The following is a 235,772-nucleotide window of genomic DNA, read 5'->3' on the forward strand; positions in this document are numbered from 1 at the left end:
GGATTTCCTCTTCCTGGCCGGCGCTAGTGCGGTGCGATGTCCTATAAGTCGCAGAGTCTGGCTCGGCGAGCTGATTGGCGGTTTGGCTCGACTCGGCTCTCAATTGAGTAGCAGCAATCCTCCACGCACTGCTGGGATTTCACACTGTGACTCCACGCCTATACTCTGGATTATTTGCTGCCAGGGGAATTTCACACACACACACACACACACACACACACACACACACACACACACACACACACCGGGGGACCCTGCGCACTGTGTGAGTGTGTATGCGCCTGTACTGGGAGAGCAATTAGATGATTGATGTGGCCGGTTGTGGGTAAAGGAACTCCCCTGACTTTCCCTTTCTTCTCGCCCCCCAGACTGGTCACCATCAATCGGCTAATTGCTCACCGGGTTTTGAACACTAGACCGTAATTCAATTATAAAATAGACTTGCTCTGTGGTTTCCCGTGAGTCCGGAGCCTCGGACACACACCGTGAAGCAAATACACAAATCCGGTCTCCTCGGATCGTCTCATTATTGCTTCTGCTTGAAACATTGAATTTTGATGGAGGTGTGAGACTCATTACAACCAACGCAGGTGCGATCAGGTTATTCCCATTCCCTGTCTTTCTTTCATCGCTGGAGAAAACAGTCTAATAGAATGACAGCAGCATATCTGAAGAATATCAGCGAAAACAGAGACCTCAGACGAGCAAGATGAGAAAAACCGATGTGCTGGATCCAGAAGGGAACAGGCAACTCAAGCACAACCAGGGACAACAAGGAAGACGGCAGGAATGTTCCTGGACCAACAGAGAACCGACTGACAGGAACAGAACAGGACTAGATAAAGACCAGGGTCCTTCAGTCACCTAACCTCAACTGGAACAGCAGAAAATCTCAATCTAAGAGTCTGGTTCTGCAGAAAGTCTCCTCTCTGAGTCTGGTTCTACTTGATGGATTAGGGATGGACGACCCAGACTGGGATGATGGCAGGACACTGAACTTGTCAGGAACAGGTGACTGAGAACTGGACTGACTTTAACCTGTTGGACTGTCGATGGATGACCCGGACCGGGAATATGTCTGAACAAAAGAAACAGAGGGATGACTCGGTGTTGGAATATGTTGGGAATTTTAATCCGTCAGAATATAAATGAAGGACTTGAATTTGTCTGAGGAACCAAATATCAGTGAGCGATTCTGGGAAGGTGTTATCAGTTTTCTGTTGTCTTATCTTCAAACCCATATTCTCCCAAACAAACATAAAGACAAACTGTCGAGTCCCCGGTGGCTTTTTGTGCAGCAGTTATCGCTGCAGTATCAACGAGGTGCATGTCAGGAGTCTTCATGTGTGATCCGACAGGCAGCAGAGAGGCAGGACGGAGACGGGTGACTGGCAGGTGTAGGTCTCCGTGTCCTCTCTGATAAGGTCTTCAAACGGCGAGCCAATCTTTCTGTCGACTGAGAAGTCTGCAGAGTGAATCAGCCCCGGAGTGGAGGACACAGCGGGAATGTCAAAATAACCCTCCGCACAGCCCCTCCTCCTCCTCCCTCCAGGCTCCGGCTGAAACGGCTCCAACGCCGCCACGCCTGGAAGTCAGAGAAACTTCCCCGTCCAATCGCAGCGACGAGTGTTTTTCCCGGTGGGGAGCCTGATTGATGATCCGCGGTCATGATGAACGGCTTCAAATGGTGTGAACAGTTTGCTGTAACGGTTCCGTCTCATCAACATAACTCACCTTGATTTAAGAGACGTGTCAGCTGAAGTTCGACTCCAGTCAACAGTGTCTATTTTTTTTATTCAGTCACCTCAGATTTTGGGGAAAAAATATTGAGCAAAGGAAAAGGAAATGTGAAGTACAAAACTGTTTTTAAGTGAAAAAGGAAATCCTGAATCGCTCTCTGGGGCTCTGTTTAGCGATGGATGCTACTTCAGGCCCCATTTTCACAAAGTTTTCTAGTTTCCACACCGACGGTGCTCGAAACAAATGAAAATGTAACTGTTTGAAAATGGATCCAGAGGTAGGAGTTTAAAAAAAAAAAAAAAAAAAAAAAAAACCTCACTCGAGGGGAATGCACAACGTTTTGAAAATGCAGGAATATGCAACTTTTTGAAAATGGCTGCTGAGGTGGAGCTTTTTGAAAATGGCCAAACTCCCCCTACATGGAAACGGTGGAAAACGCAGCTTTTAGAAAACTCTCATACCCCTTTCCTGGCCGCTAACAATTGGCAGTGACTCATTTCCCACTGCCTGCAGACCCGGGTCTAAACGCCTGCAGGCGAGCGGCGTGGCTGCATTTTCCCGCGCTAATGATGTCCCACGTTGATGACATCATCAGTGCGACGGAGCACATCGAGGTAAACAATGGAGCAGACCCTCTCCCCCATTTATCAAGAGAAGCCCTTTGATCTCGCTATCTTGCCAATGCTGGGTCATCTTGATGAAGGATATCTCACGATGTGTCCAAAAGCAGCTAGCGCGCTAACGTAGCCACGCTACGCCGACGTCATCACGCAAATTACCGCGTTGACTCGGGTCTGCCTTTCACACTGGAGCCGGTCGGAGGCGAGCCGTTTAAAACCCGGGTCGCTTGCAGGGTCGATCGACCCGGGTCGAAATGCTACTTAAACCGGTTGTCACTGCCATGAGGAGCCGGGTGTTAGCGGTTTGAACAGGTTTTTTGGCCGGTGGAGAAGGGGTGTCAGACTCCCTGTAAATGGAGGAAAATACATTTTCTGAAATGGTGGTGTAGCTCACCACAGCCGTAGTAAAGAGATGTTCTGCAGATGCCAGCTGATATAACCTTGCCGGCAAGCTGAATTCTCGCAGTATTTGTTCTCACAAACCACGAGAATCCATCTTGTACCGCACCAGCCTTATGTGTTCGGATCAGACTTTTTTTGGCCGGACCAATCACGCTCAGATTTTTTTCGGTCGGACCAATCACGCGTCGTTTAGGGCGGGACATCAAGCTTTGACGGAAGCAGGAAGTGACGGACTGCTAATAATATTAGCATGGCTAGCAAAAACAATGGATGTCCCGACAGCGATTAAATCTGTTTTGGATGAATCCTCTATTGCGTCTTTGAAAAACAATCAGTAAGAGTTTTTTTCTTTGCAGTGATTGACTGAAACTAAACATGGTTAGGCGGGTGCACTGTGTCCTTCCATCCAATGAACGCAAAGAGTTCTGCAGCAAGTCCCTCCTTCCCCGAACTGATTTGCCGAGTGAAATCCCAGATTGACATGTGAAGCAATTCGTTGCTGCACACGTCAGTATGGCTTTTGCCAGGTTAAGCAGATAGACAATGAGAACAATGGTTTCCTGAAGAGTGTCATGACTCTCAGTTCATATTCTCCTGGTCCTGGTTCCAGTCCAGATTCTCCTCGACTTGGTGGTTTTAGAGTTAAAAGTCACCGTGATAACAATCCTAGTTGGTGTTCTGTCCGTATGAACGTCTGACTCCTCCATTGTTAATGTTTAGAGTGTTTTGTTCTCTGGTTTCATTACAAAACAACCAACAGCATCAACTAGTGGACCAAGATGAAGACGACATCGCTTTCACTGTAGATGTCGAGTAAATGGGGCTTTGAGTTCACCAACCAACACCCACACTGCTTTTAGCTCGACAGACTGAACAGGAGTACTTGGAGAAAATCCATGAAACACATAAATTCTGCACAGCAAACCCAGATCTGTGGAAACTCTGGACAGAAAATGCAGAAACGGTCTCGTCGTTCCAGGGATTTCCATTCAGAGGATTCGTCACTTTAACATTTTGCAGCTTTTCTAATCACATCATCGGAGGGAAAGAGGTGTGACTCCAGGAAACTGGCTCATGTGTGCATTAGAGATGGAGCAAGTTTCACGGAGGCTAAAAAAAAAAGCTGGTCTGTGCTGCAAAGTGTGAAACGCAGCAGCATATAGAGCTCTGCTGGTCTGCAGCAGGAAAACGCGAGCTGATCAGAATGCAGAGAGGCGTCGGGCCGCCGCTGGGCGCCGTGTTCCTGCTGTCTGCTTCCACTGCCAAACACTCGGGGCGTGCGCATTGTTTTCCAACAGTCTGGGCGCCGGACGCCGCCGCTGACGGCCACACAGCGGCTCCTCCAGCCAAGCACCATTCAAAGCACCTCTCAGAGAGCCACGCTAAAGCCGTGAGTAATGACGATGAAGAATAACGAGGTTAATGCGAGTGGATTAATCCTAAATTACTCAGAGATGCTGAAGCCACACAGAAGGATTTCGCTCGACTTGCCCTCCAGTAATCAGCCAGGCGTGTTATTAATTACCTTTGGTTATAGGGAAGGGAATCCATGTGAATGTAAACAAATCCAGAAGAGATCAAAAGGTTTCAGTTTGTGTGTGTGTTTGTGTGTGTGTAGCATGTGTTGCAGGAGTCAGATAATCCTTTTAGCGCTACATAAAACACTAATGTGACGCAGTAACTCCCGGCGTCGCTCCCACTGACAGTTGAAGCGTCTTCCTCTGCTGGACTCTCCGGCTGGTCGTCCCCGTCGGGGATCCAGAACTCAGAAACCGCCGGCTGAGAAATCCTCCCGCTTCCTGATCTTCTGCAGGTTGGCGTGAACGGGAGCAGCCGAGCCGCCGCTGACGGACGGCTTGACCTTTTCTCCCCGACAGGACCGAACGCCTCTCATTAGTTCTTTCATTCCTTCGTTTCCAATTCGAGGTCCATCCTGAGGAAGACGTCAGCTCCACGTTTCTGCAGCTGAAGCTTCGCAGACGGACGGTAGCAAGAACTTTAAGTTCGGATTAGCTGCAGTAAAGGCTTTCAGGCAAACAGAACTGTGACTTTATGGCGGACATGAACATTTGGACTGGACGACCGGTTCTCCTCAGGGGGCGATGGAGGATAAGAGAGATGCAGTTTCTACTGCAGTCCAGTGGTTACATTGATTTCAACTAATTAAATGCATTTCTGACCACAATCAATCGTGACAATCTCATGATTTTAAAACTTGAAATCAACACATGAAATTACAAAAATCACTTCATCTGAATCTTTTAACTTAACCGGAGCAGTTTCTCATCAGACAACACTAATGTGGGATTTGAACCATCCAACATCTTAAAGTTGAGTTGCTAAAGGGAAGCCCAGTCCCAATTTCTCTCTCGGTGTTGAACAGTCCAGAACATCGACGCCACAGGAGGATGTTTGCAACATTTTCAAGCTTCAGATGAAGAATCTGATCTTATAACTCAGCTGGACTGAACAGGGAGGAAAACAGTGACAGGAAAATGAGTTCTCTCTCCTGTTTCTTTTCCTGGAACCAAATTGTAACCCTAACACTAATTCTGCAATTAATCACACTTTAAAGAAATTAACCGTTGACAGCTCTCCTTTGGTAACTCGAGGTTTAAACTGACAGCACTCTTATTTTTCTATTTGTGTTGTTCTGTAGTTAAAAGAAAAGACAAATAAATCACTCATTAAGCAAAAACACAAGTCTGCGAAGACTGATTCATCACTCTAGTGGTTTTGTCAGACTTTAGTAAAAACAGAACATTTATGACTGTCTAAGGAATCATTTAGTGTTTCCAATGGTAAAAGAAGAAAAAAAAAACATTGTTTCTGCATTTTGGCTTCAGAAAAGTTTCACGTCGCAACATCAGGAACATTGAAAGCGGTGTGAGGACCAATCTCACCGGAGGAGACGTTATTCAGGAGGCTCGCTCTCCCACCGAGGCATCAAGACGGTCAGTCAGCATCATGGAGACGTCGTCTCCTTGTCCTTGTTCTAGAGGCGCTCTCCCCGTCAGCCCGGTCGCAGAGCAGAGTTTGTCTCGATGTTGTTGAGACATTGAGGAGACGTGTATGTTGTAGCACTTGTCAAAAGTCGGCTTTTCAGTGGCTCCGCTGAACGATCCAGATCAAAGCGCGTCGGCGCATTGCTCAGCGTTGACTCTCACAAACAAGTGTCTGTCTGCTGCGGTCAGCAGTTCCAGTCCGGAGCGCCCGGCGCTAATGAGCTGCGAGGCTGCACAGCCGCACGTTCCTTCCTCAAAGTCTCGAAATGCGTTCCCCAGCGCCGGCCGGCCGGCTCGCTCGGGGTGCACGGGCGCGTGTTTTCAGTAATTAATCACCGATGTGGGAGTGTTCTCGCCCCGCAGAATGTAAAACACTGAATTTAAATGGGGGTGAGCTGATATTAGCCGGCTCCCGTCGGCCCCCCGTCTCACGCCTCGTCTGATCAGCTGTGTTTTCTACCAATTAGCAGGCAGCTCTCTGCGGTATGATCGGCTGTTTGATAGAAATGGTGGCATTAGTCCCGGGAGTGGGTTGTTTTGGTCATGTGTCAATTCCTCCTGAGCACAAGGATGAGAGAGAAGAAAAACTCCCTTATAACAGGAAGTAACCTGCAGAACCAGGTTTTGATGTGGCAGATTTCTGTTTTTCTGGGTGAAACCTCTCTTTAGCATCTCGATTGACTCCAGATCCTGGAGACTGACGGCTTCTACGTTTCCTCCTCCTTCATTTCCGCACATCGACTGTGTTCAGACTGAGGTGTACTTTTGATTTGAGGACATCTGAAGACCTGCATGTTGTCCTTTTCTGTATTTTCACTCCCTTTCCTCTTGTTCTCTCCTCAACTTGAAAAAGCTTTGATGTCCCGACACGTGCAGAGAGGCCCCGAACGCCTCTCCGAGCTCTTCACCGACACAATGCGGCAGAAAAAGGCGGCTCATCGTTAAAACCGGCCACGCTGTAGGGGTCAGCGACACTGTTGCCAGGCAACAGTGGAGCGAGGAATGGCGAGTTCACGGTGGTCACCCATCGCCATTGTGACACCGAAGATAAATGGTGAATTTCTCTTTTGCTGTGGTCTGCTGGATTATCACAGGCTCTTATAAATCCATGTTTTGACCAGTCGTGAAGAGAACTTTTAAAATGCGAAGCTCCTCGGTGAATTTAAACTTTGATCCTAAATCTCTGCTGTCAGGTGGAGGAGTTGTGGAGAACTTTGGTAAAATGTCTGAACTCGCCACAGCGAAACCAAAACAGGGACTGATTACGCAACTGAGCAGCTTATTTCTGTTTTCAGAAACACTGTTTGTCACCGAGCCGCCATGTTGGTCCGGTTTGACCTCTGTGAGCAGCAGACAGTGCGCGAATGATGCTCGTCCAATCAGGAGCAGGAAGAGCAAATGCGTCGGACACACCCACCGACCATGTGGTTTTCAACACATCTACGAAAGAACAAACCGCTCCTGGGAACAGGACGGGAACATACGGGAACATTTGACATTTCCCATCATTCTTTCAGTCTTTGCCAGCAGCCTTGAGGATGAGGATGGGAACCTGAGTCTCGCCGGGTTCCTGTTGAAAACAAAACCTCACAAGCAAAAAGATGGACCGTGTTTAATTAAAAGTGGCGTCGGCCCACTGGGCTACGGAGATTTAGCACTGAGAGAGCAAACTTGAGAGGAATTCCACTTTCTGTGTCCTGTGAAGAGCAGACGAGAGTCGGCTGTGCTTGTTTTCTAATTACTGCAGAAAGTTCCCTCCTCTAGACGTTGATGCTCTGCATTAGCAGAGGGGGGATTTCATGAAGGGCGTAAAAAAAAGACTGCAATGCAGATATGTCTTTCCAGTTTGTAGCTGGTGTGGGGATTACTATTAGAAAAGGTGTTATGTTGCCTACAAGTTACTGTTAATATTTGGGCTCTGATCCGATCAGAAGGCTAAATTCGGCTCTAGGAGTGGAGAATAAGAGACTGAACACAGTCTGGTTGTAGTGGTACCCTATTTTTTTTTTAGAATTGTGCAAAGAGACAAACAATGACAATAATAACAAACAAAGAATACAACAAAATAAATTGATGATTGAAGAAACAAATGAACCCTGGTTTATCATTGACGTATCCGGAACACAGGCATGACTGAACGAATGGAGGCTTCGCTAATGCCCTGTAACTGCAAGGGAGGCTAAGCTAACGTTAGCGTGACTCACCATTTCCACCGTTGAATCCCTGCTCGGCTCAGTTTCAGACGGTCGACGGCTCCGGTAGTCGGCTCCTGCAGCTTCCTCGTCCCGAATGTGCCCCCTACTGGCAGCCGCCATCTGCAGCCTGTGTTTCTGGACTGCGGTTGGGCGCGCTCCGTCACGTGACCGCATGACGCAATGATGCACGGTACTGAGGAGAAACTTTACTTTATTTGATATAATAAGGAAAACCAAGGGAGAAAGAGTTTTTCCCACATTCACACCACAGAGCTTCTCCTGAACGCAGACTGTTTTTTGTCTTAGTTTCAGAAAAGTTTCTCTTTTACATGGTAACGGTGTCCATGAATACAGCAAGAGCAGAAACACTGAAAACAATGGAGTTACATGTACGGCCACAAGCGGCCGCTGTTATCTGTTTGTGTAAAGAAACCACTAACACATGCTTACAAAGAATAACACACCATAAATATTACCAATGGTAGTCTATACTCTTTCTCCTGTAGTCTATACTCTCTCGTAGTCTCGAGTATACTCTCTTTCTTATAGTCCATGCTCTCTCTTAGAGTCTATACTCTCTCTCCTGTCGTCTATGCTATCTTTTACGCTGTGTTTCCTACAGACGCCAAGCAAATTTGTCTCGCGATGAGATTACATACAAATTTAATGGAATTACATGATTGTTGCTCAATTTTGAGTGGCGAGCGCCGAATGGCGAGCGTTTCCAGCAAAAATCCGCTCGCCACTTTCCGCTCGCCGCTCAAGCTGAACTTTTCAAGCAAATTCGCTTGTTGACGCGCCAGGACAGCCTATCAGCGTCCTCCTGATAGACCTCCTCCAGGGCTTGAAGTGACGTGATACCGTGGAGAGCGGCCAGGGTTTTTTTGCTATTTGTACCAGAGATAAAACTCGAGCTTCTAGCGTGGTGCGATTTCATTTGTCGCGCGAATGAATTCATGTTCACCGCTTCTGGTGGAAACAGCGTTACAGTCTATACTCCATCTTATAGTCTATAGTATACTCTCTCTCATAGTCTATACATTCTCTCTTAGTCTATACTCTCTCTCTTGTAGTCTATACTCTCACTTATATACTCTCTATCTGATAGTGTATACACTCTCTGTTATAGTCTATACTCTCTCTCTCTCTCTCTCTCTCTCTCTCTCTCTCTCTCTCTCTCCTCAGTCCTGCTCCCTGCAGATTCCTGACCTTCTGACCTGGGCCTTGCTCGCTGCTTCGTCTCTCCAGCGTCTGGACCGAGCTGCTGTCGGGTGTCGTTCGTTTGTTTCTGTCTCCGTCATCTCCTCCTCTCGTTCGCTGCTCTCTGACCTCCGACCAGTCCCAGCAGAGCGCCTCCACCTGCTGCACGTTTCCTCCTGTCAGGGTGGGTTTCTCTCCTTCCATCATCTCACGCTTGTCGGGCTTTTCTCTGTAAAAACGCCGTCAGATGGTAATATTGTTTTTGGTTCTGTATAAATAAACTCCATTAAACTGAGCTGATGCCACTTTTCTGAACTCGTCTGCTCTTCTGCAATTCGATTTCCACTCGTTTTCATTCATGAAAACAGAATTTCCTCTTGATTACGACTCCGTATTGATGCAGAAGTGTTTGAGGACAGACTTGCAGACGTGCATATAGACGGTAATCAGTTCAGCCGCCAGCCAAAGTCAATCTGTGGGGCTGTTGAGTCGATTTGTGATTCCAGTGTAATTCTACAAATTGAGCAAATAGCTTCAGAGATAATTTAATCATCTCCAGGAGGCAGACACAAGGTGTTTTCTCTTTAATAAATATTGAAATAATCATACTTTATTAATCTTATTGAGAAAATTCCTTTTTTTTTTTTTTTTTTTTTAGGAGCCTCTTGTAAGTTTGATTTCCTGTCGGTTCGTGCATGATTTGTGTGTGTGTGTGTGTGTGTGTGTGTGTGTGTGAAATCACTGAGACCTGTAGCTACATGCTTTATTGGTGTGTACAGACCAAGGACAATACAGATGCAGCAAGAAAAGACTCTGCAAGGCTACAAAATGACTTATCGCACAATAAACAGCACGGCGGCGCCGGGAGGGGAGGAGGGAGCGATCGGGCTTTATTTCTGCTCGCCCGGCCTTTTATCCCGGTCCGCAGGAAGTGAAGAGTGGCTCTAAACAAGCGCCTCGTTCCGTCCGCGCTGCGAGTTCAATGGCAGATAATCATATCTTTGACTCTGCCTTTAACCGCCGCTGACACCCATTGTCAGTGGAGACGGCGAGAGGCCGTGGCGTGTGTGTGTGTGGAAATGGTTGTTTTCCAAAGTAAGGTCATTTAACACGCTGTGGATTCTTCTTTCCTCCCCTCCGAACAGTAAATGTGGGGAATTTATCGGCTTTTTATTTCCTCCTGTACCGGCTTCGTGGGCATCAGTGTGTTTATCTGTCTCTTTGGTTTTTTTCCCAGTGTGCACTGCAGGCGTAAATCAACAGCTGCCGCTGCCCTCATGTCCCATAAAGCTCGCAGCGTCCCCCAGAGCGTCCCCCCTGTGGGTACTTCAGGGCCCCCCGTCCCCTGCCTTCCCCTCCCCCTCCTCGGCCCGGAAGCCAGCGTTCGTCCAACTGTTGAATCGGTCTTGAATAATAATCCGGCCTCGGAACGCGGACCGCCGCTGCATACAGATGCCGTGTTTTTCTCTGCACCTCTCGCTTTGTTTTGTTTACCTGGGAGTCTTTGAATGCACCACGGTCCAGACACGAGGCCGGACGTGGGGAACGTGAATCCTCTGCAGCTTCTCGCTGCGTCAAACAGCAGATCCGGCGTCCGAATAATGAGGAAAATCCCACTCATGGTTTCTGATTTTCATGTTGAACCAGAGTTTTATATCCAGCCGGCGAGCTTCAGCTAAAGAACCATCCAGCCCAGAAACATCCAGTTATTTAGCAGTTTAACGTCTATAAATGCAGCATGTTGAAGCAAATTGTGTAAATCATCAGTTGAGATCATGCAATTCCACCCCATGTTAGTATTATTTGGTCAGTTGTTTTGTGTTTTCTAATCAGATACAAGAATCAGATCAGGGTGAAATGATAAAACTGTCGGAGCTGTCGGTCAGAAAAACTGGATTCAGGCAGAAAATCCAGTCTTGCAATGTCTTGTGTTTCTTGTTAAAGTCTTCCTCTCTTATCACCGGAGAGAAAGTGACTGAAGCTGAATATGTGTTGGATGTTGGATTCACAGAGCTCCTCTGCTCATGTAGGAATTTCTGACTTCTGTGTTGGATGAGCTGAAGCAGTCTGTTGTTCCTGGAACAGCGGAACGTGTTCGGTTCCCTGATGAGAGTCGACAGGAATTCTGGGTGATTTGGGATGAGAAACAGTAAGGTTGGAAAAGAGCAAAATGAAGCTGATTCGGTGAAAATGAATGTGACAGAATTTGAAGAATTACAAACTCTTAATTGAGATTCTTTAATTTTCCTGATTTAATGCATTTCTTTGTAAAACTTTTACTGCATTAATTTTCTTTGTAAATCTTTTACTGTATTTTATTTTAATACACTTAAATGTATTTCCTTTAATTTCCTTGCAAAGCTTGACTGTATTTTATTGATCTCGAAAGCTTCACTGTCTTTCATTTCTTTGCAGAGCAGAGAGTTTGTAAAGTTTTATGTTGTTTCTTTGTAAAACTTTAATGCATTTCATTTATTTGTAAAGCTGATGTTAATGTTTTTTTCCTTTGCGAAGCTCTACTGTAGCTGTTTGTAATTCTTTCTAAAGCTGTCATGTATTTCCATGTATTTCATTTATTGGTAAAGTTTCAACATAATTTAATTCCCTGTGTAGTTTCTCTGTATTTTATTGTTTTTGTGAAGTTTTAAGGTAATTGTTTTATTCCTTTGTAAAGTTTTACTGTATTTTATTTCTTTGTAAATCTTTCCTGTATTTCTTGTGCTTCCCTGTGAAGCACCATGTGCCTCTGAATGTTTGAGTAAATGAGTCTTGGATTAAGTGGAGGATGTTCTGCAGATGAAGAATCCTGATAATCTCCTCTACCGTCAGTAATCAGAGGTGTGACTGTAGAATCTGACACGTCCAAACACAATCCCCCTCGTTCCTCCTCGTTCCTCCTCATCTCGTCTCGTCTCCGACTCTCCTCTCGCCTCCTCTTCTGATGTGTCCGTCGCTCGCCTTTCTTCCTCTCCCTGACACCTCCCCTCTCTTTCTCTCTCTCTCACATTGATTAATTCCACAGGGCTGCCGTTTGATGCCTCGTCCTCCCACCATCGCCCGCGGCTACCCAGACGACCGGAGGGACGCCGGCTGGATGGATTGAAGTGAGAGAAAAAGAGAACTTTCTTCGCCGAGAGATCAAGACTCTGCTTCCTCCCGGAGAGCTGTTGATGGGGAGCGTTGAGAGAAGCGCTCCGAGCCCTTGGTTTTCCAGAAGAGGGGAGATTACTTCACCTGCTCTCAAGTCCAAATGAAAGCCCGGTCCAGCTGCTGGGCGAGACGAAGAGTTTTCACTGCTCGGCTGTGGAGAAACAGGATGGCGTTCGAGTCCACAGCGGACCCACTTTAATAGGTTTTGGTACATGAGACAAAACATTCGAGCGTCTGTCGCTCTGGCTCAGTTTTAAAGAGTCTGCTGCCGCGATGGCGACTTATTGTGGTAAACAGAATATTTCTGACTGCCGAGTTCTTAACAAGCCCATTCCTGGTTCCACTGTAAGCGATTTAAAACAATCTAAACACAACGCCTTCGAGGGAAAATGGAAATGATTTGTGGCGTTTTCTGGATGTGTCTGAGCTACTGTCAACGTGACTTTTTGAGAAGTGCTCCCTCAGGTGGAACTTTCTGAAGAAATTCAGACTCCGTCTCCCTGATGGCAAAAATGCTGCTGCTGCAAACAAACAATCCTGACTGGAGTCGTTAATAGTTCTGCACGAGCTCAGTAGAGGGACGGTCGGAACAATAGTTTGCTCCAGAGCATCAGGACTCCCAGTCCAGATTCTCCTGGACCTGGTCCTGGTCCCAGTCTATACGCTCTCGGTCCTATTCTGCAGGATACTCTCCTGGACTTGGTACATTCATGGTGCTTTTCCATGACACAGTTCCAGCAGTGCTGGACTCGACTCAGCCTCAGTGGTTTTCCAGTCCAACAGAGTCCCCCCACGGTGTGGGTGGAGTCATCAGCTCCGACTGAATCCGCTCGTCAGCCACCAGAGGAAATGCCTTCACCTGGTCGCTGCTCCATGGAGTTGATTTCTGTGAATCCATCTCTGATCCTGGTCGACCTTTTTGTCATTTCCTTTTAAAGATGGCGGAGTTGACTCTAAAGAACGAGTCGCTCTCGCTTGGTAGCATCGCTCCCGGCCGATCAGTGGCCGGCCGTCTGCAGACGTCGTATTTCCAGCTCTACTTTTCTCGCTTTGAACCGCAGCTGAGTTGGTTCCAGAGAAGTGTCTGGTATCAGGTAACAACACGTAATGGAAACGCCTCACCTGTCGAGTCGAACAGGCGCCGGTTTACAGCCACCAGATCAACGCTCCAACTTGGTGTTCTGTCTGTGTTCTCCTACTGTTACTGTTTAGAGCGTATTGTTCTCCATGGTTCCTTTACAGGAACAACAAAACAGCACCACCTACTGGTCCAAAATGTGAAACTACATCACTGTTGCTGCTGTTTCTGTATAAACGTAAAGCTTTCCAGCCCGGATCAGCAGGGTCTCAGTGAAACAGGCTGAGTGTCCCACAGCTGTGAGTGTGTTTAGTTTCCTGCGTCTCTGTTTGTCTGGCTGATCTGTCAGGATGTAACCTGCTCTAACTGGGGATCAGCTGAGATCAGCCTCATCCCCTCAGAGACCCTCAGTCAGTCCAGCCGGAACAGAAGGACGCCTGTGTGAATGAACGGGACTTTCCAAAACAGCCACCTTCCCCTCTCCCATGATCCATCGGCACATCGATTCCTACAACCAGCAGCAGGACAACATTTTAAAAATTAAAAATCAGCTGCTACAAACAGCAGCGTTGACGTCAGACTGGCTCCTCACCTGAGCCGGCAGCCTTCGCTGGTCGTCGCTGCTGAAAGCAGAAAGGACACCGTGCTCCGTTCCTCGTTCCGTCGCGGCGCTCGGAGACGTTTCAGCCTGGAGAACCCGCCACTGCGACCAAGCAGAAGGGGAGCGAGTGGGCGGCAGCGTGGATGAATGGTCTGCTGCGGCGCGGCCTTTACCGAGCCGTGACGGCAAATCTGTTGGAAACCACGGTCAGAACAATGCTTCGTCTCGATAAGGAGTTCATCACATGCTTTCTTTCTCCCTGCAGGGCCCGGGCTCTCTTTGATGGCGGGGCGAGCTTTGAACAGCTTCATAATCTGAACGTTAATGGTTTCTGATGGCAGGTGCTTCCATGAACACAGTAATCATGTGAGTCAGTCCTGCATGGATTTCTATTTTCCTTCGTTACATAAGATCCTCGAACAAGTGGGAGCAGTTGATGCTGCAGGAAGAAATAACAATCACCATAAATGCAGTTCAGGCTTGGAGAATTCAGATCTGCTTGTTTTCTCTTGTGTTTTGCTTTTCTCTGGATCCTCCAGTTTCCTCCCGGAGTCCAAAAACATGAATTTGAGACTATTAGATGAGTCCTACGGTCCGTTTTCAAGAGAGAACTGAAAGTTTTCATTGTGTTTTGGGTGCATGTTTGCACGACAACAATGCTCAGAGATACTGAAAACACGTTTTGAAAATAACCCCAAAAGTAGAAGTTAGATATATATAAACAATGTGGAAATGTTGGAAAACAGAACTTTCTGGAGACGCCGTCTCTGTGTAGAAGGTGGAAACTTCTACTGATCATGAGGGCCGCCACCACAGTAACCATTTCTGCACTTCCCATATTTGGGCCGCCGTTGTTGTTATTGTCTATCTATTTGCACATGTGCAGAAGAACTATTGAGTACAGCGGTGGTGTGCATAGAAAAGTTGCATTTTCACCCTTTTTCCATGCAGACAAAGTTGGAGAGTTTTTAAAAAGTTCCACACTACAAAAACTCAAAATCTTAGCAGGTTTTTTTTTTCTTAACTTGTTTTAAGTGATAATGACTTCTTCCACTTTATTGATGATAAATCTACTTAAAAGTATATTTCAGAAAGATCAAGGGACTTGTTTAAGACAACTTATCTGAAATCCAAACAATTCTTACTTATTTCAAGGTAAAAGTGCCTTAATTTAAGTGAACAGAATCTGACAATCGAACAAGTGAGAATTGTCTTGATTTAATAGGTTTTGTCTTGAAACAATCCCTTAATCTTGTTGGATTAAGTTTCAAGTGAATTTTTACTAAAAACATTGGAAGCTGGAAGCAGTGAAGTCTCCCACTCTGACGTGTTAATGTATAGACTGCTGCTGTTCAGTGAAGATCCAGAAGTGAACCATGAAAATACAGCTGGAAAAGAGTTCACAGTCACTTCAAAACTCTCAATATAACATGATCCATCATATTCAAAGCCACAGTGAGGTGTTTAAATGAAGTAAAAAAGAAAGTCTTTTGTCTGAGAAGTCATCGGGAGCAGATTCTTTCAGATATTATGCTGAATCATGAAAGACGTTTCCTGAACTGTGACACCTGGAGAACCTTTAGAGTAGGCAGGAGTTCTGGTAGCGCTTCAGGAGGAGGGGGGTCAGGACTGCAGGGAATTAAAATGAAAGTGTAGCAAGTGCTAATGAAACAGGCGAGACCAGAAACCTCATTCAAAGAGTAAAACATGAAGCTTCAGGATGAGAAAGATGGAGTCAGAGACAGGAGATCATGAAGGAAAAGGGACGAGAGCGTCTCTCTGAACCTCTTTCTGTTCGGTTCCAAACAAAAACCCCAATTTCACAATTACTCTGCATCTGCAGTCACTGTGATTAGCCTTAGCATGCTGAAGTAGCAGTTAGCTCATTTTCCTAAGAGCCTTTAATGTTTCAGTGAATCCGAAATCAGAGATTAGGTCTTTCTTCGTAAATGTGATTGACCTTCACGGACACTGGATCATAGGCCGACCCCGATCTGTTGGAGATGTTTGCAGATGTTTGTGCTCCTGTTGAACTTCAAACTGCTCCAGTCCAGAAACAGGGCAGCTGATTTCTTATGAAATGAGAGTATTAAGATGTCGTTTACAACCTCTCTTCCATCTCAACATTTTTCTGTTGTCCCACTTTCATGGTCCTGCTGAATGTCTCTCTGAATAATCCTGCGAAGAAGGCATTGTGGTGTCTGAGTGTAAACTGAATAAATAAGACTGAAGTGCTTCTGGGAGTTTTAGTGCCTGTTGGAGATCAGATTGCAGAACCTTCCGTCATCACCCGGCGCTCTGATATCACCACATTGTGTTCATTTATTCTGTTGTTGGACACTTGCTCTTCTTCATTTGGCATGTTGAGGTTCTAGTGATCACAGCTGGAGAAACTGAAAGAGCCACACATCAGAGAGAAGACTCAGGCGCCAGCGTTTCGAGTGACGAGTCGTCATTTTTGTTTTGGAAAAATTTCCCGTTTACATGGAAGCCCCGCCTGAACTTCTCTGCATCACAGCCAGGTGGAAACGAGAGATAAAACAGGTACAGTTACTGAGATGGGGGGGGGGTCAACTTACCCGTTAGCTCATCTTACCACACTTTATCTGCAAGCGAGCCGCATGAAAATATGCAGAAAATGATATCGTCACTCATGTAAGATAACATGTAGAGAAATTTAACCGAGGTTATTCAAAATGAATTCAGATTCTGCATTTTTTACTTTCATCAATTAGGATATTTTCCTGTTTATGGAAGCTATGCTAGCATAGCCAAGCTGTAAAGGCTTTGTTTTGGCGTTTTCTTTCCACAAATGTTAGTTTTGCAAACGATGTAAGTTTCCACAGAATCAGCAGATATGCTGAAAACAATCTAGTCAGCTTGTTTAGCCGCTGGTAGATGCTGTTGTTTTTGTAATGAAACTACACGTATTCCAATTGTACAAGTTGGTTTAACCAAATGCTCAAATAAACCTAAACAAACAAACAAACAAAAAACATACATGCTGCAGAGAACAAACGTTAACAGAGGAGTCTGTCAAACTACCAAGTCCAGGAGAATCTGGACCAGGACCAGGACCAGGACCTGGAGAATGTGGACTCAATCTGGAAGAAAATGGAGTGTTTACAGAAGGTGCCATTTTCTCCCGTCTACACAGCGACAGAACCGAAGCGTTGTTACAAAGTTCCACCTGTTTTCAATCCAATCAGTCCAATCTGTTTTCAAAACATGGTATTCCAAAATGCTTCAACAGTTTTTAGTTTTCAAATTAACTCGTTCCTGGCGGTCTCCAACTCTGAAATGAGTTCTCAGCTTCAGTTGAGTTCAGTTGCATTGCAGTTCAAACCGTGCACGGTGCTCGGTGCACGGCGCAGACTGCCACCAGGCAGCCGAGCAGCGCTTTTTCCGGGTCAAGAGAAGTGTCGAGCAAGTCGAAATCTGAATTCCAAGGGAGAAACTAAAGCTGTGGGCCATCGGGGTCAAGCAGAATTTACATAACTTGCTTTAAAAAATGGAAGAATTTACACCGAAACTCTCATCAGCCAGTGGCTGCAACTGAAAGTTGATAAATATTGCACCAGCCTTCCACAACATTGTGACCGCTGATTGATTCTCTTTCTCAAAGCATATTTTAGGTGGAAAACTGGATAAGTGTGGCTCTGACTGGGTCAGTCCTTCTCTAATTCTGCAGTTCTTTTGGGGTCTTCCTGTTCTGGAATGGGCGGAACTGATCAGAAAGGTCTTGCAGTAGGTGACTCAGGCTCACTGGTACAGGTGGGAAGAGACGGCCGGCCCAGGTCTCCTGATCCAAACCAGACTTACTGGAGCTCAGACAGCTGCTGAAGTTCCTGCTGGTTCTGACAGAAAGCTGTGAGACTCCACAATGCACCACAGTTTGTTCTGTTTGAGGCAGAACAACAAAATGAAAAGTTTTCGCTTTGTGTCTGATACACTGGTATCATCAGCGTACAAAGGTGTATTTTACACTGAATTCAAAGCCCTGATCTGTGAGTATTTTCTTCAGCAACGCCTCAGGCTTCACAGTTCAAATTTACACGGAACAAACGGAACACAAAGGGTTAAAACCAAGAATACTGTTGTGTTCCCTTGTTATGAATCGGCTGCGCTTGAGAGCGGACAGTTTGTCTGTGTAGTTTTATCCAGCCTGTCTGCTGCTTGTTACAAACTAACAACAAGCCTCTGAGACAGGCTGCACCGTGCACGCACACACACACACACACACACACACACACACAGAGCAGTGGTGCTCTGGCTGTTACTGCCAGCCCTCCGCTCTCTGACGTTTACTTTAAGCTTTTGCATTCGAGGCTGTCAGATTTTTGTCTTCATGGACCAGCAAAAGAGAAGGAAGCATACAGAAGTGTGGCTGCTGGAAGGGGTGCACAGTACACACACACACACACACACACACACACACACACACACACACACACACACACACACACAGCACATAAAAGTATCGCTCCGTCTTGTTCAGTCTCTCAGAATAAAGTGTTTCATGCCATTAAGTCATAAGACGCCCGTCTTCACCCCTCCAGAGTGCCGAGTGTTCTCAAGCTCTCAGCCAGGGTGTGTGTGTGTGTGTGTGTGTGTGTGTGTGTGTGTGTGCATATGTTAGTTTAACAGAAAGTAATGGCCCTTACAAGAGCACACACAGTCCACTGTGATAGATGAAGCCGTAATGGTGCTGCTGTTGGAAACACATTCATCAAACAGCAGCTCTTTTCATTTAGTGCTTCACACATGACCAATGACTCAGCTGCCGCACCAAGATGGCGACCGTCAGGGAAAATAAACAGAGTCCTGGGGTTTTGAAATGATTATGAAGGAAGCCTCTCATTCATGTTCTCTTCGTTGTTTCTCACATCATTCACATGCAAAGCGATGCCAGATGCAGATGACACTCAACTCTCTGAACGGTCACAATTATGTCCTTTTTCTATGGAATCCACTCAGCAGGTTATTAGGCAGGTAGGCAGGCCAGGAAATAATAGGTGGATTAGTTGGTGAGTAAGTAAATCAGTAGGTAGACAAGTGAGTAGGTAGGGAGACTAGTTGTAGATAAGTAGGTCAGTAGGTAAGTAATGAAGTACATTAAACGGGTGAAACTAACATTTTAATATGTTTGGGATTTAAGTTACACATAAACAAAGCTACAAGTCACAGAATATAATGTTATTAGCTGCTGAAGCTCGCTGTCAACCAGCTAAAGAGCTCCTCTAATGTCTTCTGTAGGCCGTTGTGAAGTTTCATCGGTTTAATCTGAAATCAATACAGAACACTCTCCTGATCTGCATCCCAGTATTGCTACAGTTCTAGCTTATTAGAGTTAGCATGTTGGCGTCAGCACCATGTGTGCGACCTGAGTTTTTTCCGGGACTCTGATTGGCTGGCATCACACTGCTCCCTGCAGGTCTGACGGCTCTCAGCCAGGTTTTCATGTGAGTTTGTGTAAATAAAATGTTTTTTGAAAACGTAAAGAGGGAAACATCAATTTCTCTGAATACCTGTTGATGTTAATATGACTTTTATAAGACCCAAAAAGCTATGCATGTTTTATTCATTTGACATGTTACCCCAAAAAATGTCATGAAGACATAAAAAAAACAAACGTTTTCTTCTTTTAACGTAAATTCTTTGGTTATTAAAGAACAATATTAACTCTGTGTTGTTGGTCTGCATCAAAGCACAAAGACAGCAGGAAGTCTGAGCCCATTAAGGCTTCAAAAACCTGAGTTTTCGTCCAAAAACTTTTTGTTTTTGTTTCCTTTATCTCGGAGACGGTAATCCTGCTCTGCCTCTCCAGCCATGCCTGAGAGAGTTAATCCCTGCAGCGGCGGCGATCCCGGGTGTGCTCGGTCCGGCTTAATGAGCCGCCGGCGGCGGGAACGAGCCCGCTGAGGGGCGGCGCGTGACGAACACCCGCTCTCTGTGTGGCGCAGCGCGAGCTCTTTCCCGCCGCTGACATTTAGGACTGACATTAAGAACCAATCCACTCAACGAAAAACAAAGATTGCTAATGGATGCATTGCTTTGAAAACCTCGTCGGGAAATCGTGTTCTCTAAATGTCACGCTCTGCCAAAATACAAAATATTACCAAGCGTATTTGTTGTTTAAATATCTACGCAGCCTTCGTTCTTGTCATGCTAAACAGAAGAACAGCAGACAGGTGACTTTGATTCTGTCACACAGATTTCAGTGGAGGAGTCTCGCTCTGATTGATTTCAGATTTACAGAAGTGAGCCGGATAAGAAAAGTGGTGACTTTGAAAGTTTAAAAAACTAAAGTTTAAAGTTTTTTCTTTATTATGTTACAAAACGTGCGTAATGAAAACGTCAAAGTTTTTACAAAAACTAAACAATTAAAACAGGAAATGACAACAATCTAAATATAAAATCAGTTTCACTCAAACTCATGGTTACTCTTACCAAGTCCCCGACAGATTACAGAGCATCTTCCTCCCTCTAACGTTCAGATTATAGAGCATCTTCCTCCCTCTAACATCCAGGTTAAAGAGCATCTTCCTCCTGTTAAAGAAGTAATTATTAACAAGCACCTATTTCCAGTCGCTCCCCTCATGTGACGGAGGTCTGTCTACGCGGTGCAGTGATCAGTCTGAACCCGTCTGTTGTTTCTCTCCAGCAGTCGAGTTCTCTTTAGTGAAGGATCGCTGCCTCGAAGCCTCGAAGCCTCGAAGCCTCTCAGCGCTGCAGCCCTCCGTCTCCTTCAAATCCCACCACCAGTAATTACTCATATTGTGCCGCTTGCCAATCAGTGAGAGCCGCAAAAGAGTGTGTAATCTGAGTTCTCAGACAGCAGGAGTGTGTGTGTGTGTGTGTGTGTGTGTGTGTGTGTGTGTGCGCAGTGCTTCACATGCTGAGTGATTCATTTGCAACCCGTCTTCCCTCCTTCCAGAAGCAGAGAAATGAGTCTTCGTCTCCCCGATGTGGGCGGAGAATAGAAAAGTCTCTGAAAGTCTGAGTTCAGTTCCACGGAGAGCAGAAGGGAGAGGAAAACACACCCAGACCTGAGGAGACCAGCATCACTCAAGCTGCAATCTGTGTAGATTATTCCGTCCAGCCTTCAATATGTCCGTAAATCTCACCTGGATTTCGATTTTAACCAACCTGAAACAAACTTCTTACATTTCAGGAAGAGAGTGGGGCTCAGGGAAGAAGTTAGTTTTTTCATTTAAGTCAACCAGGAATCTTATTAGACATTTTCACTTAAATAAAACTGAATAAAATGTTTAAATAGGAACAAATTAAATTTCAGGCCATGTTTTCATGACAAAATTTTAAACTGAAAGTGGAAAAGTGTCGTAGTGTTTTGGGTGTCCGTTTACAGCAGGGGTTCCAACCAGGCGCCACCGATCAAACCAGGCTGCAATGACAGAATAAAAACTTTGAATTTGAATATTTACATTTAAATTTTCTTCAGTCCAAACCAAGTTTTATTTTGAAAAGCTCATCACTTCCTTCCCGGTTTGCCGGTTGTTGTTTTCATCCGTCGTTAAGCCTTCGCCATGGTTTAAATCGCCTGGTCCGCGGTGCAGAAGAAGACTGTGTTGCTCGACGATGGCGCTCGAAGCCACTCAAATCGCAACTTTTTCAGCACGACTCGAAAGGTGGGACTTTCCGATAAATTTGCAGAAATGCAACTTTTTGAAAATGCCTCAACTTGTAACTGAACTGGTCCCCACAAAGGGCCTTCAATCCGGCCAAAATACCAAGCAGATTTTGAAAACTTCAATGAAAATATTGATTTTTAATTTTTTTTCAGCCAAATTTCTTCAGATTATCAACACAACGGAACAATCCAGCACGAGGTGAGACATCAGTGAAATGGAGGCTAGCTAACTAGCATTAGCCTCAAAGTTTTGCGACAGTTCCCGGAACAGCGTGACGCTGCTGCTGCTCATCCTGTCCGCCGTTTCTGTGCAAATGGACGTCGTTTTAGTCCAACTGCAAAAACACAGCGATACGATACATAAAATGTATTTCCTCGTAATAAAATCATGCAATCTCCAAACATAACATTAGCACGGCTTGGCTATGCTAGCTTAGCTTCCAAAACAGGAAGATGTCATTATTCCTAACAACAAGGTAGAAACTGCGCTATTTTCTGCTCAAAAAATGAGTGTTGGACTTTATCAGGTGGAAAGTTTCAGTTCCAGGTTAGAGAGAGAAAGGAGGAGAAGCTCTGGGTGATTTTCAGGTGAGCGATATCGACAGTTCCATTTTTTGTCCAGCCGGGGATTATTATGGTGCAGATTCAGTCGATACTATTATCATTCCTGATGGTAATCAATAGCGGTATTGATGCACTTCCAGGATTCCACCATTACAGAAATAGAGAAAGCAGAAAGCAATTATCTGTTCTCAAAGAAATCTTGAATAAGTTTTGTTTTTAGGGACGCAGGAAAGTAGTTTTTTATTTGTGTTTGACTGTTTTTCAGCAAGTTCTTCATGTTTTCTTCATAATGTCTGAATTTCAGGGCATCAATTATCTGGACTCATACTGTTAAAAAAAGCGAAAAACGACTTCCACTAGTGGAAGAGTTGTCATCTCTCAATTGGAAGGTTGCAGGTTTACCTCCCAATGTGTCCTTGAGCAAGGCATTCAATTCCAAACCTCTCCTGATGGACGGATGCTTTTGCCAATACTGATCTGATTTTTCAGTTCTGATTGTAGGCGATACGTTCCCGATCGACACTTACATTGTTATTACTGGATTGTAAATGTAGGAAAATAATAAGGAAGAAATACAAAGATTTATTTTGAAAATCTACATTTAAGTTCCACTGCCTCCATATTCTACTCGATGCGTGCAGCTTCGACTCGGTGTGTATCTCCTGCGTCGTGTTGCGGCTTTAGACCATTCAGATTTCGCCTTTGGTCTGTGTTTAGTTTTATTTTGAAAAACGCTGTTTTTCCATCTTTATCCGATCTTTCCATCACACTTCATTTTCATTTTTTGTTTTCCGTCCATCGTTAAGCCCTCGTTAAGGTCTTTTCATGAGCTGTCCATACATGAGGAACCGAGTTTGAATCCCGAGTGGCGAAAGAAGGACCTTCAGCATGAAAAGCAGAGGAGCAACCAGATAAACTCACGACTGCAAACAATGTATTCAAACACCAGAAAGAGCTGCAGAATGTAAAGCAAATAAAACAGTAAAACTAGTTTAAAGGAAATAACAGCAGCAGAGTGACATTTCTCACTTTTCAATAAAACAGAGCGGCAATATGTGTTGGATGAAAAAGCTTTCTGGGGGGAAAATCTGTCTCCTTTCTCACATAAATAACAGTGTTTTTGTTGTGTTTGACAGGATTTCTTCTCCATAAATGAAAAATATGCTTCCCTCCACCCCCACTGCCGCCGCCACCGGCGCCGCCGTGCAGACCTTGTATTCTCCTGGTGCTCAGACCGCCATCACTGATTCAGACGTTTCCAAGGCTGTGCTCCGCCCTCCGACCTCCGGCCGCATCAGGCGGCGTGCGTGCTCCGGGGTTTTCATTTCCAGGTTCATTTCCTCAGGGTTGCTCGGGTGGATGGGGGGAGGAGGACGGAGGGGCGAGGGGGCGGAGCCACAGCCAGATGTGTTTCTGACTGAAGCCGCCGAGAGGAAGAACCAATCAGGCGAGAGCAACATCTGCCTCAGAAGGTCACCGGGGGTCGAAGGGCCATCGGCTGCTGACGGCAGTTCACCTCCTCAGCGCAGCTTTTCGATCATGTGCAGTCAGTTTTCCGTTCACTAAGTCTGACAGCGGCTTTAACACTGAGCGGTTTATGAGCTCCAACATTACCTGACAGATTTACTCGATGCTCAGAGACACTATAAGTGCAACTTTACATGAACGGCTTTCAAAGTGGAACTTTTCAAACATCCTCCAGTGACTGTCTTTGTGGAAATGACAGAAAATAAAACTTTCTGAAAACAGTCTGATTCCGTCTTCATGGAAACGACAGAAAACGCAACTTTTTGAAAACTATTCAAGAAGCGTCTCAGTTGAAACTGGGGGAAAGGAGAAGTTTCTGAAAACACTGTGATCCCATCTCTTTGGAAACGGCAGAAAACGCAACTATGCAACGTGAAAATGCCCTGACTCCATCTCAATGTAAACAGCAGAAAACACAACTTTTTGAAAACTGTCCATCTTCCTGTAGGGGCCAGAAAATGCAACTGCACCATAATAACGACCCAACTTGGTGTTCTGTCCAAACGGATGTCTGTGTTCTCCGTAGTTAATGTTCGTAGCGTACTGTTTTGCAGCGTGTGTGTGTGTGTGTGTGTGTGTGTGTGTGTGTGTGTGTGTGTGTGTGTGTGGGGGGGGGGGAGGTTCATTACTAAAACAACCAGTGACTCGTTGCCCGGCATGCTAACTGCACCGTTGCCAGAGTTTCTGCCGTTTCCATGGAAACAGACATTGTTTTCGAAGCCTGCAGACGTGAATCTTTTCTCAACTAAAACTCAAAAGAGGCGTGTTTCCAGCTGAAAACGGAGCTTTAACTCATTTGAAGGCAGATTGAATCGTCTCTCCTGGATTCCATCGTTTGTCTCAGACGACGCTTCACTCTTTCATCCGAGCGGATTCATCATTTCCCGCCGTCGCTTCGTCTCGTCCTGATTCCGCTTCCTGACGCCTCCTACATCCATATTCCTCCGACCATTTATGGACCAACGCCCTCAAAATGCTGCATGACGGCTCGGAAAATTGCACATTTCAGAAAGCAGTTCCAAGATGATTGGATCTGGAGACGCCTCCTACCTGGACGGAGGAGAGAACTCACTGAGGAACAGTGTCGGTCAGAGTGACTGTGTGACGTGACGACCGGCTGTATGCAACAGCTAAACCATCCTCTGCAGCAGCAGTGGCTTCAGGAAGTAAAAGAAGTGAGTTCAGACTCAAAGAGCTCTTCTTCTTTTGCTGTTCCGTCCGGCAACATCGAAAACGTTGGACTTGAGCGTTCAGACGGCGCCACATTGAAAGAAACTGATCTGATTTGGTTCCACATGGGATCAAAGCTTCGGTTTGGTTTGGATAAAATCAGAACTGAGTGGAATTTCCTCTCAGTGTGAAGGGAGCCTGAAGCTGAGGAAGGATTTCCTAAAACTGTCTCTCAATTCAAAACTGTTCAACGGTGCCGCCATCAACAGCAGGACCGGAAAATTAATTGAATAAAACTCTAAAGACAAGGAGGAGGTGCTCTCCTTGTGTTTTTGGAGATCCATTTACACGGCAACTATGTTGAGTCACTGAAAATACAACTTTTTGTCAGACGACACCCAAGATGGAGCTTTGTGAATGTGCTCTATCTCCATGGAGACACCAGAAAAGGCATCCCGTCTGAAACGCTGAACAGGTCTTCTGCTCATGCTCGGTCGATGGACAGGAGGAGCAGAGTGTCACGACTAACAGGCCAGCAGTTTTCAAACATCGCTGTGGAAATGCAAATTTTTCTGAAATGAAAACAAAAAACAAAACAAAACAGTTTTCGCTCAAAACGTTGTGTAAATGAAGTTAAGCTTCTGAAATTTTGTTTTTTTATTTTTTATTGAGGAAGGTTAGTTTTTAATTCCTTCATAATAAACTTCTCAGTTGATACTTTTCAGTGACTCACTGATCTCATTCATGTTGTGATGATTCAAAGAGAACCTTAACCACCTAGCCTGCGTCATGTGCCTCCGTATTTATTTATATCATGAATCTATTTCTCTCCTGCAGGCCGAAGGACTGCATCTCTCAGCCCGCCGTCTGCGGCCAGTTATATGAAATATTCAGAGACTCGGGAGGAATCTGGAGCTCAGAGGACCTGGTGAACAACTCCGCAGACCACACGGCTTTAAAAACACTTTATAGGGCTGATATGTCTAAATAGAATGACTTTTCCTCAAGTCCAGATCTCAGGAGTTTGCTCCTCTGTGTTCAGACGACCTTTTGTTCAGTGAAGGGTTAAAGGCCATTGCATTGTGGGAATCCACGTCCACTCAGACCCCGTTTGCACTACAGCGTTTTGCGTCAAAAGTCTCTATAGTGTCACATAAATACTATTTTAAGGTTATTCATACATTTTTGTTGTTTATCTGGAAGTGTGAGAGCAGCTGATCTTTTATTGTGCTAGCTGTAAAGCTTGTGGAGATCAAACATGATTATATGTGGAGTTCCTCAAGGCTCCATTCTGGGCCCACTTGTGTAGTAATCTATGTGGTGAGAAAGACTCTGCTCATGGGATCTGTCCGTCTGTGTCGGTTAGGGATGCACATTTAAAAAATTTTTTATGACCGTTAACCGACGCCCTTTAACCGGTTAATAACCGTTAACCGATAACATTTAAGGCCTGTGCATACTTCACATGTCCGCGTGGGTGCGCGTTGCGCGTTTGTCCGCGTGACGACCGATCTACGGACGTCCGCGCAGCAGTGGATTTTGTGACCGCGTTGCGCGCAGGTCGCACCGGAGCGCCACAGCAAACAAAACACGCAGCGTTATGGCTCCACACACACACCCAGAGAGTGAAAAACTCGTGGACGGACAGAGCAGACTCTGTCTGGAGGGAGGAGAAGGTCTGCTGACAGAAGTGAAAATAACTAATTGCTCGGGCGCCGCCTCCGCGATTGAGAAACAGAAAAACAAAACGCTAAATAAACTTTGATATTAAATGATCACGTACTGACAATGTATGTGCTTAATTTTCTCTAAATGATCTGTAATAAAGGAGCAGATAAACAGGCTGTAGTGCCGGAAAAGCTGCTGGAGGATCAGTGCGCCTGCATGGAATGGAGCGCCGCTCATCGGTGGAGCGGAGTCTCCAAAGCGGGCGCAGACATTGGAAGCATGGACGAGGATTTAAACGCCCTGCTGAGTGGCTACATGCTGCCGCTCCGACATTCCGACGCACCACCATTTAGACATATCAGCTTTCCGAAATACCGCCATTCCGACACGCAGACGTCCCACCATTCCGACACGGAAATGTGCGCTCCGAGTGAGTGGCTGACTCGGCGCTGTCCGGTGCTGAACTGCAGATTTACAATGACAGCAGATACTCATCTAAACTGTAAAAAAAAAGCTACAAAATGTAGATATAATTAGCAGTACTGAAGGCTTCAATCATCTCCTGTTGCTTTTTGAATTATGTGGAGAGCGAGCACGCTGGTGATTTCTTTGTGTGTTCTGATTAATTTCCTAAATAAAGTTTTAGCTTCTGAAATCCGATTTTTAAACAGTTCTGATGGAGCTTAATGTTTATCTGGATGATACGGCATCATACCGAAACACTTCACTGTAAATCTGGACGACCCGCGGCGTCTGGAGATAAAAAATAATATTCAATGTAACGCCGGTTTTGTGCCACATGCGTAAATGCACACAAAGATACACACCCTCCCCTACTGTGCAACATGAAGGCAACTGGAATTAATCAGTGACTGAAGGAGTCATCTGCAGCGCCGTCATTGATATCTGTAACATAATGCCAGCGTGCATGAAGACGCACGGCTCTGTGGAGAGCTCCCAGCTGGAGCTTAAAAAAAATAAATAAATAAATAAATAAATAACCGTTAGTATTAATCGGTCAAAGTTCCTGTAATCGGTTAACGGTTAAACGGTTAACCATGTGCATCCCTCGTGTCAGTTTGTGTTTGTTTTATCTGTTGATTTGGACAGCTGGAGAGAGAGGGCAAAGGTTTCCTGAAGAGGTCGCAGGTCAATCAGTCAGACTAGTGTCAGAGCAGCTTCCACGCTTTAGGTCCCGTTTCCACAGAGACGGGGTCTAAATTGAATTGAATTAAAGGTAGATTCACCGATATTTAAGACATTAAAAAAACCCTCATTCGGTGTGTTGTATTCTGGAATCGCTTTTATCTCCAACTCGACGGTCCCAATTGGACATCCCTGGAATTAAATTCATGCCGCGATCTGTCCCTACCCACGCTCTTAGGCGCACCACTTGACTGTACAATACCGAAGTCACTAAATAATCCAGTGGTACGCCACTCCCTTCGAGTGTGGATCCAGTTTAGGAGAGCCTTTGGGTATCAAGCCTTTTCCTTTCTGAGTCCAGTTGCCTCCAATCATCATTTTACTCCTTCTCGCTCTGATTCAACTGTTCGCAGTTGGCATGAGAAAGGTATCAAATCGTTTGCGAACATGTTTCAGGATGGACACTTTGTTTCCTTTAGTCAACTGACTGAAATATATAATCTTCCCAAAACACACTTCTTTCGGTATTTACAGCTGAGACAGTATGTTCGCGTAAACCTGCCTACTTTTCCCTCAACACCTATTGCTAACCCTATCGGTACCTTTCTATCTTTTGACCCACTTCCTAGGGGCGCTCTCTCCAAGCTCTATAGTATTATTGCAACGCAGAAACACCCACAGCTCGAAAGGATTAGGGTGGCCTGGGAACAGGATCTAGGACGCATTTCTGATAATCAATGGGACTCTATTCTTTCATCAATACCTAAATCCTCCATCTGTGCCAGACTCTGCTGACTCCAATTCAAGGTGGTTCACAGTTCCCTCATCTGACTCCATCAGAACTCCGTGTGGCCGCTTTTGCCTTGCTTTTGGCCAGACATGCAATTCTACTGAGGTGGAAAGGTGCTGCCCTGCCCACGCTTAACCAGTGGCGTCAGGATGGAATGTCCTGTCTCACACTCGAGATGCTGCGTTTCTCTGTGAATGGCTCAAGGAAGGGAGACATGGGAACCTTTTCTCACCTACTTTCATAATATGCAATCTAATTCATGATTGGTTTAACCCTTGACGTGAAGTGCGGTTTGACTCCGTATGGTATTTCGTAATAGACACTTCTAGGTGGTGTGCCTCATCTCTCTGTTGTTAGCTCTTTCTACACCGTTGAGTGGGAGGATTGGAAAGGGCTGACGTACATATGTTTTTTTTTTCTTTCTCTACATGACTACATTATTTGTGAAAACATTGAAGGTTACTGTGCAACCCAGTCCTCCACTTATTTTTTTTCCCTTTTTTTTTCTTTTCTCTCATTTTGAGTTCTGTCATTGTGTCTATGTGTGTGTTCTCTGTTTTTTTCTTTTTTCTTCTTTTTCTCTTTTTTCTTAGTGATAAAAGATCAATAAAATATTTGAACACTAAAAACCTTCTGACCGTTAGAATGAGGAGGGATTTTCCATCTCCAGTGACTCTGGTGGAAATGGCTGCAGGACAGAACAGCGGAGTGATGAAGGTCGATCCATCTTTCTTCAGCTTGGTGTTTGTCAGGTCTTCTTCTGGTCCTGTTTTCTACGACTTCCTGTTCCTTCTTGGTTCAGGCGTCCTGACTTCCTGCCCTCATGTCCTCCTTTCTGTCCCGTCCTTCCTGTTCTGTTCAGCCTCTGCCAGTTCACCTGGTTTCCTTTTGTACTTAACCTGCCTGAGTTGTTTCTTTCTTTGGGATTTGCCGACTCTTTTCATGACTTTTGGTTGAGTGTTCTCTTTTCTCTTGCCCTTCTTGTGCCTTTTGGTTTTCCTGTGTTTGGACCTTTTGCCTGTCGGATTAGATTTTTGAACTCAGGTGTGTGGCTGTCCGGTTCTTCACACAAGATGAAGTAAGGAAGGAGGGTTGGTTTAAACCACTCCAGTGCTCAGACCGCTTGAAAGTGCTTTAGTTTTCTCCTGAAACGGCGTCGAGGAAACAGGCCGAACGCCTGTTGCAGACATGAGACCTGTTTGGGGTTTTTGCTGGCAGGACTCTGATTCGCTGCAGAGAGACTGATGGAGACGCGTCGTCCTGAAGACAATATCGCAGCACCGCTGAGTGTTTAATGTTCACACTGCTTCACTGCAGAGCTGCGCTCCTAATGAATGGCCTCTGCACACACAACTGCACCTGCAGCACAGCGACCGCTGCTTCTGTTCTAACACACTGCTCTCACACACACACACTGCCAGTGTGGAGCTGTGTTAATATGCAGGTTGAAATGAAACGACTGGAACTTCACAGGATGTTCATTGTGCAGGAACAAGAACAAAAACTGAATTTTAGCTTTAGTTTTTATTAACTTTTAGTTTAACTGATTCAGTATTCAGGAGTTTCTCCTCTTGGTTTGGTTTACGTCTCTGCAACATCGCGTGGCAGTAGGGGACGGTGCCTCTGGATTGGCAGACCGGGGTGGTGGTCCCCCTGTTTAAAAAGGGGGACCGGAGGGTGTGCTCCAACTATAGGGGGATCACACTCCTCAGCCTCCCCGGGAAAGTCTATTCCAGGGTACTGGAGAGGAGGATTCGACCGATAGTCGAACCTCGGATCCAGGAGGAAATATGCAGTTTTCGTCCTGGTCGTGGAACAGTGGACCAGCTCTATACCCTCCATAGGGTGCTCGAGGGTTTGTGGGAGTTCGCCCAACCAGTCCACATGTGTTTTGTGGATTTGGAGAAGGCATTCGATCACGTCCCTCGTGGTGTCTTGTGGGGGGTGCTCCAGGAATACGGAGTCCGGGGCCCCTTGTTAAGGGCCTTCTGGTCTTTGTATGACCGGAGCAGGAGTCTGGTCCGCACTGCCGGCAGTAAGTCGGACCTGTTCCCGGTGCATGTTGGACTCCAGCAGGGCTGCCCTTTGTCACCGGTTCTGTTCATAATCTTTATGGACAGAATTTCTAGGTGCAGCCAGGGGCCGGAGGGGGTCCGGTTCGGGAACCACAGGATTTCATCTCTGCTTTTTGCAGATGATGTTGTCCTGTTGGCTTCATCGAACCCGGACCTACAGCATGCACTGGGGCGGTTCGCAGCCGAGTGTGAAGCGGCAGGGATGAGGATCAGCACCTCCAAATCTGAGGCCATGGTCCTCGACCGGAGGAAGGTGGCCTGCCCTCTCCAGGTTGGTGGAGAGGCCCTAGCCAAAGTGGAGGAGTTTAAGTATCTTGGGGTCTTGTTCACGAGTGAGGGACAGATGGAGCGTGAGATTGACAGGCGGATCGGTGCAGCGGCTGCAGTGATGCGGTCGTTGTATCGGTCCGTTGTGGTGAAGAGGGAGCTGAGCCGAAAGGCGAAGCTCTCGATTTACCGGTCAATCTACGTTCCCACCCTCACCTATGGTCATGAGCTTTGAGTCATGACCGAAAGGACAAGATCCTGGATACAAGCGGCTGAAATGAGTTTCCTCCGTAGGGTGGCTGGGCGCTCCCTTAGAGACAGGGTGAGGAGCTCAGTCACCAGGGAGGAGCTCGGAGTAGAGCCGCTACTCCTCCACATCGAGAGGAACCAGCTGAGGTGGCTCGGGCATCTGGTCAGGATGCCTCCTGGACGCCTCCCTGGGGAGGTGTTCCGGGCATGTCCCACTGGGAGGAGACCCCGGGGAAGACCCAGGACACGCTGAAGAGACTCTGTCTCTCGGCTGGCCTGGGAACGCCTTGGGATCCTCCCAGAGGAGCTGGAGGAAGTGTCTGAGGACAGGGAAGTCTGGGCCTCTCTGCTGAGACTGCTGCTCCCGCGACCCGGCCCCGGATAAGCGGTAGAAGATGGATGGATGGGTTTGGTTTGCGGGTCTCAAAAAGTGAGGCTCTTCCTGAGAGAGATTATAGAGCATCTTTCTCCTTTAACATCAGATTATAGAGCATCTTCCTCGAACATCCAGATTGTAGAGGATTTTCCTCTTCTAGAGCATCTTCCTCCTCTAACATCCAGATTATACAGCATTTCCTTTCTCTGACATCCAGATTATAGAGCATCTTCCTCCTCTAACTGATGAGGCTTCACCCACCAGATGCCAGGAAGTGTTTCTGCGTTCAGAGTATTTATTCAGGTGCTTCCTAGAACTTTTCGAGCCTTGAAACTTCACTCTTACTTTTTGCCTTCGCTGTAGGAGAAGCTATATTTTTCTCTTTTTGCACGTCCGATCCGTTCGTGTGCTTCAGTCGATTTTTAGCACAAGGCCAAAACTGTTTTCTGTTTTCTTTTTTTTCTTTTTTTTCTTTTTTTTTTTTTTCTTAGCGCTGTGTGCATAAACAAAACGCATTGGACAGATCCTGGGTTCTGTTTCAGTCGATGTTTGTGTTCGGCTCTGGGTTATTTAGTCATTTAGTTGACTTTTTCTGTGTTTGGTTTTTATTTATTCTCGAACTTTGCTTCAGGAGACAAACATGACGAGAGAGGTCGTTTTTTCATTAAAAAAAAAAGATAAAAAGAAACAATATAAGCAGAGTGCTGCATTAATTTACAAACTTTCCTCACACACACACACACACACGCAGCCCGCCTCCTCTGTCTAATTAACTGACTGTTGGATCAATAGCTCTGAGAGGAGGGTGAACTTTGCAGGGCGAGTTAATTGGAGGGGAGACTGTTTTAAATGGAAATCAAGAAGAGATGGAGAAGGAAGCAGAAAGGAGTAAGTCTCTGCAATGATCTCATGAGCATCACAAAATGTGGATAGCGCTCCAGTTTTATTTCTCTGCTAACATTTTCATGATCAGATATTCACACGTACATCAGCCCTTGAGGGTGAAATTACAAGCATTCTCAGCCACACGTCAGCGGATCCGCGCGCAGACAGACAATTTGTTTTGTGAGTAGAAAATAACCTCCTTTGCTAATAAGACAAGACATTTGCAGCAGATTCTTGTGTTTGTCATGAAAATTAAATGCTGAAGCTGACATGATGCCTCAAACTATCGTTTTATGGTATTAAAGGTGCACATTACATCTGATTGTGAAGTCACAGACGACCGGATATCGGTCCACCAAAATAAAAGTTGCACTCCGGAACCCATATTTTTCTGGTGTTTCACAGCAGATCTTCTTCTTCCAGGATCTAAAATGATAATAAAAACATCCTGACTAATCAGCCTGAAACGATCAAGCAGCTTTTTACAGAATTTTTGCTTTGTAATTTTCATCAACAACTTGACATGAAAGAAATACAATGTTTTGTATTTTGACCGAATATTTTTAACTTCATTTTTCTTAAGATACTTAATTTAATTTTCATAGTTGATTTCACAGATTCCATTAATTTAAATCTTCCCCTCAGATTTACTTTTCACTGTCTCTGTCGTTCTCCTTCTTCCATGAACATCTTCACCAGCCTTCTTCTCCGACATGCCGATCACCTCCTGCACTCGTGAGGTCGAAGGTCACGTCGTCGGTCTCACTCGGGATCATCTGGGAAGTGAAGTCAGTGGCGGCGTGATGACAGACTGCTGTAATTTACTGGGTGAATACCGGCTCGTCTCGGTGCCCCGAGGTTCCTCCGATAATGATGATGACATTAAATGCAAGGACTGCGTGGCGGCGCGGAGGTGGCGGCGCCGAGTCGCTTGTTTACCAACAAATAAAACACACACCGCCATGATCACGATGCGCGCCGCATCAATTTGTGAGCAGAAGCCGGGGCATTTTCTTACACACACACCGACTGACCTCAATTACAGCTCTGCATGAGGACGCCATCTGCATGGCTGAAAGCCCGCTGCCGCCGCCGCCGCCGCCGCCGCCTGCTCATCAATCTGATGAGAATCCTGGGATTTCTTGTCGTACGAGCAACTTCAGCCAAGTGCGGCCCCCTCAGAGCGGGTTTTGAAAGGCGAGAGCGACGGAGCGACTCGCTGAGGGAACCGCAGCGGGTTGACGCTGCCAAAACAAGAATCTCCCCGGGTTCGCTCTCATTAGCCGTGAACGCAGCGGCCGCGTTTTAGATCTGCTGTTTAGCTGGAGGCTGTTGACTTTTGGAATCCAATGAGCTGTTTCAGACCCCATTTTAGCCAATATTGGGTTTTTATCTGTGTTTTCTTTCAGAAAATGTTTCCATTTAGACGACACCATTCTGAATCAATCTTTATTTACTAAAAACCTACAGAATTGCTGAAAATGATGTTATCAGAAAGCCAGACCACGAGTTGGCACATTGGTAGATTTTGTAACAAAACCATTTGAAATGTTGCCCATTGCTGCAGATAATTAGCGCTATGAATCATGGGATATGCCCAGCTGTGAAGGAAAAGCCTGTCGGAATGCCTGTTGTCGTGGAAACAAAGCCAGCAAACTCCAAGAACCTTTTCCTGGTTTTCATGATGAAACGTTCCTCTGCAGGGCGAACCTGACTTCCTGTTTACTCAACGTTTCAAGTGAAAATGCAGTGTTTCAGAAAAGTTTCACGTTTACATGAAAACGTTTTAGAAATTATGTCCGTTTACTCAGAAACTGCAGAAACAATGAGGACATTGTAGTTTTCCTGTGGAGACACAACTTAGGGCTGCTGTTTGTTTCTGTAATGAAACTACACACACACACACACACACACACACACACACACACACACACACACACACACACACACACACACACTTACACACTGCAGAGAACAATACACTCTAAACATTAACAGTGGAGAACACGGGCATCGTATGGACTTCTGCTTGTAAATGTTTATACAAGTCCACAAGTGATGAAGGAAAACAAAGTAATCACTAACTAAACTAATTATAATTTATTCTTCCCTTTTTTCTGCATTGATCAAGTCTAGTTCTCAAGTCCAAACGTTTTTGGAAATTTCCAACTTGGGCGCCTTTTCCAAAAAGCGGAATTTTCAGTTGCTTCATCGATGGACGCCCAAAAAAGCAACAGAATCTGAAAAGATGGACGACTGCAGAAGAACTAGAGATTCTGCCTTTCCGAGTCCGCCGGCGCTCGGAGTGGAGCCGCTCGTCTGCCTGACGCCCCGGAAGAGTTCGTAAAGTTAAATGGAGCTCATCGCAATGTGTCGAAACATCACTTTAAATGTATGTTTTCAGATGTAACGACCCTCGAAATCTCCATTCCGGTCAGGTTCGAGTGAGTTTTAAGAAACCCAGGAGTGGCTAATCGCCCCACTTCTATTAATGCCCAAACTCATCACCGCCGCATTAATGCAGAAATGAGCTGTGGGCTTTAATGCCTCCATTTGTGTTTTTGGGATCATCGCCTCATCTCCTCACTCTCCATGTAAGCCTGGCATCAGTCGCCGCTTCAGCTCGGCCTTTGTGTGTCTGACAATGTAGAAATTTTCTTACGTGCGTGTGCTTTTCCTGTTCAAGGGTAGATCTTTACGTGCGCTTGGATTTTTATCAGGATTCCAGTTACAGTTAGTGTGATTGTTGAATGAATGAGTGGACGAGTCGTACCTCTGCGGCGTGCATATAAATAGAGCTGCATGGCCTTGGAAGACAACATGAATTAAACAAAGGAGAGCCAGAGGGAGGCACATATAGCTTCAAACAATGGAAAAGTTCAGAACTGTGAGAGCAATCCTCATTATCTCCATTTCACATTTTCAGTTAGAAATAGTCAAAGAGCTTTAATGAAAGATTGTACAAAACCATCCACAGCACAGAACAAAAGTGTTGCTTCCAGGTAGCTGTGTATCATGAACAGACACGTATCTGTAAGGGAAGCTGCTTTATGAGCCCAAAAACAAGAACATGCTACAATTCAAGCTTCTAAGAATGTTAGTCAGTTGATTGGTCAGCTGGATGAATGGAGGGAGCGTGGCTGGCTGTTTGGGTGGTTGGTTGGCTGGTCGCCTGCTTGGTTAGTGGGTTTGGTGGTTGGATGGATGGTTGGTTGTTAGTTGATGTAGTGAATGGATGGATGCTTGGTAGTTTGGTTGGCGTTTGAATGGACAGTCGGACAGTTCGTTGGCCAGTCGGTTGATGGATGGACAGCTGGACTGGACTGGCTGGTTGGTTGATATAGGAGATAGATGACTGTTTGCTTTTTTGCTTTTATTTGGTGGATAATTGGTTGGTTGGTTGATGTCTTGGAAGGACGGGTGGGTCGTTGGTTGGGAGTATGAATGGACGGTTGGTTGGTTGACCAATGGTTGGTTGCTTACTCGGTGGAGGGATAGACGGATGGTTAGTTGGTTGGTTGGTTGACAGATGGAAGTTATGTTTGTTGGTTGGCTTGTAGAAGGGATGGATGGTTGGTTCGTTGGTTTGATGAACATACAGATCAACAAACGGTTGGTACATCTGCATATGATAAAAGATGAACATTGTTACAATACATAACATTGAAAATAATATTTAAATGTACAAATGCTGATATATGCCCCAGATAATAGAGGCATCACAAGTGTATGAGAGCATGATCCTAAGAGAGAAACAGATTATTACCATTCTTTCTTGTTCCCTGCTCTCGGAGGATTTGTGTTATTGCTTCAATATGTGTGCGTGTTTCAGAGTTATTGTGTCCTCGCTCTCTGGGGGCGTGATTGTGATCAATGAAGATCCGCTCTCTTAGTTTTGCCCCTCTGAACGGCTTTTAACCCGCAGCAGCACCGAGAGCCAAACGGCAGTTTATCCTCCTCCTTCATCTCTCTCAGCGTCTCGCCGCCGCTCGGCCCCCTGGGGGCCGGCCTGGAGGTGTGTGCACGGGACGGCGCCAGTTTTTACTTTGCTCTTAGAAAAATAAGTCATAAGTCACTGTGACTTTTTGTTTTGTTTCCATGAATGATTGAAGCGGCCGGCAGTAATAAACCAGCAGAGTCTCTCGCTCTGGCGAGTGAAGCCGACCACCTGGGCGCCTCCCCCACGCCGCTCCTCCTCTGGATGGGGGCATGCTGGAGGTTTGTTGCCCGTCCCATCCCAATATTTCTCAGGACTGTGTGAATCATGTTGACAGCTGCTTTCATGGTTCGATCTGTGTACACCTAAAAAAAGGTTGGATTTTATTATAGAAATTCAGTGATATGCGAGGTTTTGCGCAGAGAGAGAGAGAGAGAGAGAGAGAGAGAGAGAGAGAGAGAGAGAGAGAGAGTTGAGGTATTTGAATCGGAATAAGTCATACAAACCTCGGTATTCTATCTTAATGAGATGCATCACTTGTTGGGCTGCTTCCATGCTGGCTGATGGATTATAGCAGCAGCTCCAAGCTGTTTTCTGTCTGATAAAAACACCGAAAACAGACTGAGCTGATATTTTCCATTATAGATGAACTCCTGTCTGTCGCTGGTGGCAACAAAAACACACTTTCAGGTAGTTTTGTCCCCATCAGAGAGAATTTCAGCTATCAGTGTCATGCAAAGAACTGAATATTAGTTACTGATTACAGCTGCTAATGTTGCATCAGTTAGAGGGAGGAAGACGCTCCATAATCGGAATATCTGAAGTAACATCATTTAGTGGGAGGATGATACTCCTGATCTGGGTTCTTTAAACACTGACAGAAAGATAAACATCACATGTCTGCAGACGCAGACGATATTTTTAATAATCAGTCGGTGACATTCAGATGTGACCTTATAAAGAGCCGCAGAGCTGTTTCATCCACATGACCACCGCCTGAGGGGGGCAGCACTGAACCCCCGCCCACCCCAACACCCCCGTGTGTGTGTGTGTGTGTGTGTGTGTGTGTGTGTGTGTGTGTGTGTGTGTGTGTGTGTGTGTGTGTGTGTGTGTGTGTGTGTGTGTGTGTTCTGGTCTCCAGAGTGGTGACATTCACAAACATTCAGCCTCTAACACCCTGACATTGTCCTGACATTTCCCTCCTGCTGCCTGCCTCTGCTTGTGTCTCAAGAGTGTGTGTGTGTGTGTGTGTGTGTGTGTGTGTGTGTGTGTGTGTGTGTGTGTGCACTCAAACATGCATTTGTGTGATTTATGAATTACTCTCAGTTGCATGCATTCAGAAAAGTGATATTGGTTTGTGTCATACGCAGAGCACCCGTCCACCAAACAACCAGCCAACCAGGCACTTAACCAACTAACCAACCATACTGACAACCAACTAACCAACCAACCAACCAACCATCCAATCCCCCCAAAAAGCCAACCAACCATCCAACCAGCCAACCAACCAACCAGCCAACCAAGCAACCAGCCAAACAACCAATCAGCCAACTAACCAGGTTCTTAGCCAAATAACCAACCATATGAACTACCAACCAACCAACCAACCACACAACAAATCAGCCAATCAAAAAACCAAACCAACCAACCAACCAGCCAACCAACCAGCCAACCAGCTAACCAGCTAATCAACCAACCAATCGACCAAACAACCAACAATACGAACAACCAAACAACCAACCACAGTAAATCTGCCACACAACAAATCAGCCAATCAAACAAGCAAACCCACCAGACATCCAACCAGCCAATAAACCAAATAACCAAACACTCAACCAGCCAACCATACAACAAATCAATCAATCAAAAGACCAACCATATGAGCAACCAAACAGCCAGCCATATTACAAATCAACCAATCAAACAACCAAACCAACCAGACATCCAACCAGCCAAACAACAAAGCAACAAACTAATCAACGAACCACACAGCCAAATATATCACAAATCAGCCAAACCATCAAACCAACCAGACATCCAGCCAACAAACAAACCAGCCAACCAACCACTACACCAACCAACCATCCAGCCAACCATTCATCCATCCATCCACTTCACCAACAGGCAGTCCATCCGACCGACCATCCATTTGTCCATCCAAACAAATTAATATATTAATAAGAAACAAAATTCTCCCATCATGTTGGATAATCCCTCACTGTAAATCCACCACCTGTTTTCATCATGAACTCGATTTAACTTTTTCAAGGATCTCACCGACTTTTGATGCTTTGAACCAAGAAAAACCCTCAATCACGCTCACTTGTGTCAGATCTCATCAAAGCTTCTTGTCTGAATCGGTGAAAGTTAATTTATTCAGAGAAACAATCAGCGGTGCCGTTTTGAAGGTAAAACACATCATCAGCTGGGCTTCGACGGAGATCTGTCACTTTGTAATCAGCCTCGTTTGTTCAGGCTGGATGATGTTTCACCTCCGTCAATCCTCTGGAAACACACTTTAGACTTATTCTTACAGGTTTATTGATAATTGCTAGATCTGATTATTTCTTACATCTTTTCGATTGTTTAATGGTGTCAGATGAGGAAAAACAAAAAATAAAAAAGTCACATTCAACCTTTGTTTTCACTCGTCGTGCAGTTTTTTTAAATCCAGACTGAAGTGAAAAGGAAACACAAGAAATGATAGAAAGCATCTAAATTAAAACATTTCATCAATAGTTTTCATTTTTATCAGATGAACGTTGGTTGTGGACTTCCTGTGCCGGGCCTTATCGTCACTAATGGTTCGACTCCGTCTTTATGGAATTGACTGAAAACGCGACATTTTGAAATCACTGTGGCTCCTTCTCCACGTAGACGAAGGAAAAGCCAACTTTTCTGAAACACTGCTAGTTGTACTGTAAGTGCTATAATGAGATGCTCTGTTTGGGAGTAAAACACAGTTTGTACAATTGTCACAGTTAGTTTGGGAGAAACAGGAGGAAATGTGGTCTCTGTGTTGCCTGATACAGCGTTAAGACAAGGCAAGTTAAATGTCTCCATAGGGCAGGTCAAAGTGCTTCAGAAAGGCAGACTGATACATAAAATTCCATCAAAATCATAGAAGCCAAAGACTAAGAAAATCACAGCATGCAAAAGAAAAGAAAAAAGAAAAAATGCAATTATTAAAACAAGAGAGCAAACAGTTAAGAATTTAAAATGAAGCAAATAAAACTCCATTTAGAATCATGAAAAAATACAGTGATTAAAAAGAGTAATGTGTTAAAATCATGAGAATGCTGCAGGGAACAGTAAAGTTTTCGGTCCTCATTTAAATAAGTCGACAGTTTGAGCAGATCTGAGGTGTTCAGGAAGTTTGTGGAACTCCTAAATCTCGGACCTGTTTTAGTCCAAGACGTTTCGGTGCAGCAGTGGGATTTTAAAGCCTGTTCTTTGACTCCCAGGAAGCCAGTGTCGTGCTCTGAGGATCGGCCTGATGTGGTCCAGGTTCCCGGAGTGTGTTGTGGACGCGGTCTGGATCAGGTACCAGGCGGATTTCTGAAAATCTTTGGAGTGAATTCCGGCCTGATTCAATAATCACAGAAAGATTTCTGGCTGGAGTTGATCTTTCAGTGACGTGGAGTCGAGGTGAGCCGAGCAGAGATCGTGGAGATCTCCATCATCTGCATGTGAGATGGAAGACGCCGCGGAAACAGGGACTCTCTCCCGGCTGGATGCTTCACGTCTCGCTCATTTAGCTGATTTTGTAGCGTGAAATCGGTCCCTCCCCTCTGTAATGTGAGCGATTTTACACATGCAGCCTTTAACCTTTAAGTTAAATGTGTCCTTTTCAGGACGTGAACCAGTGAAAATCAGCTGGACTCCTTTTTTTTCAGTCTTGATGTGGACATTTGATTCTTCCTCACAGTTTCCAGTCCGACTGATTTCATCTCCCGCTGTAAAAATCCTTGAAGTGAAATCCCAGGAAGCTACGTCCGGACCGACCTTCAAATCCACTCCACTCACTCGGAGGATGGAGGATGGAGGTGGGGGGTGACGGAGGGGCTTACTGTGACTCTGTAACCTCGGCTGCCTGCTCAGTGTGTCTAAGCTCCTTCCTCCGTCCAGCACATCATCTGCCGGCGGCCGCCACAGCTCGGCAAAGTGTAGCGAAGCCCCCCGACCTTAAAGCAGGTCCTGAGCCGGTATCTCCGTCGGCCTTGACTGCCCCGCCACCGGGAGGAGGAACTAACTGGAGCCGAGTGTCACATTAGAACAATGTTCCCCGCGGAGCAGCAGGACTGTGTAAGAAAAGTATCGCATTCCTGCTTAAAGATACATTAAAACAGAACAAATCGCTGGCAGAAGGGAGGCGTTCATCAAGATAAAGGAAATGAAAAAGCACACTTTAAAAATAAAAGTCATCGTTCTGGCTTTGCAGCCCGGTATCAAGTGATCCACTTACAGGTTAGTCTCACAAATAGTTGTTACAGTTGTTCAGTGTCGTCATCAACAGACTAGTGTTAATAAAAGATTGCTTGATTGATCTTTTTTAAAATAAAAAAGTTTCAAAAAACAAAGAAATACTGATAAGAATACTGTTAAAGTACTGGATCAACAAGTGGCATCAGTATTAGTAGTAGCACTGATACATTTTTAATAATTCTCATCCCTAATTTTTATTTCTTCATTCATTTAAAAAAATCTACGGTTGTGGTTCTCAGTGAAGCTGCATCAGTTACAGGAAGATGCTCTATAATCTGGATGTTAGTGAAGCTATTAATTTAATCATGTAATCATCCCCTTAATGCTGATAAAATGCTCCAGGTCTTCTCCATTCTCCTCCTTCTCGCTTTCCTCTCCATATCAGTTTTTTTATTCAGCGTCTGAGTCGTCAATGAGGTGATCAGAAACAGCGAAACGATTCATTTCCTGCCCCGTGGTTAATCATGACCTCCTCTTCATCACTTCAGAGTCCGATGTCGGTTTGTGACAGAAGAATTTATTGTCCTCAAACACTCTGGATAAATCACAGGAGGTAATGAGTGCAGCGGCACTTCCAGATGAAGTCAATAAGGATTTTTTTAAATTTGTTTTTAAAATGATAGTTTTTCAAAAGCTGGTTCGCCTGTCCTCATAAAGACCGCTGTTTTAATGACCATGACACAGCTGCATGTGGAAATGATGGAGCTTCCATGAAACCTGAGTGCTGATTGGAATGACCTCTGCTCTGCTCACACCGCTACTTCAAAACCCCGCTAATGGAAGGATTTTCACTCAATTAATACCACCATTCACATGAGGGACCTGCAGGACCTGCAGGAGCTGCAGGAGCTGCAGGAGCGGCCATGGGGGACCCTGTTATGATGGAGTCTGCTCGAGTCAGGCATGACGGACAGTCCACGACGGGACACGTCACGGACTGGACCTCCCCGTCGACCACGACCTGAGATCAGACGAGGAATCCCCGTCGTACGGGCGCACAATGTGGAAAATGTGGAGCACAGATGACCGCCAGCCAGTCAGGGGCCTTCAGAGAGGCTCAGCCTGTGGACAACGTGACGCCAGTGATGGACCCCATCACTCCAGACCCCCATCACTCCAGGCCCCCATCACTCCAGGCCCTCATCACTCCAGGCCCCCATCACTCCAGACCTCCATCACTCCAGACCTCCATCACTCCAGACCTCCATCACTCCAGACCTCCATCACTCCAGGCCCTCATCACTCCAGACCCCCATCACTCCAGCTGCACTATCAAACACTGATAAACACTATTATTGATACAGACATGGCGAAATCAGTTTCCAGCAGACGATCACATTACAACACAACACAAGCATGAGTCCTACTCATTAAGCCCCGCCCCTTTTTGATCTCAGGGCCCACCGCCTTGCTCTGGGTCCAAAATCCAAGATGGCAGCCTCCAATCTGGCTTCATCTTCTGGGAGCAGAAGCTAAAGGGTCATATCGCGATACGTTGCCCCCCCATCCCCCCACCCCCCTCATCCCCGTGAGCCCAGCTGGTACTGTCAGCGTAAAGGTCCTGGTTAAACCAGAAGACGTGTCGGTGTGTGAGCAGCCGCCGTCCTCCACGTCTCAGCCCAGTGGAGGGTGGAAATGAAAATGTGGAGAGGAAAAACTGCACTGAGAGAGCAGCTGCAACACACACACACACACACACACACACACACACACACACACATACACGCAGAGTTTCAGATGGTTTTCTATCATATGATTGGATTTAAGAGTCAAACACAGACACACAAAATATGGAGTGTTTACAGTCCTGTCCTGTGTGTGTGTGTGTGTGTGTGTGTGTGTGTGTGTGTGTGTGTGTGTGTGTGTGTGTGTGTGTGTGTGTGTGTGTGTGTGAGAAACTGAGCAGCTCTGAACATGAGACTAACACCACGGCTCACAGGGAGACTTTCTGTTCAGATTCTCTTGAAAATAAAATGATTTTTTCATAATGAACTGATTTTATTTTTTTAATGATTATTCTAATGGCTCTTTTCTGCTACTGACTGGATGAATATATATATTATAAAAATGAGCAGAGTAGCACTTTTCACTCGTCATTTTGAATTCAACATTAATCTTTGGAGGAGCAGTGATCCAGTCAGAGACGAGGCAGAAGCTCGGTGATGTGAAGAAAAGTTTCCCAGGAGATAATTCAGAGCAGACGTTCACTTCAGCTCCTTAAACACAACCTCCGCTAAACCAACTGAACAGCAAAAACAATTTCATGATCTTTTGTGGGACATGATTGGTTCAGCTGCTGGAAACTCAGTGTGAGATGTTCGGTGTTCATATTTCAATATTAACTTTTCTAATGTGTCTAACAAAATATAAAACGAAAAAGCCTTGAAAAAAAACCCAACTCCAGATGTTTTACAGTTGCATTTTTTTCATGGGAAAATTAGTTTCTTTGTTTGATTCTCTTTCAGAATTTGACATCTGTGGACTTTCTTGAAGAAAACTGGAATTAAAAACTGGATGAAGCTTGTATGAAACCATTTGACATATATATATATATGTATATATATACATGTATGGATCCACCATGCAGGAAACTAACGTCAGCTTTTCTACAACATGAGTGTTTCCTGATGTCTACAATATTAGTTTATTTTATGACAGAATCTTTGCTTTCATAACCTTCCAGATTGATCACGATGATGGAAAATGTTTTCTCTCCTTGTTAAAGCCCCCCCCCCCCCCCCCTCCCCCCCGGATGTCTCACAGCGGCTTGACTTTAATTCTACTCCGTGTCTTTCTCGATGTTCATTTGTAAATCTATTTTTGGATAAAAACCACTTCATCTTGGCTTTATTCAATATATCTTAATGGGATTTGGATTTTTTTCCCCCCGTCTCTCTTATGTGCTGCAGTTCACTGCAAAATGTCACTAATGGCTGGCATTTGAATTTCTCCCGCTGTCATTCGGAAACTGCTGGAGAGACGAGAGCGGCTGCTTCGCACCATTTAGCTTATCATGAAATTAGCAGGAAATGTTGTCTTTAGTTAAGGGCTCCTCTCTTCTGTGTGGAAGTCATGGGCTTGTGAAGACCACCGGCGCTTCCTCTTAAAAGCTTTAAGTCGTCAACAAGCTTTTTTATATTAATAATGTTAAAAGAAAATACATAATCCTGATGAAAAGAGGACACTGCTGGAAGGTTTCAAGTTGGATTAACTTTACTGCAGATGATGGAAGCAGAGACTTTATTCTGCTCTGGTCATTGAATACGGATTGTTTTTAGGAAGTTTCATGATGACACGGCATTGTTTTGAATGTCCGTTAACATGGAAACCATGTGGTTAGCATTCTATGGTCAGTCGGTTTAGGTTTGGATTTGGGAAATGAAAGATGGGAAACAAGACGAGCTTTCTGATGTAATGGCGGGAAGCAAAAATCTGGAGACGGCTCGTGTCGTTCTTCTTGTTTGGAAATTAGAAACAGAAAAATGGAAAATGAGCCTTTGTCTGATTTCCTATTATCAGTTATATAATGTGTGTGTGTGTGTGTGTGTGTGCGTGTGTGTGTCTCGATACAACAGGACTGCTCCTCCATTCATTAATTCTCTGAATGAAGTCATGAAAAGAAACTCCTCCCTCCATGGCCCCGCCCCCTGCTTTCTCTCAGCCAATCACCTGCAAACTCACTCTTATGGTGCAAAACCAGTCATATCCTGGTTTTTGTCTACCGACATTAAATATGAAATATCAGCTCCTTTCCCATTTTTGGATTTCCCAAATTAAAACTGAAATGGAGTAGCCAGAAGGTCCTGGGACCAGGCCGGGCCACCAGGTGGCGCTGGTGCTTTTCAGTCACAGACCCTCAAACTGCAGCGAAAGTTCAGCGTTTGTTTCTTGAAATCGTGGCGGCGTCTCCCTCCTGTGGTGTGAACGACTGTTCAACCTCCTCTGGTGTCTTAGTGACTGTTTGTGAAGGGAAGTCTTGTCTAAGTGTGTAATCGAGCAGAGAAAACACTGAACTCTCCGGAGCCCCGACCAGGTGTGTGTGTGTGTGTGTGTGTGTGTGTGTGTGGTCCCTCTAAATGGCGGCTTAGCTGTAAAGAGGATTAACGCAGATTAGTTTTAATACCTGTGACAGGCGCCTGATGAGGCCCTAAAAGGTGAGAGACACTGGATCTTCATGTCTGCTGCTGAAGCTGTTCACCTCCCGAAGCGACGGGAGGAGCTTCACCTTCTGCGCTCGTTCTGGAGAATCGATACCTGATGAGAGTGGTGGCGCGGTGGAACAGTGGCTGGGACTGTTGGTCCATTCTTGCTTCTGGGTTTTTAATTCAAACTCGCCGCTGTTCTGATTCAGACCCAGTTATTTGATGATTTCAAAACGGGAATCTTTCGCTGCATTTCGGAAAGCCGTTGAAACACTCCAAGTCCATCTCCATGGAAACGGGAGGAAAAAAACTGCAACGTTGTACCAACGGAACTTTTTTTTGTTGAAAACATTGCCATGGAAATGGGGCCTTATTGTAACTGTTCCATGAAGTAACTGTGTGATTCCCTGGTTTCACCATTAGGTGGAGCCTTAGTAGCGTGAGAATGAGAACAGAAAAAAGAATTCCAGATGTTCCTGGCAGTGCCATCGCCAGAGGTTTGAAACTGCTGGATGGAAACTTTTACTCAGTTCTGTCAATGACAGCGATCAATAAAAACACTCGCAAGGAGAGTTGCAATTAGCCTTGCAATTAAAAGGTTGATGGTTCAATTCCCCATCCCCACATGATGAAGTGTCCTTGAGCAAGAAACTGCTCCCACGACGGACCGAGTGCTCTGCGTGGCAGATGCCTCCAGTGGTGTGTGTGTGTGTGTGTGTGTGTGTGTGTGTGTGTGTGTGTGTGTGTGTGTGTGTGTGTGTGTGTGGTTTTCTGTGTTTGAGGTTCTATTGCAGTGTGAAAAATGTGTTGGATGAGCGGCTTTCCCTTTAGAGTGAAGTGAGTCATGCTGTCACCAAAATAAAAGCGCTCTCATTAACAGGAAGTGGTAAAGTCAAAGGCCAGTGCATGCGCCGCACCTGTGGGCTGAAACATATCATGCTGGATTTTAGTATAGAAAAGAAAAAGAAGAATAAATGCATGGCTTATTGATGTATTTATCAATCAATCAGGTAACAAATTCTAACATTCACACATAAAAAATTGCGAATAAACTACTTTAAAAAAATAATCTTATTTCTTGGAGGAGCTAGGACTAACCCCCCACAAAGGTAACCCAATGCTTTGTTTTTTCCAGCTGTACATGTAACGTAAAGCACTTTGAATCCGGTTGATGTTGAAATGTGCTTTGCGATCTCCATTGCTTGGTCTCGTCAGAACCGCCTCCCCGGTTCTCCTTCTTTTTGAGTCTGAATCAGCGGGAGGCTGTTTGATCTCTGGATTCTCCTTCTTTATCTCTGTTTGCCGAAGTCCTCGACCTGCTGCAGGGTTAATGTCGGAGCAGCAGCAGCAGCAGCATAATTCAATACTGGACTCCATAAAAAAGGCCAGTTAATTGAATGAGTGGGTCTCCGTGCGGCTGCCAGGACCTGGTTTGTGAGGAGGGGATACTGTCCAGCCTAATGAGGCGTCGCTCCCGGTTGTGTTGGAGACTTAATGAATGGATCCGTGTTGGTATGAAATTAAACTGCCCGCTCGCTTCCACACTGCACTGATTGCTTTCCAGCCTTTGGACGAGTCCATCTCCGGGCCAATTTTGCGAGCAGAGAAAGAGGACCGGTCCCGTCATTAGCCCGTCTCTTGCTCGGTGCCAGGAGGCGAACCTGGTGCTCCGGCAGATATCGCCGGACCCGCCAGGATGAGCAGGCCGGCGCTCCGTTTCCAAGGCTGTGTGAGGACGGAGGAGGGGGGATTGGAATTCCGAGCGTCTCTCCACTGTTTCCTGAGGACCGTCTGACAGGCTGATAGGGGGGGGGGGGGGGGGGGGGGGGGGGGGGTAGAGAGGCCTGTAGCATGAATCCTAAACAAAGCAGCCTCCAGACTACAGGAGCAAGACGGAGGTGCAGGACGCCCATCATCATCTCACTGCAGCTCTGGGATCAATAACCGGCTCCCGCTTTGTGTTCTCATTAAAACCTGGAATGGAAACTTCTTTATTAGCGACGCTCACGACCTTTTTCCGCATGCAAAACTTATCGACGCCCCTCGCCGGACAGTCTGCGTCGATGAATCTTCTACAAACAATGAAACGATCGACTCCACTGTGGGAAATATTGAGCGTGGTCGACGGAAATGTTAAAAGCGGGGCGCGTACAGATGACTTGAACGTGGCAACGCCTCTTCCATCCTCCGCCTGGATGTTGCATAACCACGTTCTGCTGTGCTAACGATCGGAGTCAGGAGGCTCCGACTCCTGGCTTGAGGCGAATTCTTCATCAACACCTCTTGTGCAGTTCAGATGATGAGAAACGTAGAAAGAAAGACGTCGTACTTCAATGTTCCTTTTAGGAAATTACCTCTCGACATATAACCCTCAACTCATCCGTCACTATGGATACGAACCGCAGTAGGATACGGTCTCCTGTTGAGGTCATTTTTATCAAAATTCACTTTAGTTAGGGTTAATAAGTCTCAAATTCAACATTCAAAGGTGGAAGCAATGTTTCCGACCATTGAAAACTTAATTTAATTACAGAATTTATTGATTCATGACTTCAAATATTAAAGTGTGCTGTCTAAACACCGAGCCATTCTAAATAATGCGACCCATGCATTGATTGGAAATGTTTTTTTTAACTTTTCGAAAGTCTTCACCACAAAAAAGATGAAGAGTTTTCATCATTCAGAAGCCGACGCCTTGCTAGCTAACATGCTAAAGCCAGTTAAAGGTCTCCGATCGCTCAGACTGGGTTTCAGCAGAGTTTCGTCTAATATAAGCGAGAAGCAATAAAGAGCAGCCAAATCTTAAACAAGAGATTAAAAGACATTATATCACAACCTGATAAGACGAGAAAAAAAAAAAAAAAAACCCCAAAAACTCTAGACGCGAAGCAGAAGATTAGAATCATCGGAGAAAGATGAAAATAGTTTGGTTTAATCAAGAAATGGGTGACACTTACAAATGAGTTCAGGTGGAACACGAAGGAGATAAAAGCTTGTGAAAGATAACGGTACGCCGCCGCCGTTCCCTCCAGGCTGGGAGCGGAGCGAGGTGTGTCCTCGCCGCCGCCACCGCCTCATCAGCATAATTACCCCCAATTATCTGCTCCAAATTGCTCCGTCGTCAGTTCGAGGGCTTCGTAATCAAGATCAACAGCACAACAGATCATTGTACGGCGAGGCAGGCTCCATCTTTAAACCGCCAGCCCCTCCCCCGCCCCGGGGTCGAGGCGGCTCCCGCGCAGATAACCAGCCTTTCACCGCTAATTGAAATAAACAGCCAATTAAACGGAGATTAGCGCCGGGATTGTTTTGGAGCAATAAAACGTGCAGGTCAAACTAAGACCGCGAAAAAAAAAAAGAGAGGCTCGTGTGGAGTTTTTATTTAAACTGGATCCACAGATAGAGGAGAGATTCAACAAACCGAAACAAGACTCTGAAAGAAAACATGAAGACGTACCTGTTTACTCTTTATTCACAGTAACAGGCACAACAACTGCATTACAGGAATGTTTCAGAGAAGTTGTCAGAGTTTTTTAATTTGTGGTTTATGATGACAAAACTTTTCAGATTAAACTGAACTTTCATGGAGGAACTTGATACAAGTTTTAAAGTTTCTCGAAAACGAACTGCTCATAAATTGACTTTGTTTTGTATTTAATATTTGAAGTTCTGAAGAATAAAGAAATTCCTCTTTACAGTCGGTGTTTACTTGTTTTTCAGTTAATAAAATCATGATAGAAACTTGTTACCATATAGATTTTTAGAACTCGGCCGTATTGACCATAACCGTAATATCAATATTGGATACAATATCAACATTTTCATATCAGACCATAACTAATCATTGGCCTGGGAAGTTTCTCTTTAGCTGCTTTCTGTTGTGCTACAGTGACATCTAGTGGTCACAGATGGTATCTACTGGAATCATATGATATAGAAGCTGCTGCTCAATAAAATAAGTCACATGACCAGCTGAACTACTGCAAATTATGTGACTTATAGTTCTGAGAGATACAGTAAAATGTTGTATGAATAGAGCAACTACCGCATTTCCAAGAATATTGGTCACATTTATCAAACATCTCTCACTTATTCGTCCATGTCCAGATGAAACTGCTCCAACTCCTCAGTTCTGCTTCCTCCTATTTACATTTTCTAACCTACTTTTCAATGTTAAGTTGTGTTTTTTGCATTTAATCAAGGGGATTTCCATCGAGGTTGTGATGCTTAAGGTGTTTTCATTGTATAAATGTGATCACCTTTGTGTTGTGGTGGGCCTTCTGGGCCACCATAGAGCTCTTCGAATTTCTTCAGCATCAGGAGACAACAAGTGCATTAATTAGAGCACAAGACATTACGCTTCGGAGCTGATTACATGATATTTTCTGGTGAGAAGAGAAAGCTTTTATTACATTTTGATGTCACATCAGCAATAGCAAAGTCAACAGTTTTGCCAAATACCAGTAAAATACAGTGATTATAAAATGTGGACTGAGCTTTAAGGGCAGTGCTTCATAAAAGAAAGTCAAAGGGATGTTGTTCCTTTCCTGGTCTTGCTGAGGGTCTTTACTGATCCCGGCTCAGAGCCTCTGACGGCTGAATGAATCCTGCAGTTCTGAGGGGAAGCAGAGTTCTGGTCGTGACTCTGTTCCCATCCTGACTCTTCTACGTTCCTGCAGCTCACATGTTCTGGATGTCTTCTACTTGGGTCTGGCTAAACACTTTAAGGCTGATTGCGGCAGTTCAATCAGCCGTGTCGTCGTGCAGCCCTCAGTGATTCTGGTTACTTCCTGGCAGCTAATACCGCAGAATGAAGAGCGCTGCTCACTTAGAGCAACCAGAGCTGATCGGGATTCAATGCACTGTGTTCACCTGAACACATGGCTGGCATGTGTTTGCCTATGTAACCATGCCAACTGCTGGTGCTGGCAGGTTCAGTTCTGTCCTTTATGACTCTGCGTTGTGTTTTTGTTTTCTTTAATAACGAGGAAGGAGGCGATTGTAGAAATTTCGCCCCACAATGGCCATTTATTGCTTCCTTCAATAGCAATGAATGAAAATGCTGGTCAGTCGTCACGCTGGCTTACAGTCGGGTAACAAACACAATCCCCTGCGGGAGAATCAGAAAGATGTAATACTATACAATTCATGACCATAGCCGCATCATTTAAACAGTCCCAACTACAGAGCGCAGGGAGACCCGACTTACCTTGAACGTGAACAGCCTCGAACTGACGGGACCAGCGCGCCGATGCGCGATCACGTCAGCAGGAGGAGGCGTTCAAGAGGCAACGCGCAACTCATGAAACTGACGGCAAGTGGAATAATGGACCAACCCGTTAGACCTACCAAGTTCAATGTCATGTGACCTCTAAAAACCACCAACATCCTGCATGGATGCTGTGTTACTGTGAGTTTTTCATAACTCATTCAGAATGCTGCTGAAAACTAAAGGCAACACCAGAACTAAACACCACATTCAGCACAACATCAGGCCTGCAGCTGATTTACAGCCGGCGAGACGCTTCGCGAGCAGGCGTTTGGAATGCAGGAGGATGATTAGAACCTGTGTGAAAACATGCAAACTCCATTCAGGAGCAAACTACAGTCTTCTCACTGAAGCCAGAGATCTGACCACGACACGCCGTAAAAACTCAGAAATACTGTAGATGTATTTTTGATAGTTGTGTGGCTCCTTCTGTCCTCCAACCGCAGCAGAAACAGCAGAAAGTCTCCTCTGAGTCTGGTTCTGCAGGTTTCTTCATATTGGTTTCTCCAGAAACACTGGAAATGATGTAGCTCTCATGTTCACCCAGGACTTGTTGCTGTTGAATGTGCCTGTGTTTCCATGGAGATGGAGTCGAAGCATTTTCAAAAAGTTGCACCTTGCAGCTACTTTCAAAAAGCCGAAGCGTCTCCTGGATCGGAGCCAGCCGCTCGTCTCGTGCACGGCGAACCTCCCGCTTCCTCTGAGCGGCGTTACGTTTGCATGTAGACGGCGGGTAAACTCTGCCTTCATGATGCTGACGCGCTGACAGTGGTAGATTTAGTGTGGCGTTCGCCTCTGGTGTCGACGAGCCGTCAGAATAGTTTACAGCTGGAAATGAAAAATATGGCAGGCCGAGGAAATGCCTGCTTGTAATTGTCGTGTAAAAGACTGACGTGGACAGCTTTTCCGACCGGGCTGAGGGGAAACGAGAACGAGAAAAAGCCGGTACACAATTCCTCATTTCCAAAATGACTCCTGGAGGAACTTTAGGTTCAATGTCAAAGGATGCAAAGGGGATTTTCCCTCTGAATGAACCTTCACAGATGGTTTCCCCTCCAGTGATTCACTGTGAGGACAAAGTGAGGGCACGTTTATTTGTAAAGCACTGTTCATACACAAGTGCTGCACAAAGGCCAAGAAACGCTTAAAATTACATTAAAATCATAGAAATAAAACAAGATGTGAAGAAAATAAAACCATCGAAAAGACAAGACAAAGAAAACAGAGGGATAAATTGATGATAAATTTAAAACAAAGCCAATAAAAATGCATTTTGAATGAATTTCTACATGAGCGGAGGAGCTCCACACATCCAACATAGTGAAAACATAGAAATAAATCATTTCTACATGACGAAGTGCTTCACTGCGTCACTTCAAAAATGAATCCTCACTCCATTTCATGGAGTAATTTCAACTTAATAACAGTTCCAAATGTGAGTTAAAGGGATTGTAAACAGAACAGCCACACAATAAACTATTATTTGTTCATTCTCACCTGGAAAAAAAAAAAATCCTCCCCACCCCTGGGAAAGCGGCGTTCCTGTGATACATACATCACCACCTGCTGCTCTGCTTCCACGCCGGGAAGCTGCTGTCATCACTGTTTTCTCAGGAGAGACTTGGTTCAATATTGAGATGCCATACATTTCATCCCAGATTTAATTTTCTGCATGAATCGCCGAATGAGAAAGTAATCACACGGACGTGTGTCATCATTTAGACACGTTTGTCATCCCGGAATTAGAATTTCAATATGGCATCTGTCAGCCGACAGATTAGACTTTCCATCTCTCCACAGGTGAAGTATAGGTGAAGTGCATTATAGAAATGACAGGAGCTTCCAGTCCGCGCCGTCTCCCCTGCTCTCAGTTTGCTGATCGGCATTGACGTGGCGGCTGTTTGTCACATTTGTTCAGTCTGCAAACATCCAACTGCGACGGACGGGTTCGCTTTGAAGCAGCAGGAGGAAATGATTCACGCGGCTCGTAGCAGACGCAGGGCGGTGTAGCGGTCAGCACTGCTGCTTCAGATCGAGAAAACATTTGGTTGGATTCCAGTTCTGGACTGAGTTTTCATGTTTGAACATGGATCTCAGGTGAAACGGTCCAGAGACAGGTGATGATCGCCTCATTAATCGCAGGTTAGAATTAGAGACGATCTGTTGTCTGTTTCTGTGTGTTTGGTGATGGACTGGAAATCTGCCCCGTTGGACTCTTCTTTTTCCTCATTCTGAGCTACAATTTTTTGAAGTGCAACTTTTTAAAAATGCTCCAGTCCCATCTCCATGGAAACGGATGTGAAACGTAACTTTTTGAAAATGCTAAGACACTGACTCCATAGAGACGGTGGAAAAGACAACTTTTTGAGAACGGGAAAAGAGACTGTCTCCATGGAGACTGGGAAAAATGCACTTTTTGAAAACCCCTACTACTCTGATTCCATGGAGTTTATGAAAAAGGGAACTTTTAGAAAATGTATGGAGTCCATCTGCATGGAGACGGAGACACGCTAACTCTTCGGCTCTGTGAAGATGGGGACAAAGGCCACTTTTTGAAAATGCAGGGTCTGTTTTCATTACAGCAGGGACCAAGAAAACTTTTTCAAAAATGTTCCCATTCTGTCTCCATGGAAACGGGGACGAACACAACCTTTTGAAAGTGTTACTTATGCACATGTGCATGTTGTTTGTGATAAACAGTTGTTCTGTGCATGCTCAGTAGACAGACAAGACCAAGACTGTCCTCCAGAGTGTCATGACTCCCAGTCCAGATTCTCCTGGTCCTCATCCTGGTCCCAGTCCAGATTCTCCTGGATTTCATAGTTTTAGAGTTGACAGTCATTGTAATACCAATCTGACTTCATCCTCTGTCCATACAAATGTTTGTTCTTTCATTGTTAATGTTTGTAGCATAAAAAACCCAACAGCGCCACCTCGTGGCCTGGCACGCTAGTGACATCGTTTTCATCATTTCTGCTGTTTCTGTGTAAAAAGTATGTCGACATGGAAACACGAAGCTTTTCTGGAATGAAAACACAATACGAAAAGTGTTTTCATTTCAAAACGTCATGTAAACGGCACTAAGACAGATGGTGAACTGTCCAGGTGGACCCCGTCCTCTCCCACGGGATTGGCTCCAGCAACCCGTGACCCTGGAAAGGACAAGCAGATTAGAACATGGATGGACGGATGGACATTGTACAAACAGGGCCTCAGGTGATGGTTTATGAATCACATAAATCACAATAGAAACTCACAAATGTGTGTACCTATGTACAAGGACGTTGGTGCTTTACCAATATTGGTAAAAAAAAAAAATTAAATTGTTGGTATTCTCCATTTTATGGACGACCAGAGTCTGAGGGGAAAACTCAGTATCGTCAGATTTGACAGTATTGTGGATATCGTGTCTACTCTCCACCCTTTGAGAATTCACAGGATCTTCAACAGGTGCAGTCTGAGACCATTTCTACCGTGTTCTGGTAAAGACAAAGTGTTTGACACTTGGACCAGAGGGGTTCCTCCGATGGCTGGATGAGAAGAAACCTTGAACTAAACTGGGCCTCTTCACAGAAAACACTCGCAGTGCAGTCGGACTGAAACGGTCGCCCAGCCGAGATCGCAGATCCCATCGAGCGAGCGTGCACGCATGCATATGCATGGCTGGGTGTAGGGTTTTGGTGCATTAGTTAATGCTTATGAATATTAACAGGAGCGGCCGCGTAAGTGTAATGGATGAGGCTTTCAGTGCTCTTTATCTCCAGATTGTAAGGAGCTCTGCATGAACAGACCCGTCCCGCTTCCTCTGGAGCAATTTAGCGGACACGCAGGACGCCGGAGTTCACCCTGTGATGATAAATAATGAAGGTGGAGACTTTCTGCATTGTGTTGTTGGTGAGTAATGAGCCTGAACACACCGTCCACTCTTCTCTGAGCGATCACTTGTTCACGGGAAGGAAGGTGGAAAAGACACACGACGCAGCCTGACAGTAAGACACGCCCAAAAATATGAGTACATTGAAGTCAGTGGTTCCAAACTTCTTGCTTGTAGCCTGCAAGAGGATTCACTTCGGCTCATAGGATTCAAACTTAGGGAAGTGGTTTTTTTTATGTATTCGTCCCGATCCAGATAAAAACAAAGTTGGCAAAATCTCATTTTCAATATTTAGCCTAAAAGTGTACAAAGATAGCAGTTGATTACATTTTTGTTTCAGTAACTGTAGTTCTTGATTCCACCACTAGTGGGATAATCGGCATGAGCGATGCCGAACGATGCTGAGTAGTGCGGCACAGACCGATGCTCACACGGAGTATTCCCCCCCCCCCCCCCATACGTGGTGCTGTAGGCAGCCGTCTAGTTCGCCTATAGAGGGTTTTCACCGACGTCACGACTTGGGCGGTACCCTCGCTGCGCCGCCATATTGGAGATACTCAGTGTAAACAATCACACTGACAGTAGTCGCGATTGTGTGTTATGGAACAATTTGAGCGTGTTCAGCCATGTCGAAAGCTCGTCAAAACGGACTGTAGAAGCAAAGGAATATCGGGAAGGCCTTGGGTTAAAAGAGAAAGCCCGATATTTCGAGAAACTACAGTTTATTGGTGGTAAAGATCTGTAGGAGTTGGCTCCCACCTCCTGGACCCTCACTGGGGACCAGCACTTTCGTAGGGGTTGGGGTTCTAAATAATTTATTAAAACGCAAATATTTCCAAGCTGATGACTACAAATAGTGTGATAGCTGAAATGTTTTTTGTTTTGTTTTGTTTTTACATAAAATACTTTAAAAATCTAGCACAAACTGTTTTTTTCAGGAGTAATACATCTCTTAAGGCTAGGGACAGAAAAAATCAAGTTTCTGTAGAAGCTAAACGTTTATGAATGATCAAAGTAACATATGAAGTCATTAATAAGCTTAAACTGTTGCACTCTGTTTCACTTACCTGACAAGAAACCTGACAAATTCGGATGTTGTCCAGGTTTTTCCCTCGTAGATCTTGGTTAAGCTTTGCTAACCACAAGCGCCTCCGTTCCTCTGATAGTTTTTGGCATTCCTCACCCTGGTTTTTTTTATAACTTTTGGAAGTCTATTCATTCATTCATTCATTCATTCATTTTCTACCGCTTATCCCTTTCGGGGTCGCGGGTGGCTGGAGCCGATCCCAGCTGCTGTGGGCGAAGGCGGGGTATGCCCTGGACAGATCGCCAGTCTGTCGCAGGGCGACGTCTATATAATTCCAAATGTTTTTCTCGGTCTGACCTATTGGCACAACCAATGACACGGCAATAATTTACCATTTTTCTTGATAACGCTCTGGATCTTCCTTAGGACTCGTGCTTTGTTGTGATACGGAGTACCTCCAAGATGGCGACTTCCGGGTCGATGACGCGCCTGATGATGCGTCGAGAAAACCCTCTATGCCTAGAGCCGGCCCTGCATAGAAAGGTAAATGTTCAATCTTTTCTCATGAGTGCCATACTGCTACATCATGCTGCATTTCACTGCCATACTTGTGACAAATAAAAAATATAATCTAATATATATCCATAAAACTTACTTGCTCATTTTGGCTTCGTTCTAATAAATTCTCAATATTTCAACAATTAATTTTGACATTTTAATGTAATCTAATGATTTTTGACTCATGAACTTGTTAATACGTAGTGAAAATTGGAGATTACCGTACATATTGAATGATTTGATATTTCAATGTGTCTTGGCTCTTTCATAGACACATAAATGAAGCTATGAGTCACAGAAACCATTATTTTCTAAAACTCTGTCCAAAGTTGATATTATTCTACTTGTTTAGTACTCTAACACCAGACAAACGACCCTGGTGCCATTATTGCTGAGGAAACGGGAAGTCATTAATCTCATTTCTTGTATTGTCTTCAGGATTTTCATTGGCTAACCTCACTTTCTGGTTACACTGCCCCCTATAGGTTTATCATGCTCATAGCAGGCTTTTACTGCTGTTTGTTTCAATAAAAACTTTTCTGAAAACTATCTGGTGTGAGAAAAGTTATTTATTAAAACATAGAGGGGGATATCTGAGTGAACGCGCCACGTGTTTCCGTTAGGACAGCTTGTATCCTGACTCCCGTGGCATGTCGTGTTGAGGTACGGCTGTCACTGCTTTTATACCCCTCCGTGCTGAGGCCACGCCCCCTCGAGGGGTTCCCATGCGCTGGCTCGGCGGGCTGTGATTGGCTGCGGCCGGCTGTCAGTTACACCCCCTCGCGCATTGCTTCCTGCGTGAGCGCCCGGGCTCGCGCTGTCTGCAGACGGTCTCCGTTATGGACACAACTTTTCTCCGGAGCTCCGCGCTGCCGCCGCCGCTGCTGCCGTCCCTCGTTCCGCCCGCCGCCTGGACATGGATACCCGATGGGGATAAGCGCCGCCCGACTTCTCCCAGAGTTTAACCTTTTATTTTTGTTTTGTTGCTGCCGGAGGACGGAGAAGGAGGGGAAAATGCCAGTTGCGACTCTTCTACCTTTCACCGCGACCCCGAATCGGAAGTCCGCCAGCCCGACTTCTTTCAGGCTGACGGAGAAATTCATCTTGTTATTGGTGTTCAGCGCCTTCATCACGCTGTGTTTCGGAGCTATCTTCTTCCTGCCGGACTCCTCCAAGCTGCTCAGCGGAGTTTTCTTCCACTCCTCCGCGGTGGAGACCAACACCCGCACCGGTCCCGACAGCAGCGACTCGGGTTCGGCCGGCAGCGAGGACCGGATCCTGGCCAAGATCCGGAAGGACCACGAGAAAGCTCTGCTGGAGGCCAAGGATACTCTACAGAAACGGACCGACGAGATCCAGGACGACATCCTCAAAGACAAGGAGAAAGTTATAAAGGAGGCTATGGGTCAAGGTGGGAACGACATCAATAATTTACCCTTCGTTGAGTACCGTCGGCCGCCGGGAGCCACGGGACACGAACCCCTGGACCCCGAAACCAGGGAGCGGCGGGCCAAAGTCAAAGAGGTAAGGAGCCCCGCGGCCAGACCCCGCCTGGAAACCCTCCGGTTTAACGTACACCGGGTGTTTTTTTCTCACGGCTTGTCGTGTCGGAGCACGTTTACGCGTCTCACGGAATGTGTACGTCCTCTCTATTGACCGGCTTGTTTATAACACCCAAGAAACGCTTCAGACAAAAATCATTTAAACTTTCACCTAAATGTTCAACACTGTCCTCTCGCCTGGAATTCCCATACAGGTCCATCGCCTTTCAAGTAGATAACTTGTGTTTTTGCCACATCAGAGCAGACATTGGTGGATTATTTGCAGCCGAAATATAAGTGATATATAGTATTGATCGAGTTACTGTGTTAGAAATGCATTGGAATCCATTCTCGCCCATTAAAGGGTTGGAAATCTTAACTCGCCTGTTTTTGAAACGGAGTCTGGAATCACGTTCTGTCCCAGCTGCAGGGGGGTTAGATGGCAGCACGCAGGCAGGATCCACCGCCCCCCTCCGGGCTGGTTTCACCTGTCTGTCAGCTTTTCCTCATCTCAGGATGATGGAGAGAGCTGGTGTGAAGCCCAGGCTGGATTAACAACCATATGGTGGGGGAAAGAAAAAAAATGCTATGCTCTCACATATGTCCCTGACTCTCTCTGGGAAAATCCCATCTTCAGGTCTGAAATTACAATCGTCACACATTTGATATCATCATTGCTGCTGGTTCTCATGAGACTGGCCTACGAATGTTCTATTTAGCCCCCTTTTATGTCCCTTTCCATGTTCTGTATCCCCAAGCTGTAGCCTGCAGCACAGTGGAAAATACCAACAGGTAGTGTGTCTGCTATTACTGTTATGTCACTGCACTGTGTGTGTGTGTGTGTGTGTGTGTGTGTGTGTGTGTGAGTGTGTGAGAGAGAGAGAGGAGGAAACGAGTCCTGCGTTGAAGTCTCCTAGGTGGTTTCAGGTGGCTGCTGATGGCGTGCAACCACCCAGCCTGGCTTTACAATGCGTCGCTGCAATCCGGTGACTGGCTGCCTGAGAGCGAGACGTCCAGTCCAGCCGAGCAGCCGGCGAGAGGCGGCCGTCATGAGATCCATGAGCCGAGTGGTTAACCGGGGGGGGTGAGCCGGTGTCTCGACTGGACGAACATGTCTGGGGCAGCGTTTTCAGTTTGGACGCATCGTTTCTCAGGTTGTCGTTTCTCAGGTAGTCGTTTCAGAAAAGTTTGGTGTTTCAATTTCAATGGCAACATTTAGAAGAAGATGGCAGCAGAGGTGCTGGAAACGATGCAGTTAGCATGCCAGACCTCAGGTTCGTGCTGTTGTTTTCAAAAAGGTTGCGTTTTTAGTGACGTCCTGCACTGTTGTCGTGGAAATGGACATCTAAAAGGTAACAGTAGATTTTGGTGGAGTTTTTTGGCGTCCAAGTAGATGTCCTAGTTGCATTGTTATTCTCTCAGCTCTGAAGGCCGCCATGTTTGTCATTGTCCATCTACTGAGCACATGCCAAAGAAGTATTCCTCACGGCCGCGGTTCGCATGCGCTCGGGCAGTGTTGAGGCCACCAGGAAAGAGCCGAGTGTTTCTGTTTCAATTTATACCCTCCAATAAATGTATTGATTTTTGACCTCCTGAGGGCATTTCCTTCCATCCTGACCCAAACGCCGCAGAGTGTTGGCGTTTCTCACCGGCGCCGGTTGCCGTGTGAACGTCGCCGGTTGCCGTGTGAACGGCACCGGCGCTGAAACTGGGATTTCTTGCGGGACTCTGTGGCTCAGAGCTGATCTCAGAAAGGTCAGAGTCTGATTTCCCTGGGATGTCCTTGCTTCAGTGGGCTGATTGGGAGCGACTTTTCCTGCCTTTTTTTTTATGAGATATTCTCCGACGGGAGTCTTATTAAATATCAGAATTGGTGAAGACTAATCAAATATAAAGGTCTCTCCAGTCTGCTGGACCCTGTCAAATAACAGTAATGGAGTTTCCAGGATTACCATCATATCTGCCGTTTCATGCAACGCGTTTGCAATATTCCGCTATAAAGACTCGTTTCTAAAAGACCTGGCGACGTGACGCACCGACAGGTTGACCCTCCTGCATGAAAAATATAATTACGGTTCTCTAAATGTGGCATTACGCTTTCGCCGATTGTCATATTGACAAAAGGCTGTTTGCAGGCTGAAGAAGTCGGCAGCTGCCCAGTTGTGCTCTGCAGTGCATGTTTTCACGCTGAGTGACGCCACGACTCGGCATCAGAAATACCAGTCCATTAGAGATTTATCCCTGACAGGAGTTAAAGGTTACAGCAGGACTGTTTGCCAGTTTTACAAAAGCCTCGGGGGAAACCAGGAGACGTCGTCTGGCTAGACCTGCTCGGCCGGTCTGTTTCCCGCTAGAAAATATGTAAACATGCTGGCGCGTAACCCGTGTCGGAAAAAACACTACGCTGGCATGTGCTCACCGTACAGCCGCAATTGTGTTCAATATCTGTTTATTAGCCTGCGGCTGCTTCTGCCAGCGGCTCTGGATAGCTTTAACAATTTGACATCGTTTACCCAGAGACGCTGGAATCCCTCGCGGCAACGAGATCTGCCTCCATTCAACGTTCTATGTTGAGCCTTGGTGCAAAAAGCCCGTCGTGTTCGACTTGTCGCTTGGAAGTTTCATTGGTAGTAAAAATATCCATTAGATATGTGTTTCTATATTCATGTAAAATATTAAATAATCTTAAAGTGACACTAAGGAACTTTTCAACCTTAATAAAACATTTTAATATCTTTTGTGATGATACATCGACTTACAACTAGTTGAATGACCCCTCTGTCACGGGCTGAGGGCGTCAGTATTGCTTTCACTTGGACTGAGCAGCTGTCAGGAGGGTGGTAGGAACCCTGCACACTAAAAAACTCCAAATGTGCGGACTGCTTTACGGCATGCGTCACATCATGATATAACATTGTTTAGACACTATTAGATTCATGACCTCGTCGTTATCCATCCTTCACACAGCCACTGGAAACAAATGAAGGCGAGTTCAGTCTGACAGCACGCCACCGGGAGCAGCATTTTACGACGCCACGCGCTAGTCCTCATGGGAACTGTAGTATTCCTTCAGGCAAAACACTACCGCTTTTGTCCACTGGCGCCGCCAAAATCAACCAAAACTGAAAGTTCCTTAGTGTTGCTTTAAATCCCGGAAGTCGCTCGTCGTCTCCTGTGGTCGAGGACGTCGGATGTGTGACGTTACGTAACAGGATAGAATATCAATGTCATTGCAACAAATACAGCCAAATTTAAAACGTACATAAAATCCTCTAAAAAGCACAGTAAATTCCACTGAGAGCATTATAAAATCTGCTAAAACACAATAAAACCCACTAAAGCCACTCTAGGAGTATACGAGCAGTCACGGTCTCATTGCACTCTCCCTTATAAACACGCTTTTCACATCTAATGTGTGTTTGTGTGTCCAGTGTGGTGATATCTGTGATACTGGTATCGGTATCAGTATCGGTGCATCATGAGGTGGAGTCCCCGGCAGGAAGAATGACAGCGTCGCCAAACTGCTTTCAGATCACTTCAAGCGTTTCTAATGTTTTTGACTTCTGCAGGAAACTCCCAAACAAACCCAACAGTGACGGAAATCAGTGAAGCAACCCCGATTTCTCTGAGATCTGCTCATTGGTGTCGTAGCTTCCTTCCCTGGTGTGAACGTTAAGCTGTGTTTCCGTCCAAGTAAACCCGCAGCGCTGCAGAAATGGCCCGTGACGGTGCAGAATTCTGTGACAGGGAAAACAAATGCAAAACTCCGCAGGCCTAATGAAGCATCTAACAAACACACTCTAATCCTGAGAGCGGAGCTCCGGACGATAAGGGAGCGGCGCCGCCGATACGGCCCGAGCCGCTCGGTCAGACGCGGTCCGGGGACCGAGGACGAGTCGGAAGCGGGAGATCAAAACTGACAGGTTGTGCTCAGGAGAGAGCGAGAGGCGGAGCCGCCGCTCCTCAGACAGGAAGTAGAGAAATCCACTGGAGCCAAACTCACAAACCTGCTGGTCTCCAGTGAAGGGAGATTTTTTTTTGTTTTCAATTTTCCACAAAACAACATTTGGCTGGAGCCACAACACACACATCCTCTGAAATGAAGGGAAACATAGTAGGTTTATAAAGTTGTCGTTGATACTCGTATTTTAGCAAATTAAGCTGTTTAACTATTGATAGCAGCCGTGTCTTGTCTTTCCTCGTGGTCAGAGCAGTTTTAGTGAGATGAGCAATTTTCCCCATTTTTAAACGTTATTAAAATAAATTTAGTTTCAGCTATTTGAATCAGTTTAGTCTCAACATTTTAACTGTTTATTATTTTTATTATTAGTGTTTTCAATAGGGCTGTCACTTTAGTGCATTAATTAGATTAATTACACGGCAAATTAGTGCACTAAAAAAAATAATCCAAGATTAATTATAGCACACTTGAGTGGCAATTCAATGTGAATGGAACTGTTGTCTTATTTAGAGGCATGTTATACTTGTAGTATTCATTTTAAATTTCTATATTAAGTTAGCTTTAGTATTCATTTTGAATTTAGTTTGCTTCAGTGGCGATTTGAGACTCAGCCTTAATTTATTTCAGAATTTTTTTTATCAATATTTGTACTGCATTTTTGAACAGTGCACCAGGCCGAATTGGTTTGCTGGGATGTACTTAAACTTTTTCTTCTTTTGAATTTCTTTAATGAAACACACTGAAAGTGTTATTTGAGTAGCCTGATTGGGCTTAGAGTTTATTTTGGACGAGACGTCCTGACTTACCTTTCTTTTATCATTAACAAAAATGTGGATTTCAGATCTTCTCTTCTCAGCGTTTTCATTTGATGAGTCACAATTCTGCAACGTCCCTGAATTTGAATTCTTCACTTGGGGACCTAAAGCAGATATGAGATTAAAATAACTTAATTAGATTAATTAGATTAATTAATTACAAATCCTGTAATTCATTTATTTTTTTGATCACATGACAGCACTAGTTTTTAAACCTATTTCATCCTTTTTTAATGAAATCCAGCTATTCTGGCTGTTTTCCTTCATTCTGCTGTTCTTAGCCTCTGGATTAGATCATTTTTGCAAATAAAAAAACCCTCAGCGAAATGTTAATTTTCCAGCATTTTCCTGAAAGTACCGGAGGAGCCACAGCAGCCTGTGGCTGCAGAGTTTGGCTGATTTAAGGCAGGATCAGTTAAAGGGAAAGTGTTTCAGTCTTTCTGCTGTGGTCGACCAGATCTTCACACCTGCCGGTGAATGAGACGCCTGGATGTGCCGGATAATGTTTGACTGACCCGGCTGGTGTTTGGATCCACGAGGAATACACTGATGCTTCAACCAGCACATGGTTTTGATGTTTTCTCAAGAATCCAAGCTCCCTGGTTGAGAGGAAATCCCTCCGACCCTTTCAGAGGAAGCTCATTTGAACCCTGCAGTCTGTTAGAAAACAACAGACTGACCAGTTTGAGACCCGTGTTTTGTTTTGCTCTCGCCGAGGTGTGAGACTCGGAGAAAACAGATCTCGCATCAGAGACGTGCTTTAATGTGTCTGATTCTGCAGAGAGAGGAACGTTTTGGAGATCTTCCCTGAGCTTCTCCACCTTTCGTTTCTCCTCAGGATTTCATGTGAACGCCGCGGCTTCAGTGACTCTCGTGGCTTTTTAAAGGCAAATTACCCTCCTCTGTTTTACATTCTCTAAAGAAAATGACCTTTTTCCTGCGCTGCTGTGAAACATTTCCTCTGAACGATTCAACCAAACCGTTTCCCATGTTTAAATAAATGATCACGTCAGAATGTTCTATTACTTTTTATCCCACCATGAATGAACCCCGTATCCTGCCCGTATCCTGTAACAGCAGAAAATAACCATGTTAAAATCAGTTTAGTGTTTATCAAGTTATGTTCGGTTAAATGTGCTGACACTTCATTGCAGCTGCCAAATATATGTACACCAAGTAGAGCAGTGTCTGGACCAAGATGGCAGCCTTGTGGCTCGTTAGCGCCAATAGGCAGTCTACTCTATGTATGTCTATGCTCCTTGTTGTAAAACCATGGACAAGTTTTTAGTTCGCTGTGATGGGTTGGTCAGATGGATGTGAAGCTTCTGATGTCTGTGAGTCGGTGTAGAGCTGCAGCATATAGAATGAACCTCTCCGCTTTGTCCCATCGTCAACACGTTCTATGTTTCGTATCGTATTCAAATCGTGCGCCCCTATCTATGTGTAAATGTCTTTGCGTTGACATGGAGCCTTGAAGGCTCCAGCAGGCGGGGTTTGCATGTTCTCCCTGTTCATGAACAGATCCAGTCAAAGCCTCTGAAGTCCAGAGGATAAACCCCACTGACCTGGACACCAGCTCGTCCTCGCTACATGTCTTCAGATCTTTTCTTTAATTTACCTTGTTTGGCTGATAAAGTCAATCCCAAGGTCGACCGACCACACCGCCGCAATCCTTCACAGGTCGCCGTTTTTTCACCGGAGACTTTTATTTTGAGTTATTGGAAGATGAAGCCCCGACCGGACGGCTTCACCCCGGCGATCCGAGGGGGATCTGCCGGTTTGCGGCGGACAGGAGCCGCTCTGTAGAGGATAAACGGCTTGTTGTGAGCGACCGCCACGAGCCCGCAATCAGCTAAATCTGTTTGTCCACTCCAAATCAAAGGCTCTCTGGAGAGCGCCGCCCCCCCCCTCCCCGCGGCGGTCTGCAGCTTTCGCTCGCTCTCAAGGCGGAGAGCAGCAGCAGGGGGTAATGATGAAGACCTTGGCAGATAAACCGAGGGAGAAACAAAGGCGTGCTTCTTACGGGGCTTTCATTAGGTTTCACGGCCCGCCAGCTGAATCCAACACTCCGGCGCCGGGTCAAACCCCCGTCGGCCGCGAATACATAAAGGTTAATTGGCGACCTGTGCCCGTGACCCTCCCGCCAGCCGAGGTTAACTGCAGGACAGTCGCCGCTTGACTCTCGCCGACGAGCGTCTCAATTACAGAAAGCGACGGGGCTTAATTACGCCGATGTTTAAATGTCAGTCAGCCGACTCCTCCAGAGGAAGAGACCATCGCCGCGGATCGTTGGCTTCGTGTGTGAAATCTCCCCTGAACTCGGATCAAACCAGTGAACTGTGGTCAGACGAGGACGTGGGGCCGTTTGTTTTGGCTAGCTGCTAGCAGGCTAAAGGGGCGGGGCTTCTGCTTTCGATCACTGAGCCGTGTTTCCTCTTGGTCGGAGTTTGTTTTGGGCGACAGCGCCCTCTATGTGAGGCCTGGCCTCGGAAGTGCTGGCGTGGCAAAAATGTGTTATAAGCAAGAGCTCCGTCAGTGTTTCCACGCCGTCTTCTCACATTCGTTTTAATCGGATTGGTGGAAAACTGCTCCATTTCCCAACGGAGTGGATGAATTCCTGAACGCTGGCTCGCTCGCCGTCTCTGCTTGAACCTGCGTGCGCTCACCCTGCCAGCAGCAGCGGTGGATTATGGGGTTGTTTTCATGCTACAGGAGCCGCTGAGCTTGTTATGGCTTCCTCAATAAAACCTTCTGCTGGCCCTCCATCACCACCAGCAATAAAGAACCCAGAGCGGCGCCGGCCACGCGCTCCCACATCCACAGCGCACGCCGTCGGTTCCACCGCTTGCTCAGTGAAACATCGTACCGTGGACGTATCCTGGTGAATGAGTGCAGTGGATTGTCACGCCCCCCCAGTACAGCGTTGGCAGAACGCGTTCGAGTTTCACGCCGAGTGTTTTCCTGAACTCTCGTACCCCCCGTTAAACAAGCTGCCAGGACTTAAAGGATTACCTGCTGAGTCCTCAGTGTCCGACACCTCCAGAGGACCCAGTTCACGCCTCGCTGGATTACAACCATCTGGCAACAGGAGGGGGAACTTAGACGATGTTAATTAAGGCGTCATGGTGCCGATTGGTGGACGCTCCGTCCGTTGGTGTCAATCGCTTGATTTTCTTTAGCAGGGACCCTTCAACACACTGACAGAGATGGGATCAGAGGATGACCTGTTTATTTTACTGACCCGGTGGGATTGTGGGGTCATCCCACAGCCACAGGTCATCTTGGGGTCAACGGGTCACCAGGGTCAATCAGTATTAATCTCTGTGGAATCAGGTTTATCCACCAGGAGTGACGCTTACCAGATGTAGGTGGACCAGTGAAATATTCCCAAAATGACCTTTATATTTCAACTTTAAAGGGTTTCTTGTGGTCCAGTATAGTGAAGAAAATATCTTTATTTTTGCAAGAAACAAACATTTACTATAGAAAATGACTATAATCGCAACATTCAGACAATTTAAATAAAATCTTCTGTATAACAGGCAAAAACCATTTATTGATAGAGAACCAGTCAGACATAAGAATAAATAAACAAAATGAATTCAAACTTCACAGAAAATGAAAGAAATGCATGAAAGCTCACAAAGAAATACATGGAACTTTACACAGAAGTAAAAGCAATACGCTAAAGTTCTGCAATACAGAATAAATACATAAAATCAAGCAATTAAGAGATGAAATACCTCAAGAAAAGCTTCTCCTACAACTATGACTTTCTGCATGTTTTTCCCTGGATTGGCCGGATTGGAGCCTCTTGTGGGCCAGTTTTGGTCCACAGGCCTTACGTTTGACACACCCACTCGTGGTGCTTCTTCGATTTCCAGATTTCCACTGACAAAATGCTGTAAAGGAGTCGAGACATTTTCGAATACTGTCCCGTTTCACACATCAACATCGCACGGTGTGTTTGTTCTGTCCAGAGCCGGGGTAATTAATGCCTTGCCTTCGGGCGCCGGGCAGCCAGCGAGGACCCTGCGACTCGCCCTGAGGCCATGTTCTGGAAATAGTGGTCGGCACAAACTCTCTGGCTTTCAGCTCTCTATTATTTATATAGACGTAGCAGGAAGCTTTTCACTCCGAGAAGGTTAAAAACCCTCACTGTTTTAATTCTGCAGTAACCGGAGAGCGACTTGCTCAAGAGCTACCGGTCCACCAATCTGGGCTGTTTCTGGATTCAGATGGCCGATCAACATCTTACCTTTATTCTTATTTGATGTTCAAACAGTGAAATTGCTAATTTAGCTAAAACTGTTCCATATATCAGTAAATACAAAGCAGCTATGAATAGATCAATTGGCTAAAATGGTAAAATATATATAAAGCAACAATAAACAGAAGCAACAGGAAAGGGAGGTCAAGTGTGTGCATGTATGTATATTTGCATGTTTTGTGGCTCCAGACCAGTTTAATTGGATGGAAAATGGTGAAATCTGCTCTTTCGGTCTCAGAGGTTGCAGCCTCTGTATCTATATCTGTAACCGAGTGCGGCGTCGTGGGCTTGTCGTCGCGCCGTGTCCTGTGTGTCTCTGCACTGCCGCGGTTTAGCTCTGAAACTGTGGAATTAGCGGAGCAGGCTGGAGTCGCCGGAGTCGCCGGAGCAGAGATTAACCCGCAGGGCAGCGGAGTCGCTCAGAGCCACGTCACATGTTCAGCACTGAAGCCTCCAGAAAGTCTGCGGAAGAGGAGGAAGCCTGCGTCTCTCCGTCCTCCTCAGTGCTGACAGACTGTGGAGGAAAGACATGAAATCTTCCCAGCTGCCAGTGGAACTACAAGGTTTCCAAACACGGAACGCAGCCTTTCAGTAACAGACAGTCGGTTCTTCTTCTGGCGTCTTCCCGGCTGTCGTCGGGGTTTCTGGATGGCAGGACCGGCGCTTTGTGACGCAGAGCCGCTGAAACACTCCTTCTCGGTTTGACCCGTCCTCCTTCTCCGAGAGTCTAAATCTTCACTTTTATCCGTTTCTCTGATTGGAAACTTGACTTTTTCGAACATTTTCTTTTGCTGACTGTTCCTTAATTGTAAATAACTTTTGAGTTTAAATAAAGATCAGTTGTAAAACACATTACGTGAAGTACGGCTCGTATAATAAACACTTCCTGGATTCTAAAATGACCAGTGCTCTTTCTCTTGCCCCTTATCTTACTATCACATTTTCGTCCTCTGTCAGGGTTAAAGTTTCTTGACCAGCTTCATTTTTGTGCTTTCTGCGTCTGCTTTTCACTAAAATGCTGAAGACATAGCTTTTGGAAACGGCTTCGAAGACCCCTCAAGTTCGTCTCCATGGAAACGGGGGGGAAAACACAAAACGAATCCTCAGACCGACGGTAGTGTTTTAAAATGAAACCCACCCCTCCTCCTCGTCGTGGTATCCCCCTCCGTCGCCGCTCCCCCCCCCCCAGACCGGTGCTGGAAGAGAGTTTTTATTTTTGGCAGCAGTTTAATATCACAACACACTTTCAGTCGCCGTTTATTACCCACCCACCTGCTCTTTTTTTTTTTTTTTTTTTTTTTACTCTGAGAAGCTGCTGTTGTGCTATCTGACTCATCATCTACTCCTGTGTGTGAATGTGTGTTTTCGTGTGTGTGTGTGTGTCGAGGTGCAGCTCTCCGCTGTTTGAGTATGCAAATAAAATGCAGATGAGCATTTGGCTCGCCATAAGGACGGCCTGCTCTGCAGCGCGGCGTCTTTTTCGGCGCGGCGTCTTAAAGGACGACCGCGTATCATCCTGTCAGCCCGTCGCCTCTTTGAAATGCACACACACACACACACACACACTCATACACACACAGTCACACACACACTCTGCGCATTGGTACGGGTCTGTCGAGGAAGCACAAACCCTCCAGTGCTCTCTCCCTCTGTCTCCATGTCTATTTACGGCCTCGTTTAAAGGAAACACGGGAAGTGAAAACACACGCTTTTTGTGTTTTCGGTTCAGGCAGCCTTCTGAAATCCATGTGTGTTTATCTGGAAACAGGTCCTGGAAGATCTGGACCGGGACCAGGACCAGTACAATCTGTGCTGGGAGTCCGGACGCCCGTTCTGAACGTCTCTCTACTGAGCGTGTGCAGAACTGCTCTTTACTTTAAAACTGAGCCCAAGTGTTTTTGAAAAGTTCCACCTTTGGACTCGTCTTGAAAGCGTTGTCTTCAGTGTCTGTCGCCGAGCAGCCCGACGCACAGAACCCTCCAGAAGCCGAGTTTGGCTTTGTTTTGGATCCGTCTTTACCTCCCTGCTCTTCTCCTCTGTCTCTTGACGATTCAGCTCAGATATCTGCCTCCCCCACCTGCCAGCGTGCCTCTGTGCCCCCCCCCCCCCCCCCCCCCCCCCCCCCCAGCCTTTATAAAATAAGCCATTCTGCTGCTTTTTGCCAACCTTGGGAGGCTGAAATAAAATTCCAGTCTTTCTGGAGCGAGCTGGGCAGACGGAGAGTCCTATTTCTGTATCGACCATTTGAACTAATTGCCTCTGGTTCCTCGCTCCGACTTCTTTTCTTAGACGTGTGTGTGTGTCCGTGTGTGTGTGTGTGTGTGTGTGTGTGTGTCAGGTAGAGTTACTGCCGGGCCCTCCAGGTGCTCTGTTTAATTGTGTAATGGCTATAATAGCCGTCAGTGGCTCGCCGCCAGCACTGCTGCCTCCTGCAAAGGTGTGTGTGTGTGTGTGTGCGCGCGCACGTCATTTTGTGTGTGTTGTGTGTGTGTGTGTGCGTGCGCACGTCATTGTGTGTGTGGTGTGTGTGCGTGCGTGCGCGCCTGCATGCCATTTTGTGTGTGTGTTGTGTGTGTGCGTGCGCGCGCCTGCATGTCGTTGTGTGTGTGCGTGCGCGCGCCTGCATGTCGTTGTGTGTGTGCGTGCGCGCGCCTGCATGTCGTGTGTGTGTGCATGCGCGCGCCTGCATGTCATTGTGTGTGTGTTGTGTGTGTGTGCGTGCGCGCGCCTGCATGTCATTGTGTGTGTGTTGTGTGTGTGTGTGTGTGCGTGCGCACGCCTGCATGTCGTTGTGTGTGTGTGTTGTGCGCGCGCCTGCATGTCATTGTGTGTGTGTTGTGCGCGCGCCTGCATGTCATTGTGTGTGTGGTGTGTGTGCGTGCACGCGCCTGCATGCCATTGTGTGTGTGCGTGCGCACGCCTGCATGTCATTGTGTGTGTGTTATGTGTGTGTGTTGTGCGCGCGCCTGCATGTCATTGTGTGTGTGGTGTGTGTGCGTGCGCGCGCCTGCATGTCATTGTGTGTGCGTGCGCGCGCCTGCATGTCATTGTGTGTGTGCGTGCGCACGCCTGCATGTCATTGTGTGTGTGTTATGTGTGTGTGTTGTGCGCACGCCTGCATGTCATTGTGTGTGTGTTGTGCGCACGCCTGCATGTCATTGTGTGTGTGGTGTGTGTGCGCGCGCCTGCATGCCATTGTGTGTGTGTTGCGTGTGTGCGCGTGCGCGCGCCTGCATGTCATTGTGTGTGTGTGCGTGTGCGCACCTGCATGTCATTGTGTGTTGTGTGTGTGTGTGTGTGTGTGCGTGCGCGCGCCTGCATGTCATTGTGTGTATTGTATGTGTGTGTGCGTGCGCGCGCCTGCATGTCATTGTGTGTGTTGTGTGTGTGTGTTGTGCGCGCGCCTGCATGTCATTGTGTGTGTGTTGTGCGCGCGCCTGCATGTCATTGTGTGTGTGTTGTGCGCGCGCCTGCATGTCATTGTGTGTGTGTGTTGTGCGTCTCTGAATGTGTAACTGTTGTTCTGTGTCTATGCATGTTTTGTGTGTGTGTACGTCTGTTTTACTACTAATAACTACTTTGGATTCTTTAGCATTTAAAATGCAGTTTAGAGAAAAAGCGCCAGTCTTGAGGAATCTACCAAATAATGAATCTATTTTGGGGAAACTGATCAGATTGTCGAGTGGAGTCGGTGTTGATTCGATGAAGGCCTGGTGTCTTCTGAGCGTTCGACTCCAGATGTTTTGCTGGGTGGTGAACAGGAGGAACACACACACACACACACACACTCTCTCTCTCTCACACTCGCTCACTTCCTCTTCTGCAGTCTCGTCGGTGTGTTCCGCAGCTGCTGCACAAGGTCGCGAGAGGTAAACCGAGGAAAACACCGCCGCTCGCTTCCTCTTCTCGACGCAGACCCAAAACCTCCCCTGTTCGCCGGAAGCCGGCGGCTCAGCGCTCTGACGTCACCGCCGGCGCCGTTCTCTCACCGCCTCGTCATTTCCAGATCCTCACATGTGGCTTTTAGTACGCTTTGTCGTTTATTTGAAACATTTTGCCGTTACTGTTTTAATTTTCTGATGAGACAGATAGAAAATCAAACCCTGCATTATCCTTAACTTGTTTGTGTTCCTGACTTGTTTGCAGAAAGAATCTTTTAGCTGAAGCTGCAAAATGTTTGAAACTGTCAGAAATGGAGCAAAAACAGGTGAAATGGTCGAATAACTGATTAGAGTTTTTAACAAAACTGCATAAATAACTGGATAAGCTGTGATCTTTTCTGATTAAACATGTTTTGTTTCTCTAGAAGAATTTTTCTCTATAAAACAACAAAAATGGCTTTTTGATGGATAAAGGTTGCTGACCTTTGACCTCTTGTTTCAGAGAAGTGTTTTGCTCTGTTGCACCTGAGATGAAAAGCTGCTTAAAAAAAAAAGTTGCAGTTTTCTTAGCTTTCTTCAAAAAGTTCCAAAACCTAATTACAGTGAAAATTTAACCGAAACGTTGCCGTGGAACCGAGACCGGCGTTGAGGTCGGTTGTTTCATCAACGTTACAAACTGAAAGTGTCCCGCGTGTTGGAGCGCGCCGTAAATTAAGACGTCCAGCGTTTGTACCTTCATGAAGACGGATCCTGGCGTCCTCCCTGCGGCGGGGGGAGGAGGGGGGGGGGGGGCACACTGCCGCCATTCGATGTGAGTGGATGAATATTGCATTAGCGTAATAAAGCCTGGGTAAATGCGTGGCGGTGGAGGACGGCCCACGAGGCCCCGGCCGCTCCGCATCCATACATCACCCCGGCCGGGATTGATGGGCCTCCGCCGGCGCCGGGCGGCGCTGGGAGGATGCAGATGGGGATGGATGTTCTCATTCCGGCTCCCGGCTGTGAGCTCTTTCCCAGTGAGGCAGATCTCTGCATATGTATTCCCACGTGCGCGCTCTCGCTCTGGTTCCTGCATGTGGTCTCGTCTGTACGAGCGCCTCGCCGCCCCGGAGTCCTCCCGTCGCCCGGAGGCGGCGCCGCCCCAGCGGAGAACGCTGAGTTTACCACAGAGCCGCGCTCACTGCCGGTCCTACAGCTCCGCTCACAGCTGCAGTCCGACTCGTGCAGAGTCAGCCGCCATTGATTTGGAAAACAGGACCGTACATACACTAGGGGTGTAACAGTACACAAAAGCCACGGTACGGTACGTACCTCGATGTAAGGGTCACGGTTCGGTACGTTTTTCGGTACAGTGGGGAAGAAGTAAAAAAAGCTCACAAATGTACCAGAACATTTTTCCCAAGCTTTCCCATGCGACATATTATTGGCCCAGTTTACATGGTGTTTTTTCAATCCGATTGTAAACAATAGTATTAAACGCGAGTGTATTCATGTACAGCATACAAAGCATCCACGATGAATCCTCGTTTACAAGGACCCTGTGACATGCGCACAAAGTCTCACGAGGAACTTGCAGGTCTTCCTCTCTGCAGCAGCAGTCCTCAGCGCAAAGCAGAGAGTTTTTATCTGCTGATATCTGCTCAAATAATGTCCCAAAATCTCCATGATATGCTGCTGAAGGAGCGGCTGCTCCCCTGACCGCAGCACCGCCGTGCGGAGCAGCACGTCTCGGTGTGAGCTCTGCGCCGCATGCCGATGTTTCGAATTAACTGGTGCCCGTGTTAACTTGTGACCAATAATGACTGAAACATCTAGTCGTTCTGGCGAACGTCGGTTATCGACAGTTACAGTGAGTGTATACGTTTAAAGTCTTTTGTGAGTCTTACTTTAACAACTGCTGTAATCAGCATGTGTTTACACAGACCTCCGCTGTCATTCGTTAACACGGGAACCAGTTAATCCATAACACCAGCCGGCGATCGCTCGTATTCTGCTATAGAGCTCTTTATACAACTCGCTGTTGCGCGATTTGGTTCCATCTCGCCTCTCCAATGGTTTTTATGTCGGGGTTTTGTATTAAAAAAGTGTTTTTCCACCACCGTGGCGTTCTCTGCTGGTTTTTTGACTGTGCTGCTTCCCGTTTACTGGCACGTCACACGTCACTCCGTATGAGGGAACGCACGCGGAACAAATACTCTCCCGTTTAATCCACTCCGCCACACGCTGCAGCTCTCATTCCGCTTGGACTTTCTTCTTTGTTTGTTCATGTTTGGACCTGCTTGTTCTACTTCTTCTTCTTCTGTGATAATGGTGGTTGCCTGCAGCTTTTAGGCTCATTACCGCCATCTAAGGTTGGAATTTTTTTTTTTTTTTTTTTTACTCACTGGTGTATTCGTCGTGTGATTGTGTGTGCCGAACCGCGACCCCCGTACCGTGACGGTACGGGACGAATACAAATACCGTTACACTCCTAACATACACTCATCACGATTTATGAAAAGTGGTTGACGATTCGACGTTATAAAGAAAATGTTGTCGCCATGAACACGAAGGAAAACCCAGCTGTTTGGAAAACTCTGGGACATCTCCTCAGCTGGAAATGCTGCTTCTGCTCGGTAGATGGACCATAACATTTAGTGTCACGACGCCTAGTTTGTATTCTCACTTGGCAGTTTGAGGGTTGGTAGTTGAAATACTGAAATAGTGGTTTTGCTTGATCGTGTTGGAACTACAATGGTTACTTGAAAAAATCAAGTAATTCCGTTTAAATAGAAGAAATACTCTGAATTTCGAGGAGTAGCCGTTGATCATGAACGTTCCGTCCCGTTCTACACGGACTGTAAACTGTGACACACGGGACTCGGAGTTGAAACTGTTGGAGCTATGGCCGAGAGCAGAGACAGTAAATGCTAAATTATGGGATGACTTCTAACTTGAAAAAGAAGCTCCAGCTGCAGCGACATGGCGTGCTAGCTGCATTGACTTCAAAGCATTGTCGTGTAAACAGCTTCTTTTTTTTTTTAAATTGAAAAATCTGTATTTTCTCTTGAAATGTTGGCGTATAGACATGGCCTCAGAGGGTAATTAAGGTATTCTTTTATGGAAAGGTTTACCAGAGGCTGATGAAAATTAATTACACCAATCTAAAAATCAATGTTTCCCTTGAGATCTGTCAGAATCTGCTTGGTGGTTTGTTGGACCAGATTGAATCCTCATGTTGGCCCACGAACCTTATGTTTGACTGAAATCCTTCTCTATTAGAATATAGCATGATGTTCACATGCAGAAAAAAACAAAACAAAAAACAAATCAACACAGGACTTCCTCAGTGCAGTGAAATAGATTAGATCTCTGTCATCCGACCAGCAGGAAGTGACCAAACGGCCACGAGCCTCATGACGGCTGAACGCCAGGGAGAGGCCGTGCCTGCAGCCCGATTGTATCACAGGATGGAATAAACACAAAAAAACCCCACCAGTGATCATGCAAATCTGGCGCTGAGTGCCCTGCATGGAAATGAGCGGCCGCCAGCTTGCATTTGGTTTCACGCCGCGGTGGAAGACAAGTCTGAGCTGTTTCAGACGACTCTTTCTCCGCCAGGAGCGCCGGTCGAGGCTCACACGGAAACAGAAGACGCTTCGTGCGGTTGGTGCTTCAGGCACTCAGGGTTGTTTGTGTTGCATCACTGAGCTTCATGTTGGAAAGATAATCATTATTAATAAAGTTGATTTGAACATTGAACATTGGCTGGCTTCAGGTTGAGTTTATGATTTACCATAAATATCAACACGGATCGTAATTATCAGCATTTTTTTCCCTTAATATTTGATTTTTCTCATTGAATTCTCATGGAAACATCATCGTTCAGTCAAAACTTTCACAACATTTATATATCCGTCGTGCAGATATTGTGATAAATTAGTGATATATTCTGCAACCTTCACAGAGCTCCTCCGCTATTGTAGATATTACTTTTTCCGAGTGAGTCTGCTGTTTGAAGGTTCCTGGAACGACGTGACGTCTACAGTTTTCCGACCAGACGGTGGATATTTGAGGGTGAATTGGGATGATAAATACTTTTATGGGGAAAACAGAAAATACTAAATTCTAAATGCATTTTAGATTTGTTTTAATTGCCCTTTTTTCTTTTAACTGTTCTTTTACTGTCTTTCAATCTTGGTTTATTTCCATGATTTTAATGCAGTACTATGTGTTTCTTCAGCTTTGTGAAGCACTTTGAGTTGTCTTGTGTACAGATAACACTTTGCGAATAACCCACTAGGAAAATTCTTAAAATTTGAAAGAAAACATTGATTTTATTTTATTAAAGTATATTTTGTGAAATGAGACCTGAGTTGCCTCAAAAGTTATCTACCTGTTTACTAGAGAACTGGCCTCAAAGCCATCCTGTCAGGGTGAGTTTGTTCAAACACCCATAATTCAACAGTTTTTTTGGACACATTTCACTCTGTTGTGAACCAGCTGGTTTCAACAGAATAAAAATTTTCCTGCGGTTTTGCAAACGTATGACCTTTAAATGTTTTTGACCGGAGCGAGGCGTCTCCTGGCGTTGCGGCGCGGTCAGCACCCCCACCGGGCTCGGTCCTGGTCGTCGGCCCGCTGGCGTCGCCGCCTCCCCGCTTTGCAGAGCTCTGAGAGGAAGCCGAGCCTGGAACAGCTGGCTAAATGAAACGTCAATACCAAGTGGTCAATAAGCCCTCGCGCTCCCCGTGTGCATCGTTTGTACCGCCTCCGTCCAGTTAGCGTCCCTCCACTCTCCTCCACTCACAGCTTGCTCTGAAGCACTCCGAGCAGAACTATCAGCCGCCCGGTGGCCGGGCGGTATTACCCGACATGGATTTGTTGGCGTGGGCCAGAGGAGTCTTGTGGCGTTTCGCTTCATGTCTTCCCACTCGGACCTCGCCTCTATGTACAGGCTGACATTTTCAGCTATAAAGGTGCTATTTGGAGCCCGGCTTTTCTTTGCTGAATCCTATCAATACGCCACAGGCTGTGGAACTGCTCCAGGCTTTGTGTGTGTGCGTGTGTGTGTGTGTGTGTGTGGCTCCGCCGATGCGGTGGCGTTTGATCCGACGGCTCCCTGAATTAGCGTGCGCTCAGTCCGTCTCTTTCTTTTCAGTGGGTTCGACCTGTTCTGTCTCTGCTCAAACAGGAATCAGAGTTTATCTCTCTGTACTTTAACCTCCGATGTAACTTCACCCTGAACACTCCAGCTCTGCTGAATCACTCTTTTACATCAGGACTTCAAACATTATCTACACAGGCTTTCAGTCAACAGGAGATTTCAATTATTTTATGACCATTCTCTTAATAAAGCTCTTGTTTTATTTATTCTCCTTTTTATGTTGCTTTTAATCCCTTTAACTCACATTTGGAAGAGTGAACGGTACCTTTGATTATTGTTTTCCTCTTCTCTTCCTCGTTGGTCTGTTTCCTCTTCTGCTTGGTCATCTCTGGCTGCGATCACACTGCAGGTCTTGATGCTTGATTCTGACTTCTTCACCTGGTTCTTCACACTACATTTTAATGTGGATGCTTCACGAGGAGCCCGTTTCCACCTGCTCTACTCGGCTTTACCCCTCTTCTGTTTCCATTAGCGCACTATCCCACTAGCCGGGTACGTTTTCCGGACCTAACCTGTCCAGGTTCTAGCCGGGGTGAGTGGGACTCGGAATGTGACGTCAAACAGAAAACCGGTCACCGACGGGTCCAACTCACTGACCAGCTGAGGCTTGAGCAACATCCAAAAGGCCGCTGAAAGCCAGAAAAAGACACTAAAATGACTATTGAAACGCAATTAAACCCAGTGGAGTAGAGTAGGGTTGGTGGAACAGGGCCAATAGTGTCCTTAAGCAAGGCACTGAACCCCAAACTGCTGGCAGTGGATGGACTGAGCATGGCAGACGGTGGTGTGTGAACGTGATTGACAGTTTTACCATGCCTTCACTTTCTTTATCTTCTTCGTCTTCTACTACCTCTTTCTCTCCTTCCTTACTTTTCTACCGTTCTTCTTTTTCATTCTGTACTTTTTTCTTCTGTTCTTCTTCCATCTTCACTACCTTCACTTTCTTCTCTGATGGTTTGCGTAGTTCTTTCTCATCGTCGAGTTTCTTTGGAGATCCGTCACCCTCGTCCTCGTCTGTCCCGTGACCTCCTGACCTTTGTCCACTGGATTCGCACACTTCCAGACTCCGAGTGGCTTGACCTCCGTGTGGTTCGGGGATGAGCTGGAGGTCGACGCCTCTTGGCTTCGCTCAGGATTCAAGCGGAGCATGTGGCGCATTAGCAGTCTCCTGCTGGGTCTCGGGACTATTAGCATTCCCTTCTGTGTGGACAGTGATACATGGCGGTCAGCGCGTCCTCGTGGGACACGGCGAAGAAAAGACGTATGTGAAATCCATCGGCCGGCATTATCATGATGACCAGGGCGCGCTGCGGTCGTGGTGGTCGGATTAGCGAGGGCGGCTTGTCTCACCTTGCTCTGAGCTAACGCCCTGCTGGCTCATTGATTAGCCTCAGGAATGAGGGGATTTGGGGACGACAACGTTTTGACAGAGGTGAGACGGGTTAACTCGCCTGTTCTGAGGAAACGTGGAGAGAAGAAAGGTCGCGAGCCGCTGGACAGACGCTTCATATGAAGGCTGTATCAATATTGAACTTCAGTCTAATGACTTTAGTGTAACGACTCTCCTGTTTTAATATCAGCTCTTGTGCGAGCGGGGCACACGATTGGACGATCTATCTAAATGATTAGATGCTAATGACGCCAGATGGGGGGAGCAGCCATTTCCCCCCGAAACCTTCATTTTAATTTTCCGTGGTCGAGATTCATCACTGTCCAATCTGAAAGTCCTCTTGGAGGTTTCTGGAACTCTCCACCTGGAACTTTAATGTTTTGGAGACGTTTTCTGAGGAAATTTGAGACGAAGTATTTACATTAAGGACACATTGCTGGGACCAGTCGGACGTCTGTTTGACCTTTGAATCCTGATGGATTTTAGAGACTCTACAAACGTGCCTCAAAGGTTTAGCTCCTTGATAAGATGATGGCATCAGACATCATGCAAACCGTCCAGGCTGGACCTGAGATCAGTTGACTAGAGTCTGCTCCCTGCTTGTTTCTTCCTAAATGAAGTTGCATGTTTGGGACCAAACCAATTTTGTTGAGTTTGGTAGCGTTCCTTTTAGGGATGCGCCAATGCCACTTTGTTAAATGAGTACTGCTATAGGTATTAACCTTAATCTGTTTTTTACTGAGTACCTTTAGGAGTTATTTGTTGACCATTGAGCCTTATTTAGGCTGTGTACTCAAACGAAAAGGGGCAGTTCTCAGACTGCCAAAAGCAAACCATTTACAGTCTACACCCTCAAAATGTAATAGTAACCTTTCCAAACGACACACTAATTTCCTCAAGTACTCCTGTTGGGTCGTATTTAGTTTAAAATGAAACACAGTGAAGGAAAACACCAATAATCAAAGTCAAACTCAATTGCTTCATTTGTAGTTGATATAATGAGGACCTTAAAAGTAACTATTACCATCTCGTGATTACAGTGCTCTGTATGCCGCATTCAGTCAGCGTCTCTGTAAAAGGAGTGCCAGCGGCTGAATAAATGTGATTTTACTGGTTCTACTGCAGTAGAACTTGAAATTGTAGACGAGTGGTGGTTTGAGAAGAGTTTGTCGTGAAGCAGCAGCCGATCACATTTCCCTCCAGGTCTAGGATTACCACGCTCTCGGGTTTCCTGTTGTGTCTGAGCTTTGTTCTCGCCCTCCTGGAGACGTGGCAAAGCGTTCTTTACTGAGCTGTGTTGTTAAAACCAAAAATGGTACATTGAAAGCCAAAGTAGTCAAATTACATTTAAAAAGCCAATAAAAATACTTGTAAAGCAAATTAAATTATTTAAAAAGCTAATCACACTACTTATAAAACCATTAAAATTATTTTTAAAACCATTGAAATCACTTATGAAGCCAATAAAATCACATTTAAAGCCAGTAAAATTACTCATAAAACCAATAAAATCACTTTTAAAGGCAAGCAATTGTCTGTAATGTCAATAAAACTACTTATGAAGCCAATGACATCTCTTTTAAAGCCAATCAAATTACCCATAAAACCAATACAATCACTTTTAAAGCCAATAAAAATACTTACAAAGCCAAAAAAATCACTTACAAAGCCAATAAAGTTCCTCAAAAAACTGATACAATTGCTTTTAAAAAGCCAATGAAATCATATATATAAAACCAGTGAAATCATTTATATGAAGCCAGAAATATGTGTATCAACTCAATAAAATTACATATATAAAGCAAAAAAAGTAGATGCAACCATGAAGACTCTATATAAAGCCAGTAAAATTATATATCAAGTGAAAGGTTCTGGCTGTGGTGTAAAACTACACGGCAGTGTTTGTGTTTATCAGAGAACCTGTGAAGAACTAATGCTTTGTGGAAAGGAGTACCGTTCCCTGTAACTGTATTGGAAACGGCCACACTGCTAAAGTGTTTTGGGGAATCAATAAGTCAACACCGCTCCAGAGAAATGCAGATATAATCCTTTTCACAATCCGTTGGTTTCTGCAGTTGTGATTTTTGCCAATGGGACAATTTCTCACAAATCACTCGAAGCAGCAAGCTTGTTCTGAAACGCTTCCTCGTTTTGTCGTCGTTTGGTGAAATAGATGTTTTTGCGGCGTGTTGCTGAACGGCTCAGAGTCGGTGACTGATCCATGCAGATCCATGAAACGGTGAAGTTCAGTAAGGAAGCATTTTGAAGACACTTTGTTTCCTCCCGTCTTTTCCCACCGCTCCAGCGTTTGCTGATCTGACTGACAGAAACATGGCGGCTCACGTCTCGTGCGCCACTTGCCAGATTATTCTTGGCACCAGCCGGCTCCTGCGACTTGGCACAAACAGACGGGCTGCTGTCAAACACTCGAGCCGGCCCGGATCTGAAGCACACACACCCCGGGGGCTCCTGCTCCTTCTTCTTCTGGAGGGTTGTTGGCGACCGGGCCCGGTCGCCCGCTGATGGCGAGCGCTCTGAGATGCTCGGTATTAACGTGACCGCGGCGATCCGGGGTTGTGGCCGGCCGCCTCCCCCTGCCTAATCCAATTCAGACTTATGCCCAGAATCATTGGCTGTCACTCACACACTCCATTTATTTCTCAATCTCCTTTTCCCTTCTTCCCTTCCTTTTTCCGTGTGAGGTCTCGCATTTTAAAACGGAGAGCTCTGCGTCCGCGAATACATGAGCGACGCAGCGGAGGATGTCTGGGAGCAGCTGGAGAGCTAACCCAATTTAAGGAACAATCCGAGTTCGTTATCTGGATCCTTAAACGTGATGGATGGGCGTCTTGTAGACGGCCGTACGGATCTCAGTGGATGGACGTTTCCACGGCAACGAGTTCAAGAGAAAACGCAAAACATGACAACGGTGCTCCGACGCACTGACGACGCAACTTTTTGGAAACAGTGGAACTTACAGAAAAGGGCTCCGTTGCCATGGACACGGTTGAAAAATGTGTCGCTGTTCGTGTCTCTGCCGTTGCCGTGGAGACGGACTTTGTTTTCAGGACGTTGCCGCGTGAACGCCAAACGTTTTGGTAACGAAAAATTATACATTTTCACTTGAAACGTTGTGTAAAAGAGACCTTGAACATTAAAGATTTTGTTGTAGTGTAGAGTGTGTGTGTTGAAGTTTAATTTTCTTTAACACAAAAACAAAAGAAAACCCAATTATGACTGAAAATAACTCCAATCTCAACAAAAAGTCCATTTTAATGAACCTTCTGGTGCAAAATAGAGTGAAATATCCCAAAACCTTCTCCTGTAGCTGTTGCATTATGGGTTTTTTTTTACCAACTCACTCTAACAGCTTCACTTTGAGGCTAATGCTAGCTAGCTAGATTTCATGGCAGCATCGTAGTCATCTCAGCTTGAGGCTCAGTGTCCTGTTGTGTCCAAAACTCGGGGGGGGGAAAAAACTGAATATTTTATTTGACATTTTTAGAATTTGCTTGGTGGTTTGACCGGATTGGAGCTTCTTGCGGGCAGGTTTTGGTCCATGGGCCTTATGTTTAGCGAGACAGAAGTGAATCGTGACTACATCTCTGATTGTTTTCAGGCTCTTTTACATTTCTGGATATTTTCAATCGCCTCACGTGACGGACTGGAACATTAATCCTTTGGAAGTTCCTGAAATGCGTTTCGATTGCGTCCTGCTCCCTCTCTTCCTCTTTTTTCATCCTTGTTTTGTCCGAACCTTCAGTTTCTGGCAGTTCTTCATTCGATGTTCACACCTCTTGATCTGCTTAACGAGTTTCTTCCTCCAGCGGAGGAATCCTCGGCTTCGTATCAGCATTGTGTCTCTGTTTGTTTGAGAAATGTGTTTTGAGCTTTGCTGTAAAAACACATAAAAAAGCCCACCTCGTTCTCTCTCTGATCTGGTTTTAGTCAGCGTTTGTGTTTGGATTCATGGATTTGTCTCCTTGTAGAGTGACAGCCAGGCAACGGGACGGTGGAAGCTGGAGGCTTTTTTTCCTTTTTTCCCAGTGTAATTAGCTTCTGATTTACTAAAGTTGTAGGTAATTACACAATCAGCAAATAGGGCGGCCCCGCGGGCCCCGAGCCGCTTGAATAAAGAGCTGCGAAAAGTTGCACGGCGGTGCTGGAATTAGTGTGAGATCAGCAGCGCTCAGACGAAGTGCTGAAATAGTAATGAAGCCGCGGTGCCGTGAGGCGTTCAGGGACCGGGAGGAAACGACACCAGATCCACCCCGAGCCGTCCTGCTCGGAATGTCTGGCGAAGTGTTGAAGCGCCTCAGCGTGGGGTTTACGGAGCTGAGCGAGCCGCTGGGCAGGGGCAGCGCCACCGGATTGATGATGCTTCTGCCAGTAAAAGCTCTCGTTAAAGTCCGTGTAACCGGATTCATACGCAACACGACAGTGATCGGTGACGTCTGAGTGATGAGGCGGAACACCTCCAACATCTACGGCGACGCGACGTCGCCTCAGATCGTCCTCGACACCCACTGCAAACGGTGGGAGAGAGCGGCGAGAGCACGAGAGGGAGCGTCCGCAGAAGACAAAGTTTAAGATCAATTCCAACTAAAAATGAAATAATACGAAATCATGTAATGTGTGTATTATCCAATCTCTAAGCGATGTACCATTACGAGTGTGTGAGCCCTGGAACTCTTTAACATGTAGCATCAGTGGTGTGTGAGCCCTGCAAATCTTAAACTGCTGAGCTACATCGTTCTAACTCTGCTCCAAGTATCTGATAAAGTTTCTGGTTTTGAACCAACTGTCTTTCACAATCGATCATCTTTTACAGTCTCTTTCTTCTGTCGTTCTCGTAAATGTAAACAAACGTGGCTCCTGCTCTGGTGCTCCTGCAGTCGACGATGTTGATGAATAACATCTAATAGAATAGAATATCTGTCATTGTAACAAGAACAGTAAATTTTAGAAGTGACGTCCGGTCGGTGAAACATACATAAATTCCACTAAAAGCACCATAAAATCTGCTAAAACACAACAAAATCCAATGAAGGCATTTTAAGAGTTTGCATTCAGTCGTTTTGCCGTCCCTTATAAAAACATGTTGCACCTGCAATGCGTCTCTGAGTTCAGTGTGGAGACATCTGTCGGATCGGCCCGGATACTGGTATCGATACCACTGCTTCCCTCATGATGAACGCTGGAGCAAATGAACTGAGTCCTCATTACTCTCATTACTTGATGGGATGCCTCAGAGAAATGTTGGAAATGAACAAGACACAGCGACTGTAACAAACATAATAACTTCCAGTAATGTGGTCATTTTGGACAATTTCAATAAAGCGGATAGTAAAAGTTAGAGTTCAGGACACAGTCTGGATCCTCGATGAAAGACTGTTCCATCAGCAAACTGCTGGAGTCCTGCATTAAAAACCTTTTTATTTCACGGCGTTCTCTGCAGTTTTTCCTCTCATAAAGGGTTTGTTTCAATGCTCTAATAAGTGCATTGATTATTGGAGAAATGTTATAAATGTTATTCCAGTTCTGGCTCTCACATCCTGTTCCGCCACTGGCACCTTGTCCGGTTTCTGGTTTTATGACGCTTTACAGCAGATTAAATAATGGTGCTATTGGCAGGTGGTGTTTTATTGGCCGCTTTCGCATGACTGGGTGATTCAAGGACACCGGGGCAGCGGAGGACGGAGGTGGAGGGTTTGAATCCCTGCAGGAAGTGGCGAGCGGCGTCCAGTTCAGTGAACTCCGGTCTGTTGCGGTTTGCTCTCAGACACACGCGGCGTGGCGAGCCGAGTACAGCGGCTAAATAATTCATCCTGCGTCCTGCAGCTGCCCAAACACGGCAGCAGGAAGACGGGACGGCGCGTCGGAGGATCCCGGTGAACTCCGGCCCGGCGGACACGTCTCGCCGTGGAGTTACGTCACTTCAGGCCCGATCTGCCCGAGACCAAGCTGTAAAGATCAGATCGGAGACGTGTCCGCATGTCCTCCCTCCACAGCTCACTATCTGACACAGCGGTTGGTTTTATCTTTCCCTCTGTTCTGGAGACTTTAAATTCTCGTCCTGTAAACATCCTGGTGGCCTTTACAACCCTGAACTGAATCCAGTCGTAAAAGCCGCCGTCACATGAAGGTTTAATGATTGACGCGATGAAAGACTTCATGTTCCCCTGCTAACGTGAAGCACAGGCGTTTTGTTTTCTCACTTCTTTCTGACTTTAAATTGAAATACGATTATTTGCTGCTGGATAAAATGGAATTCAACCACAAACACCAGTCGACCAACAGCATTTCGCCCTAATGACCGTATTCTCCAGACTATCATCACGCTTTGTTTAGTTAATTACTGGATGTATATGTGTGTGTTTTCTGGACGTATTTTGACGGAATATGATCAATTAGGACCGTCAACAGGAAGTGAAAGGACATCGGTAAATCATACGAAAGAATAAAAACCAGATTAGAGCGTTAAATCCTCCGGTCAGCTGTTTCTACCTGAACAGTTTCTTTCCTCCATCACAGCAGTTTTCCTCAGTCCTCCGCTCGGCGGCGGGATCACAGCTCCGTCCCGCCGCTTCCAGGTGATAGATACGCTTGAAAAGATGAGAAAACGCCGGGGCGACTCGGTTTTAATGCGAGGCCTGATGATTCCTGAGGGGAGCTAGTTGAATTGAGGACCCCGCTTCGTGGCGAGGCGAAGACACGCCGTGGTTATTCCATTAGAGAGTTTAGACGGCGTTATTGAGGACGTGCTGGAAGGAAGTGGACCGGCGGTCAAAACGCCCTGAGCTTCCTGGCTTTACAGCATCAGAGGGTCATTTTGGATTGGATCGGTACATCGGGTTGGCCAATGAATGTATGTATCTCAGGGTTTATCAATAGTTTTTAAATGTTAAGTCTGTTTTCCGTGAAGTAAAACTGCTAGAAATGATCAATTCTGAACATTTATGCTTGAGCAGACTGGATTTGTGATTTTTTTTTTTTTTTTTAGCCATTAAATTGAGTTGGATTTAACAGTTATTGGAAAATGTGTAGGAAATAGACGGAACGTTCCATTCTTTTCAATATTAAAAACTTCATTAAAGCGTTTGATGGAATTGTACTTTCTTTGATTGTTCTCCTTCATTCAACTGAGTATTTTAGTCTTTTTAACTCTTGGTTGGTGAATTAACTGGTGATTAGCTGAAACGTCAGAGCAGAGCGAAGCCGTGCCGATGCTCTTTCAGGACATTACTTCTATTTATTTTATTAGTTTCAGTCACTTTGTTGTTTTTTTATTTCTAAAACTCTGCAACTTTCCATTTTGCTGCTTTTTTTGCTGAGCGCAACAAAAGCTTGATTTTAATTGACAGTAAATTCTCTTGGTATCATTATTAACTGATCGATGTGGGAACCGGATTGGCTCATTTCATTTCATTTGGAGTAAATACAGTCATGATGGATTGAGACTGTAGTTTCTTGAGACTGTGGTTTCTTCTCCGTTACATTGGCCGGCGGAGGAGGAGGTGCGGTCGTCTGCAGTTTCATTGACGATGTGGGAGGAATCTCAGTAGAAAGGTCACCGTCCTCATAATGTTGACGAGGAGAAATAGACGTTCAGGTTTCATCTGTCCAGGACGAAGCGAACAGTTTCCTCCGCAGATCCGCTTCGTGATCAGAACGTTGTTCTCCGTGGCGTCGTCGGAACGCAGCGTCTCTCCGCTCCTCGCCTCCTCCAGCCTCCTTCACAAACAGCTGGAAATCAATCAATAGTTCATTAGCTTCCCTTTTATCACGACGCCGGGTCAAACCAGGAGGAGAGCCTCCTGCTACCGAGAGCACCGATACCGACACTGGTAGTATCACGCAACATCAGCCGTCAACAATCGGGATGGATTCAAAATTTCTAAATCCTGGATTGCCGATTAGCTCTGACGGTAACGGTTCTGTTAGCAGTGCTTAATAACGGCGCTGCAAGACCTTTGTTGCACCACGGACAGTTTTAAGCAACGTGATCCTTCCTCCTTTGCCGGGCGACTAAAACGTAGCCGCAACACAGTCACATCAGTGCAGTGGGCTTTAAGGATGCATTAAAAAAACACTAAAGTGACGGCTGTGAAGTGTTTTTCAAAGTAAAAGTCAATGCAGACGAATGGAAAATTTAAACACACTTTCAAATCAAAATCTCTCTTTGCGACCCGGCGCTCCACAGACAGTCTAGTCTCATCAATGGTTCTTATTATTCAGGATAATCAACACACGAGTATATTAGTAGAGGTGATTTTTTTAAAAACATTACTTGATCAATGTTTTTATGTACAGTATATAACAAAGGAACGGGTACTTTTAAGAACAACACAGTCTTCTGACAGACCTCTCAGGTCGATTGATGGTCTTGAGAAACAGACGATCATCTTTGTGGTATTTTAAGCTTTTCTACAGTCTAATGGAACCAAACTGATCCTGCGGCGCCGTAGACTCGCAGCCAACCGCCGGTTTTCTTCAGTTTCTGGGGAAACCGTCCGGCGATCCGAGGCGTCCGCCGTCTGGATGATTACTGCTTTTGTTGTGGTAATTGAGGAGCGAGGGTCTGTTTTGCTGCCAGAGCCGGATGTTGGTGCGTCGGTCCTCAGATATGGATTTCCTCATCTGGAGTTTCATGCCCCCCCCCTCTGCTCTTCAGATCGCCGTCAGCCCGTATTGATCAGCCTGTAATGTCGCTGTGTAGTAGACTCGCTCCGTCGGCTCGTCTCATCAGCGCCGGCCGCCGCTCAAACCCCAATCGGGATCCTGAAAACGCCGTTTTTATGGCTCCAGCTGGTCAGCGAGACTCGGCTCGGGCCAAATGAGATATAGGAGGGATTCCACGGGAAAATGTCTTTTTTATTGACCTAATTTAGCTCATCGATTAGCCCGGTCTGGCTATAGGCAGTGTATGAGTAATAGTATTGATTCATTTCTGTATTTATGACCCGATCCGGACTTTTTCGCACACGTCTGCCGGCACTTACCGGAGCGGCTCGTTGTTTAAATGAATGAAGAGCAGGAGAGGTTCGATACAGACTGACGGAAAAGGTGGAACGCCGAGGAGTCTGATCTGATTCAGGGTCTTCAGGCGGGTCGTGTTGTCCTGGCCGGTAGGGCTGCACGATATTGGAAAAAACTGACATTGCGATTTTTTGGGGGCTTGCGATATATTGCGATATATATTGCGATATTAAAAATGGAAGAATTTTCACCAGATGACCTGAATAGCTCTATTTGGGGAGATGGCCACTTGAGAGAAATACGTGGTGTTTCATACCGCTTGTCGAGCATACGGATCATTTTTTTAAATCCCTCTTTAACGATCCACGGTGTTCAACGGCACCATGTCTTTCGCTAGGTAAAAAGTTATTGCATCCATGATTTGTCGATGCTGTTTGGAGTTCCTATCGTATGGTGTTATGCCGGCAAAGGCTTCTGTAATTGTTTTTTGAGAAGATGAAGTTTCACCTGGGGTCTTTGGTTTTGCACTGCAAATACAGGAGCTTGTGATGGCGTTTCAAATGGTCCAACAGGTTTGACGTATTACCTCATGTTGAGGCAACCACGACGAGGCACTGTCGGCAGATAACATTTTTTTGTTCCGTATCGTCTTTTTTTATAGCCGAAATACATCCAAATTTCACGTGTTGGCCTTTTTTTGGGGACTAAATCCTCTGTCGCTTCCTCCTGCATTTCGCCTGTGTTCAGAGTGTAGCAGGAGGGAGGGGGTGGGGGTGCGGAGCATGGAGCCGCTTGCTGCTTTTACGAAGCAAAACAAAAGTTAAAAATAATAATTAAAAAAAATAAAATATTGCACATCCTGCGATGTGACTATTGCACTTGCGCACATTGCGATGGCGATGTTCAAACGATATATTGTGCAGGCCGACTGGCCGGTGCCTCCAGAACCGTCCAGGTACCGTCACCTGTTCAGCATTTACAGCTTTTTTTCTTTGAAGTTTGAAAGGTTTTAAAACGTTTCCAACGTCGGAAAGAGATCAAAAGACATCTGGCTTTGTTTGAGAAAAATGTTTTGTCAGCTTGGAAGATTTATCAATTTCACACAAATCCAGTCAACCACAAATGACTGTTTTTTTCTTCCCAAAAAAACAAATAAAAAATTCAGGCGTCAAGGTTTCAGAAAAGTTCCGTTTCTCCTCATTTACACACGATGCATTGAAAAAAGGTTGATTTTCCTCAACTCTCGACAGCAGTTCTCACTTCCTGTTCATGTTTCTCCTTCCTTTTCTCACTTCCTCGTCTGTAATTACTCCATCGCTCCAGCACCGAACGCCGTTGTGCAAGCTGCCTCCGGTTGTTCGTTTTTTTCTTCTTTTTTTTAATTCCTCTCCTGAACGTTTGTGGCTGAATAACAGAATTACTATTTGTCAGACTCTCGGTTTCATAACAATCATCTCCATAAATGCAAATGCAATTAGCCCCAAAAACAAGCGATCTGTGAAAGTGAGAAATCAACCTGTTATTTCCTGCTCCACCCTCCCTCTGTGTGACTCGGTAAAGCAGAAAACAACCTTTTTCTCGTCAGCATCGTTGTTCTTTTGTGCCGCTGGATGAAATTGAACCGACGCAGCCCGCCAAGCTCTGACATTTCTGCTGTGAGAGAACCTGCTTTCTGACCCAAATCCCAGTTTTTCCACCCGGTCGGCGCCTCACATGGATCCGTCCCCGGGGAACGCTTCTTCAGGGATCAGGGAGGGATTTCCTAAGTGGTTTACTGTTTCCATCCCCATATATGGGTCAGTGTTATGCTGAAGGTGTGTGTATGTGTGTGTGTGTGTCTAGGGGGATGGCTAACGGCTAATGGCCTCGACTCGATCTCGTGGAAATCCGTCCATTCTTATATAATTACTACTAGTTCATGTTTTCTTGAACGTAGCGGAGAAAAGGAAGCGCTGGTTCTGGGTTCCAGCTCCAGGACCGGGTCAGGTGGTCTTGGAAGGAGAATCCTCTGGAAGGGGTCGGAGATAGGATGCACTCTCCTTTATTCAGCCGGGGGAGATTTGACAAGATAATTTGGCCGGTGCCGGTGGAGGAGAGCGTCTTCAAAATGAAGAGGGAAACCTTTGGACCCGCTCCATTCAACACCGACGACGGCGCTCTTATCAGATCGTGTACGTGACAGAGGAGGGGGAGCTTTTCATTACTGAGAAATGGCTTTTCTTTTGTGTCCGCTGGGCTCACGGCTCCCAGAGGCAGGCTGGGGGTCGGAGACTCTCGCCACTGTTCAACGAATGACGCTTCGTTTTCACCGTTTCGTTTCAGAGAAGTTTAGAGTTCAATCTTCAGCGCTGTGGAAACGATGTGAAATAGCAGGAAAGCTGGAAATGTGGTCAGCAAGTCAGAAACCACTCACTAACCACACCTCATGGGAAATGAGTGTTTTCAAAATGTTGCATTTATCTCCCTTTCCATGCAGATAGAGTTGGAGTGTTTTCGAAAAACTATAAATTCCTTGATTTACACGTAGACAGAGTCAGAGCGTTTCAAAAAGTCATTTTCTGTTCACATGTGGAGTTGGAGCGTCTAGGAAAAGTTGTGTTTTTCTGTGTTTACATGTAGATGGAGCTGGAGCGTTTTGGTAAAGTTGCGATTTCATCTGTTGTGTCAACAGAGATGGAGTGCTTTTGAAATGTTTTGTTCTCCTCCGTCTACATGTGGATGCAGTTTGAGCGTTTTCGAAAAGGTGCGTTTTCATTCTTTCCCTTGAAAACGAAGTTGAAGTGTTTTGGGAAAGTTGGGTTTTCCTTTGTTTTCATGGAGAGTTTGAGCCCTTCCGAAAAGTTTAGCATTTTCACTTAAACACATTACTCTTAAAAACATGTAAACAGGATTTTATTGGAATAACAATGTAATAACATTGGAATAACAGGGCCTTCCTTCGTTCCACGTGGTTCTGTTTGAATAACCCACCAGCACTACCCAGATCTGTACAAAACAAGAGGAATCAAGCGGCTGCTTCTGTTCGACCACCTTCTGAGAATCGTCCTGAGCTGCAGAGCAGGAAGCCTCTTCCTGAGCAGCTGCTCCGAGATGCCAGACGGCCTCAGGTGAAAGAGTGAAGTGTGATTTCACACACACTCAAAGAGTTTTGTTTGACGGACATGGAGAGTGCAGGAGCCCACAGAGGAGATCTGCGGCCGCCCACGTGCCGGTGGCGAGCGGCTGCTCGTCTCTCGTACATCCAGGCCTTTTCACTCTGAAGCAACAGCTGGAGAAACGCCAGCAGGGACGGACGTGACAGTTCAGACTGGACTTTACACCAGGTCTGGAGGAAGTTCTGCAGCTTTTAGATAACTGAAAGACAAAGTCGGTCTCCGTTTTCAGTGTATCGGCCTTATTGGTCATTTTTTAAGGTGAACAGCTCGCCAGGTGATCCCACGCATGAGTAACGAGGTCCGAGAGTCCAGGAAGAGCTCCGTCACGTGTGTGTGAAACGCCACTTCATCATCGATCAGGCCTGTTCAGTAAACACCGACACACAGACAGCGAGGAAATCATTAACGCCACCGACCTCGTGCAGCTGGATGGGGCGTGTGTGTGAGTGTGTGTGTGTGTGTCGAGTGGCGTGGCATTCACATGTCTGCCATTAATAAAACAAAAAAAGAATGAAAACAATTATAAATGTATTTTTTTTTAATTTGCAAATGAAACATTTTAAAAAAATGCGATTTCTTGCGCTCTTCCCGTGAAGCTCCAGAATCTTGTGCTTTGATTGGTTGGAAAAAGAAATGCGGCTTCAGTGCCAGTTCCTGATGTATTCACATCATCGTTTTCGTCATTTCTTGCTGTTTACATGAAAACATACTATTTTTCTCCAAACCATTGCCGAATACAGCAAATGACAAAACGTTTCTCATTTAAAACTTTGTGTAACCGGAGCCTGAACCCGGCAGAAAGATGAGCTTCATCTGGTCAAACGCCAATAAAATGTTTTGAGTTTCAGTTCTGAGACGTCGTAAAGGTGAGAGAATATCGCGTTTATCTTCTTATGATAAAACCTTGATGAGATGTCTTGTCCTCGTTTGGAAAGTTGATCATGTTGTTGGATTTTATTCGATTGAAGGAGTCACGAACTTCTGTCTTCAGCTGTTTTCTTTCTTTTAATCTGTTCGATGATAAGCGCAGGAGGTGGGAACTGGGCGAGAGGCCGTTCCGCCGTCAGCCGATTGTAAAAGTTTATGATATTGTGGCGATTAAATCTCCGGTTCCTCTCACCGCAGCAGCGACCTTCAGGTTTTATGTGGGTTTGTCTTTTTATTCCCTGCTGATTAGTTTCGGCAACACGGATCCCCTCGCTGACGGCCGACACTTGTTCCTGACTGAGTGTGTGTGCGTGAGGGTGTGTGTGAAAGCAGCTCAGCCGTCGGTCGGCCGGTCGAAGCGGATCAATAGGTGGGGAAGGGGCACGATGGAGATCACAGGGTGACTGTCAACACTTCCCACCAGGCCCCTTCTGAAGACGCTCATCTTATCTTTGGCCTCTGCTGGTGTGTTAGTGTGTGTGTGTTAGTGTGTGTGTGCTTCAGGCCTCCCAGCCTGATTGGACACTTGAGTCTCCCGGCCTGGAAAACCATCGCACCCTCAACACCCGACCAATTAGCAGCACGTCTGAAATAGCTTTAGTGACCAGATCGCCGTGACGGAAACCCAGAGTCGGTAATCCAGTTAGAGCCGACACGTAGAGATCCTCGGCGCTGAATCCAATAAGAGGCTGTCCTCCTCAAACCGTTCCATCTGGGCCGGATCAAAGCACAGCTCAGCCCTGGAACGTTTGCAATAACCTGCTGTTTTTCTGAAAAGTGAAAGCGCTCAGTGAAGGTTCTGTAGCAGCTTTCTGCTGTCAGACAGTGACATCCAGTGGTAACAGGTGGCATCTACTGTTTAATTGACATATCTTGCCTTTTATTAGGACTCACACGACCAGAGGTTAAGATGGGAACATCTGATTTTTGCATTTTCCTTTCAGAAAAGTTTCACGTTTCCACGGCAACACATTGGAAACGGTTCAGCCAGCATGCCGGTCCACTAGTGGGCGCTGCCGTTTGTTTTGTTTTTTTTCAGAATCAAACCACACACATCTGCTGCAGCCATGATTTGAAAAGTCTCGTTTTTCTAAAGGTTTCGACGGTTTTCTGAAGGTTGTGTTTTCAGGGGCTCTGCACACTGAGCGGAAACTTCAACCCAGATCCTGTCACTGAAGGTCGTGAGTCAGTCCTGCACCGTTCAGAGTTTTGTCTTTTTCCTCTGAACCCCACTTTGTGTTTTTCCTAAAAACGGGGCAGTAATGGCCTTTGTAGTTCACGGTTTTCCACAAAGGATGGAGTAGAAGGAGTGGACCTGCTCTCACGCTGTGAGCGGCTGGGAGAGGACAGCTCTGTTTCCCCGCCGTCTGTGGCGCGGCGCCGGGAGGAAGGCTTTCCATCGCCGCCACTGTCGAACGCCCCCGCTCTCTCCCTCGCTCCCTCGTCTGTTCATGGCCCTCGAACGCTCCCCTCACATGTGGAGTGCAGGGAGCGAGCCGGAGCAGATCCAGCGGTAATTAGCGGCTTCGCTAGCTGTAATTAGCGGGTTTAAACGGGGGAGGCTATCGCTCGCCCGCCCTCTGATGTGAGTGGGAGAGGTTATGCAGATGAGGCTCGTGGAAATGGAAGGAACAGCGATGAGGTCGGACTCTGCAAGGTTAGTTTTTCATTTAACAAGATGCCACCAATACTGTCGGGGGCCTCTTCACGGTTTCAGCTAACAGTTGGCACTCATACCAGTTTATTTTTTATGATATTAGAGCATCTCTACTCATTGTTGAGACAACAAGCTTCAAATCAGAGGCTCTTCATCCTCCCCAGTTCAACCTGAAACCTCCGGCCATGAATAAAAGATTCTCCGGGTGTAGACGCCGTTTTTCGTTCCTCAGCCGCATAAGTCTGTCCCAGCTCTGGTTTTCTGATGCAGAAATATTCCAAAGCGTTTCTCGACTCGCCTCGACGGCCGGCTTCTGGCACGAAGTCCCCGTGACGGCTGTCAGCGGGCGTCTGTGGTCGACTTGTGACCCAGATAACGGCGGGAACTGAGCTCCGTCGGTATGTGAGCGCCGGGCGGCTTTCATCCAGGCTGCTACCGACTGGAGCTCTTTATTAATACGGGTTTCCTCAGTTTGGGTACGACAGCGCGGTTAAAAGCTCCAGTCCGTCGATGAATCTTGACTTAATAAAGTCGTTGATTGTGGAAGATTTCTGGACGATCCCGTCTTTTTTTTTTTTTTTTTTTTTGGTTGCTACAAATTCATTTGTTCATTCCGTCATACTCTGCTATACTTTGATTGGCTGGCAGTGTGGTAAAATCAACCCGTGTCCACCAGAATGGTGTTTCCTCTTTATCATCTTCGAGTTTCTACAGATGATTAGACACGTTAGATTTATTGAAAATGCAACTCAACAGGCGCCAAGGGTTGTACATCTATAATCACAATGACAGATAACGTCACCGTCGTAACGTTGACCGTCTTCTGTCTAAGATGAACCAAATCTCTGCTTTCAGGCTTCAGTTCAACCACAAGAGTCCTGCTGATCTCAGGTCTATGCACAGGTTTGTTTAGTTTTGTTCATTTGGCTTTTAGTGCAAGAGTTTAAGAGACATTTTAGTTTGGGAGTCACAAGAAACCTAATTTATATATAATGTATAGTAATCTTTGGTTTTACACTTTAAAGTTTGTCTTTGTCGTGGTGTGAAATGAGGATGTCTGTTTTCAAAAAACTACACTGTTGCTTCAGGAAATGACGACAGTCTGGTGCAAACTTACTGTGAAATGTCTGAAACATGAACTTCTGTAGCTGTGGCATTATGGGTGTTGTTACAAACTCACCCTGACAGCATTGCGTGGCTTTAATACTAGTAATTGATGGTATAAGTGACAGTGCTTGGAGTTTGACCTTGTATTGACGGTGTATTTTAGAAAAGTTGTGTTTTAACAACATCAACATTGAGCGTCGTGTTTTCCAAACGTTGCAGTCTGGAGAGTTGAATCAAACCGTCTGGCTCATTATCACATATTTCAAATGTAAAGATTCCTGCTGTCCTGCTTTTCATTCCCTGGTGACAGTAACGTCCGGCGGTTTGGTTGATGATCCGGCTGTCCGTCACTCCGTCTCCTCCAGCGATTGTTTCATGATCAGCTACGCATCAGGAATATTTCCGTCAGTTTCCCATCAGGCTTTGGCCCGTCGGACCCTGAAGCGAGCGAAAAGCAGCATTCTTGGTACGATTACGGCGCCGTAATCCACGAGGTCTTTGTTTCAGCAGAAATCCCGGCGGGCTGAACGCCGCGGCTCTAAGCTGCCGGAAAATGTCAAGAATCCAAAGCGTTTCTCTCTAATGAGGATGATGGTTAATTAACGACGCCGAGCGCCACGCTAAACACCGCGCCTGGTTTCAGAAGTAAAGATAAATACGTGAAAGTGGAAAACCTGAGAGTTCAAGACGTTGAAGTGTAAACACACAACTTTTCAGTTCCGTTTGAAACGCCGCGGCGTTAACGGGGCCTTGAATGTCCCGTGATGACTTCCTCTCGGCGTCGATCTCCTGCCAGGACTCGTCTTCCTTCCAGTCTCAATGAACCCGTTTACCACACAATAAAAGTCCCCGGCGGTCGCAGTCCATCGGTCCTGCTCCTCTTTTACGGCTTGTTGTCCTCCGGCTTCAATCCTCTCCTGATCATCTCCTCCTCCACTTTATATGAAGCACTCCTCCATTCATAGCTCGTGAAAACCTCGCCGTCCCGTCTCCCTGGACTCCACTCAAACCTCCGAGTTAAAGACGCACGCCATTTTCTTAGAACCGATTTACCATTTCAGGTTATTTATCATTCCAGTGTGTCGAGATTGTGGCTTTTCACGGAGGATGTTTTAGTGGTTTGTTTCAGCTGATGAGCTGTACTGAAGCCAGTCTTTCAGCCCGGTTTCCCACTGGATGGACCCCCCACCCCCCCAAATCCAGTTGGGCCACACCGGCGAGTCCCGCTGACCGAGTGACTCACTGACCGGCCGCCGCGGCCGCCGCTACGGCTCATAACAAACGGCGGCGGTTAGCGGCTGTTCTGATCGGCGAGCCGTTCGTCCTTGAGTGAGATAACTCAGAGTGAGTCAGCAGCGAGTGGAGGAGCACACACACACACACACACACGGGCCTCGCTCCACATTAAAGCCGGCGGTAGCGCGCTGCTTTGCTAGATGCCGCTCTCAGCCAATGGGTGAGGAGATGTGTGTGAAGGTGGAGGATAAAGAGGTTTAGCGTTTCTAATCCGGAGGCAGGTTTCCATGAAGCCGCGGGACGAGGACGTATCGCCCCGATCAGATACACACACACTCAGGAGGACCTGCTGCTGAGTGTGAGGACGGGAATCGAATGCTCGCCACGGCGGCGCTACGCCGAGCGTCCCGCCAACAGGCCACACTTCAGCAAGGCCTGATGGGAAACCGTCAGTTTTCATCCCACGAGGTGAAAATGTTTCATCACAGGAGAAGTCTGAGCTCAACCGATGAGCGACGACGTTCAGTGACGACACTGAGACTGAGTCGTTTTCACGGCTGGACGATAGAATTATTACAGCGTGATCTACCAATAGATATGAGACCTTAACCTGACAGGACACGATCATCTGTCCATCTTCCATCTATCCAAAACTTCTCCATCCATCCATCCATTGCATTGAAAGTACCTCAGATGTAATCAAGTGCTTTTGTCCAGATGGATCTGTATTGATCTGTTTGATCGGGTTCATTGGGGAATTTGTGATTGTAAAAGCAGCAGAGCGCCGACAGACGACGAGAACACGTCGGTTAACTTATCAATAAAGAGGAAAAACGCATCATATGAAGCAACACAAAGTGCATTACAGTGTTGAAAACAATAATCGGTATATAATAAAATATAGCCACACCTTCACCGTAATCTCACACACACACACAGACATTCGTTGCTTATCATTTGGGAGACATGGATAAAATGTCATTTAAAAGCCACCACTACACAAAAGTGGGCTTAAATCAATATTTATTAGACAATTACATGAAGTGACTATTTATCTATCGTGTTCTTCATTGGTCCACATCAGTTTGACCTGTCAGAGGTGAAGTATGGAGCCATTATTGGGTCATTTTTGACAATGAGAAAAATGTACTAAAAGATTATTGGATGATGAAAAAAATTGATGTGGAAGTGATGCTGAAAACTTTCATTTTGGGGCTAAGATGTAACTTTCTGAAAACACTGTTCACCTGGAACATTATCGTTCGGGCGTCGTGCGGAAACTGATTGATCCTCGTCTGTTTTTGGCCTGATCCCCGTCGCCTTCATTAATGTAACTTCAATCAGCTCAGAGTTCATTATTTCTCTCTTTGTGTTCCCCCCCCCCCCTCCTCCCACCCCCTCCTCTTCCTCCTCCTCCTCTCAGATGATGAAGCATGCGTGGGATGGCTACAGACGCTACGCCTGGGGCTCCAATGAGCTCCGGCCTGTCTCCAAGCAAGGCCACTCCAGCAATCTATTTGGTGAGTGACACACACACACACACACACACACACACACACACACACACACACACACACTGGGATTGATCTCTTGTCCCTGCCACCAGCAGCCTTGGCCTTTAGATTAGCAGCCAAATTGGCCGTCAGTTGGAGCCATCCGTCTCCAAATGTCAGCTTTATCTTTATATATTTATTTTGTGTTTGCGCCCCGGTGCCGATCGGCGGCGTGCGCTCCGATAACGAGCGCGGCGACGTGGGCCGTCTCGCTCCGTCTCTTTTCACACATTTCTCTCCCAAGGTCTTAATTGTCCGTCCGCCTCTCGGCGCTAAGCTAACGCCACGCCATGGGAAACGCTGCGTGTCTGTATGTGAGCGCCTGAAGGACTTCAGCTGTGACTGAAGCCAGTTATAGTAGAGTGTGTGAAAAATACAATGAATACAGTTAAGTTCCTGTTTTGCTTGTTTCACCTCAGCTAATTTCATTGTCTGACTGGGACAAAATGTTGACTTATGTTCTTTTCCCATCGCTCTAAACTTGAGTTTATTTCTACAACTTGCTTCATCTCCACTGAGGCTGATCCTCACGCCGTTTCAAGTGGGAAAACGCATCGTTTTGTTTCGCGTGTAAACTGCAACGTTTTGAAAACGGTGTCCGTTTACATGTGAAAGGCAGAAACACTGAAACTCGTGTAGGTTTTTTTTCCACATTTGGACACTAGTGGGTGCTGTCGTAGCAGTGTTTCAGAAAAGTTGCGTTCACTGGTCCACACAGGAACGCCGCACACCAGCTTTACAAATCTCAATCCGGGCTCACCAACCGTACACACTCAATTCCACCTCCACAAATCAAAACACACACACACACACACACACACACACACACACACACACACACACACACACACACACACACACACACACACACAGAGGACAGTCAGCGTTGAGCCGGCCGTGCTGCCTCATCCTCACTGTCGCCCTCAGAGCGAACATGAAGCCCAGAGCGGACCGTCACACAGATTCGCCTCGACAGCACATTTTCCAGAGCCGCCGATCAATACGACTTATTAAAACTTTAATGGCATCATCAGGTTTAATCGGCGCGGCCTTTGATGGGTTTCTCTCTAATTGGGTGGAGGGACGGCGGCATCACGGAGCCGTGAAGCAAGGCCCTCGGTTCCTCGCCTGGTTTTCGGCAGGCGGCTCTCGGCTCCCGGTTTGATTTTCAGAAACAGAAGTGGGTTTAGATCGACGGAGGAACGCAGCGGTGTTCAGTGATGGATGGTGCTGGGTGGAGGTGTTTGTTTATGCACACATTAGGAATAATTCACTCCGACTGATTGGATTGAACAAAGGAGCTTGGAGTTTTAATTTGTTGGGATCTCTTGACCTGATTGGGTTCTTGACAAAAGTGTTTGTTTAGCTACCTTTAGAGAGAGAGTGTGTGTGTGTGTGTGTGTGTGTGTGTGTGTGTGTGTTGCGTTGACACAACAGTATTTTCAACTGAAAACAGCAGCATTCAGGAGTCTGTTAACACAACAGCTGTGCTCCGAGATACTGAAAATGCAGCTTTTTAAAAAATTGCTTAAAAGGTGAAACTTTGTGAAAATGTTGAGGCTTGTCTGAATGAGGGGAAAATACAACTTTTTGAAAATGCTCCAAATCCAACTTCATGTTCACGGGAGAAAACAACTTTTTGAAGATGTCTGGAAAGGTGAACCTTTCTGAAACTGGTCTAACTACTCTGTGCAAATGGAAGAAAACACAATACATTAAAAATTGCTACCATGGGGAAACTTTAGGAAAATGTTCAAACTCCAAGATCTGAATGGAAGAAAACCCAATTTATTGATAACGGCAAGCAAGGTGAAACTTTTTGAAACAGCTCCGACTCCTCCATATAAATAGGAGAAAGCTCAATTTATTACGAATGAATAGCAAGATGAAACTTTTTGAAAATCCTTCAACTCCTTCATGTTAAGGGAAGAGAACGCAGCATTTGGCCCCCTTCGGAGAGGTTACCACTTCAGGAGGGTTTAGACAGTGTAGGAGTGACGCAGACAAAAAACACGGCAACTCTCATACAATTGGCTCTGGAACCAGGAAGTAGTGACGGTCTAGCCCCGCCCACCAAAGTCGTTCAACTCCGTGCCTCTCGGTTTGAAAGAAGAAAAGTTGACCAAGACTTTGTTGATGTTTAATACAGATTGTTTAAAGGAAAATTATTCTTCAGTAGTAGGTCATAAATGGAGACGTATTTAATTGTTCTATAGTAAATTTGTTAGTTATTGCGCTTTTCAAAAGAGGAAAGAAGTGCTGACGGAACTCAAGCATTTTTTAAAATAAAAATTAATGTAGACTAACAGAAATTTGAACGTATCCGTGCACTGTAATAATCAACACATTAGTGTTAGTAAAGGTGTTTTTTTTTTTTCAAAAGTTTGATTGATCTTCTTTCATGAAAAGAAGTGCCAATAAGAATACCGTTAAAGTATTGGATGAAAGTAGTAGTGCCGATAAATTCTGAATGATTCCATCATCCTGGGCTACAACCCCTTGGAGACACCAGATGTCCGACTTCAGTCATTAACATTGAACAAATCAGGCGAGTTATTTTCATACGCCATGTTCTCTATAAACTGACTGAAGTCTTTTTACCTCGGCGCCTTCCAGAGACTGAGAGGACGGATTGAGTCGGGCGAGAACAGCGCAGACAGGCCAGCAGGCTAATCCCTCCATTAGTATTCACCCAGACGCCCGCCTCTCTCTCCCTACATTTACGTTTGATAAATTCCGGTAATGAAACAGTAGATGGAATTTACACAAAGCTGATTGAATTTCCTCATTAAACATAAGAAGGCAATCATGAAAAATGAGCTTGTAAATCTTCCTCACTGTGAAATGAAATAGACTTTGCTCGGCGAGGAGGGTTCACGGGTTTCCCTCGACGACTCCGGTCGTGTCTGCGCAAACACCGCGACAAGTACCAGACGGACGGAGTTTGACTTTCTGCTTTAAACCACGGAGAGTTTTTAGCTCCTCAACAAATATGAGCAGGAAGATGTTAGCGTGAATGTTTGCAGCACATCCTGGAGCTTTACTTTTAGCTAGAAGACGCTGTGAATTTCACTCAAAATTAACAAACAAGAGAATCAGCCAGTCCAGGAAGTCCTTTAATGTTAGCCTAAAGCTAGTCAAGGAACTATTTAATGTTAGCCTAAAGCTAGTCCAGGAAGCTCTTTAATGTTAGCATAGAGGCAGTCCAAAAACATCTCCAATGTTAGCCTAAAGCCAGTCCAGGAACTTATTTAATGTTAGCTGAAGGCTTGTCCAGAAACATCGTGAATTTTAGCCTAAAGCTGGTTCAGGAAGTTTTTAATTTTAGCCTAAAGCTATTCCAAAAACATCTTTAATGTTAGCCTAAAGCTAGTCCAGGAAGCTCTTTAATGTTAGCCTAACACTAGTTCTGAAACATCATTAGTTTTAGCCTAAAGATAGTCCAGGAACTTCTTTCGTTTTGTTCTTCCTCTGCATCCTTTCTTCATCGTTGTCCTATTCTTCTTCCTCTTCTAACTCGTCCTCTCCATTGCATCTTTCCTCTTCTTCTTTCCTCTTTTCTTTCTTCCTCTGCCTGTAACTTGTCTTCTCTTCTTCCTTTCCTTCTTTCATCTTCTGACATTTGGATCTTTATCTTCCCGTCATAACATGTCAGAATCAGATGAAGTTAAAAATAAAAGTGTAAATGTTGGATTGATGACACAAGTTACTGAAATATGTCCATTTTTGCTTTTCTCACGTCTGCTGTTTCTTCTTCACATCCAAACCAGCTGAAAGTTGTAACTCATATTCGCCTCTTTTCAGCCTGGAGCCAGAACAAGAAGAAAAATAAAATTCTTTGTGTGTGTGTGCGTGTGTGTGCGCGTGTGTGTGTGTGTTAAACATGCTTGACTGGGCTACAGCACATTTTAAAGGTCAGCACTACTGATGTCTCCAGTTGGAGCGAAACAAAAAAAGCTGAAATGTTTAGGTCGCTTGCATCCAGCCGTGTGTGACCCAAACTGGGAAGTGTGTGTGTGTGTGTATGTGCGTGTGATGCCATCTGTCTCGTTGCTTCTCGCTTTGGGCCTTTCCAGAGGACGAATCATCAAACGCTTTAATAAGCCACTTTGCGGTGAATTCGGCCGAACGGAGCGAAACCTGGAAGCGTTTTATCTGAGTTTATCTGAGGGAAGACTCTTGGTGACGGACTTTTAGACCAGACGGCTGCTTCGGACAGGACTCAGTAGGACTGTTATAACTCAATATACATGTATTCAGACTGGGAGAAGAGCCTGGAGAATCCAGGAAGAACATGCAAACTCCACATTCATTTAGGACTGGACTGGTCCTGAATGTGTGTCTTGGCTTTATTATAATGTGAACAAATAGGTAAAATAAAAAGTGCTTAAAACATTAAAATTAATATGACCTAACCGTAATATAATATAGGTGCAATGTATGGAGTGCATGCATGTATAAGGACTGTCAAATAATGATTTTAATCATTATTTGCATGATTTAAGTAGTTTGCATTTTGAACTGCAATTTAAAATTCAGTTGCGTTTCAGTGCAGTGTTATATATCATTTATATGTTGTTAAAATATATCATTGAAAAATAGAATATATATATATATTTTTTTTAAATGGCACTTAAACATATCAAACCAATAATAGAATGTGCCAATAAGAAGCATGAAGACACCGAAAGTCCCATTTCCTCACTGATTTAATCTCCTCCTGGATATTTATTGCGGCTCCTCCCTCCGGAGCTGGATCCTCCTGGCCCGGGGTGGACCGTGACGCGACCTGGTCCCGTCAGATCCCAGAGAGCTTGGACCGGGTCCCGGGGCCGCGGCCGGCTTCCTGCCAGCATCCGATTTGGGCCATTGGTCCAAATCCAGCACAGATGTCTGTTTAACCACGCTCTGTTATCCCATTAAAGCGGCCCCGGCTGGCTCACGATGCTCGCCGTCCTCCACTGGACGGCAGCTCCAGCGGTACGACTCGCTCTGCGGCGGTCGCAACGCTTCGCCGCGGAATGTCCACTTTTCAGAGTAAACGGGGTTTAGTTTGACTTTATGATGGAAGAAGCTTCAGTTTATCTACTAAAAATAAGCTTCATAGCAGATTCCTCCTCGTTAAACAGCTTCAGTGTTTTCAGAAACGTTTCAAGTCTTTGTTTCCCAAACTTGCATGTTTACATGGAAATGTATCCGTATGCAGTGATAGCGTGTTGAAAAAGTTGCCCTTCCCCCGTTTCCACTGTTAGTGTTTTCTAAAAGCTGCATGAATTTGGAGTGTTTCTGCGTCTATGGGGCAGAGCATTTTCAAAAAGTAGCATTCCCTCGTTTCCACGGAGACAAATTGGGAGCATTTTCAACAAGTTACTTTTCCCCCGTTTCCACAGGGATGGAGTCGGAATGTTTCAAAAAGTTGCTGAATGAAAGACGAGTTTGGAGTGTTTTCGAAGTTGCTGTTCTCCAGTTACCAGAAAGACAAATTCAGAGTGTTTTCAGAAAGGTTCAGTTTCCACGGAGACGAATTTGGTGTTTTCAAAAAGTTGCTGTTTCCACGGAGATGAATTCAGGGTGTTCTCAAAAAAAGTTGTAGTTCCCATGAGTTATTCCAACAACAGCAGGAGCGTTGTTCTGTCCTATCTGGTGTCATTTAGAGCCAAGAGAAAGAGCACTGTGATTTGGAAGAACATCGCAAAACTAATGAGGTATCAACTGCGTTCATGTTCGTTTATCCTAAAATCCTCGTCTTTCCGTCTCCAGACAAGTCGTCCAGCAGGTTACGTGGTTTGACATGGAGTCACGGGAAACGGCCGCCGCCGTGTTGCGCTCGTCTGGCGATCACATGTCAATCTCTGTAATTGAAATAGATGGAAGAAGTCTGCTGGGGCCTTCCCTCAGGTTTGTGTGTGTGTGGGGGGGAAATGTGGTGTGTCCAACACACACACACCACACACACACCACACACCACCACCACACACACACCTTGCTGCCTCATCTCTTGAGTCTTTATTAGAGAAGAGTCGGCATCCACGTTGAATTAATCACACAACGAGCCATCTCTCTCTCTCTCTCTCTCTCTCACACACTCTGTCTCTGTCTCTGTCTCTCTCTTTCTCTGGAGCTGTGACCTTTGACCCTGCAGGGTTTGTTTTTTATCTCAGTGTGCAGCAGCAGCTTTAAACACATTCACACTGAGATAAACTCTGATTGTTGGTGCTCAGCTGGAAATCTCAGAGAGACGGGAGTTCTGTGTTTCCACTCGAGAACGTCTCGCAAACAAGGCCTGAGGTGACGAGGGTGACTCTGATGTAAAACAATACTGAGGCTTCCAGGGAGCTTTAAGTTTTGTTCACATTTGCTCTTGATGCCTAAATCTTTCTAAATCAACTCTTCTCTTAATTCGCATTAACGTCGTAATGCTAACATGTTCCGCGTTGAGACAACGAGCTCGTAAGAAAAAGAAAAGGCATAATTTTTTCTTTTTGGACTAATTCTAATAACAGTAGGTTTGACAGCAATGAAATGTGGTTTGAAGTTAATGTAAAATCATGTATTAGCGTAAATGACAAGATCATCAGCATAACAGTTATATTTGGTAAATTTTGCCCATTGCTCTCCTAGTTGGAACTAAAGATATTGAACGGGACTAACATAACTAAATTATTTCTTTCATCTAGTATTAATAAAAACCTTTTGATGTAAGTTTCAAGTTCCACAGTATTTAAATGACCGTTGAAAAGGTTAAATGTGTGAAACATGAGCTGTGATATTCAAGTTCATAGTTATTTGTGGTACATGTTACCAGTTTGAGTTTGAGTTTGAGTTTTGTTTTATTTTAATTTGTTGGTTTCTTGAAATGAGATATTCTTAATTACTTGTGATAAAGTATGTGCATGTTTAATAACTACTGATATGTACAGTGTTGATTTTAACATGTCAGAAAATGGTGTAACCCGTAGTTCTCACAGTTTTCATGAACAGTAAACAAGTTTGTTATCAAAGTAAACAGAGGATGTGACCATTTTACAGAATCACAATCTACAAGCTTGTTTTGGTTTAGCGTTAGCTTAATCATCGGCTCGTTAATGTTAACGTGTTAGCAGCTGGAGCTGGTAGCATCAGTCACTGTTCAGTGTAGTGAGTTCATCGCGTTGCGCTGTTGTCCGACTGTTGCCTGCAGCCTGATCAGGTGTGGTTTTGTGTCGGCTGTTTCCTCGGCTTCACTTTCAGTCCCTCCTTTCTGACGAGGATCAGATGTTCGACCACACGCGAAGCACGCCAATGCCTTTCACTCTAACCTTGACAAAAAGTGTTGACGCCCAAGTCTCTGCCAGCCAGAGCCAAGAGGTTAATACACTTTGGGATATTTGTGTGTGTGTGAGTGTGTTTTCTGCCTACGCTAACACGATTAGCCAGAGGCTTAGCCATCACTTTTTCTCACCTCCTCTCTGCGACCTCTCCGAAAAAACTACATCCGGCGTCGGCGGTGGCGGCCGAGGCTAAATGGGATCGGCGGCCCGGCCGCGAGCGAACGCGTCGGAATGAAACCGCGGGATTAGGGATTAGCCCGGGAGTTTGCGTGGCGTTAGCATTAGCATGTGGCGGCGCTCAGGGAATCCGCTCGGTGTTGATCAGCTGAGGAAGGCGCTGAGCCGAGGAGAGGAAGACGAGGAGGAGGAGGAGGAGGAGGAGGAGGAGTCTGGAGGCTGAGGCTGCTTGCTTTGTGTGTGTGTGTGTGTGTGTGTGTGTGTGTGTGTGTGTGTGTGTGTGTGTGTGTGTGTCTCCACTCATTAAGGTGGGAAGAGTGAATTTGGTTGACTCTCTTCAGTCCTCATCATTAAACTCAAATGTGTTCAAGGTGACAGAAGCTTCTGGAACAGCAGCTGATCGATCGATCAGGATGATCAGTCCTGCAGTTACATCTGAAACAATAAACATGTTTTTTCCCTCATCTTGATGCATTTTTTTTAATTCTGTATAGCATTTCACCATATTTCACAGATTATAAGTTAAATTAATTAAATTTTTGCCTGGCCATGTGTATTATGATTGCAAAGTGATTTATATGTCAACCTATATCTGTACACACCGTGTGTGACCACTAGATGCCACTGTGTGACAACAGAATGCTGCTACAGTAAAAAAATTCAAGGCTAATCGTGGCAGAAAAACATGAACGGAGGAAGAAATTCACAGAAGGTTCTGGAACAAAAGCTGCTTGACCTATATGTTTAACACTGCATTTACATTTGGGCGTGTGATTTTATGTTTCTCTCTTCATTATACACTTTATATCAATTGTTTCGGAAATACAGTCAGTAGATTTTCAGAGGAGCTTATTAAATGGAAGATCAATACAAGTAAATGCTTTTTCTTTTTTTAAAAGTTTTTACAGTACCCATTCTTAATGAGAAAATCTGTTATATTTTTTTTATGATGCTAATTTGAAAAATATGGGACACGTGATTTTGCTTGGCCAGCTAGCATCGCTAACAGCAGAGCAGGAGTTTCAGTATCAAAACTGCAGTTACTACTGTGTCGTTGAGTAACCTAAGAGGTAGTTTATTCAACGCAACGTCTCTCTCTCCTGCTTCAACTCACGTTCTTTATTCCACTAACAAAAGAAACTGAAGTGCAGGTTCAATAATTCAAAAAAAAAAAAAAAAAAAATCAGAACTCGATCATTTTCCTTCCTTTAAAAGGCTGTGACAATAAAAGTGTGTTTCCACTCGGCTTTGGCGGAGATGAGTGTTTGGTTAAGCTGATAAAGCTGGTTGGAGTGTTTTCTGGCTGGGAGCAAAGTCTGCCGACACGTTTCAGTATTTAGTGGGATCTTTTCAGAGGAGATGTTGACACAAGTCTTTTTATTGACTCAGGGAAACCAGCAGCTCTCAACAGAATAAAGCAGAAAGATGAAAATAAAATACTACACTGCTTCAGTCGTCTGACACCCTCAAAGTGATTATTTCTTTATCATTTTAGCTTAATGACAAATAAATTCAGTGTGCTTTTATTCTCAAAGTTGTAGGATTTAACCTTCCAGCAATGCTGTTCATCCAGCAGGTGGCAGTAATGAGCTGCTGAAGTTATTTTTTATTGAGTCATTTCAGAATCTGCTGGACAGGATGACGCTAGCTGGCTAGCATGCTAACGTCAGTACCAATGGTGCAACTTTATTTCTTAAACGTTTGACATGGTTGATATTCATTTAGCTCATTTGGTTCACTTATATTTTCAGCAATAAAATTGACAACTAAAAGATCTTTTCCTCTCCAGCATTTCTTTGCTTTTAAAATAAAAGTGAAGTATGTTTTTGTACAATTAAGACTTTTATCTTTAAGTTATCCTTAAGTTGTGAATTACTTTAGCTATTTAGTTCTCAGAATATCGGCCCACTTGGCTCACCGTAGAGAAATACTGCACTATGGAAGACAACGCTGTGGTGCTAAACAAAGCGAGCCCAGACCTGCTTTAAGTCATTGGAGGGCTGTACTGCTCTCGTCATTCCTCGCGTCTTTAGCCATTAGCTACAGAAGCTACCCTACACTGTGTTGGGTAACGATGCTAATCCATCATGCTAACTGGCTCACCGACACAGACAGACATTCTCAAACTGATCCAGTGAGGATGCTAACTGCGCCGTCTCTCACACTGAGCTGAAATGTAGCTCCAGAAATTAGCAGCGGACGCTAACACCAGTATTACTGTCCTCATGCTGGACTCTTCCACGTAGTGAGTCTTGCTAACAGGTGTGTCCAACGTGTCCCCAGTGCGTATTGAGCGCATCACGCAAGCGTCCTGACCCGTCAACGGTGTTGTTTCTGTCCGTGTGAACTCACACACACACACACACACACACACACACACACACACACACACACACACACACACGCTGTGGAGGAAGTGGGGAAGCGGTGACTCGGTGTTGTTGACGTTCGTTAGATGACGTTGGCACCAATGTGGAGTTTACTGTTTCGTGTGTGTTTATGGACTGACAACAGAAACTCAGAAACACTTCTAGATATTTCTCATCTTTTGTGTTGTTTCCCTGAATGTAGCTGTGTGGAGTTTTGATGTTTCTTATCATGTCATGATACTGCTATCGGTCTTTCCCCTCTATACTTAGCTTGAAGAAATGACTCATAGGACAGAAAAGAGACAAAAAGCCTTCAGAAAGGAGAAGGAAAATGTAGGCAAAGTCTGGGAAAAGTGAAAAATAGAAGACGGCGCTGATGGACGCATTGTGGGAAAGCGAAGAGACGAAGTAGACGGATCGTCCTGCTCAGGAACCGAAGGACCGATTCTGCCGTTAATGGCTTTTGAAGCTTCGATCGTCCGTCTGTCCTTCTTCATCTTCTTCGTCTTCCTCTATGACAGAGCAGAACAGTCATGACTCTCTCAGAGGACACCGGCTGTACCGTTCCTCGCCCCTCCCTCCGTCCCTCACCATTCCTGTCGTCACCAAGTCGGCAGGTTTACTTCAGAATTCAGCAGCAGCTCGTCGCCCGGAGGCGTCAGAAAAAGGCGTTTTGTTGATACTGGCAATGAAGGAAGACACGCAGTTTAGTTGATAGTTTTTTTTTATATGGAATTTGATCAATTTCATTTGTCTTCTATAGTCTTGAACCACCTCAAATCCAGCTTGAAAATTGTTAGCGACGTTAGCTTAACGTTGGGACTTTTCCATCTAATATGTTAGAAATTTAACGAAGATTACGACAGTTTCTCTGAGCTGGTTGTTTCTTGAAAACGGAGCTGTAGAGCTGCTTCTTCTCTACTCGTTGCTCGCTTTGGCTGAAACATTGGCTGTGATCATTTACTATTTTCTCAAACTCCTGTTAACTGAAGCAGAAGAGTCTTCATCAGTTCCTTCAGACAGGAACATAAATGATTTGGTGCATGAGTCATGTTAGCATTAGCCTCCCTCGGCTGTGACTGATCAGCATTAGCACTTTTAAATAGCAGTTAACGTCTCTTGCTAGGAGAAGATAACCATTATTTAAAAGCTCAGCTGTTTTGTGTCTTATTCTTCTACTGGTGCTGACTTAAAGATGATTTACTTGGGATTTTTACCATGAAATTGAGTCTTGTCATACATTAGCTTTCTCAGAATGCCTGCCAGAATTAGCTTCCTTTCTTCTTTTTCCTGTCTACAATCAGCCTTTAAACTCAGATGTTGTATAGTTTCCCCGTTGAAGTCTCACTTCAGGCGTCTTGTCTTGGTGTCAGTTCCCTGACCCCTCCTCGACCCCGTGTGACTCCCACATGATCCGACCCGTCAAACAGACTCGGTCCGATCAGCGACGGGAAGGAAGCTCGGTCCCACAACAATGAAGAGGAGGAAGACCTCTGGTCCTCAGGGCCTCGGCTCTGCGGTGACAACGGGGACAAAAACAGGAAGAACGCGTGACTTTTAAAATGTGCTGAATCGCCACACAGCCTTGCACCCATCGCCGGATCGTTTTGTTATTGAGCTTTGATTTCTAGTCAAACGTGTTTGGTTCATTGATTTAGTTGTTGAATTCAATTCAATTCATTTTTTAAGAAATAGGTTTTAATTCTGAGTTGACATTCAAGAGATGTCTTGTCAAAAAAGACAAAAAGAAACTGTTCGGCTGTCCCAACATCAGATAATCCGAAGGGAGAAACAAAAACCCACAAAGCAGGAACCTGATTCCTCCTGAGCTGATGAGTTTATAATGACTGAGAAGAACTCTGAGGCCAGTTTTTGAGCCAAAACAGAAAACTGTTGTTTTATGTGTCAGTGGTGGAACTTTTTGAAAATGCTCCGTTCTTGCAAACAGGAGAAGGTGCAACTTTTGAAAATGCTTTTACTCAGGCCTCTGTGGAAACGAGGGGAAAGTTATTTTACTGAAACGCTGCCTGCTGGCGTCTGCACCAAGGCCTTGCTAAATAGTTCTGAATAGTTACAGCCGCGTTAACATGTGGAGCCATTGAGAAAAAACATTTTTTAAAGAGAGAAATATTTTTCATCATGACGGTTTTCATATTAAAAAAAACAGCTTTTAGCCCCCTCCCCCCCCAAAAAAGAAAAAAAGATCGCTATTCACAGTCATGGTTTCTTTCTTTTTCTTTCTTTGTATTTTTATTACAGTATAAGTTAAAATGGGTTTCCGTATCTGCCGTGTTCAGTTTCTATAAATATGTCAGACTGTAAAAGCCTTTTTTTCTGAAACAGCAGAGACGATCTGGATCACGGAGAATCTCTCACAGCTAAGTCCATAAATAAACGCTGAGTCAGCGCGGTGCGTTTGGCAGTGCAGAGTCTTTCGGCTTCCTTCCTCTCTTCCTTCTCCATTTCTGCTCCCGTTATTAACACTGGAGCGTTTTCCCACCTCCGTCTGGACCCTGATTGTTTCATTCCACCCTCCCTCTCTCTACTGCCCCCTCCCACCCCCCACCCCCCTGGCGGTCTGATCTCTCGGCTAGTTGAGTCTCGGGCAGCTTGAAGCTCGGAGTTCAGGCGCGGAGTTTCGCCGTGCGTCTCTCCTCCCGCTGCGACGCTGCGAGGCTAATCACCAGAGATGAGCAACTCTCCCGATGTTCATCAGCGAGGATGATCGCTGCCTCTCACCATCTGTCGAGCCAAATCATTAATTCCCCCCGACAACGTGACTCCTGCCGTCGATTCGCCGCCGCCGCTTCCGCACCTGTTGTCCCGCCTGGAAAAACAAGCTGCGAGGAAGAAAGTTCCGGTCGTCCTCGTCTCCTGGAGTCCCTCAAATCATCCCGACATCAAACCGTCTGTCAGGCTGGAGTCTTGTTAGCTGCAGCTCCTCGGCGCTCATGAAGAGCAATCAAGCCTCAAACTGGAAGAGAAAGATGCAGAGACGCTTGATTTCTGTTTTATTTCAGAATAGCTCACACTGCAGGTTCTGTTCTCTCTGAGCTTTCACTAAATAATATCTACACGAACATGCTAGCTGCTGTCTGTTGGTCCACACATGAGATATGACACCAGGAAAACAGGGAAAAGTAGTTAAAGCCACAGGAAATGGAAGAACACGGGAAAAAAGAAACCCTGAAATGAGTCATTTGTTAAAGAAAAAAACTTCAAACAGCTTTAAAATGTAAGACTTTGGAAAGAAAACAGCTAAAATTACAAAAATTAAAAGCTTGAAATTTCTAAATAAAAAATTTTTAATCTTTGAGTAAAAAACGCTAAAGTGACCGAAACGCAAAAAAAAAAAAATAAAATAAAATAAATAAAAAAGATAATAATTAAAAATATTTAAAAAAAAAGTTAAATTTTAAGGGCAAGAACATGTCAAAAAAGATAAATCAGTAAAAATCGAAATGTTTTGTCTTGAAACTCTGAATCTTCGCAGACTGTCAGCCTCATTTTGAAGGCTCAACACAACTTTTGGTTCCATTTAAATTAAACTTGTTGGAAAGTCATTAAAACGACTCTTTAGCTCATGAACGCTGCAGAATGTTTGGTTGGAGGCAGACGGACGGCTGTGCTGGAGTTCTGCTTTTGAATAATGTTGGATTTATTCCTGGTGTGACTCTAAACTCGATCATTGTAGTGAAAGTGGAGCGAGCCGGTAGCAGGAAGTGGTCCTGGAGTCTTGATCTTCTCCTGGCGTCTCTCCGGAGGCGCCTGGTTAACCCGTCCGTCTCTTCCTGTTTGCAGGCAGCATAAAGGGAGCGACCATCGTGGACGCTCTGGACACGCTCTACATCATGGAGATGTTCGAGGAGTTCGACGCCGCCACGGACTGGGTGGAGAAGAACCTGGACTTCAACGTGGTGAGGACCAGTGTGTGTGTGTGAGTGTGTGTGTAAAGACTTCCGTCTGTTTAAGAGATGGATTGACTTTCCGGCGAGTCTCCGGCTCCGGAGCGGCTGATTGAGACGTGAAGAGTGAAATCAGAGCGTGCGACGTTCAACCGCTGATGAGCTGAAATAAAGAACGCAGGTGGGAGCTGCTGCAAAAACACCGGGGGGAAAAAAACAGGTTTTTAGCTGATTTCCTGCAGATGAAAGTCGTCTTCTGGCAGAAATCCCAGCTGTGAAAAAGCAAACCTGCTGCCAGCTTTTAAGAAACGCCACGTTTCCCGAAGCGAGCGAGGTGTGAGCGAAGGCGTCCGCCGCCTTGCTCCGATCTACGATCCTCTGCCCGCCGCCCGTGCAGAGAGACGGCTTTCCACACAGGGCGCCGCCGCAGGTCCAGCTCGCTCCGTCACATGGAGGGAAAGGTCTTTCATCTGAGTCGTGTCGGCCTGAAAGTCGTCTTTTCGCTATTTGACTCCGCGTGTTTCCATGGGACTTTTATTCCTGCGTAATCCGAATAATGTAGACTTCTACTCTAAATGGATCACGTAAACACTGAAAACTTTGTTCAGAGTTGAGCTTAAATCCGAATAAACCGGCGGGTTTATTCTCCTTTGGAAGCGGAATTGTTTTTGCTAATTAGGCAACTTCATTCTGGTCGTTCTGCACATGCTCCATCGTGATGACGCAGGATGGCGGCCCGCGGTTTGACTCGTACGGAGACGGTTTATTTAACAGCAGTTTTAGAAGAATTGGATGTAATGAAACGAGGCGGATCGGCGGGCGCTAAATAACGCAGACATTGTCAAAGCTGCAGCGTCAAAGTGGATCCAGAGAGAAGGACGAGACAAACGCTGTTTACTTCCTGGAGACGTCGATACGTCACGGCCGCCCCGTCCAATCAGAACGCATCGCAGACCGCGGGGTGACAGAGTGGTCAATCCTTTGCTTTTCCCATGTAAACACCAAGCTCATGAATATAATTCTGAATTATTTCAGAATAAACCAATTCAGAATTAAAAAGACCCTGTAGCCACACTCAGTGATTGAAGAACTCCGTCACTGCTGGACATCCGACGCCTCGATGGCTGAAAGGTTTCTGATTCTGCTGGCGTAGAGAACGGCTCGTCCCGGTCACAATCTGAGAGTCGACGTCAGCTGCATCCTGTCACACGTACACTCCACCGTTTCCATGGTAGCAGTTCACCAGCTCGTCACGGATGATTGAAGATTAACAGTTTAACACATTTCAAGATTTTATCTCACTAACTTACATGTTTAAGAAGAAATGTGACCTAAAGAAAGACGTTTGTTTCATTCATAAACTTCCAAGCCATCCGTGACGGAGCAGCGCCAGCGGCTCAGTTTGACTGTTTATAGATTAATTCAGACGATGTAAATCTGAAATGAGCCTCTAATTATATGGAGGTATTTATTCTCTGCTGGGAATGATTGCGGCTCATTTTGTCTCCGGCACAGTGAAACTCCTCTTCAGTCGACGGTTTAAAAAGTTAGCACGGAACTTTAAAGCAACAAAGGATTTCATTGCTGTTTTTTCCCCTCTGGCTCCGCAGGGTTTTTTGATATTCTGGCTGTTTTTCTCCATTAAAAGTTATTTTCCTTTTCTTTTCTCAGAGGAAGAGAAAACTGTGCTGAGTCAGCATCGTTAGGTCCTAATAACTTTTCTTTTCATTCTTTAATATATTAACAGAAAACAAGGCAACCGAAGCATCTCCATATTAAATAATACTATTTTATTAAAGATTTATGATTGCATGCACTTTTTCTCCACGTAAACCAATGATAATGGAATAATTACCATTGTTTTAATAATTTTAATAAATTAAAATCTACATTTACACCCATACAAGTTGTAACACCATAATAAACATATAAATAATTGAGGAGACGGACATTTCTATTATTAACATTTCAGCCTATATATGTATATATGATGGATCCTGCAGGTTCTGTATCTGTAATAAATGGCCGTGGCGGCTTCTCCATTCTCGGTGATTCTACTGAAAATATGTCGTTTCATGCCAGCGTCACGATATCTCAGCTCTGCTGGCAGTATTGTCTGGTTTCAGCGACTAAATGTGTTTCTAAAGATGAAAATCTATGTTTTCCTCTAAATTTTTTTTACCATTTGCTTTTACATTTGGACCTAAGGAGTCCAGAACTTTTCAAAATAAAGGTACCATTAAGACACTGACTTGATCCTGAGTGCAGTTTGTGATGAGACCGGCTGAACCGAACCCTCCTCAGATTGAAGACGACGGTGCGGCGTCTAAAAATACGAGCCGTCTGTCTGTCGAGTCAAACGGAGACAAGCTGGCTCCGTTTGAACATGAAGGCCTCATCCTTCTCTCTGGTGTCGAGTCTTTACGAGCGGGTTCAGAGTCAGATGGAGTTTAATGTTTGACTGACGGCTTCATGAGTCAGCGCCGACGACCAGACGGGACAAGGCAGAATAAAAAACAACAAAAAGCTAAGATTATACAGCAGCTGGAACGAGTCCCGTCACTCCTCCCCTCATCTGAGCGACTGGAGGAGGAACGACGGGCAGCCAGCTTTCATCAAGTTCTTCAGTTCTAGAATGATCTCGCTTAAAGAAGTTCTAGGAAGTGTTTGAGATTTCAAGAGAATTCTAAAATTGGAGAGAGTTCAGTACAGAACTCAAGACTTTTGGAATTTAGCAGTTAAATATTGTAGACGTTCTAGATTTCTGGAGAGCTCTCGCATGTGTGAAACTTGTACAAATGAAAAGAGTTCTACCGTTTGAGGACATTTCAAATCGGAGAGCTCAAGATCCTGACAAAGTTCTGCAATTTGAGAGAGTTCTGGAATTTGATCGTTCTAGAGATGAAGAGAGTTTGAGTTTGTCTGAGGCTTCTAGAACTCCACAACAGTTTTAAATCAGGGACTTCTAAAAGTCAAGAGAAGTGTAGAGTGGGAGTAGAGCGTTCTAGGACTGAGGAGTTCTGGAATTTGAGAGTTTAGATGCTAATTGTGTTAAAATGTGTGAGCGTTCTTGAATTTGAGAGCGTTCTGGCATATGTGAGAGTTGTGGTTTTGGAGAGCTTAACATCTGAGAGTTCTAAGATCATCGAAGTTCTGAGATTGGAGAGAGTTTTCTCAGGCTGTGGAGTTCTAGAGCGTTCCAGAACAGGAAGGTTCCCTGTGAAAGCATGGAAAATACTGTGAATCAGCCGGGATTATGGCTTGTAGCGGCGGCGGCGGCGGCGAGAGACGTGACCCACGCTCCTCGAGTGCATGTGTGGAAGCTGGTGAGTGTCTGCAGGGGAACCGGGATCTCGTCTGGACGTTCCACGGTTCAAGACGCGCTTCACGGAAGACAAGGAGACGTTTCTTCTTCTTCTGTTCCTCTAATGAGCGGCGGATTCCAACGAGGACGGCTCTGGAGTTAAAGGCCAGCATCAAAGGGAAAAGGCCAACGACGAGATATGAGCAGCGAAACAAACACAGTTCAGACGTTTCTATATCTTCTAATTACGCTGGGATTTCAGACAAATGTTCCACCACCGAGAGCTTTGTTAATCATCAGCTGCTGTTCAAGGTTTGATCACAGTGCAAATGCTTTTTCAGTGAACTTGAATCAATAAATAGACTTCAACGTGATTATTTGTTCAGGTTTTCTTTTAGAACCATGTGTGAAAATTAAGTATTAAGCACGTTCATTTTCCCAGATGCACTGAGAACTCAGTAAATCATCAGGAGTGAATGGGACTGTTACAAAAACCAGACTGTTGATCTGAATCGATTTTCCTTTGAATGACCCGATATCGATTAATAAAATCCTGAAATCCGTCTTTCTGTGTTTTCCACCATGTGCAACGCAGCCACAAGTTTAAAGCGGAGTGATCTCGTTTGACCAACCAGAGATCTCACAAGATCTCGTCACTCGGGCAGAAGATCTCGTGAGATCTTGTCACTCGGGACTCATTAAAATGTCGGACCATGAGTCGGAGCTGCTGTTTGTTCTTAGAAATCGTAAACGGCAACAAGATGCTTGTCTTCACTGAATCTGGTTTAAACGGGTCGCGACCTTCACGTTTCCTCCTGAATCTTCCTCCCTCAGAAGCCCCGCCCCCTTTTTTTTGCTGCTCTCCGCCTGGTGCTGGTCCTCCCCGCCCTGTAACTGTCTTCTTCTGTGGTGTTTCCTCTCCCGCAGAACGCAGAGGGTGTCGGTGTTCGAGGTGAACATCCGGTTCGTGGGAGGCCTGCTGTCCGCCTACTACCTGTCTGGGAAGGAGGTAAGGGAGGACGAGGAGAACGCCGCTCCTTTAACTCGCCGTCCGTCTGCTCTTCGGCAGCCGACTCGCTCTGTGGTGGGAGTTCAGTTGTGGATGTGTGTGTGATACGCTGCACGGCGGCGTCAGGCGCTTCACTCTGTCATCTCGGGCTCACTGATTGGTTTGTTCTCGGAGTGAAAGGTTTTTATTTTTTCTTCTGCCTTGAGGGACGGCGGCGATCCTGAAGTGTGTGAGCGCCGGCAAACAGCTGCTTCCTCACCGGCTTTATTCAGAGAAATGAGTGAGAAGAGCCGGTCCACCGGGCTTCCTGTGTGTGTATGTGCGTGTGCGTGCGTGTGTGCGTGCGTGTGTTCATGACAGCCGCGATGGAGAATTCTCGTCCCTGTGGGGCCAAATGAATGGCGCTCAGTGTTGCTTCAAGGTTTAAAGACATGGTGTGTGTGTGTGTGTGTGTGTGTGTGGTGTGTGTGTGTGTGTGTGTGTGTGTGTGTGTGTGTGTTTGTGTTTTTATCACCGTGTTTCCAATTCAGTGCGATGTCCTCCTAAATGCTGACAAACATGTTTGTGTGTTTATCTACCAGAAAATGTTTTTTTTAAAGACACGTTCTGGATATTCATTGTTCCTGTCAGGACGAATGATTGTTGCTTCACGCTTTTAAAATATTCATGTGTTTATCAGAGAGTTCCGTCCGTTCACACTCTCACAGAGACTTCTCCCCTAAAGGCATATAAACATATTTGTGTGTGTGTATGTGTGTGTTTGCTGCAGTTGTGCGGACTAAAATGTCTTCACACACATTAACACATTGTTTGGACTTCAGTCAGGTCAATGAATTGTGCTTCTAAAGACAATACACACACACCACAGACATGTCTGTGTGTTGCATTGTGGGAACTAAAACACACATTCTGGATATTTATTGTTCTTGTGGGGACAAACGAATGTTGGTCAGCTCTGGAAAGGTGTGTTTTGTGTGTGAATGTGCGCTTGATGCAGTTGTTGGGACCAAAGCGTCGTGTTGGACGGTTGGCCAAGTGAGGAAACGACTGATATAAGCGGATGTATTTGTGTTTGTCTCCGTTTATTTGCAGTTTATACAGAAGTCCGCCAAGTTTGTGGACTGCTGCATACATTTAAAGCTTCCACCTCTATAGCACCATTAAAAAGTTTTTTTTCTCCCATTTTCCTGGAGAAAAATTTTGTGCAAAATTTTCTCTCGCTGCTGTGGAGGCAAAGTTTGAGCAGTTTCACAAAAGTTTTCCTTTTCTTTTCTTTTCTTTTTGCCCATTCCTTTTAGACAGTGTTTTTGAAAAGTTCCACCTTGCGAGCCGTTTTCAAAAAGTTGTTGTCCCCCATTTTCACAGAGGCAAAATTTTAGGATTTCTTAGCATTAAACGTATTTCAAAATGTGTTTCCCTCATCTCCATGGAGACGGAGTGTTTTCGAAAAGTTCGATGTCGGGATTCAGTTTTCAACCTAAAGTACTCATTCAAACGCAGCGGCTCAGAAAACAGCGAGCATTTTGTCTATTTTCGGCACATGACGTAATGTTGGTGTTAGTTAATAACTTCACGCAATGCGGTTTTTAACTTGATGCAATTTTTACAGCGATTTTTAAAATTTGAAAAACGCAACTTTTTAAAAACTGCACATGCTGACCTCTTCTGTAGTCAACGCTTTTTCTGCACGTGCTCAGTCAATCAACAGTAACGGTGTTTTCCTCCACTGTTAGCATGCCAGCTGCATCGTTTTCACAACGTTGATGTATAAATGTCAAACTTTACAGAAGAACGATGTGTTTTCCTTGAAACCCAGTGGTGTGATGGTCCCTGGGCCAAGCAAGTCCCAGCTGTCCCAGCTGTTCCCAGCAGTCCCAGCAGTCCCAGCAGTCCCTGGTTCATCTGGTCCAGACGGCCTCAGCTCCATTTCTCCAGAGCTGCGCTCTTCCTGCCTCCAGCCTGGAGCTCAGGGTCTCTGAAGGATGCTGGAGGCAGATGGATGGCTGACGGCCGGCCTTGGAGGACATGACGACTGCTGCTGGGACCCTGGGTGGCTGGATGATTGGATGACTGGGTGACTGAATGAGTGCCTTTAGGGGCCCGACAGGGCTGAAACCCCACAGTGATGCAGTGAGAGAGAAGGCTAGCCGGACAGAAAACCCTCCTGAACCGCACTGTGGTCCGTTTGTCAGTGGAAACTGATAGAATCTGACCAATAGAAGAGCTGGACAGGAGATGCTTCCACACAGCAGGTTAAATCCGTCTCAGTGCGTCGCTGAAATGACGCGACTCCAAATGAATCAACACCCATGGATCAAGTTCCACTTTGCTTTCCATTGAAGTGCAGAAGACATTAATGAAACTCTCCCGTCATATGCTGCCAGCATTTCTGCACTTCTGTCTCTTCAAAATAAAAGTGTTAAATAGAAAAATAAAACATCAGTGCAACAATAATGGCAACACTTATATTACCAGTAACAGAAGTGACGTAGTTACAGCATTCCTCTACGAGTCAGTGGATTATAAAGACGTTATGGCTCAGAATCACTCAGATTGTTATCAGGAAGACGCTCTAGAATCTGGATGTTAGGACTTCTTGAAAGATTTTCTGAACTAAGTACAAAAAGAAGAAACCATCAGCTAATGTATTAGCATGCTAATGCTAACGCTAGCACTGGCAGGACCCAGGTAAGCTCCATTTGTGTGTTGCTCTCTGGGGATCAGTTCCGGGTTACCGAGGCGCTGCACAAGTTTAACCCTGTGTTTATTTGAAATATTGAGAACTTTCCTACTTTAAATATTCTTTTTTCCTCCTACAATCATCCGGCACGACTTCTTTAATATCTCATTTTGCTGCGTACGATGAAACACGCTTGTACAAACAGTGAGCAGGCTTTGAAAAACATCTGAAGTGTCAGTTTGGGGCTGGAGTTGAAGGTGTGTTTCATCCTTATCAAGCCGCGGCCCGTAAAACATTCATGAACGCCAGAACTGTGAGAAGCTTTGAAATTTTAATTTCAAGTCGGAGCTGTTTGCTGTTGAGTTTTTTTCTTTTTTTTTTTTTTTTTTTTTAATAACTTCTTATTCCGGAGAACTGGATGGAAGCTGAAAGTTTTTGAGGTGGAAAACAGGGACGTTCCACTGAAGTCTGACTGTTTTGTAGTTATTCATCATTTAGAATTAATTAAGGGGGTTTGTTTTTTTTCTGACAAAGACAACCTGCTTCTGGCAGAAACTGAAGAGCAGAGAAAAAAAAACAAAATAGTGTGAGTCTACGGGATGCCTTTCCCCAGCGTAATAATTTAATTTTTTTTTTTTTATAAAGAAACACAAAAATAATAAAGTTGAATAATAACGGCCATCCGAAAACGTTTTTAAGGTCAAGAAAAAAAAGCTTTTATCATATTTTGAGGGTCTGTTTAAACCACAACAGCTCAGAGACTGGAAACACAGCAAGGTGCAGACGGCTCCCACAGTGCTACTTTTTTTTGAAAGCTCTCCCACTTCATATGAATGGATGAAAAAACAGTTTTCAGGCACTGAATTCACGTAAACATAGCAAAGAAATGCTTTTGAAAATGCTACAACTGTGTGTAACTGGATGAAAACACAAGTTTTTGAAAACTCTCCAAATTCCAGGAAACAGAAAATGATGGAAGTTTTTGAAAATGCTTTACTTTGTGTAAAAACTGAAAACGAACCTTTCTGAAAACCCAGAGTTTTGCGGAGTCGAACCCTAAATGAGATGTAAAACTGTTGAAGTGACTTTGCCCATAAATCCTTGATTCCCAGCCGGCCGGACCCTGAACCCCCCAGTGGGCGGAGCCAAAGATTCATAAGGGAGGGGCGTCAAACCTGCTTGATTAGAATTTTTTTTTTTAAAAGTCTAAAAAACAGCTGAGTCAGCATGAATTTGTTCACATCACAAAGCTACTGAAGCGTCACTGATCTGACGTCCAGCTGCTTCAGTTCAGCCGGTTTGACTCTGGATCGTCTCAAAGTGAAGATCTCCGTCCAGAACCACCGTCTGAGCTGAAGTCTGCTCTATTTGCTGCCGCCTGCTCAGGAGGAAGGAAGACTCTGTCCTCGGCGTTGATGGACGAGCAGCGGGAGGCGGTGGAGGAGGACAGAACCAACGATTTAGAGGACTGGAGGCGACCGATTCGGTCAAGAAGGACTGGAAAATGTGATCAGCAGCAGTACAGCTGCTCCCAGCTCGGCTTTTTAAACCCAGAAAGGAGTGACGGATGGCGGAGGGGAGGATTGTAACAACGCGGGGAGGCGGAGGAAATGAAAGGCCTCCAGTCGGGCTGCTAATCAAAGCTAAGTGCTGGAAGGAGGGAAGGACGAGGAGAGGAGAGGAGAGGAGAGGAGAGGAAGCAGAGCGTGAAGAAAGACTGAGGGAAGGTGGAGAACCTGGAAGGAGTCCATGAGGGCTGGATGGACGGACAGGTGGAGGTGAATGAAAGAGAAGAGGCTGTGGTGGAAAATCTGGAAACAGAACATCAGAAGAGATGTGTGACGAGTTTCATTAAATTGTCCAATAGTTGAAGATGTGGGCTGGAGTTTCACCCTGAAGGCAACACGGGGAGACGTTCAGTCATTTCTGGAGATTGTTTTGGTTTGGTGTTGGAAGAACAGATTAATGGTGTCAAAAATCACTCTTCTGTCCCTGGTTAACGTCCGGTCCACAAGGAGAAAGACCGCAGTTATTTGAAAATTGGACTTTCAGCGCTAAGAGTTCAGCGAGAGAAACTTTAATTTAATTTAAAGTGAAAAAGCTTTGTTTACTTTGGCAGCTTTTTGAAAACAAATGTCGGTGAAACACGGCAAACGCTAAAAAACACAAATATTGTTTTCTTGCACATGAACTTTGTGTGTGTGCTTCATTCAATGATTCTGGAACAGTCGATGTTGATTTAAAATTATTTGAACTTTTCCTTTGTAGCCTTTTTCACCATTCATACACATTTAGTGCTTCTAGATGTTTTTACCTTTCTGAATCCATTTAAAGAAATTTTACTTTAATTGTTCCTTCTTTTTCACTTCTAGTGGTTTTATGGTTTTGCAATTTGGAACAAATTGGAATACAAATTGTAAAAAAACAAAAGTTTTAGTTTTTATCCGTTTTATTTATCCATTTTAATCATTTCCTGAAGATTTTTTTTTTTTTTTTTAACTTTTTCTGATGTTGATAATAAATTAACAATAGGCTTCATGTGCCTCATTTTCTATAAATAGTGTGCAATAAAGAGCAGATAAACAGTTTATGGAGCTGGAAAACTTAATCACTGATTACAGATGAATGACATGAAGTTAAACCAACCAACGCCGCTTTGGTGGCTGAAGTTTCAGGAAGTCTACCGCTCTCTGGTTTATTAACCACTATATTGGCGTTAACACTCAGAGTATTGGCTGAAATTGAAGAATGATGAAGGACTTGAGCACCAGCCTCCACTGGGTTTAGCTCTGTGCTGCCTAAAGATCTGGACTTGGTAAAAGACCAGCAAACTGTATTTCTAACAGACAAACAGCCGTTCCCTCTGAGGCCTTTCTTCACAGAGGAATAGGAAATGATCCATCACAGTGCTTTCCGCAGACAGAACCTTCTTTATCTCGGTGTAAACCATAAGATCCACGCTGCCGCCGTCTCGTATTTCAAGCTTCCGTTTGTCTCGCTGCTTCGTCTGCCTCCCTGGAACCGGAGCACAAATCTGTCGGGCCGATCCGATCCGACCCGGGTTGGCAGACTCGCCTTGTTCCATGGATTTCTGAGGCTCGGACAGCAGAGATTAGCCGGCTCCCGCCGCTCGGGCCCTGATTCATTCCCTGAAAGCTTTTTTGTCACTGATTGATCGGACGGCACGAGGAGCGGCGCGGCGCGGCCCTGGAGAGTACATCACGCCGCCGCCAATTCCCTCAACTAATTTATTTCTCCCCATTAGGATAAGTTTCCCCGAGTAGATCCAGCGTATCGGCAGCACCGCCGGCATCACACCCAACCTCGTCTCCAATTACGCTCACACTGATCAGCCACCATGTCTCAAACACCAGAAGGGGGTCAGCGGCCGGCGGAGGGTGGGGTTAATTCAACATTTCCCATTGAGTGTCGAGGATAAAATGTGGTGACTCAGCTGTTTTTGTCGACTTTGCTTGCTCAGATCTCATTTAGCTAAGAGTTGTCGTGTATCTGGTGTTGAATGGAGCTTTGTGGTTCGTTCCAGATGAGCTTTCACACCCTCTCTGTTTCTGATTATCATTTTTTTTGTGTTTTCATATCAGAAATGTTTCACATTAACATGGCATCAATCTGAAAACAGTGTAGTTGTCATGTTTGTCCACTAGTGGGTGCTGTCGGTTGATTTTCAAATGAAACCTCACACACAGTCTCTGGAAACATACTAGACCGTCATCTGCATACGGGAAGATCAGCAGATCAGCAGCAAAGAGAGGCCGTTTAGAGGAGGTTAATTTACAACATTCTTTTCTCCATTACCTGGAATGATTGTATTTAAGAAAAAAAAAAAACTGTTGGTCTGCGTGGAATTTTATTTTCAAACAAAATGATCAATAAGGAAATTCTCTGTGTTCGAAGTTTCCTGACATCATTCTCACTGATCAGACTTATTTAAGTTCAAACCAATTCAAGTCCTGTCGGCTCACATCAATTAAGTTATTAAAAGAAAAATATCAGAACCATGAGTGAACTAGAACTTGTTTTTGCACATTGATCAACTTGAATCAACTCTCAGTGGAACTCGATGGGAATAAATATCAGCTGTTCATATCAGTCCAGTTCAACTCACGGATTGACACTGATGTGTTAAAAACGAGAGACTGTATCGGCAGATGCTGATATCAAGGCCAATAAATCGTTCATCCGGGTTTTGAGCCAGGTTCTGGACGTTGTAGGAAGTGTGTGTTTTCCTTCTCGTCAGATCCTGGACTTCCTGTCTGTCCTGTGTGGAGCCACCAGACTCATTTACATGCCGAGTATTTACTTTGCGCTTGTAACAGGATGTAATTGCTTTTGTTGTCATTGTTTGGTGTGGAGCATCAAACGCCGTCTCGTCCTGTAACCCCCCCCCCACACACACACCCACACACACAGACCAGTCATGTTTGATTTGGCTGCCTCTGCCGGGACGCCCCGGTTCAGATGACAGGCAACCAGAGGAAAGCCCGGCGCTCGCAGCCGATGGCTGCCAGCCGCAGTCTAATGTGACATGAACGCAGCATTACGTGGAACAAGAGGCGCGGCGAGATCAAGGCGGAGACACGGAGCGGCGGAACGGGCCTCCAGACACGCCGGCGCTTCTTGAAGTGCTGTTGGGAAGCAGCGGGGAGCGGAGGAGATGTGACAGGATGCTGACTTCCTCAGCCGCTCTCTGCCGGCTGGGCCCGACTCTGATCTACGTGTTGTCTGGATCAGACTGGCTTCAGTTCGGGGCCGATTCCAGTTTGCCAGAGTGGTGGATTAGATTCTTTTTTGCTCTGGCTGGACTTGTAAAACCCTCCTGCAGGATCTCCTCCTCCCCCTCTCTCAGAAGACTGGAGGTTTGGATTACCTGTGTGGGTCGAGGTGGCTCTGCAGGGCAGTCCGGTACTTTATGGTCCAAACCAAATGACTCAGGTTTTTAAAGCTGCCGGCAGGGTGAGGACGCCGCCTCGGGGCTCCGGCGACCGGGCCTGATTTATCGCCTGGCCTTTATTGTGAGCTCCGGGCTAATGAATCCTGAGTAATGAGAGCAGTCCGGTCAGTGGAGCTGAGGGCTTCCGGTGGTCGGAGAGACCGATGCCCACAGAGGAGCAGGGTGGAGGTCTGTCAGCCTGACAGGAAGTCAGATTGGACCCGAGAGCTCGTCTTTTCAAACAGACCAGCTTATCACACATTAATGACTGACACACAACTGGAACCCGATGCGACTTAAAAAAAAAAAAAAAGAAGAATTACAGCATTTAGAGGACATTGATTGAAAAACACACCGCAAAGGATCTGAAGAATGTTTCATTAAGTTAAAGTCGATATAAAACACCCACAGCAGACACTGGTACCATTCTGATTCTGAAGGATTATCTTCGTCCAAATCACATAAGTCACGATATATAACTGCTGGATTTATGTTTTATTAAGGTTATAAAGCAAATATATGCATTTTGTATTGTGTGTATATTTATTTATTTGTGGGTTTTTTTGTATTTTGGCGTTCAGTTTACACGCCACTGGTGCTCAGAGCCACTGGAAGTGTACGTTTTTGAAAATGGCTCAGACTCCTCCGGGAAATTGCCACTCCTGAAGTGCTGCTCCTGGTCCTGCACACCAGGTGCATCAGTTCTGCACGTGCTCAGTAGACGAACAACAAGAAAGGTTTCCCTCCAGAGTGTCATCACTCCCAGTCCAGATCCTCCTGGTCCTGGTCCTAGTCCAGAATCTCCTGGAATTTGCAGTTTTACAGTTGACAGTCAACCAAAAATAGTTACTTATGAGTCGTTCTCAAATCATTCTTTAGTCACTCATGAGGCATTGTTGTGGGAAACTCTGTCAGAAGTCGTTTGCGAGTCGTTTGTGAGAAGACTGCGGGGCTTTTGTGAGACGTTGTCCGACCCGTTGCCTGGCCCTTTGCCCGAGTCTTTGCCCGAGTCTTTGCCCGAGTCTTTGCCCGAGTCTTTGCCCGAGTCTTTGCCCGAGTCTTTGCCCGAGTCTTTGCCCGAGTCTTTGCCCGAGTCTTTGCCCGAGTCTTTGCCCGACCCGTTGCCCGACCCGTTGGCCGACCCGTTGCCCGAGTCTTTGCCCAACCCGTTGCCCGAGTCTTTGCCCGAGTCTTTGCCCGAGTCTTTGCCCGAGTCTTTGCCCGAGTCTTTGCCCGAGTCTTTGCCCGACCCGTTGCCTGAGTCTTTGCCTGAGTCTTTGCCCGAGTCTTTGCCCGACCCGTTGCCCGACCCGTTGCCCGACTCTTTGCCCGAGCCGTTGCCCGACCCGTTGGCCGAGTCCTTGCCCGAGACATTGGCATCCGTGCCAAGCGAGCCGGTGCAGACGGCAGTTTTGAATTGCAGCACGGAGACGGAGGAATGCGGTCCAGCTGTTCGCCCGAGGCGGCGATAATGGAGACTCCAGCTGAAAGAGGAGCAGCAGCCACACGGTGACAATGGGACGCCGGCCGCCGTGAGAAAATGGGCTCGCATTGAGGAGGAGGACGGAGAATGGCGGAGACAGAGCGCTGCGGGGATCTTTTGTGGTGAAGCCATAGAGAAATGAGAAATTCGGTCACCCTTTCTTCACTTTGCACGCAGATTATATTCAACAGCATCTGGAAAATTCCTTTACAACGGTTGTCTGTGATCACAGTTTTCACCAGAGGGGACACATGCAGTTTAATCCAGTTTAATCTGACTGGATTAAATGTATCACGCTAACCTCTAAACAATCACAACCCTAAAAATTTGAATTAGGAGAAGCAGTGAGCTTGAAAATGAACTGTTTCGGAGCCAGTTTTTTATTACAGTATTCTGTTTTCAGTGTTTGGCAGTGTGATCACTTGAAAGTAGTTAGACTCAGACGAAAGCTGTGAAGGAGATAAAAGATTAATCAATACCCATCCACCAGTTTTGATCCCATATGTTTGTGGAATTGAATTTTAAACATGTACAACATAACTTGGAACATGAAATTTTAATTAAAGTTACTGATCTGTCAGTGTTTACAATTGAACTTTGAATGTATAAACTTGAAACTGACTGTTTAAAATTCAACTTTTATCATATAAAATTAAACTTGTAATATATAAAGATGAACTAAAAGTAAACATTTGTCTTAGAACATTTAAATTTGACTATATAGAAAATTTGAGTAAATAACATTGAACTTTACATGTATAAAATTAAAATTTGAACAGATCGCTTTTTTCATTATTTTGTAGAATTTTCAATATACGTCATCAAATTTTCAACATGTTCAGTACAGCGTTCAGTTTATCAAATTGAACTCTGATGATCTAAAATAGAAATTTAAATCTGCACAATTGTACCTTGAACATATAACATTTATTTTTGAATGTATAAAATTCAATTTGTTGAATCTAAATCAGTGTAGAAAGTTGAACTTATAAAGTAGGACTTTGAATGCTGAACATGCTAACTTGAACATTGACTGTACAGGATGAATTTTCAACATATGAAATTCAACTATGTACATGTAAATTTTAACTTTCAGACTCAAAATGCAAATTTTAACATTCAGATTAAACATTGAAAAACATTACAACTAACAATTCACTAATTATTTCAAGCCATTTAATTTTCATAACTCATATTTTGCATTTTGCCACTTTTCATGTATACACTGACTTTTTTTTTTTAGAGCTGCACAAAATGTGACAAATTTCAAATTTCCATATTAAAACTGAATGAACTGTGAAAAATTATTTTCAAGCTCTGTGATTTCATGCTCTGTGTTTTCCAAATGACCGAAATCTGAATGTGAAAGATGAATTTCAGTTACTCGAGCTTAATTCACATAAATTATAGTTAACTTGAAGTCATTCTCGTTGGTTTTTCTTGCCCGGTAGATTCAGAAACTGAAAAAGCAAGAAAAACATGACGAAAACAGTAAAGTCGACATAGAAAATATAGACGTACATCTGATAGAAAAATCAGAGAAATGACCCGAAAGAAGTATGAAGAGAAAGAGCTGTTATTTAAAAGAACAAATGCCAGAGACATTGGTATCATCTGTGTACGTCTTTATTTCAAATCAGTTTTTGCAAAACTCAACATTATTGATGTTTATGTAATGTTTTAAAAACAAGCGTTTCTAAAGTCGGATTTTAAGACAAACGAAGCAGGAATAAAAGAAGACACGATCACACAAACCGGAGCTGTCTACACTGACAGACCACCTCCTGAGGCTGCCGATCAGACCGCCAGCCACCGTGACACACACACACACACACACACACACACACACACACACACACACACACACACACAGGCTCGTCACACTCCGCCGTGACGCCGTCTGAACATCTCTCTCTGCAACCCGCCGTGTCTTTACATCTTCAGTGCGCTCGCTTGTTGGTTGTTGTTATTTTGTAGGTGGAACATCGGGTAAAGCGACGGGGTCAGGGTTCGATTCCCACCGGGACGCCGCCGCTGCGCTAAAAATATCGGCGGGAAACGACACCCGCGGGTCGCCAGCGTCAGATCTTAAAGCATCCAGAAATGGTGAAACCATGTTTGGCTGTCAGGAGCATGTGAACCCACGCCGAGTGCCAGAGTGTGTGTGTGTGTGTGTGTGTGTGTGGTGTGTGTGTGTGTGTGTGTGTGTGTGTGTGTGTGTGTGTGTGTGTGTGTGTGTGTGTGTGAGTGAGTGTGTGTGTGTGGTGTGTGTTCGCCGGCTCGCTTCTCCCTGTTTGCCTTTGTTCTTTGAGTAAACAGCCACACTGAGCGCCTTTGATTGGCTTCATTAAAAATTTAAACTGTGGCGCAGGCGGCGCCTCCTCTTCCAGGATTCCAGAGACTTTCAGCTCAGGTGGATGCAACAGAAGCCGGTCAAGTGTGTGTGTGAGTGTGTGTGCTCTTGGCTGAGTGCTCGGCGGGAGGAATCCGTCCTGAGTAGCGTGACGCCGCAGATGGCTGGGTCTGTGTGTTTCCTTCTGCTTGGTTTATTAATGGAGATGTCTAAACCCCCCCAGGCGGCGGGGCGACTGAACACTGAGGAGTCCTGCAGACACTCCACCATTTCTCCACGCTTTCATCATCATCTGAAGGATTATCGTCAGGTTGACCTGGAAATCTGCGTTCTGTAGTTTCTGGACCTCAGTCACAGAATGAAAAAGGAAAAAAAAACAAAAAAAACAGATGTAGCTTTATAGTCATGGATCCCCACCCAGCTCACTGACACGGCGCCACCTGCTGTGTAATCCCATCCCTGACCTCCGGCCACACACACACACACACACACACACACACACACACACACACACACACACACACCACACACACACACGCTCGCTGCTGGGTGGAGCCCGTCTATCTTCAACCTCCTGTCTTCAGGAAATCCATTTCACTCAGTGAGAAAATTGGCTTTGCCGGAGGGCCGGAAAGAGAGAAACTGCCGCCCCACCCCACCCGTCCCTGTCAGCCCCCCCTCCACCCTCCTGCCGCTGCCCCAGTAAAGCCTTCTTACATATCCACAGCGACTCACACACGGCCAACTAAAGGTTCTTCACCGAGTGTGGAGAATGAATTTTCTGGATCTCCATCTTAATCTCTTCTTGCCGGTCTAATCTGTGCCGAGGAAAGAAAGTGAGAACGTGGGGTTCCAGATGGGGGGGGGGGTGGTATAGAGGACAAGGAACGCCGGGCTCGTGCACGGCTTCATGTCTGTGCTGGTGATTAGAGTGACTCCTGCCGTGGAAATGTCACACAGGTTTGCTGTTTTTACCCAGAATCCATTCATATTGCTGTTTTAAATACTCAACCTTAAGTTTCTCACCTGCTTATGGAATCCAAATCACAACACCTGCTAAACACACGATTTAAAATGTGCAGGTCAGCAACATTTTAGTTTGCTGTCTTTGTTCATTTTTATAATTCAGACTTGTTTTCATTTATTTTGAGAATCTGTATTTTATGTACTCTTGCAATGTGTGCATTGCTGTCGTTTTAATTGCAGTAACAATAAATGTGGGGAATCAGGAAAAAGCATATTTTTAATCTCAGATTCGTTCACTTCACATCAGAATTTAGTTTTTAGAGTCAGAACACGTCTGCTGGTGGATCAGCAATACTCATGACTGAGCTTTAGCTTTATATGAAGGGAAAATGTGCCAAGCACGCAAATGCAACTTTTTTGAAAATGGCTGCCAAAGTCCCAGAACGCGACGATGGTTCTAGGGTGCAGCGGTTAACCGGTTTTTATTAACCGCGGTTTTAAACGTGATCTGAATTGACATAACTTCTTTTTACCCCCCCCCCCCCACACACACACACCACACACACACACATTTCTGTCTGAGTTCTTTTAACTGTGTTTCCTTTTCCTTGCTAAGAATGTGCGCAGGCTAACTTTTTTTTGTTTTCTCACTTCTCATCACGACTGCCTTTGGGACCGTGATCTGAATTGACATATCCCCCCCCCCCCCATTTCTGTCTGAGTTCCATCCATCCATCCATCCATCCATTTCAACTGCTTATCTGGGGCCGGGTCGCGGGAGCAGCAGTCTCAGCAGAGAGGCCCAAACTTCCCTGTCCCCATACACTTCCTCCAGCCTCTGGGAGGATCCCAAGGCGTTCCCAGGCCAGCTGAGAGACATAGTCTCTTCAACGTGTCCTGGGTCTTCCCTGGGGTCTCCCCCCAGTGGGACATGCCCGGAACACCTCCCCAGGGAGGCGTCCAGGAGGCATCCTAAACAGATGTCCGAGCCACCTCAGCTGGTTCCTCTCGATGTGGAGGAGTAGCAGCTCTACTCCGAGCTCCTCCCTGGTGACTGAGCTCCTCACCCTGTCTCTAAGGGAGCGCCCAGCCACCCTACGGAGGAAGCTCATTTCAGCCGCTTGTATCCGGGATCTTGTCCTTTAGGTCATGACCCAAAGCTCATGACCATAGATGAGGGTGGGAACGTAGACTGACCGGTAAATCCAGAGCTTTGCCTTTCGGCTCAGCTCCTTCTTCACCACAATGGACCGATACAACGACCGCATCACTGCAGCTGCTGCACTGATCCGCCTGTCAATCTCACGCTCCATCTGTCCCTCACTTGTGAACAAGACCCCAAGATACTTAAACTCCTCCACCTGGGCTAGGAGAGAGGGCAGGCCACCTTCTTCCGGTCGAGGATCATGGCCTCGGATTTGGAGGTGCTGATCCTCATCCCTGTCGCTTCACACTTGGCTGTGAACCGCCCCAGTGCATGCTGTAGGTCCGAGTTCGATGAAGCCAACAGGACAACATCATCTGCAAAAAGCAGAGATGAAATCCTGTGGTTCCCGAACCGGACCCCCTCCGGCCCCTGGCTGCACCTAGAAATTCTGTCCATAAAGATTATAAACAGAATCGGTGACAAAGGGCAGCCCTGCTGGAGTCCAACACACCGTGAACAGGTCCGACTTACTGCCGGCAATGCGGACCAGACTCCTACTCCGGTCATACAAAGACCGGACTGCCCTTAACAAGGGGCCCCGGACTCCGTATTCCTGGAGCACCCCCCACAAGACACCACGAGTGACGCGGTTGAACGCCTTCTCCAAGTCCACAAAACACATGTGCGAACCCTCGAGCACCCTATGGAGGGTGCAGAGCTGTTCCACTGTTCTACGACCAGGACGAAAACCGCGTTGTTCCTCCTGAATCCGAGGTTCGGCTATCGGTTGAATCCTCCTCTCCACTACCCTGGAATAGACTTTCCCAGGGAGGCTGAAGAGTGTGATCCCCCTATAGTTGGAGCACACACTCCGGATCCCCTTTTTAAACAGGGGGACCACCATCCCGGTCTGCCAGTCCAGAGGCACCGTCCCCGACTGCCACACGATGTTGCAGAGACATGTCAACCAAGACAGTCCCTGCACATCCAGAGACTTAAGATACTCAGGGCGGATCTTGTCCACCCCCGGTGCCTTGCCACCGAGGAGCTTACCAACCACCTCGGTGACTTCGGCTTGGGTGATGGACGAGTCCATCTCTGAGACCTCAGCCTCTGCTTCCTCCACGGAAGACGTGGCGATGGGATTGAGGAGATCCTCGAAGTATTCCTTCCACCGTCCAACAATATCCCCAGTTGATGTCAGCAACTCCCCACCTCCACTGTAAACAGTGTTGGCGGAGACCTGCTTTCCCCTCCTGAGGCGCCGGACGGTTTGCCAGAATTTCTTCGAGGCCGACTGATAGTCCTCCTCCATGGCCTCCCCGAACTCCACCAAGACCCGAGTTTTTGCCTCCACAACCACTCGGGCTGCAGTTCGCTTGGCCTGCCGGTACCTGTCAGCTACTTCGGGAGTCCCATGAGCCAACAAGGCTCGATAGGACTCCTTCTTCAGCTTGACGGCAGCCCTAACTTCCGCTGTCCACCACTGGGTTCGGTGGTTGCCGCCACGACAGGCACCGGAGACCTTACGACCACGGCTCCGGGCAGCTGCTTCGACAATGGAGGTAGAGAACATCGTCCACTCGGACTCAATGTCCCCAGCCTCCCTCGGGACATGAGAGAGCTCTCCCGGAGGTGGGAGTTGAAAACCCTGCTGACAGAGGTTTCCACCAGACGTTCCCAGCAGACCCTCACAACGCGTTTGAGTCTGCCAAGTCTCTCCGGCTTCCTCCTCTGCCAGCGAATCCAACTCACCACCATGGTGACGGTCGACAGCTCTGCTCCTCTCTTCACCCGAGTGTCCAAAACACGCAGCCGGAGGTCAGATGACACGACAACAAAGTCAATCATCGACCTCCGACCTCGGGTGTCCTGGTGCCAAGTGCACTTATGGACACCCCTGTGCTCGAACATGGTGTTATGGACAAACTGTGACTAGCACAGAAGTCCAATAACAAAACATCACTCAGATCGGGGAGGCCGTGCGATCCGATCACCCCCTTCCAGGTCTCACTGTTGCTGCTTCCGTGGGCATTGAAGTCCCCCAGTAGAACAATGGAGTCCCCAGTTGGAGCACTGTCCAGAACCCCTCCCAGGAACTCCTAGAAGCCTGGGTACTCTGCACTGCTGTTCGGCCCATAAGCCGATGTCTGAGTTCCTTTAACTGTTTTTCCTTTTCCTTGCTATGTATGTGCGCAGGTTGGCTTTTTTTTTTTTTGGTTTCTCATGTCTAATCACGACTCCCTTTGGAACCATGATCTGAATTGACGTATCATTTTTATCTGTTGGGCTCCAGACAGTTGTGGGCCTGCAGACAGTTGTAGGGCTCTGGACTATTGTAGGGCTCTGGACTGTTGGGCAGGCGGCTAACTGTTGGCGGATTGCAGATTATTGGGGGTGGCGGACTGTTTGGATCCTTACTCCTTAACTGAGGTACGGACGCAGCAGCAGAGAGCGGTCTTTATCCTGCAGGAAGTTCTGCTGATTCTCCTCATTGCTTTGGTGAAGCAACCTGGATTACGAGGAGAGCCCTTTCTGCCTATAGAGTCTTTCTGGGCTACAGGCATTTCCGGGGCGACAAATGCTTCAGGGGCTGCAGACAGTTGGTGGCCTGCACACAGTTGTGGGGCTGCAGAGTGTTGAAGGATGACATCCTGTTGTAGGGCTGTGGGCTGTTGTAGGGCTGCAGGCTGTTGTAGGGCTGCGGACTGTTGTAGGGCTGCGGGCTGTTGTAGGGCTTTGGCCTGTTGTAGGGCTTTGGCCTGTTGTAGGGCTTTGGCCTGTTGTAGGGCTGCGGACTGTTGTAGGGCTGCGGACTGTTGGAGGGCTGCGGACTGTTGGAGGGCTGCGGAGAGTTGTAGGGCTGCGGAGAGTTGTAGGGCTGCGGATTGTTGGGGGCTGCGGCCTGTTGGGGGGCTGCGGCCTGTTGGAAGACTGCGGACTGTTGAATGTTGGTAGGCTGTTGGAGGGCTGCAGGCTGTTGAATGTTGGCAGGCTGTTGGAGGGCTGCAGGCTGTAGGAGGGCTGTGGGCTGTTGAACGTTGGAAGACTGTTGGCTGGCGGCGGCTTGTTGGAGGGCTGCGGACTGTTGGAGGGCTGCGGACTGTTGGAAGACTGCGGACTGTTGAATGTTGGTAGGATGTTGGAGGGCTGCAGGCTGTTGAATGTTGGTAGGCTGTTGGAGGGCTGCGGACTGTTGGAAGACTGCGGACTGTTGAATGTTGGTAGGCTGTTGGAGGGCTGCAGGCTGTTGGAATGTTGGTAGGCTGTTGGAGGGCTGCAGGCTGTTGGAATGTTGGTAGGCTGTTGGAGGGCTCAGGCTGTTGATTGTTGGCGGGCCGTTGGAGGGCTGCAGGCTGTTGAATGTTGGCGGGCCGTTGGAGGGCTGCAGGCTGTTGAATGTTGGCAGGCTGTTGGAGGGCTGTAGGAGGGCTGCAGGCTGTTGAATGTTCGCAGGCTGTTGGCTGGCGGCGGATTGTTGTCGGGAGGCGGGCTGTTGGAGGGTCGCAGGCTGTTGAATGCTGGCAGGCTGTTGGCGGACTGCAGGCTGTTGGCGTGGGGCGGGCCGTTGGTGGGCGGCAGACAGTCGGGGGACTGCGGGCTGTTGGTAGATGGTGGACTGTTGGGGGACTGCAGACAGTCCGTGGATTGGACAGATACCCTGGGCCACACGGGCTGTGTGACCTACAGATTCCATCTCTGCCTCGATGGGCTTCACCGGATCTGCTGTCGAGATTGCTTTTCAGCTCAGAACAGAGACAGATGGAAACGCTGCGCCCTCGCGGTAGTGCAATTATGCTACACTCCTAAAGAATTATCAATGGATACTCTAACATTTAATCCAAAGAGAACACAGAAAAATTAGCATTGACTAGCAAAATCCTGCCTACAGCACCTTTAACATGTCCTGTTCAGCATGTCTGGGTGCTGTTATATGCCTACAGATTTGCTTTTCCAAGAGGAGCTTATAAGTGTAAAGCTCCTCTTGTTAACATGTTTTTTTTAATTTATTTAATTTAATTTTTATTTCATTTTATTTTATTTTGATTGCAGAATGCAAAAACTTTGGTGCTGTCATGGTGCTTTGAGAACTGCTCCAGAATAGTGTTCTTTGTGGTTTCATAATTAAATAACCAACAGCTCCATCTCATGGTTCGGCTCGCCAGCTACATCGTTTTCAGATTTCTTTTAGACGGACGTGTTTTTTTTAAAACGTTTCCATGTAAGCATGAAACTTCCTGTTAAAATAAAATAAAATGTTGAGACGGCACGTTTTCACTACAGACCTGGAGAATTTTGCAACAGAGAAATTTCCTTTCAGTTCCAGACGTGGCGACTCGTCACGACAGACCCCGTGAGGAAAGTTCCAGATGTAGAACAAAAAGTGAACATTTTGCTGAAAGAATTCAGTCTTCAGTGTCTCTTCGCTGCTTGTTTGAGTTTATACCTCCTGATTTTAGCGACTGCGCTCATTCAGGCCGAGTCGCCGGCAGACGGTGAAGATGATGAAGGTCGCAGGAACATTAAGCCAGGCAGTAAAACCGCACGGCCATTATAAAGAGTGAGAGCCATTTAATTTAAGAATATTTATGTTAAAACATGACACTGTTTTTTTATTATCCTACGATAAAGCTGAGTTAATGTGAGAGGAGGACTCCGGCGGTAAGTAGGACAAACCGGAGTGGATCGTTAAAAGACAGGAGCAGTAACTCAAACAGAATGATGGGCTGGGAGGGAGGGAGGCCTGTGGCGCTCTCCAGAAGGGATTCAAACCAGCAACCCTCCTCTCACATGAGCACTGCTGCTCGGTCTAGAATATCCAGTGAACACGCTGTATGCAGTGAAGTTTTTAAATATATTTTAATGTATTGCAGTGGTGTTATAGTTTGCTTCAATAACAGTATTGTGAGAATATTAGCTTAAATACCATATAGGACGACTCCTATTCAGATCAGTCATGGCAGAGTCTGCAGCTGCGCCGCTGTTGCCATGGCAACGGGCTCCAAGTCAGCAGCCATGACAGTCAGTCAGCAGTTTTTTATGCAGTGTGCATGGTTGAAGAAATGGCGTTGTTTGAGAAGCAAAAGGAAATTCACAAAAATCTGTTCACTTTCTGAGTCACAAGCCTTTCATGGATTTATCCTGAAAATTTTGTTTCTGTAGGATCATCCATATAGCCTCGGCGAGTTTGGAGAGATGTGTGAAGTTTTGGATTCGGGAGAGAAAATCTCTCTCCAAAATGCATTGGAGCGGATGGGAGAAAATCCCACACTCTCCTCAAACAGATGCACCTGGAGAGAGAACCGTTTGAGGTCGAGACCAAATGACCAGATTGTCACAAGAAAAATGCCCACGTTTTGAGGTACAATTTGTGCAGATTGAGCCACAAATGTGGCCGTACTATTTTTTTGGATTAAATCCAGAGCCACTCTAACCCTCTCCAATACACACTCATTATAAACTCCTGAAAAAGCTGGCCCCACCTGGCCCCACCTGGCCCCACCTGGCCCCACCTGGCCCCACCTGGCCCCACCTGGCCCCACCGGGCCTTGGTGTTCAGGCTGCTGTTGGTCCCAGTCAGACGTAACCACATTAGCTGACAGAGCTGGAGACAAACTGGAGCCGTGATAATCCACCAGGTCTTATTTATCAATCAAGAACACACACACAACACACACACACACACAGCCGCTAACTGCACTCCACTGCATGACAAGGGGAAAATTGGTTTGGTCAACAGAGTCACACATTGGCAGAGTCTTGGCTCTTCACAGTGGTTCAGCCCACCGTGTGTGTGTGTGTGTGTGTGCGTGTGTGTGTGTGTGTGTGTGTGTGTGTGTGTGTGTCTCTTAGCCTGTAGCAGAGCCAGTTTTAGCTCTTGCTGTGACAGACCCAGTAATTACTCGCCGCCGCTCTTGGTTTGTTCTCCGCTGCTCTCGCTCCTCTTCTGTCCGAGTCTCTGGATGTTTCATCTGAAGAGTCTGAATTCAGCCAAACGAACCGGAATCCATCCGTACAAAGCCCGGTTCCCCGTCCAGATTTTCCGAGGGAAAACCGATCCTTCTCGCAGTGTTTCGGCCGTCTGGTGCTCGGAGCAACTGGAAGCTCAGTTTTTCAAAAATGCCCCGTTTACATTGGAAACGGGCAAAAACACAAAACTTTTCTTCGCTCACCCTCGCAGTGAGACAGCAGAGCTAACCACTACCCCACCGCGCCGGCGCTGGAGGAGTTCAGAGCCTGCGGGAACAGTCCGACTCCCCGTCCAGGAGGAACACCTTCATTAAAAACTCAATATCTGCCTCAAGAATGGAGAGAAAGGAGAAAAGTGGATGTGAAATCAATCAGCGAGCTGCTGAGAGCCGAGGATTAGCGCCGAACACGTGGACATTTTCAGAGTCGGTCCACCTCCAGTCACATTTCTTCTGATTAGTGATGGTTTCAAAATTAAACATTCGGCTTTCAGGGTTTTTCTCTTTTCCAGGGAAGCTGTCGGCCCAGTCCATGGTTTTCCTTCTTCTAATGCTTCTCATGTTCTTGGTTCTCCTGGATGGAAAATAGTTTTCATATCTTTCATATTAAAAAAAAAAAAATCTCCTGAAGGGTTTTTTTTTTTTAATTTATTCTTTATTGAATCATGAGAATCTTTATGATAAAGTGGATGACAACTAGAATAGAATGAGTTCTATGAGAATACATTCTAAATGTAATGGACAGAAAGACCCCGGTATCAGCATATGGATGTCGGTATCAGTAGCAGTGTTCATCAGTTGAAGTATCAGGACAGTAACAGCAGTATCAGTACTGGTACTATATCAGTAATAATGTTGTTAGCAGTATCTGAAGTGTCTATATTAATATCAGTGATATTTTAGCTTCTCTCAGGATGTTTTAGACTAAATATCGCACATATTTCTTCTTTTTCACGTTAAAACTTGACGTTCTAAACATAAAAAGTCACAGACTGTAGTTAGTGTTTCTTCTTCTCTCAGCTCTGAGAAAACTTCAAACACTTTAAGATTTTCCCTGAATCTGCAAATCTGCTGTTGCTTTACGGCTCTGGATTCTAGTGACGGAGGAGCAGTGAAAGAAACCGGTAGGGAATCAGCAGGAGGTGGATTTATGTTTCCAACGCCGTTAAGACGGCGGAGGAAACTCCGATCAGTGAAAACGTGAAGAAGCTCTTCTAAATCCGGTCACAGAGCTCCGCTTTTTATTCACTCATCCGTTTCCTCAGCTCCATTAGTGTGTCTCCATTAACATGGCGTCTTTAAAAATGCCTTTGGTCCAATCGTTTGAATACAGCCTTTCAGTTTTCCATGTTGTCTCTGAAATGTTTCTTCGAATAATGATTGGAATAACTCGTTGGCTGGACGGTTGGAATGTGAGCGGAGAGGCCTGCTCTGTGTCTGCTGCAGCTTTAAATCCGGGGACTATCCAGGCTAAGTCTTCCTCTGTCACCGTTTTATTGGATTATTCCAGAATATTCACTTAATCCCAGTAAATCCGTCATGTCAGAGGTGATGTGTCCCGCTTTAAGATCCAGATTTAATTTAAGATTGCAGGACAAACGCCGCCTCCGTCTCTCTGCGGCGGACATTATTAAACATGTATGTGTGAGGGTGGCGGACGGACGGACCGGCGGCAGGTGGTTGTTAGAAACCCTCCACCGGCTCCTCGCCCTGGTTCTTCATCACGTGGGTCTGAAGGGAGGCCGGCCGCTCCACTGGACCTTATCTCTTCCCCGCTGCAAGCAAGATAAAGAGAGGAAGCATTTGCCTTGTTAATACACTCTGGAGCACACACACACACACACACACACAGAGCGACAGAGGGAGCAGGGAAGGGGTCTTATCGAAGCGAGCTGATATCTGATCTCAGATTAGCAGTCGACTCCATTGTCGGCCTCTCTCTCCACCTCGTTCACCCGTCACTCTTTCCTCTCTCGTCTTTTTGTCCCCCTCGGTTTTCCTGCCTCGAGTGTGTGTCGAGTCTTTTCTGTCCCTTCAGGTGAAGTCCAACCTGGACGGGAGACCAAAAGACCGACCGGAACCAAAAAGTTCCAGTGAAGAGGTCATGAAAGGTCAAAGTGGAGTTTCAGAGCAGTCGTCACTCTTTTGCTGGAGACTCGTTCAGACTCTTCCTGGAACGGAGGGACCGCTGGAGCCTCTGGTATCTTGGCGCCGGCCGCCGGGCTTTCTGCACCCATTTGGAAACGGCTGCAGCAAAATGCTCTGATTAAAAAGCTGTTGACCAGGAGCGAAACGCTGCTCGCCTCGCCACGCCGCGCCTCGCCAGTTTTTAATCATTGCTCCACCGCCACCGCTGCAGTTAAAGGCGGCGTTGGGACGCAGCGCAGCGGCGTGAAAAGGCCACCGGGTTCTCCGGGCGACGCCGCAGGGCCGAGCGCTCCACCCGCCAGGCTGCGTCTCACCCACAATATCAGGCTTTTATTGTGAAAAACTGTTTTATCTGAAATCCAGAAAGATGACATGCAGACTGTCGCGTTTTCTCTGGAGATAAACTCCTGATTTATCGTAAAGTATTTTTCACATTGTGAGCAGAATCTGCTCAAGTTTTAACATCAGATTTTTTTTTTTTTTTTGGGTCAAATTCCTGCGAAAGAGAAACGGTTCCTCGGGAATTTGATTAATTTTTACAACTGATTCTATTAAAAGTTGAAGAGACTTTAAAGAAAATGACTGACCAGGTTGTGGTGGGTGGAGCAGCTTACATGGAGTTATTTCAAATTAAAAGCAGCTCACCAGCTCATGGAGAGAAACAGGAACATCACGTTTAGGCCCCGCTTGCATGATTTTAATGTGAAATCATGCGTCGTTTTTGCACTTTCGTTTCAACAAAAGTTTCGCCTTTACACAGCAACATTTTGAAAATTATTTATTTTTTATTTATTGGAGCTGGACAATATGAGCAAAAACAAGGTCAAAATTGATTTTGATCAGTTTTTTTTTTCATGCTTTTTAAAGCGTCTCTACTTAAAAGTACAGAAACCAGAGATTAGTTAAATGTTTTCATCAAATAAAGCAGATTAAATAAGATCAGCATAGAAAAATCAAAGAACCGTTTTCTGTCAACATTCCTAAGAATGGAGGAAATCTGAATCGACACAGTGAAGTCGTTTAAATTCCTCAGTGCTGTCGGAGGGATAAACAGGATATGGATCCATACCGGGCCACAAAGAGAATCAAATGTTTTATTTTGAAGTGCATATTTAAATTTCCATTAGTCTACATTGAGTTTTATTTTGAAAAACGCTTCTTCTCTTAACCTGCAGTCCGTCAGGATTTTTCTCATAACCTCGTTAAGGTGTTTTCATTCAGTCTGTTGAAGGATTATTGCGCTCTGTTGATGAGACCCTTCTCACTCACACTGATCATCTTGATCGAACAGAAACTTCTCGTGGTCGCGGAGCTCCGTCACACGGCCGTCGAGCTCTGTTGACATGGAAACGATGCAGTTAGCTGGTTGGCAGAACTCGTCGAAGGTGTTCGGTTCCGTTGGAGGTGTTTTGGTTTGGTTCCGTCGAAGGCGTTCGGTTCCGTCAAAGGTGTTTGGTTCGTTTCTGCCAGAGGCGTTTGGTTAAGTCGTTCGGTTCCATCGAAGGCGTTTGGTTCCGTCGGAGGTGTTGGGTTCAATCAATCAATCAATCAATCAATTTATTTTTGTATAGCCCAGTATCACAACAACAGTTGCCTCAGAGGGGTTCTGTCTGTTCTCGTCGCTCCTCCCATCTGGAAGCTCTAATAAATTTCTTCAAAGCGTCTCGAGCGTGTTCGTCCTCCTGTCAGCCTGATTTCTTGTCTCCGAGACGTGAATCAAATTCCTCAAAGCCGACGCCGTCGTCTTCAGACGAGCCGGAAGAAAGAGCGTCTTGAGTTTAATGTCGCCAGATGTTTGGAACGCAGAACTTTTTTAGTTTCTCTCCGGAGACGTTTCAGTCTGTCACTCCTAAAACGCTCCCGCTTTTTCTCCTATTTATAGTCGCTTCTAAAACAGCAGCCGCCCTCCGGTGTTTCTATCAACACGCTTGAAGAATAGAAGATAAAATGAACCTCGAGACTTTCTGTCAATCCCTCAAACTTTTAAAGTCACTGCAGAAGCGTAGAAGCTGCTGGAAGTCGTTGGTCACTGGTCCTGGGAACATTTTGGTGAGAACTTTCTGGAGTCCGTTTGGAGCTTCTTCCTCTCTGGTTGGAAGCTTTCTGAACTGAGCTCCTGGCTTCAGGAAGCTTATTTCTGTTTGTCTCTTATTTTGAAAGGCTCTCATGTACAAGAAGCTCTGAATTCTGAAGGTAAGATCTCTGAGATCTTCTTTCAGCAGCTCCTAATGGTAAAGCAATAAAATCTATGATTTACAAATTTAATTTGAAAAAAAAAAAAGAAAGGCAAATGAAATTGCATTAAAACCTAATAAAATTACTGGAAACATAAAATCTGTGTACAGAACAATAAAAGTTAAACCATTTTTTGCAAATGATCATTATAAAACAGCAAAAATATTTTTATTTTTTAGTTTTGTTTCAGAGAAAAACTAAATTCTGAAATTAAGTATTTAAAAAAGTATTAAAAACAGAATTAATTTTAAACTGCAGAACATTTGAGTGTATTGACAAAAAGACAAATCCAAAGGAAAACAGATCCAAATTGAAAAATAAAAAATTAAAATAAAAATGGTCTTAGAAATAAAGTTGCTGCTAACATCAAGTTAGATTTAAAAACAGGGTGAAGCTGCTTTAAAGCTGAAAATGTTGTGAATATAAGATGTCCTGAATAAATTAGATGAAAGTCATCAAGAGTGAAATAAATCCAAAACACTGAGTTCAGTGCTAAAAGAAAATCACTTTGCTGTTTGTTCTTTAAAACCTTCAGCTGCTTCACGTCTTTCCTTTAAAGCCTCAAAGCTTCTCTGAGCCGCAGGAAAACAATGACGCCTCAAACCGCTGTCGTTACGCAGAGTTATGTGTATCCTGGCAGAACTGAGACACACACACACAAACACACACACACACACACACACACACACACACACACACACACACCTGAGCATTAAAGCCGGCTCCCCTTGTTGCTCACGCTGCACTTTTTTTTTTTATCCAACTTTCCTCCAGAGGCAGAGAGTTTCTATGTAAATTCGGTCGTCTTCTTCCCCGTCGCCGCTCCGTCAGAAGAGCCGAGTGTCAGAGCGCCGAGTCAGCAGCGAGGCGTGGGGGCGGCCGGATCAGCGAGTGTGTCGCTGGGTGGGAACGCGAGAACCAGACCTCCGTTTCTGGACTTTCTCTCAGAGCTTCACTCGTTAAATGTTAAACGAGGGCAGAAGACTCCTCCGTCCGAACGACTCCTCCGTCCAGTGTATTAGAATAGGCTTGATATTGAGATTGGAGCCACTTTTTGGTGAGAATTTTTTTTGGTTTCTGTCAAAATATTGACGATTTTATTCCCCAAACTCACAAAAACCCATTTAGAAAGAGCCCAGCATCAGTCTGGAATCAAGCCTTCCAGTCAAACTCCACCAGAATGAGAAGGTCGGAGGTTAATCTGCAATCCAACCAAAGATGATGCACCGATTGCTGATATTAATATCCCTGGTATGATTGATAGACAATATTCACCAATGTTGATATTGGTATAAAAACAAGTTTCTATGGTAATTTTTTTTTTTTATACTGGAAACCATGTAAACACTGAATATCAAAAAAAGTAATGAATGCCTTTTTTCTAAACAAATGCAATGAAATAAGAGAGTGTCGAGTGTTAAAGTAAATCAAGCAGTTTTTTAGAAAAAGCAACCACAGAAAAATCCCCCGTATCGACTCATTCCTAACTGAAATCAACTCCAGCCAAACACACACACACACACACACACCGGTAACTAGACGGGAGTAAACTCTGATAAACCAGTTTTACTGATCAGACCGATACAGTATGTTAGAAATTGGCCGCTGATACCTTCAGCGTCGCTGCCATCAAGCTGTTGCTGCTCTGCAGTCCTCCGACTCAGATCTGCTAACTCACGCTGCCCTTCCAGATGGATCCAGGAAGGATGGAGCCACTTTAATTATTCTGCACGTGGCGGCTGAGAGCATGGAAGAGAAAAAAAAAACAGAAAAAAAAGAAAAACCAGAAGAGAAGCTAATTATCCGGCGAAGCGCCGGCCTGCCGAACACACTGCAGAACCTCCAGGGCCGTGTCTTCACCGCGCCGCATTAAATTAGGCCAATAGATTAGTCGGCGCTCCGGAGGAACCGTTGTGTTTCCTCCTCGTCTGCAGTGGAAAAGACGAAGCCGGGTTTGATTTTCCTGCTTCCTCTGGGTTCAGGTGGCGGAGTGAAGTGAAGCTGCAGAGCAGCAGGTGGAAAACTCCTCCAGTGCCATTCATCATCTCAGAGCAGACTAAAACCTCTCCGCTTCAACCTGCCCGGGTTTAAACTCAGCTTCCAGGGGAGCGCGTCTCCAGCTGGCTGTGGTCCAACCAAACCAGCAGGAAAACCATTTAAAACAATGTGAACCAGTTCAAACCCACCGGGTCCTGATTTAAAGCTACTAAAGACATTTTAGGTTCCTCTCTTACAAAGGAAATTAAATATGGGCGGTTCCTTCCAGATGACAAATAACAGATTTCAGTCACAATTTTTCTGGAGAATTATTTTGTAGGAAAATAAGAATCCTATCTCAGACCCGGGGCTGGCTGATCATGTGATCGATCACACTGATCAGCTGGGAGTCCATTTACTCCATCTGACGGCAGGAATGTGTGTGAGACGTAGGGCGAAGCAGCGGGAACCGACCTTTCTGGTTCTGGTTCTGCTCCCCGGACCGTTTGAAGGAACATCGGTTCCCCGCGGACCGACAGAACGGAGCAGTCAGTGCTCTTTTCTCACAGGGGATTGTAGATACATGAAAAAAATTACATTTCTGAAGGAAGTGCTGATTGAATTGAAGAAGTCTTCAAAATAAAGCAAAATGCAAAGGAAATTTAAATATGCACTTTCAAAATAAAGTTTTTCTTCTCTCTTTGCCGCTCGGTACGTATTGATCCACGTCCTGGTACCGGTGTTTATCCTGAATTTCTACCTTTAGAAACACTTGAAACCACTCCACTGCCTAGTTTTATATTTTGTACTTCTCAGTAAAAAAGGTTTTTATTTTTCTATATTATCCTGTTTAATCTGCTTTGATGTATGTTAAAAGAAGTTTAACTAATCTGTGGTTTCTATATGCAGTATTAAAAAAAAAATAATATATATATATATATATATATATATATATATCCTTTTTTTGAACTTCTCTGTTTCTGTTGTTTCTTTGTCTTTCTGATCCCACATTTGATTTTATTTTCATAGTTTTAGTCAATTGAAACGACGCAGCAGCACCAGACGCGTGACTGCCTGACGTCCAGATTCAGAATATCCAGATCAGACCCTGCTGTGACGAATGAGCCGGAGAGACTCCATTTAATTGACCGATAATTCTCAATGAGTGAATTCAACTGAGCGAACATCTTTAGAATGGATTTTTCTCTTCAGTGGAGATAAATCAGTGGAGACGGGAGGAGAGGGCGCTTTCCTGAGGGAAGAGTGGGAAGGTATCGGCTCTTCAGAGGAGGAGGAGGAGGCGGGGATGAAGGACGGACGGGCGGCGCTGTAATCTGGGCCAGGCGTCCCCGGCGCGGTGCGCGGGGCCCGGCCCACATTTGTCTTCGTTAGCGGAGCTGTCCGAGCCGCTCTCGGCGGGCGTTGTTACGTAAAGCGAGCGCACACGTGTGGACTCACACGGGGGAAATGGCCCGGGGCCGCCGCCGCCGCCGCCATCCCAACGCCATCCGTCGTACAACGGCAAGGCGTCCAGTCTTTACTGCACGTGTTTATCAGCAAGGTCAAAGGCAAAGTCAAGACTGCGTTTCAGGAACAACGACTTCAAGGGAAAGCGCAAAATTAGCTTTGAGTTTTTGGGTTCCGTTTCCATGGCAACATTGCTCGGAAACACCAGAGTAAAATGTGTGTGTTTTTAAAGGTCCGAGCTCAGAGGGGGACGATTCCCAGACCTGCTGGAGGAAGGCTCCACCGAAACCCGACATGTTGGAATTACCTGGCTTTAATCCAGGATTAAATAATTCAGAATGAAAGCGTTCTCCTTCGTGTTTACATGGGAATAATACTCCCTAACACATTCATTCTCCTTTATTTAATTCTGTTTAAGATCTGGAGGTTGTGAAGGGTTCTGATTGGGCAGGAGGAAGTCACATCTTTACGTCTACAGGAAGTAAAGAAACTCCACCTTAAGTTGTGACTTTATCTTCCTTGATTAACTTTGCCTCGACAGCTTTGAGAAAATTAACATTTTATGCTTCTGTCCTTCCACTCTTCATTATATCTGTTTCTTCTAACTCTCCTGCTGAATAAATAGTCTCGGCTTGAACACGCCAGGTGGCCATCTTGGAATATGTCTATCATTGCGACAGGATTAGAGAATTTACGTGACAGATTGATTGGAATTAACGTCAAGCTTCGTGATGTTCACGTGATCCAGAATTATTTAATTCCACTTTAAAATCAGAACAAGCAGACTCTTCATTCTACCTTAAGCTCGGTTTCATTCAGAATTAGATGTCTACATGGTCATTTTATAGAGGAAATATTTTGATTGAAATTAAAGGGGAATTCAAACTCATGTATTCATGACCAATGTCATGACTCTCAGTCCATCTGGTCCTGGTCCAGATTCTCCTGGTCCAGATTCTCCTGGTCCAGATTCTCCTGGTCCTGGTAGTTTTAGAGTTGACAGTGAATCCAGCCTGGTCCATATGATTGTTCGTGTTGTTCCATTAATAATGTGTATACTGCTGGTGTGTTTATAATTTCCAAAAACAGTGCCATCTAGTGGCCTGGAATGCGAACTACCTTGATTTGATTGTTCCTCGCGCTTCTCTGTAAACAGACATCCTTTTCAAATGTTTATCACTGTGAAAGTTTTCTGAAACCAAGATGCAAAAGTAATTAATGGTTTTTTCTTGAAATGTTATATAAACTGTGCCTGAAGCTGTTTTTGTTTTTCTTTCTTTTTGACAGTGTTTTCAGATTAAAGCTATCTTTAAAAGTTCCCGAAGACCTTAAACCTTCAGCTCCGTCTGAATCAAGATCTTTTCAGTAAACTGTCCTGTGGAGCCGAATTCACCGGTTTAAAGCAGAACTATGCAACTTTTTTTACCTCAGTAAATGTGTTTCAGAATCCCTGTGGGGGGTAAACAAAGACTTGTCACGGTGGTCCGCCGGTCGCTCCACTCCCCCCGGGGTCTGTGTCCTGAAAACAGCGCTTGCAACTTTCATAGGCGCGGACCCGACTACATCTCGCGAGAACAAACCTGCTTTATGGTGCTCATACGAGAGTACAAAACCTTTGTCTGACGAGCGGGAATAAAGGAAACGGGAGTGGCACGCTCTCTGCACGTGGGGCGGGGGTTTGGGTGGGGGGTGATGCGGAGAACGTTTGCGACAGTGAGCTTTCACAGGAGACCAGTAGGGGGAGCGCTAAAGCACATCTTGCATAGTTCTGCTTTAAGGTCCGTGCTCATGGATTCCAGTGTATCAGGGTAAATGACATCAAAGCTGCGCCAGCTCCGCTCTGTGTAGGCTAATGTCTAAATGTTTGGGCTGGATGTGGTCGTCCGTTGCTCCAGTCGAGTTATCACACTCTGTCGTTTTTCCATAAAGAGCCGAGTCATTTTTCAGATTTTGAATATTGTCCTCACACACCGATCTCCTTGTCGCGGCACAGGGAGGATTGTTGGTTTGAGTCCGTCGGTTTCCAGCGTCCTGCTCGTAAGCCGCTCTGACTTGACGAGTTGAGGATGGACCGGGTCGCTGTCCGTGATCACGGCTCTGGAAACCTCTCCTCCCTCTACCTGACGGCGCGGCTGCGATCCGACTGGATCTCCAGCAGCTCCGGAGTCTTGATTGACTCGTTTCATTACAGCGCAGCCTCGTATCTCCCAAAATGAACTTTATCTTCCCGCGCCTGGCAGTCTGACTGGAATCGGTCCGTTCGGCGCTGCGGCGTCTTGCCTTTTTATTAACCACGAGCAGCGGCGATAGAATATGCCTTAATGTCTCCGTGGGGAAATCTGTCTGCACTGCGGCTTCGTTTCAATACAATAAAAGCTGTATATAATTCTCTAGCACGCTACCAACTTCCTTCTCCGCAGTCCTTGACACAGATGAACATTTCAACTCATTTAATCATCTTTTACCAACTTTGTATTCCGTTTGAGTGGAGGGAATGCTTGAACTGCGTTCTCTCAGCCGAAATGTGATCTTATTTCCATCTGTTCGCGAGTTTTCTAAAGGTATGAGGAGCAGAAAAGAACCGTACTGTAAAGATTTTAGCTGTGGCTCTTTTGGCCTCCTCAGGTTGGGATTTCTTCATGTTTACAGTATTTCCTGGACTATAAGCAGCACCATGAGATTCACTTTTGTTTGTTTATTATTTTCAATTCAGTGCAATTCAGCTTTATTCATATAGCGTCAATTACAACTCAGTCACCTCTGGGCTTTTACGAAGAAAAACCCAACAGTTTGTCCTGGTTAGGACAAGAGGGATAAATGCACTAACTGCAAACAACGTGCACGCTAACTGGATTCACATGCACGTTGACTGCAATGAACACACGCGCTAACTGCGATGGACAGGCAAGCTAACTGAAACAGACTGGCGTGCTATCTAGAATGATTGCGCTAACTGGATTCACATGTGCGCTAACTGGATTCACGTTCGTGCTAACTGGGATGGACGGGAGTGCTAATTGGATTCACGTGCGCACTAACTTGGAACGAACGTAGTGCTATCTGGGACGGGCGTGCAGGCTAACTGGACTAACTTATGTGCTAACTGGACGAACGTCCGCTCTCGGGCGCTCTGTGGCGACGTGGTTCATTTTCCTGATGGATGTTTGCTCAGAGGCACGGAGGTGTGGAATGTGATTATGAACATCACCTCCCGCTAACGCCATCCGTCACAAGTTTCCGGCGTGTTTCCGTGCAGTTCGGCCGCTTATTAAAGCTCGTTGGCAGTTTGCTTGATGGCCTTGGACACGAGGTGTGTTTAATTCATTCCCCTGTGCGTCCCTGGGAGTGTTTTTATTCCCCTCAGTGTGCTTCTGGCATTATTAAAGGCATTAATCACCGGGATCTCATGCCTTGTTACGACACAGGCCTCCACACACACACACACACACACACACACTGCAGTGTTGTGAACTGAGAAAGTGCGTGAAGACTTTCATTAGTTGTATTCTTTCTGCTCACGCTCGTCTCCATTCATTTTCAGGTTTTACTTATAGACGTTTACAATCCGACAGTTTTTCTTGTTTCCTTAATGGAGCCAGCGAGCCGCCGTTAAAAGAACTCGTCCCGCGGAGACTTCTGGAAAACAAATGCACAGTGTTTCACCTTGAGGACTTTAAATTCAGGTTTAATGAAATTCCTTTCCTCTTAAATAGTTTCTCTCCTCGGCGTGTTGAATCTTTTATCGGTTGCATCCAGTCTGAGTTCAGGCTGTTATCGGTTGCATCTCCACATGCTAACATTAGCGCCAAACAGATGACAACTTTTGAAGAGACTACGTAGTGTTTAGATTGTTCTGGTGTACATAAGATGGCAGCCTTTAGGTCTTCAGTAGGGTTTCCTCTTCTGCCTGGTTGTTAATTATGATTTCAGGGATATTTTAATGACTTCCAGACAGCAGTAGACAGCTATTAAAGAAATAGTGACTAATAGTTCCAGTCCCACTAACCAAGGATTGGATTTTAACCCCTTATCATCTTTTGTTTTAAAATGTGTCGCCTGTTTTTATTATTCACCTTCAGATGTTAAAAACAGATCATGAAGGCAACTGGTCCGATCAGCGGATCTTCTCCTGCCAGTCGTCTCTGCTTCTTCCACAGTCTTTGTGACTCAACACCACCTGGTGGTTGGAAGTGGTACTGCGGTGCTGAACACGCTCTGCTTCTGCAGCCGGATTGACTGCTTTGTGTCGTTGGAAGCATTGAAGCGGTAAACCCTGAGATGTCAGTGATTCCCAGAATGCAGCAGCAGCTGGTGTGTTTCCCCCACCCCTCCCGTAGCGACTCCTCCCGCTTCGCTCGGCACCAACCTTTTCCAGCCTGTGAGTTCTGAGCCAGGCGTCATAAAGTTGGTGCATTGTTTTGACAAGTGGCCTCTCGAGACGTTTCCCCGGCCGCCGCCGAGCGGGGTGGAGGGGTGGGGGTCCCCCGGGTGAGACGCTGCCAGCCCGCCGCCACACTGGAGGCTTTTGTACCTCGGAGTGTGTGTGAGGAGATAACACAGCGCGGCGTTGTTCAGTGGATAATGACCAGAGCGCCAACAGCACGCTCTCTCCTGGAGGCCGGCGGACGGCGCTCATGCTAATTCAGTGGCATTTGGACAGCCTGGATCGTGTTGAATGGGGGCAGTTTGTAAATATTTTCCAGCCGGTTGCCAGGTTGGCAGCCAGACGGAAGCTGCTGGTTCATGGTGGAGGTGATAATAGACCAGAGCAGTTCAACACCGCTCAACAACCGCTGTGTGTTTAAGCAGGTTTTTTCTTACATATGTTTGTCACTGCTAAGAGCTATTTAGTTTAGGTTGAGGACCTCATGTGAATTTAAATGTTCTTATTTCGTCTTTTTTTTAAATGGAAGCAAGTCCTTGAAATTGTTTCCTGAATCTCTGAAGCTGCTCTTATTTCAGCTTCAGAAAGATTTATTTTCATGCTGCACATTGTGTTCTTATACTGATTTCAGTTTTTTTATTTATTTATTTTTTATACCAAACATGTAAGAAATTCTTGTTATTTAATTTGTTTAATGATACTGCCTGATCTGAAGAGTGGAGATAAACTAAAAGCGATCAAACTGTACAATAAATTTGTATTAATTAAATTGTTTTTGTGTACAGTTCTGTAAAGCCCCATTTACACATGAAAATCTTTTTTTTTCTTTCGTTTTTTAAAAGTTTTGAATTATTTTGAAAGTCATGTCTGTTTCCATGGAAACCCCAGAAACAACAGCAGTTGTGCAGAACAACTCTCTACGTGCCACGGCCGCAGTAGGAGCTGTGTACTTCAGAGAAGTTGCGTTTTCACAGAAACAGGATTTTCAGGAAGTTCCATCTTGGGAGCTGTTTTCAAAAAGCAGCTCTTCCAGCGATTACGACACCCAGAAACCTGGAAAGCTTCAGTTTCAGCTGAAGCGTAGTTCAGAAATGTTCTCGCTGTATCGAGTTTCCCCTGTTTTCTGTGGAGACGAGGGTTCCAGCAGGTCCACAGGTCTGTGTGTGCGGCAGTGTTTTCACAGTCAGACTGACACTGGGACAGTGTGACCGTGACTCCGTCCTGGCAGCAGCAGCAGCAGCAGCAGCGGCGCCAGCAGCACGATGTGGAAGCGCTGGACATTTCCAGCCAACAGAGTGGGACACCTCAGAGACGCGGCGGCGCGGCGTCCGCTCAGTTGACGCTAACGCAGGAAGGAAGTCACAGAATGAGACCAGCTTGATGGTCGTCATCCGTCCAGGGCTCAGCACACCGTCACACAGAGATTTAGTCCCAGACGACATTCAGATGAGTTTACAGTAAATCCATCACCTGGAAACAGCGTCGCTTTTCTGAGACTGAGGATTGTAAAAAGTGAAAATGCTGTAATTTACAGGCCCGTCCAGAAGTTGATTCTGTGTTTTGTAACACGTCTGCTCTCAGATGAAGTACGACGAAGACGTCGAAGCTCCTCAAGTTGTCTTTCTGCATCACAGTGGTCTCCTGTCTCCTCTTATGCAGATGATATTTCATAAAGCTTTTAGAAACCATATAGAGTTGACTCCTCCTCTGTTACTGTCCATCTATTCGGACATGTACACAAACTATCACGGCAGTAGTGTGTATGCAGTATTTAAAGTTGAAGAAAAGTTCACTGTTTTACTCTAAGTGGTCTGTTTTGGTTCTCTGGAAGCATTTAGAAAAAAGTGCTGATTTTGTATAAAAATCACTACCTTTTTTTTGTTTTGCTGTTCTCTGAAAATCCTAGATGAGCTTCTCGACTCACCATTTCACCTGAAACATGTTTCCTGGGATGAAGCAGCTGTTTGACCTTTACCTGGATTTGAACCTCCGTTTAACCTTTAAAAAACAAACACATCACACTCAGCATGCCGACACTGGAAACTGCCCTTTGCCTGTTCCACTGTGTTTCATAGTGAAGCCGAGCGGTCTGATGGGTGTTGGGTGGATTATTAACCAAGAGCTGCAGCTGCTGTCGGGTTGCTGGTTCGTCTTAGTTGTTCAGTTCAGATCTGAGAGGAAAGCAGCATCGAATAATCCACCTTGACAAGCTTCTGTTTCACTGTCGTTGAAGTAAAATTGATCAACAAAGATTAAAGAATTGATTCTTGCAAATTGTGATGTTCAACGATGACGGCGAGGGTTTGAGTGTTGTGGCCGAAGCTGTATTGATGAGGAACAGCAGAACTCCTGAGATGTGTCGTCAGAGAGCAAGTCCTACTGTTATTCAAATCATAGTTAAAACCCTCAAAGTTGACTTTTCAGGCATCATCGGGCTTGGAATGAGCTATTTTGAAAATAAAAATCCCTAAACTCTTTCAAAAAAAAGTCCTTGATTAGAAAATCACATTTCAAACCTTCAAAATGGACTTAGTGGATGACTCGGGATGATGGCGGGCTCCATGGCAGTCTGGACCGGAGCTGATGTTAAATTAAGAAAAACTGTTTTTACTTCTTCTTACTCCTTTTCATCCATGTAAATACAGATTAGCATAGTTTATTTTCTATATTTGTTTAATTTATTTAGATTTTTTTGTTCTGACATTTATTTTCCGTTATACTGTTTAAACCTTTTGAACCCGAAGTTTACCCATAAACATTAATAAAAAGTTAATTTTTATTCAGTTTGTTTCATTCTTTACATTTGAAGCAAATTGCGGTCAAATCCTGCTGCGTCTTCCAGTAACTCAACACTCCACCCTGTGGTGTAAACTGGTATTGCATGACGAAACTCAAGACAAGCTTCACAGAGTCGTTTCTCTCACCTGATTATGAGATTCTATTTGTGCCCTAAGTCTTAAAAAAAGCGTGCGACACCTTGAAACCAGTCTGCTGTCTCTTCTAATCTCTCCTAAAGGACGCCGTCACCCACTTCCTGCTGCAGCTCTTGTTTCCAGTGTGAATATTCATGAGGTTTATTCGAGGCGGCTGCTGTCGGATCGGGCTCAGACTGAAGGTTATTCTAAAGTGTAGACTCCATCCCTCTAAAAAAAAAAAAAAACTTGAATACACCCAGATGTGTGTTCACCAGCGCAGTTCGTTGCGTCTTTGACTTTAAAGGATAAAACCCTCCAAAGGGACGACAGGAGATCAGACGCTCACCATTTCCGCTTTTCTGGACGGACGCTCGACTCACTGCGGCGATTCAGACTTTTAAGTTGAAGCTGAAGTTTTGGTATCACTGATCGTAAAGTCGTCAATATTTGATGTGTGTCTTGAAGCAGCGTGTCTCACGGACGGAAACAAGGCTGGAAATATGAAGTTCGGAGAACTCTGGTCGACCAGCAAAGTGTTAGAAATGGGCTTTTTTTCATGAACATGCTGCAGTCCTTGAGTTTCTTCATGAAGGACGATGTAGAATCAGACGAGCACTCGATCCCTCACACCTTCATCTCCATCAGCAGATCGGTCGTAAACTCGTCTGCTGAAGACGCCTTATGGAGCTCCGCCTGTCAGAAACAGATCGGTTCTCATCTCAGGGAGGTTTTGAGGAGATTACCTGAAGAGTGTGATAATTTCATCATTTTCAGTCGAACAGCAACTGGGACGCGGGATGGAGCTGAGTGAGACAGGATGAAGAGGAGGAGGAGGATGAGGAAGAGGAGAGGCGTGGAAACCTTTATCTGGAAACATTGTCGTGAAAACGGGCCACAGAGTAGAAAGATGAATTCAAAGAAGAGCAGAAGCTCCAGATTTGAGTGTGCAGCAGACATGTTGGTCATTTTATCTGAATTTCAATTAATTCCAGTCAGTAATGTAAAAGGAAACGGTAGGATTAAAAAAAGTAGGTGCTTCTTTCTAGGATTTGCTTGTTTTTTCTCTATTCTGTTGTTTTTGTTTTGTCTGTTTAATGATATATTTTAAATACATCCTGGCTCTGGTCCCACATTCAGCCCAGTTCCGTCTTGCCTCCTCGGTCACATGGCTCCCGCTCGGTTGGAGGGTCGGGGGTGTCACGGTTCGAAAGCTGGATGTTGGGGTCGTGTCGATACGATTTCATGGATTCCCGACGTGTTGACGATGAGATGCCGGCAGCCCGCTGTAACGACGTCCTCTCTCTTCTCTCTCTCTCTCTCTCTCCGTCTGGCAGGTTTTCCGTCGGAAGGCGGTGGAGTTGGGAGAGAAGCTGCTTCCTGCCTTCAAGACGCCCACCGGGATCCCCTGGGCGCTGCTCAACCTCAAGAGGTCAGTCTGCAGCCGTCCTCCAGGCTCCTCCCACTGGCACACTCACACTCACACTCACACACACACACACACACACACACACCGAGGACAGTTTGTCACTCCCACTTGAGAACGCCGTGGTGTAAACGAGGCCCGTGAGATGAGAACGTTCCGCTCCAGCCTCTCCGTCAGTCAGCCGCTCTGCCTCCGTTTCCCTTTTTTTTTTTTTTCCCGGCCGGTCCCCCCGGAGAGGCGCCACGCTGCTGTTTGTCAGCCCTTAATTAAAAGGCAGGTTGTCATGACGATAAACGCGCTGTAACAAATTAATTTTCCTCCGACTGTATGGGTGAATGGGCTGTAACCCCCTCCATCTGAAGAGTGTGTGTGTGTGTGTGTGTGTGTGTGTGTGTGTGTGTGTGTGGGTGTGTGTGTGTGTGTGTGTGTGTGTGTGTGTGTGTGTGTGTGTGTGTGTGTGTGTGTGTGTGGTGTGTGTGTGTGTGTGTGTGTGTGGGGGGGGGGGGGGGGGGGGGGGTTCTGTGTCTGTGTCTGTGTGTGTGTGTGTGTGTGTGTGTGTGTGTTCGTTCCCCTTGAGGCCTGAGCAGATTGGTGCTGATGATGAGTTTACCTGCATGACTGAGCTATGATAGCTCTAGCACACACACACACACACACACACACACAGGGCAGATAGCTGCAGCTCGTCTTTTCCTCGCAGTTGTAGCTTTTTGGAGGGTAGCGTGATCCTTCACCCCGTTTCCACGACGTTTCCCGTCACACATCGTCTTTTTCATTGTAGTTTCAGGAAAGTTTCACATTCACACTGCGACGTTTCGAAAATGACTGTCAGCATACGATACACTCAACGTTAACAGTTTCCATGGAAACGGAATGTTTTCAGTGACTCTGTTATCATGTAAACACGCATTCATGATGCGACCAGAGTTTGCAGTTTTCCCTGGAAGTCCTTGTGGCGTTGTCGGAGCCGAAGACGAGCTTCAGAGCCGATCAGTGGATCCGGCGTCGAGACGCTGAAGCTGGACCGCAGGTCACAGCAGCGGAGCTTAGAACCGCCACCGCAGTGGAATGAGTGGAGGCTCATTGCCGCAGTGTTGAGCAGCGACTCGGGAGGAGGAACGGGTGAAGACGGGAGTGGGCGACTCTCTGAGGTCTGAGGAGCGAGTGCTGGAGAGGAGAAGCCTGGAGGTGGAGCGGTGACCTCGACCCACATCGATGTGGAAACAAAGAGAGGAAACTTCCAACGAAGCCCTGTCCTCACCTCCCCCCCCCACTTTCCCATCCCACCATCCCTCCATCCCTCCCTCTGTCTGCCGGCCTGCAGTGACCCAGTATTCCTGCAGAGCCCAGGAGGAACCGAAGCAGCACAACCGCGCTTTAAATCTCCTAGAAAACTTCAGGTCACTCAGTCCAACTTTCTGAACAAGATGAAGAGATTCATGACGAGTTTCTGTACAAACAGTGACCAATACAAAGGTCACACCTGAGAGAGGGCTTCGCAGTGAAATGTTCAGACTTCGTTAATGCAGCATTAGTTTTCACCCCGACCTGTAGAGGCTGCTCTGGCCTCATGTTAAAGGTTAAAGATATTTCGTGGAGTAAAAATGAAATCAACAGCACTCCACTCCCCTCTGAAGGCTTCCAGCAGAATTTTAAATGAAAACAAACTCATCAAGCGTCTCGGAGTCGGAGAGGATTTAATAAACAGTATTTATTCAGTGAAAAGGTGTTTCAGTTTCAGATGAAAGCTTGAGGATTAGAGCGACTCGTGAATCACTTTCTGATGGATTTATGATTAAAAAGCAGCTTTAGAGAGAATTAGCAGCCGAGTGGAGGCTTCACAGATCTGATGTGTTTTTCTGCTGCTGTTCACTAATTCAGGAGCCACAGATGGAAAATCATACTCAAGCTTTTATTTTTGTTTATTTTTTTGTTTTGAGCAACGTCGAAAATACAAAAAATAATTTTTTAAAAGGATTTGAGACAAACTGCTTTATCAAACTGAGGAAGAAAAAGAGAGAGCGAGAACATGCAGACTCCAAACAGGATGGCCTTCAGGCCTGGCATCGAACCGTGGGTTTGGTGGCGTGAGGTGAGAGTGTGAACCACTTCTCCACTATGCTGTACATGAAGCAAAAGAACAGTTAGAGTTACTAAAATACACAATAAGCTGACGAAGCTGAACGCCGCTGTAGCTGCGACCATCAGAACCGTCCGCGATCTGGATTTCCTGTGAATCAGGAGTTCATCGTCACGTCTGACTCCGTTCAGCGGATTCAAACCGGGGTTCTACTTTGAGGTTCTCTGTTTCCTCTTTCATTTTCGCCACTCCGACGTTCGCTCGCTGTCGTCCTGGTGACGCCGCAGCGAGTCCTCGGTTCAGACCCAACCAGTCAATCCGGAGCTCCGGGGTTTGATTAATAGGTCCTGGAGGAGGGCCGCTCGGTGAGGAGTCGTCACAGTGGACGACCCCGCCAGGGGCCGCTCGGTGTGAGGAGTCGTCACAGTGGACGACCCCGGCAGGGGTCGCCCGGTGAGGAGTCGTCACAGTGGACGACCCCGGCAGGGGTCGCCGGTGAGGAGTCGTCACAGTGGACGACCCGGCAGGGGTCGCTCGGTGAGGAGTCGTCACAGTGGACGACCCGCCAGGGGCCGCTCGGTGAGGAGTCGTTACACTGGACGACCCCGCCAGGGACCGCTCGGTGAGGAGTCGTCACACTGGACGACCCCGCCAGGGACCGCTCGGTGAGGAGTCGTCACACCGACTCACACCATGTTGTCATCTGACAGACTCTCAATTAAAATGAATTTCTCTCTAATGCCACGTCAGTGCTGCAAGAACTAAATGAATTGACAAAATTATGTTTCCTGAATTATTGAGCAAGTTATTACACTGTTGACTTGATTACATTTTACATTGAAAGAAAGTTTTCTTACGTTTCCATGGAGACGGAGCCGTTCTCTGGAAGTTGTGTTTTCAGCCGCTTCGAGCTCTGTTGTCGTGTAAACGACGGTTTTTCGTTGTCTCTTGAAGTTGTTGCCGTGGAAACGGGCCCTGACAGTCCTATAATCCTGAAACCGTCCAGCATTGATCCCCTGGGGCGTCTGCCATCGTACGTCTGATTGGAGGAAGGCTCGCTCAGCTTTGATTTTGTTCTCGGCCTCATTCAGTTGAGCCTTGCTCCATTATTGTTTGGTGGGATCAATGTGACGAGGATGCATTGATTATTGTGGTGACGGCCGACGGCCGATACTTACCGAGATCAGCGCTGATACATCGTGCTTCCTGGATTATTGAGGTTCTGTTTACAGCCTCTAATTAAGACCCTAACTGTGAATCTGTCGCCACTCCCCTCTTCTCTGCCGCCGAAGAGGAAGCGCTGTAGATTAGGAGATGTGCGGCAGGGAAACAGACGTCTCGGCCAGTTGAGGCCAGATTCCGTGAAAAAAGCCAGAGACGATCCAGAGAGCAGCGTCCTCCAGCCTCCGTGTGCAAACGAGCAAAGGCCCTGCTTCCTGGTGTCGTGCTGGAGGAGCCGGGAGAGGCTCGTCCTGCTCTGACAGGATAATTTATGGAGATGGAGTCGCTCTTTTCTCTCTTCCTCTCCCAGGTTGCTGAATTAAAACCCGTGTTTCAGCCCAGCAGAATGACGCCACCGGAGGGGATGAAGCCCAGCCGCCTGTGATTTGTTGTTTCACAGCTGGTCAGGAAATAGCTACGGGTGCAGGAGCGGGAACGATAAGAAGATTGAACTTTAAAGAGAGAGGGAGAGGGAGGCGGAGTGGACTGGAAAATGTCCTCTAAATGAAAACGGTTTTAGATCACAGCAGCGTCAGCCTGTAATGGCCCAGTTAGTTTCTAGGTCAGGACTCGAGATGCGGATCTGCTGCCTGAACCCTCCGAGGCTCTGCTGGACGGCAGGAGAGATCTTATGAAGGTGACGGAGGATTATCGAGGACGGAGCGTGGAAATGTGCATCGTCTTTACATCCCGGCCGTTTGCACGACAGCAGTTTAAAGACAAAACACAAAACTTTAATTGTGTTTTGACAGTCAGTTTGCGTGACAGCAGAGTTCTGAGCAGCTGTAAAGTTTTCAGATCAGTCAGACTTTAGTCACGTTTAGCGTGTAGCATCACTGGTGTGTGAGCCCTGAGACTCTTTAGCATGTTAGCACGGCTCAGAGCAGTTAAACTAGCGAGCTACATTATTCTAACTCTACTGCTCCAAATGTCTCCACTGATAAAGTTGATATTCGATCAGAACATGATAAACAGTCTGTCTCACGTATTCGTCATTCTCATTCATGGTAAATAATCTCTAAACCGTGGATATCACCGTCCTGTCTACCTGCTGCTGACCGATGTCGTCATGTTAAACCTATCAGGTTGATTTCGGGGATCTTTTAGGAATCTGCGGTATCAGAACATCATCAGTACCGGTATCGGTTCATCTCAAAGGATAAGAATATGATTCACAGTGAAGACAAGCATTTCACCAGTTCATCTAATTAGTCTCTGTGCTTCGGATTGACAAAAACTAATCAAAGTTGCATCTGTCACCAATTCATGTACTGAAAAAGTGAAAAAGAAGAAATACTTCTTTAATCGTGACAATAAATCAGTTGTTTTGCTTTTAACACCAGAAGTAAATTTATTTTGGATACAAATCAATATAGAAATCAGTGGAGATACACGTCTAACTTTTGTAAAGTGATTAAAGCAGCAGGGCTGCACAAACACACACACACACACACACACACACACCACACACACACACCACACACACACACACACACACACACACACACACGGTCCAGTGAACATAACCAGTACAGACATAAACCTCCAGTTTCCTCCTCTGCCTCTCACCAGCTGTTTGATTAATCCAAACTCTTGAATCTTCACTTTCCTCTAATATTCACGCTCTGCTGTTTACATGTTGATATAATGATAAATACGCTTTATCTTGTGCAGAATTAATGAGAACGATCAGAAAGAGTTCCTGCTGCTAAATTAACTGAATCAGACGAGTCTCATCAGAAATTATCAATATGAGCTAATCTGGATCAATAACGGCAGTTCAGTGTCAGCTGCGGCGCGCTGCAGTGAGATTATCAGTCGGTCCAATCCGCCTCACTGCCGGCTGCGTGTTAATCCTGTTTGTTTGCTGAAGTCGGATCATTAGCGCTGCGTTTCAGCCGGAGGCGGGGTGACGGCGAGAGACGCCGCTGTGAGCGTCGAGTCGAGCCGACTTCATCAACCCGAGCGTCTTTTCCTCTCAGCCGGGGTCTAATATGGATTTTCACACCCGGGGCTGCGGCGAGAATTAAAACTGACTGAGTTCACAAAGAAAGCTGTCGACGAGGAGAAAGCCCAACATTATCTGACGCGGAGGCGTTATCGTCAGATCATCTCTACAAACGGCGTGAAAAACAAGCCAGGGTTTCATTTGGAGGTTTCAGCGTTTGTAGGAGAAAATCACTGCTTGAATGTCGCCTCTTAGAAAGGAAGGCAACGACTTCACAAGTTCCTGAAATGTCCCGGTTAGTTAAGAAGGTATTTTAATGATCTTATTATCTAAATAATGCTTCATGGGTGTGCTCAGTAAGTCAAAGTGAAATCAGATAGTGGAGGAAGATGCTCTATGATCTGGATCCAAAGCAGAGGGAGACAGCAGCTCTGCAACCTTCCTAAATATTTTCAAACAATCCATTCAGAAAGCTGCAGACTGACCGTCTATAAGAAACTGTCCTTCAGGGCGTCGCTGCGGTTCTGAGCTAATGTGAGGCTAAAGCTACAGTCGCTCGGTGAACAGAGAAGTTCCTCCGATGTTTTCATCTTGAAGAGAAGTGACGAGTTCATAACTCCGCCACTAACGTGTTAAATTCTCCTGCTGATCCGGAGTGTTCCTTCAGCCGGACATGAGCGTGTTTTGTTACCGGCTCTCTACAAACTGGGCCGCCCAGCATGTGCATGAGTGGACTGATGTCGAGTGATTGTTCTGCGGCCCCGTGGACAGACGCCAGGTTCCAGTCCGGACTGGAACCGTCCTTCAGCTGGAGCAGGGGCAGACGAAGCTCCCTGACCCGGATCCATCCGGTCCGCCAGCGTTCAGGCTCCGCTTCATTCATCGGTTTCTTGGTTTGTGGCCACGTCTATTTTGGGTTTCATCTACTGGGGCCAGTCGGTTCTTGTGGCGTGATGTTTAGCGCGTCTAACACCAGCTGATACTAAAGACCCGTCGTAGACACACACCACATGTTTCTGGTGAAACACGACCTTGAAACATGTCAAAGGTCGGCACAAAAACCTGCTTGTTTTAAAGATGAATTAAAAAATAAAAATCGATCCATTTAGTCTTTCCCTGCAGCCTTCTTTGTTTTTAAATACTTATAAGTGCCTTTTTGGGGATTAAAGCGATTAATCACACTTCTCTTAATATTTGAAGCGATGCTTTTGAATTCACAGAGTCTGATTGGACGGTGGATGAAAGCATGTTTTGTTGCAGTCAGTCTTTTATATTATTGGTTGATGTCCTATAAATGTCTGATTGATCAAGTGGGTTAACAATCAAATGATGATAAACCTGATTAACTGGGAACTCGTACTTTGTATTCAATTCTGATTTGAGGTCAGTACTTGACTTCCTGTATTTTCCTTCTTACTTTGTTACTAAAATGTTTTGTTTTATATTTCTTTCCCCAACATATAAAAATGTAATAATTTGTTAAGAAATCATAGTTTTCTTGGTTTTTTTTAATGAAATGGACAATAGAAACTTTAATATATAGTTAGTCCCGTCTCATAATTACAAAATTAACCATTTTCCAAGAAATTTCATATTAATCCTTCCAGTGATATTGAATTTAGTGTACGTAACTTACCTACTCATGAATAAATTAAATGTTTTTCACATTCTCCATAGAGAATAAAGCATTAAAAGTCTGTAGAAGTGCTTTTATTGTCAAATTCAAATGGACATTATGTTGTAGGAACCTTGTAACTGCAAGATAACACCTAACTGAGCTTCAGTCGCTCCTGCAAAAAATGTTTTTAATCATCCGAGATGTTAGAAGTTGTTTTAAAGCATCTTATGTTGGCTGGTGTGCCTCAGGGTGAGATACTGGGCCCACTGATGGTTTAGTCTTCACATTGTTCCCTTCAGCCATTTGAGTTTCATGTTCTTCTCTCTTTATCAGGTATTAAATGTTGATCCCCATCATGAACTTTACCGATCGCCTAAATGAAATACCACAGGCTAATGGACCAGGTTGAGTTCTGGTCAAACAGTCCCTCATTGTTTGGAATCATTTCTCCTTTCCTTGTTGCTCTGAGAGCATTTCTGTCTTGTGAGAGGAACGCCGGGTCCTTTGTTGTGTCAGGAGTTGTTTTTCTGTTGCTTTTAACTAAACCCTGCATCTTTTCTCTCCCTCTTAGTGGTTTAATGTCTCCATGCCGCCGCTTCTGACAGCTCCGTTTTTATCCAGACTTCTTCATTCCTAATTAAGCTCCCCGACAGCCTCACAGATCTCAGTCAGTCTGAAATTTGTCTTTTTTAAACTCCCAGGCTCCGCCGCTCAAGTTCAATAATATTCCCGGCACGCCCTCGTCAATCCGTCTGGTCTCCGCTCGCAGTGCGTCTTGTTTTCTTCTCCTTAACGGGGATTGAGCGTCTCGAGGATGGCGGCGAGTCGCAGAAGGTGTGCGGAGCCGCGGCGGGCCGAGCGGAGGGATTTAGTCTTCATCACGGGGTTTAGGAAGGGATTGAGAGAGATGGATACGCAGATCAGGTTCACCGAGGGCAGGCGGCCAAAAACACTCAAACTCTACGCTTATTTAATTCCCCCCAACCAGCAGCGGCGCCACCTGCAGGTCAACCTGACACACCCTCAGCAGCTTCTTTTATCTTTGTGTGTGTGTGTGTGTGTGTGTGCGTGTGTGCGTGCGTGCGTGAACAAGTATTCATTGAAAAAAAGACAAAAAAAATCAATTTATGATCAGACATGTTTCATTTGGTTTTACAAAATGCAGTCTTAATTTTTTTCCAGGTAGACTTCACACACAGGACGACGTCTCAAATAAAAGTATCATGTTTTGGTTTCTTGTAACTAATCAAGCAGTGGCTCAGAGACAACAGCCTCCAACTAAACTCAGAAAAAACCGAGACCCATTACTGCCCCAGACAGTGCCATCCCCACTATTAAGCAGCACCTTGGTGATCTGAGCCCTTCAACCAAGACCGAACTGAGGAACCTTGGGGTGACCTTTGACAGCGCCACGTCACTGGACCACCATTCAAGGCAGCTGGTAAGAACCTGTTTCTTCCAGCTGCGCAACATCGCTAAGCTCAGACCCATGGTGTCTAAGAATGAGCTTGAAGTGATAATCCATGTCTTTATATCACCGCGGCTCGACTACTGTAACAGCCTATTCACCTGTCTTAAGAAGGAGCTGGCCCGCCTCCAGTATGTTCAAAACTCAGCTGCGAGGCTGCTGACCAGCACCAACAGGAGGTCCCACATCACACCCGTGTTAAAATCCCTCCACTGGCTCCCTGTTACATTCCGTATCCAGTTTAAATTCTTGGTGCTGACCTTTTGAGCTCTACATGGCCAGGCTTCCATATATATCAGAAACCTCATCACACCCTACAGCTCAGCCCGAAGCCTGAGGTCCTCTGAGCAGAACCTTCTCAGAATCCCCCGTACTCGTTTCAAAACCAGGGGTGACCGCTCTTCTGCTCCACTGCCCCGCGCCTCAGGAATGAGCTGCGCCCGGACCTGCGCTCCCTGGACTCGGTGGAGGCTTTCAAGAAACCCTTGAACACATATTTGTTCCAGAAGGCTTTCTAGACCGCCAGTCAGTGTTGTCTTGGCAGGAACATGTACTGTTTATATGTTATGCTCTTATGTACAGTGAATCGTTTTTTTTTTTTTTTTATTATGATTTTTACTCTCTGAAGCACTTTGTGACCGACGTCTGTGAAAAGCGCTATATAAATAAATTTTACTTGCTTACTTACTTAGAGTAAAGTTTATATAGCAATAGAGAAATATTGAGATCTATGTAGTTTGTAATTACGCCCCCCCCCCCACACACACACACACACACACACACACACACACACACACACACACACACACGCTGCAGAGAACTATACACTCCAAACATTAACAATAGGATGACAACACTGGACAGTCACTGATAAACATGAGTTGGGTGAATTTTTATGAAATCTGGTTCCTTTTCTGTAGAATTTCTGTAGATTACAGATCTGCAGCATGCCCTCCATCCTGTAACTACCTTCTAATCTATGTGGTCATATTAACTTGAACAACTCGTTTCTTGTGTCATAAATGTGTTGGGTGTTGAGTATATTGCTTTACATTGACTTGCAGTCCTTTAAGTAGTGTCACTCTTCTGTTTGAACATATTTCAGTGACATTGCACTGTGCATTGTTTTAAATAATGTGTATATTTAGGCTTTTTTTTATTCTCATTTATTTATGTATTTATTTTTTCTTCCTTGTTAACCTTGATTGATGAGAAATGGGGTGGATGAATTAAAAGTGGGGTTACTATAGTTCATGTTGTGTGTCTGCGTTTACTTAGTTTTAATGGATATGTTTAAAAAGTCCAGGAGAATCTATACTGGGAGTCATGACACTCTGGAGTTCTCATTATCCATCTGCTGAGCATGTGCAGAACTGGTGGTTGATTTGGTTCTTTAGCACAGTAGCAGCGTTTTTGAAAAGTTCCACCTTGACAGCCATTTTCTAAAAGTTACATATAAGACACAATTGGTGTGTAGACCCCAAAACAACAGGAAAAGCTTCGATTTGTCCTTATTTAAACATTATTAAGTGGGCGGTATAATGCTACTAATCTGTCTCACTTGAGAGTAAACTTACTCAAACTGATTGCGAAACTTTCCTCTGAAAGGTCACGAACCCTGAAGCCTGCCAGGATTCACCTCTATGCCGACGATAACGTCCTTACGATCTAAAATAACTACCATCTTCTAATGTTAACGACCGTAATGGTTGTTCTAATCGCCGCAGCCTTCTCCTCCGATGGTGATCCTGGCCCGGTGGGCCGGACGCCGTCCTCGTCTCCGGTCTGCTCCATTAAGACTTGAGCGTAATGGAGACTAAATTACAGTCTGAGCAGCGAGACGAGCCGGCGAGAGGACGGAGGCCGGTAATTAACATGTTCACACTCCTCCTAAAAACACGCCAGCCGCGGTGCTCCTCCGCCCCCTCATCTCTCATCTGTCGGCCGTCTCCGCCGCTCCGGCCTCCTCCCGGCGTGTGTTTGTGTTTCGGCGCGGCGGTTGGTTGTTAATATGTATTCATGAGTAGCTACTGGAGGCGCCGCCGCCCGAGTCATCAGTCCTCGGCCTGGAAGTGATCTGTCAGCGGCTCTAATGATGCAGCGCGCTCACGCTGTGGCGGGGTCGTCTGTCCCTGTCAAACAGGAGGCCGGGACGGGACTGACGGCATGCGGGGTAACTTTCACGTCGTGATGCTGACACACCTCCATCGGCATCACACCGATGCTACTAGCTCCAACAAGCTAAACCGGTGATGGTGTCCATCTAGTTTGAGCTGCTGGAGGTGAAACAAAAGACAACAAATGCTTCTTTTAACAACACGGCGACACTCTCAGGAGGAGGCTTAAGGGCTCGTTCTTGAAGATTTACCGCCTCTTTTCAGCTGTCAGTTCGGTATTCAGGCAAACGGGTTTGGCGGTGTTGTGGAAATTCTATTAATAAATGCACCAACGATGAGTTCCTTATTGGTTCCTTGATTTCCAGTTGCAACAGGAGAGAAGTCACCACTGCTCAGTCAGTGTGAGTTCTGAAGTTCTGAGATACAGACTGATGTTTATACCCTGTCCTGAACCCCTGGGGTCAGGGGCAGACGTTGAATGTCATTAACATGTCTTTGAGGCTGCCTTCAGTCAAGAAGGGACACATATTTAACATATGAAGTGACAAAGGAACAAAAACTTCAAACACCCATCCCACTTCAGACCCCCTGTGGCTGTCGATACATCTGAGAAGAACGGCATACAGATCACAGATACCATTTGGAGGTCACGCTCAGTCAGGGGGGAGACATCTGCTCAAAATACAACAGGACAAACAGGAAAAGAAAACACCCCCCTTCTCGGCTACAGTGGTGTGAGAAATCCCAGGGGATCGTCTGCTGGGGATATCTACTTAAAGTTGATGGACACTACATGCAAAGACAGCTACATCAAAAATTTCCATCACAGTGGTTTGCTGATAATGGATTTTAGGAGTTTGTTCACCCTTCACACGACCAGTTACCACATCAGGTCACCTAAGCCTTTCTTCTGAGATTTCAAGTTCAAGGCAATGTAGACAATAGTGGTTCGTGCTGCGGTTATCAAGATCCAGCACATTTCCAGAAGCGTTGCCTGGCCTGGCTCTTGTTCTCTGTTCTGTTGGGTTGAGGTCTGGACTCAAACTGCTGTCAGTCATGTTGGAACAGAAGGAGAGACCCTCCAAACTGTTCCCCCAAAGTCAGAATGAAAGAGTCCGAAATGTGTTGATCTGAAACTTTCAGAGTTATTTCCTGTTAATATTTTTCATGCCCAGGTGATATGGTCATATGACTGTGGAAGTGATGGAACATCAGAATTGAATGATTTATAGAGCTGGTAAATACTCCTGGCAGTCTAGTATACAGTGTTATACAAGTTACTTTTAAAAAGTTATGGTTACTTCTTCAAAAAAAGTAGCTGAGTTGTAATATTTTTGAAGTTACTAATTACTAAGGCAAAGTACTATGTGTTACTTCGGGAAAAAGTTGATTAAATATGTCAGAGAATCTGGATTTATTCTCAATGAATTTACCATACATTGTTCAATTGTTGATTATAAAACTGAATATATGACTAATGAATAATGGACACTTTACAGAATAAATTACAAAAAGGAAACACTACATTAATCTATTCAAACTGTGTGATAATGAGACAAGACACCAATCAAATTTGATTTGTAGCTGTAGATAGCATGTCTAATTTGTAAAAGAATAATAAACACAATGCATATATGTACTTTAATTCAAAGGCTGCCTTAGAATGATGAGGGCTGTATCGTATATCTGCTCTAATGATCAGGGCTCTATGGGTGGATCTCCATCTGTTTGCACCAATCTGGTTAAATTTTATTTGATTTGAAAGCTTGATTTCGAACATTTAAAAAGTAAAAGAAGAAAAAAAAACAACTGTAGCAAGCAAAATAGTAAAACGGACATCCAATGATCAAGAATTAACGGATTCATCACCATATGAGACTTTCACATGGGCCGCCGCTATGCGTCCCTCACTATATTTGAATGCACTATTCTTCTATGTGCCCACTAGGAGGGCGTAGCGTAATGACACAATAACTGCCCACCTGTCAAAAGAAACATTTGGGAAGGCAATTCGGCGCCCTCTCCTGTACACTGTGCCCGAGTGTATTGTCAGCTGACATTAATTTCCCATAATGTATGAAGCGCTGCGTGCGCATACATGTGTACACACACAAACACACACACATTATTTTCTTTTTTTTAAACCGCACAACCTTTTTTTTTCTCTTCCACCTACATCTCGCGATTTACCTGGGGATCGACTGGTTGGGCATCCCTGATCTAAATAAATGGTATTTTTTAAGGCTATCTGTGCTCCATGCTTAAAAAAACCCGTGGTATCAGTGCCTCCCTGGTGTTTCTCTTTCATGTACTGTGAGGTCGACGTCAGAAATGACTCCATATGCGTAAGCTTCAATGGACGATAACATGGCTTGCCGATGGAAATGGTGAACATGATGGACTGGAACTGTGTTTGACTGTAGCGTCCTCAGCATTAACACCATGTTGTTGTTGTTGTCTTTGCGCAGTGGGATCGGCAGGAAACTGGCCCTGGGCGCGGGCTGCAGCAGCATCCTGGCCGAGTACGGCACCCTGCACCTGGAGTTCATCCACCTCAGCAGGCTGTCAGGAAACCCTGAGTTTGGTCAGAAGGTAAGAAAGAATTTAAAACCATCCAACAGCTGGAACAGCTCAGAGCTGCTGCATCTGTGTTTTCTGTTTGATTAGTTTCTAAGAACGTTTGTGGTTTGTCTTCAGGTCATGAACATCCGGAAAGTGCTGAAACCGTCTGGACAAACCTCAGGGTTTGTACCCCAACTACCTGAACCCCAACAGCGGCCAGTGGGGCCAACGTAAGTCCAAAACGTTCGAACTCCCCAAGTCCGCTTCCACCGCAAACCATTTCAAATGAAAACCAAAATCTCCATTGTGTCTTTGGGTGTCTACTTACATGAAAACAGCCTCGGAGTCGCTGAAAACAACTATTTGAAATCAGTCGGACTCATTGCCAGGTCAACAGGTGACAAACGATACTGTCTAAAAATGCTCGGGCTCCGTCACGAGAAGACAGTAGAATTCACAGTAAAATCATCCAATCAAAGTGAGATTCAGCTGAATAGTGCACATTTCTATCAAGGCCTTTTCACTTGAGCCAAAAACACAGAATGACACAGATCATTTGGTTCCAGGCCACAAAGAAAGAATCAAAATTTTTTTTTTTTGAAAGTGCACATTTAAATTTCTGTGAGTCTTCAATGAGTCTTCTTTGAAACATTCTTCCCTTCCATCAGTGCTTCTTTCCTGCACTGAACTTGGTGTTTTTACTTATTTATTTTTTCATTGCATCGTTAAGCCTCGTTAAGGTGAATGTATACACCATCCTGCCGGTCCGTGGGAAAACTAATGTTGTTTACAACTGGTCCGTGGTGTGAGAAAGGTTGGGGATAGCTGGGTTAAAAGCTCATAGTGACTGTTGTTACCTTTGTTTCTTATGAGTGTGTTTGAGCTAAAGTCGAAGGTGAAATGGACCGAGTGTGTAATTAAAATGAGAATCACAGGCGGGGGGATCGCCAGGGTTAATAATAACCTGGACTCAGCCTTTGATATCGGAAGCATTAATAAAATTTGCATTTATCACCCGAAGGATGTCACAGAGGTTAGAACCTTTCCTCTTCTTTTTTTTGTTAAATCTGTGATGACTGAAACACTAATGCATGCAAATTACAGTTTGTCTGGATCGCTGCGGTCCACGCCGTCCAAGGAAACCAGTGAAATTATCAGAGCTTTCTCTGAACATAATCACGGCCATATCGTTGGCCAGGTGGGAAACTTCAAGTGCTTTTGACTTTGAGGTTGCCCCTAATTATTATAAATCATTGCAATGACGGTCATATTATATAGAACAATATTATAACAATGAAGTGTTATCACAAACTCTTTGATGAAGAAGTCGTGGAGGGCCAGTTGAGAAGATGACTCCATAACTGCATGTTTCACTGGTTTTCAATCACATTAATTCGATTTGTAAAAGCTCCCAGACATTTGATATCACGCCTCACCTTGTAAGTTAATTTGTTAAACACAAGACAACTGCTACAGGGAAGGTTTTGTGGACATTTCACTAAATTTTACACCGAAGGTTTCATTAAAATGAATTTATGTCATTTTCCATTGTAATTGTTTAATTTGTGAAAAGATCATATTTTTATCACGTTTTAGTCACCACAAAAAGAAACACTTTTAGGAATTTAATGGCAATTATGGCATTTTCTCATTGGTCCAGTTTACTCAGGAAAAAAATCGGGCTGTATGTGGCCCCTGAACTAAAATAATTTGATTCTTCAGCTTCATTTTGTCTTTATAATAATTGAATAACGCGAAGAGTTCCACATTGTTCAAAATGCTAGGAGGAGTTAATGCTAATAGATTAATGTACAATATTTATTTAGTTACATGTTTGATGTTATAATAGAGATTCCAGTTCTCTCTGGCCCACCAGCACTTTAATTTGTAGACTTTTCTTTTTTTTCCATTTTCACCAACAGCTAATATACAATGGAGATTGAGACAGAAGAATAACACACACTATACATTTCAAGCAGGGGTGTCAAACATAAGACCCAAGGGCCAAACAACTGGCCTACAAGATGACTCCAGTCTGGCCCACCAAGCAAATAGTAAAAATTAGGGAACCACAGCAGAAGGTGCCCGGTTCCTCTTCCTGTTTAGTCGTCTGTTTATGAACTGAATCCACATTCCTGATGCCCGTCCGTTCGCGTTGCCACAGCCGTCACCCCTCCCCATCTCCGCCCCTCCCCGCGATCATTATTATCTCTATGATTTGCGTGCATGTCAGGGGTAAATTAAATCCATTATCAGCCTCTTCAGAACCTCGCGGTTGAGCAGGTAACACGACGATGGAAAGGTGAGACGAGGAAATGGAGGCGTTGATTACGAGGGGAGGCGTGTAGAACGGAGAAGAAGGGGAGCTTGAAGGGAGGATGCGGAGTGGAGGAGCGACGTGAGGGTGCAGTCTGGGGGATAAATGCCCCACTAAAAGCCTCTGGTTTCCTCAAGGCGGAGGAGCTTCGTCAGCTGAGTGGATTCGATTAAAGTGACACTGACGAGAGGAGAGAAAACCAAAATATCAAACGGCGTCGGAGGCATTTCCTGCTCTTCTCCTGCGGTTTGACGATCCGGACCGAAGGAAAGGTCACGTCAGTGGTTGTTTTGAATCCACTCTGGTCTTTCTTTAATCTGACCACAGCTTGTAAACATCTAAAGGTTGTTGACGGGGTTAAAACTGACTCATGAACAGGCTTCAGCTACCAGACAGGAATGTAGAGAGTGATGAGAAGAGGAGGAGGATGTTGGTTATGAGGATGAGGAGGCTGAAGATGGCGATGATGACAGTTATGGTGATGATGAGGATAATATTGACGATTATGTTTGGAGTATGATGAGAAGCAATGATATGATGGGTATGAAGAAGATGAGAACAGAGGAAGTTGATGCTAATTTTGACAGTGATAATGTTGAGAATGAAGAGGATAGTGATGAGGAGGAGTGATGAAGAACAGGAGCAGGTTGATGACGAGGGGAGGAAACGGTCATGGTGAGTATAATGATGAAGATAAGGATGAAGGTCATCAGGAAGTTGACCGTGATGATCAGAAAATCATGTGCTCATCTCTTTAGTGATCAGGTTTATAATGATGTAGAGGAGGATCAGTATGGCATGATGATGAAGAGTAGGGAGAGGAGAGAGGTTAGGATGTGGACCATGGAATTGAGGAGGATGAGAAAAAGGAGGAATATGAGGATGATGATGATGATCATTAGGTTGATGAAAAGAAAGAAGACAAGAATGACAATGACTGATAATCTGAATGTGGTGGATGATGATGATGATGATGATGTTATAAAACAGAATGAGGATGATGAAGACTACGATCAATCTGATCAGCGGAATGAGAAGTATGATGGGAGGGATGAGGATGATGATTACGAGTTTGAGGATAATGACAGAGATTCATGTCCGACATGAAAAAATGAGGGTGAGGAAGACTATGATGAGGAGGATTGATTTATGATAATAAGAATGACGATAGAAGGATGAGGAAGAAAATGAGGTTGATGAAAGAGATATGATAGACATGAAAAAGAATGAGGAAGAGCATGAGAAAATATGATGGAAGGACGAAGATGAGGAAGATGATGATGAGAAATGAGACTGACGACAAAGATTTGTCGAAACAGAATGAGGGTGATGAAGACTACGATCAATCTGATCAGCGGAATGAGAAGTATGAAGGCGAGGATGAAGATGAGGATGATGGCAAAGATACATCATGTATGACATGAAAAAGTGAGGGTGATGATGAACAGCATGAGATTCATGACGATGAAAGGATGAGAAAAATGAGGTTGATGACGAAGATGTCAGACATGGAAGGATGAGGGTGATGAGAACGATGAAGAGGGGGCTGATAATACGATGATGAGGTCGATGATAGACATTTGTCTGGCATGAAACAGATTAAGGGCAGTGATGACTGATGAGGAGGAGGAACATGAGGACGATGATGATGGAGTCAGTATATTATCAGTGTTTGTTCCTGTTGCTTGTTGACGGTGAGTCGTGTTTGAGGTTCTTTTAACCGGTTTCTTCCTTCCAGTCAGGTCTTGGTTCCATGTTTGGACCAGATCCTCCGTGTTGAGACGACCTTGTGTCCAGGCGACACGCCACAGATTCCTCTCAGTATTTCTCTACAGTCTCATAAAGAAGGGCGCCTCGGTCTCCCCGCTGCCAGTATTTGCAGTTATCATCACTCTAAATGCATTTTTTCTCTTCTTCTCAGTTCTTATTGGACTGGCGGAGCCCCGACTGTTTGAAACAAAAACATGAGAAGAGGCGAAGCAGGGAAATCGTCCTTCAGCCTGCTGCGTTCTCCTGCCAGGAGCTGCAAAGATTAGGCAATTAGTCCAATAAAGGATTAGAAAGAGACTTTGAAAGCGTGTTTAGCATTGGAGCTGGCACAGAAACACCTTGTTCTTTGTAAGTTGTTGTTGTGAGTGAGAATCTGAAGGTGAGGACTCTCAACACTTTTTAACCAGAGCTTATTGTTCGCCATTCTGCCTGAAAACAGCGGCGACACGCCAACAACCGCGTCAGTTTCGGGCCACGTTAACAGTTTTTTAGACCAACCTGAAGCCTGTTTGTTCAACATGTTCGAGTAGGAATGGAAAAGTTTGGTTTACGCCACAGCGGTGCTCGGAAATACTCAGCTTTTCCCAAACTTTCACCCAAGCTCTCTTCTCATTCAGTGCTCCCTCCGCCATTGTTCCACCCTCCAGCTGTATCGTGGAAACATTGTAGAAGTGTGCCTGTGGTGAGGGGCGTGGCCTCTGAGACAGGGTGTGGCCTGAGTGAGGAGGCATGACCTATGGGTAAGAGGGCGTGGCCAGCGTGCTAACTACACGGCCTTCAGCATTTGTCATTTTCAAAATGCTGTTTAAATGAGAAATGCTAAAGTAAGCTCTGTAAACGAAGGTAAACTGTTTCTGATCATTTGTAGAGTTTATTGGTTTTTTTAGTTTTATTTTGAAAGGATTCCGTTTCTGTGCAGCACACTTTATTTTTGAAGGATTAAAAATAATCTCTTCTGTTTTTGTAAACTTGTAAAGCTCAGAAGCTTCTCGTTGTGTGGTGGGAGCAGCTCTTCCGCAGCCTCTTGATTCCTTTGTGTTCTTGATGTTCTTTGTTCCGGCGGCGCTCCGTCACGTGTCGTGTTGTTTTTTCTACCAGCTGGCAGCTCCATTGAAGCGAGCTGCGACGGTTAAACGTGGATCTGCACCTCCGTTCCGTCGGCTTTTATTATCTGACGCGGTGAAATATTGAATCAAACCCCCCTGAAAGTGCAGCGGCGGTTGTAATCGCTGGCATTTAGCTGACACTCTTAACCGGAGCCGCTAACTGTGTTTTCATCCAAGTGCTTTATGCAAATGACGACACATTCAATTAACGCCGCGGAGTGGAAACGGCACGTTCAGTCAGCGGGAAGAGAGGAACAGTCAGAGAAATAAGTGTTTTTTTTATGTGTGTGTTGTGGCCACGGAGGGTTTTTTTAATCTGGAAATGACGGGATTTGCTGAATAAATGATGACCCGGGGTTGTTTGCTGCCTCATGTCAGAATAATGTTCATGGAGCACAGAGACGTGAATCACTCACATCTGGACGGCATGCGGCCTTTTCCTACCTGTTTCTTTACATCCCATCTTCCCCGACACGCTAACGGCTTATGCTAGTATTTTACTGTCGCCTGAACATTAAGAATCCCAACAAGATGGAAATAAGCTGTGAGTCGGACGGGTCGTTCAGCGATGAATGGTGAATCTGATGTGGTGAACATGGTTTTGTTCAGTGCCGTAGCCATGCTGCTGCGTCCTTTGGTGTTTTTTTGGTGTTAATTTGACAGGAAGTTGTAGCTTGAAACTCAAATATTAAATGTTTAGAGCTCAGAGCTTTATTCTGCTCAGTCTGATGTTTGTTTATTTCACATCTCACCGTTACCTGCGGTGTTTTCCTGCTCTGCTGGTCACACCTTGCTGGACTGCTCCTGCTGTCAGAATGAGTTGGTAACATAAGAGTCCACCAGGTGTCGCTGTGTGACAGCTGGAGCTTTCTGACCTATATTCCAGGAAATACGGTGGTTCCAGAACGCAGCTGGCCTTTTCACACACGAGCTGACCTGGGAAGACGTAGAGTCGAGTGTATCAGAACTCACACACACACTGGGAGGAGCCTCTACTGATTATTCACACACTCTGAAAACAGGTTTGATCCTGTATGAATAAATGAATGAGACTCAGTCCCCCTCTTCCTCCTCCTACCTCCTCCTCTTCTTCCTCTTCATCATCATCCTCCTCCTCTTCTTCCACCTCGTCTTCCTCCTCCTACCTCCTCCTCTTCTTCCTCTTCATCATCATCCTCCTCCTCTTCTTCCACCTCTTCCTCCTCCTCCTCCTCCTCTTCCTCTCAGGATTGTCTCAGCTGACATTTAATCTCTGGGCTCTAAACAGGTCTGGACTCCTTTAATGACTCATTCATATGGATGAAGCTTCGCCCACCATCAGCAGGGCGGACGTTAAAGTGAAGGCTCACCTACGACAGCAGCAGCAGCCCACTCCCCGTGTGTGTGTCTGTATGTGTGTGTGTGTTCTGATGCATTTCCTGTGTGTGTGTGTTGCAGATCATGTGTCTGTGGGCGGCCTAGGTGACAGTTTCTATGAGTACCTGCTGAAGGCCTGGCTGATGTCTGACAAGACTGACGAGGAGGGAAAGAAGATGTACTACGATGCCCTGCAGGTACCACACACACACACACACACACACACACACACACACACACACACACACACACACACACACACACACACACATGGAGATGACGTTGACTCTTTCAGAGGAGGAACACTTCCTCTTCCTCCAGGATGGAGGCTGAGCTCTCCTCCATCTGCCGCCTCGGGCTCCTGTAAAGCTTCATCAATTAGTCGCTCGGCTGCAGTTTTCATTATTTATTAACAATTTGTGTCACTTTTTTTATGTAGAAACTCTCGACTCTGTCCGTGCAGACGCTGTAACACCAGACAAATCGCTGCCTTTTCCTTTAATTTGACACTAAAGCTGCATAACTTTGCTTTTTCAATTGTTTGAAAGGCCTCGTCAGGAGCCTCATGCGAGATTTAGGACACATTTAGTGGGTTTGATGTAATCCGGGCAGCCATAACGGGTCTGGACTCCCAGACCAGCCCCGGCAAACGCATTTAGCCTTTCACTGGGATCGATAAGCGTCCGGCTGCGGCTCCAACAGAAGGACAGGAGGAGCAGCGTTTCAGACCAAACCAGGATCAGGAGAATGCCACTGAATGGAGCTGTGTGAGGAAAGATCAGGGCCAGCACGCTGTCTTGAAACGCCGTCTTCTCGGCAGGGCCTGCTGTAAATGTCCCGGTACTTTGTGAGGTTCTCCAGTGTTTCCTGCTTTTAGCTCCGCCCACCTCCGCCTCTTTATCCGTCCTTCCCTTGAGGCTGAGTCTTCCTGTGAACCGGTTTCATCCTGCTCTTCTCTTCTCCGTCAGCCTTTCGATGCCATTGACGACTTCTCCTATTAGAAAGCTGAAAACCACTCAGATGAAGAAAATCAGCTTTTAACGTTTTAATTGGTGCCCGAAAGAGAAAAGACTGTCTTGTCTGTGTGTTTCCGACAAATAATGCTGCGCACAAAACCAATTAACAAATCGATCACAATGCTTCCGTCATACATTAAACTTTAATAACTTTCTGTGTGGGAATAATTGACCGTGAAGCTTCTAAGAAGCACTTGTGGGTTTTTCTTCTGAGGGCTCTAATACAGGAAATAAAGCAGACAGGAAGCCCTTATTTCATCAACTTTTAACAGTAAGACAATAAAACTGTTTTTGTGTATGAGAATGAAAAGTTACAAACATGAGATATCTTAAAGTTTATCAAATCCACTTAAGTTTCTTTTTTTTTTTTTAACAGAGAGATGGTAACTTTATGCAACATAAAATGATCATTTTGTTGCCAAATGCACTACTTCTGCTGTTATTGTTCTCAGAAACGTTTCTTCAGCTGGCCCTCCGCAACTTTCATTTGCAGACATTAATGGAACATATTCGGTGTGCTGCACCCTTCATTAGATTTCACAATATTTTCCAAATCTGATTTGTTACTCTCTGTTTTACCCTCGTCTTTGATGTTGTGGCAGATCATCTCAGACATCACGAGGTTTTATTCTCTCTCTTTTTTCTAATTTAAGCCCTATGTGCATCAAGCGCATCAGTTTTGTTTCAACTCGTGTCTCCATTTCCAAAAAAACAGCAGAGTCACTGTAAGCCATGTAGTTTTTGGTTGTATTTGCAATGATACCACACAAACATGCGTACATCTGCATGTGCATGTTCAGGAATTCCCTCTGGGATTAATAAGGTATTTCTATTCTATTTCACTACAGCCATATATGTGCAGTAGAGCCGTTTCGAAAAAAGCTTTGTTTCAGAAAAGTTCCATGTTGGGAGCCATTTTCAAACAGTGGAGCTTTTGGCGTCTCTGGGAACCGCTGCCGTGTAAAGATGGTCCGACGCAGCCTCAGATTTATCTGTTGAAGCTCCAATACATTTTGTTCCCTCCACGGTGAACTCGATCACAAACTCCTCATTTCCTTCACGTCTTGCACGGTTTTGATCATGGCGTTGTTGATCGCTGCTCACCTGCTCGGCGAGAACACAATCTGTTCTGTCAGCGTTTAGTCGGCTTCCACCAGGATCTCAGTAAATCAGGCTCCATCCTGCCAAAGCTTTAATCAGGACCATAAATTCCAATCTGCTGTGTTTTGTTACGTCTGACAGGGAGACCTACACATTTCACTGCAGCTCAGTTTCTGTGCATGTTGAAGACGAACTGAAGCGTTTCATCAGCCAGTGACCTCTAAGTCAAGGTCGTTCGTCAGAGGACGGACAGCACAGAGATCTGTTTATCCCTGGATGGAGTTATTCCACAATCGTGGATCATTATCGGTCAAAACGGGGCAGCAGGGTCAGAATGGGGTGTTTGACGGAACGTCCGTCTGCAGGCAGGTACAGAAACCCAGCCGCCCCGGCGACCTTGAATCTTCAGAGTTCCTCGAATGCTCTCCTGTAAAATTCGCTTTTGTTTGCGTGAAGAAGCAGATTTAGTCTCTAAAGTGATATAATCCTGGAGAGCGTGAGCAGATGGAGAACGGACTCCACACATGTGCACGCACACACACGAATATTGGTGTGTAGCCATGGAAAAGGAGGTGGGACAGATGAATCTACAGTAACCACAGAGGACGGACCCCCGCTCTCTCTAGCGCCCCCCCCCACTTTAAACTAATTGTCATCCTAAGATGTGGTGACAAGCGGCGCGTCTCAGCTGGAGAGGCTAATCGTCCGTCTGTCGCTCGGCGCCGCTCGGGGGAGCAAATACATTACGCTTCAAGCAAAAAGTGCAGAATTACACATGCAGGGTAGTTTTCCCATAATCCGCCTTGATGTCGGAGGATTACAGGCAGTCTTGTTTTATTTGTCAAGGAGAAGCTTTGGGCGGAGGAAAGCAGCAGGACTCTCACCCGATCCACAGAGAGGCGGAGAAATGATCACTCCTGTCTAATCTGGGCTGCTTCACGCCAGAGGAAGTCTGACTAACATCTGGCGAGAAAGGAAAGAAGCTCGGGGCAGGAAAGGCCTGAAAGCAGTCCAAACCTACAGCAGCGTCACCAGAAAGTGGTCCGGGGAGGCCGGAACCAGGTCTTCAGATAACGTCTTTGGAACAAACACCATGGAGGAGTTTTTTCAAGCTCCTGAACCATTTTAAGGGTTTTCATGTCTAAGTTGTAACAAATCTGATGGAAAACATAACATAGAAAGTGGAAATAGCTGATTTTCATTTTTCTCAGGTAGAAGAAACTTGGTGGAATCAGGTCAACTGAGTATGGTTGACATTTCACTTCGTTGGGTTGACCAGTTCATCCTGGGTTGATCAGGCTGTCCTGTCTGGGCACCATTAGGCTGGAAATCATTGATTTAAAAACATATTTGAGAAGACGTACCAGTTAAACATGTCTGTATGAGAGTCGGAAAGGAAGACAAATCTGTCCAGAAGAAAAATAGTTTATGCCAAGAGAGCTGGATTGAATATGGCTTCATTAAATCAATGGACAAAACTGGAGCTGAATGCATGTTTGAGGGTGAAAAACCTGGAAATGAACATTTGAACCTCCAAACGGCCCGAGAGGAAGTGTGAACCCAGAGTTTATCCTCTGTATCTTGACCTCATGACATTAGAATTAATCTCCTTCAGCTTTTCTTCTACATATACAGGCTGTGATGGGGGGGTTATCTCAGGCTATGGTGGTAAAACTATGAGTCCCTCAAGACAAAGGTCATGAACCAGCGATCAGAAAGTGTGAAGGACACGATATCAGACACGTGGTTGTAATGTTTGGAGCAGAAACGGTGACTGCAGTGTCCGGTGTGAAGACAGATGTGGTCAGGACTCGAGAATGACGTCCCGCCGCTCTGGGTAAAAACTGGCTCCGTCTCTCAGGCCATCGAGACCAACCTGATGAGGAAGTCGAGCGGCGGCCTGACCTACATCGCCGAGTGGAAGGGGGGGCTGCTGGAGCACAAGATGGGCCACCTGACCTGCTTCGCCGGCGGCATGATCGCCCTGGGAGCCGACGGAGCGCCCGCCGACAAGACGGGCCACCAGATGGAGCAGGCGGCCGAGATCGCGCGCACGTGCCACGAGTCGTACGCCAGGACGGGTACTAACACACACACACACACACACTCACAGAGTTCCAGCTTCGTTTGAATACCTCTGGATGTTTTTACATTCATTTTGCTGAATCTCCCTGAAGAAAAGCCGATTTTGTCTTTCTGAAAGTCAAATTCGGATTCCTAAAGATTTCATAACAAGAGCTCCAGTTTCTTTTAAAAATGCAACTTTTTGGGATTTTTTTTGTTCTTGTTGTTGTTTCTGCTGCCTTGCATTGAAATGAGGGGCATGTTTCTCTGCAGCGTGCACGGGAGGGCTTGGAGCGCCGCACATGCTCTTGTCAGGCCGTTTAATTGGCGCTGTCAGGCGAGCCGTGCGTGGAGACGCGTGTTTCCACTCTCATTTGAAAGTCTTATTTTTAATCAATGCCGTGTTGTTGAGTGGAGGCGAGCTTTTTCTTCTTAATCCTCAATCAAATAAGTTTATCCCCCCGCCCCCCCCCTCCCGGAGTCGTGCCGTGAGTCACCGCCTCTTTAAACGGCGCTGTGGAAGGAGCGGCGCCACCGGCGGCTGCGCGGCATCATCCTTCTGAGTGAGCAGCGACCCGAAGGTCTCCACATTGTTCTGCTCCGCGCCCACACACACAACTCACATTATGTAAATACACGGCCAAGGAAAACCGGAATAGTGAGGTCGGAGCAAATAAAAATCAGGTCCGGTTCAGTAATCTGTGGGGCTCTCCTGCACATTACTCTTAAAAGTGAGTGTTTCGTGTGATTAAAGTTGGGTGGAATGTTGACGCTTCTGCTCCTCTGCAGCTCTGAAGCTCGGACCCGAGGCCTTCCGCTTCGACGGCGGGGTGGAGGCCATCGCCACCCGGCAGAACGAGAAGTACTTCATCCTCCGGCCCGAGGTCATCGAGACCTACATGTACATGTGGAGGTTCACGCACGACCCCAAATACAGGGAGTGGGGCTGGGAGGCCGTCCAGGTAACGCCGATTCACGCCTGCTTCATCTCATCTGACCCGAAAAACTCTCCAGCTGCAGCTTCCATCTCAAACGCCGTTCATTTAAAAAAGTGTTTCCGGTGTTTCGGTCGTCTGAACGGCTCTTGTAGTGAACGATGAGAATCGGTTGGTATGTGTCCGAAGAGTCCGAGCTAGCAGCGCGGCCAGAGTCGCCTGAACGCAGCAGCCGGAGCAGAGCCGGTGTTTCGGACTAACTGGTCTCCCTGTTAACGAGTGACCGAATTCCTTGACGTTGAAAACCCGACAGAAAGGATCTTCAGTGAGTCTGATTGCAGCAGCTGCTGTTATTAGCAGCAGCAGCAGCGGCGAACGATAAATGACGTCGGTCACCAGTTAACATGGAAACCATTTGATTTAAAACACCACGTTTACCACTTTATCAGGCTGGAGACTTTAGCAACGGAATCACACAAAACACAACACATAAAACACTCAGTTGAAAGACTTGTGGCAGCATTTAAATGCACTTTTCATCCATTTTCATCATTTTTTCTTAGTGTTTTTGAATTTTCCTCTGCCGATGCTGCTTTTACACAAGTCAGGGTAGAGCTAACCAGTTAGCATAACTCCACCACACATTATTACTTTGTTAATCCTTCGTGGGAAATTTCTTGCAACATCTCAGCCAGTCGGTGTTTATAAAACATAAAATGTGCGATACCAGGAGCGTTTCCAAAGCATCATCTCTCTTATTTATTTCTTTTAGCTGGAATTTTCCCTCCTGCACCTTTAAGAATCGCTTTTCTTTAAAAAGGTCGATCAGTTTAACTTGTTTTTATATTTAGCGGCGCGTCTGCCCCCGGGTTCGGATATTTTCGGAGCAGGCGGGCCGTGATTGATGTTGCCGGTCTTCATCTGGGTCTCTCTCCTCGTCATCCTCGCTCTTCCTCCTTCAGGCTCTGGAGCGGCACTGTAAGCTGGAGGGAGGCTACAGCGGCGTCAGGGACGTCTACGCCTCCACCCCCAACCACGACGACGTGCAGCAGAGCTTCTACTTAGCCGAGACGCTCAAGTAAGACACACACGCACACACACACGCACACACAGGCACACACACACACTGAGGTAATATTAAATAGTTTAAACTGAGTTTTATCAGAAAGAAAAACAGAGACTTTAAAACCCGACTGGACTCCAGAAGGAGAGGTTTTGTAATCAGACGTGTTCAGAAGGACTCCTGACGCTCCGCCTGTTGGAGGCTGCTTCATGTAAAGCTGCGTTATGTGGTCCGTCTTCATCCGTCCATCCATCATGCTATCATCTGTCCTTGACCCATCCCTCTCATATCTATTCATGTCCTTCTGTGTTTTTCTCGTTCATCTGCTGTCCATCTTTTTATCGGCTGCCATCATCCTTTCATCTGTCCATCAATCATGCATTCATTCCTCCAGCTAACCTTCCATTATCCTTCCAGTCATCATTTATTCATCCATTCATCCATTTCTGCACCATCTATTTCTTCTGCTTGTCATTGATCTGTTCTTTCATTGATCGTACATCCATCTATAATCTATCCCTCCATTCATCGTTCTTTCTGTTTATCATGCATTCATCCATCATCCTCCTCTCTATAATCAGTTAATTAACCATCTTTTCTACGGTCTATCAGCAGTTTATCCATCTGATCGATCCATAGTTCCATCATTCGTCCATCTGTCATGTATTTAACATCAGTCATCCTTTCATCCATTTGAACCATCCATCGTTCTGTCTGTGATCTGTCATCCGTCTTTCTCAGCCATCATTCATCTGTCATCCCTCCATCTGTCCATCGATCCGTCTTTATCAATCAACCAGCTACAGATTGTTTCTCCACTCATCCAGTCATCCATCCAGATCGAGGATCTATCTGTATCTTCATCAGATAGGATCTCTCCACATCCCTCCATCGTCCCTCCATCCTGCAGTTTACCTCCGCCTCTCACTGAGCGCGGTAGAACCTTCCGGCTGCTTTAAACCGTTCAGGTTTTTCTCCAGGAGCCTCCAGCGTTGACAAGAAAAAGCCGTTTTCTTCCAGTGAAAACGCCGCAGGGCAGAACTCTGAGCCGCCGTCTTCTCACAGTTCTGCAGCTCATGAAAACGGGTCGCAGGCCTTTATCTTCCTCCGCCCTCCGTTCTGACGGCAGCCCGGCCGTCGTCCATACAGACTCCGCCCTCAGCAACGAGGCCAGAAGACGTGGAGGAGTGGAGATCTGCTCTGTGGAGCAGAGAATCTCTTGAACATGATCAGAGTGACGGTGTGGAGTCTGTCCAGTGACTCTATTACAGACAGACGGCAGACGAGCCGCCGTGGAGCTAAAATCATCACAGAATAGTAGCGAAAGGCAGAAACTGTGATAATCAGCACATGTCCAGCCTGTCTGTGGGCAGCGGAGACGTCTCCCAGTCGTCTGTTAGAGGAAGTGTGTGTGTGAGTGTGAGATCCCATCAGATGGATATCAGGGTAAAACCTGAACAGGAATCCAGCCCACTTTTATCAGATAGAAATGTTCTTGAGTGAAGGAAAAGTCATCAGATATCACAATGAAGAGAAAAGCAGTGAAACAAAGGGAACCTTTTGTCAATTATTTTATTAGAAAGATGCAACTTTCAAGAGGAAACGCGAGGATAACAAATATACGCAGTCAGATATTAATACGTATAATATTAAAGAGAATCAATGAAGAATCCTCGGACAGAACATTGAATCTTCACAGGTGCCAGTGGTTTCCAGGGGTTTCCAGTGATTCTGACACACAAAACTTAACGAAAGTTTTCATTTGAAAACATCGCTGTGTAAACGAGGCCTCAGAGGTCACTACTGGATTTTATTTTGGTTTTAATAATGAAAACACTTTGAGGCATGGAACTGTTGGTGGATACTCGGGCGTCTGCTGAAGCTAAAACCAGCAGACTGAAGTCTTACAGGAATGAAACTGTTTTTTACAGTGTAGATTTGTTTCATGCCGTTAGGTTGGTCAGCCTCTCTGATCAGAGGAGAGAAAGAGAAAACCTCCCAGGTTTACCTCCAGATTTATCACTCCTCCTCCCCCTCTTCCTCCTCCCCCTCTTCCTCCTCCTCCTGAGTTGTTTTTCTTCTCCTCCCGCAGCAGACAGCTGTTGACAACGAGTCAAGGTTAGCCTAACGGAGCTCGGTGGGGGCGAGGTGCCATCCAATCCTCTGCTGTTTATAGGCTGTAAATTTTAACAAGCGTCACCTCCACTCCTGATTACCACACACACACGCACACACACACACACACACACACACACACACACACACACACACACACACGGAATCAGATGTCTGGATTTCGTTCAGCAGAATCACTCTGTGGAGATTTATTTTCACATCAAAGTGTTTTTCTGACGCTGCTCGCCGTCATGGAGGCCTTATTGACACCCGACATGAAAGAGAGACATGCCTCCATGTCTCCAGAGGAGAGCAGTGAAAATGTCTCATTAGCATGAGGGTCATGAGGACGGTGGGATATGAAAAGCCGCTGTGCCGTCGGCTGGGAGACAGACGGCCGACCGCCGCCGTCCTGCTGGCCGGGCGTCGTCGCTGCGGCGGCAGATCTCGGAACCGGAGCTCACTGCAAACACAGTCAATCCCATTTAGCAGCACGGCCCTTCACGCTAATCCCGCTAATGCTCTTCGGGGATCCTGGCATCGCCTCGCGGCGCCACTTCCAGGATTCCTCCCGCCGCCGCTGCCAAGGACACGGCCGTGCTTCCCACGCCGCTCCGCCCGCCGTCACTCTCAGGACTCGGCGCTTCAGGCTTCTGTTTCGTCACTGATCACGCCGCCCTGCAGTCTGAAATCCAGAAGGTGGCACATGATTCAGACTCTGAGTTTAAAATTTAGCTTTCTGAAAGTCAAGCAACGTAGAGCAGTGAGGAGACCGTTCAGTGTTCTGCAGGGAACTCATTCAAACAGACGGAGATGGAACGGTTCAGTCCCAGATGGCATTCAGGAATACTCACACATCCTACAACTCCCTCAGATCCTAGAACTCTGTCTACAACTGACAGGTTCTCAAGTTCAGCCAAATTCAAGAATCCAGACATTTGAAAACCCCTTCTGACGCATCCTAGAACCTTTGCAAACTCGAGACTCTCCCTAGAATTCTGAGGCATTATGAATCTCTTCACACTCACACAGATTGTAACTTTGACGTTTCCTGGGACTCTGACGCGTTCTAAACTTCACGTACGCTAAACCTGGAACACCCTTCAGACGTGGGAACACCTTGTAGAACCGTAACATTGTAGTCGACACTCATTCTAGAACTCTGAGAAATCCCAGAACACGTTGGACAGTTCCTCTAAAGGTGAAAACCGGCGCTCGGTGTGGAACCGTGACAGACTCTGAACTCTTTCACGGTCTTCAGCTCAGTTCCTGAACATGACCGCTGTCGGTTCTCTCCTGGTGTCTTGAATATCTCAGAGTTGAGATGTTTCTTATCCGAGTTAAACATTTCAGTCACTTCCGGGATTTAAACATGACCTGAAGTTCAAACCATAACCTGGACGTTACCTCAGCTTGGTGGAGGACGGTTCCCACATGAGAGACTTTTTAGTCCCGTTCAGTCTGTATGACTCCACTCCAGTTGTCTTTTCTATTTTATTTTTCCATTTCTGTCCTAAATGACCCTTTTTGAAGATAAATCCCTTCTTTCCTCTCATCACTGTCCTTATTGATAACATGTGCTCGGTCCAAACCGCCGGCTGTGTCTTTATGCTGGTGCAGCGCCTCCTTGTGCTGATGAATAATGCTTTCTGAGGCCTGTTTCATAAGATCTGACCCCATCTCTCTGAGCTCTACGTCTGTCTCTTCGCTGCTGTTTGTTGGCAGAACCGCCCATAAATATTCCAAAACACAAGTTCAGCTGGGAGTGCGATCCACACGCGGACAGAAAACAAGGCTGCTTCCTACAACATTCTGGACAGGACTTGAGAAACGCTGGCTTTACTCTTCATAACTGACATGAATTTGACCAAAAATGGAATTTAAAGCCAATTAAAGCTTTTTATCGGTTGAGATTGTTGAAGTTTTTGCTCTCTTCAGAGCAGCATGTGATGAGATTTACACTCTTTGAGTCTTTTGGAGCCTGCTGATAGTTTGATCGTCTCAGTCGGAAGGTTGCAGGTTTTATTTCCCATCTCACCCTGTCCACATGAATGGCTGAATGTGAACAGACATGTAAAAACACTGCGCTCTAAAAGTGAATCCCATTTACCATTTTTTTTATCAGTAACTGGTTGGATGCCGTGTAAACACAAATGTTAGTGTGTAAAAGAGCGGTTTCAGGTCTTCACGGGTTCAGATCCTCGTTATTTCTTGTCTGTTTTTGTGCACATCTGTTCTTTCTGCTCATGGAGGTGTGACCGGCTCGCTTTGACAGAGGGTGTGGCGATAATTAATAAATACACCATGAGACATTTACCTGGCCCCCCCTCCCGTCCCTGGGAGCCCTGAGCTGTTCCCATCATGACTCAGGAATCCACAGAGAGGCTGAGAAACCTGTTTTGATTTGGGTCGTTTGGGGTGAAATTGTGTTTGTTTTGCTGGTGAGAGAGGAGGAAGCCGCCGGAGGACTCGTCACTCCAGAGAGAAAAAGGTTTGAAGGTGAAAATGGAAACCGATCCGGAGGTGTGAAGTCTGGAGGAGCTCCATCATCGCGTCTGACTCGGCGAAGTCGTCGGCACAGCAGAACCCGGGCTGGTTTTCAGCCGATCTCTTCGCTTCGGGTCAGATCTTCCGCCCCAGACAGGCGGCTGCTGGAGGTTTGCTGCAGTGTGAGAGCAGATCAAACCAAAGGAGGGAGTGAAGATAGAGACCATTCCCCCCCCCCCCGACCCCCCCGACCGCCCGACCCCAGTCCAACCGGGTCCCCAGACCATCCCGGTGTGAAACACGCCATGTCAGGGACGCCAGAAATGCCCTCAAGCTTCTGCCCAAAACTGAGGCTTTAGTTTGTTTTTTCACGTCATGCATTTTTGTTCTGTACATGACCCCTGGTGTGACCCCTGAATCGCCTGCTGGTGCGGTACAGTTTTCATAATGTTTCACAGGTGTGATCACAAATAGTCTCCAGCCTTGAAGCTCCTTGGTCTGATCTGCAGTTTCCTAAATTACAATAACAGGAAAAAAAAACATCTGACAAGTTATTTCTCATAATAATTCATGTATTTCCTCACTACCAATAGAACTATTCAGTGAAAATTCTAAATTTTTATTTGTTCAAATATTATTTTTGCACACTATGATCTTTTTTTCTGGTTGTCCCCAAGAACAAATAGCATATTTTTTTGTTTTAATTGTGATATTTCTGCGTTTTATTCCTCAAAGGAGAAAAGGTAACAACAGTTCCAGTTTTAAAGTGAAAGCAAAACAACCAGCAAAAATATTAAAACTCCCAATTTTGCATTGCAAAATGTAATTTTTCCTCAGATTTGAGTCTTTATTTCAGAGTTTCAATCAAAAAAAAGAAAAACCAGCAAACTGTTGTGGAGGACTTTACTATTTCTGTTGTCTCCATCTGGAAAATCAAAAAGCTCTACAGGCTTGAAATGTTGCACATTAGTCACTTTAATTACTGAGATTGAACTCGTTTTAGATGGTTTATGTAATTCAGTTCATCTTTTCTGACGTATTCTAACTCAGTGTTTGTTAAAGAGTTTTTCTTTGCTCTTCTCTGACTAATTTACCGACTGAACATAAGTGGATCAAGTCTTGCAGTAACGCTTTGTACCACACGGTGGTGCGTTGAGTCGCTTCACCTCGCTGACTGCAAGCAAAAACAAAAGCAGTGACAGATTTGGGAGTAATTAATTTCTGAAACTTTGAGAGACTGACTCACTGCTGCCACCCAGAGCACAGAGGTGGAATTGCATTGATCTTATCCTCCGACAGGAGGTTTCAGGTTGAACTCTGAGCTGCTTGATGTGACTCGGTTTAACGTTTCTCCATTTCTCCGTCGGGTCGTCTGAGTTACAGCCTGTTCTTCGTCCCTCTCTGTGTGCTTCAGGTATCTCTACCTGCTCTTCTCCGACGACGACCACCTGGCGTTCGACCACTGGGTCTTCAACACCGAGGCTCACCCGCTGCCGGTCATCAGGAGGGACAAGACAGAAGCAAAACCCAACCAGGTGGAGTAGAGCGTCTCCCTGCTCCGACGCCTCCAACAATAAGGAAACTGATCAAGAAAATAAAGAAAAGAAAAACCCGAGTGCGAGAACCTGTGATCCTGTATATCTGAGCCCGCCGCCGCCGCCAGACGCCTCTCGGTCGGATCCCGCCGGACTTCTCGCTGTTCGATTCCAGTTTTATTCCCCAATCTTCAGCTCTGGTCGGAGTCCAGACGTTAAAGACCACAAGCAACGGATTCACCGCGGGCTCATGTGAAGGCTCGTGGCCAAACGTTCCCTGCAGGAAATCCCACCGGACCCCACATCCTGCGTCACGGTTCGATTCCCCCCGCTCCGCCGGAGGAGCCACGAGACCGGCCTCTTGCAACGTTGGCTCCACGGCAATGGGTTTACGTGTGTTTTCTACCAAGGAGAGAACCGGCGGAACGTCCTGACGTGGATCTGGTGGACCTAAATGATCTGGATCTGGTGGATCTCTGGGATCTGATGGACCTGTGTGATCAGGATCTGGTGGACCTGTGTGATCAGGATCTGGTGGGTCTCTGATTGACCTGTGTGATCTGGATCTGGTGGATCTCTGGGATCTGGTGGACCTGTGTGATCTGGATCCGGTGGGTCTCTGTGATCTGGATCTGGTGGACCCGGGCAGAATCCGGCTCTCTTCCTGCTGGAGCAGCGCTCCACCTGCCACCCGTTTCACCTCCTCCACCTTTTCCCGGAGCGTCGTCTTCTGTGTTTTTTTTTTTTTCCCCAGGAGGCTTCACCACTCCCGACACCTTCTCCTCTGTTTTTGATCGTTTTTCTCCGTTTTTGTCAATAAAATTGCAGATTTTTGAATCAAATTCAAATTTTTTTTTGTTTTGAAAATTCACCAACAACTACAAGGTTAAGAATTTCAACTGAATATAAGTTTGGTGATTTTTTTTTTTTTTTTAATTTAAGTGTGATTGTTGAGGAAAAGACTAAATTTGTTGGAAAGAGTGCAAAAAAATGTGATTATTTCCTTTTTCTTTGCTTTGTTTTGTCTCAGCCATTCTCTGATTTTTCCTTTTTGGACTCTCGTCGTCTGAAACGGAAACTTTGACTCGATTCTTGAAGTTTATGTTTTGAAAAATGAACAAACGCCTTCAGGAAGAGGTTTTTTCTTTCCACACAGTCAATATTCTCCACCAGGAGACGCTGAACGGACCATAGATCCGACCGGTGGCGCCCGTCTCCACTGTGACATCACTTCCTGTCTCTGGCTCCGCCCCCTCTGTGAGGAGACCCTCCACTTTACTGTAACACAACACAAAACACACATGCAGACACACACACACACACACACACACACACACACACACACACACACACACACACACACACAGAGGAAGCCATACTGATTCAACACAGCCTTCCAACAGTACCGTCAGTGTTTCTCTTCTGTCATCCTCCAACACACACACACACACACACACACACACACACACACACACACACACACACACACACACAGGTGTAGTTCCACAGTTTGTCCTCAGTGTGGCGCTCACCGCGGTTGATTCGGCAGACGTGTAGCTCCATTAAATCCAGTTTAGTCTTCGATCTAGTGCCTTCACGGTCGGGAAACAGGAGGGAGAAGCAGCACACACACACACACGCACACACACACACACACGTCTCTGAATGTTTCCGGAAGCTTCGGCTCACTCGAGCCTCATTTTATGAATAAAAAATGAAATGTGTGTTTGAGATCTTCCTCCTGAATCAGTCGAGCTGGGCTGGTTTTTCCGTTTGCCTCCACTGACATCTAGTGGCGAGAGCAGGTTATTACAGTCCACAGCAGAACCAGGCCGGTCAGAACACACACACTTCTGTTCAGGAGAAACCAAACGGTTGTATCAGTCTTCAGAAGAAGCGATTTCCTCACTCTGCACTGCAAGCAGCAGAGTTTTTCTCCGTCTCGCCGGGTTTCCATCACTTTTCCAACTTTCCTTCTGTTTATTGGTGACAGATGTCGGTCGGAGAGTCGTTAAAAGTCTCTGAATAAAACATTTGGAGTCATTCATTTGAGGCGTTTTCACACCGAGTGGCTGAGTTGAGTTGATAAGAAGTTTGATTTGATGAGTTTCGTCTTTTCTGATTTGCAGATGTGTCCAAAAAGAAAAAAAAAAAAAAACTCAAATCCTTTTGACTGAATTACTGAGTTTTCATACGGCGACAGCTCACATCCCAGACGGTTCGTAACGGTTTCATTTAATAACCAGCAAACCGACAGAGGCGGCCTGGCTCGTAGTGTGGAAATCACAATAATCCTTTTTACGTTATCGATGGCTGAAGAACCTTTCCAACTTCATTTCAACCTCTGTCACGACTGACTTCACAAACTGACCATCGATCTTTGACTGATGCTGTTTCATTAGCTAACAGGCTAGCTAGTTCAGTTAAATGCTAAGTTTGAACGTGTCCAGAGCAGCAGGGTCTTCAGTCAGATCGCTGGACACAGCTGCTCGATGGACTCAAAACGCAAATCATCTCATTTCCTCCAAACGTCTGAATCTGGTCAGAAAAGACCGAATCAGAGCCACTCTGTCGGGTTTTTCCTTTTACGTTTTCAGTTCTCCCTCTGCTGATTCCACGCAGTTCCTCCTTGGATCTGATTTCTGAAAGTTAAAAACCAAAAAGCGGGATCCTCCTCCTCTCTCTTCTTACATATCAGTCTGTCCGCTTTCCTCTCCGAGCTGAACTCTTCGCACCGCCGACGGCGTTCCTTCGTTCCGTCGGTTTAGTTTATCGTCGACGTGTTGATTTTTTTTAGCTGATTGTGTTAATTTATTGTGTACTGGTTCATTCGGGGAGGTCGATCTGCCAAAACCAGTCAGAGTTCCTGTAACTTCAGTCTCGGCGAGGTTTCACTGGGATCGAGCGGTTTTTACGGTGCAGTCCGGTACTTTTACAGCGGTTTCAGTCATTTTGGCAGAACGGGACGAGGAACCACCTGGGAGAACCTCGGAGAGTTTAGGAAATGTCTGAATGTACCATCCAATGTGACGTGAAGAATATTTGTGTTTTTTTTTTGTTTGTTTGTTTTTTTCTTTTTCTTTTTGTCTTTGTTCACTTCTTTTTGAAGTTTGATTTAATAGTTTTTCTGTTTCTGGGAAAGCACAAACATTTAGCATGGTTAAAGAACCGAATTCTGCTCGCTTGCTGAAAGGTTTCCCCAGTTTCCTTCCAATTTCAAACATTCTTGGTCATATTTTAGTGAATCTGGATTAGCTTTGTCAAGCGTTCCACTGCCCTCTTTGGGTCAAGGCGAACTCCTGGAAACTAACCCCGATAGCAGCCGTGCAGAATTCAGCGTCTTGCCAGTCACTGAAATAGGAAATTATCCTAAACAGCAAACATGATGTTCAATTGTTTTCTGTGTATTTCTGAGGATGTGACACACAAACAAGGAAATGGCGTTAAAAATGGAAAAAAGAAAACATGCCACACTTTCATTGTCGCCATATCAGCACATTCTGAGAAATAGTACTTTTTAATTGGAAAAATATGGACAATATTTAGATTAAAAGGCGACACGCCCTGATATCTGTGTCGGCAGTTTTTCTAGAGGTGTGAGGAGCCGAAAGTGTTTTTACTCCGTCTTAAGAGAGAGAGAGTGAATGGCTGCTACGATAAGGACAGGAGCTCAGGTACAGCTTCAGCCTCGGATGAAGGCGTTAGCCGCCAAGCTAGCACCTGGAAACATTTTACAGACATTTCACCCAATCGCAGAAAATTCAACAATTAGCAAAATTCTTCTAAATGATTTCAAGTTTGTAAAGTTTTAAAGTCGCTCTGTGATACATTTGATTCTTCTAAGTCACTTCATTGAGGTTTTTTTGGGTGAAGCTCTGATGCTAGCTTGGAGGCTAACTTCATTAGCTGTCTAAACAAAGTCGTCTGTCTCTCTAATGGACAGGATTGACCCAACACGCCATCACAGATCCAGCTACTGGAGAATCAAACTCCTTTCTGCTCCTGACATCTCTAGAAAAGCTGTGAGCACAAAAATCTCAGAGGTTATGAAATTAAAACTCTTCAGCCTCTTCTACATGGAGCTGAACCAAAGAAGTCATTTAGTTTTCACTCAGTATATTTAAAAAAAAAAAAAAAATTTTAGTTGCAGGTTTAATGTTTTCGGATTAGGATCTTAATTTTTTTTTTTTCTCACATTTGAATCTTGTTTTTGGTTTTAGTTTTTTTTTTTCCACTTTCAAAACTTTTTCACTTTCAGATCACTGTTTTTGTTTCAGACTCTTTTAAATTATTTTATCAAAATACTTTCAGACCTTAATCAAAAGTGTTTTAATCCAAAAAAAATTGAATGCATTTATTTTTATTTTGAAAACTGTTTTTTTTTTCTTTTTTTTTTTTCAATTCAAGATCAAACTTTCATATTGAAAAAAATTAATATGATTTCAAACATTTTTAATTAACCAACCTTTTGGGTTTGATTCAGCTCCATACTTCCAGCCTTCAGTTGAGTTTTCTCTTTTAGAAAATTTTCTGTGATCACTACAGATTGAGTTCAGAAAAAAAATGAACCAACTCTGTCAAATGAAAACATTTCCTGTTTAAAACAATGTGTTAGACCAAGAGAGGCTCTGTAGTTTGATTAGTGATTGCACCTCCTTATGAGTAAAATACGTTTTCCTTTGAGAATATTCGAATTAATGACACAGTTCAGACAAAATCTACCTTTGTTGTTCATTATGAAATAAGATATGAGAGGAGTATGAACTTGGGATTTAAATATCATCAGAATCAAATTGTATAATCTTTAATGAAATGTTTACAGTGATGCACTGTTTCAGATTTAATTGATCTATTTTAGCTGAATTGTTATATTTAAGTGATGTATAAAAGGGTCTAGTTAATAATATTGGCTGCAGATAAAAGTTGTGTAATTGTTGATTTTTCAAGAGTTTTATGAGTCCTGATCTGCTGCTTAACTCCAAATCCCCCCTTTAGCTGGAGGCTGATCTGCTGACTCCACCTGAAGGAGTGTGTTGTTGTGTTGATTCACCAGAGTCACATGTTCCTCCACCTTTCTGTTAGTGATAGTTGAAGGGAAGCGCCGCCGATTTCAGGAATTCAAAACCTCTCATTGTTTATTTTCGAGATGATCTTTCCAGGAACTCATAATTCTTTACAAAGGAACTAAAAACGTTGTCATTCCCCTTTAATAAGGGGTAAAAAGATGTGAAATCAACCTCAGAAACGTGTCGATGTTCAAAATGTTTTCGATAATCATTCCATTGCACAGAGTTTACTTTGCATTGATATGCAATCTTTTAATTTTGTGGGGAAATTTTGTTTTAATGTGTTAATATATGTTGTTTAGAAAAATAAAAGATTTTAGAAAATGTAAATATTCCATTGGGGCAAATGAGCCGTTCTACATTTATATGAAAATCCTCTGAGCTTCTGGACTCAAATGATGTTAATGAGCTGCAGACTTTTTAATAAACTATATTTGTTACACTTCTATTGTGAATAAAACCAATCTTTTATTAAGTCCTGCGTTTGGGTTTGAGTCGTGTGTTTTTAACTGTTTGAATTCAGATGACCTTGAGTGACCTTGCACTCCTAAAGCAGAGGGTTTAATCTGATGTGGCTCCATCCTTCGGAGCAGGAACAGCTTGAGGAATGTCGGAGCGTTCTTCTAGAACAGGGCTCATTCTGACTCTGGATGTGGATCCAACAGACTTGGGCTGAATCCCATTTCACCCCTCGGCCCTTCCCCTCGTTGTGCGCGTTCACGTGGAGGGGTAGCAGTGTCCCAGTTGTCATCATGACGTCGGGGTAGGGCCAAGAAGGAGGGCCAGTCGCCCCTCCAAAAGGAGATTCTCCCAAGGCACACTCCAAACGGAGGGGTATGATCCAGTGGCGGCTGGTCGCGAGGGGCGCTTGTTTCGTGAGCCCACACCGTCAGTGGCGGGCGGGGTTAGTTCACTTCCGCATTGGCAGGAGCGATCGTTTCCACACCCTCACATTCCAGGCACATTCCAACCACAACAGATAGACGATTATTTTCAATAAACTGGTTTCTTCAACACTGCTCGCCACCGGCCGCCACTGGATGACAGATTTCCCAGAAAGCTGTCCAAGATCGGCAAGATGGCGGCGTCCGCAACGAAAGAAGTTCATAAATGTCAATATTTTGTCAATAAAGTTTTAAAATGTAAGAAAAACATTATTCTTCGGCAAACAATTGTCACATCTGCCTACGTCATCGGCAGCGGCGACTACTGATGACGTACGCGATTGTCGGAGGGGTGTTCAAATTCGGAGGGGTTTACTTTCGGCCCTACACCTTAGCACTCCGTTTCATAGGGGTAGGGCCAGAAAGAGAAATGGGATTGGGCCTTGGACTCCTCGAGACAGGAATCGAACTATCAACATCCTGACTGTGAGACGACCGCTCTCCCCAGTGAACCACAGCCACCCATAGCTCAGGACAGACATGAGACAGGAGCCTCACAGAACAACCAGCTTCTCATCAGATTGTGTTGAACGTTATTATAAACACATTTTTTTCTATCTGTTATGTTCACAATTATCAAAAAGTCACAAGCAAAAGGAGATAACACCATGGCACATGTTCAATCCAGAAAAGTTTATTCATCAAAGTTACTCATTCCTCAATTCAATAAGTGATTTTTTTTTTCCACCCTCAGAAACACTTGTTCATGTCACAACGATGATCCTGGCATCAAACGGAACGGTCACACGATAATAAAGGGAAGCAGTGAACTGAACTCAAGGGGAAGCGTCATGGAGCAGCTCATTCAAGCTGTTCTTCATACTTTTGGCCACCAGGTGGTGCCAAAGAGGACGGTGTGGAAAAGCTTCAGCACTGAACCCTTGCTCCATCCAGGCGTCAGAGCTTCAGAAAGCTTTATTTGTTCATCAATATTAGTTTTTCTCCATTGGTTTGGCTCGTTTTTTGAAACACAAATTGCAAAACAACATGGACAAATCTCCAAACGACGCTGTAACTGCTCCCGACAGATCGGTGTTTCTCATTCATTTCATCACGTTGTAAATATCTTAGTCCATGTCTCAATGTCTCAGAACGTCTTTGCAATAAACTGGTTTCTTCAACACTGCCCGCCTGGAATGCGCCGGGGTGGAAACGAGCGCTCCCGCCTATGCGGAAGTGAACTAACGCCACCCGCCGATCGCGGCGTAGGCGGACAAGACAAGCGCTCCCGCCGCCGCCCCTCGCCACCGGCCGACACTGCATCATACCCCTCCATTTGGAGTGTGCCTCAGGAGAATCTCTGGAGGGGTGAATAGCCCTCCCCCTTCCCCCTGCCCCTCCATCATAATGACAATCAGGACACCCTACCCCTCCACATGAACGCGCAAAACGGAGGGGGAGGGCCAAGGGGGAGGGCTGAGGGGTGAAATGGGATTCAGCCTTACTATAGCCTTACCTCTGTACTGATGTGAAAAATATTTTAAAAAATTTCAATTTTCACTCGTGGATGGCCTTACTATACCCTTACCTCTGGGGCGGCTGTGGTTCAGTGGGGAGGTTGTTAGTTCGATTCCTGTCTCCCCCTGTCTTTATGTTGAAATGTCCTTGGGCTGAACCCACCGAACCCTAAACTGCCTCCAGTGGATAGACAGAGCGCCTTGCATGGCGGCCTCCTCTGCTGGTGTGTGAATGTGAATGGGTGGATGTGATACAGTTTTTCTCCATTGGTTGGGCTCATTTCTTGAAACTGAAATTACATTTTCAAAACTCGAAGATCATTTGGCTCAATGGTCTTACAGTTCAGCTCAACACCATAGTTCACTTTCTGAAGCTCATCTCTCTCCCAAAACTGTTCACACATGTTTCAAAGCTACATTTCTTTCCCATATAAACAGTCAGAGCCTCCAAAATGTAAAGATCCTTCTCAACAGCTTCGGCTCATTTCTCCAGACAGACCGGACGTTCTCAGTTCTCTTGGCTCTCTTGTCAAAAACAACCTGGACGGTTCAGCAAAACACTACAGTTCACCTGTCAGAGATCAGATCTCTGCCAAAACAGTTCACTCAGGTGGAAAACCTACATTTCTTTCACAAACAAATGGTCAGTGTCCTCAAAATGCTTTGTCCTTTTGACATTGTGTGAGCACTGACAGTCAAAATGTTTAGATGTTTTGTCATTAAGGGCAAAGGACCACTGAAATATTCCTCATCTACCTTTCTACCTGGGCCCAGTCCTTCATTCATAATGGTGATTGTGATAGTTTTTATTTTCTTCTTTGGGTTTTTTAGCTAACAGAAAATATTGTGTATGAGAAAATGAAGACAAAAAGCATTTTACAGTAAGAAGAACCTTCAAGTTCTGATTCACACACTGCTCTCAAACCTCCAAGGAAAGTGTAATAATTTTTATTCACACACAAAGCAACTTCCATCCATCGGAGTTCAATATGCTGTAAAATAAAAACAAAGAAACAAAAAAAAAACCAAAAAAATTAGAATTTGACACTCAGAGAGGCACAGGCGCAGACCTCCGCCACAGCTCCAATCAGTCACTAACAACAATAAGAACACCATATGTGATAAAAAAAAAACAAAACAAAACAAAAAACATTTTATTTCTCCCCAACACAAACAATGTCTGGGAGAAAGCTGTTTGTTGCTTGTTCATATCTCAGTGTGTTTCCTCCCAGTGACTGACACTCCGGAATCCCCCTGTTTTTGTCTGTTCTGGATCCTGGTATCCGGAATACTTCCTGATCTGGATCAGCAGCTGATCTCTCTTAGACTCTTTGAAGAACTTACTGTAATTTTTTGCTGAGCCCCCTTGTCATTTATTGTTGAATTATGCCCAACTATGTCAAAAACTGCCCTATCTCTCAATGATAAAGAAATCTTTAAAAAATTCCTGGATCCAGACAGTGATCCGGATCGTCACCAAAATTTAATGGATTCTAAGTTAGCCCAAGACCCACCTTTCCACAAAGTTTCATTGCAATCCGTCAATAACTTTTTCCTTAATGTTGCTCACAAACCAACCAACCAACCAACCAACCAACAAAGCGATGTGATTACATAACCTCCTTGGTGGAGGTAACAAAACAAAAAGGAAAATTGTATGTTGTTGCCCAATGTGCTGTAAATGAAGCTGGAGTTTCACAGCTCACTTCTTCACTGGTCTCCCTCCTCACCCTCCTGACTGTCCTCCTCACCTTCATCCAAACACATCCATGTCTGGTATTCATGGTATTGAAGTGTGTTTTTGACTAATTTTGACAGCTGAACAGATGATTTTGCAGGTGGTGACTGATACAATGAAATTAGGCTGATATGTTTTGGAGAGAACAACCATCAGACTGAGAATCGATCAATCAGTTTATATCGACATGACCTATTCACTTGGGAATTGTGCTAAATCTATCCTTACTGTGCTTAATCATTTGCAAAGATTTTCTGAGACATTGAGACATGTACTAAGACATTTTAAATGTGATGACATGAATGAAAAATGCCATTCTGTTGTGAGCAGTTACAGGGTAGTTTGGAGATTTGTCCATGTTGTTTTGAAAATGTAATTTCGGTTTCAAGAAATGAGCCAAACCACTGGAGAAAAACTGTAAGATGAAAACATCAATTTTATGTTTCAGTTTTCACTGATCAGTGATCTGTCGTGAGACAGGTTAGTTTCACCCTACTGGTGATGTGTTGTTGCAATAGTAACGTAGACGTGAACTTTTAGTACCTCCGTATTAAAATGAAAATGATCAAATTATTACATTTTTGTTTTTTAAATTTTCACTCATGTGTGAACTTACTATAGCCTCACCTCCGTATTTAGATGATTTTCTTTTCGACTTTGACTCATGGATGGTCGTGCTACACCCTTACCTCTGTGTTAAGATGAAAATTGACAAAAAAAAATTTGTTTTTTTTTCAATTTTCACTAATATACGGTCTTACCTCCATATTTTGATGAAGCGATGAAGACAGCACAGCGAAACTGCTACCTGTGATATATGTAAAATAAAAATAAAAACGGAAAAAATTTTTTAAAAACTTGGTAAAAAGTATCGGTATCGGCGATACTGGCCAGGAAATCTGATGGAGGGGGAGTGGCTTTTACCAGAAATCAGGTGTTATTGTGTTACACAAGAAGAGATGGAGCAAGAAGCATTGCAATTTAAAAGCAGAAACAGTGCTGAGGACTGCTGGCTGCAAAGCTAAAGATCAGAACCTGAAAATCCCCTGAGAGACCTTGTTCCGTCCATGACCCTGAAAGGAGGAAAGGAGCAAAGATAAAACCAGATGATGAGGTTTAACACAGGTGTTGAATTAAAAAAGAAAAATAGGATCCTTTGAGACTGCAGATGCAGCCGCTCTCGAAGGATCCTCCCCCCAAGCTGCTGAAGCCCCCCCCCCCCGACTGTTTAAAGGACAGCGACAGTTTTTCCACTTACTTGCATCATAACTCTGAACTTGTGTGATGTGACGTCATGTCAACCGACATCCTGGTGTGTATTCATTGGAACCTTCTCCTGTTTAAGTCTTACAGCGTTGGATGAACACCAAAACATCTTGTGTGGACCGTTTCAACAGAACCTTTGGTTTGGACAAATTAATGACATGCGGTGGTGAGTGTAATCTGTTTGAAGACATGCTGCACAGATTCCACACAAGTTTTCAGATATTCTGTTAGCAGTCATGTGCTGCATAGAAGCCAAAGGGATTTTTTTCCATCCATCCATCCAATTTCTACCACTTATCCAGGGCCGGGTTGTGGGGGCAGCAGTCTGAGCAGGGATGCCCAAACTTCCCTGTCCCCAGTCACTTCCTCCAGCTCCTCTGGGAGGATCCCAAGGCCTTCCCAGGCCAGCCGAGAGACATAGTCTCTTCAGCGTGTCCTGGGTCTTCCCCGGGGTCTCCTCCCAGTGGGACATGCCCGGAACACCTCCCTTGGGAGGCATCCAGGAGGCATCCTAACCAGATGCCCAAGCCTCCTCAGCTGGTTCCTCTCGATGTGGAGGAGTAGCAGCTCTACTCCAAGCTCCTCCCTGGTGACTGAGCTCCTCACCCTGTCTCTAAGGGAGCGCCCAGCCACCCTACAGAGGAAGCTCATTTCAGCCACTTGTATCCGAGATCTTGTCCTTTCGGTCATGACCCAAAGCTCATGACCATAGGTGAGGGTGGGAACGTAGATTGACGGTAAATCAAGAGCTTCGCCTTTCGGCTCAGCTCCCTCTTCACCACAACAGACCGATACAACGACCACATCACTGCAGACGCTGCACTGATCCACCTGTCAATCTCACGCTCCATCCGTCCCCCACTGTGAACAAGACCCCAAGATACTTAAACTCCTCCACTTGGGCCAGAGTCTCTCCACTGACCTGGAGAGGGCAAGCCACCTTCTTCCGGTCGAGGACCATGGCCTCGGATTTGGAGGTGCTGATCCTCATCCCTGTCGCTTCACACTCAGCTGCGAACCGCCCCAGTGCATGCTGTAGGCCCTGGTTCGATGAAGCCAACAGGACAACATCATCTGCAAAAAACAGAGATGCAGTCTTGTGGTCCCCAAACCCGAACCCCCTCCGGCCCCTGGCTGCACCTAGTAATTCTGTCCATAAAGATTATAAACAGAACCGGTGACAAAGGGCAGCCCTGCCGGAGTCCAACATGCACCGGGAACAGGTCCGACTTACTGCCGGCAATGCGGACCAGACTCCTACTCTGGTCATATAAAGACCGGACGGCCCTTAACAAGGGGCCCCGGACACCGTATTCCCAGAGCACCCCCCACAAGACCACCACTGGGGACGCAGTAGAACGCCTTCCCAAAGTCCATAAAACACGTGGACTGGTTGGGCGAACTCCCACGAACCCTCGAGCAACCTATAGAGGGTATAGAGCTGGTCCAGTGTTCCACGACCAGGACGAAAACCGCATTGTTCCTCCTGAATCCGAGGTTCGACTATCGGTCGAATCCTCCTCTCCAGCACCCTGGAATAGACTTTCCCGGGGAGGCTGAGGAGTGTGATCCCCCTATAGTTGGAGCACACCCTCCGGTCCCCCTTTTTAAACAGGGGGACCACCACCCCAGTCTGCCAATCCAGAGGCACCGTCCCCGACTGCTACGCGATGTTGCAGAGACGTGTCAACCAAGACAGTCCCTGCACATCCAGAGACTTAAGATACTCAGGGCGAATCTTGTCCACCCCCGGTGCCTTGCCGGAGCTTACCGACCACCTCGGTGACTTCAGCTTGGGTGATGGACGAGTCCACCTCTGAGACCTCAGCCTCTGCTTCCTCCATGGAAGACATGGCGACGGGATTGAGGAGGTCCTCGAAGTATTCCTTCCACCGTCCAACAATATCCCCAGTTGAGGTCAGCAGCTCCCCACCTCCACTGTAAACAGTGTTAGCGGAGACCTGCTTTTCCCCTCCTGAGGCGCCGGACGGTTTGCCAGAATTTCTTCGAGGCCGACCGATAGTCCTCCTCCATGGCCTCCCCGAACTCCTCCCAGACCCGAGTTTTTGCCTCCGCAACCACTCGGGCTGCCGGTACCCATCAGCTGCTTCGGGAGTCCCATGAGCCAGCAAGGCTCGATAGGACTCCTTCTTCAGCTTGACAGCAGCCCTTACTTCCAGTGTCCACCACCGGATTCGGGGGTTGCCGCCACGACAGGCACCGGAGACCTTATGACCACAGCTCCGGGCAGCTGCTTCGACAATGGAGGTAGAGAACATGGTCCACTCGGACTCAATGTCCCCAGCCTCCCTTGGGACATGAGAGAAGCTCTCCCGGCGCTCTCTCCGGGGATTTTTTTTCATGAACCATAAAAAAATAAGTTACATTCTCGCTCAGTCACGTTAACTAAAAAACAAACACTGAAGAAGAAAGCCCATTGAATTCATGCCAACATTTTATTTCCATTTCTTGAAATTTCTCATTTTTGTGACAGACTACAAACAAAAACATTCCTGAAGGTGGATCTCGTCTCAACAGTGTTTGAATGTGGAACATTTCCTTTAAACTGGATGCTCTCTTGCGGTTTGGGGATCAAGTTGAACTTCCTGAATGAGCTCTCCAAGAGAGTCTTTCATGGCACCATCTATTTGTGACTTTTAAGGTGGTGCATCCATGAACGACGATGACAAAATGTCATTCCACATGTTCCACAAGAGAACGGCTTCTCACCTGTGTGAGTCCTCATGTGGCGCGACAAATTACTCTGTTGACTAAAACTTTCCCCACATGTTCCACAAGAATATGGCTTCTGACCTGTGTGAGTCTTCATGTGGACCGACAAATAACTCTGTTGACTGAAGCTTTTTCCGCATATTCCACAAGAATATGGCTTCTCACCTGTGTGAGTCCTCATGTGGGACAACAAACTCCTCTTCTGATAAAAACTTTTTCCACATGTTTCACAAGAGTGCGACTTCTCACCTGTGTGAGTTCTAATGTGGGACAACAAATTACACTTCATACTGAATCTTCTTCCACATGTTCCACAAGAATATGGCTTCTCACCTGTGTGAATCCTCATGTGGGACAACAAAGTTTGATTTGCACTGAAACTTTTTCCACAAGTTTCACAAGAGTACGGCTTTTCACCTGTGTGAATATTCATGTGGTCTGACAAACTACGCTGATTACTGAAGCTTTTTCGACATGTTTCACAATAATATGGCTTCTCACCTGTGTGAGTCCTCATGTGGCGTGACAAATTACTCTGTTGACTAAAACCTTTACCACATGTTTCACAAGAGTACGGCTTCTCACCTGTGTGACTCCTCATGTGGGACAACAAATTACTCTGTCGACAAAAACGTTTTCCACATGTTTCACAAGAGTACGGCTTCTCACCTGTGTGAATCCTCTTGTGGGACAACAAATGATCCTGTTGACTAAAACGTTTTCCACATGTTCCACAAGAATAGGGCTTCTCACCTGTGTGAGTCCTCATGTGGCGCCACAAAGTTGCATATACAGTGAAACTTTTTCCACAAGTTTCACAAGAATACGGTTTCTCACCTGTGTGAGTCCTCATGTGGGACAACAAAGTGTGATGTGCAATGAAGCTTTTTCCACATGTTTCACAAGAATATGGCTTCTCACCTGTGTGAATCCTCATGTGTTGCAACAAAGTGTTATGTGCATTGAAACTTTTTCCACAAGTTTCACAAGAATACGGCTTCTCACCTGTGTGATTTCTAATGTGGCGCAACAAATTACTCTGAATATTGAAGCTTTTTCCACATGTTTCACAAGAATATGGTGTCTCATCTGTGTGAATCCTCATGTGGGACAACAAAGAACTCCGTTTACTAAAACTTTTTCCACATGTTTCGCAAGAATATGGCTTCTCACCTGTGTGACTCCTCATGTGGCGCAACAAAGTATGATGTGCAATGAAACTTTTTCCACAAGTTTCACAAGAATACGGCTTCTCACCTGTGTGAATTCTAATGTGGAGCAACAAATGACTCTGACGAATGAAGCTTTTTCCACGTTTCACAAGAATACGGCTTCTCACCTGTGTGAATTCTAATGTGGCGCAGCAAACTACTCTGATGAGTGAAACTCATTCCGCACGTCTCACAGGTTTTCTTCTTATCAGTGACTGTTCTTACCTTCTGACATGGTTTTGTTTTTTTACGGACAGGTTCACTACATGTTTCCTCACATCCAGCCTGCTTCTCTGAAACTGGAGAGTCAATCAGGTGGTTCTCATGGTGGACTTCAGAGTCCTGAGAGAGGAGCTGCTCAGTGTCTGGTTCTTCTTCTGGTTCACTCAGGTCACTCTGCTCCTCAACAGAAGGAACCTTCAAGGTTTCACTTTCTAACGTCACAACAGGCCACGCTCCCGTCTGGCTGGAACCCAGATCCTCGTGCTCCTCAATCTCTAGAGTCCCTGGCTCCTCCTGGTCCTCTGGAAACTGAAGAAACCCTGGTTCTTCTGGTTCCTCTTTTCTCTGTGGAGCTCCTGGTTCTTCTGGTTCCTCTTTAATCTCTAGAGGTTCTGGTTCCTCCTGTTCTTGACAGTAGTTTGTTTTCTGCTCCTCTCTACAGTCATGGTGCTGTTGGAGCTCTGCAGAGACAAAAAAAGACAAGATAAAAGATTAGTTTCATTACTTCTACAGTTCAAGCTTAAAAACAAAACTGGCACTGAAGTGGTCAACCTGAAAACTTCAATTTTAAAAAAACGGCGTAAAGTTGTCATATTATTGCTGGATGAGCACCTTCAGCTGCTGAACGAATCATTTCATGGATGAACTTTTTCTGGGTGGAGGAAGGCAGAGCAGAACCAGAAACTGCGGAGGATGAGTTTGTCGCTAAACGAGAAGCCTCCTCTGTAATATGGACATGGTTTGGCTTCAGGAAAGAAGATATGGAGCAAAAGACTATTTTGCAAAGTTTGTAAAGCGACGGTGATGGCTAAAGGTGGGAACACGTCAAATCTATTCCACCATCTTAAACAGAGACACAGAATTGAGTACAAGAAGAGTATCAGAAAGCGAGAGGCGGACTCTCCTAGTACGAAGCTAAGACCCAACAAGCCCAAAATACAAGAATCAGTTGCCAAAGGTGTTCCTGACGACAAGAAAAGTAAACCATGGCAAGAACTGACTGACGCGGTGTCGTATTATGTAGCCAAAGACATGGTGCTGATATACTCTGTTGAAAAGGAAGGATTCAACTACCTCATTCGCATATTTGACTCACGATACACAATGCCCTCACGGAAATATTTCTCACAAACTGCACTACCAACAATGTATGAGGACTGCCGTGAGAAACTGCGGGCCAGCTTGAAAGACGGGGACTTTTTCGCTTCCACAACGGTCATGTGGAGTAGCCGAGCAACAGAACCCTACATTAGCTTGACGGTACACTCCATAACGTCTGACTGGATGTTACAAAGCTCTTGTGTCCAAACAAGCTTTTTTCCCCAGAGGAATATACCGGTGAAAATATAGCAAGTGAGTTGAAGGAGTTTCTGCGGGATTGGGAGTTGGACGAGGAGAGACAAGTGTGTGTGACCACGGACAGTGGATCCAATGTTGTGAAAGCTGCTGCTCTGAACAAGTGAAGAAAACTGCCATGCTTTGGACACTCTGTACACATGTTCCTATGTTCGAAGTTTGAGCGGTCTAAAAAGTGGCTCTGAGGAGCCCTCATCAGAACAGGCTGTTTCACAGCCTACTTTATGGGATGCATTTGAACGCATCTGGCCACGCCCACTCTCACACACGTGGGGGCACAGTCAGAGTTAAATCCCCTCCACCGGCAGCTTCAGTTTCAGTTTCCTTTTCAAAAATGTGGTGTAGCGAGACAAGGAGGAAACAGACAATTTTCAAATTTGAATGTCTTAATGAGGCTACAGCAACACATACTAGTATCAGAAACTCTTCACAAAGTGAAAAAGGCATCATGTGTCCCTTAACTAGAGCAGCGTTTTCAAGCAGAAACACACAGAGTATAAAAGGAATTTTCCGGGAGCTGAACAAACACTTGTCTGGGGTGGTGTCACCGACCTGGAGGAGGAGCGATTTTGGTTAATGATGTCAAAAACCAGAAAAATTCCAAACCGCCCGTTTGAGCACACATTAGCTGAAAGGTGGAGCAAGCAGGACAGGCTCAGGACACATATTATTGTTACAAAACCATTGTGAAGTGATTTTTGCATAATATGGGACCTTTAAAACGTTTTTCATATGTAGATCCCGGCCTCTATTGATCTTGTGTTAAGGGCCTGTTCTTGTGCAGCCATGATTAGTGCCTCTGTGTCGTCCTTCAGTCCAGCTTTTTCCAGCCACTGGTATGTTTTCCCAATGTCAGCCACTTCTTCAATTTGTCAGTGGTACATGCCATGCAGGGCTTTGTCTGTCCATGATAGCTCCTCTGGCTCCTCCTCACTGGGCTTTTGATGTCTGAGGCATTCACTTAGCAGATCATCACTGGGGGCCATCTTCTTGTTATACTCGTGGAGGCTCTTGGTTTCCTCCTGGATAGTGGCTCTGACACTCACTAGTCCTCGGCCTCCCTCCTTTCTCTTGGTGTATAGCCTCAGTATGCTGGACTTAGGGTGGAACCCTCCGTGCATTGTAAGGAGCTTTCTTGTCTTGATATCAGTGGCTTGCATTTCTTCCTGTGGCCAGGATATTATGCCAGCAGGGTATCTGATTACTTGTAGGGCGTAGGTGTTTATGGCCTGGATCTTATTTTTGGCATTCAGCTGACTCTTCAGGACCTGTCTTACTCTCTGTAGGTATTTGGCTGTGGCTGACTTTCAAGCTGCCTCCTCATGGTTACCATTTACCTGTGGGATCCCCAGGTACTTGTAGCTGTCCTGCACATCTGTTATGTTCACTTCAGGCAATTCAACTCCTTCAGTTGTGATCACCTTCCCTCATCTAGATACCATTCTTCCACACTTATCCAGTCCGAATGACATCCCGATGTCATTGCTGTATATCCTGGTGAGGTGAATCAGGGAGTCGATGTCACACTCATTCTTGGCATACAGTTTGATGTACATGTGTACATATACATATATATATTTATATATATATATATATATATATATATATATATATATACATATATACATGTATTGGAGCTGTCATAGTATGCTGGTATTGATGATAATTGTGGTATTAAAAAATTAAATTTCAATATTGTGTTCAAAATGCGCACATAATAATATCATAAAGAGGATCTAGTGCCACTTGAAATGTATTTTCAAAATTCGCTCCTGTTCTTCCGCCCTGCTTCGTCTCCCTCCTGCAGCACCCCAACCCCTCCCCCTCCCCTCACATGTAAACACAGCAGGAGCAGCGGTAGCGGCACGGCTCCTAGCTAGCGTGGCTCCCAGTTAGCGAGCGTCACAAGTGAACTAAACATGTCAGCGGTGGCCAACAACGACAGCGAGATGCTATCCTACCCCAAAAAAAGTGTGTTTAGCAACACTGACAGCACGTTGATGCAAGCCGGGTAGTAGTGGGGCCCCATTAGGTAGGTTCCAGACGTGTCATTGTAATGTATCCGGGGGGGTTTCAAGTTGTGTCGCTGATATCCGCCGTCTTCTCCACCGGCCCCCTTCTCAATCAGTCAATCAATTTATTTTTGTATAGCCCAGTATCACAACGACAGTTGCCTCAGAGGGCTTCAAGATGTTACATTGGTCGGTTAAAATAAAAACAGTGAATAAGCATAATGTTAATATGTCAAATTCACAGTAACGAGACAAAATGAAGCAACCACCGCCTTAGACCCTCACATCCGGCAAGAAAAAAACTCCCAAAACCCAGTGGGAGAAGAAGAAATCTTAGGGAGAACCACAGTATGGAGGGATCCCACTCCCAGGGACGGACGGCTTTGGCAACAGCTAGCATGAGACAATAAGAAGTAAAGCTTAGGACTATGTTGAGGACAGTCTGTTGGACGGTCCAGCACAAGAACCACGGATCCCAGAAGTAGAACCGAAGCCAGTCCGCGGGCAGGACCGACAGGAGTGTCCTCCCGGTCCGGACGGAGCTTGTTCATAGGCCCTCATAATAATGGAGTCAGCAACTGAAACTCAAGAAGACTCCCCCTCAAAGGGGGGGGGGGGGGGGGGGGGGGGACAACAGATGAAAAGCAATGAATGGACTAAAGGGAATAACATTCAGACATTAGAGGATAGGGCTCAGTGCACCGTACTTCCCACAGCATTCTAGCTCCTAGGGCAGCTTTGTGGATAGTTTAGTATTTAAACTAGTATTTAGTTAGTATAGTTTAGATAGTTTAGTTTAGTTTAATTTAGTTTAGTTTAAAATCCCTAGCTGACCTGATCATAGGCTGCATCGAAGAGAAAAGTCTTGAGCCTAACCTTAAATGTGGAGACTGTGTCTGCCTCTTTGACACCACTTGGAAGCTGGTTCCATAAAAATGGTGCCTGATAGCTAAAGGCTCTTCTGCCTAATGTCCATTTAGAGACCCTAGGAGTCACCAGTAACCCTGCATTTTGAGAGCGGAGTGCTCTGATTGGTTGATAAGGCGTTAAAGCATCTTGGAGATGGGTCAGAGCCATCCCATTTAGGATTTTGTAAGTGAGGAGAAGGATTTTAAATCTAACTCTAAACTCGACTGGAAGCCAGTGAAGAGATTTTAGAACGGAAGTAATGTGTTCACGTCTTCTAGTTCCAGTTAATAATCTGGCGGCCGCATTTTGAACCAACTGAAAGTTTTTTAATGCACTTTTTGGGCAGACTGCAAGAAGGGAGTTGAGTAGTCCAGTCTAGTAGAAACAAATGCATGGATGAGTTTTTCTGCATCGCTTCCAGGTAGAATGTTTCTTATTGTAGCTATGTTGCGCAAGTGGAAATATGCTGTTTTACAAGCCAGGTTGATGTGTGCTTTAAAGGAGATATCTTGATCAAATAAGACCCCGAGGTTCCTGACAGTAGAGGAGGAGGATACACTGACGTTATCTAAGGTGATAATCTGTTCAGATAGACACTCTCTCAGTTTATGGGGGCCTAGTATAATGACCTCTGTTTTTCCAGGATTAAGACGGAGATAGTTCGTAGTCATCCAGGATTTAATTTCTCTGATACAGTCACTGAGTCTGTCTATTTGATTAGTTTGATCAGGTTTCATAGATAAATACAGTTGTGTGTCATCTGCATAGCAATGAAAATTGATATCGTGACTTCTAATTATGTTCCCTAAAGGAAGCATATACAACAGAAATACAATTGGCCCGGCACGGACCCTTGAGGAACCCCATAACTGACCTGGGAGCACGGTGAGGACTGTTGGTTAACGTGAACAAATTGGTACCTATTAGATAAATAGGATTTGAACCAGCAGAGGGCTTTTCCTCTGATGCCAACCTCACATTCTAACCTCTGCAGGAGAATATTGTGGTCGATTGTATCAAAAGCTGCTCTGAGGCCTAAGAGAACCAGGATTGAGACTAGTCCTGCGTCAGCCGCCAATAGCAAGTCATTAGTGACTTTAACTAACGCAGTCTCAGTGCTGTGATAAGCTCTAAGAGAGACAGATACGGTATTATATGTCAAACGAAAGATTTATGGCCCCCAATAAACCCCTCCCCTTGCCATTTGTCCACCATTTGTCCAGCGTATGTCCACTGCGCATTTGTCCCCCCCCCCCCCCCCCCCCCCCCCCAAACTTCCTTCCGTCTGAGGTCTTTTGAAGTTTTTACGACGGGTTAGGTGTTGACACATCTGAAGGGATGAGTAGGAGCCAGACAGTCGGTTAGAGGGGGGTGAATTTAAATTGAGATGGCGGAGAAACGTGTTATGAAGAGGTTATATTACAAGCCGAGTCATCATGGTAGTTTCGGCGGGGTAGAAAGAAAGAAAGAAAGTCAGGGTGGAAGATGTGAAAGACTTTTTATCATCTCAAGACTCCTATACTCTGCATAAACCGGCTAGGATACATTTTCCAAGGAACAGAGTTTTTGTTACAAGACCTCTCAAACAGTTTCAGGCAGACCTTTGCGATAGGAAGACAGGCTCACCTTTGAGTGTGGTTGAAAGATTTAACCGAACGCTAAAGACTAGAATTTCACTGCTAAGAACACTAGACGGTGCGTGGAAGTCCTACCAGACTTAGTAAAAAGCTATAACAACACTCACCACAGCAGTATAAAAATACGCCCGGCTGATGTGAGTAAGGGCCTTCAAGTGTTTCACAATTTGTACGGTACGCCTACACCACGAGACAAGAGAAAAAAATAAATAAAGACAGGATTTAAGGTCGGCGATGTTGTCAGAATATCCAAGTTGCGAGGGGTCTTCGATAAAAAAATACGAACAGAGTTTCACGGATGAAGTATTTACGGTGTCAGAATGCATTCTGCGTACTCCGCGTGTTTAAGATTATGACGGCGAAGTGATCGAAGGTTCATTCTGTGAGCCGGAGCTGCAGAAAGGGAAAAAAAAATAGACTCATTAACATTTAACTCATTAACATTTCTCAATCATACAATTTTCAAACAGTCTGTTAGATATTACATTTTACTACAAACAGATATGTCCGGGTGTCTGTAGCACTTTAGGTGGTTATATGACCTTTTTAAAGCTCTCCAGAGGTGAACCTAAAAATTATGATCTAAACAAGAAACACAGGTTTCATCTTAACATGTAAAGCAAATAATCAAAAGTGTTACTATTTGTGACCTGAAGATAACCAAATCTGCTCCTAACTTGAAATTTTAAGTTACTGCTCTCAAAACTTTGAAACATGTCGTGTCCTTTGTGATAAGCATCGTGAAATTCTCTGTTTCCCAGTTAACGTGATCACTGGAAAACCTTCACATCCACCCAAGTTCTAATATATAGATCTGAAAATACAACTCAAAAGGAGGTAAGGTTTTTAAAAAAGTGTATAACATACAAGAAAAGGTATAAATGAATAGTAAAATCATTCAAAGACAGAGTCTCATTCTAAATATTCAAAATAAAGCCACACAAACTTAATCAGGAAGCGTAGACACGCGCTTGAATAAAAACAGAATAACTGGTTGATAATTTTCACAAACTCAAATTCAATTTTCTGTATAAGAGACAATAATGATGTTGTCGATGTACGCCAAACAAAACCGAGTCAGCAGGTCATGTCAGCTCTGAAAGCTGCTGTCTCACAGCTGCAGCGTAGACGGTTGGACTGTCTGAAAAAAAACAAACAACGTTAAACTTGTAAAGCGATATTGTTGGTCACAGAAGGTGAAACTAAACAAATCCTATGTATTCCTGTGTACAGCAGAATACAAATACACAACTGTGTACCATTTCACTCTGGCTGCTACTGATACTAAGATAGCATTAACATCTGGTACAACCGGAGTTAAAGGAATGACGCTGAAATTTATTTATTTTTCCTGTGCAAATCTGTACTTCTTTGTTCCTGGTTTCAAAATGGGGTTTATTGGTGTGGTGTTTGGAGACAGACATGACACTCTTCGGTTCAGCAATGATTGAACCACTGGTCTGATCCCCAGTTCTTTTTCCTTTGACAAGAGATACTGTTTAACACAAACAGGATATTTCGCATAGTTAATTGTTGCTTGATAAGGTTCCACAGCCAGCAATCCTACATGATTTTCTTCCCCTTTCTAACAAATCCACAGAAACACTACCAAAGAACAAAATATGACAACCCCTTGTAAGAGCAGCATTATATAAGAACAAAGAAAGAACAAAATAAAGTGCTTAGTTTAAGAAACAAATACAATTATCAGCTTTACATACCTTTTTCCTGTAGCAATTTCTTTTCTGATCAGTCTCAACCAGCTGCACAAGAAACAGAATTTCAACTCAATATACATTTTCTCACTCTTTTTCTACTCTGACAGACAGTAATGCGCACAGCTTTACACACTCCGTGCTGCAGTTTGCACCACTGTTTTACATGATTTGCAAATACAGATTTTCTTCCCCTTTCTAACAAATCCACAGAAACATTACAAAAGAACAAAATATGACAACCCCTTGTAAGAGCAGCATTATATAAGAACAAAGAAAGAACAAAATAAAGTGCTTAGTTTAAGAAACAAATACAAACATCAGCTTTACATACCTTCTCCTGTAGCAATTTCTTTTCTGATCAGTCTCAACCAGCTGCACAAGAAACAGAATTTCAACTCAATATACATTTTCTCACTCTTTTTCTACTCTGACAGACAGTAATCACTCCGTACTGCAGTTTGCTCCGCTGTTTTAGGTGGCGTAAAGATTAGTTGTGCGTCAACTCTTGCCTGTATCTTGTTTATAGCACTCCCTACATATAACGTGACTCTGTTGCTCATCTGATACTTTAAAACTGAACCATCTCTGAATTACTGAGCCACTGTTTTTTTTTTGTTTTTTTTTTTTTTCTTTTACTGAATGGGGTTTTTATTGGGGTGTTGTTTGGAGACACACAATGACTCCCTGTTTCAGCAGTGATTCAACCACTGGTCTGACCCCATTTCTTTTTCCTCTGATCAGGGATACTGTTTTAACAAACAGGATATTCTGCATAGTTAATTGTTGCTTGATAAGGTTCCATACCCAGCAGTCCTACATGATCTGCGTGCTGCGTCCACAATTTAGATGGAACAGACGCTCAAACTGACGGAGGTTGTAACAACACATCCAGCTGAACTTCTGCTTTCGTTGTATTTTGCAGGATTTTAATGAACAAAAATGCAAAGTGTCCTCGTCATACGACCAAACAATAACATTTTAGTTGCTATCTTCATCATCTGGTTGTCTATGGAGAAACTGGTAACAAATGTCAAGCATTTTAGTCCCCGTACTGTCCCAGTGATCACTTGTAACTGCACTTTGAAGTTTTTACGATGGGTTAGGTGTTGAGGAGATGAGTAGGAGCAAGACAGACGGATAGAGGGGATGAATTTATAGTGTACTGAGAAAAGCGTGCCATGAAGAAAGTCAGGGTGGAAGATGTGAAAGATTTTTTTATCATCTCAAGACACCTGTACTCTGCATAAACCGGCCAGGGTACATTTTCCAAGGAACAGAGTTTTTGTTACAAGACCTCTAAAACAGTTTCAGGCAGACCTTTGCGATAGGAAGACGGGCTCACCTTTCCTCCTCTCCTCTCTCTCATCCTCTGGTTGTCTATGAAGAAACTGGTAACAAATGTCAAGCATTTTAGCTACTGTCCCAATGATCATTTGTAACTGCACCGATGAATGGTTCAATGTTTCCGTGCACATCTTTTAATAATAACATCAGTCCCTCTGGAGAGAGACAAACAGTATTTGTGGACTTTCTACTCTGTCCGAGAATGGTTTATCTACTGGTCTGCTTGACAGGATGCTAATGTTCTGATTCCCTCTATTGTGAACAGTCAAGTCACCACATCAACATTTAGAAGAACAGAGGCTGCTTTCTGCCAAACAGGGAAATACTGTCCTACCGTCTGATGTATGTTTGGAATGTTTTACTGTTACTCACTCTGGAGCACAAATTCTATATAATCTTAATTTTGATAGCATATCTTTTTCCTAGAAATGAAAACATTTCTAAATCACAAACACATGTTGAAATTTCCTGCCATCTATCTCAACCGGTAACAGTTTTGACAGCGGTTCTCTTGGTGGGACACCAGAAATGCTGACAGTTTGAACAGTGTCATTACTTCATGGACAGTATATCTCCTGCTGACGAATACAAGAGAAAAAATGCACCTACATTTCCGAGAAACTTTTTTTTGGTTTCCCTTTAATGTTTAAACAAATCTTTGGTATTTTCTACCGCTGTATTTGAAACTTGTGCCTGAATAACCATCATTATTATTATTATTTGATCACCGTCAGCGTCCCAATACTGTCGGCCGCTTCATTGTGTAGAAGTTTTTCTCCACAGAAAGGAAACTGCTCTCTGTTCTGGTGTAATGTTTGTCTTTGGTACTTGTTGAGTTTTGCCCTTGATTCAACACTTGTGGCACTCCGGTGGGTCTAGCTACTTTAGCTTCATCTCTTTTTTTTTCTTTTCCTTTGCTCACAGTCTCTGATCATTGAGGTTTCTTCCCCCTTGCCAGTGTGTGATCATTAGTATTATTATAATAACGTCGGCCCCTAAATCGTCGTTGATTTGGTCTCATCCTGTCTCGTCCTCATCCTCTGAAGCCTGGTTGTGTTGATACAAACGGTCTATACTCTCCCAGAGTTGTGTACAGCATGAATCTTAGCTTTTTTTTTTCTTTTTTTTTTTTTGGATTTGCAAACAATCCAGTTGCATCTAATTCTCTAGTCCTTTTTTAGTAATTCCACAGGACTCAATGAAAACACGTCAGGGGTTGCTAATTCTTTAAAGTATCAGCATCCTGTGTTCCCAGTCCATTAATGATCACTGACACAAAGAAAGGTTCGGCTTTATGCGACACTTTTAATTTTACCATTTCTTTCCAACATTTAAGAAATCTTTCTGCATATTCAGACACCTGTTCATCAGTCCGTTTCATCTGCTAAAGTAAGAAGCTTTTCCATAACTTTGTCATGTATCGTTCACCATAAAGTCCACTCATTTGAGAACAAGAATTCCAGAGCAGTTTTTCAGCATGATCTATTTGCACAGGGGGGTTACTGACTCCATCGTAAGAATAAAGATTGCTTCACTAAGGAGCAGGAAATGGTTGTAGTACAGGCCTGCAAGAATGCCCCGGAATACAACTGGCCCCAAAAAACAGCAACACGGGTCGATACTCAGATGCTTTAAAGAACATTCTGTGACAAGACACGGAACGAGGGAATCTAATCTAACTTATTTCTTTCATCCGTTTGTCAACTTCTCTGATTGACCTGACCAGACTAAATACACATTGGGAAAAAACTCTGTGGAAAACCACAAAAGCGTCAAGTGACGCAAACAAATGGCTTTAGCACCTCTGCATGGTGAGGCTGTAAGGCCTTGTTTGTACTCACTTCCAGAATCAGCACCTGTAGCGAGCTTCAAACACTCACAGCCAGACCGAGCGTCTCTACAGGCCTGATGTGCTTCTCACCTCCAGAGAATCATCGTCAGCGTCCAAGTTCCTTCAACTTCCTTAAATCAGACACAAAATACGCGTCTCTCTGCTTTTCTTCACCTAGACAGGACGCCACACTGTCAAATGACTTCCTCAGATCAGAACACACACACACACACACACACACACACACACACACACACACTTACGGTTGGGTCGTAAATGGTTCGGCAGATGAGGGCAGGTCGATGAAGGGGCGTAGAATGCTTTTTTCAACCACCGTTTGTCAGTCATGTTTTTTTAGAAACACTGAAAGAAAACCAGATTCTTTTTTTTTGTTGTTTTATTTAAAAACACACACACAAAGCAATTTTTCTACCAAGCAGGAGGGAAGAAGGATTACTATTGCAACAACACATCATCAGTAGGGTAAAACTAACCTGTCTCATGACGGACATGAAACTGAAAAGGTACAAGAACACACAACTTAAAGTTTCTTTAAAATTAAGAACAGTATGCCCAGCTACAAAGAAATGATGACATGCAAAACTAAAAATAAGATTAGATGGAAAAACAACACTGAACACATCAGGACAGCTCCAGGCCTGCCTCAGTTCTCATTCCAGCATTCTTTCACAATTCCAAGCTCACCATTTTTCACAACATCCAGCCCGATCAGATTGTCGTACACATCTGCAAAAGTTTCCACAAACTTTTCTTTGGATCTCATCTCTCTCAGCAAAGTCTCTGCCACAGTTTTGACTCGCACATCGTCGATTTTAATGTTGCGCATGAATAACAAACATTGAATAGCAGGAATGAAACGGTCGGTACACAGTTTTTCCATCAGACGGCAAAAGTGGGTTTGATAGAAATATTCGTCCACCTGCTGTAAACAAGGATGCTGTTTCTCATTCGGATGTCTGATCTGACATCCGTAGCAAAGCTCTTCCCGGTACTTGTGAGTCACAATGTCCAGCAGATGGATGACCGCTGTTTTGACGGTTTTGATGATGGCCGAGGGCATCCAGCCGTCCAGCTCATCCTCGGATTCCTCAACCTCTGGAGTGTCAGGAGGTGAAGATGCTGGTTCCGGCTCCACAAAATCCTCAGAGTCGGGGATTTGGGATTCATCCACTTGAAGGTCTCCGTCGTCAGCGCTCACCTCCCTGCTTCGATCCTCATCATCTCCCAGGGACCCTGGATCTGGGTCACAGGTCTCGGGAATGGTGTACAGCGATCGAGAGGGACCCGGCTGAGAGTCAGGGTCCGGGGAAGCGGTTGAGATCAAATTCGACGATTCATCCGCAAACATGTTGATCGGGTACTCCACCAACGGAGTTCTGCTCCACAGCGGATCGATGAGGACGCGAGAGCTGGTTCTACGGATACTCCTGACGTTCTCCATATCTTCTTGATGTGGAATGATCGATCGCAGTCTTTATAATGTGTACGGGTGGCAGGAAGGGCCGTGGGGCGGGGTTAAGCAGAAAAACTGGTAGGATCGTGGACGTGGTGAACTAAAAGCTGGAGGATTGAATGGAGGCCGAAGGAAACAGGTTTTTTTTAACCGCTAGAAGGTCTTTCCAGTAGCAGCAGCTGCGAAAAAGTGAGCCGATTTTATCGTCCGGTCCTCCAAACCTTTCCTTCCATGCGACCAGCGGGACATTTAGCAGTGTATGGAATACGCCGCAGCTGGTGTTAAAGGTCTCCAAAAAAAACTCCTCCGAGCCTTTTTTCCCTTCGTAGCAACAAATGCAGGCGCGAAAGCACATAGTGCCTGAAACACCCGCTCTGGACTGCCACGCAATGCTGTAAAGCACTTTTTTTTTCCAAGAAGGAGACCCCATTTGTGCATCACCCTCCACGGACTCACGCTTCAGAGGTCGACCTGGTGTCAGCGTTGGATCGACGGGCCTCGCGCCACCTTCATCAGGGTTTGCCCGAAAATGTCGAACAATCATGTGATACAGTACACCCCAGTCGTTGGAGTTCAGCATCGCTATAGAAGGTACAGCTCCCTGCTTTTCACCCTCACCTCGCTGATAGAGGCAAAGCTCCCCCGTCGTATATTTGAACATGTAGCCCCATGCACCACGCCGCCCGTACGGTTTCAGCGGCCATTCTTCCTTCAACGATTCCAATGGACGGAGCTGGGTCCGAAGCAGGTGCATCACATGCTTCTTGGGCGCATTCGGGATGATCGGCGTCTCTTCGTACACCATGATTGGTGTGTCCCGGATGATCGGTATGTGAATTCTTTCCTGAGCCATTTTTCTTTTTCTTCCGAACTCTGTATTTTTTAATTGGAGTGATCCAACACGGGCTTGATGTATTTAACGACGCGTTTAAATAGAGACCCTTCTATAGGGAGCCCCTTCTACAGGGAGGGCGAGAGGAGGGCCCACAGGACTTCAGCGTTTTTATTTTTTTCTCCTTTCCCCCACCTCCACTGAGTCAGCATGGGGGAGGGTGTGTGTGTGTGTGTGTGTGTGTGTGTGTGTGTGTGTGTGTGTGTTCTGATCTGAGGAAGTCATTTGACAGTGTGGCGTCCTGTCTAGGTGAAGAAAAGCAGAGAGACGCGTATTTTGTGTCTGATTTAAGGAAGTTGAAGGAACTTGGACGCTGACGATGATTCTCTGGAGGTGAGAAGCACATCAGGCCTGTAGAGACGCTCAGTCTGGCTGTGAGTGTTTGAAGCTCGCTACAGGTGCTGATTCTGGAAGTGAGTACAAATAAGGCCGAACAGCCTCACCATGCAGAGGTGCTAAAGCCATTTGTTTGCGTCAGTTGACGCTTTTGTGGTTTTCCACAGAGTTTTTTTCCCAATGTGTATTTAGTCTGGTCAGGTCAATCAGAGAAGTTGACAAACGGATGAAAGAGATAAGTTAGATTAGATTCCCTCGTTCCGTGTCTTCTCACAGAATGTTCTTTAAAGCATCTGAGTATCGACCCGTTTTGCTGTTTTTTGGGGCCAGTTGTATTCCGGGGCATTCTTGCAGGCCTGTACTAACACCATTTCCTGCTCCTTAGTGAAGCAATCTTTATTCTTACGATGGAGTCAATAACCCCCCTGTGCAAATAGATCATGCTGAAAAACTGCTCTGGAATTCCTGTTCTCTAATGAGTGGACTTTATGGTGAACGATACATGACAAAGTTATGGAAAAGCTTCTTACTTTAGCAGATGTGATAACACGGGTACTTCACTGTAAGAACGGACTGATGAACAGGTGTCTGAATATGCAGAAAGATTTCTTAAATGTTGGAAAGAAAAGGCAGAATTAAAAGTGTCACATAAAGCTGAACCTTTCTTTGTGTCAATGATCACTAATGGACTGGGAACACAGGATGCTGATACTTTAAAGAATTAGCAACCCCTGACGTGTTTTCATTGAGTCCTGTGGAATTACTAAAAAAGGACTAGAGAATTAGATGCAACTGGATTGTTTGCAAATCAAAAAAAAAAAGAAAAAGAAAAAGCTAAGATTCATGCTGTACACAACTCTGGGAGAGTATAGACCGTTTGTATCAACACTACCAGGCTTCAGAGGATGAGGACGAGACAGGATGAGACCAAATCAACGACGATTTAGGGGCCGACGTTATTATAATAATACTAATGATCAAAAACTGGCAAGGGTAAAGAAACCTCAATGATACATGCCATTACCAGAGACTGTGAGCAAAGGAAAAGAAATAAAGAGATGAAGCTAAAGTAGCGAGACCCACCGGAGTGCCACAAGTGTTGAATCAAGGCCAAAACTCAACAAGTACCAAAGACAAACATTACACCAGAACAGAGACCAGTTTCATTTCTGTGGAGAAAAACTTCTACACAATGAAGAGGCCGACAGTATTGGTACGCTGACGGTGATCAAATAATAATAATAATAATGGTTATTCAGACACAAGTTTCAAATACAGCGGTAGAAAATACCAAAGATTTGTTTAAACATTAAAGGGAAACCAAAAAAGTTTCTCGGAAATGTAGGTGCATTTCTCTCTTGTATTCATCAACAGGAGATATACTGTCCATGAAGTAATGACACTGTTCAAACTGTCAGCATTTCTGGTGTCCCACCAAGAGAACCGCTGTCAAAACTGTTACCGGTCGAGAGAGATGGCTGGAAATTTCAACATGTGTTTGTGATTTAGAAATGTTTTCATTTTTAGGAAAAAGATATGCTATCAAAAAATTAAGATTATATAGAATTTGTGCTCCAGAGTGAGTAACAGTAAAACATCCCAAACATACATCAGACGGTAGGACAGTATTTCCCTGTTTGGCAGAAAGCAGCCTCTGTTTTTCTAAATGTTGATGTGGTGACTTGACTGTTCCCAATAGAGGGAATCAGAACATTAGCGTTCTGTCAAGCAGACCAGTAGATAAACCATTCTCGGACAGAGTAGCAAGTCCACAAATACTGTTTGTCTCTCTCCAGAGGGACTGATGTTATTATTAAAAGATGTGCACGGAAACATTGAACCATTCATCTGTGCAGTTACAAATGATCATTGGGTCAGTGACTAAAATGCTTGACATTTGTTACCAGTTTCTTCATAGACAACCAGAGGATGAAAGAGAGGAGAGGAGGAAAGGTGAGCCCGTCTTCCTATCGCAAAGGTCTGCCTGAAACTGTTTGAGAGGTCTTGTAACAAAAACTCTGTTCCTTGGAAAATGTACCCTAGTTGGTTTATGCAGAGTATAGGTGTCTTGAGATGATAAAAAAAAATCTTTCACATCTCCCACCCTAACTTTCTTCATGGCACGCTTTTCTGCCATCTCTAAGTACATAAAAAATTCACCCCCTCTATCCGTCTGTCTTGCTCCTACTCATCTCCTCAACACCTAACCCATCGTAAAAACTTCCAAGTGCAGTTGCAAATGATCACTGGGACTAAAATGCTTGACATTTGTTACCAGTTTCTCTATAGACAACCAGATGATGAAGATAGCAACTAAAATGTTATTGTTTGGTCGTATGACGAGGACACTTTGCATTTTTGTTCATTAAAATCCTGCAAAATACAATGAAAGCAGAAGTTCATTCAGCTGGATGTGTTGTTGCAACCTCCGTCAGTTTGAGCGTCTGTTCCATCTAAATTATGGACGCAGCACGCAGATCATGTAGGACTGCTGGGTATGGAACCTTATCAAGCAACAATTAACTATGCAAAATATCCTGTTTGTTAAAACAGTATCCCTGATCAAATGGAAAAAGAAATGGGGTCAGACCAGTGGTTGAATCACTGCTGAAACGAGGAGTCATTGTGCCATGTGTGTCCCAAACAACACCCCAATAAAAACCCCATTCAGTAAAAGAAAAAAAAAAAAAAAAAAACAGTGGCTCAGTAATTCAGAGATGGTTCAGTTTTAAAGTATCAGACGAGCAACAGAGTCATGTTATATGTAGGGAGTGCTATAAGCAAGATACAGGCAAGAGTTGACGCACAACTAATCTTTACGCCACCTAAAACAGCGGAGCAAACTGCAGTACGGAGTGATTACTGTCTGTCAGAGTAGAAAAAGAGTGAGAAAATGTATATTGAGTTGAAATTCTGTTTCTTGTGCAGCTGGTTGAGACTGTTCAGAAAAGAAATTGCTACAGGAGAAGGTATGTAAAGCTGATGTTTGTATTTGTTTCTTAAACTAAGCACTTTATTTTGTTCTTTCTTTGTTCTTATATAATGCTGCTCTTACAAGGGGTTGTCATATTTTGTTCTTTTGTAATGTTTCTGTGGATTTGTTAGAAAGGGGAAGAAAATCTGTATTTGCAAATCATGTAAAACAGTGGTGCAAACTGCAGCACGGAGTGTGTAAAGCTGTGCGCATTACTGTCTGTCAGAGTAGAAAAAGAGTGAGAAAATGTATATTGAGTTGAAATTCTGTTTCTTGTGCAGCTGGTTGAGACTGATCAGAAAAGAAATTGCTACAGGAAAAAGGTATGTAAAGCTGATAATTGTATTTGTTTCTTAAACTAAGCACTTTATTTTGTTCTTTCTTTGTTCTTATATAATGCTGTTCTTACAAGGGGTTGTCATATTTTGTTCTTTGGTAGTGTTTCTGTGGATTTGTTAGAAAGGGGAAGAAAATCATGTAGGATTGCTGGCTGTGGAACCTTATCAAGCAACAATTAACTATGCGAAATATCCTGTTTGTGTTAAACAGTATCTCTTGTCAAAGGAAAAAGAACTGGGGATCAGACCAGTGGTTCAATCATTGCTGAACCGAAGAGTGTCATGTCTGTCTCCAAACACCACACCAATAAACCCCATTTTGAAACCAGGAACAAAGAAGTACAGATTTGCACAGGAAAAATAAATAAATTTCAGCGTCATTCCTTTAACTCCGGTTGTACCAGATGTTAATGCTATCTTAGTATCAGTAGCAGCCAGAGTGAAATGGTACACAGTTGTGTATTTGTATTCTGCTGTACACAGGAATACATAGGATTTGTTTAGTTTCACCTTCTGTGACCAACAATATCGCTTTACAAGTTTAACGTTGTTTGTTTTTTTTCAGACAGTCCAACCGTCTACGCTGCAGCTGTGAGACAGCAGCTTTCAGAGCTGACATGACCTGCTGACTCGGTTTTGTTTGGCGTACATCGACAACATCATTATTGTCTCTTATACAGAAAATTGAATTTGAGTTTGTGAAAATTATCAACCAGTTATTCTGTTTTTATTCAAGCGCGTGTCTACGCTTCCTGATTAAGTTTGTGTGGCTTTATTTTGAATATTTAGAATGAGACTCTGTCTTTGAATGATTTTACTATTCATTTATACCTTTTCTTGTATGTTATACACTTTTTTAAAAACCTTACCTCCTTTTGAGTTGTATTTTCAGATCTATATATTAGAACTTGGGTGGATGTGAAGGTTTTCCAGTGATCACGTTAACTGGGAAACAGAGAATTTCACGATGCTTATCACAAAGGACACGACATGTTTCAAAGTTTTGAGAGCAGTAACTTAAAATTTCAAGTTAGGAGCAGATTTGGTTATCTTCAGGTCACAAATAGTAACACTTTTGATTATTTGCTTTACATGTTAAGATGAAACCTGTGTTTCTTGTTTAGATCATAATTTTTAGGTTCACCTCTGGAGAGCTTTAAAAAGGTCATATAACCACCTAAAGTGCTACAGACACCCGGACATATCTGTTTGTAGTAAAATGTAATATCTAACAGACTGTTTGAAAATTGTATGATTGAGAAATGTTAATGAGTCTATTTTTTTTTCCCTTTCTGCAGCTCCGGCTCACAGAATGAACCTTCGATCACTTCGCCGTCATAATCTTAAACACGCGGAGTACGCAGAATGCATTCTGACACCGTAAATACTTCATCCGTGAAACTCTGTTCGTATTTTTTTATCGAAGACCCCTCGCAACTTGGATATTCTGACAACATCGCCGACCTTAAATCCTGTCTTTATTTATTTTTTCTCTTGTCTCGTGGTGTAGGCGTACCGTACAAATTGTGAAACACTTGAAGGCCCTTACTCACATCAGCCGGGCGCATTTTATACTGCTGTGGTGAGTGTTGTTATAGCTTTTTACTAAGTCTGGTAGGACTTCCACGCACCGTCTAGTGTTCTTAGCAGTGAAATTCTAGTCTTTAGCGTTCGGTTAAATCTTTCAACCACACTCAAAGGTGAGCCTGTCTTCCTATCGCAAAGGTCTGCCTGAAACTGTTTGAGAGGTCTTGTAACAAAAACTCTGTTCCTTGGAAAATGTATCCTAGCCGGTTTATGCAGAGTATAGGAGTCTTGAGATGATAAAAAGTCTTTCACATCTTCCACCCTGACTTTCTTTCTTTCTTTCTACCCCGCCGAAACTACCATGATGACTCGGCTTGTAATATAACCTCTTCATAACACGTTTCTCCGCCATCTCAATTTAAATTCACCCCCCTCTAACCGACTGTCTGACTCCTACTCATCCCTTCAGATGTGTCAACACCTAACCCGTCGTAAAAACTTCAAAAGACCTCAGACGGAAGGAAGTTTGGGGGGGGGGGGGGGGGGGGGGGGGGGGGGGGGACAAATGCGCAGTGGACATACGCTGGACAAATGGTGGACAAATGGCAAGGGGAGGGGTTTATTGGGGGCCATAAATCTTTCGTTTGACATATAATACCGTATCTGTCTCTCTGCTCTATATCCTGACTGAAATTTCTCAAATAAACTATTGTCCTGTAGGTGGCAGCGAAGCTGTTTAACCACGACTTTTTCCAGAACTTTTGAAATAAAAGGCAGATTTGATATCGGTCTGTAGTTGGCTAGAATATCAGGATCAAGATTAGGTTTTTTCAGCAGTGGTTTGATTACTGTGAATTTAAAAGACTGTGGCACATAGCCAATTTCTAGAGAGGTATTTATTATAGTTATGATCGTATTTAAGATAACTGGAAGAATATCTTTGAAAAGCTTAGTTGGAATTGGATCTAGGAGACAGGTCGAAGTTTTAGAAGACATTACAATCGAAGTAATCTCAGCCCCATCTACTGATGAGAAACTATCTAGTATTTCAGGTATTTCAGGTGGCGGCAGTGGCTGGTTTCCCTGAGCTTGATCTGAGGAAAGCGCTTCACTGATTTTACCTCTGATGGTTATGATTTTATCATTAAAAAATTTAAGAAAGGCATGGCAGTTTAAAGATTCTGGGATTACTGGTTCCACTGCAGTATGACTGTTTGTCAGTCTGGCTACAGTGTTGAACAGAAACCGAGGGTTATTTTTGTTTATTTCTATTAAACAAGAGTAATATAATGTCTTGGCTTTAAAAAGAGTTTGTTTATAGCTTAGCAAGCTACATTTCCAAGCCTTCGGAGATTGTTACGATTTAGATTTACGCCACAGTCTTTCTAATTGCCGAGTTTTTTGTTTGAGAACACGGGTTTCAGAATTAAACCATGGAGCAACGCGCCTGGGTCGATTGGTTTTCAGCTGCAACGGGGCCACTACGTCAAGGGCAGATTTTAGTGAGTGCATAGCACTGTCAACAAACTGATCACCATTATCACTACTGGTCAATAAGCTAATTTCTGTGAGTTCATAGGATAATGCAGCAAATGCAGGCTGGATCAATTCTTTGTACCGAGCCACAGATTTTTCAGATAATGTCCGTATCAGCTGAATTTTATCTTTTTGAGCAGAGTAGTCTTCAATCAAAAGCTGAAAAGTAATCAAAAAATGGTCTGAGAGTATGAGGTTCTGAGGGAGAACATTTAGGTCACTGACCTCTATCCCATATGTTAAGACCAGATCCAGGGTGTGCTTGTGACTATGAGTGGATTTAGCAACATTTTGAGTGAAAACGATGCTATCTAATACTGCAATAAACGCATTACTCAAACTGTCACCAGAATCATCCACATGGATGTTAAAGTCACCTATTATAAGAATCTTGTTATGAACCAATACTATATTGCTTAAAAACTCTGAAAACTCAGTTAAAAAGTCAGAGTAAGGACCAGGAGGTCGATACACAATAATTAATAGCACCGCTTTTTGATTCTTCTAATTTGGACAAGTTAGCGTTAGTATTAAGCTTTCAAAAGAGTTGAATTTAACATTAGTTTTGGGTTTAAGAAGAAGTCTAGTGTTGTGCCTTAAATTTGTCATTGAAATTGACTGATGTCAGCCGTCCTTCCGGGCCCCCTTCAGCTCGGGGCCCTAGCCAGTAGCGGCGCCTCTGACTGGAGAGAAGGCAGGTGCTGCGCTCATTCTGCCTCGGATTTAAAGCAAGGGTAGACGATGTTGTCCAAAAGCACTTTTTGTCATACTGAGTGAAATGCTTCTTGCCCCCTGGGAGAAGTCAAGACATTACGGGTACGGAAAAAGGTGCGGAAAAAATCTGACAACTGTAGCGGCCAAAGGAAAGTAAAAACTCCGACCAATCGTAAGGCGCGGACCGCTCTTCAGGAACCAATCAAATCCCTTCGCCGTTCTACCAGCCCCCTGCGCGTTCATTTCAATGGCGTGCACTGGCCCTGGTTCAGAGCCAAGGTGCTCTCGGCGCTTGCGGCTCGCGTGAAAAATAGAACGATGCGGAGCGGGCACATTGTGTGCGGGCAGTCAGAAAGGTTAATAACATTGGAGGCGATCACAAACTCGGTGCGCGTGGCACTTCTGCGTGCGTGGCGCTTCCGCGTCCAGTGCATTCCCTCCCAACGGGAGCTCCTCCAATGGGGTGGGAGCTGGACGGAGCCTTGGAGAGATGCTACATTCGTGCTACATGCTAGTTTTCCAAGATCGCCGACCCCAGCTTTAAACAAACAAACAAAAATTCTGAACAGTGTGGTGGTGGTACAGGATTTCACCCCTCCTCTGTTAAAGGTGCTGTAGGCAGGATTCCGCATCTCCGCCATCTTGCTTTGGCGATTTGACCCATCTAAGATGGCGATTTGAAACCCAGCCATATATATATATATATATATATATATATATATATATATATATATATATATATATATATATATATATATATATATATATATATACATTGTTGGTATGGTATAGTTGGTCAGCTCTAAGTCCAGAGATCAGCTGACTACCTGAATAAATGGATGCTTTCTTCCCTGACGGGACGGCCATATTCCAAGATGACAATATCAGGATTCGCTGAGCTCAAATTGACCTTAACAATATTGAAAATATCTGGGATGTGCTGGAGAAGGGGCCCGCTCCAAACTGTTCCCACAAGGTTGGGAGCATGGAATTGTCCAAAATGTTTTGGTATCCTGAAGCATTCAAAGTTCCCTTCAAGGGGCCAAGCCCAACTCCTGATAAACAACCCCACACAGTGATTCCTCCGCCACCAAATTTCACTCTTGGCACAATGCAGTCTGAAATGTACCGTTCTCCTGGCAACCTCCAAACCCAGACTCGCCCATCAGATTGCCAGATGGAAAGGCGTGATTCATCACGTGGGGAGGAGGAGATTTGTCCACAGGTAATGAGAACTGAGAACCTCTGCATTGTTTACCTCGCTGTGCTCTGTTGTGCTGATGATGTCATCAATGTGGGACACCATCAGCGTGAGAAAATGCAGTCACACAGCTCTCCAGCAGGAGATTAGGCCAGGGTCTTCAGGCAGTGGGGAAGAGTCAAATTCCGACTGTTAGCAGGTTGACCTGTTAGTTATAGTGGGAAAGTAGTATTAAAGACCTGGAATCCTCCAGCTCCGTCCTCAACACCAACACCACCCAGAGCTCCGTCCTCAACACCAACACCACCCAGAGCTCCGTCCTCAACACCAACACCACCCAGAGCTCCGTCCTCAACACCGACACCACCCAGAGCTCCGTCCTCAACACCAACACCACCCAGAGCTCCGTCCTCAACACCGACACCACCCAGAGCTCCGTCCTCAACACCGACACCACCCAGAGCTCCGTCCTCAACACTTTTCACACATGGCTGCACTCCCATTCACTACAAAGACCATACATGCTAATTTGCAGAGGTGCTGTGAATGCTGTGAAAGACATTTAGTGTTTCACTTTCATGTTAAAGGAAATGGACATTGTTTAAGCTCTGGCATATATTTCCTTGAGGATAAAGGACATGCTATGCTTCCTAAAGTGGAATATGGTGCTGGGATTAAACTTCCACCAGAGGGAGCGCTGTGTGCTGTAGCTGAAGTAGAAAGTGGAGAAGAAGAGTGAAAGTATATCTGCTCAATAAAGCTGATTAAAATATTAAAAAACATAACACACACAGATCCTGCTTCTGTCTGTGGTTGATAAAGCAAACAGCCGTAACGATGGAGATCCTCCAGCATCATTCACACTTTAACATACCCATTCTGTGTAACTTGATTTGAGGTTGGAAGATGACGTCCAGCAGTCTTTGTCGGCGATCAATCTTCTCCTGGTACTGGACAACAGTCTGTTGAAACAGGTTGAAGATTTCCACAGCAGCAGCAGTGAGTCTCCGGGTGGTGGAGTCTCTCACAGAGTGGTGGGAATCCTCACTTCCACCATCAGTGACGCTCATCTCAACAAGATCCTCCTCCTCTTTAATGTGTGGAGCTTCATGTTCCTCCTGCTCACCACTGGAACTCCTCTTCTGGTTACTGCTGTGTTGCTGTGGACTCTCTGGAGGGAAACAAGACAAAGTGTCTGATGAGATGGATGTGAGTGTTTTACAGTGAGGGATGGATGAGACAGGACAGGCTGCATTTAAAATAGAGACATTTAATAACAGATTAAACTGCTCCTTTATAGAAACCTGACAGCAGCTGTGAGGTTTAAAGAATAAATGAGGAAGCTGTCTGGATGCTACACTGGCTTCTCTGAGCTCTCAAACATTAGTGGGAAGTTTGATGTGGTTCAGACATGTTTTTTTTTTTTTATTCCCAGAAACACCTGAACACATCATTATTCTGTAAGAGTTGCTATAATGTCCAGAACAGCTGAAAGCTTTACTGAGGCACAGGACTGATCCAGGCTCATCCAGTCCAAAACAAGAGGGTTCAGGATGATTTGGTTGCACAAAAGACCGAGCCAGGATGAGAACACACAGAATCATCGCAACAACCACAGTGGCGTCCTTCTCTCCACCGGAACAGGAAGTTCTCATTACAGACAGACCCATGTGATTTTCTAAGGGACCAAACCAAAGGATCAAATGCAGAACATCGGCCCAATGGTCAGCCTGGTTGATGATCGGTTGATTCCGAATTCTCATGGAAGCATTAGAGGAGGCTGGACCTCTCCAGTCTCCTCTAAAGATCCAGCCCCAAATCCTCACCGCACCCCTTCCCCAACAACCGACCCCCCAACCCTCACCTCTCCTGTCCCTCTGGTTTCCTCTGTTATCCCAAGGCTTCAATCAGTTCCAATATGTGGACAATTGATCAAAAAGCCTCCCTGTTTGATGACTGTCAATTCGTGAAGCAGTCAGCAGAACAAAGCGGAAAGTTCAAAGGTCACTGTATGACCTTCACCTATAGACCTTTCCGGGCTTATGTCACAATCGCATCAAAAATCAAAATGGCTGTTCTGTTAGAAGTGGCAGTGAGCCGGCTCTGCCTCCCATCCCATCCCCCATCAGGGAGAACAAAGACCAGGGCTGTGTTCGAAACCGCATACTTACCTACAACTCATACTAACTTATTGAGTATGCAGAGCGTTTACACTGGCAGTATGCCAATTTGAGTATGTGAGAAGTTCCCGGATGTATACTGCATTCGCCAGAAATGTTGAGTAGACATCGTGTATTCACTACTCATGCTGAAATGACCCAAGATGCAACGCGACGGACAGTGGTTGTGCCAGACAGAGCTTGCGCCGCCTGGCGGCCGGCGGGTGTGGTGGGGGGGACGGCTCTTGTGGGGGTGGGGAGGGCTGGCCCCGCACACTGGGTGCTTCCCTGGAGGGTGTGAGAAACTCTGCGCTTGCCGGGGGTCCGCTGCCGGACCTCCGGAACCGACTTGGTGCAACGCCCGGGGCGGGCCCACTCCGTAGGACCGCTGGGTGAGACCGCGAATCTCAGTCCTGCTGCCGAGCGGGTCGGCGGGGAGCCGGTCGGAGTGGCGGAGGCGGCCAGTGGTGTGATCCGCGGTCACTCGCCACCAAAGCCTGACCGGGCCTGGAGGCTGGGCCGCTGGGTCGGTGGACCCGACTGACACGGCCGCGGCGCCAGGGGCCGTGCCGGGCGGGGGCCCCCCCGTGGCGGGTCCGGGGTTCCTGTGTGCTCTGGTTCTCTCCCTGCTTCTCTGACACCTCCGTGCTGGAGCCGCTCACTGCGGCTGGCTCACATGTCGCCGAATTCGTCCGAACAAAATCAGAAACGGCTGGTATTCGGACAAATAAACGACACACTCGGGCTCTGAACGACCACTTTGTCGCCTAATTTTAAAAAAAATCTTGATGAAGTTGTACATTTGAAGAGTTTAGAGCTGAAGTGAAATCAGCTTTAGCAGGTCGATTTTGGCTCGGGGAGGAGTGCAATGCATTGTGGGTTATTATGTAGTATGCTGTAGCTGTTTGATGGACTGAGTAAGCAGGATGCAGGATGGATAGTATGAGTATGGAAGGATGTAGGAGGCAGTATGCGGTTTCGAACACAGCCCAGGTGATTCCTATCACCTGATTGATGCCCCTGGCCAGGTGGGTGGAGGGAAGACCTGCCTCACAGCCTTCCTGCTTGGAGCAGGAGACGGACCAGGGGAGGACACAGCTCTCTGGTAATGATCAGAAAAGTTGTTCTTCTCTGGGTTTAACCAATGCGAAAGAACCCTTCGAACTGGACGGACTGACTGTAAGCCTTTCCACATCTCCACTGACTTCAGGGAGTTTTGCGTGCAGGAGCACCTGGGCTTTCCAGCTGCGAAGGACTTTAAGTTTAACATTTTCTTTTCATTGAAGTCATTAAAGTACTAATTTTGTCGTTCACTAGATTAAAGTAAGAATTAATATTTTATTTATTAAGGTGGCAAAGTTTACGCTAAAATCCACTGAAAAGGAACCTTAAGATATGCAGTTAGGAAAGGGATTTGATTTATTTTGTGCTCATTTGCCACCTGTGCTTGAGCTGTTAAATAAGTTTAATACTTTAATACTGAGAATCCACCTTTGTTAATACTGAGAATCCTTTGTTAAAATCACTTGGTCCTTTATGGCCAGTTCATTATTAGGTCTTTTGTAAGAGAATCTAGAAGTAATTGGCATACTTTGTTTCCTTAAGGTTTTTCACCTGAGGACCTTCCATCAACTGTAAGTTATCTAACAACCTAAAGAGACGCCCAAAGCAATTAAGAACCCGCTAAAGGGTTAAAGAAAATTAAGGGAACTAAAGGGCTAAGGAGTTAAAGGTATACTGGAGGATTCTCTGTCGACTTCGCGCAACATGGCCGATTTGCCATTTTTGGAGCACTGCGCATGTGCGGCTCCCTCCTCATGAGGACTGTGGGAGCATGCACGTCAGCCGCATGTCAGTTTGTTTACATCCGCGCAGCTGGAGCATCGTCTTTCCGCATAGGATTAAAACACATTTGTAATCATGTCGAACTCTTCTTCCAATCAGCTCCAATCTTCTTTTCTATAGTCTTTCTCCTATCCTATGCCATCTCAAACAATGTTCTTTTTTGTGCCTCGTAGGGATGGGACGAGATCGAAATGCCGCTAGATCTCGCGAGATCGAATGCCGCGAGATTGAGTACGTTTATATAAAGGCAAAAACTCTTTATTAAGTGGAATATTGATGGAATAATACATTACATGGCGCACAGCCATATAAACACGTGCAAAACCCTGAATATGCTCATATTCATATTTAAAAACCCGGTCGAAAAGGACATGAAATACTGTTCTGCGCATGTTCTATCCGCAAGGAATCTTGGTCTTTTGAGTCCACAAACTACTTGTGATACAGTTTAATTGATACGACGTAAAGAAAATGTGCGGAAACGATCGTTCAGTTCTTCTCTTTTATTGAAAAAACGGTGCATCGCATCAACGAACATTTTACCACGTCTTGCCGGCTCACACTGTTTTTCTAACAACATGCAGAGAGAGCCTGCAGCGGCTGCGGCGCCCCTCTTCCTCTGTGGTGTCTGTGTAAAATAAGGTTGAACATGCAAACAGCACACCTAGTGGCATGAAGTGCAAATGCAGTCATGGCGTCGTTTGTGCCATGTCATACCAAACCCCCCCCCCCCACGGTCTCGTCTCGTCTCGATCTCCTGAACTCAATCTTGCGAGATATCTCGTCTCGTGGAATTTGTGTCTCTCTCGTCCCACCCCTAGTTCCCCAGCCATCTTCGTAGGCAGGGTTGGGGTGGGGTTGAAATTCTGCCCGGGAGCTTCGTTTGGAGACCCGTTTTATCTGATAGTGGAAGAGGGGGGGGGGGGGGGGGTGGGGGTGGGGGGGGGGGGGGGGTGGGGGGGGGGTGGGGGGGGGGCACAGGGGGGGTTACTCGTGCTTTGACTTGCAGACCGGGAGCAAATATATAATATCCCGGGAGAGCGGACACGCACACGGGCCGTGAGAGCGGGCGCAGGGGAGGGCTTGCGGCCGCCGGCCCGTAATAGACCCCACCGGCCCGAAACACACCAGCCGTTCGGGAAACCTCCCGAACCTCCCGATGGCCACCCCGCCCCTGTTCGGAGGTGTTCGCGGGAGGAACAAGCCGCTTCTGCGGCTTTTGCTTCTGCGATGGTCACTCCCACTGCATGTCACTTCCTAAACAATGCTCTGCGCATGCGCGGCTCGCAACCTGGGCGCGCATAGAGGCGGCGACTCGACATGATATGTCATCACGCAAAAGCGGTCACACATTGATTGACATTATGACTGGCCAATTACGAGTTGGAACCATACAATTCTGATTGGTTCTAAGGATCCTCCAGTACACCTTTAAAGAAAACTAAAGGAATCTGAAAAAAACCATAGAATTGTTGGAAATAAAAGAGTTGAAAGAAAACCTGGACTGTTTCTTGAGTGAAATCCTGCACAACATCTATTCGAAGGGAATGCTCCGTGTCAAGTCCGGAGCAGTGCACAAACACAGACGACTTGACAATGGCAGATCGGCTCGGTGAAAACAAAAGACTTGTGTCGGTGAACACGTAGGACTTGGAGTGATTTTGGCTTTATTTATGACATTTTTTTTTCTATTTAAAATAGTTGCGGAATGACTTTTCACTACTGTAGCAACCTGCCTACTGAGGCAAAAGTCCGTTACAAACAAAAACTGAACTCGATAGGCGTAACTGTAGATGAATGTCCGTACAAACTGCCAAGAGGTGCTTGGATTAACGACTCCACGAAATGGCCAGATGTGGAGTACTTGTACACCCATGTAAAAGCAATGAGCAAACTGAAAAGAGAGAAAATATTCCCAGTCAGTGCTTCTGTGTGTGTCAGCAGCCAGAGGACAACAGGTGATACAGGCTGTGACAGTCCAGACTGTCAGTGCCAATCGCTGCACTTGGACTGTTTAAAATTGAAAAAAGTCCCAAAAGGTGAATGGTACTGTCCCATGTGCAGAAAGCTAAAGACAATGAAGTGTGCTAAAATTCTTATATGTGCACCTTACCCATTGTAAAAATTACCTCATTCTTTCTGCTCAAACTGATCTTTAAACATGACATTTTAGACTGTTTGCACTATATCAGAGATTTATATTGCACATTCTGATTCCACATTGTATACAGAATTCTCTTTATATACTTTCTTATTTATGTTATTTGGAGTGTTTTGGCGTTTATTTTGGGTGTTCAAATATATGTACACAACCTTGTAAGTAGTTCAACTACTTTTCACTGCCATCTTGTGTGTCAACGTAACAGATGAAAACTTAAAATTTGAAGTCACTTTTGCTTATTGTTCTTGTTTATGTTGCCATTTATCTTGTCATGTTGCAATGTGTTTTGGAAATAAATAGAGATGCATTTTCAAGTTGTCTGTTTTATTTTAATGAAATTAAAAAAATTAGACAAATGTCGCTACGCTATATGAGGCTGCCGCTATGCTATATTTTTAAAGAGCCACTAGCAGGAGTTATCCACTAACTATCAGGGAAGCTCCACGGGAAATCCCTGCCTCAGTGTGTGCGTATCCCTCGCGGATTGGTCGTGTATCAGCGTCGTTTCCGAGTGTTTTGACAGCCATTAAAGTCTTTCGAAGGTCTGTGTCCAGAAGGAGAAGCTACAGACGTGGGTCATCAGGCTAGCCTGACGTTAGCGTGGCTGCTACAAGGCAGGGCATGCAGCAATGAGGCCCCGCTAAGATAACTCCAGCACTGCTATAAACGTCAGAGGTTACATGCGATTAATGAGAATTAAAAGGCGTGAGTTAGTATTAGTGAGTTATTAAAAGGTAATTAAATGTGCTAAAAGGCCAAAGCTAGCAGTTCGCCTGCGGTCTATCAGAGCTAGCAGCACGCTGGATACAGCTCCGAGCCAGCCGCTATAAAACATTTCTTTTTATACTTATGTCAGACAATTGCTCCAAAATATGCATTATACGAGGGGGGACCCAAAAGTCCCTGGACTGTGGTTATAAAAAAAAAACAAGAATGATTTCAGACTTTTGGCCGTTATATGTCGCTATAGCATAGTCTTAATCATAACTGTGAAAAATTTTTGTTAAAACTGTTAAAACAACAGTTTTAACGTGAAATAAATGGAAATTATACTTCAGAACCGCAAATAGACACCAATACGAAACCAACTTCAGCCTGCAATGTGTCTCAATTAAATAAATAAAGTAATCAAAACCCAATGGCTGTCGGAATTATAATTCAGTACTGGTCTGGCTTGCATGGTTCACAGAACATTACCTAGAAAACAGTTTTCAAAGAGAAATCAATGGAAATTAAATACTTCAGAACCGCAAATAGGAATAAATGAGAAACCAACTTCAGCTTGCAATAAAAATAAAGAAAATATAAGTCACCAGCCTCTAAAGATAAAGGGTAAAAAATAATCCTTATTGTTGTAATATCCTTAGATCACAGTCAGTTTAGTAATCCTACTGGCTTGCACTGCATGTTTTCCTGGAGAAAGATGAGCACATCCACACCGCTGGATGGAGACTTGGCGCTGTCGGGTGATCAGGTGAGAGAAAGAATAACCAGCGACTTTTCGACTCGTCCAAATTTACGTCGACTTGTGCAACGGAAGTCAACTTGTCGACTATTCTGTTAATGCCCAAAAAAAAAAAAAAAAAAAAAAAAAAATATATATATATATATATATATATATATATATATATATATATATAGCTGCAGAAACCACAGTGAAGTTAGCATGTTAGCTCAGACTGAGGCTCAATAAATCACTGCTTCTGTTTGCAAACAGCGTTTCTGATCCACATGTTGTTTGACACTGAAGCTAAAATCACTCCTGTTGTTTCACTTGGAACCAGAAGAGCAGCTGCAGCCTCATTTCTGTCTGCTGCTTCAGAAGAAAAGGAAGGAGCCTCCAGCAGTCAGACTCAGTTCATCCACACTTTAACATACCTGTTCTGGAGAACGGGGCTGGAAGTTCTCCTGTGATTTCCAGCAGTCTGTCCTGAACGTTCATCTCCTTCTCGTAGTGGATGATAGTTTGTTGAAACGCGGTGAAGATTTCTCCAGCAGCAGCAGTTAGTCGCTGCTGAATAAACTCTCTCAAAGCCTCAACTGGAGTCATTGTTGCTGCAGGAGATGAAATGTTTCCTCTGGAGACTCAAACACTCAGGCCGGTTCTCAACACTCCTTCTTCTCTGTTCCTGTGAACTCACGGACTGAAAAACCTCAGCAGTAGGAGAAGAACTGGTCCAGTTCAGAGGAAGTTTCTTAACACTGCACCCCGAGCCTGCTTTACACACACACACACACACGCTCACACACACAGACACACACACACACACACACACACACACACACACACGCCCGGGGCACAGTCAGGGGGAGGGTTTTAGTCATTTGCTGACTTCCGTTAGGGGAACATTCCAAACCAAGTTTGAGCACACATTTGCTGAAAGTTGGAGCAAGATAGAGAAGGAGAGAATAGACTTTTCTTATTTTGGGGGTTTGTGGACAAACTTGGGACACATATTATTGTTACAAAACCATTGTAAAGTGAATTTTGCATAATATGGGAGCTTTAAAGTTTAGTAATATGGGGCGGTAATACATGTATCTTTCCTATTATCATAACATCTTCTGTCCTGATACTCTCACATCCGCTGAGGAAAAACTCCCAACAAAACTCTCAACAGGGAAAAATGGGAGAAAGCTCAGTGTGAGCAGAACACGCCAAATAAAGCCTCTCAAATTATTATCTTAATTTATGTGTCATTTTGTTACTGAGTAAGAACCTCAAGAGTTATTGAGAATTTTAAAAGCGTAAAGCAGTACTTAAAACAAATTCCTTAATTTATTTTTTTTAGACACTCTTGTTGGGAAAAAAAGATGGTAGAATCAGTGTATACAGATATATTAAAGCACAAACGTGGGTCAACCCAGACAAAGATGTGAAAAGTATTTCATGTCATTTTTTTAAATAAATTCAAAACAGCCTCTGAGTTTTTGTGCTGCTCCGGACTTGAACGGAGCTCTCTCTCTTCTCATGGATGTTACGCAGGATTCCACTCAAAGAAGACATCAAGGCGTTCTTCTTCAAATTGTTTTATTGTCATTAAATCTTTGGATCCTTAAATCCCTCTCGGTTCCTTTAGTTTTCTTCTGGCTTTCTTTAGAATTAACCCCCGATGCACACTGGCTGCGGTCCGTCTCCGGTCCGGTACACCGCAGCTCCATGATTCACACCGCCTGCAGTGTCTCTGCAGTCCGCCGGTGGAGGTTGCCAGATCTGTCACTGTCCCCCGTGAACAAAATGAAACCCGTTTAACTGAATCGAAAGCAGCCCAAACCGCCATCTCGGTTCTAAAGGCAAGCTTCTGGAGCGCAGTGTGACTCTCGCGGCGCTGGACAGGTTCAGCTTGTTCACGCCCCCACAGCGTTATTCAGCCAGGCTGGGCCAGGCATACATCCACACTAAAATTTGTCAACGTGAATTGCATAGCTTGCATGTGTAGACCCAGCTCCCAGCCCCAACTTTGAAAACCATAGATTAACAGCGACATTTTTTTTCTCGCGCGATAACGCAGCACGTTACGGCTGTTAACGGCCCAGCTATAATATTAAGGCAAAAACACGACACAGATTTTATTTTGAAGTCACTTATTTTGGAACACGTATCGCGTTTCCTTCTGGCACCCGACTTGCTTCTGTCTGAACTGATGCGGTAGGACTACGGTAGGACTACGGCGTCCGGACAAATAGGATCCTTGCGGAAAGATACCGGAGCATCGCAAGGGCTCCGGAGCCGGACCAAAGCCGGACCGCGGCCGGTGTGGATCAGGGGTAACTCTTTAGTTATGCCCAATTCCTCCGAGGAGTAATTTAAGTCTCTTACAAAAGTTCAACATGATAAAGAACCACTAATGATTTGGCCATAAAGAACCAGGTAATTCTAACAAAGGTAGATTTTAAATAAACTTATGTAACAGTTTAAAATGAGGTAGCAAATTAATCAAATCAAATGAAATGCTTTTTCTCACAGTTCCTTTTTTGTGATTTTTTTTTTTTTTTACTTTTCAAGATCTTAAATAAATATTAATTCTTGTTTAAAGCTATAGTGCGTAACTTTGGTTGCCCTCTCGCGGAATTCTGCGTTCTTACAACAATAAAGCTGGCGCTTCCACATGGCGTATGCCCAGGTGTCCCCGGTGTCCCAGGTGTCCCCGGTGCCCCCCCCCCAAGCTGCTTCTTGATGAAAAACAAAGTGTTACACACAAAGTACAGTGTTTCCTGGCCGGGGGGGAGCGTGTGGTGTCTCTGCTAACAGCTAGCGCTGCCGGTGTTCGACCGTCGGAGAGTTTTTTTTTTTTCTCTCCTCTCCGTTATCTGGGCGCTGCACAATTTAGCACGGGCGGGGCATCCGGACTGAAAAGCTCTGGCGGAAACCCTGAAGTAGCATGTCGCTTCCTTGGTCTGCCTGAGACTGTGAGCTGAGCCTGTTGCTATGAGACCCTCCGCGCGTCCTCCCCCTCCCTTCTTGTTGTGACGTAAAATGCGCAATTTCCTGCTCGCCAGCGCGGGAATGTCGCCGGTCGACACGCAAAGCAAGAAATATATATATTGAAAAATCTCGCGACATGTTAGAGGAGCCGATCGGCTTAATCTGCATTTTGTCATCTCCACTAGTAGTGGCTTGGCGAAAACAGACATTCATAGACATTTAAAAGTTACGTACTATAGCTTTAAATCTAGTAATTAATGAACTTTGCACTTCAATGGAAAGAAAACAGAAGTTCTCATTTGGAGCCGGAATGTCCCAGGCGCTCCTGAACGCAGACAAACATTTCTCCCTTAAACCTGTGGAGATATTTGTGCAATCACCGTTCTGCAGCCCTTACCGGCTGTCCATCCTGGTTGAGGAACACTTTGCTGATCATTCTCAGTTTGTGAGCTGTGTCCTGCTCTGTGCATGAAGGCTGCCACATCGCTCTTCTTCTTCTTACTATTGTTTCATGGCGGGTGGCAGCCGACTTTTAGGTGCATTTCCACCACCGACTGTGTGGGAGTGTGGGCCAGAGTATATTTTCCTGACAAAAACTCCTCTTCATGAGTCCACTGTCCCTTAGAAATTTGATCAGATGCTTACACACTACCTGCTCATAATATAGAATATTCTTTAGCAAAAACGGACTCTTTAACTCTTCAAATTTTCTTTTAAAGGCTTGTCGCTTCACTTCATACCTCCTGCAGTGCATCAGGATGTGTTCCACAGTCTCAAAAGCTTCACCACACTCGCATCTTCCAGTAGGGTGTTTTCCTATTAGCGCTAGAGTATTTTTAAGGCCTGTGTGACCAATTCTAAGTCTACCTAAAACTATCTGTTCTCTTCTATTCATTTCCACTGCTTTAAGTCGCCCTACTTTCTGCCACATAGGTCAGCTCCACACCCAGCTGGCCAGGGGCATCAACAGGTGATTGGATCCACCTGGTCTTTCTCCTTCTTGATGGGGGATGGGAGACAGAGCCAACTCACTGCCACTTTTGCCAGAACACATGTAAAAAATACAACACATTTATAAATTAAAGCTAAAATGGTAGCTAAAATATGTAAATATTACTTAAATATTACCCCCATGTAAATTCAAGAAAACAATTTGATAATCCTGAAAATCAAGCATTTTCATTTTAGTTTTGTCAGGAGATATAAAGGTCGTCTTGAGTAAAAGTTACCAGCAAAGAGTAAGTACACTTTATAATGTTTTAGTAATATTTACTTGAGTTTCTTTATGAAAAAATATTTTTTACGCGTCAAGTAAAGTTTACTTGAATATAGTCTAAGTAACATTTACTCACAACTTCCATGTGGAAGTTGTTACCCAGTTTTTCTCAGTAAATGGCACTCCAGTTGTTTTCAGTGTGGACTCTCAGCTTCTGAAAACTTCTACAAATCTCTCTCGGTCTGAGAGCAACAGTGTGGTTTGGAAACGGCTGAAGACAGGAAGGAGTTGGCCCGGGGGGTGAAAACAGCAGAGGGGATTGTGGGGAGTCCTCTGTCACATCTGGACTCAATAAACCACAGGCGGGTTGGTGGTGGAGCTGCAGACCCCACCCACCCAGCAACATATCACTGTCGATCGTTTCACTAGTTATCGCTGGACAACATGGCTCCATAACCGGACGAGACCATGTGGTTCCACTGGTGAACGAACTCCTCAAAGTGAGAAGGTCCCAACTGGAGAAGGGATGCAAGTTCTTTGAGGAGCGGTTCGTCTGCAGTTATCGAGGTCAGAGCTCTGATTCTGGCGACGCCGTCGCTAGTTTGCTGTTTCAGGGACAGTTCAGCTACGAACAGACAACAGGAACTTAAAATGAGGCAGTGGCTGGTAGCAAACAGAATGGGGGGGGGGGGGGGGGGGGGGGGGGTGTCTCCCGCAGGACATGACGGATGGATGATGCAGGACAGGAATGTGTTTGGGTTAGGGTGGACTGTGCGTGTGTGTGTGTGTGTGTGTGTGCGTGCGTGCGTGCATGTCAGTGTGAGTGAGTGGGTGTGAGTGTTGGATTGGGGCTGGGGGAAGTGAGGAGGGAGAGGACAGGGGGTAGAGGGGGAGGGGGGTGTGGACAGGGGGGTGGAGGGGGTGGGCTCGGGGGGGTTGTGCTTTAGAAATAAAATTTGATTGATTGATTGATGCCCTGGATCTTGGGGTACGTGGCCGGAGTGCTGGGGGGGGGGGGGGGGGGGGGGGGCGCTGGCCTGGGGTGGGTTGGCGCCCCTATGGGCCGGTTCTCCCGGGTGTGTCATGGCCCTCCGCCTGTGTGGGGGGGTTGGCGGTTGGCTCTTGGGCTCTTGGGCCTTGGGCTGCCCGGGGTGGACCGGCTCCTGCCGGTCGTGGCTCCGCGGCAGTGTTGCCAACTCTCCAGTAAGTAAACTCTCTATTGGCTGTCCTAAAAGTCGCTAGAAGTCGCTCGATGACGTCATCACCTAATTTGCATAATTGTTAATTTGCATGTAATTGTAATGGACGCTGTCGGAGAGAGGAATAACGTCGTGGGAGAAGCAAAATGTGAGCGAAAAACACCCTAAATATGTTTAGAACTACAAATGAACTGACAAAAGTGTGACAGTGGAGAAACATTTACATGTCCATCCCGCTCTGTGACCCAAGACGGGAACAGTGGCGGATTTGCGCACACTCGATTCATTTGAAGTGTGGAGGTGGAGCGGTGTGGGTCTGCTCTCTGCTCTGACTGCAGCAGGGAGCGCTGCGCTGACCGCTTCATGGTATCAGAAATTTCATATCACGGTAACGGTATATATCACGGTATTATTTTTCCCCTGTAAATTCAAATAATTGCTTAAAAATAACAAACTGTCACATTTGCTCATTTTCCTCTTTTATTTTTTAAACTCCGGTTTATATAACTGAAATTATTGAAAAAAAAAATCAGCAGGGTTTCCACCAGACCTTTTCACCCGCCTGCCGCAGCGCCTGGACAAGGAGAGGGGGAAAAAAAAAATACTGCGCTCCATGTGTGCGGTGCTCTCTCTCTCTCTCTCTCTCTGATGGTGAAAAGCCTCACGCTAACTGTAGCCGCTAGCTCCCGCCCAACGGTCCGAGAAGTCACACTAGCTAGCCAAACTTTTTTCCTGCAGGAAACACTGATTCACAACATGAAAGAAAAAAAAGACCTCAGTTTTTAGCGTCACTCCCGGAGCCGCTAGTCTCTGCGTCCGCCATTATGGCTCCCACCTCTCCTGGCTACGCTGGTATTGTTCACGAGCGCACCCTGTGCTCACCTGACCAATGAAATGCAGCGAACAAACCCCGCACAATGTCGGGACACGCTGTGAAAATGCACAAACGCACCCAAACAATTGTGCTCCAGCTGTCCTGTTAGCCAGTGCAGACGACTGTACACCGACTCGGACAGCTGCAGCAGACATCTGCTCTCTCTCCGGTGTAAACGGTGTTGCAAAATTTCAACCGGTACACACTTTTACACCGTCACACGGTATTATACCGTCATACCGCGCAGCCCTACTGCACCCTGTGATTTTATCGTTGATGATTTTAACAGTAAACTGAAGTCCAGCTTGGACTCAGTAGCTCCACTTTTAATGAAAACAATCAAGGGCCATCCCAAACCCCCGTGGAGGAAAAACCATATAATCAACAAACTGAAAAGAAACTGCAGGAGAGCTGAAAGAAGGTGGAGGAAATCCAAGTTGATTGTACATCACCAGATTCTACGTCAACAACTCAAAATCTACAACAATGCAATTAAACAGGCTGAACTTCCCACTTCTCTCAACTTATTTCAGACAATAAAGACAACCCCCGGTTCCTCTTCTCCACCCTCAACGTTTTAACTGGCACTAATTTTAATAAAGCTTTTAGGGAGCCGACAGACGCTCTCTGTGAAGACTCTGCAGACCACTTCAGAACTAAAATCATGGACATCAGGTCTAGTTTTTTACCCCAACAGATTTTATCAGCGAACACAGCTGAACCGTTGTCCATGCCTGAGGACACACTGGACAGTTTTGACCTGGTTGACGCGAGGACTCTTGTTCGAGTTTTCTCCCAAGTAAAATCAACAACCTGCCTTTTAGATCCCATCCCCACACCACTTTTTAAATCACTGTATGGATTCCTTGAGGAACAGATTTTGAATATCATGAATTGCTCTCTTCAGACGGGCGTCTTCCCCACTGCCTTTAAAACGGCGGTGGTGAAGCCCCTTCTGAAGAAGAGCAATTTAGACGCCAATGTTCTTAATAACTCCAGACTAGTATCAAAACTGACCGTTTTTAAATAAAGTTTTAGAAAGACTGGTTTTTAACCAAGTCAATGACTTTTTAATGATTAATAACATTTTAGAAAGACATCAGTCTGGTTTTAGAGTGAACCACAGTACCGAGACGACCCTTTTTAAAGATTTTAAATGATATCAGGTGGAATTTAGATAATAAAAAGCTCACAGTGTTGGTTCTGCTGGACCTAAGTGCCACTTTCGACACAGTAGACCACCACATTTTAATAAACAGATTGAGTCACCTGGTGGGCCTCTCTGGTACTGTTCTTAACTGGTTAAGTTCCTATCTCACAGACTGATGTTTTTATGTAAGTGTTGCCCCTTCGAAATGAACACCGTAGTCCGTAGTCCCTTGAAGTCTTTATTTTGAGCTCAGTTTTAAAAGGGTTTTCTTTTGTACAAATGTCAACAAGGAAAAAGTCCCCTGTGAAAACACACAGTGCAACAATCAGTATAATTTAGGATTAAGTTAACAGTGAATCAAATGAGGATGGAAGGAAACTTAAACGTCTTAGCCACGATCACATTTCTGCAGGCCACAGCCTGATTACTGCACCACACGCCAGCTCACAATGAACAGGCTGTGGACCTACCCTACATAACAAGACCACACCCCGCGCTTGGCGTGGACCAGGCGGTCACGTGACACAGATTTCCTGAGCTGTATCAAATGAAACTAACTATTGAGAATGCAGTTATAATAGCATGAATTCCAAAAAAACATTGTGTTATATACAGTGCATACAAGATAAAGTGCAATAGTGTTGTACAAAAAAATGCATATGAAAAACCAGTTGGCAACTTAAAGCAGAACTTTGCAACTTTTTTACCTCAATAAATGTGTTTCAGAATCCCTGTGGGGGTAAACAAACACTTGTCACGGTGATTCGCCTGTCCCTCCACTCCCCCCGGGGTCTGAGTCCTGAAAACAGCGCTTGCAATTTCAGAGGAGCGGACCCGACTACATCTCGCGAGAACAAACCTGCTTTACGGCACTCATACGGGATTACAAGTATAAAAGCTGTTGGAGTGCGATATCTGTCATTGTGTTGCAACAGACGATCTTTGCATGATGTGTTGATTGGTTTTAATTACCGTTTGGTAACTGAAAAATAAAGAGGAGTGGCACATCCTCTCGTAGAAGTGCGCGCGAGTGAGTTCGCTGCATTGATCTGAAAGCATCTCCGAGTGTGTTTGTTTTCCAATATGTTTGAGTGTGCGAGGCAGGCATGTCTGCGACAGAGGGAGCAACCGGAGGAGGCAGCGCGAGGAACTGCTGCTGCTGAAGATTTAACAAAAGTGCGTAAAACAAACATGAAACCCTCGCTAGCGTTAGCAACGCCACCCTGAGGTGCTCACGGATGGCAGAACCAAAAAGACAGAAAAAAACTTTGTCTAACAAGCGGAAAAAAGGACACGGGAGTGGGACACTCTCCGCACGGGTGGGGGGGCGGGGGGGGATGATGCGGAGGACGTTTACGACAGTGAGCTTTCACAGGAGACCAGTAGGGGGAGCGCTAAAGCAAATCTTGCAAAGTGCTGCTTTAAGTATGGATATTTGTTACTCAGGAACCCATGAAATTAGGTGTGGGGTTCCTTAAGGTTCAATTTTAGGTCCCATACTTTTTAATCTCCACATGCTTCCACTTGGGGACGTCATCAGGAGTCACGGCATCAGTTTCCATAGCTATGCTGATGATACTCAGCTGTACATCGCCGTGTCTCCTGGTGACTCAGGGCCAATAGAAACCCTTTTTAACTGTATATCTATATATATATATTTAACTGGGGGGCATCAAGTCATGGATGGCAGTGAATTTCCTGCAGCTCAACTAGGACAAGACTGAGGTTTTAGTTATTGGTCCTGAAGGTCAGAGAGAGAAAATTTGACCAAAATTATTACATTTTAAACCAGCAGTATCAGTTAAGAACCTGGGCGTGATTTTTGACTCTGAGCTAAATTTTATTCCACACATTAAAAACATAACTAAGATTGGATTTTATCATCTTAAGAATATAGCCAGAGTCGCCCGTTTCTCTCTCAGGCCAGTACAGAGGTGCTAATGCAGCTTTTATCTCCTGTAGATTAGACTACTGTAATGCCTTGCTCTCTGGTCTCCCCAAAAAGAACGTTTCAAACCTACAACTATTACAAAACTCAGCCGCTCGCGTGCTGATGAGAACCAGGGGGCAGGCCCACACTACACCGGTTTTACAGTCGCTGCATTGGCTCCCTGTCCGCTTTAGGATTAAAAATGGCCTTGCGCCTTCTTATTTAGCTGATCTGCTTTTACCGTATTGACCCTGGCGGGCCCTGAGGTCCTCTGGCAGCGCCTTATTGTGTGTTCCAAAAGCCAGAACCAAGACCCATGGCGAGGCGGCCTTCAGCCATTACGGCCCCCGCAGGACCACAGAGTCTGTTGATATTTTTAAAGGGAGGTTAAAAACACACCTTTTTAATCTGGCTTTCAATTGACCTTTTATAATTCTTATCTCCATCGTTTTTATTTTTTGTCATTTTTATTCTTGATCTACTTATCCTATTTATTGATTCTATTTTTATTATGTACATCTAACTTATTTTACTTTTTTACTTTATAATCAATCTTACTTATTCTCTATTAACTTTGTATCATGTCTTTTTATGTTTTTAGCTGCTTAACTCCAGTGTTTCCTCAGGGGGGGTCTTCCAGACCGGGAGATGGTTCCGGTCCAATGCTGGGGTCACTGCGCTCGAGTCCTCTGGTCCTGGCTGGCCTGGGGGTCTCCACACTTTTGTGTGCGGGTTCCCCTTGGTCTGGCGGGGTCAGGGGTCGAGCGCGAGGGCCCCAGTATTAATGACCTTCGCCTTCTCCTGGTGTGGACGGCCCCACTGGTAGTGTTTTCCCATGATGCTTAGCGCCATGCCAAGTCTCCTCTGCTTTGCTGTGTGCAAAAATTGGGAGTGTGTGTGTGTGTGTGTGTGTGGCATATACTTATTGATGGTGCGGTTTTTATTCTTTTGTTTTTATTACTGTTTTTTCCTGTTCAGCACCTCGCGTTGTTTTTAATTACATGAAAAAGTGCTATACAAATAAAGTCTGATTTGATTTGATTTGATTTGCACTTT

General features: G+C 45.3%; 2 protein-coding genes across 3 annotated transcripts; one reads left to right on the top strand and one right to left on the bottom strand.

Moving 5' to 3' along the window:
• The first annotated feature begins 56,485 nt into the window (after positions 1-56,485).
• On the top strand, positions 56,486-186,861 carry man1a1 (mannosidase, alpha, class 1A, member 1). Its single transcript, XM_030110197.1, is given in 14 exon segments — positions 56,486-57,175; positions 95,140-95,236; positions 108,927-109,042; positions 110,119-110,124; positions 113,269-113,343; positions 149,353-149,447; positions 162,362-162,485; positions 162,591-162,614; positions 162,616-162,685; positions 169,086-169,201; positions 172,983-173,202; positions 173,975-174,147; positions 175,083-175,198; positions 181,200-186,861. Coding segments are annotated over 14 exon segments (1,959 nt in total). The 5' UTR covers positions 56,486-56,578; the 3' UTR covers positions 181,330-186,861.
• Positions 186,862-194,236: 7,375 nt separating this feature from the next.
• On the bottom strand, positions 194,237-226,131 carry LOC115402060 (zinc finger protein 569-like). 2 transcript variants are annotated; one of them, XM_030110487.1, is made up of 4 exons: positions 225,800-226,131; positions 218,631-218,927; positions 195,746-196,418; positions 195,028-195,073 (listed from the first exon to the last, which is right to left on the bottom strand). In XM_030110487.1, exons 1-3 carry the CDS (start codon positions 225,969-225,971, stop codon positions 195,793-195,795), a joined length of 1,095 nt encoding a protein of 364 aa, XP_029966347.1. In that variant the 5' UTR covers positions 225,972-226,131; the 3' UTR covers positions 195,028-195,073; positions 195,746-195,792. The 2 variants fall into 2 exon arrangements, with proteins under 2 accessions (XP_029966346.1, XP_029966347.1); XM_030110486.1 differs by having other exon boundaries at positions 194,237-196,418.
• Between the last annotated feature and the right edge of the window lie 9,641 nt (positions 226,132-235,772).

Source organism: Salarias fasciatus, chromosome 15 (genome assembly GCF_902148845.1).
Source record: "Salarias fasciatus chromosome 15, fSalaFa1.1, whole genome shotgun sequence".
In the NCBI taxonomy this organism is placed as follows: domain Eukaryota; kingdom Metazoa; phylum Chordata; class Actinopteri; order Blenniiformes; family Blenniidae; genus Salarias; species Salarias fasciatus.

Excerpts from the sequence above, each read along its gene's own strand:
- LOC115402060 (XM_030110486.1), bottom strand. The coding sequence starts at position 195,713 with ATGAGGAGTCACACAGGTGAGAAGCCATATTCTTGCGAAACATGTGGA.